This window comes from Spermophilus citellus (genome assembly GCF_964194105.1).
Source record: "Spermophilus citellus genome assembly, chromosome: 5".
In the NCBI taxonomy this organism is placed as follows: Eukaryota; Metazoa; Chordata; class Mammalia; order Rodentia; family Sciuridae; genus Spermophilus; species Spermophilus citellus.
The window spans coordinates 132,011,010-132,237,008 of NC_138186.1; the positions used below are offsets into that span (position 1 = coordinate 132,011,010).

At 36.8% G+C, this 225,999-nt stretch overlaps 1 protein-coding gene and 1 long non-coding RNA gene across 9 annotated transcripts; one reads left to right on the plus strand and one right to left on the minus strand.

The window, feature by feature from the left end:
- The first annotated feature begins 63,615 nt into the window (after positions 1 to 63,615).
- RNF217 (ring finger protein 217) lies at positions 63,616 to 195,215 on the plus strand. Of its 3 annotated transcripts, XM_081295361.1 has the most exons (6): positions 63,616 to 64,638; positions 148,121 to 148,354; positions 160,559 to 160,723; positions 183,740 to 183,941; positions 191,618 to 191,689; positions 193,028 to 195,215. In XM_081295361.1, exons 1-6 carry the CDS (start codon positions 63,757 to 63,759, stop codon positions 193,099 to 193,101), a joined length of 1,629 nt encoding a protein of 542 aa, XP_081151487.1. In that variant the 5' UTR covers positions 63,616 to 63,756; the 3' UTR covers positions 193,102 to 195,215. The 3 variants fall into 3 exon arrangements, with proteins under 3 accessions (XP_081151487.1, XP_081151489.1, XP_081151488.1); XM_081295363.1 differs by lacking the exon at positions 183,740 to 183,941; XM_081295362.1 differs by lacking the exons at positions 191,618 to 191,689; positions 193,028 to 195,215 and adding an exon at positions 191,176 to 191,271.
- Positions 157,999 to 224,302, minus strand: LOC308649639. Of its 6 annotated transcripts, XR_014022129.1 has the most exons (5): positions 224,233 to 224,302; positions 186,398 to 186,571; positions 160,577 to 160,733; positions 158,613 to 159,003; positions 157,999 to 158,173 (listed from the first exon to the last, which is right to left on the minus strand). It is a non-coding gene; the product is annotated as an uncharacterized lncRNA (long non-coding RNA). The 6 variants fall into 6 exon arrangements; XR_014022130.1 differs by having other exon boundaries at positions 157,999 to 159,003; XR_014022132.1 differs by lacking the exon at positions 224,233 to 224,302 and adding an exon at positions 188,152 to 188,820 and having other exon boundaries at positions 157,999 to 159,003.
- Between the last annotated feature and the right edge of the window lie 1,697 nt (positions 224,303 to 225,999).

Below are 225,999 nucleotides of genomic sequence, written 5' to 3' on the forward strand. Positions count from 1 at the left end.
AAAAAATTGAGACTAAGAGACTACAAATAAACTCTGGTTATCATAATACCTAGAATCACAATGTTCCTGATGCTAGAATACTATCTGGTTTATAGCAGATGCTAAATAAATATTTACTGAGAAAATAATTGTTTTTCTCATGATTTTCCTAGAAACTAATGGTATTCCTATTGAAAAGATTATAGATTTTAAAACTGCATAAATTAAAATTAAAATTGAATTCCCTCTCATCCTATTATTAGCCATGATCTTGGTTAGTGGGCATAAAAAATCTAGCTCAGTGATGTTGCTTTCATTTCTTCTACCTTTCCTTTTTTTTCTGTTTTGTTTTTGTTTTTCTTCCTTATTATATTCTCTTTGTGAAACCCAGGTCTGTCACCTGTTGGTGGGTTATCAAACCAACTTAAGTGTTACAGTTCCCAAAGTGTAGAGTATAAAGCCCTGGGGATCCAAACATTTTCCAGGAGATGTATGAGGTTCAAGTTACTCACAGTGGTACTAACACATCATTTACCTTTGCCATGGTGTTGACATTTGCACTATAATACAAAAGGAATGATGTGTAAAATTGTTGTATCATTAAGGCCCATGATAAAGTCAAGACGTCAAGCAGAAATTGGAACTTTGGAAAACTTGTATCCATCACTGTGAGCCTGAGAGCTTCCCAATAACTTAATGACTTTTTTCACACAAGATGCATGGTAACACTAAGACATGTGACTTTTTGATATTAGAAGTTTGAAACATTTGGAAAATAATTCAAGGGATAAATATTTCCCAAATGACCAACTCAGGGTATTCTCAAATCACATGTGGTTAAAAGATCCATTAGACATCTAGCCCAGTGCACAAGGCAGGTAGGTACACATGTATTGTCCTAGCTACTTGGGAGGTGAGGCAGAAGGATCAACTGAGCCCTGGAATTTGAGACCAGTCTGGGCAACTTAGTGACTCCATATCAAAAACAAAGAAATGAAGTCCAAGATAAGCCAACGAATTATAATGAAAATACACTAATGTAGACAGCCATCCTCCATGGGCTGTGTGTGGACTGTCATACATCACAACCCAGTGAATAGGAGAACTGGTGTCTGGGATCTTCCAGTTGACATTTCCTCTGGTTGACTACCCAGACACACTGTGAGTCCTATTCAGTTTGATCCAGGTCCCACAAAGCACTGGAAGTGGAGTGACCTTCTGTAGCTGCATAGCCACTCCGAGATAGATGTGACCTGCCAAGATGCCATCCACCTGCTGCCTGTAAGAATCCACCCCTGTAACCTTACCCCTGCCTTTGATGTACCCCCTTAAATAAACCACACGAGACATTTTCTAACAGTCTGGTTCCAGCTTCTGTGTGAATTGGACCTATCAGGCGCTCCAATCCTTTAAATCTAATTCTGACTTCTCTCTTGTTCTTCACTGATTATTGTTGGCTTTAATTTCTCAGGTGGCTTACGCCTTCCTTGGCAGGAAGAAGAACCCCCTAACAAGGCTCTGGCCACCTCCCTGTACCCTAAAAGTTCATCGGCACAGTTTCAGATTCTATGAGGCAGAGAATATCAACAATTACCTTCAAAAAGCCTATTAAAATTCTCTTCCTTTTAAACTACAGACAGTCCTTGAGTAACAACGGTTTGATTTACAATTTTTTAACTTTTAGTTGGTACAAATAGGATATCACTCGTGTGAAATCTAAGAGTTGATTTCACAGAAGTTGAGTGTAGAGGAGTGGTTCCCAGAGGCCGGGGAGCACAGAGGGAAAGGAGGCCTGGGGAAGACGGATCAATGGGTGCTAAGATGTAGTTAGATATGAGACCTAAGTTCTGGCGTGCTATTGCACAATAGAGTAACTGGATAGCAACAATGTACTCTACACTTGGAAGAAGTTAGAAGAAAAAAATATTGAGTATTTTCATTACAAAGAAACAAATGTTTGAGGAGATAGACTTTCTTACCCATGCTTGAACATGACACAATCTATGCATATATTGAGATTCTACAAGGTACCCCAGGCCTATGGATAATATTTATGGGTCAATTAAAAAAATGCTTTGAAATTTAAAGATAGAAGTTTCAAAATGTAACAAAAGATGGTGACAAAGCCATCTGTACCCAGGAGAATTCATACTTCTAATATTGAATTTTTATCTTTTCCCAGGCTAGTGATAGGCAGCATGACTCTCTTGCAAAGTGGGACAGCAGCATAAGGCTTCAGCTCCCAGGCAATCACATCTCAAGAGGAAAGAGGTGGTGCTTTCCAGTGTACTCTGAATCTAAACTACCATGCTTGCAGGGTTAGGTGTGTAAGAGGCATTTTCAAGCTCCAATATGCTCAATTTACAATGGGTTTATCTGAATAAAACCTTATTGTAAGTAAAGTCCATCTGTAGTAGTTCTATAAGGCCAAATTTTCTTGGTATACTTCAATTAAAATAGCATATCTCAACAGACTGAAAGTCAGAAGGTATGGGAATCTAGCTATTTTATACATTAGAGGAATTTGAAAAAAATATATATATAAAACAATATATATTTGTATTAACTTCTTTTAGGTTTTCTTTAGAATATTTTCATTAAAATAGATATTTTACTGGCAAATGTCATAATTTCATTCTTCTTTATGGCTGAGTAATATTCCATCTGTACCACATGTTCCTCATCCATTTATCTGTTGAAGGGCAACTAGGTTCGTTCCATAATTTAGCTATTGTGAATTATGCTGCTATAAACATTGATGTGGCTGTGTCACTGTTATATACTGTTTTTAAATCCTTTGGGTATAGAGCAAGGAGTGGGATAACTGGTCCAAATGGTGGTTCCATTCTAAGTTTTCTAAGGAAGCTCCATACTGCTTTCCAATGTGGTTGCACCAATTTTCAGTCCCACCATCGATGTATGTGTGTACCCTTTCTCCCCACATTCTCTCCAATATTTATTGTTACTTTTATTCTTGATAATTGCATTTGTTGGTAAATGGATGGGTCTGGAGACTATCATGCTATGTGAAATAAGCCAATCCCCCAAAACCAAAGACTGAATATTCTCTTTGATATGTAGATGCTAACACACATCAGGGAAGAACAGAAGTTCATTGGATTAGACAAAGGGAATGAAGCCAGGGAGTCAACTTGGGAGTAGGAAAGACAGTAGAATGAATTGGACATAAATTTCTTATGTTCATATATAAATACATGACCAGTGTAACTCCACATCGTGTACAACCACAAAAATGGGAAGTTACACTCTCTGTATGTACGATATGTCAAAATACATTATACTGTCATGTCTAACTAAAACTAAAAAATTAAAATAGAAAAAATAGGTATTTTAACATGTAATGAGCACATGATTGTCATTTTAGATGAATTAAATAAACGTTTTAATTATCCATTTTAATTTATAACATAGTAAATCTTGATAGGTATAACCCACATAAACAAAAACTCTTTACTTCATTCCTCAAATAACTTTTAAGAAAGAAAAAATTTGTGAGACCAAAATGTATGAGAACCACTGATTTAATGTATTGTGACCAGCATTTTAAAAATGAAATAGAATATATTTCTACTATATTTTAGTATTATTAAAGACACATTTCCTATTAACTTTATACTTTATATTAATACACATTATTTAGGGAAGTATGTAATCTCTTGAAATCTTTCTTTCAATTATGCAGATACAAATAGGCGTCTGCAGGTAACGGGTCACAGGATCAAATGTATTTTTTTATTTGTGCAGTCAAAAGTCTGGAAGAAAAAAAAAAAAGATGTACTAGATCATTTGCTCCTTAGGAGCAGGAACTGTGCTTTTTTATCTTTCTAGGCCAAGGTATTTAGCACAATGTCTAACACGTATACCAACTCAATAAATATAGAAGGAACCTTGTGTGTCTCTTAGTTTCCACATCCTATGTATCAGCACATCCTGACAGCTCTGCCTTCAAAACCAGTCCAGAACCTGCCCACTCACCTCAAAACCCAGGCCCTGTCTTTTCTGCCCTGGATTGCTGTGGTGGCCTCCTAACTGTTCCCCGTGAATTCAGCTCCTCTTGTTATAATCCATTCTTGATACATATGGTGGGGTCTTCCTATGTTTAGAAATTTCCCCATCTCTAAGAGCAGCCCCTGTTTTCTTCCCTTTGGTCCTTCCCCACCCTCCTGTTCCCAGAACATGCAGGCTGTGTTAGCCAGATTTGGGTGCCGTGAACGAAATATCTGACCAGAACAACTTAGAGGAGGAATAGTTTATTTTGGCTCACAATTTCAGAGGTCTCCATCCATGGTTGGCCCACTCCACTGCTCTGGGCTGAAGGTGAAGCAGAATATCATGGCAGCCAGGAAAGAGAGAGGGGTGGGCACCGGGAATAAAATGTAAACCCAAAAGGCATAGCCCAGTGACCTACTTCCTCTAGCCCTATCCTACCTGCCTAAGTCACCACCCATTGCAGTGGTCCTTTCAAATTACTTACCCCTCAAATGGATTAATCCACTAATTAGGTTTCAGCTTTCATAATCACTTCACCTCTGAACATTCCTGAATTGTCTCACAAAAGAGCTTTCAGGGCGACCTCATATCTAAACCGTAACACAGCCTGTGGGTTGGGCTCAGATTTCACCATCATCAATTTTCCATTTACAGAATCACAGTCGGAACTCCCTTCTCTTGTCACCCCTTGCTGCCTGCTTCCCTACACCACAGTTTTTATCAGGGGTCTCATGTCCTTTGTCGAATTCCTCCACTATTCCCTCAAATCCTACATTGCCACCTGTACTCATCTTTTCAGAACTGAGATAATGGTGATGACCAACCTTGTCATTGGATCAACTCACCTGAGATGAGTAGTTGAGAAATGAGCAGCCCTCACATCTGTATATTGTCCATAAATCAGCTCCCAACATGCACTAAAATAGAAATTTAGCTGAGGTAATGTGAAATACAGTAATAATGCAAAATTGTTTTCTGGAATAAATAAAAAGCAAAATTCTTTGGACACACCAGTTCTAAAATAGAAAACAGGAAATTTAAAACACCGAAATTCAAATCAATAATCTTCTGCAGGTAGATATCCAATGTTCCCAGTACCATTTATTTAAAGAGTATGCATACTACAGTGACACAACCACATCAATGTTCATAGCCGCTCAATTCATAATAGCTAAGCTATGGAACCAACCTAGGTGACCTTCAACAGATGAATGGATAAAGAAAATGTAGTATATACACACATTGGAATACTACTGAGCCATAAAGAAGAATGAAATTATGGCATTTGCCAGTGAATGAATGGAATTGGAGAACATCTTGCTAAGCGAAATAAGCCAATTCTAAAAAAACTGAAGGCCAAATGTTCTCTCTGATATGCAGAAGTTAACATACAAATAAGTGGAGGATGGGGAAGATAGAAGTTCATTGGATTAGACAAAGGGGGATGAAGGGAAGGGAGGGAGGATGGGAATAGGAAAGGCAGAAGAATGAATTGGAATAACTTTCCTATGTTTATATATGAATAGACCATTGTAACTCCACATCATGTTCAACCACAAGAATGAGATCCTAATTAGAATAAATTATACTCCATTGATGTATAATATGTCAAAATATACTCTACTTGTATATCCAAAAAGAACAAATAGAAAATGAAAAAATACATTCCTTATTTTTTAAACAATGTTCCTTATTGAATTTTTTAAATTCCAGAATTAGATCAAAGATTATGCACTGTATTTGGTTGATATTTAGTTATAGCCATAAGGTCATTTTAAAATAAATGATAATGTTATTAATGAATAAAATTTCAGGGCTGAGTTTCTTGAGGTGGCTATGCCTCTACTACCTAGTCATAGGACAGAGTTCTCTGTCTTTCAAAACTTGATTCTCGTATTAGTAAGCTCAGAAGTTTAATATCATCAGTCATCAAAATTATCATAGGTGAGGCTGGGGACGTAGTTCAGTAGAAGAACGGAAGAACACTTACCTGGCATATATAGGGCCCTGAGTTCAGTCCCAGACACTACAAAAAAAAAAAAAAAAAAAAAAAAAACACCAAATTTGTGTATACTTTGTGTATACATATGTCATCTACTTGTCAACCTACCATCTTATTTTGTACTGCATCAAGATACCATCTTCTACAAGGCAATTCAGTTCTTTTGATAAAGTGGCTCTGGACTAGCCTCCCTATTCTCTTTTCTCAAATCGTTCTATAATGTAGCATTAGGAACTCAAGTTTTTTAATCACCAGTGAAGAGTGCTGTATCCATACATGTGTGGCATTGATCCTCCACGAGTTCACTAAGAGAATGGCTCTAGTGCAGTATAATAACATTGTAACATATCTGTCACCTAGCCCTAAAAGTGGAAGCATTTTGGAATCGGGAATGGTATGGGGCTGTCACCCCAATGACAGGTTTTTTTCTTAGCGTCTAAATGGCAGACTCTAACCTCACGGCAGTACAACAATCATTTCAGAAGACTTGAAGCAGGACATTAGAAGTGTGGGATCCTCCTCATCTTGCCCATGGAATCTTTGGTAGAAAATTGTACTTTTCTTGACCTAGAAAGTAGAATGTGTTTCCTCCCTTAGAGCAGTACTGGTTTGAATCATTATCAGCTTTACTTTACTGAATTGTATACAAAATATAACGAGGGAGAAGAGTTAGCTACAAAGCTAGTTTCAACACACAGATTCCAGTATTAAGATCTTTTTTAACGTCTCCATCAACATGTAATTCAATATGTAAAGTGTGCAATTAATTGGGTTTTACTATATTCACCAGCAACCACAATTTTAAAACATTTTCATCATCCTGAAAAACAATCCTATACTCATTAGGAGTACATTTCCTCCCAGGCTTCCCTGTCTGGCCTTGACAACCTTTAATCTACTTTCTGTCCAATTTTCCTGTTCTAGACATATAAACATAGATGACAATATACAGTAAATAGGCTTTTGTGAGTGGCTCTAAAAGTTAACATAATGTTTTCAGTGTTCATCCAAATTCCATGTTGTTGACGTGTCAATACTCTGTGCATTTTCAGACAATAATATTCTTTCATGTAGATATATTTTGTTTAGACATTAATTAGTTGAGAGACATGTGGGTTGTTTCTACTTTTTAGCTATTATGAATGATGCTACTATGGACATTTTGCAAATGTTTTGGGTGAGCATGCTTTCATTTCTCTTGGATATACCGAGGAATGGAATTGTTAGGCCATGGTTACTCTATTCTAAATACTGGAAGGAAGCACTAAGCTATTTTCCAATGGGGCTGCCCCAGTTGACCTTCCTACCAGCAGCATATTAGCATTCTAATTTTTCCATCCTTGCCAACACTTGTTATTATTTGTTTCCATCTTACAACCATCTAAGTAAATATAAATCAGTATCACATTATGGTTTTAATTTTTACTTTCCTAATAACTAATAATGTTGAACATCTTTTTGTGGACTTTTGGTCACTTACCTATTTTCTTTGGGAACATGTCTATTCATATTCTTTCCTTATTTTTTAATTAGTTGGCTTTTTGTTGTTGAAGTGTAAGAATTTTATATATTCAAACTGTAAGTTCCTTTTTAGATGTATGACTTACTAATATTTTTTCCCATTCTTTTTTTTCTTCTCAATTGAGCCTTTCAATTCATGAATATAATTTACCTTTTTAGATCTTCTTTAATTGTTTTCACCATCAACACTTCTTTTTCAAATTTATTCGTGGAGATGGGTGTATTTTAGTGGTAGAACATTTGCCCAGCTTGTGTAAGCCCTGAATTCGATCCCTTGGCATTGAAAAAAATAATAATTAATAATAATAAATAAATGACTTTATTTCTAAGTGTTCTATGCTTTTGGATGCTATTGTAACTGAATTGCTTTTCTTAACTTCATTTTTACATTGTTCCTTGCTAATGTGTAGAAATACTATTGATTGTTATATATTAATCTTGTATCTTGCTGAACTTATTCATGATTATTCCAATTTTTATGAAATTGAAGCAGTATGTTTGGATGTGAAAATCTGCACTCTAATATTTCAAAAGCTGCTGATGACCTGGACTGCATCAAGAACACCAACTTCATACTTAGTGTGTACTTTGCTCAGTTTTAAAATGCAAACTTGACGTTTTTACATAACAAAATAATTTTCATGTAAGGGATTACATTAATCCTCACCTAATCTTTTAATGAAAGAACTTAATCAAAATAATAGTACATAAAGGATAAAGCTCCCTGGCACATAGTAAATACTCAATCTTAAAATATTAATTCAATATTAACTAAAAATAATTATCATTTTTCTCACAACAGTTTTACTCCAGGAGGTTTTGTTAAAATATTTTCTTAGTTGTCGATGGACTTTATTTATTTGTGGTGCTGAGAATGGAACCCAGTGCCTCACACATGCTAGGCAAGTGCTCTATCACTGAGCCCCAGCCTCAGCCCAAGTTGTTGTTTTAAACTCACCTTTATGGTCTATTTCTACCCATACTCCAGATTAGATCTTTAAAAAAAAAAGAGGAAATGAATTTTTAAAGCATGATTAGTGGGCAATTCCATTAGCAAAGACCATTCAGTTTATTATTACTTCTTTAGTTCATTCTTTTATTTATTTGACCATTTTATAATCATCTATTGTGTGCCTACAACTATGGTTGCAGAAGCAGAGATGAGAAAAAGTTGTTTTCCTTGAAGATCCCCCAGTCTCCTCTCTGGCTGTACCTGCAAACATCAAGATACTATAGCTAATAAGTTTCTAACGTGCATAAATAATCACGAATGTTTGTTGTTTAATATCTCTTAATATTTTAAATAATGTACAGAATATCTAAGAATAATATCTCAGCACAATTCCCTAGACACTTGAACTAGAAATTTGGTAAACACAATCCACAAATAAGAAAAAAAAAAAAGAGTTCATAGAACAACCACATAGCTTTGGAATTGTAATATCATGGGCATTCTCTAGAATTTTTTAAATGAAAGAAACAGAAATGACAAGAGGGTCATTCCACCAGGCCATCCAGCAGTAGAAATGGACTTAGAAGAAGGCAGATCTGATCCCATCTGTAGTTTGGCATAATCCAGACAGTAGGACTAAAAAATCCTTTGGAGATTTCCTAAACCTTTGTTTTTCCTCTACATACTATTTTTGTGTATTTTCCTATAGTGAATAGTAATAAAACCCCTAAGTGATAAGAATCATGGAGGAAGAGGAGTACTTTGGCGAGGCTGACCCAAGGGACGTGGTACAATGAACTGGGTTGAGGAGAAGAAGCCAGAGAAAATGTTCTGTGGTTTGCCAGAAAAAAAGAAGGGCAAGGAGTGGATTTAAAGGGCCCTAAGACTGTACTCCACTTTTGAGCTCCTGCCTATTTCCCTTGCATATGTTCCCTTCTCCCAGAGGAAAAATATTTTGGCTTTTCAAGAATGTATTTCCATTACACCCCTTCTCATATACTATGATAAATATATTCTGATAAATTTATGAAAAGCAAGCAAACAAACTCCTTCTTTCCTTAAGGAATAGATAACACTGGATTACATACCAAAGGTAAACTCTGATAGAGTGCATATCCTGTGCCACTCTGTGTGCCCTATCTCATTTAATCTAAGAGGAACTCTATAACGCACACCTTGCAATTAACCTTAAATCACACTTCTGTGCTAGCAGTTTACTGTCCCTATCCTGTAGCCACTCAGTGCTGTGACCGGGAATCACAGGCTCCAAAGTCTTAGATCCTGTACCTGCTTCTTTCAGCCTTGACCTAATCCTGTTTTCCTAATGACTGTGCTGTTTACTGAATGCTCAGTACTGCACTTTGTCTTGCTGGTTAATGTGATTTGCACCACAAGTGTTCTCAGCCGTAAACCTCCTGGCTTCTGGTAAAGCATTCATGCCAGGGGACCCATCCGACCCATCGCATCACCAGGCAGCTGTGTTATCTGCTCAGGTCACGAAATCCACGCCCCCCCCCCATCCCGCCCCAGGCCTCTGGGAAACTCAGGAGATAGATTTGATTATCTTTGAGCTCCAGGCCTCTGTTGTTGATTTTCCATTCTGGTATAAATTATAGACATCACAGATGCTTCCAGAGTCTAATTGATTTAATCTCACTAGATCATTTTGTTCGTGAGGAAGGTCCAGAAAGATGCTAATGAATATAAGATAAAGAAGGGAAAATATGTCTTCTTTACAAATTTACTCTGAGGCAGCTAAGAAAATAAAGACATGAGGCTGAAGAGCAAACATCAATTTTTATGGTTAAAAAAACATGTAAGATGTAAAATGTACGTTTTGACCACGGAAGGATTCAGATCTATGACATTCAATGCACTCAGACTGCCCCTGTGGCCACCACCACCACCATCCTTCTTCTTCCTTTATCTTCTCCACTGAGTTAAGCAGTCATTCCCCAATCCTCCCTTCTCCAGCACCTGGCATCCATATTCTACTTTTTGTCCCCATAAATTTGACTAATTTAGGCATCTCATAGGAATCATACAGTCTTTGTCCTTTTGTGACTGATGTACTTCATTTAGCATAAGATCTTCAAGGTTCATCCATGTTGTAGCATGTATTAAAAATCTCCTTCCCTTTTTAGACTGAATAATATTGTGTGTCTATGCATATGTTGTATGTCTATATATATGTGCCATATTTTGTTTGTTTATTTTTCTGTTGATAAAAACATGCATTTCTCTCTATTTTGGCTATTATAAATAATCCTACTATGAACATGGGAGAGAAACATCTTTTCAAGTTCTTGCTTTTCATTTTTTTTTTCTTTTTTGGTACTGGGGATTGAATCCCTCTGAGCTGCATCCCAAGTCCTTTATTTTTGAGACAGGGTTTTGCTAAGTGGCTAAAGTTCTTGTTGGTTTGCTGAGGTTGGCCTCAAACTTGTGATCCTCTTGCCACAGCCTCCCAAGTTGCTGGAGTTGCTAGTGTGTGCCAAGAGAGTCCTTGCTTTTCAATTCTTTGAGGAATATACTAAGTGCAACTGATAATTCTATGTTTAACTTGTTGAGGAATGCTGTAATATTTTCCACAATGATGGCCATTTTACTTTCACACTAACAACACCCAAGGTTCTTGGTTTCTCCGTGTTTGCCAAGACTTGTTATTTTCTGGGGTTGGTTGTTTGTTTCCCTTTGTTTGGGTAATAGGTATCCTTATGGCTGTCAAGTAGTATCTCTTTGTGGTTTTGATTTGCATTTCCCTAAGGAATGGTATGTCGAACATGTTTTCTTTTCGTGGGTTTGTTGACAACTTGTAAATCTTCTTTATTATTTCAAGTCCTTTACATGTTTTTAAATCATAATCCTATTTTTTGAATTGTAGAAATTCTTTATATACTTTAGATATTGTTCCCTTTGGAAATATATGACTTGCAATTTTTTTCCATTCAATGTGTGTGTTTTAACTCTGTTGATAAAGTCATTGATATACAAAAAAATTTAATTATAATGAAGTTCATTGTGATTGGACATCCAAAAGTAAGAAAAAAACTTTTTCACTCATTTTCTGTTTATTTGGTGTCACATCCAAAACATCATTGCCAAATTTAATGTCACTAAGTTTTTCCTTTTTCTAAGGTTTGTCATCTATAGCTGTGAAATTTAGATTTTTGGTCCATTTTGAGTTAATTTTTGTGTATGGTGTAAGGATCTAATCCAAATTATTCTTTATTTTTATGGTTCACTTATTTTTTTGCATGTAGATTTCCAGTTTTTTTTAACATTATTTGTTGAAACGATCATCCTTTTCCCATTGAATGTTCTTGACACACTTTTCAAAAATCTTTGACCATGTAAGAATTTATTTGTGGACTCCATTCTGTTCCAATGGTATATTATCTGTCTTTATGCCAGTACCACACCATATTGATTAGGGTAGCTGTGTAGTAAATCTTAAAATCAAGAATTATGAGATATTCAGTTTTGTTCTTCTTTTTCAAGATTTTTCAGGCTATTCAGGAAATGGTAATTTTTAGTGAGGAAATAAATGAACTTTAAAGTATTACTAAGATAAACATTTTATCACAGGTAATATAAAATAGTTTATATTAAACTGTTTTATCCCTGAATTAATAAATATTCATTGTCAAAGAACTATTTCTTTGGTAGGGCAATGAATTCTTAATGAGACTCAAAGTAAAAGAATAATAAAAGAAACTAATAAAAGCAAATTTCAGGGAATGAGGAATTATTTCTGGTGAAATTAATAAAGAAGTTAATGGAGGAGGTACAATTTGAAATGAGTCTTTTTAAAAAGGCTAAGATGGGAAGGTTATATTTGTCATTGATCAGCTCTTCTACCTTATACTTCTACCTTGATTCCATAGACCATGTTGGATGGTTCTAATGTGCTTTTACATTATTTTTAAAGCTGTAGTTAAAAATGAAAACTCAAACTGGGCAAGGTGGTATGAGATAATAATCCCAGCAACTCGGGATACTGAGGCAGGAGGATTGAAAGTCTGAGGCAGCCAGCCTGGAAAATTTAGCAAGACCCTGTCCCAAATTTTTAAAAAAGACAAAGGTCAGGGATGTAGCTCAGTGGTAGACCTACTCTGAGTGCAGTCTTGTTATTCCAATATGGGGGTGGGGGGAGAAACTCAACCACTACTTAAGCAATATACTATCATTTGTTCCATTATATACTTTCCACCCTTCAAGGAAGGGCTTCACAAATGTTTCAACATGCTTTTAGAACTAATGATTTTAAAGGTCTTATTTTAAAAAGCCTTATTTGAATTTCTGTTTGGGATGATGGAAAAATTCTAGAAATATATAGCAGTAGTGCTTACTCACCTTGTGAATGTGTTTAATACCACTGAATTGCACACTTAAAAATGGTTAAAATGATATTTTACCACTGTTTTTCATAAAAGAGAACTTTTTAATGTCTCAGATATAATAAATGTTTACTAGAGAAAACTCTTATAGATTTTTTTTCCATAACACACACACACACACACACACACACACACACACACACACATATCTACATCAACTACCTGCATGGATGTGTGGGAAGTGTGAAACCTATGATAAATGGCATAGAAATGTTGGGTGTATGGTATCAAACTAAAAAGCTTCTTCATAGCAAAGGAAACAATCAAGAGCAAGAAGAGAGAGCCTACAGAATGGCAGAAAATTTTTGCCACCTGCAGATTGAGCATTAATCTCCAGGATATACAAAGAATACAAAACTCTTAACACCAATAAATCAAATAATCCATTCAATAAATGGACAAAGGAACTGAACAGGCACTTCACAAAAGAAATATAACTGGTCAACAAATATATGAAAAAAAAAACGTTCAATATCAGTAGTAATTAGAGAAATGTAAATTAAAACTACCCTGAGATTCTCTCTTTCTCTCTCCAGAGATAATGGCATTATCAGGAATATAAGTAACAATAAATGCTGGTGAGAATGTAGGGGGGAAGTTTCATTCATATATTGCTGGTTAGATTGCAAATTGGTGCAACCACTATGAAAATCAGTATGGAGATTCCTCAGAAAACTTGGAATGGAACCACCATTTGAATTAGTTATTGCACTCCTTGGTATATACCCAAAGATCTTAGAATCAGCATACTACAATGACACAACCACATCAATGTTTATAGCAGCTCAATTCACAATAGCTAAGCTATGGAACCAACCTAGGTGCCCTTCAACAGATGAATGGATAAAGAAACTGTGATGTATATACACAATGGAATATACACAAATATACACAAATCTCAGCCATAAAGAAGAATGAAATTATTGCATAGGCCAGTAAATGGAAGGAACAAGAGACTATCTTGCTAAGTGAAACAAGCTAGTCCCCAAAAGACAAAGGCCAAATGTTTTCTCTAATATGTGGATGCTAACACACAGTAAGGGGGGTAGGAGAATAGAAGTTCATTGGATTAGACAAAGGGGGATGAAGGGAAGAGAGAGGGATAAGAATAGGAAAGACAGTATTAGGAACAAATAACCAGTGTAACTCCACATAATGTACAACCACAAGAATGGGATCCTAATTAGAATAAGTAATACTGCATGTATGTATAATAAGTCAAAATACACTCTACTGTCATGTACATCTAAAAAGAACAAACAAGAAGAAATGTTGGCCATTGTATGGGCTGATTTAAATTCCATGGTAGGTAAACATGTGGTCTTTCAAAGAAACAATAGGGCTGCCAGAAAATTCTGGTAAGTAAAGTGGATGAATTTTTAATTTTAGCACTAAGTTTAAGAGAGAAATGCTCATCTAATTTCTCAGGATAAATTCCAGATGATATACATGCAAGTTGGAAAGTCAAATAGTCCAGGTATATTTAAAGTAAAAATAAATAAAGAGCACCTAGTAGTGCCCTTTCAATTTTTTTTTTCTCTAGAAATCCAGAGGATTAGATAGGAAAGCTCAATTCAGTTCTGGGAGTCCAACCAGAAAGCACCACGGAAACCTGCAGCATCTTCTCATTGGTCAATGTGTCTTCTCTCCCTCATGGCTCCTCTCAAAGAAGAGTGATGGGCCTGTGCAACACATCGCCCTTCCGTGGCGGGCCTCCAAACAAGCATTCTAGATCAAGCATTTTAGATCAAGCAATCTAAATCAAACATGTCACAAGAAGCGAGGAAGATACTTGGGTGCTTTAAAACAATGTCAGGCTGCTGGAGAGGTTGGAGGCTGGGGGCCTCTCATTCCACTCCATGATGGGCCTTCGGAATTTGCTCCTTCACACTCCTTACTGCTGAGGTCCTGATGTGCTCTGGACTTGACAATATTAAGAGTATACTTATATTTACCAAATATTGGTTAAGCCCTATTTTATGGGATGAAGGGAAGAAAATGCATAAGATAAAAGGCCACTGTATCAAAGTTCTTTCAGCCCAAAAAGGAAAACTGACATAATCAATCTCTGCAACAAAGCTCAATGTTAGACTTACGGTATGTTCATTCAATCAGTGATCTCTGACTAAGCACTGCCGGTGACCTCTGATGGTTGCAGGATACCAGATGATGTAGATAATATTGGGCACGTGAGCAATGGAGGAACCCTGGAGGATGGTTGTAATCATAGAACATAGCAGAAGCAAGGGCTCTGGATAACATTTAGCATTTGTTGGACTTCCTCATCCATATTCTAGTCACTTTACCAAAAATTTTGCTTTTAACTCATCTAATCCTAATCAAACTTCTTTGAACAGAATTAATGTCCTCATTTTACAGTTGCAAGCACTAACGTGTAAAGAGGTTAAGTAATTCACCCTTATAAGTACATAATTTTCAGTCACAGTATTCCTGTCAAATAAATGCAACCCTTGGGGCTAGGGCGGTAGCTCAGTGGCCGAGTATTTGCCTGGTACATGTGAGGCACTGGCTTCTAGCACCACATTAAAATAAATAAATAAATATAATAAAGACATTCTGTCAATCTAAAACTGCAAAAAAAATTGTTAAATAAAATAAATGCAACTCTTTTAAAAAAAAATCATCCACCTGATGAAAAATTATTTTGTACGAAAAAAGTCAGTATGGTCATTTTTGTAAATATGGTTTCTTCTGGACCGCAAGATAAAAGGTAATTTTTACTCTTTATTTCTTATATGTGATTTTACTATTTTTATTACAACTATCAGGCATTATTTTGTAATAAAAATGTTTTGTTGGAGGCAGAGTTCAAACCCTGAGTTATCTAACTGCAGATATTATACTCAGGCACCATATTGTTTTAAAACCCATGTTCAGTATAAAGAGAAGTCTTTACCCCTCACAGCCAACCTTGTGGGACAATTTTGCCTTCTTTCTCATGTGTACTTGTTTGTTTGTTTGTGGTGCTTGGGATCCAACCCATAGCCTCACACATGCTAAGCAAGTGCTTTACCTCTGAGCTATATCCCCAGCCCTTTTTAATTTTTATTTTGAGACAGGGTCTCACCAAGTTTGCCCAGGCTGACTTCCGGCTTGCTATGCTCCTGCCTCAGCTTCCCCAACAGCTAGGATTATGGGTATGCGCCACTGTGCCTGACTCTCTTTTATAGTTCTTAAGAAGAGTAGTTGAACCTGCTGGGAAAGCAACACCCTGAAGTGCAGGAGAGCTGGCTGGAACACCTGGCCTCTGATCCAGCCCCATAGAATGGTTGGTCCAGGTTGCTTTCCTCACAATGAATTCTGGCCTTCCATTGTTCCTTGGGGCTCCTCTGTGAGCAACAAACCAGATTCATGTAACTTGTATGAGTGGGTGTTCTAACTCATCAAACTCAAGACACGTTACATAGGCTTAGTGAATCTGCTTGACACCCCTTTTGGAATAATTCATCAGAGAAACACCTTAGGCCCCTATTTGACCACAAAGAAACCCTGTTTGTTGAAAACAAAGGAGAAAGTTCTTAGTCATGTTCAACCATGTCCAAATGCACCCACTGAGCCTTCAAGACCTCTGGTTGTGGAGAAGATTCTACCTTTTAAGAGACAGTGTGGACATTATGCTCTGAGTGACATCACGCACCGTGTCTCTTTTGTTGTTTATGGTTTGATTTTGTTTTCTTGACATTAGGAAACAATCTACATAATTCTCTGGGAATTATTTACAATCACTTCAGAAATAAGAGAGACCTAGAAAAGAAGAAAACAAACATAGCAAGAGACTTTACATTTGCAGAATTATGCTCTCTGTACAAAAATAGATGGCTGTTTCTTTTGTCTCCTCCATCTAAGCTAGGTTAGAATCATCTTCCCTTAGAAGTTAAAATAATGGGGGAAATCAAACAATTAGCATACGATTACAGAGAAAAAATAAATATATGAGAAATCCTTTCATTGGTGCTATCATAAAGTCATTCCCTTTCTCTCTTCAGTTGCTGAAGAAGGATTTTCATTGGACACAAAGAAACTATCCAGAGAAAAAGGTTTATTAATAGTAAAAGCCAAGCTAGAGGATTCAGGGTTCAGGATGTGACTCAAAAACAGTCATAATATCGTTCTTTCATGGTAAACTTTTTAATGCATTATAAGCTTAGAATTATAATATTGTAGCCTAACTTCTATTCAGTGTCCTTTCTCGGCTTAAGTAAAAGCGATCAGTACATCCATTTTCTCTTTCCCTTGAGCTTGCCTTCCCTAATTAAGGGAGATAGTAATGGCACTTGGATTTCATCTCATCTGGCTTTAGGTAATTATGGTTCATTGTAGCAATTACAAGTTACATTTATAATGAACAGTAAAGGGAAAAACCTTTCAAGTGCTGTTTATCAGGCTTTGAAAACCCGCAACAGAATGGACAGTCCAAATATATTTACTGGGCAATCAAATTCTTTAGTGAAAATGTTGAATCCTGTCTAAGAATTCACATCCATAGCTCTTTTTTTTTTTTAAAGAGAGAGTGAGAGAGGGGAGAGAGAGAGAGAGAGAGAGAATTTTTTTTTTAATATTTATTTTTTAGTTCTCGGCAGACACAACATCTTTGTTGGTATGTGGTGCTGAGGATCGAACCCGGGCCGCACGAATGCAAGCGCGCTACCGCTTGAGCCACATCCCCAGCCCCTACATCCATAGCTCTCTTTACACTGTAACTCCCAAACCATTTCCTCCTCAATCCTCCCCTAATTAACCCTAAAGTAGCACAGCCATTCTCATGCTTCCCAGGCATTCCACATGGACAATCCACAATATTAATTTGTATAATATGATCCTTTTAAATATTTCATGCTTTTTTGGGAATAGTCTTTCCACTTATATGTAAGTTCTGTGAGGGCAGAAATTACCATCTTTAATTTTTTTTTCTTTTTGCAGATCTGTGCCATCTTTCTTGTCCCTTTACTTTTCCTCACTGGGACCCTTGGTCATCTCAGAATCCAACTAGGACCCAATTCCTTTCCTCCTGACCATTCTAAGACCAGCAATTTCTTCTACTAATTACCCACATGCCTTAATCTACCGCTTATTTTCTCTTATAATATATTGTCTAGTTTTATTAAAAGTTGTAGTTACTTAAAAAGAAAAATATTTTTCTTTTGCTTATCTGCCCTGTCATGAGTTATCCAACCTTGCCCATCCATTAAAAGAGCATTAAATTTTTATGTCAATCTTGGACCCCAATCTTTTCATTCTAGACTTTCTATCTGGCATAATCTTATGTAATTTAAATCTTTATCTACCATCTATAGGCCATCACCTTCCAATAACCTCCATTAGGATCTTTCTTAAAAGATCACACACACACACACACACACACACACACACACATACATATATATTACATGTATACACATATGTATATAGTTTACTCTCAGTATTTTCAGTTGAATATTCCATGAACACATAAAATTTAACCAATCAAAAACTGAAGTAATCATCTCTGCCTGCTCTATACATCCATCTAATTGTTCAAGTTAGAAATTCAAGATTCAGGGGCTGGGGATGTGGCTCAAGCGGTAGCGCGCTCGCCTGGCATGCGTGCGGCCCGGGTTCGATCCTCAGCACCACATACCAACAAAGATGTTGTGCCCGCCGAGAACTAAAAAATAAATATTAAAGATTCTCTCTCTCTCTCTCTCTCTCTCTCTCTCTCTCCTCTCTCACTCTCTCTTTAAAAAAAAAAAAAAAAAAAAAAAGATTCAACTATCACCCCATCTGTCCTGTTTTTTGACCAACCAAATCCAAATCTGACTAACCTGTCCCAGAAATTCCCTTTTTTTTATTTGCATTTGCTACTGCGTTAGCCCAGGGAATCAATATCTCAGACAAACTACCATCATAGATACCTAACTCTTCTACCTCAGAAATATATAAAGTTCAGCATCCTTAAAAGGCCCTATAGCCGGGCATAGTGGCACATGCCTGTAATCTCAGCAGCTCAGGAGGCTGAGGCAGGAGGATTGTGAGTTTAAAGCCAGCCTCATTAATTTAGTGAGGCACTAAGCAACTCAGTGTAAACCTGTCTCTAAATAAAATACAAAATTTTGGCTAAGTGCTCTGAGTTCAATCCCCAATACCTCCTGCCCCCCCACCACCAAAAAAATGCCCTATAAAAAACCTCAGGTGACCACACCCTTCCCTACCTTTCTAACCCAGTTTTTGTCACTCTCTCCTTTTATAATTGTTGTCTAGCCTCTTTGAACTCTAATAAGCTTGGTCCTTCCCAGCCCAGAGTTTTCCACATGCTATTTCCATACCTGGAAAGTTCTTCTTCCCCTCTGCTCACTGAGCTGGCTCTGTGAATGTATTCAGCTCAACATTCTCCCACACTAGGTTATTCCTTCATTGGACACTTGCTAATGCTTCATAGTAACTATCATGTTTGATATTATATATTTGTCTATTTCTCTCTTCTTCACTGAGGACCAAAAAGCATGGCTATGTAGCTCACTGCCATATCCCCAAGCCTCAAAAAGTGCCCAGCAAGTAAGAAGGGTTCTATAAGCATTTTCTGTGTCATTAGTTAATAAGTTAACCAACTATTTGATAATTTAATACTATATCTGCTATTTTCTGTGTTCCCCAAAATTTGTATGTTGAGACTTAGTAATTGGTGTTATAGTCGTCAGAGGCAGGGCCTGTACAAGACAATGGAGTAGTAATGGTACAACCTCATGAACTGGATAAAGGGCCTTAAAAATGAAGTGTGCCAATCTGCCCCCCCAAAAACAAATGCTGAGTGTTTTCTTTGATTTAAGGAGGTTGACTCATCGTGAGGTAGGGAGGGAGAGCATGGGAGGAACAGATGAATTCTAGATAGGGCAGAGGGGTGGGAGGGAAAGGGAGGGGCCAGGGGATTAGCAAGGATGGTGGAATGTGATGGACATCACTATACAAAGGACAGGTATGAAGACTTGAATTGGGTGTCAACATACTTTATATACAAACAGAGATACAAAAATTGTGGTATATATGTGTATTAAGAATTGTAATGCAAAAAAATGTACATGTATAAAGGCATAAATTGATGTGATCATACCTTATACAGAGATACAAAAAAATTGTGCTCTATTTGTGTAATAAGGATTGTAATGCATTCCACTGTTGTTGTATATTTTTAAAAAATAATAAAAATCAATAAAAAAGAATTGTAATGCAAAAAAAAAAAAAAGTACACGTATAAAGGCAAAAAAAAAAAAAAAAAGAGTAGCGTAACCTTAGATTACCTTAGATTAGGTAGAGGGAAGTGAAAGGAGGGGAAGGCAGAGGATGTGGAGATAAGGAAGATAGCAGAATGAAACAGACATTATTACTTTATGTAGGTAGGTGACTGTATAAGCAATGTGATTCTACAGTATGTATAATCAGAAAAATGATAAATTATATCACATCTATGTATGATATATCAAAGTATATAAGTGCATTCTACTGTCATGTATAACTAATTAAAACAAATCAAAATTTAAAAAATAAAATAAAATTACTCACTTTAAAAAAATAATGAAGTGTGAGGGAGCCCTTCTTCCTTTTGCCTAGCCATCCTTTCCACCCTACATGATGCCATCTGTAAGGAGTGGACCTTTACCAGACACCAGACTTACTGGTACCTTGATCTTGAACTTCTCAACTTGTAGAACTGTGAGGTATACTTTTCTTTTTTTGGGGGAAGGGAGACTGGGGATTGAATTCCGGGGCACTCAACAACTGAGCCACATCCCCAGCCCTATTTTGTATTTTATTTAGGGACAGGATCTCACTGAGTTGCTTAGCACCTCACTTTTGCTGAGGTTGCCTCAGCCTCCTGAGTTGCTTGGATTACAGGTGTGTGCCACCACACCCCGCAAAAGATACTTTTATATTGTCTTTAAATAGCCCATGTATCCCAGACTTGGTTTCAGCAGTATAAATGAACATTGATAATACCCTTTAATTCTTTTTATCAATCTCATCAACAAAATGCAGCCAATAATAGTTGCTAATGCAGGGTGTTGTAGTGAACAATACCTGCCCCATATAAGCACTGTGTGTCAGCTCATGTTTACTACTAATGTTTATTTTATATATATTAAAAAAAGAACAAGAGTTGTTTTGAGTATTTTAATCTAAACTTGGCCACTTTTTAGACAGCTAACTTAGGCAGATATTCAAATTTTCTATTCATAGATGGATGATTGATTGCACATGGTGACTCTTTATAAAATTATGTCTGAGTCCTACGATTTTCAATATTTTTTGTGCTCAGTACTCTTAGCATGAGTTCTACTCCTTTTACAACGTTTAAGGAAATAATACAGTACAGCTAGCCACAGATACAATGTTATACAGAAGAATTCCAAAATTAACCATCTTGCATAACTGAAAGTTTATATTCATTGTTAAAAGATAAGATTTGGCATATTAAATTTTAAAAACGTTTACTTGAGCCGACAGAACTCATGAATTGGAAAGCTCCAAAGTGAAAGTGTTCAGGGGGTCTGCCAGTGAGGCAGGAGGGGAGGTCTTTTATAGGGTGAACACAGTAGCAAGACAAAGAAAGTATTTGATTCATCTGCTGATGCTGAGTTGGGTTTCTACTGTAGGAATCCAGGGCATTGGAGTTGGCTAATTGTCTCTCAGGTATTTGAACACCACTTAACAGCAATTCCTTGTGTTCCTCTGCTCCTGTCTCTGGTAAGTACCACTCTACCCTGTTTCTATGAGCTTGACCACTTTAGAGAACTCATGAGAATGGAGGCATGCAATATTTAATCTCCCATGTCTACATTGTTCCATTTATCGTAATGTCCTACAGGTTCATCGGTGTCGCTGAACAGTATTCCATGGTTTGCATGCACCACATTTCCTTTATCCAAAATTTTACATAAATTCCTGAATCATAAATTTAAGCTCTGAGTGAAGCATTAATACTAGGAATCTCTTCAGCACTTTGCCTATTATTTTGCAAATATCTCAAAATTGATGAGTAAACTTCTGAAATTGTTCTAGTAAAATTTTTCTGCAGTATATTTAAATCATTACTGTGCTATCACAAGAAAGTATAGTTTAGTATTTTCTGTCTCTACTATATGTTCTCCTGCCAAAATATTGTTTTTCATTTTTTATATTAAACATAGTTTAAGGAACAATGTGTTAGATGCCATCTGTTTGGGGCAAAATTTGGCTATGGTGTTGAAATTTGCAACTAAGATATTTATCTTTTCCTATCCTTACATGCCAAGAACTCACCAAAATCTTATATCTTGGTACAAAGCTATCCCTATTTTTCAAAGATTAACATCTTTGTTAATTAAGAGATATAGCTTTATTATGGCAGCTGGTTATTAAATGAATGAAATGAGAATATGCCACCCTGTAACATGCCACTTTGGCAAAAGATTACATTAAGCTGTAGGCAACTGGGAATCAACAAATACTGAAAAGAAACCTTCTGCTTCCCTTATCTGACCAAAAGCTGCAAGCGCTAGAAAATAAATTCCTACAGATTCCCTCTTCAAGGTGGATCTAATTACAGAAGGAATGAAGTGAATAAAATCTATCCCAAACCCCTTTCTTGAAAGAGGTCTATATCCCTAGTGAGGGAAAGACTACTCATACATGTATAGACAAATATTATTGCAGACGTTTTTATTTCTAGTTTGTTCTCCTAAAATCCATTTGTCTTTCAAAAAAAACCCTTTTGTGTTCTCGTGAGTGTATTTTCTTCCCCCACCTTCCCACCTTTCACCTACTAAACTATGTATGCAAGTCTAACCTTAATCATTTTGTGAGCTGACTACTTCTTTGATGGCTCCTTTCTGCCTACTAATAAGTCTCACCTTCCTGTTAATCTGTCTTTTGTCAGTTTGATTCATGGACCCCCAGGAAACAAGCATAATAGGATAGAGAAAAAGAATTTTTTCTTTTCCTGTAAAAAAATATTGTTACATTGTCAAATAATAAAGCCAGAGACTTGTAGTCATGCTGACCTTTAAAGCCTTACCAAGTGACCTTCTTTTAGGAGAAATCACTTAAGAAATCACTTAAAAACTAAATCCGTCTATCTGACCCATCAACAGATGTATTATGGATAAGGCCCATTAATCAGTGAGATCAAAGTCTGTTCTGTGCAGAAAATGTTAACATGGCCGTCCTGATATCTCTTTTAGAAATATGGTGCTGAGGTAGGAAGGTCTGTGTGATGGCCTCGCTCAAGGCTGTGCCTGGGAGATGTGTCTGGCAAGTGCTCCCTCTTCTTAAAGCAGACCATGCTCTGCCTACCCTCCCTCACCAAGTTTTTGCTGTTTCTTTAGCCACCATCCTCACCCACCTTCAAACATGCACTCAGTCTTGTCAACCTATTTCCTTTTATATGTTTAATGCCCCCAGAGATCTAATAAATGACAGGTATCCTTTGTACATATTTGACTTTTAACTCGTTTGGCCTCTCAAGCGAGTTAATAGCATGACAGATTTTGCAGATCAATTAGGGAGAATTTGTTTTCTTACAGTTCTAGGTAGCGTTTCCCTCTTTCTTCCTGTCTGAGAAGGGAAATTTTACAATAAACAGTGTTAACTTGCTCCTGTTAATTAGGTCTTTTTTTTGTATTCTATGAAATTAGTGCTTCAAACACTAAATATTTGGGCTTGAATGTGCTGTGTTTTGTAATATTAAAGAGGCAGAAACAAAATTAAATGTGAAAAAGAACTCCTGAAAAGCATCATGAAGAAGTCTTATTTCATTATTTTCTTGGGCACAGGGGCGGGGGTTGGCATTAAACACTGAGCCATATCCCCAGCCCTTTTTATTTTTTTTGAGACAGGGCCTTGCTAAGTTGCTTAGGTTCTTTCAAAGTGCTGAGGGTGGTCTTGAACTTACAATCCTCCTGCTTTAGTCTCACAAGTTGCTGGACTTATAGGCTTGGGCACAATGACTGGCTTCTGTTAAATTCCAACAGCACAATCATTTTGGTGATGGTTTGGGACTGCTTATATGATATGACTTCAGTAGGATTTACCTACTAGGCAAATTGTCAAATGATGCAAATAAATGACTTTAATAAATAAAGCATCCTTAAACCTGTAAAATATTTTTGAAATTTTAGTCTTGCAAATGTAAATTTTTTTATCTTTTACTGACTTTATTTTTTTAATACATGACAGCAGTGGAATGCATTACAATTTTTATTACACATATAGAGCACAATTTTTCGTATCTCTGTATATAAAGTATGTTCATGCCAATTTATGCCTTTATACATGTACTCTGGTTTTTTTGCATTACAATTCTTAATACACATATATACCACAATTTTTCATATATCTGTTTTTATATAAAGTATGTTGACACCGAATTCAAGTCTTCATACATGTACTTTGTAAAACACATTGAAATTTTTCTTACCCTTCTACTTTCAAAGAAATAAAAGGACTTGTATCAACCTGTCATACAACAAAATTGTTTATCACTTTTCTATCAAGAATCCTTTGATTTTCAGTTAATAAGAAGATATTTCTTCAATCACTATTATTTTACTCACAGCATAGCTAGTCATGCAGAGAATCATTCCTTGGGGCCCCAAATTCCAGTCCTCCTGATAGGATACTATGATTTGAAAGTTGGTGTCCCCTTCAAACTTCATATTGAAACTTAATCCCCGATACAACAGTATTAAAAGATGTGAGGCTTAGAAGTTTATTAGTCCATGAGGGCTTTGCTCTCGAGGATGGAATTAGTCCTCATAAGAAGAATGGAGGAAGTTGGGCCTTTTGCCCTAGCTTGTACAAGAATATAGCAGGAAGGTCCTCATCAGACACTGAATGCTGGTGCCTTGATCTTGGACTCCCCAGCATTCAGAACTGTAAAAAAAGAATTTCTATTCTTTGTAAATTAGCCTCGGGTATTTTGTTTTAGTAACACCAACAGAATAAGATAAAGGCCCACTAAATTGCAGTCTGACTCAATCTTGATCTTTCATTCTCTTCTTGCTTTGTTTTGCTTTGTTTGTTTGTTTTGTTTTTTAATTCCTCATGAATTAAGATTCCTAGAAGTAGTCACTGGTCATCCTATGAGCTTACATGCACCTTGCTGGACATCGGTGTGCATGCCCCTCAGGAAGATAGTCTAGTTTCTATAAAATTTCATTATATCTAACCTAGGACACATTTATATAATACACTGATATTTGTACTTATATCCACTGGTTTTATAATTCCATTTAAAAACAAGAGCTGAGAACTTTTGTACAAAGTGTGCTTGCAGTAAATGCTTTAGAAGTAAAACAAATGGGTCCCACACTCAATTGCCTGTGTCCTGCAGTGTAGAACAGAGAAGGAGAGCATGCCTGGCGGTGCTAAGGTACAGCAAACCTCACAACGGGGTTTCTTTTGAAATGTGGGGGCCCCCGTTTTGCTCTGCACTCTTAAATACCCTGCAGAAGGTCAGGCTCTCATTTGCCAGCCTTTCATACCAGGGTAATTTGAAGCATGCCTCTCACAGTCCTCCCTTCCCCCCATTCAATGACTTTTAGCCCACAGAGCAGATTTCCCTGAGAAAGAGATGTCTGTAGCTCTGCCATTACCCAGGCGTCACCTCAGCATTCCTTTCTACCTACCAAAAACTTTTTGAAAAAGGAATTCATTTAATCCCTTCTTAATGTGACCCAATATGTTTTCACAAACGGGAGATTTTCTCAAACGTGGCTTTCATAACCGTCTGCGTGGTTTTATGTGGCATGAGTAAATCAAACAGGGACCTCACCATTTTGACAGTGTGATTTAACTGGACCATTTTAACGCACTGTGAGTGGCAAGAGCAAACAGACACAACGACCAAGGAATTTTTAAGCTGGCCCAGTTGAACCACATATTTGTTCACACAGACAACCTCGATCACCTGAAAAACTCTGAATTTAATAATATTCCATGCTTTTAGGGATTTCATTAGAGATTTTAAAGACAAGATTTTACTCTATTCCCTACCAAAAGAAATATTGTGGTTAGCATGTGCCTGCATGGTCTAGATCCATGGCTCCTACGGCATCATCTTTTCAAAACGCTCCAGAGAACATGTTTGGGTCAATACTATTCATAACTGTTTGGGTAATTCCATACAAAGCTTGATTGAATTTAATTTGAGCCAGTCAACACGATTGATTTTCTTTTGTCTTAATTGTTTGATTTTAGTTATACATAATAGCATAGTCTATCTTGATATGTTTATACAAGTATAGAATATATCTTATTCTAATTAGAATCCTACCCTGTAGATGTACTCGATGTGGAGATTTACTGTGGTGTATTCATATAAGTACATAGGAAATTATGTCAGATTCATTTCATTGTTTTTTCTATTCCTATTGCTCCTCCCTTCCCTTCATTCTCCTTTTTCTAATCTAATGAACTTCCTGCCCACTCTTATTGTGGGTTAGCGTCTGCATATCAGAGAAAACATTCAACTTTTGGTTTTGAGGGGCTGGATTATTTCACTTAGCATGATAGTCTCTATGTCCATCCATTTATTAGCAGATGTCATAAAAACATTCTTCTTTATGGCAAAGTAATATTCATATGTATATATACACTACAATTTGTTTATCTGTTCATCTGTTGAAGGGTACCTAGGTTGGTTCCATAACTCAGCTATTATGAATTGTGCTGCAATAATAATTGAGATGGCTGAGTCACTGTAGTATGCTTATTTTAACTCCTTTGGATACCGAGGAGTAGGATGACTAGTTAAATGGTGGTTCCATTTCCAGTTTTTTGAGGAATCTCCATACCCATACTGCTTTTCAGAGTGGTTGCACTAATTTACAACCACTCATACACCAGTGAGTGTACCTTTTCCCCTACATCCTCACCAGCATTTATTGTTACTTGTATTCTTGCCACCTGTACCTCAGACAGGACATTAATTTCCAGGATATACACTATTGGTTTTCTATGTAAGCACCAAGAGGCAAATAATTCAGTTGTGTTTTATGTAGAAAAACTAGTTCATACTTTGCTCATTTAAACAGAAGACTGACTTAGACAGCTTTACCAGGTTGATTCAACCCAAGTGTGTGCAACCTCCATGCCAGTCCTACAGTTTAATGACTTTGTATTTGAGGCTACAGTTTGTATTGCCAGGTCCTAATCCTGTGAAGATGTACTTGGGTCTACTTGAGGATCCCAGAGAGATAATCAAGAACACATGTTCCCTCCAGAAGCCAGTGAGCAATCTTCTGGTTACTTAAGAGAGAGGAGAAATTCTCCAGACCTTCCAGTCAGCTCTTAAACTTTGTGGTTTATGAAAAGGGAGGAATTAGTTACTGAGAAATCAGTCTTTTTACTGCGGCTATGTGTGCAATAAGGAAATCTATAGCTAAATTATGATGAGAAAATGTAGACCTTTCAACTCCATAAAAATACTGAACAAAAAAAGGAAACTTTGTTGTTTCTTTTTTTGGGGGGTGGGGGTGTACCAAGGATTGAATTTAGGGGCACTCAGCCACTGAGCCACATCCCCAGCCCTCTTTTGTATTTTATTTAGAGACAGGGTCTCACTCAATTACTTAGCATCTCACCTTTGCTGAGGCTGGCTTTGAACTCATGGTTGTCCTGCCTCAGCTTCCCAAGCCACTGCATTTATAGGCATGCACCACCATGCCCTGCAAAGGAAGGAAACTTTGGACAGAAAAATTAAAAACTACATATAGGTTAAAAGAAGGATGAACATATTTGACCAAAGGGAAGAAAAAGAAATATTTGATATAGAATAGAATTCATTTCTTTTACATGTTAGAAATTAGCTTAACGGGAAGCCACAGCAAGAAGAGTTTTTAAACATTGTCCCCTTTTAAGAATTCAGGCCTTTATATTTAAGCATGATATGATTGACTCAATAATAGTTTGGACAATTTTTGCACCAATTAAATATATGTTTTGAAAGGGATTACTATGTGCTCAGTTCTGCTTATCTTTGACAATATATTACATTTTTTTTCTTTATTCTTTTTAAATATACATGACAGTAGAGTGTATTTTGACGTATGATACATACATGGAGTATAACTCGTTCTAATTAGGATTCCATTCTTGTGGTTGTACATGATGTGGAGTTTCACTCCTCATGTATTCATATATGAACATAGGAAAGTTATATCCAATTCATTCTACCGTCTCTATTTCTATCTTCCCTCCTTTGCCTTCATTTCCCCTTATCTAATACAATGAACTTCTATTTTTGAAAGTGAAAGTTCTTGTTATCCTATTCCCTGAGAGTTATGATACTTACCTTATGCTTTAGTCCACTTTATACCTATGAGTAGTTATGTCACTTATTTGCCTTGAAATTCCATTTCCTTTACATTGTTTTGGGCTCAGGACCTAAAGCCAATAATACCCAAATTTGAATCCTGTTCTAGATATTTAATACCTCTGTAACTTAAGGCATAATTTTTAATGTTGATAAGTTTCAGTTTCCCCAGCAGCAAATGATGATAATACAATAGTATTTTTTTTTCCTTATACGAAGATTAAATGAAGCAATCCTGGAAAGCCTTTATAAGGTGGAGTAAATGCAGATGCAAAAGAAATTTTTTGATTCTTATAGAACTAAAAGCATAAATGTTTTCATAAAGCTTAGGTTCTGTCCTCAGAGAAGTTATATTTTCATGGACCAATCAGTGGATCATATAATTCCAGGTAGTGAAAAGTCCTGGGAAGAGAAGTAAAACAGGATAACGACATGAGAGTGATGTAAACGGGAGGCCAACCTACAGGGTAACAAGTCAGAGTCCTAAGTGGGGTGCAATGTTAGCTATGCTTATATCTGGGAGGAGCCATGGAAAAGCTGAAAGGGCAGGATATAGACTTCAAGGAGGAAATGATCTTGGGGGAAAAGTCCCAGAGTCCATGGTGGAGGAGGAAAGGACTTTGTAGAGGGGTCAGGTGACCTCACAGCCATGGAGGCTTGTTTTACTCAACCTTACAAAGCCATTCTCCTGCTGAGAAGAACAGGACCTGATCTAAGATGGCTCTGATGACTTCCTTCCTTCCTTAGATTATAAAAGATTATAAAAGATGACTGTACATTTTGGGGTGTTGTTTCTTTCATTCTTGTACCTTAATGTCTTTTCCCAAGCACCTATTTTGTCTCCCAAAAGACCCCTGATTCTGTTCCCCAAACACTATAAAAAAACAAACAAACAAAAACCCCCATATTTCTGACTGGGCTATCATGGTCTCAATTCAGTATGTCTTTAGATGAAATGGTAACTTCTTAGATGAAATATACAAAACTAATGTTTTAAAATGAAACCTGTAATTTTAGTTATGTGAATAAAATCTTTTTCTAAGTTTTCCCCATATTATCAACAGTATTTACAATCCTTATGAAACTCACATGAATGTATTGATCAGGGTGCTACTGGAAGTAAATTACTATAACTGTGTATGTAAAAATTATGTGTTTTCAAATTAAGATGCTGCAAATTTATAATTGTTTTTAACATTAATGTTTAAAGAATCCATTTTTAATGCATACTTTAATACTGTTCAGTTTACTGAGCCTTAGATCTAGAGCCAAGAAGTCACTTCAACCATGCTAGCTAGCTATGTGACAGAAAGCAAATGTCTTACCCAAATATGACCTTGATTGCCTCATCTACAAAATGAAGACACGAGATAGATAATGGTAGGTTTTTACCCCATGAATGTTTTTCTTAGTAAGTTGTAAACATTTGACTTAGCAATTATTCCGCATGTTTTTTATCCGTTTACTTGGTATCTTAGTTCATTTTTTGCTTCAATAACAGAATACCTGAAGTTGAGAGATTTACTCTGACCTATTCAGAGTCTCACCTTAAGTTTGCAACACATGAACTTGAGGGACACAAAGCATTGCACTCCTTTAGTCTTCTCATTTAGTCTAATTTTCCAATGTGTCAGTTAAACTATTCATTATTAAATTTTTATATAGGTTCTTATTTCTTAAGTAATACCTGACTAATTCCATGTCAAGTAAATTTTTTTAATTAGTATTATTCATTTATGAGTTTTTCTTGTATTTCCCCAAAATTAGCTTTCTTGATTTTCCTACATGATAATATATTTCTTATAAATTCTCAATGGAAACTCATTTTGAGCAAATTCTTGGGAAATGATATAATGGTATTCTATCCTCATTGAACTTTTTTTTTTTGCCTGAACTTAAAAATGTCTTATATGCTATGTTATAAACCCTAAGCAATGTGACCCATACTTCAAAATGCAAAAGAACTAGTATTTTTAAAGTTAAACCTATTTTAATTACTTATATTACAAATCATATATTGAACATCTTAATAGTATGTCTTCAAATCTTGTGCCTGGAAGATTTTTACTGCTGAATTTCTTCTCCTGGAAAGCTGGTCTTAATTTGCATTGAATTTCAATGACTTCCTTAAGCAAACACCTGGAGGTCTTCCAGTCTAATGGAAATGCATGTCCACACAGACAATTCTGCAAACACAGTGAGCTCTTTGGCAGTTTTAGTAAGGTTGAGGGTTGGCCATCATCCAGACCTCAAGCTGTCCACACTGTTATTCCCAGACAGAAAGGGCTAGCAAGGTACAATATGCCTCTCTTGAGCAAAAGGATTAGAGCCCAGATACTGCTAAAAACAGGTATTTGTACTACAGAGTACTTCCATTGTTGTGATGGGTAGTGTTCATGTCTTGGGAGGCTCCTAAGCACTAAGCACTGTGCCTCTGGGCCTCTGCCAAGTCTGCCCTGAAATGCCACACCTTCCAGAGGTATTTGGGTGGTCTGACTGAAGGACTGTTTAAAGAATGGAAGAACAGAGCACACCCCAAATGCTCTGTTTTTCTGCTCCTATTTAAAAAGCCTAGGTCTAAGGCTATCTAATTTCCTTTCTTCTTCTATAACAGACCAATTCCAAAAGTTAGAGTGCATCCAGAGAAAAACAAGCATTGGTAGTGGATTTAGAAAAAGGAGAATTAATAAGGTTAACTGCTCAATTGCAACCCAAAGGCAAAATAGAGTAATGCTCCAAATGGAGAATGTTCACTGCATGCCTGAAAAATATTAAATGATGCAGAACAATGAGAAGTTTAGATCAAGTTGAAAAAAAAAAATAAAAGCATAAATCTGGGGAAAAGAAATGGACATAATCAGACTATATTTTAGATGAACATTTCTCAATTATAACATGCTGTGTCCCATCATGTTACTGAGAATATTCTGGGAACTTCAAAGTACTTTGTGGAGTTCTTTCAAACTTTATAGTGTGTAAAATCATTTCTCTTATAAACACACCTATATAATATTACAATGTGAACACAAGTAAGTAACTTGACAAAATGAGATAAAGCTGATTCTAAGGAAAATATCAATATATTGTCAAGTACAAAGGATGTTAAAAAAAAAGTCATGTGTTTACAGGGATAGGCAATACATTTGCTTGGTAAGCATAAGACAGAGATTCAAGCAGTGAAGATTTTTTCCTCAAAGGCCCAGTTCAGCAAAGGAATCAAATTAACAATGTGGTGGCTACAGATATTTCTAAACTGTGTATTGTTATAAGCATGAATGTTTTTATTGTAAATTTTCCTTATTTGTTTGGAGGCTTTCAATTGTTCAAAAATTCCAGCAATATTTTTGTTTCAAAAGGGTGTCCCAAGTACAAAACGGTTGTGAACTAATGACCTTGATTTTTATTTTTGAATAGGGCAAAGAAGTACCACTCTAGCCCATTTCTGACTCAGACACCAAGGGACCAGGCTACCAAGACCTTTTGCAAAAGAGTTTACATAGGCTAGAGGAAAAGAACAATTTTTAATTGAAAAAGTCTTTTCTGAAAAATGTTTCTAATTTGTGAGCAATTTGATTGTGATTACCTGTCCAGTCTTTTAACACATCAAGGAATTGTGTAAAATGAAACTTACAGGATCTCTATACTATATGTTATGGGTATCAAGTTAATAAAAAATAGAAGCCAGTTGTGGTGGTGCATGCCTGTAATCCCAGCAACTCAGGAGGTTGAGGCAAGAGGACAACAAGTTTGAGGCCAGCATCAGCAACTTAGTGAGGCCCTAAGCAATGTAGTAAAACACTACCTTAAAATAAAAATTAACAAGGGATAAAGATGTGGGATGTGTTTCAGTAGTAAAGCACCCCAGATTCAATCCCTAGTACCAAAAAGAAAAAGAAATAGAAAAAAAGAAATGAGTATATAAACTATAACTTTTTCCATAATATTGAAAGATAATTTATTTTTGGACTTAATTTTGTTATTTTAGGAGTTACAAAGTTATTAAAATTTATCTCAGAGCATTCATTATTTTAAGATTTGTACTATAATTAACAGATAAGCTTTGTAGAATAAAGTGAATTTCTTCGGGAAGCAAACAAATTATCTGGAATCAGGTGATAAAGGAAGTTTTATTTCAACCAATTTATACCGGGTCTTCTATTTTTAAAAAATTAATTCTGAAAGAGAATTTTTCATGAGGAAAAAGAGAAATGTATTAAAATTGCAAATTTGAACATCCCATGTATCCATACAGATTTATCATCTTTAATTGCTCAATTTGATTATATTCTAGAATACTTTTAAATTATTAACATTGTGAAACTCTCATATTCTGAATGATGAAATGGTGTTTTATAATATTGCTACTCTAAATGAATCTTTTACAAATGTTCAGTGCTTAATAAGGTTTCAAGTAAAGGAAAAACTATACAAGGGGAATGATAATAAGAATGGCTGTTCTGTTGAGAATTATACATGATCCAATTTAGATAATACAGTGACTTAGTCTTAATTTGTTCCAACATTCACTTGTATATTAGAATGAACAGCTGGTTAATTTAATAATTTCTGCTATAATTATTTGCTTCTTGGTTATGATTTTCATCTTCCTGTTGTTTGTCAGTTAGTACTAAGGAAATGTTTAATTCAAAAAAGATTGCCCAAATATTCCCTCTTTTTTTTAATTGTATTTTTTATTGATTATTTAAAGCATTACATAGCTCATGATATATCATCTTTCATACATTTGACTCAAATTGTGTTTTGAACTCCCATTTTCACCCCAAATACAGATTGCAGAATCACATCTGTTACATATTCACATTTTTACATAATGCCATATTAGTGACTGTTGTATTCTGCTACCTTTCCTATCCCCTACTATCCCCCCTCCCCTCCCCTCCCTTCCCATCTTCCCTCTCTACCTCCCCTGCTGTTGTTCAATTCTCTCCCTTTTTTTTCCCTCCCCCTTGCCCCTCATAACCTCTTATAATTCTATGTATCATTGAAGGTCTCCTACTATTTCCATGTGCTTTCCCTTCTCTCTCCGAATATTCCCTCTTTTGACAAAAAAAAAAAAAGGTGGTTCCTAATATATGGATTCTTCTCATGTGTTTGCAACTCTAAATTAGATTATCATTTTAGATTTCTCAAACAGCTCTGCTAAAAAATACAAAATCGGGAAAAGTCCATTTGATTTGTTTCTACAATTTGAGTTCTAAAACTATGTGCTCATTTTATTTTGTCATTTTGGTAGTGACAAATGTCAAGACAACCCTTTTAAGAAAGCCTCTTCTATTTCTCTACTGAAGCAAGCTCACAATAGTTCTTCTCTTTCCTTTACTCTTTTCAGGTACCTGTTGAAATTCTGACTCTTTCAACACTGAATTCTTGAAGGATGAAGTCCTGCATGCTGGAAAGCATAACAAAGTGTGACACATCAAACATGATTGTTTGGAAAAGAACCATGATGAACTTAGATGTAGAGGCACAGAGAAAACACTGCTGTAATCCTGGTGGTCCACACAAGTAATGGGAAACTTAGGAAGTCAGAGCTTGTTAGAAAATGCATATGAGCCCTTTAGAGATATTTCCTGTGGCTACCGCTCTATAGGTTTGCATCTAACTTGTTGAACCAGTAAAATCATGGGTGCCTATAAGGAAAATCGTTTTTTAAAAAAATGATTGGCTAACATGAGCTTGCTCATCTACAGTGCAAATTAATATATCTATAATAGATAACAGGTTAATTTTTTAATGTAAATAAACCAATAAGTAGAAGAATGGCCAAAGATTACCATCAGACTATTAAAATGAGAGTTAAAAATAGTGAATAAGCATGCAAAAATATTCAATGCTACTAGTAATTGAAGAATCGTAAGCCACTTGGAAAAGAGAACAAGTTAGTAAATTAAAAGGGCAGGACATTCTCTATTGATTTTGTGGAAAAATGTGTCTATACTATGCTATGTGGAAATTCTTTTGTCTCCTATCTTTATAGGAATTAAAATCATTGCTTCAAACTCTCTGTTTTGACTGTTACATTTTGGTCTTTAACAATAAATATAACAGGGATAAAATGAATTGGGAAAGTTTTATTTTGGATTTACTTTCTACTTTAGTTTTTGAAAATTCTACCAAATATGTTGTGTGTTTCATTTATTAGGCAGTAAAAGAAAAAAATATATAAACATTTCCAGTGAAAATAATTAAGAAATTAGGAAATGATTAAAGGATCTGGCACAGTGGAATGTTTTAAAAAGAAAAGACTGTTCAGCAGACTATGTATCTTAATAGAAAAACTAATTTATTGCTTACATGTTTACATTCAGACTTTCTTCTCCAAGAAATCACAGAATGTTAACTCTCAGTGAGATCATAGAGATCTCAGAGGTTTACTCTTCATCACTTAAACATAAAAACTGAAATCATGAAGGCTAAGTAATTTGTGCAAATTTTACAACCAATTCCCCATCAATTTGGCACTAAAATATCATGTTCTTTTCACTAAACCCCAACTTGATTGGGTTGATTAATTAATTGATTTAAAAAGAGGTGCAATTCTGTTTTTTTTTCCACTCGTTCCCATGTTCTAATTTTCCAGGAAACCTTGCTTTCCTCCCAGTAAGTCACTCAGGATACCTAGGGTAGGTTTCAATAAACTATGCCTCTCTTCCTTCTTATGATGGAATGGGACTGTCATGAGCTCTGTCTCAGCTCCTTACCTATAAGCATGACATCTCTTCTCTGAGATCTCTTCGGTATCTCCCAGTGAAATATTGCACAACATTCTGGAATGGGAAAAGCAGGGACTCTATGAAAAGGAAAGATAGTGAAAAGTCTCAAGAAAAGAAAATGAATGAAGTGCAAATAAATGGAGAATATCCAGATGCAATTACACTTGAGACCAATAAATATAAGGCAACAGAAATACATTTGTGTGGATGTTCCTTCTGGAAAATCAGGTCAGACAACTTAGTCCATTAAATCACAGTAATGTATTCAATATTTTGCTTGCTAAGGAAGTAAAAGGAATTTTTAATACCAAACACCCAAGCTCTTCCAGAATACTTCGTAATCATGGTTTCAGTAAAACTGATTCTTCTATCCAAATCCTCTGCTCTTACCTTTTTTAAAATTCTACCTTCCTTTTTATCCCACTTCCCCACTCCCATACCAAGGGAACATTCTCCTGGTTTTTTGTTTGTTTGTTTGTTTTTATTTTTTTACCTCTCCTGCTTCCCTTCACAATTCTTTGCCAGAATTCTCCACTCTTTTTCTCCATGCTCAGTGTCAGTGAGGGGTTTGCACCATAATTTCATCCCTGGGTTAACAAGTGCCCAAACGTCCTGATCCTTACTGCAGAATAATCCCACAATTTTAGGTGTATCGTGAGCCTCTCCTTACATGAATCACCATTAAACAAACAAAATGGAGCTGGGGATGAAGAAGAACAGAGAAGAGCTCTAACCCCAAAGTACTTAAAATGAGCTGGAGATCATAACAAATGGACTGGCAAAGGATGAGAAAACTATAGAAGACATTGGTGGATGATAAATTTTATTTTATTTTATTTTTTATTAGAGCATTATATTTGCACATAGTCATTGGGTTCATTTTGACAAAATCATGCAAGCTGGAATGAGGTTTCAATCCTGTTCTCCATCCCTTTTCTCCTCCTCTCCCCTCCCCTTATTTTCCTTCCTCTAATCTACTAAATTTCCTTTCTCTCATTTACTTATTTATTTTGGACTGGTACTTTCTATATATACACAAAGGTGAAATTTCCTGTGGCACGTTTGTGTATAATGTGATTTTGTTAAATTCATTCAACATTTCCTCCCCTTTCCCATTCCTTCTCTTTCCCTCTTAATCTCCTTCTAGTTCACTGATCTCATATCCTTATGATATCCAATCTCCCCAACACTGCCTTTTTCCCCTTATTTTGCTCTAGCTTCCACCTCTGTGTGAAAACATTTGATCCTTGATTTTCTGAACCTGGCTTATTTCACTTAGCATGATGTTATCCATTTCCATCTACTTACTAGCAAATGCCATGATTTCATTCTTTATAGCTGAATAAAACTCTACATTTTCTTGATCCATTAATTTATTGGTGGGCATCTGGACTGATTCCATAATTTGGCTATCAGGAGTTGTGCTGCTATAAATATCAATATGCCCATAGCTATAATATGCTGATTTTAGTTTAGTTTAGAAGTGGGATGGCTGGGTCCTATGGTGGTTCCATTCTAGTTTTTCAAGGAATCTCCATACTGCTTTCCAGAGTAGTTGTACTAACTTGCAGGCCCACCAACTATGAATCAATGTACCTTTTCCCCACATTCTTGCCAATATTTATTTTTGTTTGTATTTGGATGATAAAATTTGAAAGGTGAGGTCATACGGCTGAACATGTTCCCAGGACTCTAAATATCAGTGTACATATAAAGAGGCGATAGAAACAGAATACTTCCTTCTGTCTTTAGTCATTCATTAAACAAATATATTTGAGGCCTACTATACGTGAGACATCTTCTAAGCACCAAGGCTGAATTTATAACAATAAAGAAAATACAAGCAGTGAAAGTTGCATTCAAATGGAAAAGTCAACAAATAAACATACATAAGATTAAAAAGAGAGAGAGCATCCTTGTCAGTAAGCGCTAGAAATAAAATGACTCTGGCTGACCTGATAGAGGATGACTGAGGAAATTATATTTGGGCTGAGACCTGAATGTGGAGAAGGAAACAGCCATTCATAAATGGGGAGAGGAGAGTGCATTCTAGGAGAAATCAGCAAGTTCAAAGGCCCCAAGGTCGGGATAACCTTGGCATATTGGGGGGAAGAGAAGGCATCTAGATGTGGAACACAGTGTAGAAGAGAAAGTTGTAAAGTTGAAACAAAATCCAGATCATTTGGGTCTTTGTCCAAATAAGAAAATTGAATGTTGATTCAGTGATGACAGTAACTCGATAATACTTTATTTTATAACACAGCTACTGAATATGTCAGAAATGAGATAATCAGATAACTAGAGGGGGGATAACAAAGAGAGAGAGAGAGAGAGAGAGAGAGAGAGAGAGAGAAATAGAGATAGAAATTCAGAGAAGCACAACATCTATTAATGTTTAACCAGTATTGTTTAAGGTTAAGAAACATGAAGATAGTCATTAGAGAAATGTGTTCTTTACAGACAGGGATACTTTGGCAGAGGTTACGTAAATAAAATCCAAAGCATCTTTTGATTGAAGCTTTAGTTTTCCAGGGATCTTGATACCAGGAAGGGAGTTTTCTTTGAAAGGGTCTATAGCAGTTTGGGGCCTTAGATAGGATCTCCTGGAATTGGGTTCTTTGGATCAAATTACAAATTAATAAGTTGATATTGACTTTTTATTTTTTGCTACTCTGAATTTTCTTATCTACATTTCTTCATGTACTAGGCCAGTTAAATCGTATTGAATTAACAAAATTTATTCATTTATTCTACAAACATTTATGGCATTTTTTATATGTGACTGTGGCTATGCTACAGACTTGGATTACAAGACATAAGTGATGACCCTCCTTCAAAGAGATTATGGTCTGATGAGGAAGTGAGATGAGCAAACTATAGTGTTAGAGGTAAGCAGTGAGCACTGAGTGTGGGAATACTGATATAGCTCAAGAATAACTTGAGATCAAGCCAGAAAGGGAAGGGAATATGAGGGAATATTTGCTTAAAGACACGAATATTTAAACTCCATAAGAAATGTAATTTATTTTCTTAAAACTAAGAACATGTTGCTATTGATGAGCAAAAATAAGCTGTATGAGTCATCTTTGTCACTGTGGCAAAAATACCTGACCAGAATGACTTTAGGGTTGATTTTGACTCATGGTTTCAGAAGACTCTAAGGCCACTGCAGAAACACCATGGCAGAAAGGCATGGCAGAAGAAAGCTTCTCAGCTCATGGCTGCCAGTAAACAGAAAAAAAAGTGAGGACCAGGGAAAAGATGGACCCTTCCAGGTTCTGCCTCTCCTAACCTACTTCTTTCAATTAAGTCCTGCCTTCCAGTAGCCCATTCAGCTATCACCAGATTAATTCATCAAAGGGGTTAATCCACTGATGAGATCAGAGCCCCATCCACTGCCTAAAAACCCCACCTCTGAACCTTGCTGCACTGGGGACCAGCCTCTCAACAAATGTACTTTTGGTGGAACATTCCAGATCCGAAACAAAACATAAATGATATCATGTAATTAAAATTTATATTAGCAAATACACATTTGCAGAAGAAGTTATCCTAAAATCAGTGACATCATAGTGAATGTTCGAGTCACTACCTAAAAGTACTCCACAAGAAAGGCTCTACATCCTCTTTGCTGACTAGTACAATACATGTCATAGGCCTGTGCCATCTGTTCAGAAGATTATTTATTGCCTCCTGGATCAATTGTCAGATGGTTTAGTCATACGTGAAAAATTCCCTTTCAAAACCATCATCAGGAGTTGCAAAGGTGTAACAATTTACAAAGATTTATGTATTGAAAAACAGAATTTATCCCATGCTTTTATGTCTACATTTTTATAGAGAGCCAGGCAGAGAGGGAGACATGTGTTTCTGAACAATGCCTTTGAGGGGTTCTGAGGTTCTTCTTCATATGAGAACCTGTTTGGCTACATTTCTCCCAGGCCTGTCTTCTCAAGTTTTGACATTGCATTAAGACTGAACATCTATAGATATAAAAAATTAGATCTAGTTTGTACTTTCCTCATCCCTTTTCCATAAAGAAATTATTTTGTCTTTATCTGTAAGTTATTAAAGAATTTGTTGATAATTTTACAGTGTTATTAGAATTAGCTTCAAGATTATAACAGTTAATATGAAACTGAATCTTCCCCCCAAGCTAAAGTAGTTGCACTGGGTACAAAGAGGCTTCTAAAATACCTTTAAGTAAATTCAACAAGAATTAAAAATAAGCTGAACTTTTAGTTGTGTATATAACATGATTACTAATTAATAATAATCCTAGTTTTTATTTTCCCCTCAATATTTTATTATAAAAAATTTTAAAGAAAATTAAAAAATAATAATAAATCCTCATATACCCACCACCTAGATTTTACCATTAACATTTTACTATCTGTGACTTACTATTCATTTATCTTTCCATCCATTAACCCTTCTTACACTGTTGACACAATTCAAAGTAAATTGCAAATTCTTCAGCATGCATATTTAGGGTTCATTTTTGTTTGTTTCTGAGCTTTGATAAATGTGCATCTTAGTATAACCTAAACCGCACTAAGACATTATTATCTCACCAAAATGTTCCTTGTAATTTTTTTTTCAAGGAATCCTCTATTCACCCCCAAAGGCAAGTATAGTTTCTGCTATGTATGTCAATGTGTATATCATTATTTTTTATTTCTGGGTGGTATTCCATTGCACAAATATGCCATGAGTTCTAAAATATATTCCTGTATACCTTCTGTTTGGGGCTAATATGAATTACATTCTCCTGACCACACTTCTACTAGTATTTTTGTAGACATATTTTTGTTTTACTTGGATAAATACCTAGGATTGGAATCCTTGGGTCCTATGATATGACAATGAATTATACATGTTTACTTTTATAGTCATCTGTTATCATATGATTTTACATTACCATGCAAGTTTGAGAATTTCATTTGTTCCACTTGTTTGCCAACATTTGGTATCATTATTCAACTTAGAAGTTTTGATTCTATCTATTCTGGTGGATGTGTAGTGATAGCTCCTGAGGTTTCAATCACATTCCCCTAATGACTAATGATGTTTATACTTTTGTGTGTGTGCACATTAATGATTATTATGTCCTTTTTTTGCATAAAGTTTTCCCTTCAGATTATTTATGCATTTTTATTTGATTGTTTTGATTTGTTTAATTATTGAGTCATAGGAGTTATTTGTATGGGCAGAATACCAGTCTTTTATTATCTTATATGTTTTTAAAACATTTTCTCCTTTATACCTCATTTTTATGATTTGGGTATGTCTTTTGATGAATAGGTTTTAAATTTGATGAAGTGATTTTATTCTATAGTTTTCCTTTTATAATTTAAAACACCTTTTCTATGCCCAAGTCACAAAGATATTCTCCTTTGGTTTCCTTAAAATCCCAATGAATTAAGCTCTTGCATTTAGGCCTAAAATATTTCAAATTATTTATTGTCTTTATCATATTACTCAAGGATTTTTGTTAAAAATAAATGACAGTGTAAAGCATGTGTTTATTTGGGGGCATTTACCTTCTCTGTTGCCCTCTTGGTGGACCCTATGCCAATACCACAATGTCTTGATTAGTGTAGATTTGCAGTGAGACATGAAGTCAGGTCATACATGTCCTTCAGCCTTTGTTCATCTTCAAGATTGCATTTCAATACAAATTTTTGAATTATCTTTTCAATTCTTAAGAAAAACACAATTGTCTCTGGGGTAATAATTGTTTTTTTTATTTTTATTATTATTTTTTTAGATGTAGATAGACACAATACTTTTTTTTTTGTTTATTTATTTTTATGTAGTACTGAGGATCAAACCCGATGCTTCACATGTGTGAGGCAAGCGCTCTACTGCTGATCCACAACCCCATCCCCATGACTAGTATTTAATGATGTTAAATTTGATGTAGTACTCGTTGACATCTTTTGTCAAATGTATTGCCATTTATTTTATGTTTCTGACACTATTAAAAAATGATTGTTAATTTCATTATTTAATTGTTGCTAATACATAAAAATACAAAGGATTTTTCATTTTGATTTGTATCTCATGAGATATCCATTACTTCTAAAAGTTTTTAATAGATTTTGTAGGATTTATAGGATTTTCTTTGTAAATAAAAACATCAGTTTTTGTAACTAATAAGACCATCTTCGTCCTTTTCTGTTATCATCTTCTTTTCCTTACTATACTGGAAAGAACTTCCAATGTAATGTTGAATAGAGATGTGAAGGTGAACCCCTGACTTGTAAGATAGGACATTTTAAAACTAATAAAACAAAAAAGGGCTCAAGGGCCAACAGCAGAAGAAGGGTGAATGGACCTGTCGATGTGTGATGGATTCATGAGGGAAATAGCACAATAAATCACACTAATGTGCACAGTTAATATGTATTAATAATTATTATTATAATAAAAAGAAAATGGAATAACCTCAGACTAGAAATATATTTCCAAGAAAACAATATCATAATTTTTGCTTTAAACACTCATATGTAACTTAAAGAATTTAAAGAAATATTTTATACTTACAGTACACAATGCCTTTTTTATGTTTTATTTTTAAAACAGGATCTCTCTAAATTGCTGGAGCTGGTCTTGAACTTATGATCCTCCTACCTCAGCCTCCAGAGTTGCTGGGATGTCAGGTTCCTGACAGGGTGTCAGGGCTCATTTTTATTTTAAAGGATATTGTTTTTATTGGTTATATAATTCTGAGTTGAAATTTTTAAAACTGTTTTAAATTGTTGTTTTAACACTTTCAAGATGTTATTCCAGTGTCTTTCTGCCTTCATGGTTTCAGATGTCAATAGTTGTTTGAAGCAGTGTTAACCTAATATAATGTGTCCTTTTTTTTCCTTTAAAAATATTACCGTATATTTATGGTTTCCAGCAACTTGACTATGATAAGCAGAGGTTAATTTTTCTATACATTCATCCTGCTTGAGGTTTGTTGAAATCTTTTGATTAAAAAACTAGGAAGAATTTTGAATATTATTTCTCTAAGTATGTTTCCCCTCATGATTTCTCACCTCTCCTTCTGCAACTCTAGTTACTTGCATATCAGATATTTTATTATTGTCTCATAGTTGCCATTTAAAAATATTTCACTCTTTTTCAGATTAAATAATTTGTATTTATCTATCTTCAAGTTTTACCGACTCTTTACATTCTTTTGTCCATATGGTGAATATTTAAATTTCAAGTTTTATGTCTTTCTACTAGGTTCTGTTTTGTAATATCTGTACTTTTGCTGAAATTTTAAAAATTCAACAACAACAACAACAACAAAAAGTACATGTATGAAGACATGAATTGGCATGAACATACTTTATATACAAAGATATGAAAAATTGTGTTCTATATATGTAATAAGAATTGTAATGCATTCCACTATTGTGTATTTAAAAAATAAAATTAAAAGTTTTTTTAAAAAAACTAGATAAACATAAAAAAAAGAGAAAGAGAGAAGATACTTCACTGACCATAAGTATAACGTCTGCTAATTCCAACTTCTGGGTTGTATTGCAGATGCTCTCTGTTGTTTTGTCTTCTGAAAATGGATCACATTTTACTCGTTGTTTACACCAAGCAGTTTTGTATTAAATCCCAGTATAGAAAATAATATGTTGTAGAAACTCAATTCTGTACAGTTTTTCCAAATTGTTAATTTATTTTTCTTATCAACTGATTAACCTAATTGGGTTCAAACTATGAATGCTGTCTCTGTGTAGGATTTTGCATCTCATTTTAACTATTATCTCATTAGTGGAGGTGCTTGCAGTTTGCCCTGTGCACATGTGTTTTAAGGTCAGCCAGAGATTTTAGAAGAATCAATACATAGAATTTGTGGCTTACCCTTCTATTAGGATTTCTTCTTCCCTGTGCAACATAGACCATGCCCTGCCCTCAGGTTAAGCCAATATAAATAGGAGGCAAATTAACAGCTAGTTACGTCTTCCAGTGTCAATCCTCTCCTCTCAAGAATTGTATATGTCTGCATTTTTTCATTGTCTAGAGCTTTCAGATAGTTGGTGTGTGTGTGGGGGTGTTATTTGAGGTTTTGAATGAGAGTTTATAGCTGTTATATGAGAGAACTTACATGGCCATAGAATTAGAAAAAAATCAATGTAATGCCTTAAATGTCAAGAAAAGTAAACATGTATTTAGAAAAGTTGTATTTTCTATTGAATTAGACCCTAAATTATTTTCATAAGTTTGGGGAGAGTCATAAAATTCCCTTGCAAAAAATTATTGTAACAGAATATTTCAGACCTCAAAGGTAATTATCTGCAATTTGGCTAGTGTTGACATTTAAAGGTATATGGCTTTATAATTAGGATCTAGGTAAACACTCCAATTTTACATAGAAGAAAATAAAGACCAAATGATTATATGGTTAAAACATTAAAATACATTACCCTAAGTTTATTAATGGTTCATATCCAGTATGAAGTATTTGGAACGTATCCTTGAGATTTTACTCAGAAATGTATCACTCCATATAACTACTACTTTCTTTCTATTGGGTGTAGTTAGGACCATATGATTTTGTGATCTATGAAGAATCACAGGGTATTCTTCAATACTACACATAGGTTCATATAATAGGCAATAGAGATATTTATTGAGCATCTCAAAATTCTTAATATCTACATACAAAAGTACACCTGAGAACAATTGATACAAAGGAAATATCTACTAAATACTTGTTCTTCATCTTCTTTTAACTCCTCATTCTTACTATTAATTTTTCATGTCTCAGGAAAAAAAAAACTAGTACTCTTACCCTTTATTTAGGGGGGTGGATCTTTTAATTAGTCTTTAAAGAAAAATTTAAAGTGAAAGGTTTTTAGCTTTTCATTTATATGTAGCTTTGCCTTTGTTTTTTCATCTGGTAGTAAAGAATATGATACATGCCTAAGTGATATTTTATACTTTCTTGGACAAGACTTTGTTGTCTATTCTTGTTTTTTTTTTTTTTTTTTTGACAGGTCCTTTAAAATATGCCAATCTTAGCTTAAAGGCCTATACAAAAACAGGCAATGGACTGCAAATTGCCAACTCTATACAGTAGACATTCCTATTGTGTAATGTGTTGAAAATCCAGATGGGAGAATGCAAGTAAAAACATATTGGAAATCATGCTACAGATATGCAAGATATTTATTGTTAATGGAACTAATTAGTCATTGTTATTAGAAAAAGGACACAAAGGCCTGAGGGAATTGAACAAAGTTAATGTAAGTTTAGATGGGGGAAGAATGCAGGAAAATCCTGGATCTTGCCAGACTAATGTGGCGAGATACTTTTTCATATAGAAACGTGTGATCCTAGCATGTATACCATGAGCAAAGTAAACACTACTGCACACATTATTTCACAATATTTCTCTAAAGCCAACTTTTATCAGAAAGAATTTGGTTGCTTTGGGACTAGAGGGGAAAAAAAGCCAAAATCAACCATCTTTATCATCTCTAGCTAGGTATACACTATAATTTTCCTTTCTTACAATTGGATCTTAATGTGTAATTTTTCAGTGATTAAAATTCTCCTTCATTTCCTGTTTTTAACTTTTATTTCATAGTCTTTCAAATGAGTATTGTAAATTTAAAAGTAAAGACTCTTAACTAGAGGCTTTCAGTGCTAATTTTTAATAGACAAAAAAATAAGAATAACTTTTATGTCTGAATTTTAAAATATTATTAACAATGATTCTCTAGGAGGAATACAGAAGCCAGTTTTCTCAAGAATCTGGTCTTATTTAACTTAATTTTACTGACACTGGCTTATCATTGATAACTTTCAAAATCACCCTAATTTTATTCACTCTTCCTATGAATTTAAAATGATTCTTAAAATAATAACATAGCTGCCGCAGTCTGGCTGGGCACAAAATCACGAGCCACTCAAGCAGGAACAAACTTTATTTCCAAAACTCCCGCTAATGCCACGCACCCGGCCTTCTCCCAGGACACACTACTCCAACAGGAAATCCCTCCTCCAGAATTCCCTCCTACCGCACTTCCCCAACCAATGGGAACTCTCCCTCTCTGGGAGTCCCATGAGAGCTCCAAAGTAGCAGGCCTAGGCAGACAGCAGGGGTCTAATCTCCAATTGAATGCACATCTTAACATAATCATTATCATCTCAATGGCTTGCTGGGGTCACCTTTCAACCAAAAATGCCATGGTCATTTCTACTTGGCTATGGCTGGGCACATAGCATAATCTCTAGGGCAAGAGACTGAGAGGCCTTGCATATTTATGACTCACTATGACTGTCAGAGATCAGCAGATTCTGTCTTTAATGTGTGGTGGAAGATCTTGCAGATGCCACTATGAGGAACAAGGAGTACAGGCACCATGCTGGCCGGAGTGTTAGGTGTGGGAAAGCCTATGCTGGTGAAGTTGCAATTTCACAATATCTCTTAGTCATGCCTAAAGTTGGAAGCAAAAAATTAAATAACAAAATCATGCATCATAGAACAAGCTGGATAATCATGTTAAATACACTGACTAATTTTCTAACTTAACTATTTGATGAAAAGATGGGAAAATTAAGTCAACTGATGATACATAGGCATAATAAGTACATGAAATTAAGAGAAAGGGGGGAAATGCCTTGGGACTTCTAGCTGTGACCTATAGTCAGAATAGTATCAATAGAATGTGTCAGTAGAATAATGACGTACAGATCAGAAGCACAATCTTAAAAAAGTGTTTTATGAGTCACACAACCTACTAACATTTTTTCTCATGGGAACCTAATTTTTATGACTAACATTAGGATTTTAGAATGACATTGGAAATGAAAGAAACTACTTTTCAAATTATAAATCTCAAAAATATCTAAACTGGTTTAGCAAATCTTGCTTTGTAAAACAGGCATTAAAAAATTACTTGTATGAGAGCTGGGGTTGTGGCTCAGTGCTAGAGGGCTTGCCTAGCATGAGTGAGGCACTGGGTTTGATCCTCAGCACCGCGTAAAAATAAGTAAATTAAATCAAGGTACAAAAGATACAATAACATTAGAAAAAATTTACTTGTATGACATCAGGACTACTCAAGAGAGAGAGGAAATAACCTTGGAATCAGGTTTAATTTCTTCCCTGTCACTCATGACTATATTATATCTATTAGCATACCTTATAGATTCTATATCTAATGGTGACTGCAATTTAATAAATGTGTATTGAGTACCTACTGTATGTCAGGCACATTTTTAACACTTGAAGTTAGAATAGCAATAAAGAGAAAGAGCCCTCGTTTTCATGGAGTTTAAAAATCTAAAAATGGATTAACAACTAATAAATATAAAAATACAAACTTATCCAGTTGGTTGGGTTAGTACTCTAAAGAATAAAACAGGGGAGTGGAGAGAAGATGGCGGCAAAGGGAGTGCAGCACCCCAGTGCGCTGCGCCACTGTGCGGGAGAAAGACGAGGTGAAACGGCAGAAGGCTACCTTGGTGGGAATCCCCAGCGAAATTGAGGTGCTCCAGAATCTAGAGGACAGAGTTCCAGCGCGCGAGATTTGGCTGCAGGGGCTTGGGCGCGGGCGATTTCTCGGCACGGAGGGAAGCAGTACCTGGTCGGCGGACCGCCCCGTGGATGGAGTCTGGGACGCGCCCGGGATTACAGCGAAGCGGATTCTGGAGGCTCCTGCCAGCGGCGCACTGGCCGCGCTGAGTGCTGAGTTCCAGCTTTGAAACAGAGGAGAGAACCGGTCCAGTTCGATTCCCGACACCGGTCGGAACACGGAGGAGGACAGCAGCCGCCATCATGGAGAGCTGATGCAATCATCCCTGTTTTCTACTGATCTCAGCTCATTCAACTACGGAACAGGTGATTCCAGGCTGGTATTTGCCTGCGTCGCGCAGACAGATCGCTCAGGCTCGGGACTGGAAAACCTGAGGAGAATACTCTTCGGGCCTCACCTCTGGCAAGGCAGGCGCCGGACTTTGAGCGGCCAGATTCTAGTTCCCCGGGTTGCTTTGGCCCAGGGCGGGAGATCCTTCGGGGACTCCGGGCGGAGGCCAGTTACAAGTGGATTGTGCTCTGAGGGGCGGCGTGGCTCTAACTCCCGGAACAGTTTTGGCTCGGGGCCAGGGAACCCGCGGGGAATGCGTCTTTGACCCTGCCCCTGGCTGAGCGTACACTGAGCTGGGAGAGGTTGGAGCTGCCAGGCTCGGGCTCCCGGGGCTGCTTGGGCCTGAGGCTGGGGTACCTCTGTGGAGCCTGCTCCTAGCAGAGTGTGGCAGGGATCGGAGAGGCTGGGTTCTGGCTCTCGTGGCTGCTTGAGCCCAGGGCCGCGGAGCCTGCGGGGACCGTGAGCTGAGGCCAGCCACAAGTGAAACTTGCGACGAGGGGCAGCGGGACTCTGTCTCCTGGAACAGTTTTGGCCCGGAGCTGGGGAGCCCGCGGGAAGTGCGTCTTAGACTCTGCTCCCAGCGGAGCATGCACCGAGCAGGGAGAGTCTGGTGCGGCCAGGCTTGGGCTCCCTGGGCTGCTTTGGCCTGGGATTGGGGAACCCGCGGCGGTTGCTCTGAGGAGCCTGCTCCTAGCAGAACGTGGCGGGGATTGGAGAGACCTGCTCCTGGCTCCCGAAGCGGCTCTGGCTCAGGGTTGGGGATCCTACAGGGACTGCTTCTTGGTCCGGGTCCTGCTGGGTGCTGCGGGGGCCTGGGGGGCAGAGTGTAGCTGCCTCCTGCGCCCAGAGCAGGCTAAGGGTCCCGCCGGTGTGGTATCGCGACACCACAACTGCAGCTGGGCCGAGGAGAGTAGCCGCCCACGCCTGGAATAGGACCAGCGACCCGACGGCAGGGTAGCCAAGTCAACCCACTTGGAGTGGAGGCCATGAAGAGCTGCCGTCTGATCCTGCAAGGTAGGCAGTCCTGCGTCCCACTGGCAGGACAGGCTTGGCAGCCTGCCAGTGTGGTGGACGAGTAGCATCGAGGCAGTCACGTCACACTGGTTGGAGTGGGGGTTGAACAGAGCCGCCGCCAGCATCCGGAAGGAGCCCAGAGACCCGTTGGAGAGGCAGTTAGGTACCCCCACTGGGAGTGAGGGTTGAGCAGAACTGCCGCCCAGGCCCGCAGGGTGGGCAGATCTGAGACCCACCGGCGGAACAGGCTTGGAGGCCGACCAGCGTGGTAGACACGTCACATCAATTGGAGTAGGGGTGGAGAAGAGCTGCCGCCCACATCCGGATCAGGACCAACGATCCGAGGACGTGGTAGGAATGTCACCGCAATTGGAGTGGGGGCAGAGTAGAGCAGCCACCCATGCCCGCAGGGTGGGCAGACCTACGACAAACCAGCGTAGTGGATAGATCACCCTGATTAGAGGAGGAGCACAGCCACTACCCGCCCTACAAGAGAGATATCCCAACTATACAAGAGCAATATAAATAAACAGGGGGAAAAATTTCAAAAACACAACAGTTTCACCAAGCAGAAAGAAACGCAAGCAATATGAAAAGACAAGGAAAGAAAGGACCACAAGCAATGCAGGTCAACTCAACTCTAGAAGAGGTAATAGCTGCAACAGATGGAATGTCAGATAAAGAGTTCAAGATATACATGCTTCAGATGATCTGGACTCTCAAGGAAGACATGAGACAGCAAAATCAGACAATGAAAGATCACATTGACAAGGAACTACAGAAACAAATCCAGGAAGTAAAAGATCAATTTCACAGGGAGTTAGAAGTAATAAAAAACAAACAAATAGAAATCCTAGAAATGCAGGAAGCAATAAACCAACTTAAAACCTCAATTGACAATACTACCAACAGATTAGATCACTTAGAAGATAGAACATCAGACAATGAAGACAAAGTATTTCAACTTGAGAAGAACATAGACAGTTCAGCAAGACTGCTAAGAAACCATGAACAGAACATTCAAGAATTATGGGATAACATTAAAAGACCAAACTTAAGAGTCATTGGGATACAGGAGGGCACAGAGCTCCAAACCAGAGGAATGAACAATCTATTCAATGAAATAATACGAGAAAACTTCCCAGACTTGAAGAATGAAACAGAATCCCATATCCTAGAAGCCTACAGGACGCCGAAAGTGCAAAATCATAAGAGATCCACACCTAGACACATTATAATGAAGATGCCCAACATACAGAATAAGGAGAGAATTTTAAAAGCTACAAGAGAAAGAAAGCAGATTACATTTAGGGGCAAACCAATCAGGATAACAGCTGATCTCTCAACACAGACTCTGAAAGCTAGAAGATCCTGGAATAACATTTTTCAAACACTGAAAGAAAATGGGCTCCAACCAAGAATCATGTATCCGGCGAAATTAAGCTTCAGGATGGAAGATGAAATTAAAACCTTTCACGATAAACAAAAGTTAAAAGAATTCGCAGCTAGAAAACCATCTCTTCAAAAAATCCTTGGCAAAACATTACAGGAAGAGGAAACTGAAAATATCATTGTAAACCATCAGTGGGAGGTAGGACAGTAAAGGGGGGAAAGTAATCAAAGAGGAAAACTAATCAGGTTTAGTAACATAAATAAACAAATATGACTGGAGGAACAAACCAAATCTCAGTAATAACCCTAAATGTTAATGGCTTAAACTCACCAATTAAGAGACACAGGCTAGTTGAATGGATCACAAAACAAGATCCAACAATATGTTGCCTACAGGAGACGCATTTGATAGGAAAAGATATACATAGACTGAAGGTGAAAGGCTGGGAAAAATCATTCCACTCATATGGACTGCGGAAACAAGCAGGAGTGTCCATACTCATATCAAACAAAATAGATTTCAAGCCAAAGTTAATCAAAAAGGATAAAGAGGGACACTACATACTGCTCAAGGGAACCATACACCAACAAGACATAACAATCATAAATATATATGCCCCAAACAATGGTGCAGCTACGTTCATCAAGCAAACTCTTCTCAAGTACAAGAGTCTAATAGACCACCATACAATAATCATGGGAGACTTCAACACACCTCTCTCACCACTGGACAGATCTTCCAAACAAAAGTTAAATAAGGAAACTATAGAACTCAACAACACAATTAACAACCTAGACTTAATTGACATATATAGAATATACCACCCAACATCAAGTAGTTACACTTTTTTCTCAGCAGCACATGGATCCTTCTCAAAAATAGATCATATATTATGTCACAGGGCAACTCTTAGACAATATAAAGGAGTAGAAATAATACCATGCATCTTATCTGATCATAATGGAATGAAACTGAAAATCAACGATAAAAGAAGGAAGGAAAAATCATGCATCACTTGGAGAATGAACAATAGGTTACTGAATGATCAATGGGTTATAGAAGACATTAAGGAGGAAATTAAAAACTTCTTAGAGTTAAATGAAATCACAGACACAACATATCGGAATCTATGGGACACATTGAAAGCAGTTTTAAGAGGAAAATTCATTGCTTGGAGCGCATTCCTTAAAAAAAGAAAAAACCAACAGATAAACGATCTCATATATCATCTCAAAATCCTAGAAAAAGAAGAGCAAAACAATAGCAAAAGAAGTAGAAGGCAAGAAATAATTAAAATCAGAGCTGAAATTAATGAAATCGAAACAAAAGAAACAATTGAAAAAATTGACAAAACCAAAAGTTGGTTCTTTGAAAAAATAAATAAAATCGACAGACCCTTAGCCATGCTAACGAAGAGAAGAAGAGAGAGAACCCAAATTACTAGCATACGGGATGAAAAAGGCAATATCACAACAGACACTTCAGAAATACAGAAGATAATCAGAAATTACTTTGAATCCTTATACTCCAATAAAATAGAAGATAGTGAAGGCATCGATAAATTTCTTAAGTCATATGATCTGCCCATATTGAGTCAGGAAGATATAGACAGCCTAAACAGACCAATAACAATAGAAGAAATAGAAGAAACCATCAAAAGACTACCAACTAAGAAAAGCCCAGGACCGGACGGGTATACAGCAGAGTTTTACAAAACCTTTAAAGAGGAACTAACACCAATACTTTTCAAGCTATTTCAGGAAATAGAAAAAGAGGGAGAACTTCCAAAGACATTCTACGAGGCCAACATCACCCTGATACCTAAACCAGACAGAGACACTTCAAAGAAAGAAAACTACAGACCAATATCTCTAATGAACCTAGATGCAAAAATCCTCAATAAAATTCTGGCGAATCAGATTCAAAATCGTATCAAAAAAATTATACACCATGATCAAGTAGGATTCATCCCTGGGATGCAAGGCTGGTTCAATATACGGAAATCAATAAATGTTATTCACCACATCAATAGACTTAAAAATAAGAACCATATGATCATCTCGATAGATGCAGAAAAAGCATTCGACAAAGTACAGCATCCCTTTATGTTCAAAACTCTAGAAAAATTAGGGATAACAGGATCATACCTCAACATTGTTAAAGCAATCTATGATAAGCCACAGGCCAGCATCATTCTGAATGGAGAAAAATTGAAGGCATTCCCTCTAAGATCTGGTACAAGACAGGGATGCCCTCTCTCACCACTTCTGTTCAACATAGTCCTCGAAACACTGGCCAGAGCAATTAGACAGACAAAAGAAATTAAAGGCATAAAAATAGGAAAAGAAGAACTTAAATTATCACTATTTGCAGACGATATGATTCTATACTAACAGACCCAAAAGGGTCTACAAAGAAACTATTAGAGTTAATAAATGAATTCAGCAAAGTGGCAGGATATAAAATCAACACGCATAAATCAAATGCATTCCTGTATATCAGCGACAAATCCTCTGAAACGGGGGGAATGAGGACAACTACTCCATTCACAATATCCCCCCAAAAAATAAAATACCTGGGAATCAACCTAACAAAAGAGGTGAAAGACCTATACAATGAAAACTACAGAACCCTAAAAAGAGACATAGAAGAAGACCTCAGAAGATGGAAAAATATACCCTGTTCATGGATAGGCAGAACTAACATCATCAAAATGGCGATATTACCAAAAGTTCTCTATAAGTTCAATGCTATCCCAATCAAAATCCCAACAGCATTTCTTGTAGAAATAGATAAAACAATCAGGAAATTCATATGGAATAACAAAAGACCCAGAATAGCAAAAACAATGCTAAGCAGGAAGTGTGAATCAGGCGGTATAGTGATACCAGACTTCAAACTATACTACAAAGCAATAGTAACAAAAACAGCATGGTACTGGTACCAAAACAGGCGAGTGGACCAATGGTACAGAATAGAGGATACAGTAACCAATCCACAAAACTACAACTCTCTTATATTTGATAAAGGGGCTAAAAGCATGCAATGGAGGAAGGATAGCATCTTCAACAAATGGTGCTGGGAAAACTGGAAATCCATTTGTATCAAAATGAAACTGAATCCCTTTCTGTCACCATGCACAAAAGTTAACTCAAAATGGATCATGAGCTCAATATTAAATAAGAGACACGGCGTCTGATAGAAGAAAAAGTCGGCTATGATCTACATACTGTGGGGTCAGGCTCCAAATTCCTCAATAGGACACCCTTAGCGCAAGAGTTAACAACCAGAATCAACAAATGGGTCTTACTCAAACTAAAAAGTTTTCTCTCAACAAAAGAAACAATAAGAGAGATAAACAGGGAGCCTACATCCTGGGAACAAATCTTTACCCCACACACTTCAGATAGAGCCCTAATATCCAGAGTATACAAAGAACTCAAAAAATTAGCTAATAAGATAACAAATAACCCAATCAACAAATGGGCCAAGGACCTGAACAGACACTTCTCAGAGGAGGACATACAATCAATCAACAAGTACATGAAAAAATGCTCAACATCGCTAGCAGTCAGAGAAATGCAAATCAAAACCACCCTAAGATACCATCTCACTCCAGTAAGATTGGCAGCCATTAAGAAGTCCAACAACAACAAGTGCTGGCGAGGATGCGGGGAAATGGGTACACTTGTTCATTGTTGGTGGGACTGCAAAATGGTGCAGCCAATTTGGAAAGCAGTATGGAGATTTCTTGGAAAGCTGGGAATGGAACCACCATTTGACCCAGCTATTCCCCTTCTCGGTCTATTCCCTAAAGACCTAACAAGAGCATGCTACAGGGACACTGCTACATCGATGTTCATAGCAGCACAATTCACTGTGGCAAGATTGTGGAACCAACCTAGAAGCCCTTCAATAGATGAATGGATTAAAAAATGTGGCATTTATACACAATGGAGTATTACTCTGCATTAAGAAATGACAAAATCATAGAATTTGGAGGGAAATGGATGGCATTAGAGCAGATTATGCTAAGTGAAGCTAGCCAATCCTTAAAAAACAAATGCCAAATGTCTTCTTTGATATAAGGGGAGTAACCAAGGACAGGGTAGAGAGGAAGAGCTGGAGAAGAAGATTAACATTAAACAGGGATGATAGGCAGGAGGGAAAGGGAGAGTTAAGGGAAATTGCATGGAATTGGAAGGTGAGCCTCAGGGTTATACACAATTACATATAAGAGGAAAGGAGGAGTAGGAGAGAAATTATATAAGTGTAAGAAACGATTTACAGTAGAGGGGGTGGAGAGAGAGAAGGGGAGGGGAGGGGAGGGGAGGGGTGACAGTGGAGAATGGGATAGACAGCAGAATACATCAGTCACTAGAAAGGCAATTTGTAAATCAATGGAAATGTAACTGATGTGACACAGCAATCTGTATACGGGGTAAAAATGGGAGTTCATAACCCACTTGAATCAATCTGTGAAATATGGTATATTAAGAACTATGTAATGTTTTGAACAACCAACAATAAAATAATAATAAAAAAAAGAAATCAGAGGTTACAATAAAATGTTGAAATTTTTGCAGAAAAAAAAAAGAATAAAACAGAGGAAAGGGAGAGAGGTGACGGTGGATAAGGTGTTGGAGGGCAGGTGCTGTTTAGGGAAGATCCCTCTGACAAAGGGAGTTGGGGGACAGGGATGGTCAGCATGTAGGACAGAGAGCAAGGGCACACCAGACAGTGGGAACACAGTCTGTGGAATGACTGGGGAGAAAGCAGGCAAAGGGCTGCCAGAGAGAGTGCCATCAGGTAAAAGGACTTAAGGAGACTGAATTTGACTATGGGCCACAGTCAGCCACTGGTGCCACTGGTGCCCCCTCCTACTTCCCACTTCCATCATATCTCAACATAAAAATGTGACATAATAGTGGGTTATCACCTCATATCTTTTTTCCCCGAGGCCCCTTTCTCTAATGCCTATTTTTACTTTGCCATAATACCTATTTTTTCTTAAACCTAGAATGGATCTTGATTTTTCTGTTAAAATTATCCTACTGTCCAAAACAAAAGCCGGCCAAATAATTTTAAAGGCAATCAAATCTGTACTGTTAGAATCTCTGAAGAAAACAAACTCTATTTAGAAAAGCTTATTAATGGGACCAATTACAAAGTCTGAACAGGGCTTCGGTTTTGCATATGCCATAGTGCAGTACCCTAGGATTAGAAAACATGGGGAACAGTTATGTCCTGACAAGATGAATTGTTTTGTCTGTTATCTCAAAAGATATGTAAGTCTTAACCCTAAGGACTTCAGAATGTGGATTCATTTGGAATTAGGAATGTTGCAAGTAGAATTTATTCAGATAAGATCTTACTGTAGTAAGATGGGCTCTTAGTCTGATGTGATGGTATCCTTACAAGAATAGGTGAAGAGCAGGGCTTGGTGGGACACATCTGTAATCGCAGCGGCTCAAGGGGCTGAGGCAGGAGATCACAAGTTCAAAACCAGCCTTAGTAATAATGAGGCCCTATGCAACTTGGTGAGACACTGTCTCAAAAAATAAAAAAGGACTAGGGATGTTGCTCAGTGGTTAAGAGCCCCTGGTTCAATCCCTGGTGCTAGGAAAAAAAAAATAGAAGAACAAACACAGAGACAGATACTCTGGAAAAGGATGCCACATGATGATAGAGGCAGAGATTCAAGTGCTCCATCGACAAGGCAAGGAATGCCTTAGAAAACACCCAAGACTAGAAGAGACACGGAAATATTTCTTCCAACAGGTTTCCAAGGGGCACAGCACAATCAACATCTTGATTTCAGACTTGGAGGCCCCCAAACTACTACGAGGCAACAAATTCTTCTTGTTTTAAGGCATCCAATTTATTTTAACACGTACAGGCTGTTACTATTTACAATAACCCTAGGAAACAAATACATTTCCCTTTAGCCCAAAGAAAGAAACTCTCATAACACAGAGATGGTAATACCCATGGCTTTCAATAGAGGACAGAGATAGCCCACAGTGGCCTGGAAGATGAAAAGCTGGAAAAATAAATACCCCAGTCTCTGATCACCCACTCGGGATGTTCACTGGTTGAAGTGACTTGGAGGATAGCAGGGTATTGGAGCTCTTGATGTGTGTCTCTGTGGGTTAGCTTCCAGGAGCACAGAGGGTAGACCAGTGGAGAGACAAGATCTAGAAGGGCAAATGAAATTCTGCTGCAAAAAGTTCCTAAACAAGTGTGTGTGTGTCAGCTTCTCTTTCCTGTCTTCACAAGGGACTAGGACCTGCCATTTCAGGCAGCTGTCACCATGTGTTCTGTCACCACATATTTGCTGACATAGTCACTTCTAAATACTGTCTTTAACACCTTCTTCAACTATAAAAATTGAAGTCCCCTGCCAGGCCCTCCGTGAAACTTAATATGACTAACCTAAGTAGAAATCATCCCTGTGCTGCCACTCTCATAGTGATAAGTTTATAGCTCTAGATTGCACCCGCAAAATCTGTCTGGTTAGGATAAAATTATGGTTAGAGATCTGTTGTCTTGACTTGATTGAAGGATTCTTCAAAGCTTGGAATAAGTTACAGTCCCATGTATTTCAAAACCATAGTGCACAAAATAAGTATTAATATGTATTCATTAAATTGAAAATGATCATTTTAGTATTAAAATGAACCCTAAAGTCATCCAGTTTGAGATACCTATTTTACAGAAATAAAAACCAGGGCCCGGAAAAGTGCAGGTGAATGGATACTCGATGGCAAGACAAGGCTAGGACACAGATGTCCATTTGCTCAATCTGGCACTTTTCCCATAATTATGGAACAAATATAATTCTCATGATGCTAATAGATATAAAATATAACTCCAAAATTATATAAATATTAAAAAATACAATGTGAATGAGTTAGAAATATGTGAATAAAAAGCTTTTTAAGATATTTGCATGTTGAGAACATTTTTTTAAAGTATTTGAGAAAAATATTTTGAGTTTTATTGATTCCACAGTGTTTAAGAAACAGCTTGTGGTATTCATCATCCCCCAAAGGCAGCTTGGATCTCCCATTCCAACTCAGTAGCAGTATGTTAAAAGATAAATAGATAAAATTATTTGCCTTAATTCTAAAATAAATATTACTGAATGGTTTAAGATGGTGGCTTAGAAACTTTCAGAATCTGATCCTATTGCTAGATTTTGTCACATAAAATGTCATCACTAATTTCAAGTAGACCTCAAACTGAAATGGTCAGTTTCTGATCTGTGTTATCTGAAAAAAAAAATCAACTTTATTTTGTGACAAGAAAAAGGAAATTTGTACTACAGTAACATAGCCATATCAATGTTCATAGCAGTACAATTCACATTAGCCAAACTATGGAACCAACCTAGATGCCCTACAATAGATGAATGAATAAAGAAACTGTGATATATATATATATATATATATATATATATATATATATATATATATATATATATACACATATATATATATATATATACACACACACACACACACACACACACACACACACACATATACACACACACAATGAAGTATTACTCAGCAATAAAAGAGAATAAAATTATGACATTTGCAGGTAAATGGATAGAGTTAGAGAATATAATGCTAAGCAAAGTAAGCCAATCCCCCCAAACCAAAAGCCAAATGTTTTCTCTGATAAGTGGATGCTAATCCATAATGAGGCAGGAAGGGGATGAGTGGAGAACCTTTGGATGGGGCAAAGGGGAAGGCGGAATGGGACATGGGGGTAGGAAAGATGGTGAAATGAGATGGACAACATCATCCTATGTACATGTATGATTGCACGAAGGTGTGACCCTACTTTGTGTACAACCAGAGAAGTCAAAAATTGTGTTTTATTTGTGTATAATGAATTGAAGATCATTCTGCTGTAACGTATAACTTAACTGATTAGAACAAATAAATAAATTTTTTAAAAGAAAAAGATAATTCATTTTCTCTTTCCATACTGAATTGTCTTACTCTTGAATTACCAGAAGCCAAACCTTCTCCATGACATCTTACCACTTGGGATAATCAGACAAATAGAAACTATGAAGGTAATGGACTTGGCTTTCCAAGTGCTATAATTTGGGAAATTCCCAAGACCGCCCTCAATTTCAATTGCTCTCTGGAAGAACTCACAGAACTCAGCAAAGTGGCTTACTTACAGTTATGGTGTATTACAATGAAAGGACACAGATTAAAATCAACAACAGGAAAAGGTACATAGGGCAGGCTGAGTCCAGGGAAGGCCAGGCACAGAGTCACTGGTTGTCCTTTGCCAGTGAATCTGAGCAGACCATTCTTATTTCTCTCTGCAATGGTGTGTGACCGTATGCACAGAGTATTGGCAATAAGAAAATTCACCCAAGCCTTGGTGTCCAGGGTTTTTACTGGGAGTCAATAATATAGACATAGCTGACCACCCACATAGTTGACCTCAGTTTCTGACCCTTCCTGAAGTCAAGCTGATATCACATGACTCAAAGCCCCAACCATAAATCACATTGTTAGCACAGAGTAGATGGCATGGCCAGAGGACCCCAGGTAATACTCACCCAACAGGCCATTCTAATGGCTTAGAGGTTACCTCCCAGGAATTTGGAGCAATGGTCAAACCTTTGTTTGGTCAAGGTTAAAGCTTTATTACACATGTGTCTCCTAAATTTAAATTTTAAGTTTCTAGAAATCAGGGTCTCTACCTCATAGTTTCTACCCTATGCTTGGGATTTTCAACCAGAAACCAACCAAACTTTCTTGGCTTATGATGCCTTGATGTCTCAAGTTATTTTTCACAGAGCTCTTTAAGCCAAAAGAATTTTCTCATAGTAATCAGGTCCAAACAGCTTAGCAGTATATTTGTACAGTATTTGAAAGGATGATGTGATTCCTTCAAGAATTTTAAATATCCCATAGTAATCCTATGAGTTTACTACATTTCAGACTACTTTGGTACACAATTTGGAAACTACAGTTCTATATAATGTTTGAGTTATTATAGAATATTTTTTTTGTTTCCTTTAAAAATATTTTCTTGGGATCTAAATATATGCAGAATGCTAGGTATTGGGCTTCCATATATAGATCACACCTGCTCTGGATAGTTTGAAGTGTTTTATAGATGTTAACATAGTTAACAATAAGGAAAAAATTGGGAGTACAATTATTTTCTCCTTTGAAAAAAATTAAGAAACTCAATTTTCCAGAGCTTGACACAGAATCTAATAGATATTTGAGAAAAGTTTGAATGGAAGTATAACAAGGAAGGAGGACTTATGTACCTTAATTTGTCATGAACATGCATGCAAATAACCATCTTTAATAATTAACCTATTTTTCTCTTCATTGAGTTAAAACTATTTTACTCTTTTAAAAAATCTTCTTTGGGGGCTAGGGTTGTAGCTCAGTAGAGCGCTTGCATGAGGCATGCATGAGGCACTGAGTTTGATCCTTAGCACCATATAAAAATAAAATAAAGGTATTGTGTCCACCTACAACTAAAATATTTTTAAAAATCTTTTTTTGTTCATGTCCATTATTACAGCAGAAATGGATAATTTGCATTGGGTGCTTAAAAGTATTAAACAATGATTAAGTTTAATTGATTACAACACTATTGTAATTAGAAGAGATAAAGAAGAAATTTAAAAGAGATGAGAAAGGGATGCTGTCAGAATCCTAACCTTAGTAACAGAGAACCATTTACATACATGTTAAATTGTAAATAGAGGAGGATTGAGAGTTAATATTAGATTTATCCTTTTTTATTTTAAAAAAGTATCCACTGATTAAAATTGTCATATCATGCATAAAACAAATCTCCTTAGAATGATTCAAGTGCTATCTTATACCCACACTATTGATGGGAAAATTCATGATAAATTTCTGGGATGATATGTATCAAAAGCCTTCCAAGTCGTCCACCGTTTTCTGCAGCAATTTAACTGTTAGGACTTTTTTCCTATTGTATATTAAGAATGTACACAAAGGTTATGTTATAGGTTAATATAAAACATTTAAATTACATGAATGTTAAACATTTTTTTATTGGTTGTTCAAAACATTACAAAGCTCTTGACATATCATATTTCATACATTAGAATCAAGTGGGTTATGAACTCCCATTTTTACCCCAAATACAGATTGCAGAATCACATCGGTTACACATCCACATTTTTACATAATGCCCTATTAGTAACTGTTGTATTCTGCTACCTTTCCTATCCTCTACTATCCTCTTATTAAAATTATAAGTGATCTATTTTTAGTACAGTAGAATTGGTTAAATAAGTTACCACAATAGTGTATATAGTCAATGTTATATGGTCACAATTCAGGATCATGTACAGGGATATTTGTAGTATGAAAGGGTTCAGGATACAGCACTAAGTAAGAAAAGACAGAAAAGCAGAAGAAAAAGTTTTAAAATTTCATATACATTTTATACACACAGATGCAAACATAAGAATAAAACACACCAATGTATTAAGTGGTTTAAACAGTTATTTAGAGTACTGGAGAATAGGTAAAATCCTTCCCCACTCCCAACCTCCCCTTCTCCCTCCCTTCTCTTGCCTCCTCCTCTTCTTCCTCCCTCTTAGTTTCTTCTGTTTCTTGAGCATTCGGACATTTGTTACTTTTAGATTCTGAACAAATTACACTGCTTTGTCAGAGTAACTTTTCCATAAATTTTGCTGTTTGGATTTTTCTTCCTGATTTGGGTGGAAAATAAAGTGAAATGGTATGTTCTCTTTTCCACTTCTTTTGGGATTCCAGGTTTTCTTCTTCCACAGAAGAAGCGGGGGAAAAGATAGGAGAGGAGGACTTTTCAGAAGTAAACCCAGAAGCCATTCTGCTCCTTTATTCCTCTTCAGAACACAGATTTCTTTTAATTAAAGCATTTCTGTTTGTTTTTGCATGTTCTGATAATTGAGGGACTGTTGTGGACAAATAAGTCAGATATTTTCTATACAATGTTTCATGGTCTTAAAATGTTGAGTATTCCTTCTCCTCAACAGTTAATAAGAAATTCATTTTAGCTTTAACATGAAAAAGTAAAATGATTCATAGCTTCTCATATGTCATATCATTTTTCTAAAAGGTAATAAAAATCTAGGCTTTTTAATTGTCTAGTTAATTTTTGCATAAAAAATTAAGGGGCCAAAACCAAGCTATGTTTAAAAGCCAAGATAAGAAAGGTGGCAGCAGAAAAAATAGCATTCAATAATGATCAAAAGCAGTTGCCTGTCACTTCTAAAACTGACAATTCTAGATCTGAGGTAGTCTTCTGATATTGAAGTCTACATAGTTCATTGCAGATTAGGACGTGCTGAGAAACTGGTAGGGGCAGAACGTTATTGAGGGTTGCTATACTAACATTTTATAGAGCCTGCCATCAAACACATTGTTCAGGTTTTGAGAACATTAAGTTTGTGGGAGGTAAGTGGAGTTTTTACTACAGTAAGTCTATCTTCAGTCAATCCTTTTTGTTTGTTTGGTACCAGGGATTGAACCCAGGGGTACTTAGCCACTGAGCAACATTCCCAGCCCTTTATTATTTTTATTTTGAGATAGGGCCTTGCTGAGGCTAGCCTCCAACTTGAGATCCTCCTGCATTGGCATTCTGGGTTGCTGGGATTACAGGTGTGCACCACAAATCCCATAAGTGCAATCATCACTGGTGCTTTGTGCATTCTGAGGAAACTGATGTTAGAACCACCTTTTTGACCTTATGTCTTTCAACTAATTTCTCCACTTTTGGGATTCTGCATGGCCCAAACTGGATGTCAGGGGTGCTGGATCCTAAATTCAGTGCTGGGTCTACTTGAAGGGTGAAGATAGGGAACAGCATGGTTTTATTTTCACAAAGGGCAGCTAAATCCTGTAGGAGAGAAGTCATGCAAGGAAAAGGGGAGTACATTGAAACTCAAGTTATGGGCAGCATTCAGGAATCCCAACAATGACTTATAGTTGGTTACGTGTCAAGAGAAGCCACTTCCAGAGAGCTGAAACCTATGGGATAAAGAACAAAGCGGATACTGGAAGATCAAGTTCTCAGAACTCCAGTGACAAGTGTGTGTGGGAGGGAGACACAAAATTATGGGATTTTGAGCGGTTTGATTTTTACAGATGTTGGGAAACATACATTTTTGTATCTATTATTGTTACTCTGGCCTTTTTCTCAGCCTGTTCTCATCTGGAAAACAGATTTTTTAAAAAATATCCATTTGGAAAGAGCAGGGAGAGACGTTTATGACATAGCACATACAAAAGGTACACCATGTAAGTGGGCTTCTTATCCCTATGTTATGGTTTAAATGTGAGGTATCCCCCCAAAATTCATGTGGGAAATAATGCAAGAAGCTTAGATGTGAAAGGATTGGGTTATAAGAACCTAAAACTAATTAGTGCATTAACCTTCTGATAGAGATTTATTGGGTGTTAACTGCAGACAGGTAGGGTGTGCTGAAAAAGGTAGGTCATTGGGGGCATACCCGGGGAATCTCTCGGCTTCCTGGTGCCATGTCCTGAATTGCTTCCCTTTGCCACACTCTTCTGCCCTAATGTTCTGCCTCACCTGGGGCCTAGAGTGATGGAGTCAGCCATGTATGGACTGAGACCATTGAAACGGTGAGCCCCCAAATAACCTTTTTTTTGGTCTCTAAACTTGTTCTTTTCAGGTCATTTGGTCACATCAATGAAAAAGTTTACAAAAATAAACAATAAGCACTGGGGACTAAGGGTATGTTTCAGAGAAACACAACAGTTATGAGGAAATCATTGAGCAAAGATGGAAAAAAATTTTCATCTTCAAAATAAGAATTCGCCATTCATGTGTCAGACCAATAAATGACATGGCACTTGGAGTGATCAAATTTATCCCTTCCAGGTGCACCTGAGCATTGGATACATATGATGGAAATGTTCTTTGGTGTTACATTGCTTTCTTAGTACTGTACAGCTAGTCACCTTGATGACATTTGCATCTAATTTGGAAAATATTTTTTAAAAACCAATAACAACTTCAAGATAGAATAAAAAATTCTACACACCTAACAGCTCCTTCCTATCACATGAATGTGTAAATTGAATTCCTTCCCAAGATAAAGTTAAAAAAAAAAAAAACCTAGACAAAACAAAAAAACTCCCAAAGATTGGTTTCTCAAAAATGTTTTCATTGGCTTTAGGGAACTAAAATACACCAGTGTATGGGTGACTAATACTTCCTGTATAATAAAGATAGATCAACACATAATTAAGTTCTGGCTCAAATATAATTGTTGTCCTGGAAACAGTTTTGGGGATGAATATAGTTATGTTAATGAAACTCCTCACGATTTCCACCAATGATCCAATTTATTAATTAGGCCAGATCATATAGTTACCTTGTGCTGCCCATTTAAAAAAAGGTTTAGGAAAAAAAATCAAAGAAACACACATACAAAATTTCCTGAGAGAACACTGGGGAGAGAGAGAGAAAAAAAAAGGAATAAATCGCTGATCAGTTATTAGCCCTTGTCCTTACTTCCAGCTGAAGTAGATTGAAAGTGCTTTTTGGATTTCTTGTGGGTTTCAAAGATCCTTCTTGCCTCACTGGGCAGAAAACAGTAGTATATAACAGCATTTTGAATAATCCTTAGCATTGTGTCTTCCAACCCAACATCCTTAAGCAGTCAGGGTTTTCTAGTTCCAGCTCGAAATATTGAGTAGTTTTGTAGGAAGTTCTACTTAATGTGTAGCCCAAAGGGGAGTCTGCCTGACCTGAAGGGTTTTGTTGAGACCGAGTGTGAACTCTGGGCGCCAGAGCGCATCTCAGCTCTTTAGATCACACCCACTCTGGTGTGTGAGTGTGTGCGCGGGTGCTTACGCGCGTGTGTACGTGTGGGGAGGTGTGCGCCAGAGGGGTGGGGTGAGGGGTGGCGAGGAGGGCTCTAGGTGAAGCTCCAGGAGAGGGAGGTCGCCCGCTCCGGCCTCTCCCCCAGGGGCCCAGGCGGCTGGCTCGAGCTCTTGCACCTACTGGTGCGCGCAGCCGCGGCGCCACAGGCCCCTTGACTCTCCGACCACCGCCCCCCGGCCCCGCGTCCAGCCGCCCGGACCGGCGATGGCGCGGGACTGACGGCCGCCTCCTCTGGGACTCCTCTGCCCCGCCCAGGGTTCGCGGGGGCCGCGGCACCGCCCCAACCTGCATGTGGGGCGGGCGCCCCAGCGCCCCGAGCGAGCGGCCCTCCGCGCCCCCGAGGCGGTGCCTGGCCGCGCCAGAGGACGAGAAGGAGGAGCGGCGGGCCGGGCCGGGCTCCCCACGCACCGCGGCCCGGGAGCACGGGCTCCCTGGAGGGAGCTTGGGGCGTCCCAGCCCCGGAGGAGGGACCCGGAAGCAGAAGCGGAGCCGCGAGTGGAGCCGAGCCGCTGCCCCCGCTGCCCGCCGGCGCCGGGTGGGGGTCCCGGCGGCTGGATGGGCAGCGGCGGCGCGGGCCGCGGGCGGCGATGGGCGAGGAGCAGAGCACCGTGAGCGGCGGCGGCGGGCCCCAGGAGGCGCGGGGCCCGGACGGGGGCTCCGCGGGCCACCCTGAGTCCCCGAGGCCGCGGGGGGACAGCGCCGGGGATACCGGGCCGCGCGGCGACTCCTCGGAGTCGAGCGGCGGCGGCTGCGGAAGCGACTCAAGCTGTGCGGACACCAGCGCCCCAGAGCCCACGAGGAGCCGGGGAGCGCCCGAGTGGAGGAAGAGCCAAGCACTGGGGCAGCCCGCGGGACTGGCACTCACCGGGCCCCTCAATCCCCAGACTTTGCAACTGCAGCTGGAGCGGGAGGAGGAGGAGGAGGAAGCTGGGGACAGAAAAGAGAGAGGGGATGAACAGCAGGAGGCGTCCCCCAGGGAGGAGACGGAGCCCAAGACCCACGCCGTGGCTCCCGATGGAGTGGTCTTGGACGTGCTGGGTCAGCGGCGCCTGCCCCCAGCCAAGAGACAAGTCTTTTGCTCTGTGTACTGCGTGGAGAGCGACCTGCCGGAGGTCCCCACCGCTGAGAAGCTCTCGCCGCCGGCGTCGCCACTTCAGGCTCCGCAGGTGCCCAACACCTCCAACCCCCAGTCCTCCTTCCCCAGCCCCAGGCTGTCACTCCCAGCTGACCCCCTTTCCCCCGACGGCGGCAGCATCGAGCTGGAGTTCTACCTGGCGCCTGAGCCATTCTCTGTGCCGGGCCTGTTAGGAGCTCCACCCTACTCTGGCCTGGGCGGGGTAGGGGATCCCTATGCGCCCCTCACGGTGCTGATGTGCCGGGTGTGCCTGGAAGACAAGCCCATCAAGCCCCTGCCCTGCTGCAAGAAGGCCGTGTGTGATGAGTGCCTCAAAGTCTACCTGAGCTCCCAGGTAATGTCACCTTTTTTGTACTCCCTTGGCTTCCCTTTCATCATTTCAAATCTCTGGCAAGGAGGTCCCCTTTCAAGCTACCTACTAAGGGAAGAGCTGACAGGACACATTAATGAACACTGTAAGATCAGGCGAGGCAGGTAGCCACCAAAGGAAGCAGACTTTAAAAGGCCACCGAAGGAGGCTTTATTGAGATATCACTCCATCAGACCACAGAGTGGTCAGGAGAAGGGTCTGAGGAGAAACCTGGTGGGAGCTCTACTGGAATGGGATTTTATGGGGCTCACTGCAGGAAGGGAAGGGATTGGGACAGGAAAGGGGATTTTTAGGGTCCCTTGTCCTGCTGGAGTTGGTCATGGGAGCTGGCTGAACTCCAGGATTGGCCAGGGGGTCCTGCTGATTGACAGGCATTAATCAGGAGATCCTGCTGATTGACAGGCATTTTGGCTGGCGCCTGATTGATGTTTCCTTTCCCTGGTGGGCTGCAGTCACTGCCACTGACCTAACATCCCGGGCCTTTTTGGTGATACAGGTCAGCTAATTTCGTCTAGCTACTTCCTGCTGCTTAGGGGGCTGGGGCAAGGGGATGGCTCCGGTGTAGGTTCGGTGGGGTAGGCGACTGCAGGGGTGTAGGAGCATCTGGTTGAAGGTCACTCTAGCAATTTCACTCAAGCGCTTTTGAGCTAACCTGAGGAGGCAGGGAGCAATCATTAATAGAAGTCCTGTTACTACTATAGGAGTGAGAATGGGAGTCAGCCACGCAATGAGGATTGAGTTTAGCAGCCTGGCCAAGGGTCATTTGATTGTTGCTCTTTAAGCCTTTCACCCAAACGACGGAGGGTGTCAACATTCTCTTCGATCGATCCAGTTTCATTGATATAATAGCAGCATTCTTCTTTCAGGAACAGACAGGTTCCTCCTTTGTCTGCTGTCAGAAGATCTAGAGCTGAGACTTGGGCAAGAGATGTTATTTGCCTTTGTAGGGAAGCGACTGATGCCTCTACTGCTTCCTGGAGTTGTTGTTCAAGCTTTTGAGTAGCGGTTACTGCATAACCAAGTCCTCCTGCCCCGAGTCCAGAGGCAGCAAGGGAGGAGGCCAGGGAGAGTCTAACTACTACTGGTAGAAAGACTGGAAAAGGAGGTAGTAACAAGTCCTGGAAAGAGAGGTAGTAACAAGCCATGTTCATTCAGCCTCACTGTACAGAGTTAATTGGGGGACCAATGTGGAAGGAACACAAAAAGCAAACAGCATGTTGAGGCTTAGATTTTTTGTTAGGGTACCATTGAACCAGAAAAAGAACCCAGGTGGAACAAGGTTAAGGAAGAAATTCGAACAATCTGGTCACAGGGTGCTGAACCTGAGGAAGTGTAGCAGCAAGAGAAATTCCCTGATGAGTTACGAAAAAGAGGTACTTCCTCAAAGGCTGGAGAGGGGGGTCCTTGGGGTCTAGTTGAGGTATTGAGCAGAAATCAATGGGAATCGCGGTTAATGGAGTATGATCCAAACCTGCGCAGAGGAAACAGTCTGAAATGTTATTAACTTTGGACAAATTGAGAAGCTGAAGGCCCTGATGATTAGGGCCATCCATGAGAAAGGGTCAGCTTTAGGATGGGCAACTGTATCCAGCTGGTGTTGGAGTTCCTTCTCTTGCTCCTGGATGGTTATGTGAATTTGAGGGAACACTTGTATATAAGTTCTCCATATTCTGATAGAGGCTGAAGGGTGTTTGGCAAAACCCCAAGAATAAAATTTACCATCAACACCAGAAGCCCATTTTGGGTCCCATGGGCCCCAAATAGTTAATTTGGGGTATGCTTGATTCTCATAACAAACTTATCTAGGAAGTGTTTCTTTCATGAATTATAAGGGCACCTGCCATAGGTGTCAGGCCAGCGCTTACAGGATTCTTCAATTTGGTGTATTATGAAGCATAGCATTGCTGAACATAAGTGGGATGAGGTGGCCTGGTTGAATCCAGTAATATTAAGGGTGACGGCCCAATTACAGCCAGTGAAAGGGCAATCGCCTTGACCCATAAACTGAGAGCTGGTGGTGCCATCCTGCTGCCATGTTGCTTGGATGTAGAAGCGCCATCTATGGGTTGGGATAGAAGCTTGAGAGAGATTAATGATTAGTAATACAAGGAGAGGGTTGGTGAGAAATCCTGAGTTTGGTGGGCCCCAACATGGTGGAAGTCCAGGACTGCACATTTGGAACCGGTGCTTTTTTAAGGCAGGAGACATGGTACCAGGTGGAGTGGCCCAAGAGTTTGGCTGCTGTTGGGATAGCAGGTATGACTGTATGGGGTCCTGTCCAGCGAGGTTTCAACAACTGAGGATGCAGCTCTTGAATTAAGACTGTGTCACCCAGTTGAAGAAGGTCCGATTCAATTCCTAATTGTGCTGGGACAGAAGTAACAGATGGTGCAGGAAGACACCCGTCTGCGTGTTCCCTTAGGAGTTTATGTAGAAGTGTGAGATAGGGCAGGGAGGACACAAGGGGAGGAGGAGTGACAGGAAAGTTTTGGTTGATTAAGAAAGGGCACCCATAGAGCAGCTCAAAGGGGCTAAGGCCTGAGGGGCCTCTAGTGGTTGCCTGAATTCGGGTGAGGGCCAATGGCAGAAGATTGGGCCAGGACAGTCTGAGTTCAACAGCAAGTTTAGTGAGATGAACCTTGAGAATGCCGTTAGCCCTCTCAACCTTACCACAGGATTGGGGTCGGTGGGGGAATGTGGAGCCTCCAAGTGATGTTGAGGCCTTTGGAAACTAGTTGAACAACCTGAGAATTGAAGGCTGGACCCTTGTCTGACTGAATGGTGGTGGGAAGTCCAAACCTGGGAATGAATTGCTCAATGAGGATGGAGGCAACGGTGTCAGCAGTTTCCCTGGAGGTAGGGAAGGCTTCTGTCCAACCTGAAAAAGTATCAACCAAAGTAAGTAGGTAGCGCAGCTTTTTGTGCCTAGGCATGTGAGTGAAGTAGATCTACCAGTCTTCGCCTGGTTGGTGGCTTCTCATCTGATGTGTAGGGAGTTTAGGTTTGATGCCCCCTTGTGGGGATACTGTAGAGCAGACAGAACAAGCCCAGTGGACCTGCTGGAGAGTGGTTCTCATTCCTGGGAAGTAGAAGAGGGGTTGTAAAAACTGGAAAAGGGGCTTGGGGTCAATATGAAGAGAGTTATGTATGTCCATCAGTAGGCTGTAAGCTTGCTGTTTAGGGAGGGCAATTTTATCCCCCAGGAAAATCCAGCCATCCTTCCCAAAATGGACACCTTGGGTTATTAGGTCCTGTCGTTCCTGTGGAGGATAGTTAGGCTTAATTGTGGTGGATAAAAATAAGATAGGAGCTGCTGAGAATTTTGTTGTTAGTTCCTATGGCTATAGAGTCTGTTTTGTTGTTGCCTATAGCTATAGGGTCAGAGGGATTTTTATGTCCTCTGCAGTGTATGATGGCCACTCATGATGGCAGTTGTAGTGCCTGTAAGAGCTTGGAGATGAGAGAGGCATTGACCACTGGTGATCCTTTTGTGGTCAAGAATCCTCGTTCCTTCCAAATAGCTGAATGTGAATGAGCAATTAGGAAGGCATATTTGGAATCTGTATATATGTTAACCTGTTTGCCTTTGGATAAAGTAAGAGCCCTGATAAGTGAGAAAAGTTCAGCCTTCTGGGAGGTGGTTCCTTCAGGAAGGAAGCCGGCTTCCAGAATTGAGGCAGCAGTGACTACTGCGTATGCAGCTCTACGACGTCTGTCATGACCCATCACTGAACTGCCATCCACAAAAATGGTTAAGTCAGGTGAGGGAAGTGGGTAATCAAAGAGGTCCTCACGGGGTGATCGAAGGGCCTCTAGCACCTGTGGACAGGAATGGTTAGCACTTGAGGGGGGCTGGGATAGTGGGAGGAGTGTGGCTGGATCGAGAGGAGACGAAGAACAGAGGGTAATGATGGAGTTCTCTATAAAGAGGAGGTGGAATTCTTGAATTCTTGAAGGGCTCAGAAGAGGAAGACACTTATGGTTTAAAAGGTCCTGCAGTTGATGAGTGGAGAATACAGTTATTGGTTGGAGCAAAGTAAGTTTTAGGGCTTCCTTAGTTATTTCTGCTGCTGCTGCCAGTGCTCGGAGGAATGGTAGCCATCCCCGAACCACAGAGTCAAGCTGCTTGTAGAGGTATCCAACCGGCTTATAGGAGGGTCCAATTGGTTGAGCGAGGAGGCCAGTGGCGATACCCTGTCTTTCATCCATAAAGAGGTGAAAAGGATGGTTAGGGTTAGGAAGAGAAAGAGTGGGAAAAGAAGTAAGAGCATCCCTGAACTTGTAAAAGGAATTGGCTACTAAGTTAGGGGAGGTAAGGGGCCCGTGAGGAGTCTCCTTAGCTGCCTGGTACAAAGGTTTGGCAAGAAGTGCAAAGTTAGGAACCCAATGCCTGAAAAAACCTGCTAGACCCAGGAAGGAAAGGATGTAGTCCACTGTTTCGGGTGGCTGAAATTCACAGAGAGCTTGAATCCTGTCCGTTTTTAGGCTTTTAGAGGTTGGAGTGAGAAGTACACCTAAATAGGTAACTCAAGAGGTAGTAAGCTGGGCTTTGGCTGGAGAGACTCTATAGCCTCGGACCCCAGGAAATTGAGGAGCTGAACAGTGTGTTTGGGAAGCCTTAAGTGATTAACTGCATAGGAGGAGGTCATCCACATACTGTAAGAGCGTGCTATCCCCCAAGTCACAAGCAGTTAGGTCCCATGCCAAGGCCTGCCCAAAGAGATGGGGACTGTCCCTGAAACCTTGGGGTAGGACTGTCCATGTCAGCTGTTGAAACCTAAAGGATGTAGGGTCTTCCCACCAATGGGAACAATGGGAGAGAGTTTTAGGATTTTCTCTAGCAAGGAAAACGTGGGCAGTAGAACAGATAGAACAGAAGGTGGGACCAGAGCGGATGTCCCAAAAAGCCTGAATATAAGGAATTTGTACCCATTTCCCTGTCAGGCTACAGAAGTTATCTAAATCAGTGAGGACTTGAAAGTCAAACGTTCCCCCTGGGGGCCATCTTGATCCATTGTCCAATTCATACTGGGGCCAGGCCACAGTAGAATAAAAGACCAGGCATTTAAGGCACAGGTCTTGAGCAAGGCCTAGTTTGGTAAAATTTGTATATAAACAGCCCAAAGGGGTTGTGGGGTCCAAAGAGGATTTCTTGTTTCCCATGACCTTCCGGGCACCCTTGTGGGTGAGTGGGAACAGAAAAAGGAGTCCCAAATTCGGCTTGTGCTCACCTGAGGAAGGATAAGGGCCAGGCGGAGGTTGAGGTGTCCCTGCGCCTCCGTGGGCCCAAATGGATCGGGAAGCTCTCAGGAGGACTGGGATGTCTCCACAGTTCCCGGAGGAGCCCTGAACAGAACGGGCAGGGCCTATGGCATGTGCGTGACTTATGGATAGACCCCACGGACGGAAAGGGTCTGGAAGGTCAGGGGAAGCGAACTTACCCTACTCCTGTTGGCCCAGAAAGAGCAGCTTAGAAATTTCCCGTTTCGTTTCAAGGGGGAAGGGATGGACTTAATCCCCTGAGGGAGAAGCCCCAAAATCCCTTCCCAGGTGTCAGCACCAGATGTAAGATCACACGAGGCAGGTAGCAACCAAAGGAGGCAGATTTGAAAAGGCCACCGGAGGAGTAGGCTTTATTGAGATATCACTCCCAGGCGGAATTCGATCAGACCAAGAGTGGACAGGAGAAGGGTCTGAGGAGAAACCTCGTGGGAGCTCACCAGCCTGAGATTTTATGGGGCTCACGGTAGGAAGGGAAGGGATTGGGACAGGAAAGGGGATTTTTAGGTTCCCTTGTCCTGCTGCAGTTGGTCAGTGGAGCTGGCTGAACTCCAGGATTGGCCAAGGGGTCCTGCTGATTGACAAGCATTAGTCAGGAGATTCTGCTGATTGACAGGCACTTGATTGATGTTCCTTTCCTGCGCGGCCACCGACCTAACAAAGACCTCTATAAAATTTTTATTTCATAGTTTTTGCTTAAGTGTGTTTGGTTCTCAGCGGTTTACTTGACTGGAATTTAACTCTGCTCTGAGCTTCAGGTTTTGGTTGGCATCTGAGGGAGCAAGGTACACAATGAGTTGCTTCTACTTATTTGTTTTACTACATTGCAAGCAAGAGCTTGCTCAGAGGAGGGCATTGAGACTGCCTCATTGGCCTGGTATCCCAGATACTAACAGGCAGTAGGCACAAGATAAACATTTATGGACCTAGTGAAGAAAAGGGTTGGAATTAGTATTTCAGTTCCATGATAACCGATTTCCAAATTGTGTTCCCTTCATATTTTCCAGAAAATTGAAAGTAAGAATATACATATATTTACTTCTTATATATTTACTTCTTGGCTCTTGTCCACTTTCAGTTTTCTTTTTATACAGTAAAGTTGAAGTACTTTCTTCACTTAAATTTTAAGCCAGCACAGTACTTGTTTCTTTAAGAGAGAAACAAAACAGAAAGAGCAAAACAAAGTAAGAGATTTAACTAAACAAATACTGGTGGAACTTTCCTTCTCACCTCCTCTTTAAGAGTATGTTTCTTTTCTTGGAAAGCTTGAGAAACAGGGCAGTTTTCCTTTACTGGTGGTGAATGTGTTCTTCCAGCCATTTTCAATTTGTGATGTTGCAGCCAGTGTTTTGCACAATCCATAATGCCCTTTGATCCCGTGTCTGATTGTCCCAGGCCTATTCATCTTTCAAAACCCTGTCTGTTCAGGTGCCAGCTCTTCTGTGAAGCCTTACCTCATCCTCTAAGCCACTGCTTATAGACTTTTCAAAATACTTCTTCCTATCATACATGCACTGAAGTTGTTTTTCACATGTCTGTCTTGCTAGACTGTCTGGACAATGTCTTGTAGTTTGAAACTAATAGTTTCATGCGGAGTCCCTTTCACATAGTAGTGTTTAACACTGGTTAAAGTGAACTGAACAGGGTTTTATACAGTGTGGTTTTTCTATGTTTTGTGGTTAGACCATGCTTGGGTTTAGACTGAAAGTGTGTATTCTACCCAGAATACACAATGCAGAGGGAAACTTAGACAAAATGGAATGTTACACGAACAGTAACTTGGCCAAACTGCTGAGATTATCCAAAGGCCTATGAGAGACGATGATGTCTCTTTCAGGCTTTATCCACAAACGGATACTTCAAACAGGAGGAATGTCTGCTGCTTGTTGTGGTTGTTTCTATGACATCACCATCAAACAGATATTGCTGCTTTCCAAGTGCAAAGCCCTGTGGTGGATTTCAGACATTCCCCAAATATGGGCCTTGCTCCAGAGAAGTCACTGTGAGAGCAGATGTGTACACAATAATAATACAAAGTAGCATATAATGAGATGTCAACAAAATAACAAGGCCAGGTGGCACTTAAATGTTAAATGCAAGGTTCAAGTATCAGTGAGTTTAGAAGTTGAAAGGAGGTGGGCGTTATGGCTTGGGTACTCTGCCAGCCAATTTGATTTACTTGAGGTGAATGTTTTCCTCAAAAAAAAAAAAATGCTTTTTTTTTTTTCTTTTTAATCACCCTAAGTTAGCTTTTGGAAGTTACTTTTTGATTTGTAATGCAGAAGACATGGGCAGGTGAGGGGGGCGTAGCAAGGTGAATCCAGGGGTCATTGCAACAGGTACCCACAAAAATTCCTTTGAAAGGGCATAGTATCTGAAACTTGTCTACAGTGTTTATTACATGTATATTCCTGACCTCCTCCCAATACATTTGACAGAAATTTCTATAAAGAAAAATATACATTATCTAAAATAATAAGCAGCAAGTCCTGAACACCAGGACTACTTCCACCTCAGGTCTTTTATACTTGCTGCTTCCTGTCCCCAATATGTCCCTCTCTGGTCCCTTTGCTTTCTCTCCATATCCCTCCCTCCTTTCAGCTCTATTCAAATATCACACCCTGTGGTCTTCACTGACCCTGCACTCACCCCTTATCTCTCTTCCTGGTTCTTATTTTCTCCATAGCAGGAATTATGCACTATCTTGTACTGAAATTAGTCAAGTTCCTTGAGGACAGGCGTTTTCACATGCTTTTTTCACTTTTTCATCTTTAGTATCCACGGGGTTGTCTGGCATATAATAGATGTGCAACTAATAGTTATTGAATTTATGAAGAACCTGAGGTTGCCCTGGAAACCAAGGCTGGAAAGTGGTATTCTACCTCTGAACTAAATTCTACCTTGCACTTCTTGATATTTAAGATGATAAGACAAAAACTGAAATCAAAGGTTTACTAAATTTGTTTTTAAAATTAGGATTAAAAGAGTTTAGATGAACTTTTGACATAAAAATTAGCCTTTTTCAGTTGGATAAAAAGAGGCTTATGATTTTAAAATTTCTAATTTGACTCAATGCTGAGGTCTCTTGGCATCAAAGGATCTCTATTTCCCTGCCACTTAAACCTTCTATGCCTTAATTTCCTCATCAATGAATTATAATGGCAGGCAATGATCCATAGTAACCTAGGGGCACCAGAGCAAAACAACAACCTCCAACTGCATGGTTGTTTTGCTGCCCTGTTGAACTGAATCAAAGAGGCATGGTGAGCTCTTTCTTTCTTTCTTTCTTTCTTTCTTTCTTTCTTTCTTTCTTTCTTTCTTTCTTTCTTTCTTCTTCTTCTTCTTCTTCTTCTTCTTCTTCTTCTTCTTCTTCTTATTATTATTATTATTATTATCATTTTAAGTTTAACAGAAGCAAATGTGTCAATTCTTAACTTTCAAAGTTTTATTTTTTATTTTTTTTAGAAAGAGAGAGAGAGAGAGAGAATTTTAATATTTATTTTTTAGTTTTTGGCGGACACAACATCTTTGTTTGTATGTGGTGCTGAGGATCGAACCCGGGCCGCACGCATGCCAGGGGAGTGCGCTACCACTTGAGCCACATCCCCAGCCCAACTTTCAAAGTTTTTATGACTGGGATGGGGGTGGGGGATGATAAACTTAAATACCTATTTGACTTTTTTTCAGATTCTTTTGAGTTTGTGCCATGTACTTAATACATTATTTAACATCATTTAAGAAAATAAAGCAGAGTCTCTAGTAAGCATTTTATGCAAACATTTAAAATGCATATTAAATGTGAGTTGGAATATTGCCTGGTTAAATGAATTTCCTTCTAAAAGGAGATGCTGAGTTCTTTGAAAGAAGATATGAACTTGGAAAATAGGAATGCAAAATTTTCAATGATAAAGTCTATTTCCAATAGTTCCAGGGACTGACTATATTGTAAAAGTAGATGTGTAGTTGTCATCAATATTTCAGTACAAAGCTAACAGTTGACTTAAATACCTCTGTGCTCTTTTATTTTTTCAAAGCACAGATATTCTCCAGTTATCATTGTGAGTGGAGCGAGGGGAACTTTCCTAGTGGAACGACTTTACACTGCAGTGGTTTCTGATTGCCCCAGTGAAGGGTTGAACTGGTGAATCAGAACTCTGCTGCCACATTAGGTGTTGATTTAGAGGCTACAGTGCATCAAGACAGAGATAGTGGAAGTAACCTTGGTGTACATTGCCTTGGAAACATACATCCTTCATACTACAGCCTAGAAAGGCATTTCCACAAAAATGGCTGACGCACACAGCCCCAGGAATGTCTGCAGTCTCCTGCAGGTTCCCAAGCTCTCCTGCGGCTGACCTTCTCAGCTGGTATGGCCTTCCCCACATTCTCTTAGGAAGAATACAGCCTTCTTTGTTCCATAGAATACTATTGCTCTTTTTAGAAATCCTCTGCAAATGTATTTCCTTTTTGAATTTGGTTTAGATAAAAATGTATTTTTAATATGAAATTTTATAATCCATACTTTAGATAAAGGAAAGAACTGAGCATGCTAAAGGGCATGGTAAAGGTAGCAGCTGTTGTGGTTTCACCACTCTGCTTAAAAGTGCCAGGGAATTGGCAGATGGATGTAACTTGGAATGCATACACCTGTCCAATGAGTATTAATAGAGCCGAGCAGAACATTTCTTTTGCAGATTGTGAGCTAAACAGCTGCTGGATGGTAATGTCCTAAAATGACTGCTATTATAGTCACTTCAGAATCAGTGACCTAGGGCCAAAGCTAATATATTCTGTTATTAAGGTCTCTAAGTCATCCAGATCTTCATGCGTAACATGGAGTTTTTTTTTTTCACTTCTGTAAATCCTAAAGCAACCTGAATATTTTTAGAAATCATGGCATTCAATATGCATGTGAGTTTATAGATGCTATCATGCCAGGTGTGATTTTGGTAGTCCTAAAAGTGTGAAGAATAAGACTGAAATTTATTTTAAAGTCACTCTACAAATTTTGGAAGTGAGAATTAAGGTGTACATAAATATATAGTTTTGTGTATAAAATTGATATGTACGTGCCTGTGTGTGTGTGTGTGTGTGTGTTGTGTGTGTGTGTATCGGTCAAGGAGAGAGGTACAGTAACATTTGCTTTTACAACTTCCTTACTCAGGCCACTTTTTCCCCTCTCCTCTCTGTTCTACATTTCTCTTAATAATTCCTTTGCTTTTTTTAAAATCTGGTTTTAATTGGCATTCAATTGCTGCAGAGAAATCCTCTGTGGGCCAGCAGAACTTGATCTTCCTGCTACATGGGTATTTCTCTTCCCTACCAGTTGTCTCTTCATGGTATAGAGACACCCTGGGTTGCGCTCTGTTTCCTAAAAGATTGCAAATTACATCAAGAGTACTACTTACCTAAGGAATCAAATCAATATCTTTAGAGTATGATTTTTTAAAAATTTCTCCCAGAGTAGAGCTGCTTTTATACTTGAAAACTCTTCTAATATTCCTGGTATGGGAGACATAAAAGGAGATCATTAGGACTTGAATTCTCAGCTCTGTATAAAGAGTTTTTGATGGGCAGTGTAGACAGATAGCTGAGGCTAATTATTTATAATTAACTTATTTACTTATTAGTGTACCACTTAGGCATTTAACAGATACTTATTGGGTACAAGTATGTGAACCACCACGAAATCCTTTATAACTATATTAAATGTCCTCAAAGAACCATCTTACAGCCTTATTGTCAGTATTTTCCCAGCTTTATCTAAAAAAGCTTTTCTTAAAGTGAACAGACACCTATTGGATCTCTTTTCTGCTTCCTCTCTGGGAGTTTTTATTAAACCACTCCTGGGACATCAGCTAACCTTTTATTAAGCACATTGCTTTTCCTCTTAATATGTTTTATCCAAAATAATTAATATGTCCATTCCTCATGTTTTAGTATACATATGGGATGAAGGAAAATGAGTTAAGGATAACTTGGGTTTTGAGCCCAGGCAATTAGCAAAATGGGGTCACCATTTCATAGAGTAATATTGTAAGAGGACTAGGATGAGAGGAAGTACAGAGTTTGAAATGCCATTTTAGACATTCACCGGGGGATATTGTAGGTCATCAGTGTTTGGCATTCAGAAGACAGATCTGAATAGAATATATACATTTGGACATTGATTGCATTTAGGTGGAACTTAAAGTCATGAGACTAGATGAGATCACCTTGGGAGTGATAGTAAATAGGGAAGGAGAAATGAGGATTGAACCTGAGCATATCAGTGTGTACAGATGTGGAATCTGGAATGTATGAAAGAACCAACAAGGTTGGTTAGGAAAAGTGAGAGGGCCAGTTAGGCAAGAAGAGAATGAGATACAGTACTTACCCATAAGTCAAACAAAGGTGGTGTTTCAAAAGGGGAGGAGGAATCTTCTGTGTCCAGTGCTTCTGAGTTCTAACAGGATGAACACTGACATTGGCCAACAGATTCCCCAACAAGGAAGTCATTGGTAACCGTGAGCAGGGCTGCTTGCATCAGCAGTGTTGGAGCTGACCTTCTGATTAGAGTGGGTTCAAGAGAGCAGGGACAACTCCATTCTGTATTGTAGGTAGTACAGTGCTATATGAGGAAACTCAAGGCCAGAGACATTCAGTAACCTGCTCAAAGTCACAAAGCTGGGCGATGTCGAAAGTGGGATTTAAATTCAGATCCATTGGCTCTTTTTTACGTTTTGGAAATTTATTATAGGAAAGATTAGTATTAATAAACTTCCTTTTCTTTCAAGTTAATGTCTGTATTGTACAAAATCACAAGTCTTCTAATCAGAGCAAGAGAAGAAATTTAATTATGTTTGTCAGAAACTTAATTTCTACCAAACTTAGCCTCATCTAAGAAAATCAACAGAAGTCCAGTTTAGAAAAGCATGTTTGGCTTATGGCTCAGGTTTAATGGCAGTATATGCTCTTGTTTCCTCCTGTACTTTTTGGTTATTATTTCTGTTTTCATTTGAGCTTTCTCTTATTTAAATATGTCTTAAAGTTTGTGTCCAGATGGCCTTATATGCTTTCTTACTTTAAACACTCTTAGTGGGTTATCTCATATTCTCCCATGGTTTTAGATAACACCTGTGAGCCATTGATTCCCAAATCTTCATTTCTAGTTCCATCACCCTCTTTACCTAAGTACCATACAACCATCTCTAATTATGGTTGGATGTCCCACCCACGGACAATTTAAACTTACTTAACCTCTCAAATCTAGTTCCATCTTCTTCCACGCTCCTGAAACCTTTGGGATTCCCTGTTCCTCCTTTGGGATTCCCTGTTGCCACCAGTTTGTACTCAGATCTGAAACCTGGGGTCATCATTGAACTTTTCCTCTATCTCACCACCTACCTTTCAATTCTGCATCCTAAAAATATTTCTTTGTTCTTCTCTACCTTTCTGTCTTTCTGCTGTCATTTCCCTTGCTCAGGCCACCACCACTTCCTGCTTTCTAACAACAACTTCCCCTTTGGTCCAAGTGCTCCAACCTTGACTGTCTATTCTGTTCTCCACACTGAAGCCGGAGGTTTCTTTATATAATTCGAGACCATTGTTGGCACTCTTCTCCTTGCCTTTCACTGTGGGGCTCTGGCTTTGAGGGTAGAATGTAAACTGAACAGCAGTGTTTACATGTCCCTGCGTGATCTGACTCTTTGCACCTCTCCATGCTTTGTTTTTCATCAAGTACCCCTCCAGCTTGTAGCTGTTACTCAACTTCTTTTTGTTCTTTGAACACTTCATGACATTCAGAATTATGAGTCTTTCCCTGTGGTGGCATGAACTTCTATCTTAGGGGAATCTTTTTTTTTTTCCTTGTGATTCCAGCTCTTCTTGCCTCTCTATACCTCTTCATTCTTCTAGACTGAACATAAACATTTTTCTGAGAATTCTCCTTGACCCCCTGTATCCGGATTACACAGGCTTCCTCTGTTCTTGGGTAGTCCTCTTGAGGTTACCAAACAACACAGGAATCTTGCTGTGAGATTCTTTTTTATTTCACTGTATGTGAGTGGCTTTTTTTCCAGTTCTGTTCTGCGTTGTATTCAGAAGCTTGTGTGTGTGTGAATAACTTAGTGATTTGTTGTTGATGTTGATTAATTTTCTGGCTCTTTGTGTGTTGTAGGTATGGAATGAGTTTCGTGGAATGGACTTCTGTTTTCCATATGTAATTGATACACAGGCTGGTGTTGTCAATATATAAACTATTGGAGTAGAGAGTGCTGTAGTTTGGATCTTGAATGTCCTCCAAAGGCCCATGTGTTAAAGGCTTGGACACCAGCCTGTGGCAGTGTTGAGGGGTCGTGGAACTTTTGGGAGGTGGGACTTAGTGTAAGGAAACTAGGCCCTTGGGGGCATGTCCTTCAAGGAAGACTTGGGAACCTGTCCCTTCTCTCTTGCTTCCTCTTCTACTATGAGCTCTAACCATGATGTATTATGCTACTGCAGGCTCAAAGCAACAGGGCCAAGTGACCACACAGTGAAACCTCTGAAACTGTGAACCCAAATAAAACTTTCTCCATTTTAAGTTGATTATCTCAGGTATTTTGTAATACAAAGCCAACACAGATGGCCAAAATGATCAATACTTAATTATCTTGCTTAAAACCCTGTAAGACTTTCCCACTCCCTTATCCACACTTCCTACTTCCTAGCGCTGCGGAAAAGACTTGACCTCTGATCCTCTCACTCCCTTCTGGCACTAAAGCTCTCTTTTCTCCAACCACAGTGTGGTAATTGCTCCTCAGCCTTCAGATGTCTTGGATTTAGGTCTCAGGCCTGAACCCGTCCTGCTCTTAATGCTTTTAGAGTCCTTCTTACTCCGTCAGCATTGTATTTTTCGCTTCATGTAATTATATGTTTGTGTGGTGATTGATGTTTGATTAATTTTCTGTGGCACCCCCTCCCCACTCCATCCGATATTTTCTGAGCTGGTTTCATAGCTAGCATGTAGCACTTAGCCCAGAGCAGAGTTGGTGTTCAGTAAATATTTGTTAAAGACTGAGGGAATGATTAAAAATAAATGACAGTATGCTTAGGTTGGTAGAAAAAGTAAGGTAAATTATTGAGTATGAACTTGTGACATCTTGTTGCACAGTATATTTCAATTTTGAATGCAATGAAATGTCACGGCTGGAGTCTTTATCCTATAGCATCTCATCTATCACTGAGGTATGTCTTTAATTATAATCCCTGTTCTGGTACAGTGCCTCCTGTTTAACAAATTCCCTAGGACCGAGGGGCTTAAGGCTACTATTTTATTTTGACCATGACATTGTGCATAAGGAATTTGGGAAGGGCTCAGCTGGTCCGTTCACGCTTGGGGCTTCTCATGGGGTTGTAGTCAGATGTCCACTCACTTGCTTGGCTGGCAGCTGATGCTGGCCGTTGTCAGGGACTTCAGCTGTGGCTCTCTACCAGAATGCTGCATGTGGTCTTGCCAGCATGGCAGTCTCTGGCTTCTTCCTTGGACACTGGCTTTCCCCGGAGATAGTGACCAAGGGAGCCAGGTGGAAGCTGCATGATCTTTTCCATCTTAACTTGGAAGTCCCTCAGCATCACTTGAGCAGAGCAATCTGCCCAGATTCAAGTGGAAGGACTCTGAACCCCAACTTCTTATGGGCCTGTGTCAAAGGTTCTGGAGCTCTGTTTTAGAACTACCATACAAAACAATAAGGAATGTTGTGAACTTATGTAGTAAAACTTTGAAGCCTGAATTTTGATCTGATTAAAAAATATGTCAATCATTTAGTTGAATGTATTTCCAATTTGTATCATTATACTGTTTAATATACTTTAGTGTTGCATTCTTTTTTGTACTTTACATTTGAATTATTGTAAGGATTCACTTGGTTTTAAGCAAAGCTTATGTAAAAGCTATTATCTTTTAGAATTAAATGTCTTAGATTATATCATTGTAAATGAAATATATCAGGGTGCCAGACAGCTTTTAATTATTCTGATTAGCTCCATTTAAAATTATTCTGAACAATACAACTTTCTTTTCATCCTATCAAAATTTTAGCTTAATGGTAGTTAAAATATTATTTTGAAAAATTTAGGAATATTTTCTGCATAAAAAGAGTTGATGTAATAGATTTTTTTTTTTTTTTTTAGCACAGGCACATTCTATAGAAAAATGGTATTCCATTTAATGACACCTTAGAATTATCCATCCTGGTTAATCTGTTAAATTGAACCACTGTCGAATTTTTTTGCTTATGATATTTTAGTTTATGTGGATGATTTTACCTGTGATTCATGTCTTTTTGAGTAGGTAACTCTTTAAATTTCCACAAGTGTGTAGTTTATACTCAAAAGTTTCTTCCTGATTAAGGATCTGTGAATCCTGAAATAGAGAGGATATATTGCTTTTATGATGTGGGCTTTTTTTTTTCCCCTTTTCCTTTTTTTCACCTGGCTCAGGTAACTGAATTCTGCTCTAATTCATTTACACGAATGACTAATCCCTTTTAAAATCTTCCTAAGCCATTTGCCTCAATAATATTCCCTACTATAAGATTCAGAAGCTAATTATAGGCTCCATAGCAAATTACTTCCCTTTTAGTGGTGCTCATTTTTGGCGTATTTCCTCACGTGATCGTTGCCCGTGCTCATTGTTGGTGAGGCTCATCAGCCCTGAGTTGTATGTGGCAAGTTCAGTCACCACATCTTTTCCCACTGGTTGCCTAACAATTTAAAACAGCAGGGAAAATGGAACAATTGACTATAAGCTGTTTTTCCTAATGTTTTGAGTTTAGTTAATTAATAGTTTATGTCTAAGTAAAACTGTTGGAGAAAATCAGAAGAGACTTTGATGTGCCCAGATTGCCATCCCTGCTTTTCTGTATGAATGCGTGACCTAGGTGGAAAATGCAAAGTTTCGTCTCCTGCCAGAGATGCCCTGGTGTTAGGCACAAGCCCAAGAGTTCTCCTTTAACCCTACTTTTAACTAGTTTTACCCGAAATGTTGATTTTTTTCCGCCCTGTGCTATCATTTTTTCCTAAGACTGTTTCTGAAAGAAACACTGAAAATGAAAGGCTCCTAAAATTAAACAAAGAAATATTCTGTGTATGTGTTGGTACTCTAGGTTAAAATTATATGTGTACATATGTTTGTGCACATGCACATACACAGGCATTCTTATATATATATATATGCATACTGTCTGTCTGCCTATCCAGTTTTCAAAGTTATTTGTGTCACAAGAGGAATATTTACTGATGTTGAGTTTTAAAAATCTAAATATATTCATTTCCAATTGAGTTTGTGTTTCAGGTGTAATTTGTATCAACCAAAATAGATAGTCATTGGGTTTACCATTTTCCACATTGTTGTTGTTCTGAGTTTTAATATGTCACTTTGTGAGTCTTTGAGACTTCACCCTGAAGATGAAGAAAGAGTTCAGAAGGAATGCTTGCAAGGAAAACACTGAAAGGATAGCATTTTTCCCCTAAGGTTTGCTTGTATTTGTTTTCAAGACTTTAGAACAAAAGTGTTCAGTCATGCTTTTCTCTTTAAAAATCTCTAGCATATCTAAGACTTCAAAAGCTTGGAAACAGACTTTTCCTGTTAAAAATCATCCAAATGAAGAACTTCAGAGAGAGATTTTTAAATCACTTGTATGTAATTTCAAAAGTTAAAAACTATTTTTAGTTGTAAGAGCAGTTGATAATCATCAGGGAAGTTGTAGATCTAGCTGAATTTCAGCAGCAGTCTTTGCATAACTAATAGGTGAGACACAAACATCAGTAGAAGGATTGAGTAAGCATAGGCAACACGTGCTGTGTTGCTGTGGCTGTGTGAGGGGTCTTTTCAGTTACAACAGTTGTTAAAACAAATTGTCAAAATAAATATAGAAGCCCAGGATCATGTAATGCTGAAAAAAATTTTCAAAAATAAAAAGCCAGTTCTGTGATGTTGCTTTTACAATGAGTAGTGATAGCAAAATATTCTTATATGACCCGTTAACAAGATGTAATTAAAATTAAGATGCAGAAGAAAATCACTGTAACTTTTGGGTTGTTCTTATATTGTTCTTATATCCTTTTGGTGTGTTATAATGTAGATAGATTAAACAGAGCCCAGTTGGTTTGTTCAGGGTGATAATAAGGCCAAAGTCAAGTAAGCAGTCTGCTTACAGTCTGGGTAACAAATAGCATGCTGATCTGTGGCTGTAGACTATCCCTACACCCCCCCCCCCCTCGTCATTTCATGAAGTGTCGGCTTTTGATCATAAGACTGTAGGTGAAACATTATGGAGGAATTGCTATTAATCTTCTCACCTCTTCTGGAAAATCAAATTGAAGCACATATTGAATCACTGGTGGTTTGTGAATCACAAACTTGTTACATAGAGAAATCTTTTCTTCCACTGAGACTTACTGTCTTTCACCATAGGCAAGGTTTAGAGAATTGGTTCTTTAATATGCAATTAGTTTTAGGGAATTAGAGGGAGGGAGAACTAAAGCATTGTTATTCTATTAAAAATATTTACTGAGCACAAAATATTTGCTTAGCACCCGTTCTAGTCACCATCAGAAAAGACAGTGTATCTTTACAGAGCAGTAAACTTTCCATCTTCTTGGAAAGTTTTGGTACTGACTATTGATTTAAGTGGTTCTAAGAAGAAAAAGCTGTTTTTGTAGGAGCAGAAAAAGTTGAAACTTGGCTGCCTCTGAAAAGTGCTGATTGCTGCCCAGGGGAGGGTAGGAGAAGGGAAGGGAATTAGGGAAGGGAGCTGTCTAAGTAAGTGAGCTGAACAAGCACACATAACACACTCAAAACCCACAGGGTGTACAGGCGATCATGATTGGAGAGGGGTACAGATGGTGAGTGTGGCATATACAAATGAAGAGTCGAGTGCTGCCTGGGGAAAGCAAGAGTCAGCAGAACAAAACTCAGTATAGAGCTGAACTCTCCAGGCAGGTAGCTGAGTGTGCAGAGCCCAGACTGGGCACAGGCATGGGCAGGTTTCAAGAACTGAAGGGACAGTGCAGCTACAGCGGTGCAGCTGGTGGAGAGGAGCAGGAGATGGCTTGTGGGGGGTGGGTGTGGGTCCGATTGTATAGCTCCTCTGTGGAATCAATAATTAATTCCAGCTGCGAGGGAAGTCACTGCACATTGTCAGTGTGGCAGAGCTGTAAAATGATCATTAATGCTTTAAAAAGATTCTGGCTTCAGTGTGGAGAATGAATTGTGTGTAGGGGTGGGAAGGTGTGTTAGAAGGCAGTTGCAATAGACCAGAGCAGAGGCGACAGTGACTTACACTAGAGTTCAAGCAGTGGAGACGTTCTTTCTCACATCCTATTGTTTTTTGGATATTTTGCCTTTAAAAGGTGTTGTCAGGGCACAGCTTCGCTGCAGCAGCAGCACAGCAGTCCTGGCAGCCCTGTTCTGTTGGAAGGCCCCAAGTGGGACAGCCACATGCATTGGCTGCAGCCTGCCTTTCAAGCAGCATAGACACAGCATCTTTTCACTTGATTTCTTCTCGAATTTCACCTGTCTGGAATGGATTTATTTTGTTTTGTTTTGTTTTTTTTGTTTTTTTTTTTTTTTTAGTTCTGGGCGGACACAACATCTTTGTTTGTATGTGGTGCTGAGGATCGAACCCGGGCCGCACGCATGCCAGGCATGGGCGCGCTACCGCTTGAGCCACATCCCCAGCCCCTTTTGTTTTGTTTTTTAACTGGTTTCAGAGATGCTCATGTGAGGAGTCACTTCTCAAAAAATATGGAAACATCTATTGAAAAGATGTCCATGGATGTTCTTTTACTGATTCCATCAAAAGTAATTTGTCAATAAAGTTGGCCATTTTCTGCATCACTTTTTTGAAATTTACTTTTTTGTTTGTTTGTTTGTTTTTACTGTTTCCTCCATTGGATACAGTTTGCCTTCATCATCATGTAGAACGAAGGAGTAGGAACTGTCTCCTCCCCTTCCCTCAGATAACAAAGGTCTTACTGGCCAGCAACCTTTAGTTCTCAGAGGATGTTATTAGAATTTTTTGGTAATTCTGTTTAGTGCTTGTTCTTACTTTGTTGAATTGTTTTAGTAACTGTCATTTGCTTCCCCGGTTAATTTCCGTTTGATTACGCATATTCCTCTTTTCCTTCTAAATCTTGTTTTTGTAACAGTATTCCCTTCTGGTCTGAGTTCCACTTCCTCTGCCTTTAGTCACAAAGGCCCTGGGGTCATGGCTTAACTATACAATGGCTGTTTTATTTTGATTGTGGCTATCTTTTTCTTTGTTTTTAGTAAAAGTATAGCAATAAAATAACTACTTAAACAAAGATTTGCTTTGTTGATTTTATGCTGAGACCGAGTTGCTCCTCCCTCCCCATGATTTAGTTCATAACTCCTGAAGTTGTTTCCTCTCATTACATCCGACACTGATCATAAAATCTATAATATTTCAGATAGAGGTAATGTCAATGTGATTTTTTTTTAACTTATGAGGAAACCTCAAATATTTATCTAATTTGTCCCATGGTATGTGTTAACTAGATTTTGGAAAAATATAAATATGTATGTTTGTTTCATGTTTCTGTTTCTCAGCTTTCCTCCATATAATCCCACTGGAAAATAAGCTAAGGGGAAGTAGTGTTTTGTAAATTGAAAATGCTTTCAAATTAGATGGTGCCATCTGTCACAGATTCTAGGTAGTATCCGGAAGTACTTTGGTGTCATAAATGTATATAATACAATTTGGGGAAAAGTAATTTAAAATTTGACTTTGAATTGTTGTTTAGAACATTCATTGAATTTGTAATACTTCCTTTCAGTTCTTTGCAAGGAATTTACGTTTTCCCTTATATTCATCTTTATGTCAAGAATCTTCTCATTTAAAAGGGAAGTCAATGTTTGCAAAAAATTTCTTCTTAAGTGTGAATGGATTTAGCTTTTGGATTCCAGCAGCTTAACATTTTACCATAAAAGAAACATTTTTCCTTTATAGAAAAAAAATTTCAGAAGGGTAATACAAGATTTTTTAAGTGTTTATTTTAACTTTTGATAGATAAAGTACTTTGGTATTTTCTATAACAAAAATGTCATAATTGGTATCTCATATTATGGGAAAATTCAGTAGTCTAAAAACCCACACAAGCCACCAAAAAAAGGAAAGTAGTTTTGCATTTTTTGTGTTTAAATAACACATTTTATGTAGTAATTTATTATTCATCATTAGTAGGATATTAATATATGATGCTATGCACAATCCAACATGGAAACAAATTAAACAAATGTTGTACCTTCAGAAGGCTTTTTTAATTTCTAGATGCTATGCAGACACTTGTTTTCTCAATCACCTTTGGTATATCACTGATATACTGATATCATCACTGATATATATCACTTAATATATATCAAGAAAGCCAAATGTTGATGACTTTCTGGGATGTGAAAGTAAATTACTGAGTTCCTGATGAGAAGATTGAAATGGAATTGTATTACTCATATACTACCTTTGAGCAAAACTGAAAAACTGTGCTGAGAAGTCATTCATCTTTCCTTGGCTGTCAAGTTTGCTGTTGGTTCATGGGAAGATGAGAGAAGGAAAGAAGCAGATATAACTGGTATAGTAAAGGACCACTTTTTTAATAGAAACTTTATTTTAAAAGAAAAGCAGATGTACTATAAGTAGTAGCCCCCCTTTATCTGTGGGAGGTACATTCCAATGAATGCCTGGAACTATAGATACTACTAAATTCTCTCTGTACTGTGTTTTTTCCTATACATATGTACCTGTGGTGAAGTTTAATTTATAAATTAGGCATAATAAGGTTAACTGTAATAACTCTTAATAAGATTGAAAAATTATAATCACATACTGTAATTAAAATTATGTGTATATAGTCTCTTTCAGTGTACTGCTGTACTGTGCTCACTCTTATTGTAATGATTCAAGGTGATGTTGTTTCTGAATGATAAGTAACTGCAAGAAATAAAAAAGCTACAAGAAAAATGATAGTATAGTCCTGTTTGCCTTCTTAATACTAATTTTAAAAATCCTAAATAAAATACTAGTAAATAAAACCCAGCAAATGCATTATAAAGGAAAAAAGAGAACTCCAACATTACAATCAAGGAGAATTTTCAATAAAGTATGCTTTATTTAACATCAACAAAAGATTTCATATTATTTATCACATCGGTAGATTGAGGGAGGAAAATTATATCATCTTAGTAGATGAAGAAAGGCATTCATTAACATATAAAAATAAGAAGATCTGTGGGCTGGGATTGTGGCTCAGTGGTAGAGCGCTTGCCTAGCAAATGTGGGCACTGGGTTTGATCCTCAGCACCACATAAAAAACAATAAATAAAACAGAGGTATTATGTCCATCTACAACTAAAAAAATTTTTAAAAAAAGATCCTTTGACTTTTTGAGATGTACTGAAAGATTCCATTAAATATTAAACAATATTAATTAGGAACTTTTCCACTAAATTTAGAAAAACAATGATTTTTTGCTGTCATGGTTTCCGTTTTGCTTTGTTATGGCAGTTCTAGTCAACACAGTATAAGAAAGAAAGACAGACGTGCAGTTTGGAGGGGAATAAAGGGTCATTATTTCCAGAGGATAATACCAAAACCAATTAGAAAAAGAAATTGTGTTCAGACATGTTCCTAGAAGTGAATCTAAAGACATAGGAGATGTTTACAAAGAAAATCATGATAAAGATAAATGAAAGAAGATCTGAAATAGTGGAAAGATAGGTTCCATTGAATGGGAAGATGAAATATTATAAAGAGGTGAGTTTTTCTGAATAAATTATAATATAATGCACATATGCAGATTTATTTTTGTGTGCACTAAAGAATGAAAGTCCAAGATTAACAAAATTCTCTATAAGAAAGTAGGGAAATTTTTCTCTACAAATATAAAGACATGCTTTAAAGTTAAGTGTATCAGTCCATTTTGGGCTGCTGTAACAAAAAGTCCCTAGATGGGGTAACTTATAAACACAGAAATTTATTACACATAGTTCTGGAGGCTGGGAAGTCCTAGATCAAGATGTCAAGAGATTCTGAGTCTGGTGCAAGTCCATTCTTCATGGATGGTGTCTTCTGTGTCCCCATGTGACAGAAGGGACAAATAATCTCCTTCAAGTCCCTTTTATAAGGATACTAATTCTTCATTTGGCACTTTCCTAGTCACATACCAAAGGTCCCACGTTTTAATTATATTACCTTGGGAATTAGCTTTCAGCATGAGTTTTGGGAGGAAACAAATATTCAGACCACAGCTGTGCTAATCAAAATAGTGTAAAATTTTTATAGGTATAGGCTGATTACCCCTTATCAAAAGGTGCTTGAACCAGAAGTATTTCAGATTTCAGAGTTTTCAAGATGTATAGCCTTTAGGAGGTAATTAGGACATGAGGATTTTGTCCTCATGAAAGAGATTGTGCCACTCACTACAAAAGTGGCTTAAGGGAGCTCATCTGCTCTTTCTGGCATGTGAGGACACAGGAGGGGGCCACTTGTGAGGAAAAGGCCCTTACCAGACACGAAATCTCCTGGCTCCTCGATCTTCGACTTTCCAGCCAGTACAGCCAAAAGAAATGAATGTCTTAATAAGTTACCTAGTATGGGGCATTTTGTCATGTCAGACTAAACAGTCTTAATCTTAAGACAAATGCTTTTTATTTTTTAAGTTTTATTTTGAATACTCACAGGTTCACTTGTAAAGTCAGGGATATGAACACTATGATCACTAGATTTCTTCCAACTCTAATAGTCTATATAATCATCATCCTCACATTGGCTTATTTTGTAAGTAAGCTAGCTTTTTTTTTTCTTTTTACTTGATAGCACACTTTTACAAATCACAGTGTAGCATATTTCAGTAGAGATGGTTGGATTTAAATTCACCATCTTTAGTCTGCTGCTTTCTGAACCTATGACCAACGCTCTGGGGAGTCTCTCCAGTGGAAATTAAGGACAACACTATAAAATTATTCATGTGTGTAATCAGTGCCCTCTGCCTTCAGTTCTTTAATTGCATTTTAAAGCAAATTGAGATAAGTCACAGAAGTAGAAATTGTCATCTCCATTGAGGGAGTTCAATTCAAATTGCATTCCTCAATGACTCCCCTAAGTGCATTTGTTGTTTTCTGCCAGCTTGGCATTATTCTCGATCTTTATTCCTGCTTACCAACTCAAACATAATCATTTATATACATGCTTTCCCTTCTTTTGTAATCTTGTTATTGTCAGGTTGACTTTTCCTCCCAATTTGAGGAGATGCAGTTTCATGGTAGAGGAAGGGGAAGACAAGCATCAGGCAACAGATTTCCTCTGAGGTTATTCTCAAATACTGGTCTAAAGTGTCCTTTAGGTTTTGTACTTTGTCCATGGCTTCTCTTTGAATGCTTCCTCTAGTTGTCCTCAGACTTTCCTTTAAGGTATTTTGATTATTATACATTGTATATTTGTTCTAGAAATTGTACATTTCAAATAGAATTGTTTAAAGGTCAAATTGAATCATTGGTGCAATAGCTTGCCTATTCAAAAAAAAATTTTTTTTCTAACATCTATTCCTTCTGTGTGCTATTATCAGCAAACATTTCCTGTAAAAGGCAAGAGAGTAAATATTTTAGTATTTGCAGGCCAAGAAGCAAAATCACAAATATCACACAGGTAATTACATCATGTAAGAGAAAAGACATAATAAAATTGCACAAATTTTATTAACAAAACTAAAAATCTGATAGTAATACTAACAGAATATTTTCAAATTTACAATGCATATCTATTAATATATAAAACAATTGTTTCTTTTGAGATAGCATTTTGCTTGATTATAGTTCAGTGCTAGTGTTCCCTATTAATATGGGTTGCAAATATTCATTATATTGATCTGTATTGAAATTTTACATTTTTCATCATGAAAACATCTTTTCACACAGGTAGGTAGTGCTAGATATTGGTAACAATTCATTGGCTTGTTTGCGTATTCATAATTTGAAAGTCCTTCATGGGATACTCTTAGCTGTAATGTCCCTATAAAATAAACCAAATGCTTTGCCATCCAATTATGTAGCCAGATAATCCACACTCCACTCTGTCTTCAAAGCAATTTGTCTTCTTCTTTTGACATATATGTTGATAATTAAAAAAAAATGTGTCACACTCGGCGATATGTGTGGCACTTGAAATGCTGTCAAGTTATAACTCTGTCACTGTGATTCATAGTGAATTGAGCAGTGGTGGGAATCAGTGGTAGGATGTTATATACTAGCTCTGTCATAACAGTTCAGCTCTGCTGCTGTAGTACAAAAGCACACATAAGATAGTGAATGAACCATGAGCGTGACTGAGTTCCAGTAAAACTTTATTTGTGGACACTAAGATTTGAAACTGATATGATTTTCATATCATGAACTATTCCTTTGATTTTTTTTTTCTTTTCAGCCACTTGGAAATGTAGAAGTAAATTTTACTCCATAGTCTATTAAAAAACAAAAACAAAAAACAAAACAAAATAAAACAAAAACAAGCAATGGGCTGAATTTGGCACTTTGGCCAAATGGTTGCCTGAACTCTGTCCTCTATCATTGATTTTTCTCTTTTATTGGATCTTTCCTATCAGCATACAAACTAGCTCCTATTGCTGTCTTCCTTAAAAAGAAAAGAAAATGTAGACAAAAATTCTTGCTATGGCTTTTTGTTTCCTTGCAGATACAAAACCTTTTCTTAGCTCTCCTTATAATCCAGTTCCGCAAAACTTGGCTGTCCTCCTTCTCATTTCTTCTTTCTATTGTCCGTTGAACCCACTTCAGTTAAGCATTGTCTCTACCTTTCTACTGTGACTATTTTTGTAAAGATCACCATTGATCTTCATGTTACTTAATCCATGCTTAATTTTTGTTTTTATATTACTTGATTTCTCAACAATATTTGACACAATTGATCACTTCCTTCTCCTTGAAATATTTTCTTCAGGTAGCTTCAAGGACACCACAGTCTTTTCCACATTGGATATTTCTCTGTGGTTTTCATTATTAATCCCTTTCTGAGATACTTCTTTAACCTTTATTTTAACCTTAAACATTCTTGGTCCTCTTCTCTTTATATGTTTACTACTCTCATGATATTGTTTAATTTCTGTTAAGTATTCTCTATGTGTCACCAACTTTCTAATTGATATCTATATTTAGGTTATTTTATTGAATTCCAGATTTATTAGTCTAAAAAATATATTTCAACGTGGATGTGTAATATACATCTCTCATTTGACATGTCAAAAACCGAACTGTTTCCATCTCTGTCTGTTCCACCTATGGTGCTACCATCTAAGTTGATAGCTACTCCATTTTTCTAGCTGCTTAGATTAAAATTTCAGAATTGACTCTGACTTTTCTCTTCCTCTTACACCACAGTCCTATACTTCATGCACTGCTGTTAACACCTTTAAAATATACCCTGAATGAAGCCACTTCTCACTCTTTCCACTGTCAACCAAACCACCATCATTTCTCTCCAGGAATTCAGTAAAATCCCAGTCTCCCTGCTTCTGCCCCATGCAGTTGTAGAGTACTGATTGTCTAGAGTAGAGCCCGAGGAACCATTTAAAATTATGTCATGTTTTATATTGACTCTTCAGAGTAAAGATCAAACATCTCACAGTGATCTACGAGGCCTTACATGATACAAGGTATTGATAGTTTGAATTTGCAGTGTCCCCTAAAGGCTCATGTGTTGAAGGCTTGGTCCCCCATGCAAACAGTGTTCAGAAGTGGATTAATTCACCCATAGCTGAATGGAGAACTGGTAGGTAGAGGAAACTATAGGCAGTGGGGCATCATGGAAGAAGTAGGTCACTGGGGATATGCCCCAGAAGGGTATTTATTGTCCATGCCCCTCCATCCCTTTACTTATCAGCTGTCATGAGCTGGTCAACCTTCCTCTGCCACACCCTTCTGCCATGATATTTTTGCCTCACCTCAGGCCCACAGCAATGGAGCCAGGCTGACCATGGACTGAAACCATGAGCCAAAATAAATCTTTCCTCCTTTAAGATTTTTTTTTCAGGTATTTGTCACAGTGATGAAAACTAACTACGACAATGACCCCATTCCTCCTTTTGTTTCCTTTCTGACCTCTGTGACTCCATCTGCCATTACTCCTGCCATTGCTCACCAAGAAAATCAGCTTCCTTGGACTCCTTGCTGTTCCTTACTCTGTTCTTCACTCACATCAGGCCTTTGCCCTCATTAGGACTGTTACAGTAGCTATTCGCTCTCCCTGGTGACTCTTTCTGACATTTACATGACTAACTCCTGCTTCTAGTCCTTGTTCAAATGTCAGATTCTCCTAGTTGTCTCCTTTTAGCATCCCATGTATGAATGCCACCAATCTTCATCCGCACACCTGTGGTCTTCATTTTCTTTTAATCTGCTCTATTTTTTCCATAACCTCATTATCTTCAAGTAATGTTGTGTTTTTAGTTATAATTATGTTTATTTTCTTTCTCTTCACAATTGTGAGCTATGATGACAAAGATTTTGATCTGTTTTGTTCAGTCGTGAAGGCTGAGTACTAGCCACATAGTAGGTGCTCAAATAATAATTTAAGTACTCTCTTGAGTACAATTTTAAAAGTCATTTTTCTGTATCTCGAGTTTTGAGACTTTAGAACTGTAAGCGATTTTATATTATAGTCTCTAGACCTGTGTGACTAGCCACATGATGCTATTTAACTATACATTAAAATTAATTACAATTAAATAAGATTAAAGATGCATTTCTCAGCCCCAGTTGCAACATTTCAGATGCCCCTGTGACAGTGACTGCTATTGTGTTTGATAGCACAGGCAGAGAACTTTTTCATCATCATAGAAAGTTATATTGATTATTATATATGCCTCGCTGTAGGCCCTTGGATTCCACAAAGTCATATAGGTCATAGTCTAGTACTAGCATTGAATCCAGGGGATCCAAAATGATTTACAAACACTGCAAATCAGCGCTTCTCAAATGAACACCCTGGAGGTCTTGTTAAGGTTTCAAATTCAGATTCAGCAATTCTACGATGAAGCCCCAGCTTATGCATTTCTAAGTCGTTCCAAGATGATGCCAGCCCTGCCAAACTGGGGCATCACACTCTGAGATGCCAGGCTGTGAAGCATTAAAAATGTTAAGGATTACTCTTTTTAACATTATTTAAGTAGGATATTCTTTTACTCATCTTTATCACAAAGGTGTTCTTTTGTAAGTAGAATAACATTTACTAAGTAAAGCTTCTGATATCTTAAATACTGATCTCCTACAAATTTACGTATATTACAACATGTTTCCTATTAAATGAAAATCTCATAATTATAGTGTAGCAAGAGAAAACAAGAAACTGACAGGCTGAGGCTCTGTAACATTCATTTTAAGTATGTACTTGACACAAGATGCTTGGTGGTACTTAACGTTTCTATGTAATATGATGTTGTTTTGCTGATTCCTATAGCAAAATAGTGGATGCTGTCAGCTCACTCTAGTTTATACAATGAAAAGTTTAGAACAGTCAGAGAGAGGGCAGGAGGCTTTTGTGGTTGAAATTGGCTTGGTTTCTTTTGGTAAGAATTTAGTTGTTTAGGAAAGTATTATATTAACTTTTTGATAATAAAATTACATTTGTTGTTCTTCCAAATCTTTGTAAAGAATAATTATTTAGCAGGTCATTATTCTTTGTTGTAAAATAATTGGTCAAATTTCAATGTAAAGTAATCGGAATACTTTGGTAAATTACTAATTAGCAAATTTAATAAATTCATCTTTAGTTGCTAATAAAGTAGAAAAGCCATCTTTTACCTTCAACAGTTTATTTCTTTGATGATATCATAGTAACATATTATAAAAAGACACTACTGTGGAATCTTCTAATTTCTTCCATTTAATGCACTACTTGTCCATTTTATGGGCTAAGAAACTAATGTCATTGGATTTGTCTGTGATAGAATTATTGCCAGATTTCTACAGCATCATGATATAACATTAGTTGGCAACAGTGAACTTCAAATTGAACAATGCGTATGGTGTCATATGAACTTTCTTTTGCTCTGGACTACTAGGCCAGCTATTCCTAATGTGAGAGACATCTATTAAAAATAGATCTCAAGGTCCTGCCCTGAGAAATTCTGATTCAGTAATTATGGAATGGAGACCAGGAATGTGTAATTTTAAAAGATATCTTGGGTTTTCTGAATAAATGAATTAATATAAATAGAATGCTTAGAACACAAAGGGGCAGATAGGAAATACTAATGAATATTAGTTCTTCTCTTCTCCTTTCTCCCTTTCTAGCACTATGATTTAAATTATCTTTAGACTATCTTAACCAGAATTTGGTTAGTTCTTCTTTGATGAAGAGGCTGAGGAAATATAATAAGATTATTTGCCACTTGCAAAAACATTCACTTAGGGCTTTTTAGGTGCTTCTTGCACTTTTTCTGATCCTGGAAATTCAAAGGTAAACCTATCCTGTTTCGAAGTCTAGGAATTACCTCTTAGTCAGAGCTACATATAAAAGCACTTGTCTTATAGTGTAGTGGGAGCCACGTTGAGCAGGGTGCAGGTTGAAGGGTGCAGCATAGACCAAGGACATGGACGCTGTCAGGGAGGGTTTTATGGAGGACCATGAGGCCTCAGGTGAGATACGAGTGTAATTAGGAGTTAGCCAGATAAAGAAGGGGCCAAGCCAGATCTGAGAGAACCCTGGCTGCAAGAACATAGCTCCTCTAGTGAACTGAAGTGGCTCAAGAGAAGCAGGGGGACTCTGAGACATGTGTCGGTATCTGAGCCCTTATTCTATGGCAAGGTGTATGAGCCTTCAGCCAGCCAGCAGTGGGAAGTCAATGAAAGTATAGAAACGACACTTTGCATCTTAGAAAACAGATTACTCTGACTAGAGTGTAAAGAAGGGATTGAAAAGAGGGAAGGTGTCATGCCAGGGAGAGGAGAAAAGAGCCAGTCTAGAAAAAAAAAATCAATTTTGAAATGTTAGGTGAGAGAAAAAAATATATGTTAGGGGTGTGTGTGTGTGTTGTTTCTCCCTTATGCAAAAATTTAAACATGTTTTTAAATTAGCAGAATAGCATGATTCTCATATGCCTGTCACACTAAATTGGAGGAGAAAAGTTATTAGTAAGACTTTTTAGATAAGCACAGAATTTTCTATAATCTTCATATATATATATATATATATATATATATATATATATATATATATACTGAAACGACTATATCTTGAGCTGCCCAGTGTCTTCTGTGCCAGAAATGCTGTATTAGGCAGTTGTATGGCATCATATTTCAAGTTATGCTTTCATCTTTTTAGTAGTAAGAATTATACTTGAAAAACCTTACACCTGTTAATTGACCCTGAGTTTTATAGTTGTGTCTGACTATTGGCAGCCCCAGGGATTTGGAACTCACAGCTTGAAAGAGATAGCCCTGAGATGGTTAAGGATATGATACAAGAATGTTTGATGATCCAGGGGTATACAAGTTCATTTGTAAATTTAGGCTACCAGGACTGTGCTAAAATGGGATGGTGAGTATTCAGTTATTACCAAAAGATAACTTATGATTCCATTTTGAAAGAATTAAAGCAAGATTACTGCTAATTTTTGACTATTGTTAACCTTGAATAGGTTATCTGTGGCCTGTCAGTTTGTTATGCAATCACCTTCTTAAATCATAATTTATTAAAGATTGCCTCTCCCTTATCCCTTAATTTTTTTTGATTTTGTGAGCTAACATATATACAAAGAGTATATGGTATATGTAATATCTAGTCAAGAGTTTTTAAAACAATAGTCAAATGAATGCATAACACCACTGTTCCTAAGAAATAGAACATTAATTATTTCTGAAAACTATTCCAGTGCCCATCCAAAACATGTCTAGTGTTCTCAGACAGACTTAACCAACATCCTGGATTTTATGAAATCGTTTATTAATGTCTGCATTCCTAAATAGTTTTGCTTACTTCAGCCTGATTTTAACTTTATACAAATAAAAAATACATTTGGTATATTCATTTATTGGAAGATTTTTTAAATTCATAGTTGTAAATTTCAGAGATTCATCCCTATTGAAGTATGTGAGAGTTTTCTCATTTTCATTGCTCTTTAGAAGTTGAATAGGCCTCCATTTCACATAGACCCTGTACTGTTGAAAAACTTGGATTTTTTCTGTTGTTGTTTGCTGTATCCTTCACAGACAGTATATACGCCAGGAGTTTTTATCCAGGAAAGGTATTGCTGCTTCACAAGTCTGTGCATTTTTCATTTAGCTTGGTATTGTCAAATTATTTTCCAAAGTAGTTTTGTCAACTGATGATATTTGCTCTCACAGCTGATGAGTGTTCCTTTTGCTCCACAATCTCAATGGCACTTTGTCATACCATACTTTGGTCAATATTCTGGGTATGAAAAAAAATGTGTCATGATTTAATATATGCATTTCTATGATTTATAATGAATTTGAATGTTTTTGAAGATGATGAGTCATTTATGTTTACTTTGGTTTTTTTCCTGTCTTTAACCTATTCTTTTGTCTGTCTCTTGGATTATCTCTTTTTTTATTGATTCATAAGAGTTCTGTTTTTAATACCCAGAATACTCAACCTTTGTTAATTTAACCCATTATGTCCCATCATCATATGTAGAACACCTATGAAAAACAAATTGAGCAATAAACATACCACTTATGGTCACTTTGAAATAAATATTATGTCTTTAGAGTTCTCTTCTTTTGAGAAAAGTAATGGGTGAATGACTATAGCATTTGAAAATATAGATTTCATGGAAAAAATATATGTGTATATAAATATATATAATATATAAGGTATAAATTATAATTTCTAAACAATTTTAATGCACCACTGTCAATATAGTTAAAATATTCAGAGAATCAAAAACATAGAGCTTAATGGGTTAAATATGTTGTAAAGATCATCTTCTGGTTCTCTATTCTTTCTGTGGTGTTCTTTTTATAGCATATGGTGCGGGGGTGCTAGGGATCAGACTCAGGGCCTTATGCAAGCTAAGCATATGCTCTACCACTGAGCTACCCCCAGTCCCTTTTGAAGAGTTTTAATTCTCTTCAATTCATTGTAGTCTGAAGTTCTAACCCATTTCTAGGGATGTCACTCTCCTGAAGTCAACATCTATAATCTGAAGTAGGTTAGGTTTTTTGTAAATTGAAGCTTCTGTGGTGTAAGAATATTCATTAAGACAAAGAATAGGGGCTGGGGATGTGGCTCAAGCAGTAGCGCGCTCGCCTGGCATGCGTGAGGCCCGGGTTCGATCCTCAGCACCACATACAAACAATGATGTTGTGTCCGCCGAAAACTAAAAAATAAATATTAAAAAAAATCTCTCTCTCTCTTAAAAAGAAAAGATAAAGAGTACTGTCATGAATATGAAAATTATGTGTAAAAATAAGTTATTAGAATGAGAAAATAAATCATGACAATTAAACACTTAAAAAACTGCCAAATGCTATAAATATACTAATTTAAAATATAATATTTCTGTTAACTGCTTTATATGTCTTTATGTTACCTATTACCATTTTTTTTTTTACTGTATACAGTCTGATTACATTTGTAAGACAGAAATTTTGTATAGCTTTGAGAGATGGACTACAAGAGGACCAAGGTTTTCCTCAAATAGTTAAATTATGTTTTAGTATCGATTGTTTACATGTAGGAAACATACCTTCTCACAAAGATTAACTTCTAGTTGTCTTTCAAGTTTGTGTCTTATAAACTCAGACATGCTGATAAATTCTATTTTCTATCATTTTTTTAATCAAAACATAATTTTTCTTTTTCTTTCTTTCTTTGGCTTGGTATGTTTTTAATTGTTAATTGTTAAACTGACAGAAGTGAACTTCTGTTTTGACCAGTCATGGAGAAGCAGAGCCTCTTCCTAATTTGTTTTGTGTTGATGACAATTGGAAGGGTTTTTCTACACACAAGTTTTTGGCTGTGTTTCAGACCTTGTTTCTCCTTCAGTGTTCAGAAGCTTCCCACATGAGCTCTGTGGGACTCATCATGATACAGTCCTTGTACCTTAAGTCGTGACTCCAGATGAGTCAGTACAGAAGGGTACGAGGTATTCCTGGAGCTTATTCTCCCTAGGGCTCTGCCAGTTACTTCACTACATCAAAGTGACCCTAAATCACATAGATCCTCGAAACTAAGAGTTAAGACATCCCCACCTCAAATTCTGCTTAGGCAAACCTGAAAAATGCTTCCTCACAGCTGCAGTAATGGCAACCAACACACTGTGGAGGGGAAGTCAGAGCAGAAAATGACCGAGTTTTTGACCAGTTGCAGCTATAACATCTTGCTTCTTAGAAGCCCTCGATGAACACATCCCCAAGTCCCTGGAAAAGCCTATGCAAATGACAGACTGTCTGCTCCCTCTGAAGCCCTGCGCACTGCTATCTTTGTTTGTTTTCTGTACATTCTCTTCATTTTTACTTTCTGTCTTTCCCGAAAGGCCTCTCTTAATCCTGTCTTCTCAGTTAATTTATTTCTCCAGTGTCTGTTTTTTGCCTTAATTTTTCTGCCCTGTAAATACACCTTTCTTCATTGATTCCTACCACTTTAGCTGCCCTTATGTGGAGATGATGCCAGAATTTCAATATTTAGCTCTGATGTGTCTCCCAAACTCCAGCAACCCTTTTTTTTTTTTTTTTTTTTTTTTTTTGGTGGTGACCTGCAGACATCTCCTAATACACATTCTTCCTTAGATACCTCAGCTATGTCCAAAAGGAAAGCTTTTCTGTTTTCTCCAGGTCTCTCCTCTCTGCCTCCTTTTCTGTTCCTTTCTCAGTTCCTGCCATTTCCATTCTCCCTGCCACTTCCCTCTGTCTTGGTTATCTGTGTTGATTCACCATTCCCCATTTTTCTGTGGATTCTACCTTATGTTTCGCTCATACCTGCCTTTTCCCCTCACCTCTTTCCCCCCATTTCAGGCTTCAAGGGACAAACTGCTGTGGGATATGGACAAGAAGAGTGAGGACCAGTTCAATTGGTTTTCTCAAATGCTAATGTAAACCCAAAGTTTATCTAGATTTTCACTTTGCCCACCACCCCCAAATTCAGAATTCCTTCAAGTACCATTTCCTCCTATACATTGTTCTTACATCAGTCATAACCCTTATCAAATTTGAACTAACCATTTGTCAACATAACAAAACAATGCCTATAAATTTGAAGTGGAAAAGGAATCTATATGCTTATTTTGGTGAAAAACAGTGCCTGACATATAATAGGCACTGAATAAATAGGTGATAATTCATTCCTTCAAAAGTGTTTTTTGCTGCTACTTTTTGTTTTCAAATACAGGTTGTGAGCACCCCTAATTTGAAAATCCCAAACTCAAAATACTTCAAAATCCAAAACTTTTTGAGTGCTGACCTGATGTTCAGAAAGTTTTGGGTTTGGGGGCATTTCACATCTCACATTTTCAAATTAGGGATGTTTAAGGTTTATGTAAATACTCTAAAATCCGAAACAAACAAACAAACAAACAAACAAACCTCTGACATCTGAAATACTTCTAGTCCCAAGCATTTAAGACAAGGGATATTCAGTCTCTACGGATATGTCTGTTTATACCTTCCTGTATATTCTAGAGCCTGTAGTTGACTAATGGCAGTATTTGACGTCAAACACAATTTAATCTTTCAAGGTGACTTAGTGCCTCCAATAAATAAGGAATAAATAGTCTTTACTTCGGTGAGGACAAGCAAGGCCTGCCAGGTCTTGTTAGCTCTGGTTCAAAGTCCCCCATTCAAGTTCAGAGAATTGTTGGTCTTGGGATATTTTATTTTAAATTTCCTCTTGCAGGAACATCATTCCCGTTTTAGCCTGCTTGTGACATCAATGGTTAACCGCAGGTGCACGAGGAAGTTGGCACTTGGAGCTGGCAGGGATTCATTTCTTCCTCAGCTGACGCCCCAGCAGATCTCATCTCCAATTTCACTGGATGCTTTCTGTCTTGTGAATACCTTTTAAGTGTATCTCTTCTCTCATTTCTTCTACTTCTTTTTTTAAAAAAAGAGCAAAAACTAATGGTCTTTTCTTTATCTGTTATTTTTCTAAACTTTTAAAATGTAGTTCAAATTTATTGTTATGTGTAGTGTGATATTATGGGAAAGCACTATACTTTAGGTTTACAAATTGCCATTCTGTCAATGCCTAAAGTGTAATTAGAGACCAGTGAGGTAACCCACCTCTGCTCCATTTGCCTAAGCTTGAAAATGTGGTTGAGCCTTATTGGACTCCTCTGGGTAGCAGATAAATGATAAAGACTCCTTTGAAAAGTTTTAAGCAGCATTTTTTTTTAATATTGAGAAATGTTCAGACCATCTTTAAAGGGAAAAAAATGTACAGATTATCTGGTTTTGACTTAACACTATAATATACACTAAACATATTTATACTTTTCACATACCTTATGCATATTTCTCTTAAACAGTTATATAGTTATAAAACTGAAACATTTACAAAATATGATAGATCCTAATTATACCACCAACAAATTATCTGCAAATTAACAAGATCAGAGTAATGATGTTTTCTTTTTCCTTCTGAACGTAAATCAGTGCATCAGAGTGTGTCATTGATTGCTGTCATTGATCATGTGATGATTCCTTTGCTCTAAAGTCTCATGTCTGTTTAAGCTACCAAGAACACTTACTGTATGTAATGGGGTTCATCATTCAGTACTCCCACTCTCCATTTATATCTCTATTCCTTCCTCTTTATTGATTGGCAAAGTATAAAACCTTGCCACATTGTGCCAATATCTTGATCTTAAATAAGTATTTTAATATATTTGAGAATCTAAATGCCAAATATGCATTCTATTTAAATGGTGATAAAAAATGAATAATCACCTGAAAAGTTTCATGTAACTAACTGGTTGAAACAAAAAAACAAACGAAAATGCCTTTGTGACCACAGCTAATAGTCATTATACATTAGAATCTATTTTGAGAAACATGAACCCTTAATGTTATATGGTGTGTTATATATAACCCAACACATATAAACACAAGAGCATATGTAACAGATGTCAGATGACAGCTCTGATTTGTTCATCATTCTTTTAATATGAATATAAAATGATGTAAGGAAAAATTTATTAAGTGTTTGAAAATCACAACTGTTCATTCTTTCATTCTTAAATATATAATCTTTCATAATATCCTAAGGAAATTTTGGTCCTTAAGTTAATTAGGAATTCTAGTAAAATGGAATACATTTCATATTTGTATGCATATTAGAGAAATTGACACTCTAGAATATAATTTATCTAAATTTGTTGCCTGAGATATGTGAGTGTCCGAATGCATGCATTCTGAGGAAGCTTTTTCTGTCCCTGACTGAGTATTCACACCAGCAGTACACTACATTAATGGAAGGGGGGATAGTTCTAAATTGATTACATTAGCAAAAAGATATTTTCAGAATTGAATAAACTCCTTAGTTCTAAGAATAATATACTTATCTCAAGCATCTTTTGTTTTTTATGTTTTATGCCATAAGGTGTTTTCAGGACACCTATACTTAATAGAAGTATAATGTCTAAAAAAATATCTTTGAATTGCATGTTATGAATACAATCTAAAATGAGCTTGGAACATAGAATCTCAATTTTCCAAAGATCAACTCAGAGATTACCTTTTACTTATTGATTTGGCATTTTGCAGAATACTGATTTTTAAATTGGCCTTTGATTTTTTTATTGATTAATATTCACTGACCGCTTATGAAATTTTTCTCATAAGGAAAATAAATGAAGGCAAAAGTATTCTAGGGATTAGAGGTCTATTAGGGAATGGTGACTTCAGTATAATATTAAATTCCATGTAAATTTCCTCATTTTCTTCCTGTTTTTTTTTTCTTCTTATCATTCTTGTTGTACCCATATTCCACCACCTTGCCACCATTTATTTTTTAGAGGATACACATTTGAGGTCAGTGGTGAAGGGAGTTGTGCTTTCAGGCTTGTTGGTCTTAATTTGAGAACTGTAGAATAAAGGGTCTAGTAAAACCTGTGGTGAAGAGTATCCCATATTAATGTTACCCCCTATCCGTATCTTATAACTTGGCAGATAAAGATGCAACAGTCAGATTTCTCAACTACTGATTAAAATGTGATAACAAATAAATGGAAATAATTGAGTGGGTTTCTTCCATATAATTCTCAGAAATGTGTCCTTTTCAAGTCTACAATTTTGAACAAAGTGTAAGATTTCTCCCCTATGTGATACAAGTACATGGTAATGGAATCCTGCATGCACCACCGCATAGATTTTGTATTATTTGTGCTGAGAGAGGGAAACAAATGATTATGTTCTAATGCTGAGTGGTGTGATTCAAACCAATGATAAGTGAAAAAAATGCACAGCAGCTGAAGAACAAGTGTGACTCCCATCAATTATCCCTGACAGATGGGAGAGCGTGCCAAGGCAGACCTCTAGAATTACTGTTTCCATCCAGGCAGGGTGTGCTCAAGGAGTTTTTAATGTGTAGGTTTGGGTGCTGTTGTATTCTCAATAGGAGACAGGATCTTTAGTTACAGAAACTCTTATAAAGCCCAACTTCCTAATGGATGACACACATTGAATTATTTGGTTTTGTTAAAAGCAAAATACTGGAGAGACTGCTAATCCCCCCAGTGGCCTACTTTGGTTATCCTCACTGGGAGATCTTTCTCTTCTTGTTAAAAGTGTCTTTCTTTCTGGTCTGTTGCTACCAAGTGTTGGGAAGCTTGTTTGGCTGCTGAGGAATTTAGCTTCCACTTTCCAGGCACTGGAACAATGTGCTCATTGGTGGATTAAGTAAACCATGACCTCAACCTTCTAATCCTCCCCATCACAAGTCTCATGGTCTCTAACCGGCCCAAGTCCTTTGAATTACTGTCCTACTTTTGCTTCCATTTCTGAATCTAAATGCTGTCATCGCTTCCCCTTTTCTCCCCTTGAGACTTACAGGAATTGTTTGCTGTTCTGTGCTTTATTTTGGTTTCATTCCTCATTTACTTCCTTTCTTGACTTTCATCCCAAAGGTTATTATTTATCATTGTCCGCATTGTTATGACCATGTTATCTACTATGGCTGCCACCCTGTTTACCTCTGCTTGCTTTTGGTTGTCTGCCTGGGTCTGGCCCTTTACTTTCCTGTTTGAAGCTTTGCTGATCCCTCCCTCCTCTCCTTTTCTGCCAGCGTGCACATGACTTTTGTGCCAAAAAAAAAAAGTAGCTTAGGAGAAAGTTCATATTCCGTGTTAGAGTGGAACTTTCCCCATGGCATTATTTTTGTAACTAAGTACTAAATGAGTAGTGTGGAATCCGTTTGGTTCTGTTATATCTAGGTGAAGGAGAAAGTCCTGTAGTCAAGTGAGAGGAGGCAGCTTGGTATATTATAATGATTCTGGGTCCACAGTAAAAGGCAGAAATATAAACCAGAACAGCCAGGAAGCTGTGGAGTCAGGAAACTTTGATGTAGGAGAAGGGGGAAGTTTTTAAAAAAATTGTAGATGAGATTTAAAGTTGTGATTTTCAACACAAAGCATATGATGTAGTGATTAGCATTGGCTTTTAGTTTACAGTACATTGATTTGAATGAAACTGAATTCTCATGATATATTGTTTTCTTCTCATTTGATTTTTTTTTCTGTTTCTGTTACCAAAATGTCCCTTGAGGCACTTAAATACATACCTGTGATTGGCAATTTATGATTTATATTTCTTAAGTGAATTTAAAATGCATAGTTATATGTGATTCAAGTTCAGGTCTGTAAGAAGCAGAATCAAGAGGAAACATGTTTCTATAATCTCTGATAAGAAAAGGAGCAAGCATATCATAGTGAAAAACAGCATTAGCTCTGGAGTCAGACTGATATGAATTATACACCCAGTACTGCTTCTTGGTGGCCTTGGGAAAAGTTTTTGACTTTTCTAAGCCTCAGAGTCCTCTTGTTCCAATGGAGGGACAGTAACTAGTAGACAATAAAAACTCAGAACTTCTTAGCAACATCACCATTATCATCATCACCCAAGGTGCTAGGGGAATCAGTTTTCAGAACCTACTGCACAGCATGGTTTTAAATTCCAAAATTGCTAAAAGTGTGGATTTTAAATATTTTCACCATAAAACATAAGTATATGAGATAATGAATGTTAATTTTCTTGATTTAAGCACTCCATAATGTATACATATTTCAAAACATCTCCTTGTACCCATAATTATGTACAGTTATTTTTTTTTGGTCAAAGGAAAATAAAGATAAATGTAGTAAAGGAAAAGGCAAAAAATTTTTGAGTGTCTGTAGCTGTTATCAGATATTGTAGCATGCAGTTTCACTTTTACTGTGTCCTTCAGTCCTTAATATCTCCTTGTGAGGCATGTGGTTTTTGGAAGAGAAACAGGTTCAGAGAATTTACAAAAGGCCTGCAATGGGAACTCAAAATGAATTGATTCTAACATCTACGTTTAATTCCATAGCAGCCAAGTGAACCAAGCTCTACAAAAACAAAACAAACAAAAAAATCTGCATTTGAAATACCTGTTTTTAAATTAAATTTTTACTCTGATTTCTCTTTTTTAGGATGGTGAATTAAAAGTGTTTTTTTAAATTATTATTATTATTATTTAAAATTCAGTAATCCAATAAGGTTATCTTTCGCAGGCAATTCTGAAAAAAAAAAGTAGTCAGAATGTTAGACAGTTTCTGGGGCATGCCAGTTATATTCTGCCTTTGACTTGGAGCATGTGTCTAATTTCTAACCTTATTATAGAGGTAGGGTTCAGTTGTGTCCCCAAGGGTCAGCAGACGGCTGGCCCAGGAATGGCTGTCATAGGGTGGTGGCTCCCTCCCTCCCAAGCATTAGCCTTCCAGCTCTAATTGAGTGCCTTTACCTCTGCCCTCCACTCCAGCCTCACCCACTGGTTTCCAATCAGGATAGTTTTGCTGTGGCTGAGGAGTCCCCTGGTTAGGAGGAATGAGGGTGGATGTTGAGGGGAGATAAGCAGAATAGAGAAAACCTACCCCTGGGGAGAATAAATGTCTGGCAAATTCAAGATAACCGGAATTGTCTTGCCTGGCTAGGGAATTGTCCCCAAAGGCAAGTACAGAAGTGTTCTGAGTCATGATAGCATCATTGGAAGAAGGCAAGGCTCTTAGCCAGGTTCTGGAAAGGCCTGGATCTTTATAAATGGTTGTTCATTGTGTTAACCGCTAATCTTTTGTGGAAAGGGAGCAGTAAAATTACAAAGGCAGAAATGTATGCACAAAGGGCAAGGGCCACAGCTCATGGTGAGTCTGATTTGTTTCTTAATTAGTCTTCTTACTCTGTAGTCACACAGAAGCTTAGGTTTTGTTTGTTTGGGTTTTTTTTTTTTTTGATAGTTGACTTAAGGAGTTAAAAAAACTACTTTTAAAGGCCTATATTGGGATTTATAGCTGCAATAGGACCAATTTTGTGAACTCAGACACAAAGCTTGTGCCTGAAGTCACTTGAGGAAGTCTGAAGCATCTTGACAGTGAAATATCAGCATAGTGAGACTCAAGGGATAAAAAAAAAAATTGTGTGAACATGTTGACTCTGCAATTTGAAGACAGATACGTCTTGCATAAGATAAGGGTTCAAGGTGAAACTTCTTAATGGTGATGAGAAAGCAGAAAGACATTCTGTTTTTCAGGCAACAGAATAAACTTGATCTCTGCAGGAATGTCACGATGAAAGCAGATAAATCTAGATTGGATTTTTGGTCACCAAGTGCTCTTGCCTTAAACTTCCTGAAACAGGTCTTCAACTATTCATTTGAACCATCTGAGAAATTTTTTCCCTTAAAAATAAATTTTTGAAATTTTGAAGGAACTCTTTTTTTTTATTGATTGTTCAAAACATTACAGAGCTCATGATATATCATCTTTCATACATTAGGCTCAATTGGGTTTTGAACTCCCATTTCTACCCCAAATACAGATTGCAGAATCACATCTGTTACATACTCACATTATTACATAATGGCATATTAGTGACTGTTGTATTCTGCTACCTTTCCTATCCCCTACTATCCCCCCTCCCCTCCCCTCCCCTCCCATCTTCCCTCTCTACCTCCTCTGCTGTTGTTTAATTCTCTCCCCTTCCCCCCCCCCTTGCCCCTCATAACCTCTTATAATTTTGTGTATCATTGAAGGTCTCCTGCCATTTCCATATGCTTTTCCTTCTCTCTCCCTTTCTCTCCCCCCATTCGTCTTTGTTTACTGTTAGTCTTTTCCTCATGCTCTTCCTTCCTGTTCTGTTCTTAGTTGCTCTCTTTATATCAAAGAAGACATTTGGCATTTGTTTTTTAGGGCTTGGCTAGCTTCACTTAGCATAATCTGCTCTAATGCCATCTATTTCCCTGCAAATTCTATGATTTTGTCATTTCTTAGTGCTGCATAATACTCCATTGTGTATAGATGCCACATTTTTTTTATCCATTCATCTATTAAAGGGCATCTGGGTTGGTTCCACAGTCTAGCTATTGTGAATTGTGCCGCTATAATCATTGATGTGGCCATATCCCTATAGTGCGCTCTTTTAAGGTCCTCAGGGAATAGTCCGAGAAGTGCGATAGCTGGGTCAAATGGTGGATCCATTCCCAGCTTTCCCAGGAATCTCCATACTGCTTTCCAAATTGGCCTCACCATTTTGCAGTCCCACCAGCAGTGTACAAGTGTACCCTTTTCCCCACATCCCCGCCAACACTTATTGTTGTTTGACTTCATAATGGCTGCCAATCTTACTGGAGTGAGATGGTATCTTAGGGTGGTTTTGATTTGCATTTCTCTGATTGCTAGAGATGGTGAGCACTTTTTCATGTACTTGTTGATTGATTGTATGTCCTCCTCTGAGAAGTGTCTGTTCAGGTCCTTGGCCCATTTGTTGATTGGGTTATTTGTTATCTTATTGTTTAATTTTTTGAGTTCTTTGTACATTCTGGATATTAGGGCTCTGTCGGAGGTGTGAGGGGTAAAAATTTGTTCCCAGGATGTAGGCTCTCTATTTACCTCTTTTATTGTTTCCCTTGCTGAGAAAAAACTTTTTAGTTTAAGTAAGTCCCATTTGTTTATTCTTGTTATTAACTCTTGGGCTATGGGCGTCCTATTAAGGAATTTGGAGCCGGACCCCACAATATGTAGATCGTAGCCAACTTTTTCTTCTATCAGACGCAGCGTCTCTGATTTGATATCTAGCTCCTTGATCCATTTTGAGTTAACTTTTGTGGATGGCGAGAGAAAGGGATTCAATTTCATTTTGTTGCATATGGATTTCCAATTTCCCAGCACCATTTGTTGAAGATGCTATCCTTCCTCCATTGCATGTTTTTAGCCCCTTTATCAAATATAAGATAGTTGTAACTTTGTGGATTAGTCTCTGTGTCCTCTATTCTGTACCATTGGTCCACCTGCCTGTTTTGGTACCAGTACCATGCTGTTTTTGTTACTATTGCTTTGTAGTACAGTTTGAACTCTGGTATCGCTATACCTCCAGATTCACACTTCCTTCTTAGAATTGCTTTTGCTATTCTGGGTCTTTTGTTTTTCCATATGAATTTCATGATTGCTTTGTCTATTTCTACAAGAAATGCCATTGGGATTTTGATTGGCATCGCATTAAACCTGTAGAGAACTTTGGGTAGTATCGCCATTTTGATGATGCTAGTTCTGCCTATCCATGAACAGGGTACATTTTTCCATCTTCTGAGATCTTCTTCTATCTCTCTCTTTAGGGTTCTGTAGTTTTCATTGTATAAATCTTTCACCTCTTTTGTTAGGTTGATTCCCAAGTATCTTATTTTCTTTGAGGATATTGTGAATGGAGTGGTTTTCCTTATTTCCATTTCAGAGGTTTTGTTGCTGATATACAGGAATGCCTTTGATTTATGCGTGTTGATTTTATAACCTGCCACTTTGCTGAATTCATTTATTAACTCTAGCAGCTTCTTTGTAGACCCTTTTGGGTCTGTTGAAGGAACTCTTAATATTTAAGAATTCTTAAGGTGTAATGCTAGAAATTTATATGCCACATTACATTCTAAATATAAATGCATTTATTGTTTTTGTTTTTAATTTTTTTAGTCCTCAATGGGCCTTTGTTTTATTTATTTACATGCAGTGCTGAGAATCAAACCCAGTGCCACACACATACTAGGCAAGTGCTCTGCCACTGAGCCCCAGCCCCAGCCCTATTTATTGTTCTTGATTGAACTATATTCATTAGAAAGTTTTAAAGTATAAGTCATAAAGTAACTAAATATGTTTTTCTATACAAAATTGGGTATTAGAGCTTAGTTAGGCATTACTAGAAATTATTCTTATTTTTATGGGAGATTCGGGCTTGATTTATATCTCTCTTTGTAGAAATAGCATTTAAAATTCAGGTGAACATCATTTATATCATGTCCTATAATCTTGAGGAATAGATTAAAAGTGTTGTCTGTTTGGAAGGACCCAGTAATGGGTTATTAATTCAGTGGTATTGTTTGAAGTGCTGTGCCATCTCTGACAGCTCCTGCAAGTGACAAAGACCTGAGACTGCGTATCAAGAGCTCCTACTTTGTCTGAAATAGTTTTGCCCTTAGTGGTGTCATTTTAAGTGTGAATGAAGAGCACCACTTGTGTTGGAGATGTTTATGTCAATAAAGAGAAAAGAGCTCAGAAATTTTCACTTACGATTCCAAGATTCACATTAAAACTGTGATTCAAGAGTTGAAAAATTTCAATTGAAGGTGTTATCTAATGCAGATGATTTAATTAATTCTCTTAACTTCAGGGTAACAGAAAGGACAAGATTTTATAACCTCACTCCCTTAGCATAGTCTCTAGCAACATGTTATTTTGTTTCTAGTTACTTATGTTTTTCTGTACGTGTTATATAGTTATTATTATTATGAAACAGAAATTTCCAGCATGCTTTTTCACTTAGATTTATTTCATATACATTTTCTAATGTGCTTTACAGTCTTTCCTTTTCATCAAAGCTTACTATTCTACTAAGTGAATTCAAAACAATTTAATAGTCTACTATCAATGGACATTAACATGAGTTCTCAGTTTTGAATTTATTATTAAAATGGTGATGAACATCTTTTACATATAGCTTTATCGGTATTTTGCATTTGTTCTGTTATGATAAGCTGACCTCCCTCATATTCCAGGTGAGAGAACCATGCTGACAAAGAAGCTGAGTGTTAACCAGTCCTGGACAAGTGTAATGCATTGTCATATCTGCCTGGGGTTACAGTGGGGAGTCTCAGGCATCATGAGTATGGACATCTCTGCCATCAGTACTGTCCAAGCTTCTATTTCTTTACCATTGGTCAGGGCTGACACTCTTAATGGGGTATTGTAGTCTGTATCTTGAATGTACCCCCAAAGGTTCATGTGGTGGAACACTTGGTAGGTAACACCAGCCTATGGTGGGACCTTTAAGAGGTGGAGCCTAATCAGGGAAATTTAGGTCATTGGGGTGTGCCCTTGAAGGAGATATAGGATCCTGGACCCTTCCTATGTCTCCTTGCTTCCCAGCTGCCATGAGGTGAGTAGGCTTTTGTCGTCACCCACTCCCTGGCTGTGAAGTGTCTCCCAAAAGCTCCAGTGGTTAATATAGAAGGTGAAGTGACAAAATTTTATGAGAGCCGTAACCTCATTAGTAAATTAAGCCATTTGATGGATTAATAAAATTTGAATGGGTTACTGGGTGGTAGCTATAGGTAGGTGGGGCATGGTTGGAGGAAGTAGGTCCCTGGGGGCAACCCATGGGGATTATGTGTTTTTTCTATGGCTCATCATGTTCGCTGCTTCCTGGCTATCATGAGCTGTGCAGCTTTCTTCTGCCATGCCCTGTGCCATGATGTTCTGCCTCACCTCAAACCCAGAGCAATGGAGCCAGCCAACCATAGATCAAACCTCTGAGCCATGAGCTAAAATAATAATTTTTCCTCCTCTAAGTTGCTCAGATATTTTGGTCACAACAACAAAAAGCTTGCTAACACATCTAGCATGATTCACTGTGCTGCCACAGGCCCAAAGCAACAGGGTCAACCAACCATGGACTGAAACCCCTGAAACCCTGAGCCAAAAAATATTTCCTCCTTTTAAAATTGATTTTATCAGATATTTTGTCACAGTAATGGAAAGCTGACTAACACAATAAGGTTTTATTTAATCTTGAAAAATGGAGCAACACTTTGTGGCTTTGAGCATTTAACTCAGGTCAAGCCTTCCTTTCACCTCCTTTGACTTTTGCTATGACTTGTATCTGATGCCGGCCTTGCAGCTAGCCACCTCCTCACCATGACTTTTTTTTTTTTTTTTGAGACTTTTCTCTCTTGGTTTCAAGCTTAATTAGGTAGTAAAAAATGTTTTATCTTATTCAGTACTTTGTTTGTGGCTAATGGAGAGATTTTCCTCCAAAATTCAATTCACCATACTAAACTGAAGTTACTAAGTACTTTCTCAAAAGGTTTATATTATACTATCAGTAACATATGACAGTATTAATTTTTCTGTATGACATTAGCATTGATTGTTGTCATTTAAAATGGTTCTTTCCCTCTGATTTAATGGTTGAAGATGATACTTCATTATATACATTTCTATATCTCATTATATGCAAGTTTATATCACTCATTCCCAGAGAATAGGGAGTAGATAGAATGGACCTCCCTGAATAGACACATCAGAAATGTACATGCATGCAAGGGGTTTGTTCTTTGACTTGAAACCATTTTTCTGTAACTCATATGTGTGGACCTGTTGCTGGTACTTGGGTCAAGGTACAGAATTGGAGAATCAAGACTGCAGTAGAACTGACTTTCTTCTTACCCATCCCCATAAGTCAGTTCCTGAAAGGGATAAGGGCAGGTTTTGCAGAAGGACACACTCACTGGGCTGCAGGAGCCCTTGTGGTTTCTTCAAGACACCTCATAGACATCAAGCCTGGAAAAGCAGCTTTTTTCTTTCTTCTTTCTTTTCTTTTCTGGAAGCAGACGTGATTTTCTTTCAATTGTTGTGATCTCTTTCTAGGAAGAATATAAAAAAGGAGAGGGAGAGAGAAGGAGGAAATAAGAGAATGAAATTTTGCCGTGGATCATGCAGCAGTATATCATGATGTCTAGGACATCACTGCAGGGCAGCTGATTATTTGTAGTATAATTAGGTATAGGCTTACTTTTCCCTCCCTGCCGCCGCCCCCCCTTGCCCTTCTCTCTTATTTTTCCTTCTATTGTGCAATCCCTCTGAAAGACATGGAGAAATATCAAAGCCTTTGCTTTCTAACTAGTATCAGAGATAAACTGCTGACAAGCTGCATTCCATTTCCATGCACACACAGGGAGAGATTTCTGTAAAAACCATTTAAAGCCTTGCAGTTTTATTTCCAATTGACCTTACCCATGTTCTATTATAGAATCTTTTAAAAAAGTAATTAGATTCCCATGTTTATCTCACTATATTAAACTAGTTTCATTTAATAGATTTTGGTTCATGCTTGTCTTCTTCCACGCCCTTTTGATGATGTGAAGCCAGCTCAGCATTCTTTTTTGCTAAACCTGAGGGTCAGAAAAATTTTCAGACTGGCAGGTTTGGCCTTCACAGAGAAAAGAGGAAGAGTAGATGGAGTTGGCAGGCACCCTCGGGGAGTACTGTCTGTTCTCTGCATCTCAACCATTTCACATAATTGAAATTAGCAACATTTTCTTAAGTTATTCTGCTGGAGCATTTGCTATGAAGGAATGAGGATGGAGTTATTAAGTAGCAGATACACTCTGTTTATTGGTACTAGAAATTGTTTCTTCTTAAAATGGGAACAGCCAGAGCATAATGATTTATAATGATTTTATTTATTCCAGCTTATTAGTATTAAATAAGTCCAACTTTGGTTTTGGTTGAAACTTCTCATTGTATGGCGCTAATCAGCTATAATGCATGAACTGACTTAATTAAAAAGTTATAATAAAACTTTATATATCTGCATTACTATAATTGTCTTCCAAATAAACAGTTCATGAAATAGCTCAAGGGAATATTGTTTTTTGCAGATTTGAGTGACTGAACCAATTTCTGTTATTGGGATGGAAAGTATTTCACATTGAATCTCCAGGAAATGTTGTTCAAAAGTGCTTCAATTAAATTTATTTTAGTCAATAAAAATAGTTCAGGGCTGTGATATAACTAAGTGGTAAAGCGTTTGACTTGTATATGCAAAGCCCTGGGTTCAATCCCCAGTTTCAAAATAAGAAAAGAAAAGGAAAAAAGATCAATAAAAATAGTTCGTTGTGTAAAAAAAAAAAAAAGTAGACTTTGAGAATTCAAGAAAAAGTACCTGCTTTTGTTTAATATATGTACTTTGACCTAGGCTACTCATTTCTATAAGCAAAATTACAGAAAGGGTACTTTGTGTGTTTGGTCCTGACCATCCTTACTTCACAGGTTAGACCAGGGACTTGGAATTCAGTTTCCTTAGTAGTATCCCTGGTAGGGCTGTGTCTGATTGCAATGCAGTGGTTGAGGAACTCAGCAGTGATCTAAGTCAGCCAGCTTCAATGACCAGCCCTGCCTAAGGTTCCTAAAACTCTTATACTCAAAATTTCAATATAAGAGGTACCTCCAAAAAGATGAAGGGTGAAATTCACCTATAACCTGAATAGGTTAACACACTAAACCATTGATTGGCATATTTGACACATTAGTAAACTCTTTAGATTTGATAAATCACTTTAGAAAGTGGTAATTTTGAAGGTGGTGTGGTATTGGCATAGGTAACAAAAAACTCAAGAAGTGAAATAAGGATGTTAAAAGGGAAGGAAGCAAAACACCTAAGATATAATTTTCTTATTTTTAAATTTTGTCTATGACTAAATCCGCAAAAGTGGATCTTGAGGGACAGTAGAAAGCTAAGGACTGAAGTAAATACTGAGTTAACCGGGTTGTCACTTTGAATAATATAGATAATAATAACCACCATTTGCTGAGGCTATGTGTCAGGTGTCATCACATTCTCTTACCTTGTGAGAGCATGACAATTTAGGCAATATTATGTTCACCTGAGAAGTCATAAGCCAAAGGCTCAGCAGCTTAATCACTTTCTGGACCAGAGTAAGTATTGAGCTGATTTGCAGACCTGGCAAGGTCTGACTTCAGAGCCCCCGGCTTTGCTCCTCTCATTCCATGTATTTCAGTTCTTGATTCATTGTTCTAGTGTGGTTATTGATTTTCATTATGTAATTACTCAAAAGAAAATCACTTGGTTTACAATGTCTTAAAGTTTGTACCAATATTAGTGTGGATGCATCTTCTGTTTAAATAGGTTCAGTAGTTTTACATGAAGAGCAAGGAAGAGTTGGTTCTGAAAAAGTTAACTTTAATTTAAAAAAAAAAACTTAATAGAAACCAAGTATGGTTTCTTTCATGGCATTTTTCTATCTAGTCCTTTACATTTTGTTTTACTTTCCTTTATTCCTTCTTTGTGTATCCACTTCCATCAGTGCTGGTGTTTAAAGACATTCTTTTTGGTAGGATATTAACTGCCAGCCATAGTTTTTAGTGCTGAGTCCTTGACTTTTTCCTTTGTCTTAATAAGCATTTTAGTGTGAGTCAAAGGGTTCACATCAGGAGGTGCTGGCCAAATGCCATTTTTAAATAAAAAACCACTTTCTCCTTTTAAGAGAACAGTCATTGAACAAATATATATTGAATTTAACATGAAGGCCTCATTAAATAAAAGAAGTAGGGAGAGGTGGTTTGGTATCTAGTCATCAAGAGATATAATTAAAAAGAAGCAATAAACTATGAAGGAATAAGAAGGGGCATTTTAGATAAGTTCAAATATTTAAAATATAGTAGACATGATACTAAAATAGACCGCTTTTCTAAGCGTTACCCTTGTCAGAATAACAATATTTTTCAGTTTGAGTAGCTTACCTGTCAGAATATGAGAGGGGTTTTTGCAAATTAATATTCACTGATAAATATGAGGCAACTACAATGAATATAAGATTTTAAATATACTCTATACTTTCTTCAGCACATTTTTATTTATCAAGTGTTTTAAAGTTGCATATCCCCATTATGGGTAATGGTTCAAATTCTTTATAAAACTTTTAGTTTACTATTTAAAATATGTTTTCATAATGATTTTAATTTTACATGGCCCTTATTAATAAAGGTAGATTTACAACTAGGGTATTGTACATATTCCGAATCTTAGTTTTGTATTTTACAGAGATTTATTGTACTCAGATTTTTCATGAATTTGTTTCTCTTTTTCCCTCGGTGATACTTAGCACAATACAGTAGCCCATGGCCTGTGCAATTACTTTCACAGTGTGATGATGTCATTATAATTGAAATAAATTGCATGTGATGATTTACCTTAATTTGATTTTTGGTTTTATTGGCAATTTTATGACCATAGTTGAATTTCTTATGCATGTACATTATGTTTGTTGACTGTATTCCACTTTCTTTTTAAATTGTCTTTCATAAATCCTTAAGTTGGAGGTATCATTTCAGAGCCTGAATTAAAATATCTTTGAACCACACAGTGTTTGTCAAGGGTAGTTTTTCAGATACAAAATATTAGTTTTTTTTCTGAAAATTATCATTTCTACCTTGATTTTTTCTTAAAGAAACATTAAAAAGGGAATTAAAAATATTTGAAATATTTAATTTAATTTTGATTTATTTCATTTAGTCTTACTTATTTATGGAGCATCTACTGTGTACAGTATAAACTGTTCATTGTTCTGGGGCCATAGCAAGTAACCAGAATGAGCCCCTACTTTTCAAAGCTTATATTATAGTGGAAAAGAAACAGATAATAAGCAAATATATGTAGCAAGACAGTAAAAATAATGGTTATTACTAACAGAAGAACAAAACCAAGAGGAAGAAATACTCCTTATTTATTCATCGTATTTCAGCACCATGCACAAGTCACACCATCTGTCACTGTTTACAGAAGGAGTTCATTTTATTTAAGATTTCTGCTTGTCTGCTGGTTGCTAAATGGGAATGGTTTCTGGACTAAACTCGGGACTAATATGTGCAGAACTTCAGAGGGCACCGTCACCCAGACAGCCCCAGGGAGTTCCATTGGGTTCCCTGGAGTCAGGGGGCAGGGGGTGAAATGGCTGGTCCTAAGTAAAATAAGTGGCTCTTCTCTGCTGTTATCAAAATACTACTGCAGAGAAGGTAGGAAGAGATTGTGAATAACGATTATAGCAGTGACTTACTGAGCTGTGCTGCCTGTACTCAGAATGCCTTGCATGGTTTGGTTCACTGAATCCTTTGGACAGCACTGTGAGGTGCCTGCAGGTAAGGAAACTGAGGTACACAAGACAAAAATCAAATTATAATTGAGGTAAAGCCCTGATTTCTCCCATATTTAATAATATAATTAAGTTATTTGGTATAACTATTAATTAAACAATTTTGATGCAGGAACTAGCACAGGAATCCAACTCTGTGCTGATTATCTCTAATGACAAATGGAATAATTAGCTTCAAGAGGTAACTGAATCTTAGTTATGATCAGAAGCAGTCCAAACTCAAACACATCAAAGCCCAAGTTTCATTCTTCCAGTGACTCATTCATTTACTGGGGTTACAATTTTCTGAAGAACCTATTTTGTGGTAAAGGAAAGTTACTTTCTAAATTAAAAATTAATACCATTTTGTGCCAAGTTCATTTCCTACATACTTCATAGCGTAATGTTGTTGGAAACTTAGTCTTGTGCTAGATTGAATTTTTGAGCAAATTCAAAGCTGCTTCTTAAGCCATCCTGCTCACGATCTTACTGTTTTAGGCCACTGTGAACTGAGATGAAAGGGCTGTGACTATGTGAATATACTAGCCACATGTTTTTATTTTCCAAAAAAACCACCATTCTGCCTTTTAGATACTTACCATCTGAAGCATTGCAAAATTTCACCCAACTCATGATAGCCACTTAGCAGTTTTCTTCTCCTCCTTCTTCTTCTTTTATTATTTCAATTTTCTTGGTATCAGTGTGTACACTGTGTAGCTTTTTATTAGAAGATCACCTAAAATTGTTGATATTCTAGAAAGGAAGCAAAGGGACCTATTACTTAAATAGTCCTAACTCACATCTTCATAAAGCTGTAAACCTAGGCTGTGTTGCTTTATTTTCCAAAAACGAAAAAAAAAAAGCCCTCTTCATAAAATTAGTGTTGATTTTTAAAGTGGCCTTTAAAAATACTTATATAACCAGCAACTTTATACTTTTAAGAAAATAATATTATATAATAGGCAAAATGTGGATAGCTGAAATGTTGAATGACAGATTAAATATAGAATGGAACTCATGGGCATTTTAAAATATTTTATAAAAGAAAATTATCGTGATATAATAAATGTAAGTCTCAAGTTAGCACATTTATAGTATGATTCTTGTTTTCCTTACTTTTGTACATAAATGCACTAATCATGTAGAATTATAAATATGGACATTATAAAAGAGTTATAAATATGGATATTGCTATACGTTGTGACATTTTCTTTGTTCTTCAGATTTTCACATGCTCTGAAATAATAATAGTGTCAGAAAGGACATAAGACCTCCAAAAATCATTTATAGAGATGATATTTGGAAACAACCTGACAATGCACCAATAAGAGAATGTATTAACACAATATGGTTTGATAGAATATAATGTAACATAACCACTTGAAAAATTAAACTTTTGCATGTCAATATTACTAGGTTTCAAAATACAATACAGAACCAGGTATGTCAGTTCTATGTGTGAGTGAGTCTTTTGTATAGGAAAGGAAAAGGAGGATGGCCAAGCTGATGCAGGGGAAGAAGAAATGAGGAGTGAGCAGAAATGGGACTGGCCAAAGGAGTCTTCAACAGGTAGATTATTAGACCAAAAGAAATCTGTAAGCAAATATAGCAACTTGATAGTAGTTAGAGGAGTATGCTTCTTTCATTGTATTCTTTCATTATTTGTGCTTGTGTAGATCTTAAGAAATGTTTCCAAAAACATTTGAATTGAGAAAATAAAGATGAAATATAGAACATTCTTACGAAATTTTATAGTAAAGAAGAGCAGAGGAAAAAAAAAAAACAGAAGCTTGAGGGGAATAGAGTGTCCATTGAGGGATTTTTTTTTTCTTTTAAAATGGGAGGTATAGTAGCTTTATTTTCAAAATGAGTTATGACTCATCAATGGGCTGGCAAATCAACTTAGTGTGTCATTGATACATTTGTTTTTAATGGAATTCATGCAGAAAAATAATTGAGGGGTTGAGAGTAGCTATCCTTAGAAAGTCAGACTTGCAGGTTTGGCCCTCAGTCGACATGGAAATATGGCTGGTAAGCTTACAGTGATGTAGTTTTCCCTAAATGGTATGAGTGGTTTGCTGTCTAACTTGTTTGTGTACATGGTATAGTTTATACGGAAAACTCACCTTTGGGAATCTGGGATTTTGGTGCTTTTTAGGTACAGGAAACTTTTGTGCCCCCCCAAACTTGGCTTGCTCTTTTCTATATATATATATATATATATATATATATATATATATATATATATATTTAACGTAGGGTCTTGCTAAGTTGCTTAGGGCCTCATTAAGTTGATGAGGCTGGCTTCAAACTTGGGATCCTTCTACCTCAACCTCCAGTCTCTGGTACATGCTAAGTGAACTAAACCAGACCCAGAAAGTCAAGGATAAAATGTTTTCTCTCATATGTGAAAGCTAAACCAAAATGAGAGGGGAAAAAAAAAGAAAGAAAAAAAGTGTATGTGGACATGGGAGGTTGGATGTGGGGTGGAGTTCCATGAAAATAGAAGAGAGGTCAGTGGAGTAGAGAAAGTAGATTGAAGGGGAAAGAGGAGGGACAGGAAAAGGAAAGAGTGGAATGAATCCGATCAAACTTTCCTACATACATATATTAATAAACCACAGTGAATTTTACCTTTCTGTATGTATATTCATAATACACTCATTTTTGAAAGCGATAAATAAATAGAAGAAACATCAGTAGAGAAAAGGAATGGGCAGTGGGGAGGGAAGAGGAGAAGGAAAAGGGAAATACTGGGGACTGAACTGGAAAAAATTATTTCCCATGCTTGTATAATTATGTTAAAATGAAGCCCAAAGTTATGTTTATCTATAATGAGCTAATAATAATAATAATAATAATAATAATAAACCCCTTGGGTTCTGCTTCTCCACTGACAACTGTCCTTGGTAGACAGCTCTTCATAGGTCTGTTGCTGGGGGTGTCATGCACATTCTCTGTGCCTCCACTGGGAGAGGACTCCTGGAAACTGGAGCCTGGCTTGCTCGACTCCACCCCATGCCCCTTTCCCTTTGCTTATTTTCCCATTTGCAGATCAGTCTTAGATCTGAGTAAGTATAAAATGAAAAAAAAAAAAGACTTGGTCATATGAAAATATGTTTTATAAACTACTTTTGACAACATTGCCTTTCAGGGTATTCAGAGTGTTTTGTATGAAGCATTATGACATTTTCTTTTGAATTTCATGAAAAAAAAAAAGTTTCGCTTTCCCAGTGAACTAATGTCCTCTTTGGGACCCAAATGGCTACATAACATTGTGTTTTCTATTTGCCTTGGCCCTGGCAGACTGTTAAATGTGGGGATTAATTGGAATTGTTATCCTTTGCAAGTTTTTTTATTCAATAGTATTAGCTCTTTGATGAACTAGCAAGTGTTCTTTTACCTCTGTGTTGCAGCTTTATTATATTTGTCTCTCTTATCATAAGCTGCTATAAGGTTGTGCTGTGGAATTATAAAGTAGGTATAAAAATGAGTACTATACAAACACATAAAATAACAAGGATAACCTATTTCAGGGAAAAAAAAGACTTTGTGTATAGGAAATGTTATTATGGGAAGTGTACACATTTCTTTCTCCTTCGTACTAGGATCATATGTTGTATAGGCCTTTAAGGTTAAGTGTATAATCCTGTAATTAAAATAGAGGTTGAATTCCTTCCTAAATTATGTATACTTAAATATCAGTGACTTTGGAGGAAATAATTACATCTTAACTGAGTATATATTTTTACAGTGTGGGCAATAGTCACTTTAATCCTTCTGTCAAATTGCATTCAGTAGTTATTTTGGCACAAAATAGTATTATAAGTGCATTAACACATTTGGTGGCAAAGGTTAAAATGAAACCTGTAGAAGTACAAAGCCAGTGTTACAGGAAAGCATTTTTTTTTTTACTTTACAAGTTACCAGATCTTTTATTCACTTTACAAAAGAGGTTACTATTTATTTCCATTAATCAGATTTTTTTCTCAGGTGCCTTTAAAACATTCTTGGTTACACTTACCCCTCTATTAGTACATAATTGTTTAAATTAGAGTTGTTCCAAGTATAACCACTAGCCATTTTTAAGACTGGTTATTCAAAAGTTTGAGCTAAGTTATGGTATGAAGGTGCCTTACTTTGGCATCAACAGAGATTGAAGACGGTATGGAAACATGTAGTGATACTGCTTTACATCTGTATTTTGTACAGCATTTTAATATTTCTTAATCAAACCTCCTACTTTAAATTTCAGGAAAATAATGCTTATCTTTATTTTAATCAGATCAAGTGACATTAAGATCAAATGAAATCCAAGGGGCACTGGTTGAGTGTTTGTTTACAATAGTTTCTTTCCAGAATTTGCCTTAATTCAACTCTCATTTTGATACAACGGAACGAGCTCATTTTATTTAAGGACAGATCTTCTTGAGCATAAGGATTTTCATTGAAAATATAACATCTTGTTTGTTTTTGTTGAAGGCTTTCCAAATACATTAGCATTCATGGAACTTGAATTTAACTTACAGAGACTGTGAAAAAAAGGGAGAAGACAACAGTAGACCAGAAGTCCAGACTCATTTTAGGAGAGAAGTAGTTGTAGTGGGATGACTGACTTAACAGAGATATTTAAAACTTACATGATTAAAAATGGAAAACCAAGAAGAAAGGTGTTAGTTCACACCACTGAAGCTCAGACAATCTTTGGTATAGATGGTAACAGAATATTTAGGTGAGAGTGGTGAGTTGTGGGGCTAAAAACAGTAGGATTAGTTGAAAACCTAAATACAGAAAAGGAATGCCATCCCTCATACCTCTCCCTACCTTGCAGAGCTGGGAAGATTACCTCTTTCCCAGAGTAATGAAGACTTGAGGTCTAGCAGGTGGGCTCAGGTACACTGTAATAAGGCATTCTGTACTGAAAATAGGAATTTACAGGAAGTCAATGTAAAGTTGGTAAATTCCCCAAACTCCTTGTGGCCACTTGTTCTGGCACCAGCCAATGTACCATTTTATCACAACCATCTGATCAGCCAGTGAGACCAGCTCCCAGATCTTCCAATGACCTTCTTATTACTTCACTCTTAAATAATGGATTTCATGAAAACTCTGCAAGAATCTCCACCAAAAAAGGGGAAATCAAGGAAGAGAGTGGAAACATGGAATCCAAGAAGTAGAGGGAAAGTAGCAGGTCTAGCATCAGTCTGAAGACAGAGGCTTCAGAAGGCGTGCTTCAAGAAAGTAAAAGTGGGACTTGATTGACTAATTCATCTAATTTTGTGGGGGAAAAAATCATTTTTAGGGAAGTTTTAATTCAGTTGGAGGGTCTTAACAAGCATTAGTGATTGGAATATATAAGCTAAAAAGATGGATTAAAAAGTAAATGTTTAACTACTAAGAATGAAATTATAGTAATATAATAAATGTAATGATGATACACTATCAAGGTAAATAGTTAATATTGCTTATTTAGTTGTTTAATGACCTAGATGTGGATTATTAAGGTATTGGACTATAACTATTAGTAAAATGGATACAAGTAAATAAAATGGCAAGATATGTAAAAGAGTTCTAAATTCTAACCTCTAAGAATAAAAATCCAACAGGGGGCTGGGGATATGGCTCAAGCAGTAGCGCACTCGCCTGGCATGCATGGGCCGCTGGGTTCCATCCTCAGCACCACATAAAAATAAAAAAATAAAGATGTTGTGTCCACGGAAAACTAACTAACCAACTAACTAAATAAATAAATAAGTAAATAAATAAATAATTCTCTCTCTCTCTTAAAAAAAATCCAACAGATAATCTCTAATCTAGGAGCATAAACACATATGGGAATGTGAAGGTAATACCAAAAGAAGTAGCTAAGAGTTGAAAGTTTTTTTGCCTCTGGGAATAGATGTTAGGATTGGGTCTCTTTTTTATTATCTACTTCTTAAGAAATATTTTGACTTTTAAAAATAATGTACATGTTTAATATCGATAAAAATAGAGTACACAATCACATGTGAATGTCCTAAGTTTTAAGTTTCTTAGACACAACTGAATTACTCTGTGACTTTGCTACTTACCTTCTGAAAATCCTTAGTTGTATCATTTGCAAGATGGAGATAATTACAGTAATTATCATAGTAAAATAATCCCTAACTAATATTATAAAGAGAAAGCAAAGTGATACATCTAAATCTCTTAGTATAGTGTTTGGTACATCTTAACAGTGTTGGGTATTATTAATATTATTTTGATATTTTTCTTTAAATATATTTGGCACTCTAATGCATTGAATTTTTGTTAGGCTAAGGGAAGTCAAATTATATCTGAATAACACTTTGACCTTGCTTTATTATCTGTAAAGTAAAAAAATAATGTCTGAATATTTAATAAAATTTCCATTAATGGTCTTATCATTACTGCATTTTAATTACAGATTGGTGGATTTAATTGTGACATATTCTCATGTACATAAAAACACAACTTGATAAATTTCACCCTCCCATGCCTTCCCCACCATCCGTCGTTCCCTCCCTCTACACTAATGGGATAACTCTTCTACTTTCATGACATCCCCTTTTCCACCTTTTCTTCCGTCTAACTTCCACCTATGAAGGAAAATGTATGATACCTTTCTCTATGAGCCTGGCTTATTTCACTCATAATTAGTTCCATTCATTTTTCTAAAAATGACAGTTTTGTGCTCATGGCTGAATAAAGGTTTATTGCATACATATACCACATTTCCTTTATCCATTCATCAGTTGATGGATACTTAGGTTGATTCCATGACTTGCCTATTGTGAACTGTACTGTGATAAACATGGGTAAGCATGTGTCTCTAAAGTATGCTGACGCTAATTCTTTGGGATAAAATAGAAAGGGGTAGTATAGTTGGGTCATACCGTAGTTCTATATTTAGTTTTTGAGGAACTTCTATATTGATTTTTATAGTGGCTATACTAATTTACATTCCTATCAACAATGTTGTGTTAGCTTTTCATCACTGTGACCAAATACCTGACAAGAACAACTTAGGAGGTAAAGTTTATTTGGGGCTCAGGATTTCTGAGGTCTCAGTTCATGGTTCAGAAGGCTTCAGAAGGTGACTGATCCCATTGCTCTGGGCCGAGGTAAGACAGAAGGATGTGGAGGCAGAAAGCTGCTTGGCTTATGGCAGCCAGGAAACACAGAAAGAAAGAGAGCAGGTGAGCAAGGAGCCAGGGCCAAGATATTGTCCCCAAGAGCATGTCCCCCAGTGACCTGTTTCTTCTAACCATGACCCACCTGCCTATAGTTACCATCCAGTAGTCCATTCAGCTATCAGTGAATTAATCCAGCAAATGGATTAATCCATTGATAGGGTCAGAGCCCTAATCATTGTCTAAAAGCCCCACCTCTGCACATTGCTGCATTGGGGATTATGCTGTCAAAATATGAGGTTTTTTGGGGGGAAATTCTAGATCCAGATCATAACAAGTGTACAAGAAAAACTCTTCATTGCAAATTTTCTATTTTAAATTGGAGTTAGTTGTATTGCATACTATTTTAAAGTGAGCTTTTAGCTTATGTTTACTTCATTGAATTTCAAAAACTTAATTCTAAGGCAATTTTTAATAATTTCCAGTGTCTTGTAATTTTTTCTTTTTAATCTGCTTCCTTTTTATCTAGTGCATGGCACAGTGTTTATGCTCATTTGATAGTTAAGAATAGGTGTGCACAGTGACTGCAGTTTCTTTAGCATTGAAAATTCTATTCAGGAGAGGGGTTGTGGCTCAGTGGTAGAGTGCTCGCATAGCATATGCGAGGCCCTGGGTTCGATCCTCAGCACCACATAAAAATAAATCAATAAAATAAAAGTGTAAAAAATTGTTTAAAAAGAAAAAGAAAATTCTATTCATTTAGTAAAGAATTTCTTTGTGTTATGTATTTGGTAATGCAAAACTTTGGATTATTATGGCTTTTTAGATTGAGTGTGTGATTAATATGATTGTCAAAATCTGTCTCTGAACACTTCTTATGGATATACTAAAGAAAACCACAAGAACATTTAGTGGTAATATATCTATTTTCTGTACTACTTTTGCTACCTATACTCTGCCTTATATTCCTCAGCTAACTTTTTAGGTGGAATTCTTTATTTCTTCAAGTAAATTAAGAGTATATAGGGGGAAAAAACAAACAAAATAAATAAAATAAGAATACTTGCTGATTTCTGCAAAGAGAAACCTAGGAATGATAAACTAGAAACAATGAAATGGTTAACCAATAGAAGTGTGTGGGAATGAGGTGGAAGGATTGTTTGTATAAATATTGAGTGAACTACATTGAGAAAACTCTGGGTATTCTTTTCATATAGATTTTTTTTAGGGGGAGGGATACCCAGGGGCACTCAGCCACTGAGCCACATCTCCAGCACTATTTTGTATTTTATTTAGAGACAGGGTCTCACTGAGTTGCTTAGCGCCTTATTTTTGCTGAGGCTGGCTTTGAACTTGGGATCCTCATGCCTCAGCCTCCCAAGCTGCTAGGATTACAGATGTGTACTGCTGCACCCTGCTTATTTTTCATATAGTTTTGATTTTTGAATCATATTAATGTTTTACTTACAGAAATAAAATGAAATCCAAGTGGAATTTTTAAAAATGCAAGCCTGAAAATAGAATAAGAACAAACAAAGGAACTAAACTCTTTATCAAATAGATTGCATAATCAATGAATGAGTTAATTGGGACAACTTTTAGATGTAATGCTTTAACTATGTACTTAGGGAGGTATGTTCTGAGCAAAAAATAATTTCAAATCTTTATTTTTATGTAATAGTTTTGTTTTGCAAGTTTCCTCATGTGGTAATTATAAAACTTTTATACATATTGGAAAATAAAACAAATAAATAATGTGTTCATATCAGCTTTCTGACTTTTGGAGGAGAGAATTACAAATATGTAATGATGGAAAGTGAAAAATTATACTATTGGGTTAGAATTGGAGGAATATGCCTGAAAAATTATGATTGAAAATACAGGAAAGTATATAGTTATGTGGACAGGCAGGTAGATAGGTAGGTTCACAAATAGGTAAAATAGCTGTGATCACTGAAAGGCCCTAGGGCCATTGTACTCCAGCACAAATAAGTGCATTTCTAAAGCTTTCATCTTGGTTTCAAAATTAAATTTTCCACTTCCATAAACAGGGTTCTGTGGAGAATCAGCTGATTATAGCTGTCGGGCAAGGAATTACTCAAGACTAATGCAGACCTGTCAAAAGATGCTAACTTAAAGAGGTCTCCACTGGCCATACTTTGGGGCATAATAAATACCAAAAGAAAAAAAAAGGAAATTTAGAGTCTGTAGTAATATTTTTAAAAGTAGCATGAAAAATTTTGCCTTGTGCAAAAGAGTGCCAGTTAATGCAGAAGAAATAGCAGAATCATAAAAACCACCATTATGGATCTGCAGTGCAATGTCTGATGCAGGAAAGACCAGAAATGGATGGTACCGCCACTGGGTAAAGTGTCATTAGTAAACAAGATATGATCCCATCATCAGGTACCAACTGCAAAACGTGTGCTTCTTGATTGGATGTGTGAGAAGGAAACTCACCTCAAAGTGTAACTCGAATTTCATCATGGGGACATAATCAACAAATCCAGATTGTGGGACATTCTACAAAACAACTGGCCTGAATTTTTCAAATTTTTAATGACAGAATACTTTCTTAAAAGCTGAAGGACTAAAACAGCTGAAAGAGAAATGACAAATGCACTATATGATTCTTGATTGGATTCTAAGTGATTTTTAAAAAAATCAGCTATAAAGAACATTTTGGAGAACACTGGAGAAATATGAATATGGAATTTATAGAAGGTAAAAATATTTTATCTGTACATAGTTTCCTGATCAGATGATTATATTGTGATTAAATAAAGCAGTCCTACTTTAAATGGCTAGGCAAAAAAGAAAAGAAAAGGTCTTGTGTGTGTATGAGAGAGGGAGATGAAATGTTTCAAAATCGAAAGATGGGAGTAATTTCGTAGATAGATTATGGAATCATGACCTTGGTTATGTTGTTGTTCTTTTTTTTTTCTAAGTACTTTACTAAATTCTTTACCAATACAGGGACTTTGTGAAGACTTTTAATTTTGCAAAACAGATATAACTTGGAACTGAAATCAATCAGCGTTTTTCCTAAAGTGTGATCTTAGCTAAGTGTTTTGAAAATACACCATTAAATTATTTTGAGAGATTAAAATGAAAATCTAAGTTGTTACTTGTACACTGAAAACCACGTTTGAAACTTTCTCTTTGGAAATTACCTGTAACTATTTTTTTTTCTTTTTGGTGGGAGGAGGATGCTAAAATAATATATCTTAAAATAATGTATTGCCATTTTCACATATCAAATTGAAGTTGCAGTTCACCTTATGGCTCCTTCAGCTTACACAGAACAGCCCCACAGACCTGGGCAAAGGACTATAAGTGGTGTGAAGGCATCCCACCTGCCTTGGAGGCCAAGTGCTGTTCTCTCTTCATGGTGTTCTTCTCATATAGTGCTACTGGTGACAGACTTCCCACCATCAGTAGAACTTGAGACAGAACTATTTATCCTGATGATAAACAGCTCCCAGTACAATTAAGAGACACCCTCTAGCTTGGGGTCAGATGTCTGCCAAGATCTGGATTATTCTATTCCAATTTATTTCAACAAATAAATTCTAAGTGCTGACTGTATGCAGGAAAGAATCCTAGTGCTCCCTAGGATACCAAGAAAAATAAAATGTGGTATGTGCCTATGAGAAGCATATAGCCCAGGGAAAGAATGCTGAGACCACTAAATCAATATCTGTTATTAAAAGGTAGAGAATGGAAGTGATTTAAGAGGCAGATAAACAATATGCTATAAGCACTTGGTATTCAGAGGACTCTTGCCTTTAGTACTATCATGCAGGTCTTTCTCAAAATGGAGGGTTATTTCCCAGTCATCCAGATGGTTTACAGAACCATGATTCATGGATGTGAGATTTGGCTGTATATTTTTTAAATTGCCCTGCTTTCTGATGTTAATTATTGCAGCTCAGCTGCCAAATAAACATCTGTTCAGGGTCAGATTCTGGATAAAGACTTGCTGTTTTGGCTTGTCTTGCAGGAAACTCTTCTGACTTTACATAGAATATTATATAATCTCCATGAATACTTCATAGTGTATTTGAAGCATCAGACTGACAGGTCAACACATGCTAAAAAATTCACAGAGCAGGGGAAAATACCAAATATACTGATCTATATTGAAGCCTATAATTAGAGAAGTAAACATAAAATAAAATAGTAATATTGCCATTTTTTGCTTGCCAAATTAAAGGCAAATTTTTTGAAGGTTTTCTTATGTTGTTTTTGCTTAGACAGTTGCCTTTTAATGGTAGTTCTTTGCAGAGCAAGATGTGGTAAAATGATCATTGTTATGGAGTGTAAGTAAATATGACATTTAGAAAGCATTTTGGCAATACGTGTTAAGAGTCTTGTAATGATCACATACTTTGGCCTAATAATTCCAATTCTGGGAATCTATCCTAGGGAAATAATCTGAAGTACAGAAAAAGTTTAATAACCAAGTTATTTATTGCACATTATGTAAAATAGTGTTAAATTAGAAACAGTGTTCATGAAGTTAACTGTGGTTCGTCTACTTTTTGAATATTACACAACATTCAGAAACAGTGACCACACATGGCAATAACATGGAAAAGGCTCACATTGTTTTCCATAGAAAGGCAAGGTAACGAATAAAATTTAGAGTACATGCATGATATATTTTGTAAGGAAACACATGAAAATATTCATCTTAATAGTATTTGGATGATAATACAAAGTATGATTTTTCCCCCTTTTCTATTTTCCAAATTTCTTTTATAAAACCATATATCAGCTGTGCAAATAAAAGTTCCCAAGTTTAGCCATTCCTCTTGGGGCCAAACTTCCAGCATGAGTGAGGTCTTTGTCCTGGTAGCTATGACTGATTATTTTGTCTTTTCACAATTACTGATCAAGACCACTTTGACTGTCATCTCTCCCTCCAGAACCCCTTAAAATAGTCTAGAACTCAACAATGACCACTTAATTTACAAGGCCAATGTGTATACAAGGCAAATTCACAAAATCATGTTTTCTCCACTTTAATTGATTTTGGTACTTGGACTAGTGGCCTGGTCTCTATTATTCCCATATCTACCCTCTGTTTGACCTTCACCTTCTCTGGCTAAAGACATATTACCCAATTGTTATGTAGAAAACCTCACACAGGCTATATTAACCTCTTTTTTGAATTTCCACAAATATTAAGAACCTACTCTGCACCATGGGATGAGCAAGGGATTAGAGATGTCATAGTAAGTGGTTCCATCCTCAAAGAGCTCACTGGATAATGGGAAAATCAAACAATTATTGAGAACAGAATAGATAAAATGATAGGACTAAGCATGCATTGCTACAAGAGCACTTATTATTAAGGATCACCTGTTGCAATTTTGAGAGTTTAGGAAAGACCCCCAAAAGGATTTAACATCTAAGCTAGGACCCAAAGGATTTAGGCAAGAAGAATGTGTGTGAAAGAAGTATGTCCTGGGGCTGGGGTTGTGGCTCAGCAGTGGAGTGCTCACCTAGCATGTGCAGAGCCCTGCATTCAATCCTCAGCACCGCATAAAAATAAATAAATAAAATAAAAGATATTGTGTCCAACTACAACTAAATATATATATATATATATATATATATATATATATATATATATTCAGACATTCAGTTCATGCTTGGCCAATTCCATAGCTTTTGGGCATGAGGTGAGACAGAACATCATGGCAGAGGAATGTACAGCTCAGGACAGGACAGAAGGTGCACAGAGAGAGTGAGTTCCACTTATGAGGAACAAAATATAAACCCTATAGGCATACACTGAGTGACCTCTTTCCTCTGCCCACACCCTGCCTGCCTCCAGTTACCACACAGTTAACCCATTTTAGTGGATCAAGCCACTGATTAGGTTACAGCTCTCATAATTCAATCATTTCACTTCTGATCATTCTTGCACTGTCTCACACTTGAGCTTTTTCGAAACATGCATATCCAAACTATAACATTCCACCTCTGTCCCCCCAAACTCATATTCACCTCACAATGCAAAACATATTTATTTCATTCCCAAGAGACCATAATCTTAACAGTTCTATCGTTTGCCTAAAGTCCAAATACAAAAGTCTCATCTGAGTCTGAAGGCAAACTCTTAGATTTGAGTCCCTGTAAAGATCAAAGCAAGTTACATATATCCAATATATAATAGCACAAAGTAAACATTTCCATTCTACAAAGGAGAAATAGGGGCATAGAAAGAAGGGATAATACCAAAGCAAGACCAAAATCCATCTGGGCAAAGAAATCCTGTGGCTCCATATCCAGCCTGGGCTACATGGCATCGGGATGTTCTCTCGGAAAGTTTTGTTTGCTGGTTTCAGGCCACATGGCCTCTCTCTTTGCTTGTTTCTGCTTGATTTCTGTAGCTTTCCTTGGCAGATGTTCCACATTACTGGCATCTCTTAATCTTGGGAGTCTCCACTTCATCTTTGGCTTTCTTCTCACATATTCATGAATCACCACCTTAGAAATTGCCTTCAGGGTTTCCAACACTGCTACTCTATTTCTTACCTTCCATGCTTTCCTTTGAAATCTCAGTGGAAGCCCCCATGACCTCTCAACTTCAGTATCCTGCATTCCTGCGAATCCAACATCATGTTGTTGATTCCAAGGTCTGCTGCAATTTTAAGCCTTAGCCAAGCCTCCTGGGACCATGGCTGTGGCAGCCCTTGAGTGCTTGAGTGGCTGAGCCTAACTTCCTAGGCCCCCTTTGCAAGCAGAATGCCCTCATGGTCTCTTCTCAAAGGATGGTTTGTTTTTACAACCTTGAGCCTGAGATGGGTTTGGTCTTGCCAATTCCTGAATTATCCTCAAGCAAGCTTTTTTATTGTTTTTAGGTAAAGAACTTCCTTTTAGTGGCTGTAATCTCTTTAACAGCCACACCTTCCTTAACCCCAGTTTTACACATAATTTACAGGACAAACTGTAAGTTTTTTAAAATCCTTCAGCTCTGTTTTCTGCACCTGCTTCTCATAGTAAACCTAGCTGAAAGCTTCCAGCAATATCCATGTCATTTCCTCAATGATGTGCTGCCTTGAACTTTCCTCCACTGAATTAAATAGTCCATTGCCTTCAAATCAGCCTTACAGAAAGTCTCAGGACATGCACAAAATATAGACGATTTCATTGCCAGAATCTTATAAGAACATCCTCTAGTCCAGTTTTCAACAGAGTCCTCCTCCTCTGGAACCTCACAAGCCCAGTGTTTACTGCCCGAAATCCTATCGGCATTCTGTTCTTCCAAGCTCTCACCAGAATTGTCCATTAAGCTCTGCTTACAACATTCTAAGACTTCTCCAGCCTGCATCTCTAAACCTTTCCAAATTCCTCTCTCAAACCAGTTTGAAAAGTTTCTGAACCACATGGTCAATTAGTCACAACAATGCACCCTCTTTCCAGTACTAATTTCTGTTTTAGTAAGCTTTGCATCACTGTGATCAAAATACCTAACAAGAACAACTTAGAGAAGGAGAAGTTTATTTTGGCTCACAGTTTCAGAGGATCAGTGCATGGTTGGCTGACTCCATAGCTCCGGACCTAGGGTGAAGCAGAACATTATGGCAGATGGGTGTGTCAGAGAAACGCAACTTAGAGCACTGATAAAGCAGAGGGAGAAAGCTCTGCTCACCAGTGACAACATATAAACACCCAAAGATATATCTCCAGGGACCTATTTCCTCCAGCCACACCCTACCTGCCTATAGTTACCACCCAGTTATTCCTTTTGTGGATCAATCCATTGATTAGGTTACACCTCTCTTTTGTTTTGGTGGTGGTGGTGGGGGGGTTGATACTGGGAATTGAACTCAGGGGCACTTGACCACTAAAACATATCCCCAGCCATTTTTGTATTTTATTTAGAGACAGAATCTCACTAGTTGCTTAGTGCCTGGACATGGCTGAGGCTGGCTTGGAACTCGCAATCCTCCTGCCTTAACCTTCCGAGTCGCTGGGATTACAGGCATGCAACACTATGCCAGGTGAGGTTACACTTCTCAATCAAATCATTTTACCTCTGAACATTTTTGCATTGTCTGACACATGAGCTATTAGAAGATATCACATATCCAAACTATAATACACTGCCTATGCTTATCAAAGTATCATACACAAAAATCTGCCTTTAAAGCATGTAAGAATTCTTTGTGGCTGCTAGCAGTATGTCATTGTTAGTCCAGGTGGCTAATTTTACAGAGTCTGGGTAGGAATCTGCAGTGGCCTAATAGCAATGTGTTCAGGCTCTGGCAGTGACTAGTATGAATTAAGCTTCAGTATGTTCTTTCTAGTAACTGGGGAAGTTACTTGTTATATGTTTGGGATCCAGGTAGGTCTTGGTCAGGATTAAACGAGATAATTGATGGAAAGTGCTTAGAATAGTGCTTGGTACATATTAAACATTCAGTAAATGTTAGCTGCAGTTACTGTCTTTCAATTCATTGTGACAGTGGCAGAAGTTCTTGATAGGTGTATGATTGAACTCTTTAGAGCACTGGAAGCCCAAGGAGATCATCAGATCTGTGGTAGAAAAATGAAAAGTTAAAACTGAAACAAATAGTGAGAAACCTTTCTCTGAGAAAAAGGTATCTGTTATTAATTTTTTTCAGTATATGAGGTTTCATGTTTAGACCCTTCATTCTCCAGAAATCACCCTACTTTCCTGGGTGACCTGTGGCCTCATGGAAGGCAACATGGATGTATGAATGATGTTTCTGCCTGAATATTTCTCCTTTGCTGAGTGAAAAAAATGAAAGCAAATGAAAAACAACAATGATAAAATCATAGTATGATACCATTATATTTATCATGTAAAGAGTAATAGTGTCTGTTACTTAGTGAATATTTATTAAATGGATTTGTTGAATGAACACGCCATCAGCTATCCTATTCTTGGATAGGATAGACTATCCAAGACTAAGTTCATCTGTTTATCTTAATCTTCCTTTTTTGGTTCAGTATCCTTTTAGGTATATGATGAAAACTAAGGTTATCTGCCCCCAACAATACAGAGGTGAACAGCACACAGGGATGATTTGAGGACTATAGTTTATGATATCCTGATATACATACCTGCATTTCTGCGCGCGCACACACATACACACACACACATACACCTCTTGTTAGCTTTTTATAACAGACCAAAATATCAACATAAACAACTGAAAGGAGAAAAATTTTATTTTGGCTCATGGTTTCAGACCTTGGTGTACTAGCTTTGTTGCTTTGGGCCTAAGGTAAGGCACAACATCAAGGTGGAAGGCTGTGGTAAAGGAAAGCTGCTCTAGCTCATGGCGGCCAGCAAGCTGAGAGGGTGGGAGGAAGGGGCTGAAGACAAGATCAACCCTTCCAGAGCACTCCCCCAGTGTCCTACTTCCTCCCTAGGTCTCACCTCCCCAAAACCCATGTAAATTATTAAACCATTAAATGGATTAATACATTGATGTTGTTTGAGCCCTCATGAGGCAATCTTCTCCCAAACCCTCACCTCTGGATTTTGGAGACCAAGACTTTAAGTACATGAGTCTTTAGGGGACATTTCAGGTCCAAACTATAACACAGATGTGCACACATGTGCACACACATACAGCATGCTATGCAGTTCCAAAAGGATTTACTTTGTAAGATATGTGTTAAGGAAAACACAACTCAGTATGATAAATGTGGTAAGAGCATAAAATAAAACTGGAAATAACTAATACAAAATTGCAGTATATAAAACACTTAGATTATGTCCTTGTTCTGTCTTTACACTTGTACCTATGTTCACTTACCAGAAAAGGTATGAATTTTTTAAAAAACAACTTAATATTTAGTTTTATTCTCTTGAAATATAAGGTTTCACTGTTCTTTTCCTGTTCATGTAAGTCTAATTATGTCTCTGTTTTATGATGTCCTATATGTTTATCTTAGCTAGTTTTGTTAAGTGAATTGTTATTTCAGTGAAGAACCCCACATTTCATCTATCTCAGTTCTAATTCATGAGCAAATATTTACCTTGTTGACCCATAGCAAAGTCAAGAGGTTTTAATTGTATTAGGATCATCCAAAGAAATTACAAAGTTCAGTTACAACAGGGATTTCTAAAATGTATTTACAGTGAATCAGGACATTTTATCCTGAATTTTCTAGTCTGTTTTCTATCTAATCACAGCTTTTCATTTATAGTGTATTCATTCACTACCTATATCTTATTGACACCTTCCTATTACATTCATATTTTGAAGACATTGCTGTACTTCTAAGTTTTCTCCTTACTTTGAAGGCATTAAATTCTCGCATCAAAAGAGAAGACAGTTAAAAAAAAAAAAAAACTTTTCTTTTCATGTTTAAGTACACTTTTACTTTGTTCCTGAGAGATATTAAGAAAATTTGGTCCTGACCCTCCACTAAACAGTATTTTGTATCTGGAAATAATGAGTAGAAGCCAGGAAGAAGGAAAGTCTGTCATTCTTTATTAAATCTAAAAACTCCAGGTAATGAACAGACTATTCCTAGAACTGGGTGGACGGTGCACAAAGATACTTTGTTTTGGCATGAAAGGCTCTGTTGAAACTGCTGTTTTTAAGTTTAAAAACTATGTTAACTTGGTTTAACGTCTAGGAAAGCATTGATACTTGCCAATTTTTAAAGACCAAAATCTTTAGAGGGAAAAAAATTGAATAGTTCAGAGTTAAAATATAAAACATGTCTTTTTAAACGTGTCAAACTTGGATTACCTCCAACTTTACAAGTGTAAAGTTTATAAGTTTATAAGGAAAAATTTTGTTGCTCTATTTGTTAAACAAATTGGAAGGACAGTTTTCGGATTTTTTTTAATTAAAAAATTATGTTGAAATCAGTTACATAAAAGACACATTGCTTGCTGTGAATTAGCTGAGATGATGGCATCATTGGGTGTATTCCCATGGGGGTAAATCTACTTATGACAGCTGCTTTCTCAGCTGCACCCTAACGAAGGTGGGGACATGGCCCAAAATCCATTGGTACAGAGTCATAGGATATAAACTGAGACCACTGCATATATTTAGAAACAAACTTAAATAATGGTCATAACTTAATTTTAATAAGTGTAATCTGATGATTACTAGTATCTTGTCTGATTTTCAAGATAAATTCAAAGATTTGGTTGCTGGTTTTGCCATCAGTTCTGGATCTATCATAGACTGAGGACCAGTCTATGATGCCCTTAACACTTAGGCAAAAAGTAAATTGTACAATCAAAATTTTAACAAAAATGTCAGAACATTAAATAAGAAAGAAACTTTCACATTCTAGAATCAATTTTGAGAGGTTCTTTCTTAGCTCATGTTTTCTCATATTCTTTTACACTCTTGAAAATATAGCTTTATTATGTTTTCTTATCTAACATTTTTATATTATTTTTCAAATTTTTTCCACTTAAGACATAAAATTGCCAGATGTTCTCATCAAAATCCTTTTCATTCTTCATGATTTAACTAAAAGCCCTCTTCTTACATGAGCAGTTGTAACGAGTTCTCCTGTGTGTCTGTGTGCCCAGACTATGTTATTAATGCCCATATCTGTCTCTCCTGATTAATGGGAAATGACTACAGGGTAGCAGATTAATCATCCTAATATTCCCCATTGTAACTAGTCGGGTGCTTCGCCTTTGGGTATTGAATTGAAACTAATCATTTACAGCAAAGTGACTTAGTAAGAAGTTGAAGTAAGAAGTGAGCAAAGTCATAGGAGTAAAATGTCAGTGAAAAGAGGGTAGAAGTGGCGGCATTAGTTTCTGATGAAGTAGAAAAATAATTTAAGTGTAAAAACAGCAAATAGGGAGTAGACAATGAAATATGAGTCATAAGCTTGCACGCACTGAACACTGTTGTAATCAAATATATAAACCAAAAATGACTAGAAGTGCAAAGATAATTTGAAAAAGTTACAGTAGTAAGTTTTAATACTTTTCATTCAGAATCAGATTAAGTCTACAATTTATAAGTGCATACCAGAATAGACTGAAATAAAAAGTGTGACTTTAAAAACCATCTATATAGCATCTTACACGTCTTTGTTAGAGCTAAAATTTGTAACGTCCATAAAAAGATTTGTTAAAAGGTCATATAATTGGCCAAAAGTAAAGCCTTTTATTTTTTGGAAATTAAGATTTTATATTATGGTTACCCAATTCATAATCAAATGAAGTTGAAAAAAAATAATAGAAAAAAATTAAAAACAAAAAACTTTAGCTGCATAGAAATTAACAAACACCTAAGGAGAAAATGAACACATATTATAAACTTCCCAGAATATAATGAAGAAATGATATTTTATACCCCAGTTTTTTTTTGAACACAGCATAAACTATTCATTGCTAACAAGTAAAAGCAGAAATGAAAGAGACTAAAAAACTATCTAATAAAATGAGAAAAGAATAGAAAAATGAATCAACTGAAAATAGGAAGAGAAAAATATTTAAGGGTAAAAAAAAAGGAAAACAGAAAGAAAAAAAGCAATAATACAATGGATAAGCTAGTTCAAAAGCTGGTTACGTGAAGAAATAATCACCCTTAAGAATGAGATTCAATGATTAAAGAAAATAAAAACAGACAAGATGAGTTGAAAAAAGAGAAAACACCAGAGAGAAAAATGGAGGACATCATATTCCATTACAATAGAGGTGAAAACTGAGAAAGTAGAAGCTTTCCTTGGAAAAAGATGGGCTCTAATATCTTTGTAGTACTTGGATCACTCAAGTTTTCCACCTCCTCTTGGAATAATTTTGGTAACTTACAATTCCAAGGACCTGTCTTTTCTTTTTCTTTCCGTTTTTACCAAGGTTAAAACAGAAAACTTATTTTCCCTCCAGTAGTCAGACCACACCTGCACAATGGCTTTGGTTTCTAGTTGTCACATGTATAGAAACAAACTGATCTGAGAAGAAAGACTTCAAATGATATCTAAGAAAAAGTGGGGCTTCACTTTAGTTTGAATTTGAAGTGTCTCCAAAAGACTCATGCTAAAAAGGGATGATCCCTGGCTGTGGCACTGTTGGGAAGTGGTGGACCTTTTTGTATATGGAGCCCAGTGGAAGGAAGTTAGGTCATTTGTGGCATGACCTTGAAGAGATATGGAGGCCCTAACCCCTCCTTTCTTTCTCTTTGCTTCTTGGCTGCATATCAGGTATTTTGTCATAGGGAGAAAAAGCTGACTAACACAGGATGTTTATTTTGAAAAGACTGAAGTGGTGTGATAGCTGTCTTCAAGTACTTGAAGCTCCATTACCAAGAAGATGGGGTAAAAACATCTTAGAAGACCAAAGAGAAATTTTAAAAACAACCTGTCATGGGGCTGCGGTTGTGGCTCAGTGGTAGAGTGCTTGCCTTCCAAGTGTGAGGCACTGGGTTTGATCCTCAGCACCACATAAAATAAATAAAATAAAATAAACGTCCATCAACATCTTACAAACATTAAAAAAAAAAAAACCACCCTGTCATGAACAGGAAGAGATTTAGAGGAGCTGCTAGATTACTGGCCCAACATGTCTTGTTTTATAATCATTTCCCCTTAATCTGTTACCATTAATGTGTCCATGTTTGAGTCAGTGGTTCTAGTGTGCCTACTTACAGATCCTTGAAACTGCTTTGTATTTACAGAGTTCAATCTCATATTTCATTGTTCAGAATTGTTAAGAGTTAATTTTCTATGACTTTTTCAAAGGTACAGTTATTTTCCATGACTAAACCAATGACTTTCTTTTTTTTTACACATTGGTGCATTATAATTGTGAATGATGATGGGATTTGTTGTTACGTCTTTGCACATGAACACAATTTAACAATATAATTTGGCCCATATCATTCCCCAACACTTACTCTATCCCCTCTCCTCCCACTCCCCTGGTCCCTTTCCTCTACTGATCTCTCTTTCATTTTCATGAGATCCCTGCCTTTCTTTTCCTTTTTCCTCTCTAGCTTCCACAAATGAGAGAAAACATACAACCCTGGACCTCCTGAGTTTGGCTTATTTTGCTTAACATAATGGTCTCAAGTTCTATCCATTTCCCTGCAAATGAAATAATTTTTGGTTCTTTTATGGCTGAATAAAACTCCATTATTTATATGTACCACATTTCCTTTATCCATTTATCTGTTGATGGACACCTAGGCTGATTCTATAGTTTGGCTGTACTGAATTGTGCTGCTGTAAACATATAAATCAAGGACTTTTACTTTGGGCATTTTTAGGATATTTAAACCTATCATAAGGGCCAAGAGAAAGAAACTAATGAAGAAGGAGAGAGAGAGAGAGATGAGTTGCAGTTTCTTGTGGGTCTATGAAGTCTTTTAAAACTTAAAAGTTGTTTCATGAACTAGTACCTAGCATTTTCATGTGTTCCTATTCACCAAGATTGAACATGTGGGCAAGATGTTTTGTTAAAGCTTCCTTTTCCCACTGAAATGATGTTAATTATTGTTCTGTGGTATTGGTTCAGCTGAAAATATTTCCTATGGTGTACCGTGCTTATTACTGTGCATTATGTAGTTTGTACTTTTGTTTATATGCCTTTAATAATATGCTTTTGGAGGGAGAACACTGAATTATGAATGAGAATTCTGAATTATGAATGATTGCAGAATTCAAAATATTCTCCTAAAATGAGTAATAAGCACAAAAGTGTTTTTAATTTCTAAAATTAATTTTGTGAAATACTTTGTGTAAAATGTCAAGAAAGACAAATCTTTACTTTTACTAAGTATTCCCTATCTACCAGGCACTGTTTTAGGCATTTTACATACATTAGCTCAAGACAGCTCTAATCCTCCCAATTTGGCTCTTTTATTTCCATCCCAGTTTACAAATGCAGATTCTAGTGAAGGAAAGATTAAGGACAGAAGAAGATTAAAAGAGGGTCAGTGCTGTTTTGACTCTGGAATCTATTCTTGTGATTAGATCTTGTGATCTACCTGCAACAGCTTTTTAAGCTAGAGCTAAAGCTTTAGAAGGCTTAAATGCAGTTTTGATTTTGTACTGGACATCTCAGAATTCTTTGATTTTTGAGCTAGAGGGGATGTATAATAATGAACTAGTCCATCTCTAAGAAAGTTGATTTTTGTGACCCTGGTTATCCAGCACACACAGAACAAAGGCAGCACCAGGACTTTGTGGCTGATTCCCACGTCAGGGTTCTATGAAGAAATGACCTATATCATGTCTTTATTTTCAGGTTCTGAGAAATTGGAGTATCTCATTTAGATTAGTGATGCAAAAAAGTATGTAACATTTCAACAAAATGAACTCAAATTTCTTCTTTAAGAAATTTCACCACTCTAAAATGTAACCAAATATCTAGTCTCTTTTTCAAATTCTGCCTTTCAGAAAGTTCATTTTAATCATGGTTGACTATGTACTCATTCCATTTAATCTGAGCACATGCTACACATTCTTGTGTCAGTCTATTTATTTAGTAATTTGCATAAAAATACCCATCATAGTAATATTCTTCATCGATTGCTTAGAATTAGGGAGTTGCCTTCTCAAAGACCCAGTATTTACTCTTAAAAAACAGATTGCTTACCATCTGATAATACATCTCATTGTGTTTTCCCCAGAGAAAATTGGATTCTAGTTATTATTCTTTCTAATAATTAAGGAAGAAATGTTTATTGCCCTTTCAATTCTGAATATTAACTTTTTACTCACCTATTAAATAAAACTTTTTGTAATTTACCTTAAATTATTCTTATCATGCCTCTTTACTGTGAGATTTCCAGTCGTTTTAACCGTGCAATGGAGAGCAAGTTAGAACCATTCATTAAAAATACAAACATGATCCTTTGGATCTAGCAATTATGATCTAGAGCAATTCATCTTACTGAAATACTTGTACAAATGTGAATAATATATGTATAAATTTATGCATTGCAACATTGTTTGACACAGCAAAATATTGGAACAATCAAAATGTTCATGAAGATAGGAAGGAAGACAGACTGGTTACAGTAAAGTAGAATACTGTAGTAGGCAGTTATTAAAAACAAAAGACAGGAAAACTTATTGTAGGCTGGTATGAAAAATCTCTAAAATATTTTATCAGATAAAGAAAGCAAGGAAAATAATATTTTCAAACTTTATTTTTAGTTTTAGATAGACACAATATCTTTATTTTGTTTTATTTGTTTTTATGTAGTGCTGAAGATCGAACCCAGTGCCTCATATGGGCAAGGCAAATGCTCTACCACTGAGCCCCAACTCCAGCACACCATTTGGGTTTTAAAAAGGACAGAATATATATATATATATATATATATATATTTGCATTTCTCATATATGCCTTAAAAGTTTCTGGAAGAAAACCCCAATCATGGGCTCGGGATGTGGCTCAAGCGGTAGCACGCTCGCCTTGCATGCGTGCGGCCCGGGTTCGATCCTCAGCACCACATACCAACAAAGATGTTGTGTCCGCCAAGAACTAAAAAATAAATATTAAAAATTCCCTCTCTCTCTCTCTCTCTCTCTCTCTCTCTCTCTCTCTCTCTCTCTCTCTCCTCTCACTCTCTCTTTAAAAAAAAAAAAAGAAAGAAAACCCCAATCATTTGTCATATGAGTGGGGAAAAGAGGACACTTATAAGACTCACTAATTGTATATCTACTTTGTACTCTTTGGTGTTTGAACTCGGAGAATTTATGATCTTATAAAAAACTGAATTAAAAATTTTAAATGTACATAAGTGTATAAATGTTTGAAGCATGATAATTCAGGGTGATGAAGGGGGAAAATAAGTTTAACAAAAAGGTATGACTGTATGTAGGAAAATACATTTGGACTGGTTGTAGAAAACATTAATACCACATTAATTCTATAGTAATAAACTATTTAAACATTGTTTTGATGAATCTTTAAGTCCTAGGAGAGCTCAATTAATTCATTCCAAATGACATGTCATTGCAGTTTTAATGTGTTTTTGCAGATAAGTCCTGAAGTTGAACACTCTTTCATGTGTTTACTAGTTATTTGGGTATTAAAATGCATGTTCAGTCTTGACTGTTTTCCTATCAGGTTAGTTGTCTGCCTTTTTCTTAATATTTTAGAGTTCTTTACATATTCTAGATATGAAAGACTTAGAAGGTATATCAAATACCTTCTCATGCTTTGTATTTTCACACTCTTGACAGTGTTTGTTGGTGAACAGAGGTTTAAACTCTATTTAGTCTTATTTATCAGTTTGTTATGGTTAGTGTTTCGGTATCATCTTTAAGAAATCTTTTTCTTCCCCAAAGTTTTGAAGATAATTATCTTTATATTCTTCTTGATCATCGCAGAAGTCTTCCTTTTTTCACCTTTAATTCACTTATACACCTGGTTTGAGGTAGGAATCATGACTGATATTTTTTATGAATATCTAAGTAACCCAGAACAATTTATTGAAAAAAAAAGGATCTTCCCCATTGCTCTATAATGTCAATATATCTAATGTCCAAATGTAGGTGGTTTTGTTCTGTACTCTTTTCTGATCCAATGTTGCTTTTTTTTTTAATAATCTAACCTTGTGCCAGGGTCAAACTATTATAATTATTGTAGCTTTATAATTAGTCGTTTATCTTGTGGAACAAGTTTTACTACTTTTATTTTTCTAAATCAAGAATGTTATCCTAGTTCATTCAGGCTCCTGCAGCAGAATACCATAAACTGAGTAGCTGCTGTAGTTTGATCTTGGATGTCTCCCAAAGGCCCCTGTGTTGAAAGCTTGGTCCCCACCTTTGGCACTATTTGGAAGTGGTAGAACCTTTAGTAGGTGAAGCCTAATGGAAGAAAGTTAGGGGCATACCCTTTAAGGGGATATTGACACTGTAGCCCCTTTCCTTTCCTTTTTTTCTTTTTTTTTTTTTTCCTGCTGTCTGGACGTCATGAAGTAGACAGACCCCTTTTGCCATGTGCCTCAGCCATAATGTACTGCACAGTCCCAAAGCAATAGGGCCAACCCCCTCTCCTCTGTGCACTGAAACCATAAGCCAAAACACACCTTTTATTAAGTTGATTATCTCAGGTATTTTGTAAAAGCAATGGAAAGTTAATGAACACAGTAGCATATAGACAACAAATTTGCTTTTGATAGTTCTGGAGGCTGAGATCAAGACACCAAGAGATTGAGTATCTGGTGAGGATCTCTTCCCTCATACACAGCATCTGTATAATGTGTCCTCACATGGTAGAAGGGGTGAGGCAGATCTCCAGGGCCTCTTTTGTAAGGGCACTAATCCATTTATAGGGACTCTAACTTCCTGACATAATCATGTTCCAAAGGCCCAACCTCTAAATACCATTACATTGGTAATTAGGTTTCAATATAAGAACTTTGGGGAACACATTTAGTCCATAGCAAGAATCATGTCTATCCACGCATATTTTAGAACTGACTTGTAATTTTGAACCAAATTTTCCTCAAAAATAAAAAAGAAAGAGAGGGAGGGAGGGAGGAAGAGAGAGAGAGAGAGAGAGAGAGAGAGAGGGGGGGGGGAGGGAGGGAGGGAGGGGGGGGAGGGAGAGAGAGAGGGAGGAGAAGGGGGGAAGAATAGTTGGGTTTACATCTTAGTATAGAATCTACTAATTAAAAAACAAAGAATATCTCTCCATTTATCTGCTGCTTTAATTTCCTCAAAAATATTTCAAGTATTTATATGTGGAGTTATTGAACATCTTGTGTTAGATTTATTCATATTTGATGTGTTTAATATTGCTGTTGACACTGTCTCTTAAGTATTTTATATTTCTTGTTACTGGTATATAGAAGTACATTTGATGTTTTTATCTTGATCTATTCAAAAAATTGGTAAACCTACTTTTAAAAATTCCGATACTTTATCTGTAGATTATTTTGAATTTTCTGCAGATACAATCATGAAGTCTATAAACAATGAGGGATTTTTAAATCCTTGCTTCTAATTGTTTTATTTTCATGTCCTCTTGTCTGCTTGCATTGGCTATGAGCTCTCATCATTGCTGATAATAATGGCAGTTGGCATGATGACCCCATGCCCAACTTACGAAGAAAGTGTCAAATATTTCACAATTATGATGTTTATTATAGATTTTCTTGTAGAGCCATTTATCCAATGAAGGAAATTTTAATTTGTTCCTATTGTGCTAAAATTTTATCATGAGTTAATTTTAAATATATCAAAAAATTTTCCTGTCTGCTGGGATAATCATGTGGTTTTTCTCTTTATTTTATTAATATATGAGTTATACCAATAGATTTGTAATGTTAAACCAGTCTTGCATTCTTTATATATAGCCAGCTTTATTGTGATATGTTACCTTTTTATGTATTGTTGGCTTTAGATGCTAATATTTTGTTTAGCATTTTGTTTAGGATTTTTGCATCTGTTTTTATTAAAGAGATTGGTCAGTAATTGTCTTTCATTGTCCTGTGCAGGTTTGCTTACCTTATATAGCAGCTAGTGCAATGGCTTCCTCCTTTGCCTCTTTTTGTCTTTTCTATAAAAGAACTCATGTAATATTGGTGTTATTTCATCCTCAAAACTTGGTAGAATTTACCAGCAATATACCTGGAGCTGAAGTTTTCTATTTATAATATGCCTTTTTCTTCTGATTGCTTGTGAATAAGTTTCTGTGTTTGGTATTTGGCACTTTCATGTGGTGCGTCTATGTGTAGCTGTCCCTGTGTTTATCATGCTTCAAATTGACAAAACTTCTGGCCTGATGTTTTTCATCATTCTTTTTTTTTTTTTTAATCAAGGTATATATCACAGGGACCTGAAGTATCTGCTGAGTAGACAAAAAAAGCACATATATCAGTAGAACATCCACCTCCCAATAATTACTGATGATAAAGTTACAGGGAAAGCTGAACTTGAAAACAAATTTGGCCCAATGGTGCTTGGCAGAACAATTAGTATGCACTAAGAGCTTGGAGCTGTGCTCTGCATGGGGTAGATGCCATGTGTGTTTCATGTTCATGTTTTTATTGTGGTATTCTCTTTTCCTCTGCCATATGTATATGTTCCATGTCTCAGGACAGGAAATCTGAAATCCCTTGGTATTGAGTGAGCAAAAGGCCAAGGCACTATACCTTCTCTTAACCAACCTTATAACCCTGATAAATGTCATACATTATACATTTCACAAAGTGAGTCTTGAGGCCTCAGGTTTATGCTTTTCTCTGTCCTTTTCTTTGGAGGATTTAATTAATTAATCTTCCACTTCAGAGGTCCTCTTTACCTGAGTCACTAAATTACTTTGGAGCGCTCCCAAGTTCCAAATTAGCCATCTACCTCAGGTGTTAAGTGGATAATAATGTCTCTTACTGACACCTTGGAGATTGTTTTAGAGTTAAGTAATTTATTCTTACAAGAATGGACATGATTTTGTTCAGCAACTCAGCATATTTTGCCATGATATAAATAGTGGAATTGATTGGTGAGTGTTCAATCATCAGTTAGCCTTGACCACAACAAAAGTGCAAAATAACTTGGTTTTCAGTATGTTAAGTATGTAAAACTCCTGTAAAAAAGTTAAATAACATGTTTGAAATGTTAATATGGTATTAAAACATTTTGAGAGATATATAGATAGCTTTTTAAAAGACATCTAATTTTTTAAGCCCACATGGAAATACTTATGAATGTGGCGTCATGGTATCTGGTATTTGCTTCAAAATAGTATGATAGGACCAGATGAGTGAGGGTACAGAAAAAATAAGAATGGCTATATATTGACAATTATTAATCTGGAGTATGACTACTTAAGGATTTTAATATTAAACTGCCAACTCTTACATATGTTTATAATTATTTATAATGAAAGTTTTTTAAAAAAGATATTAGATAAATATCAAGTAAATTAGTGCCATCAAGTCCCAAGTTGCTAGAAGAGACTACCAAGGCTAATTTAGTTGCTGCATTCTGAGATTCCATGAAGGCAAGATTTATGGCATAAAATACTTTATATCATGGACTTCTTATATTAACTATCATATTGTAGAAACTCAGTGTTTCTTAATACATCAATAATCTTTGTTTCTATTACTATAAAATTGGTTCTGAATCATTTCCAGCAAATATATCCTTGTAAACTGTATTTTATTAGAAGTTTCTCAGTAAGTACCACCTACCAGTCCACAGGCTATTCAAGTCAAAAACCTAAAATTGATTCCTCCCTTTACTTGATTTCTAAATATATATATATATATATATATATATATATATATATATATATACACACACACACACACACACACACACACACACACATACATACACACACACAATATAGTATATATATGTGTGTTTATGTATATATATTTATATATATATATATACACACACACTACCATATAGCATATGTATGTGTAGTATATATGGTATACCGTGTACATATATACATGTGTATATATACACACACACAGGAAATAAAATCAATGTGTAGAAGAGAGATTTGCACTTCCACATTCAGTGCACCATTGTTCACAATAGCTAAAATATGAAATTGACCTAAGTGTCCATCATTTAGGATAATAGAAAAAAATGAGTTATTTATGCACAATAGAATGGTAGTCTTTAAAAAGAAGGAAATCCTGTCATTTGTGACAATATGGATGAACCTGGAGGCCATTATGTTGAATAACATAAGCAGAATGATGTCAGAACCATAATTATATTGGAATCTAAAAACATTGAACTCATAAAAACAGGAAGTAAAATGTTAATTACCAGGGGTTTGTTGGGGTGGGGTGGGGAGGATTGGGAGAGGTTGGTCAAAGGATTCATACTTTTACTTAGAAGAAATAAACTTGACAGATCTGTTATACAACATAGAGATTAGTTAATAACAATGTGTTATAAGCTCCCAAGGGTTTTAGTGTTCTCACTAAAAAAAGAAAAGAAAAAAAGTGAGATAATGCATATGTTAATTAGCTTAATTTAACCATTTCACTTCACAATATATACATATTTTAAAACAACATGTTACATACCATAAATATACAATTTTTATTTGTCAATTTTAAAACATCCCAGTTGGTTCTCTGGACACCTCTTGCTACCAAGTTCAGTCATCCATTATCAACTACTTGGACAACTGGTGGTAAGAGAGTTACAATCCGAGAGCCACTATTCTTCCAACCTGCACTTCTGCTCCTGCACAGTGCATCCTCCTAGAAGAGCCTGATTCTTTTTTTTTTTTTAATGTAAATCAAGACATTACTCCTCCCCTTAAAACCTTTGATGATTTATATTGAACTTAGAATACAGTGTAAACTTAATCATTGCCAACCAGGCCTGTGTGATCTGTCTCCGGCCTGACACTCCAGTATCATCTCATGCTGTTCCCTCTCTCACTTAATATGTTTCAGTCACTCTGTTCTTTGCTTTGAGCACAGATATATCAGGCACATTCGGCACCTTCTTCCCAGGGGCCATTGCCCTGGTTTGCTTTGCAGGCAGTGTCTTCCTCTGCATGTCAGGCCCAGACACTTTCATAGACTCTCCCTATGTGTATGTAGTTCATGGTAACACTGGTTACAATCTTTTTGTTTGTTTGTTTACTTATAATGCATTTTCTCCAATGTGATGTTTCTCTCTCCTGCCATCTCACCAGAAGTTCATCTCAATGCCTGATTCATAAAAATCACACTTCATTGAAATTTAAAAGATATGATCAATTGTAGGATGCAGTATCATGTTATGTACCACTAAGAAAGTAAAAGCAGTGCAAATTAAACTGTGGCTAATGACTATTGATTCTGAAACAGTCTTGACTTTTCAGATGTCAAATGATTATTTTAAAGTGCATCTTGAATTAATGGAACACTTATTTGTTGACTAAATAAATGAATGCACTTTGCTTAGTCAAGATTTTTTTGTTTGGCAGTAATCTTTTAAGAAAATTATTTTCTAAAAAAAAATACACATATAGAAACCAAGATATCAGACAGATCATGAATAACACTCTGCATGAAAAAGGCATTAGTATGAAGAAATATTAGAGATTGAAAATATTATGAGAGTGATTTTTCAGATTGCCAATTATTGGCTTATTGGCAAGAATTCCAACTCTGAAAATGAAACTGTCATTTGTAGGGAAATGGATGGAACTACAGACCATGTTAAAAAAAAATAAGTCAAACTCAGAAGGTCAAGGATTGTATGTTTCTTTCATATGTGGAAGCTAGAGAGAAAGAAGGAAATGGGAGTGGGGGGCAGGGATCTCATGAAAATCAAATTGAGATCAGTAGAGGAAAGGGACCACAGCTGAGAAGTCTGGAGGGTAGGGGGAAGTGCTGGGGATTGACATGGGCCAAATTATTTTCTTATATTGTGTGCATATATGAATATGTAACAAAAAAATCCCATCATATGTACAACTATAATGTACCAGTAAAAAAAAAGTGGAAAGGAAAAAATACTTTAAAAAACCCAAAATACAATAATTTCAACCTTGAATATGTAAGGTCTTGAGTCGGCCAAGAAACTTGAATTCTCAACAAACATTTCAAGCAATTTGTATGCAGTTGTCCTGGAAGTAGATTTAGCCTTCCACTATACAAGGTAACAAGAAAGAAAAGATGGGGTCAGAGTTGATACACTGATAAAGCTGGCAGTGGGAAGACAGGAGAATATGCATCTGATTTTTGCATGTTCAATAAAATACTGTATAAGGCTATTGGGTCAATAAGGTAGGATAGGGATTTTGAAAGGAAGAGAAGGTTTGGAATAGTCAATAGGAGAGTATGTAAGCAAAGAGGAATTTTCTATGGGAAATAAAATGAGTTTACAGACAAATTTGAGAAACATCAAAATAGAAGACAAGGTGCTTGTTGGATGTTGAGTGGTAGGTAGCCCAGTGTGGTTTACGAGCACCCACTGCTGAACGAGTGACAAGGTGGCCTGGTCTCTTGAGCTGCAGAAGATGGTAGTCCCTAAACTACATTCCATTTCCCTAAGACATGACTATTCCCAGATGGCTGTGAAATTGCTGCATCAATGGTTATCATGTATTTAGATAAAATAAATAAACTTATAGGTTGAGGGAGTCTGGATTTGAACCCTGACCTGGGAATTGAAAACTCAGTCTCCAAAACCAATAAAGTGTACTGCTCCCCAATAAAAAGGAGCCCTTAAAGTGACTGAAATGAGCAGTGTGTATGTGTGTGTATGTGTGTGTGTTTGTGTGTGTGTGTGTGTGGTGTGTAATGAAAAGAAACTCTCATGTGCTACAAATGGAATAGTTTTCTTGTTTTATAGGACAAAATGCAGATTCCCAAGGTAGCGATTCTACTCTCATCCTCTGGTCCAAGTTCATCTGCACAACCTCAGCTTTCCATACTCACACACTTGGGCCATTCTTATTACACATCTTTAATCCCCCCACTAAGGTGATGATCTCTAAATTCAGATGCATGCCCATGTGCTGTTTAAGTTGATGGGGTTCAGGGATGGGAACAATATGACCATCCCTGTTCTGTGTGCTCTGCTGTATTCCCCAGGCCTCCTTTGTCTGTGCTGTTTTTTCGGTCTGCTTGAATGCCTTCACCCTTGCTTGCCAAGTCTTACAGATCTTAAGATCTTATCTGGAGCCTCCCTTCTACCCAGAAGCCTCCTCCGAACCTCCCCAGGCGAGGTTCCCATGCTTCCCCATGCTGCCTTCTGACACCTGCACTCATCATGCCAGGTGTTGACACTCACTCTGTCCTCACTGCCTCTTGATCAATGGGCACCTGTGAAGCTTCAGTCCCTAACCCAGTAGGAGGCTCAGGATTGGCCTTCAAAAATGTCAACAGAATGTTGAAGGGGGAAATATTTCATCATTTTTGAATGTTTAAGTTATATACTTCACCTAGCCAGACTTCTTGTTTTGTAGTTTTGTCTACATGAACTCTCTTGAGGACTGCTGTCTTAAAATAATTTATTAAATCATAAATAGAGGCCAGGTGTGGTGGTGCACATCTGTAATCCCAGCAGCTCAAGTGACTGAGGCAGGAGGATCATGAGTTCAAAGCCAGCCTCAGCAACTTAACAAGGACTTAAGCAACTTAGCGAGACCCTGTCTCTAAATAAAATCCAAAAAAGGGCTGGGGATGTGGCTCAGTGGTTAATCGCCTGTGAGTTCAATACCCAGTACCAAAAAAAAAAAAAAAAAAAAAATAGAATTAGTATACCATGAAAACACCACAATGTAAATAGAAAAATTTGAGTCTGTAAACAGACTCATCAAAAAGAGTAAAAAAACTGGGTAACTATTTTAAAAACAAAGCTCTTTGGACCACATTTTATACAGTAGTAGCATCAAATAAGTATCATTTTGTACTTTCATCAGATCCGTAATGGTTCAGGGGTTTAATCAAAGTCAGACTCTCTTCCTCAGACCCTTCCATTTTGTATCATTTTTTGCTCATATCCTTCATGGTATTAATTAAACGTGTCATTCTCGTGCACCCTTCACCCTCCAACTTTGTAACTACTTTCCTCAAGTTCCCGCAGTATAAACAGTAAAGTTCAAAGTTACTGTGAATTTAGGCTTTTCAAAGTTTCATTGCTCTTTGTGACGATTTTCTCCCATAGAGCCTGTGGCTTCCTCCCCTTCCTGCCTGGGCCTTTAGGGTTTGCGTTTCTCATTCAGGGGGATGTGTTTTTATTTCTCAGAATTTCAGTCACACAAGGGAGAATCATCATTTGCCAGGAGGAGTTCTCAGTGCCTGCCTTTGCTATATTAGGAAGGGCAAAGAAGATTATTATGCGATATAGGAGTTCCTATTCACTAATAAAGGAGAGATTCTAGCCCTTCTTATTTGAAAGTTGTTTATTTCCTTCAGCTTTCAAAAATCACTTGTGTTTACATTTTGTGCTTTAATATTTTACTGTTATTTTCTACTTTAGCCATATCTAGACTCCTGTACAAAATGCTAAATACATGAGTTCCTCTGAATAAATTCATTTTGTGAATTTCATCAGTAATAGCCAATTTTTTTTTAATTTTATTTTGCACCTTTGTGTTTGATTTATTTTTCTTCCTTGCTCCTGAGCTTCTGGAAACATAGGAGCAAACGTAAAATTAAAATCATAAGTGGAGGCCAGGTGGAAGGATCAGAAAAAAATGTTATTTTTTTTGGCAATGATTTTCAAACTACAAGAAATATTGCATAATATACTTTACAAAATATCTTCTGTCCTTTTAAAGTAAAATGTGCCTAACGTTTAGTGCCGAAATATTCTACAGTAATGACATCTGAAACACCTTGTAGTTGGCACATGGTCTGAATGTGGCTCACCCTGCTGTTCCTATCATTGGCACAGGGTGTGAATGCTGGCTCATCGTGGTGTTTCTAGGATGGGGTTGAAGTTTGTTTCGTTGGCGAGCCTGTGGCTTAGGTTCACAGATATGATCAGAGAAAACTAAACATCCAATAATAAATCAGTATGGAAACATAGTGATTATTTTGGAACTGCCTAATACAGGTATCAAAGTGATTGTCCCTCATTGTTATCTTTAAAAATAACAGACAACCCTTTACTGTAATCAAGATATAACAATATTTAATGCAAAAAAGAGAAAGAAATTTAATAACCAATACCACCTGTTCTTTCACACAGGTACAACTTGGCCAAGTAGAAATCAAATGCCCTATCACAGAGTGCTTTGAATTCCTGGAAGAAACAACTGTTGTCTATAACTTAACACACGAAGACTCCATCAAGTATAAGTACTTCTTGGAACTTGGCCGCATTGATTCCAGCACCAAGCCGTGTCCTCAGTGCAAGCACTTTACAACCTTTAAGAAAAAAGGACATATTCCCACCCCTTCAAGATCAGAAAGCAAATATAAAGTAAGCACATTCACCAGAGTTGTGGGTTAGAATGTCACATGATGGGAGCAGCCCTATTGGGCCAACTTGTGGTGGGCATTAAGTGGGCTTCCTTCCCTTCCCGGAGCTGAAGGTGAGCATACATTGCCTGTGATTCTGAAAATGTGTGGTCTGGGGAGACTGATGCTAAGATGGCACTCTTGAGGATTTAATTAAAGATTTTTTTATTGACTTTAATCATGTTGAAAATTCATCTGGTAATATAGTTGGAAAGATAATCTTTATTAGAGTAATACTCATTACCATTACCAATACCAAGTTAATACTAGGGATTTTTTTAAAACTATGAGCTTGATATTGAGTTTCCTAGTGGTCCCAGTGAAAATCTCTTCTAACTCTTTAATAAAGGAAAATAATGTAAAATGTTATTCATTTTTTTATTCAACAAATTTGGAATACCAGTGTATGCTTGGCATTGTACTAAGTTTAGGGGACACAAAAGTAAAGGTGACATTGTCCCTGCTTCATAAAATCTAATAAAGATGTGTTAGTCAGTTTTCTGTCAGTATAACAAGTAACTGAGATAACTGACTTATAGAAAAAATGTTTATTTTGTCTCACAGTTTTGGAGGATTTAGTCCATGACTAACTGGGACTCTCCTTGTGATTAGGGAGCAAGAGAGAGCTAGGGGAAGGGATCAGGTCACACAATCTCCTTTGAAGGCACAGGCTCAGTGACCTGAAGACCTCCCACTAGTCCTCACCTCCTAAGGCTCTACCAACTCCTACTAGTGCCACCCCGGGGAGCCAGCCTTTATTTACCATTCAGGAGATGCTTAAAAATCAAACTATAACAGAAGATAAAAGGAGACATATTCTCTAAAATGACAGTTCACTGTGATTAGAAAAGAACAAATACCATCCCCACCACACACACACACACACACACACACACACACACACACCCCTATTCATATAGGGTGCTTTGGGGACACTTGCAGGAAGCTGGGCACTAGGATGTCAGGAATAGCTTCGCTGAGGAGGTGGGGTCCGGGCAGAATGGAGAGCATTTCAGAGCTCAGAGCAAGGGGTGAGTAAGAGCTCAGGTGCAGAGGCTGAAGCCAGGCCCTAGGAGGCAGCTTTGCAGAGACAATGAGGAAAGAACAGTGAAGAGCAGTTTGGCAGGTATATTAGAGCAGTCCTGTGGAGTCTTCCACACTATGCTCAGAAGTTTGAATTTAATTCCATGAGCATTACAAAAGATCATTGTGGCAGCATTCAGAGGCTGTCACAGGAGGCCAAGACTGAAGGCTGGGAAACCAAGGCAACAGCTGTGGGAGGAATCTTTGACTCATGGCCCTGACTATTGTAGAACTGCTTGGAGAGTTTTTAAGATGCACAGGTGCCCCCAGGCCTACCCCAGAACAATTGTCTTGCAAAGTTTTGAGCCTCACCAGGTGACTATTAGTCAGCAGAACAGGGAACATTTTCAGTAAATGAAGCAGAAAACTAATGAGGCTGTGGCAGTAGTTTTCATCCTTGTTATTACAGTAAATGGCAGGATGAAGTGGTTTCAAAGGCTGTTCAAAATCATCTCCATTTAAGGTAAGTTTTTGCCCATGTTTTGAGTCTTGGAAGCAGTGTTCTGTACATTATTCTTCCTGTGGCTTTGAGGGAACCCTGGTGTGGTTTAGCAAGTACCTTCTTCTGCCATTACAATGATGAGCTGGAGTATTCCTGAGTCAGTCAGAGCTTCTTAGTGACTAACGGGTCTTTGCAACTGCTTGACTCTCATGGTTAATATTTTTATTTCTGTTTTTTATGCAAGCTAGTGCCTTTTAGGTATAACTGTTAGGAGAAACCTTTGGTTAATTTTCTGTAAGAAATGTCATTACTGACATTACAAAAATGTAAGACTAAAATAACTACCCTACAGTGATATTGACTACTGAATTGATAAGAAATACTTTTTTTGTTACTATATGTCTTTATTTATTTACTTATATTCCAATTGTATGTTAATTGATTTTATCAGGAAACTTGTAGTTTTAAAAGTATTTGTTATTTTAGAACATAGGATATTTTACTTTTTTCTAAATTATGTTTAGAATTAGAGATAAGTGAGGTTATTTGTGATATTCAAAATGTACACATAATTGAACCAAAATGGGAATAATTGAATAATGTCAAAATGTATTGTTCTTATTAAATGAGTCAAAGGATCATTTAGAGACAATTACAGCAGCATAAAATGTTATAAGTCTTATTTCATCTGAAATCATGCTGTAATGAGCATTACTTATCACAGTGCACATGTATTGAGAATGAAATATGGAAAAACTGCAAATATAAAATCCTGTATGTGTATGATTTTTGAGTGAACCAAAGGTATCCTGATAACACTTCCCAATGATCATCCCCTGATATCTGTCAGTCGGTTATAGGTTAGGAAGAGAAGCAGGGGGCAAATGGATCAAGATATTAAATCTTGCAGATGCAATTGTTTATTTCTTATAAGCACAGGAAATGTAAAGTTGCTCTGGGAAGAAATTCAATACATAGTAAGTGATAATAAAGCATTTAAAATCCTCAGGGGGTAGTATGGCATAGAAATCTAAATATGTGTTAGTCAACTTTCTGTCATGTGGCAAAATACCTGAAATAATCAACTTACAAGGATATTTCAGGATTTCAGAGGATTCAGTTCTTGTTGGCTGACTTCATTGCTTTTGGGCCTCATGGAGATGAGTGGGTTGTAGAGCAAAGCTGCTCACCTTACAGAGGCCAGAGAGCAGAGAGAGCAGGAGCCAGGATCCCAACATGCCCTTCAAGGGCATGTCCTCAAAGACTTCCTTTCCCTAGGCTTCCCTCCTAAAGGTTCCACCACCTCCCATTAATGCCACAGGCTGCTGACCACTCCTTTAGCATATGGGCCTTTGGGAGACACTCCAGATCCAAGCTATAGCACAATGTAAAAAGAAACTATAAAGCCATTTCCAACCAAAGTAAAGTTACTACCAAATGTGGGGATAATTCCCCTTTTCTACATTGTACACAGTTATAGGTATGATTCAAACACTTCCTGGGTCTATGATATGTACTATTTTTAGTGTAACCTTTATATAGCGTTTATCATCATTAAACTCTAAGCTCTACATTAACATGACCGGATTTATATGCCCATACCTGTCTGGATATTATAGGTAGGGAGGGCTCTGACTCCAGCAAACTCCTGTGATGTTCATGGTTAAAGTATAGTACTCTAAACTGGCACTAAGGTCTTTATTCTTTGTGGTGAACAGATGGACATCTTTCGTTTTGCTGTATTTTTTTTTAATTTTAATTCAGTTTCTCCAGTAATAGAACTCACTTCCAAACTGTTATAGCTTATCATAACTTCAAAAGTAGTGAATTCAAGTACTCAAATGCAACAAGCTGCATCCTAAGGCAACTGCCTTATGTTTATATCCTTAAGTGGGTTTTGTAACTGTTGATAAATCCCTTGTAATGTTTATCTCAGTTGTACTAGTGCTTTTGTTTTGTTTTGTTTTGTTTGGGGGCAGTGCTGGGGATGGAACTCAGGACCTTGCACATACTGAGCAAGAGCTCTACCACTGAACTGTATCCCCAGCCTAGTGGTACTACTTTTGAGTCACTGAGTTACAGTATCTTGTTCTAATGTTATTCTTTGAGCATTTATTATTGTTTTTTTTTTTCCTGAAAATTCAGAGGCACTTAATATAGTAGGCTAAAGTTGTTTGGAAATGTTATGATTGAGTAAATGCTTCTCACATGAAGGTTGAGATCTAAAATATTATATTTGGGGATTTCATTTTCATGCATAGCTCTTTGTAAAGACCACTTGTTAATTATTGTGTAATCAGCAGATGGGAAAAGGTTGAACAGAGTAGAGTTAAGAAGCAGTAACCAGAACTCATTTTCATGTTCATTTATCCTTAGAAGCACTAATTCAGCAACCTCAGCTGGAAAAATTTCGAGTAATAGAGCTTTTCATTGTGTTCTGAACATTGTCAACTCATACTATATCAAATTAAACAAGTACATTCCTGAATTGAGAGACTTACATTGAGACAACCTTGCCTCTTGTCAAATCCAATTTTATTCTTTCATTCATAATATTTATGTCTTCTCTCTGAAACTCACGTCATGATGCTAAAAGGTTTTATGATCCCATTTCTACAAGATTGACTTCAATTCCCAATTTGAAATTTAATTTCTAACCTAAATAGTTCCTAAAATTTATTAATGCAACACCAACTGCCCACCAATTTGGAAATACATTAGTAGCGGGAAAATTAAAAAAATTAAAAAAACATAATTGTGACTGTTATGTACTCATATGATGCTTAGAGGCAGACATATTATGTTTATGTATCCAAAATTATGTATCCAAAGTGTTTCTCCATAGCAACTATCATCTGGGGTTTTATGGCATATATCTATGCCTATTGCTTTACTAGTCTCTAGGAGGCCAGGACCTTACTTACTTCATTCCCTACTTCATTTCCATTCACTCTATAGTACCATGTCCTGTGGAGTATGCATTCCAAATACCTCTGTTAAAGGAACTAATAAATTGTCCAATGTGTAAATAACATTTGGAACTGTAATGAATGTAGATGGAAAATTCTGAGTGTATAGGAGAAGAAAGGACATGGAAGACTGGAGGACTTCACTGAAGGGCAAACACACTAAGCCTTGAAATGCTGAATTGACCAAGGAGGAAAGTTGGGTGAGAGCACTGATTTCAAACTAGATCTAAATTCTCAGCCTGCCACATACTAGCTCTGTAACTTTGAGTACCGTTTTCACATCTTTCAATGGGAACAGTAATGGTATCCATGTCCTAAGAGTATAGTAAGAACATAATGAAGTCACACATGTAGAGTGCTTGGCATTGCGACTGACACATAAAGTGCTCAATGCATGCTAAAAATTATAATGTTCATTATCACTTAGGCAAGGGGAGCAAAATGAGCATCCCTGGCTATGGAGAAAAGAGTAAGGAGTCAAAATGAACAGAGATCAGTGCGCAGTGGGAATAAAGCAAGGAAGAAATTGTGTCTGGAGGAAGAAAGAAGGTTTTGGGGAGTGGAAGAAGGTTTGATTTGAGATATGCTAATGGTGTTAAGTTTGAAGACTTTTGGGGGCATCAAGAAATAGATGTCATGAAACATAGTTCAGGAGTGACCTGATAGAAGTCATCAACCTTGAGGTGGAAGAGAAGGAATTTTGACAAGGAAGTCATGAAAATGAAGAGCATATGTTTTTCAGGGAAAGAACATTGATGGTTATTCTGTTGTTCTTCATGGATGAGAGGGGAGGGTAGAAGGTTGCACAGGATTAAAAGCCACTAAGTTATTTCACTCAGGAGTTCACTGTGATAGGTGCAGTTCCAGGTTCCTTTCCCATCCCAAGCATAGGCTGCTTTGCAGTGAGAGTTGAAGGTCATGCCTCTCCACACAGGAACATGGTGAAGGCAATTCTCTTTATGGTTTCCTTGAGGCAAAACTAATAATAAGTCCTCCTGTTCTTCCCACAAATGTTAAGCAGAACCGTCATCATTTACACAAAGGAGCTGTGACTCATCGTAAGGTGGAAGAAAAGAACCAATAAAATATCCCTGAGAAACTCTCTCTGTTCTGACCTTATATCTTTAGCAGTCTTTTATTCTCTTACAATTACAAGCCCTCTGGGTAGAAATCACATTTTATAAAACTGCACAAATGTATTATTTCCTTGTGTAGTAAAAGAATTTTTCTAAGGGCTTTCAGAACACCATAGAGTCCATAGGTTGTCCTTAATTGATGTGCTTTACAATGTGCTAAAGTTTTCTTTGGTAGAAATGATTTGAGAATTTCTTTTCATATATAGAGATGTGTAATGCTTGCCCATGAAAGTGTGATTAGTGTGCTCCTTTGCTCTTTTGTTTTTCCCTGACACCATCACTTTAAATTGACAGTGTTTACAAATTTGAGAATTGGACTGTGATTCAGCTCTGCAAGGTCAGTCTAGTTTATGACACATGCTGATTTCTGTTGGTATTAATGCATCATCTGTGTCAGAAACCGATAGAAAACAAGTGTAGTTTGTTAAATGATTGCTGCTGGCATAGATTTATGAGGGAGATAAAATGAGTCGTCTAGTCCACTTAAAGAGGCCAGTTAAACAAAAGGGGTGTTATACTCTTCCTTTGACAAAATGTCTAATGCCCAGCTCTGATGCCGGCCTACTAAATTTTATTAAAGTGCATTTCTCCCTTTAGTCACTAATGAGGTATTTTCTAACCTTGTTCTTTGTTTTACACACAAACTGGCCATGATATTTTCAGAGTTTTTGCTTGGGCTTCAACTTCTATCCATAGCTGAATGTTGGAATACATCTGATATTTTAGCCTATATCTGACTCTTAAAAAAAAAACTAGATAATTGTAATAATTAAGACCTATAGGTCCTACATATTGGCCTACAATGTTGAGAACTACCGTTTTTGTTTTTGTTTTTTGTTTTTTGTTTTTTTTTGTTTTTTGTTTTTTTGGTTTTTTTTTTTTTTGATTCATCTTGTTTTCCCTTGAGTCTTCAGCATAAGAGACAAGTGAAGAATCATTTCTCTCTGTTGACTAGCTGGAGAGGGAGTGAAGTTAGCCAGTCAGATTCTCATTATAAAATACTCAGAAGATGTTCTGGAAGAAGGTTAGTCTGTGCACTTTTTGTCTACTACCCCCTGTATTTCTACCTTTCTGTAGAATCTGTAGGTGCTTAAAGATGATTCCAGGTGGAATGGTATGAACATTGACTCTCAATTTCAGGGGAGACACTGCAGAGAACCCCATACCCAAGTTCCAACGTGCTGCCCTGGAAGAGCATACCTCTCACTTAAAAATAAAAGCCAGGAGGGTGTATTATGCAATAAATAATGTGTTACATATGTAAATGGAGCTAGGAAAACAATATTGAGGGAGGTCTATAAGATTAATTATGTAAGTATGCACTGTAACTTGATATACCTTATCTTGTCATATGTTACCCTGCATCGTTATGTGTGCTTTTGGTCCCCAAACTTTAGAAAAGTTTTTTCTTTCCTTTTTTACCCCAATTTCAGCTGTGCTGTGAGACAGTAACACAAGGGTTACTTGGCCACATCTGGTATCTCTTTTAAGGAACAGTGCCTTGTGGAGCCCATATGTAACTGTGCTCCTATGCAGGGAGAGATCCCAGGTAGGCACTGGACTCCCAGGGAATAAGAGCAAGGCAGGAAGTTGAGCCCATTTTCCTGTGTGGGGACTCTCCTTTGATGGCTGTGCTTCGACTTTAGGATTTGATATTATAAAGGAACAAATGACTTCCTTACAGGTGTTTGAAGCTGTGCATCAAGACTCCTTTTCTCATCTCTGGAACACCCTACACTTCTTTCACGTCTTCTCCTGTACAGGAAATGCATCTTCAGTTCTTAAACTTTTTATAACTGTAAGATTTCCAAATCATTTACTGTATTGGTTAGTTTCTTTAGGAAATTAGCCTGATAACTGTGATTTTTTTTTTTTAATACTGAGGAATGGAATCCAGAGGCAGACTCTCTACCTGAGCTACATCCCTTGCCCTTTGTATTTTTTTTTTAATTTTGAAACAGTTTGTAAGTGTTGAACTTAGGATCCTCCTACCTTAGCTCCAGTGCATTTGAGTTTCCAGGCTTGTAATGCCATGCCCAGCATGACACCTGTAATTTCTACATGGTTCATATAAGAAATTTCTGAATCACAATATATTTTGGCAGACAAGCCCACACTGTAGGTACTTACTAGACCCTATTTATTGGACACTTCATCAAGGTTCAGAGGTGAGCTGGTAAAGTGATGTCTCTGTTCAGGCTACATTGGAACACTTTTTGTTTACACGTGTGCCCTGAGACCTCTGAGTGGTGACTCATGCTGCACCCTCTGCCCAATGTGTATTTTAATGTGTAAAAAGAGTTAGCACATTAATAAAAATATTTAGTAAACATCATCTGGGAATCTAAGAAATGGTAATGCCATCTCAGCTACTGTTTCTAAGTTAGAGATGTTGGTTTTTCTTTGAATTCATTTAATTCACTTTACAAATAACTTACTGAGTGTCCACCATATGTCAGAGGGTCTGTGTTACTTGACTCAGGAAATACAGAATGAATGTGACCCAGCTTTTGCCCTCAGTAAACTTGTAGACTCTTAAGGAGATTGCACATCTACCTGCCTAACGTAAATTCCCTAAGAGAGAACTGCATCTCATAGGGAGGAATAAGGAAGATATCTTAAAGTAAGAAAAATTATATTAGGATAAGATTACAGACACAGATTGTGTTAATTGTAGTCTTTCCAGTGATAGGAAGTAGAGATGTGCTGTTTCTTGTCCTGACTCAATGAGTGAGGTTTGTTGAATGCAACACAGGAAGTGGGAAGGACAGGAAACCAGTCTCAGCAGCCACCCAGGGAGGCCTCATGGAGAAACAGATAGTTCTCTGGTGGCGTGAGAGCCCCTCTGTCATCTCACCACAAGTCAATGCCTATTTCCTTCTCCAGTGATCTTCACTGTGGACACTCAGCTCCTCTCAATGGCAAAGGCAGCGTGTATATGTGTCCCCATTGCACTTCTCAGGAGAGAAAAAAATCTGTTTTGGCTAATCTACATTCAACAATGAGCACCTCTGCTGGGCAAAGCTCATGGCAGCGGCCTCTTAGGCAGTTTGCCAACGTGCCAACCAGAGGATACATGTTTTTTGGCCTTTCCTGATTCAATAAATTGTGTACAGGACAAAACCATGGATCACTTGGTATAGAAGAGTGTATTTCAGACTTCAGCATGCATATGAATCCCCTGAGGACCTTGTGGAAATGTGCACTCTTGATTCAGTGGTTGTGAGGTTTCAGGAATTCTCTGTTTCTAACGAGCTCTTAAGCAATGCTGATGTTGCCTCTTCTCCTGCTTCTGTATGAATATGACTATGCAGAAGGCAAGGCACTCCATGTGGCAGACTTGTGGTTGTGAGGTGGCATTTCATGAGGGGAATAACTGAATAAAAGCGTGGAGGAAGGTGTGGTGTTGAGGTCTATATGTGTTTACATAAGGCCAATTTGGAATATAGTTAAGGTCAATAAGGCGTCTTTAGACCAAAAAGTCAGTATTGAAACAATTCAGATGTAGTTTCTAAATACCAATGTTGTTTAGGTTGGCAGTTAGTCTTTTCATAATTTTAATCCAAAGCATGGTAAGCAGCTGAGTATGAATTTTCCTTATTCATATTCACTTGAGAGCTTGCTGCATGACTCCTGTCAGTTTGTCACTAGTTCTGTTTTGTTGGTGAGAAGGGTGGTAGGACATCAGTAGGACTTATTTATCACAAGCAGTTGGGAGCCACCATGCCTGGTTTAGACACCAAGCGTCAGATTCCTTCATTCTGGTACCTTGGGAGAATTGCACACTTCTCATTAACTTTGTTGGAGATCCAAAGACGTGAGTTCAACATTTGTTCACAAGGATCCTTGAACCATAATAATGTCTGATATTCATAGAATGAGTCCATTTCAAAGTTTTATTTCTACTCATTTCATAAATAAAATCTAAGATTGATTAAAAAACCAAAGAGGCCTTTTACACTTTTATTTAATGACACTAGAGCCCAGCAATTTCAAATCATGGATTATATCTAATAGAAGAGAACTGAATTAGGTATTCAAGTCCTCCTGACATATTGGCAGGTACAGGAGGAAAAATGATGTCATTTTTTTTTCTTTGTATTTCATTCACTGTCTTCAGAAGGAAGGCTCCATTGATAGTGATATCTGTTCTTCAGTGTTCAATGACATAAGGGAATAAACATAATATTTTATTTTCTGAAACACACCCATTTCAACTCATTCTTCTTTGAAAAATGACTTATTTTAATATTCGTGGTCAAAAAAGGCAAAAACAGTTATTTTAAATAACTGAATCATGAGATCTTTTTTTTCTATCCAAGGAAACTTCCAATTTTTATGAAAATCTTGAAAAGGATTTTCATAGTTCACCTTTCATTGGGATTCATGTAGAATTTTGAATCACTGAATAGTTTAACCACTTAACAATCTTTGACTACTATGTTTTAAGTTGTCAGTTATTAAAGAAGGAACACTGCTGAGTGTGAGCAAGTGTTTCTGCACAGTTAGAAAGTGCTGACTTTGGAGTCAGACAAATGTATATTTAAATCTCTTCTTAACACATACCTGCTATGTTACCTTCATACTTACTTTGTAGGATTATCTTGAAGATAAAAAAATATTGCATAATATTTCCATTTAACAGAATTTTTTTAAAAAGACATGAAGATTTTTAATTTAATGACAAATTCTATTGTTTTATCCAAAGTTAAAAACAGAAGTACTTCTGAATTTTCACATTTGTGTAGGAAAGCATTATTTATTCTTGACGTAAGTGAAAACTTCAGTGCTTTGAGTTATAAACAGAAGAGCTGTGATTGTAATTGTCAGTTAATTTATGTAGTGGAATCTCCATTATCAAAACGTGGTGATCCAAAGAAGTAAGTGGTGATATTGTGCACAGTTTACCAAAAGAAATTCAAATTGGTCTTCAAAACATTAGTACATTCACCCATGCTGCAGTGTCCTAATATGCAGGAGCCTAGAAAAGAAAAGTTATAAATGTCATTCAAAGTGATTCATTTTAATCACTTTAATTCATTCATTCAAAGTGATAATTCATTTTAATCAAATGAGGCTGGGGAAAGTCCATTATGTCTATATGACTATATATATATATACATATATATATATATATGTATATATATATATACATATATATGTATATATATATATACATATATATATGTATATATAGACTATATATATATATACATGTATATATATATATATATGTATATATATATATAGACTATAAATACTCTGTGAGGGTGGCATACTCCACTGCCATTCAGGTAAAGGAAGACAGATAAAACATTTCCATGACAAGTGGAAGACAATTTTCAATGAACGTGTACACAGATGCTCATATACACTTCCACATAGTGAAAATATGAAGACCTCTTTTTTTATTTATATATGACAGTGGAATGCATTACAATTCTTATTACTCATATAGAGCACAATTTTTCATCTCTGGTTGTATACGTAGTATATGCACACCAATTCGTGTCTTCATACCTGTACTTTGGTAATAATGATCATCATATTCCACCATATTAATAATTCCATACCACCTCCCTTCCCCTCCAAACCCTCTGCCCTATTTGAAGTTTGTCTATTCCTCCCATGCTCCTGCTCCCTATCCCACTATTAACCAGCCTCCTTATATCAGAGAAAACATTCAGCATTTGGTTTGGGGGGATTGGCTAACTTCACTTAGCATTATCTTCTCTAACTCCATCCATTTACCTGCAAATGCCATGATTTTTTTCTCTTTTATTGCTGAGTAATACTCCGTTGGTATATATGCTACATTTTTTTATCCATTCATCTGTTGAAGAACATATAGTTTGGTTCCACAGTTTAGCTATTGTGAATTGTGCTGCTATAAACATTGATATGGCATGAAGACCTCTTTTTGATGGTTTCCTCAATACAAGCCACAGGGTCACTATATTGATACATTTCTAATTATTTTATTCTTTGCATTATTTTTATAGCTAGCCTTCCTTATATTGGAAGCAAACCAAGGGTACCCATTATTTTGGATGCTGCTTCACAGCAGATGGTTAGTATAGCAGTGTATTGGTTAGTGTGTTTTTCATGTGATGAAGTATCTGTGGGGCTTTGATTTCATAAAGTGAAGCAAGTCATTGTTATGAAGAGCAATGAAAAACCTGGGAAATTGATGGAAGGGAAAAGTGAGTTAAAGGGAGCAGAAGTGTCTGGATCTGGGGCATTGAGAACCATCAGGTTTTACTCGGTGCTTCCATCTGGAGATGTTCATAAAGGCAATTTGATTTCTACAACTTCCCAAGTGTTGAATTCAAGTGTGGTCTATGAACAGCCACATCATCTTTGCTAAAGCAATTCATTCCTCTTTTAATAACAGAATATTCATGTCTTATTCCGTCTCTGATCTTGTTGAAAGGGAGGCATTTTAAATTGTAACACTTTTGCTAACTTCCCAAGCATCTCCATTCTTGTTCTTTCAGTCTGTCTACTAGTACTTAATATTATTTTTCTCTGCACAGATCCAGTGCCCCACTTGCCAATTCATCTGGTGTTTCAAGTGCCACTCTCCTTGGCATGAAGGTGTTAACTGCAAGGAGTACAAAAAAGGAGACAAACTGTTGCGTCACTGGGCCAGCGAGATCGAGCATGGGCAGAGGAATGCCCAGAAGTGTCCAAAGTGCAAGGTGAGATGACCTTTTGGAAGAAAGGGAAGAAATGTGTACATCTGAATGTAATTGAATAATATCCACGATATTGAAGTGAATCATATTTATGATTATCTGAACACAGGTATGGAGAAAGAGTATTTGCTGTTTCATTTTAGAAGAGAAATTATATCATGTCTTAAACTTAACATTTTATATATAAACAAGGTGTATTCTTATGAGTTATTATGTATTTGCATTACATTACAAAATTTAAGGAGACCACTTGAATTAATTTAAAACATCAAAATCTTTATTTTTTCTTTAAAAATTAAGAAGGAAAAGTTAATTTGGAAATGATATAAGCGTATCATTTCTAGCTTGCCACACTACTGTAATCCCTACCCAATTAAATATGCAGGCTTTGAATCCTTACCGTCCTTTGCTTTTCTTGTCCTTTGGCCATTGCATATCACTTTAGGATTACTTTAAATTGATCATTTCATTTCTTTGTATATTTCTAGAGATAGACACTAATACTCAAAATCAAGACTTATGGATTTTATGAATCCCACTTTAATTTCCCTCTTATAATCTTTCAAGTAATCAAGAGTTAATAGACATTTGAGCTGAAACCTGGATATTGAAAGTTAGCCATGCGAATAGCAAGGGAAGATCCTCCTAAAGAGAGATCACCAAGTAAATTCAGCCAAAACAACAAACAAACAAACAAACAAAAACAAAACAAAACAAAGGTTCTTATAAGATAGGGATCTGTTGAAGTGTTTTTTCTAGCTTACTTTAGAAAATTTTATGTGTGTATATATGTACACTCTACTATATGTGGTTTTTATCTGTTGCCAAATTTACTTTTGGTTATCATATCCAAATTGAGCTTAATTTTCTTTTAAGAGTAACTCTGCAATTCCTTCTTTCCTGGAGACTTAGAACAGATAAGTGAAATTCAAATTATCAGAAATACTTAAAATTTTAATAATTGTGAATACAATTTGAAGTAGTAAAAGTATTTTATAAATCCTATTATTGAGAATAATACTAATATATGGATCTACTATTCCAGATTCACATACTGTTTTATAAATACCGTAAGTAAAATGTATAGTCTACCACGCGGCCTGCGCAGTGGTTTCATTAATGAGGTTCTGGCATTCAGTTAGTTAGAAGAGATCAAAATAAAACACACAGACAGTACCTTATTTTAATGCTAGGTCCGAGACGGCTCGGTCTCCCTGTTTCCCTGCCTCCAGCCGCTCAGCAGGGCAGCGAGGATTACTCTGGGCTAGCAGGAGAGAGAGAGAGCGAACACGCCGGGGATCAGCCTTTTATTTGGGGGGACAAGAGATTCAGGGGAGAATTCCATCCAATGAAGGTTGAGGGGGGGCTGCACTCCAAGGTCAGGGTCAGTGATTGGGTCTCCAGGGTCAGTGGTTACGCACACCCCCACACGGATGGGCTCTCTCATCAGGAAAGGGTCGGGATAACTCCGACACAGCCAGAGTGCCTCAGGCCCTTAACGGGAGTCACCCAATCACGTGTCAGAATGGCTCCCCACATATTCCCCCTTTTTATTCTTAACAATGAGGCGGCGGTTCACTCTCTGGAGTCCCCGGATTCTTGATTGGAAGACTCGCCATCCTATAGTTACAATACAAAAGAGAATTAACAGCAAAGAGAATAATCCAATAAGGTACCAAGCGGAGTGCTTAAGAATATTTCCAGGGTTGAATCCATTTAATTCCTTCAATATTTGGTTAGCCAAAGAAGAAGGATCTGAAAAATCAGCTCTATTATTTTGAATGTCTTGGATATGGTGATGAAGTTCCAGAATATCCAAGCTATTATTACTATTTTGCCAAATACCTAATAAATGGGTTTTAATTTTCTCCCAATCCCAGAGAGAAGCATTGTACTTGGCAGCTGTAACACATACATACTTATAATTAGCATGGCATTTAAGCCTTTCCTTAAATTTTAAGGCTGAAAGTTCATTACCAATGTTAATAACAGTCGCCTCTAAGGCGTTTAATTTAGTTTCAATCCTTTCATCAATATTTACTTGATTACGCAGAGCCTTGGAAGTATTTTGAGCTAAATTATTAAGAAATTTTGCATGCTGAATATTCTGAGACAATGTCAGAGATGTAGAGACAGTTGAGGCAATAAATGAGACCAGTGCTAAGACACCAACAATTATGACTCCAATAGCACGTTTAGGTCTTGTTAGCTGGGCATGAATTTGCTGCAGGACTTGTAAACCAGCATCAGCATACCATGGCTCTGAAATATTAGCAGGTAATAAAACAAAAGAGGGCTGATGAAGTATCAGCACTCCTTTTCCTCCATTATACCTAGAAATACAATTGGTTAGGTTGCACTTATTACAAGTAACAAAATATCTATCATCTATCCATCTAACTTTTACATTTCCAATAATTAAAACATAAGGAGATTGGACACAGGCTCTTAGGCCATAGCAAGATCCCTCTTTACAGTTCTTGCCGACAAATTTTGGTAAAGGTTTGTCTGAAAAATGTAAATACTCTGAGGCAGCAATTAAACGCCAAATATCTCTTTGAATGCCTCCTTCACTATAAGTCAAAATATTACTAACAAATCCTGCAGGTGTCATAGCAGAATTTCTTCGTAATTGTCTCTTATCAATTTTTGGAGACCAGTCTAAAATATACCCACTAGCTTTAGACACCTTATGTTGTACAGGAAAGGTATTTACACAATCCATCCATTTAGGAAAGGTGCCAATTTCAATTATAGAACTATTTGGACAGTGGGGTACTGGTGGAGGTTTTGCAGAAATGACTGGCTTGTTATGGGAAAGTCCCATCTTAATTATTGATCTAGTATTAGGTTTTAAGTCTCCATAAATAGAATTATTTGTCAGTCTAGGTTTACCAATCGCTGTCTTTTCTTCAAATGATACTTTCAGACAGCCAGCATGTTTATCATGTGACCAACATAAAGGTAATTGGGCACTGTAGCCAGAATAATTAAATCTAGTCACATGATTGGGAGTAATATGAGTATCTGTAAATCCTCCCATCATGAATGAGTCATTAGTAAATACTGGAATAGATTCTCCAGTCCACACAGCTGGGTGTACCAGGGGTGGATCTGGGAAATATGTCCAATAAGTGTCTACTTGATTCCCTTTTACCTGACAGCCCAGTAGGGCAATTACTGTCGCTACCATCAAGACTGGTGTCCTGTTCTTTCCTAGGCGTCGAAGTATTTGGGAAGCCTGGGTTGTCAATTTCTTCACATCTTTCCACGAAATCAGCTTCTCGGCTGGTTCAATCTGGTCTTTCTTCATCTTTTTCCGATATCTCCTCCTTCTGGGTTGTGGCTCCTCCGTGTCTATCCTCAGTCGCTTGAGTCTGGGTTCTATCTCCTCCATGTCTGATAGCACGTTCAGGCACCCAGATAGGACGAAAAGCACCTTCTGGAAAAATACAAGCATGCCCTCGGCCCCATGATATTACCGGATCTGGGCCCTTCCACTGACCAGTCTGTAAATCTTTCCACAGAACTCTGCCTAAAGGGCCTGTCACCGAGGGAGACATTTGCCTCTCAGCAGCAGTGTGACCTTCTGTGTCACAGTTTAAAAAATTTAAAACAAATAAGGCATGATTAAGGCTATTTTGGGGAGTCACTATCTTATTCCCCCTTTTTAATTTTTGTAATTGAAGTTTAATAGATAAATGAGCTCGTTCTACAATGGCTTGACCTTGAGGGTTATAAGGAATTCCTGTTTTATGATTAATTTGAAACTCTTGGCAAAATTGTTGAAAAGCAGAGCTTACATAAGCTGGAGCATTATCTGTTTTAATCTGCATAGGACACCCTAAAACAGAAAAAGCTGCTAAGCAATGAGAAATTACATGTTGAGTATTTTCCTTAGTACGTGCTGTGGCAAAAATAAATCTAGAATAAGTGTCCACTATGACATGCACATAACATTGCTTACCAAATTGAGGAATATGAGTTACATCCATTTGCCATATTTGATTTGGTTTTAAACCACGGGGATTTACCCCTGATGGCAGAGATGGAGTGTAAATAACACACTTAGGGCATTGGCTTACAATCTGACGAGCCTGTTTTCTGGTAATACTGAATTTTTTACGTAAGCTAGAAGCATTTTGATGATGCAAGGAATGGGAAGCTAGGGCACAGTCATATGAAGACATCTGTTGACAAAAAGCTACTAATTTATCAATATTATCATTACCTGCAACCAAAGGTCCAGGGAGGCTAGAATGTGCTTGGATATGTCCAATAAAATATGGGTACTTCCTCATTAGCACTGTCTTTTGTAAATTATGAAATAATTCAAATAACTCCTGTGATGAAGTAAATCCAATAACTGAGGTTTCAATATTTTTGGTAACTCTGACTGCATATAAGCTGTCAGAATAGATATTAATAGGCTCATTTGAAAAATAATCTAAGGCCAAAATCAGGGCTTGAAGTTCTGCCCTTTGAGCTGAAGTATAAGAAGTTTGTATTACCTCTGTGTGAACACGGCTGAAGAAACCTGCCTTACCAGAGCTGGAACCATCTGTGAACACCGATAAAGCTCCCTCTATTGGATGGGAAAGTACAATCTTTGGAAAAATAAGTGATGTTAATGATGCAAATTGTACAATCTTATCACGAGGATAATGGCTATCTATCTGGCCAGGGAAATCTGCAAAAGCTATCTGCCATGAACTAGAAGTTTGAAAAAGCCAATTAGTCTGTTGAACAGAAAATGGAATAATTATGATATCAGGCTCAGATCCAATTAATTGTAAAATCCTAGTTCTACCCTTAATCACTAATTGAGCTATAGAATCATGAAAAAGAATTAATGTTCTTTGAGGGGAATGAGATAAGTAGATCCATTCAATAACTCCTAATCTTTGCCATATGGCTCCTGTTGGGGTATGTTCAGTTGGAAATATTAATAAATACAGTATTTCTTTAGGATCTATTCTAGTAAGCTGTGCATTTTTAATTGCAATTTCCACTTTCCTTAAGGCTGCTTTGGCCTCCAAAGTTAGTTGACGTGGAGAGGTTGGAGAAGGATTTCCTTGTAATATCTGAAATAAAGGACTTAACTCAGAAGTAGTTAACTTTAAGGATGGTCTTAGCCAGTTAATATCTCCTAATAGTTTTTGAAAATCATTAAGGGTACGTAACTCCTTAACTCTTATCTGAAGATTTTGAGGACGGATTGTACTCCCTTGAATTATCTGACCTAGATATTGAAAAGGAGATACCTTTTGAATTTTTTGAGGAGCTATACTTAAACCCATAGTTGTAAGTGAGGTCTCTAACTGAGTAAAAATTTCTGAAAGTACTTCTGAATTAGCATGGGCCAATAATATATCATCCATAAAATGAATAATGTATGCATCAGGGAAGCTATTTCTAATGGGATCTATTGCCTGATCAACATATTTTTGACACAGTGTAGGGCTATTACGCATTCCCTGAGGAAGGACTTTCCAGCAGTATCTTTTAACAGGTTCCTTAAAATTAACTGCTGGGACAGTGAAAGCAAATTTTTCACAATCTTCAGGATGTAACCTTATAGAGAAAAAACAGTCTTTTAAATCTATTACCATCAAGTTATAATCTAAAGGAATGGCTGTGGGGGAGGGAAGTCCTGGCTGTAATGATCCCATAGGCTGAATTATCTGGTTTATTGCTCTTAAATCCTGCAGTAATCTCCAATTTCCTGACTTTTTCTTAATAACAAAAATAGGTGTATTCCAAGGGCTAAGTGTTGGTTCAATATGACCAGCTTGAAGTTGTTCCTCAACTAATCTATGAATTATTTTAAGCTTTTCCCCTGAGATGGGCCACTGAGAAATCCAAATAGGCTCTTCTGTGAGCCACGTAATTTTTTCAGCTGTCTTAAGGATCGGGGAAGTACTCAGTGCCCCTAATAAAAATTTTGTCCTGAAGTATTTACTAATCCTTGCCGTGGAGACTGGCTTGTAAACAGATATTCTTCCTGAAAGTTTTCCCTATCATCTCCAGGAAAATACCTCTGATTAATTTCTTCAACTGACCTTATAGAATTTGGGGTGACTAGTAGCAGTCCCATTTTGGCTAGTATATCTCTTCCCCATAGATTAGCTGGTAAAGACTCTAACACATAAGGCTTAAATATTCCACTGTTCCCATCAGAATCTTCCCAACGGAGATAGTTGGCACTTTGAGCAGGCTGTGAAATTTTTCCTATTCCTTCTAGATTAGCTGAGGCTGTATGCAGAGGCCACTGCCTGGGCCAAAATCGGCTGGACAATATTGAACTATCAGCCCCTGTGTCAATTATTCCTAGGAAATTTTTATTATTAATTCTAAGTTTTAATAAAGGGCGTTCTTGTCGCACTAACTGGGACCAATATACTCTGTCCGGCGGTTTAGAAACTGAATCTGCCGGCAGGTGCCTTTCTGAGACACAAGGCAATAATATTAATTGAGCAAAAATATCCTTTGGGGTGAGTCTTAGGGCATAATTGGATCTTACAGTAACATATAATTGCCCTTTAAATTCTGAATCTATCACGCCAGGTATTACTTCAATAGCTCCCTTTAAATTATTACGCCCCAAAATTAAACCTACAGTATTTTCAGGAAGCGGCCCGAAAATCCCAGTAGGGATTTGTGTCGGTCCCGTTTCAGGATCTAATTCAACTGTCTCTGAAGGTCCTAAGAAAACTGTCTGTGATCCATGTCTCTGTTCCGGTAAAAATCGCGGACTGTCCTGGTCGGCGCCGCTAGTGACGTCACACTGTGCGACCGTTCTTGGAATTCCCGGGCTCCCGCCAGGAGGAAATGCCGGCGGCGGCGAGAAAGCGGGCTGATCTGCGCCGTTTGAATCCTCCGCATGGGGCTGCGAGTCTAAGTTCACATTTCTAACCTTGGTCCCTAGTGCTTTTGTTCTCAAGGGAAAGGTAATTAACTTAGCCTCAGGCTGATTTTCCATTTGAATAGACTTAACAGCTCCTTGAATGGCTTTTATAAGGTCTTCAGGGGGTCGGGAAAAAAGACAAACTTTTTTTCTTTTTAATTTCTCCCAAGTAAGTAAATTTGGAGACTCTTGGTCACAAAACCAAGGACAATATTCACCTACAATCTTTAAGAATTGCAATAACTGAGTTTTCTTTATCTGTTTTCCTTTCTGATTAATTATACTGTCTAAAATAGTTAGATACATTTCCTTATCCGAAGAAGTAGAATTTCCCATTTTAAGTAAATTAACGTCTCTTTCCTTCAATATTTCCAGGTACTTTTGTGACTCAAATGTCACTTTTTCCTTTCTCTTATTTCTTATTTTCTTTATCCTCTTTATTACTTTTGTGACCCAAATGTCACCTCTTCCTTATTTTTCTCTTTATTCTTTATCTTCCTTATTTCCTCTTTATTTCTTTATTTCTATTTCCTTATCTTCCTTTCTCTTTATTTCTTTCCCTTAATCTTTTTAGCGCGCGCTCCCACTCAATCTAACTAATTCAGAATGCCCCACGTTGGGCGCCAATTCTACCACGCGGCCTGCGCAGTGGTTTCATTAATGAGGTTCTGGCATTCAGTTAGTTAGAAGAGATCAAAATAAAACACACAGACAGTACCTTATTTTAATGCTAGGTCCGAGACGGCTCGGTCTCCCTGTTTCCCTGCCTCCAGCCGCTCAGCAGGGCAGCGAGGATTACTCTGGGCTAGCAGGAGAGAGAGAGAGCGAACACGCCGGGGATCAGCCTTTTATTTGGGGGGACAAGAGATTCAGGGGAGAATTCCATCCAATGAAGGTTGAGGGGGGGCTGCACTCCAAGGTCAGGGTCAGTGATTGGGTCTCCAGGGTCAGTGGTTACGCACACCCCCACACGGATGGGCTCTCTCATCAGGAAAGGGTCGGGATAACTCCGACACAGCCAGAGTGCCTCAGGCCCTTAACGGGAGTCACCCAATCACGTGTCAGAATGGCTCCCCACAGTATAGCATGAAATGATAATGTTGTATTTTTGGCAATTGGAAGAAATTTTGAAATAGTTTAATTGAACCAGCTTTGTAAAAAGTGATGTATAGAGATGTGTGAGCTAAAGCTTTGTCTGTTTTCCCTGTAGGAGGCAAATTCATTCAGTTATTTATTTATTTATTTAGGTCTATTTCAGCTCAGTGCATCGATTGTTCAGTACCCTTATATTTTTCATCCCATTGAAAAACAATTCAAAAGGAGGACCTTTTTTCCTTTTTTCTTGCCTTTTGTGTTTATTTGAAGCTACTGCTCAGTTTTAAACCACAGGCTAGTGGGAATTTGAGTGCTGTTAAGTCATTCTACTTAGCACTTTGCTCATAAGTATACTTTATATCTCCCTGGAAAACTGTAAAAAACAATTGCCAGTCAGCAGTTCTGGGATTATTCTCTGAATGAACAATACTGCAGCATTATGCCTTGAGGAAATTCTGATTGAAATGAAGTCATACATAAAAACATACACTTATGACTTTAATCCCTTGATCTAACATTAAATCGACCCTCGTGTGTAAAAGAAAAAGCAATGAAACAAGGAATTTTCTGAGCACACTAATAACCTCCCACAGTTTTGACAAATACAGATAATCAGTTAAAAGAAAGCCTGCATGCTGATTCCCTCTTGTAGAAATAGCTCCATGGTCTGGGCTTTAAGAAGAATTACCTTTTAAATAGATGAAAGGAAAAGAGCCAGGGAATTTGTTTACATGACTACATTGTAGCTGAGAACCTGTTTTCTGGTCAAATTCAAATTTATGAAATTTATATTCATCTAATTCACGATTTATGACGTGTTTTGAGTGCAAACTTTTTTTTTCTTTTAAGTGCAGCCTAAAAGATTTTATTTATTCTGATTTTTGTTGTTGGACCTTAAAATTATGTTCCCCCCATGAAACATTTCTATATTTATGATAGAAATTGAGATAAAATTAATGAATTCATGTTTATTTTACTTGCTTAGGCTCTTTCCATAAATATATCTCTTAAAATTTATAAATATAAAAAAGGAAGATGGTAGGAGGGTTGGTAAAACAAAACTTTCGTGTATTCTCTTCAGATGGACAAAACCATTGTTATTTATTTTCATATAAATGCTTTTAATATTAATAATTAAATATATGTAAAATTTTGTTGTGAGCAAAGTATATTTATATTTTTGTACCCTGCTATAGGTATATTATGTTCTAAATTCAAGATTGTAATGGATTTTTATTTTAAAATAATCATTTTATTTATAAAGGTAATAAAACATATGCTGGAAATTTGGGCAAAGAGGCAGAGTATTCAGTCCTGGACTTTACTCACTGTGTCAAATGGGGTTTTTGCCCCATTGGAATTACTTTTTGTAGTGTTTTATCTAAAATATGCCAATAATTTGATACATTAGTTTTTTCACTTAACAGCCCAAACAATTCTAAAGCCTTTTTCAAAACATTTCATTAACTGTGTAATATTTATGTGAATATTTTACCTTTCTACACCACAGCTGGTTTAGGTTTGTTTCTGTATATAATGTGTTGATGATATTTATCTTGAATGTATCTTTTTTCCATGTTTTGAACCTCTAAAACATGCATAAAGGTAGAATTATTGGTTAAATATCAGTGCTTTTAGTTTTGGGCATGTACTGCCAATTTGCTTTCTAAAAGGAATGAAACAATTTGTAATTCTATGAGAAAAATTTTGAGGATTTGTTTCTGTGTGAACACTTCATTAATTCTTTAAATTTAATAGTTTTAAAATGCATTGTTCTCACATTTTGCACTTTCTTATTTACTTATGAACTGAATATAAATATTCTTTTAAAATACAATATGTTTTGTAGTTTATAATGCAACCTTTTTAAAGTTTTCTGTTCATATCCTTTGCCTATTTATGTGGCCTAGGTTGGGGCATAAATTTTATTATCAAATTATGTGAACTATTTATTTGAAAATGTTTTCTGGTGTATTTTATTTACATATTTTCCTTTTTTCTTTTTACTCAGATGATAGTGTTTTTTGTTTGTTTATTTCTTTTTTTTACTTGATAGTCCTTATTTCTAGGTTAATCCTTATCTTTAGGTTTGCATATATATTTTTGAAATTTTTTCAAATTTTTGTTTTACCATATATACCTTTCTCTTACCTTTTGGACACACACATATTTTTTATATATATTTACAAATCTTTCATACATATTTTTCTTCTAAACTTAATCATTTATTATTCATATGTTTGATTATAAAGGTGTGTTTTCTTCCTGTCTTTAAGCCATTTGATTTCCAAATATTTGAACTCTTTAATTGGCCCATAATTTATTTTCGTGATTATTATACATTGAGTACTGAAACTAGTTTTTCCATCTTGGAATGGTTATTAAATAATTATCCTACCAACTGATTTGTAATTTCTTTCTAAGCACATTTTAAGTTTTGATACATAAGAGTCTCTTTTCTTAGCTACTTAATCTTACTGCTAATTTTTCATGAAATTTATGTATCCATACTGATGAATTTTAAATGATTATGCCTTTGTAAAATTTGCCCATTCGGCTGGGGTTGTGACTCAGAGGTAGAGCTTTCACCTAGCAGGCATGAGGTACTGGGTTTGATCCTCCACAACACATAAAAATAAAGATATTGTGTTCACCTATAACTACAAAATAATTATTTAAAAATTGCCCATTCAAGCAGAGTTTGATTATCTAAAAATTCATTTAATTGGTACTCTCAATAGAGTAACTCTTTTCTCTCCTTTACTTCTCCCATAATGAGATTTTTACCTTTTTCTAAAGTGGAAAGACCAATTTAATACTTGGTATGGTATTATTAAGAAATTAACTTGTGCTAAGAAATCAAAATTAGTATTATAATTCATTTTTGACAGATAATAAGTTTTAAAAGTTTTTTCTCACATTTATCAGAAAATTTATAAGTGTGTTTTTTTCACATTTAGGTAAACATATACAAACATTTCTGGAATTTACCTATTTATAAAACATTTTATGAAAATTTTATGTTACTGTGTTAAGATCAACTTTGGTTAGCATCTTTATTTGAATGTCATTGCCTTCTAATACAGAATTTTCTTCAGTCAGTTATGAAATACCATTTGTTATCTTACAAATGATTTTTTATAAGATTCTTACTCTACAGAAAACCTGTACTAATATTGAGTTTCTTTTTTATTTAGTTATCAACAAAACTAAATCTAGTTTATGAAATTTAATGTTTAAAATAAATTTAAAGAAAGTAAGGAAATTAAATTTTGTTGAAAATATGAAATATCTGTTCATTTTTACACACAAAAAAATTCATTTTTAGACTATGTTTGATGAGATACTACAATCTGAGTTAGATGCACACCTAAAAATAACAGTAATATACAAGATAAAACTATAAATACCATGTTCATAGCTTCATACATACTTAAACTTTAGCTTTTAATTATTATCGGAGTTATTATTTGTTAGTAATTTTTTGTGTGTGTACTGGACAGTGAATCCAGGGGCGCTTAACCACTGAGCCATATCCCCAAACCTTTTAATATTTTAAATTTTAAGACAGGGTCTTACCAAGTTGCTTTGGGTCTCGATAAATTGCTGAGGCTGGCTTTGAATTGCAATCCTCCTGCCTCAGCCTCTCAAGCCACTGGGAATTTGGGCATATGCCACCATGCTTGATTGAATTTTTTTTTTAATTGTGGAAAATTCAATATTTTTAAAATCATGGTAAAAATCATGTTATATAACTTAGGCTTACTATTTTCAAATGCAAATATGATTTTTAAAAATTTGTATTTCATTTGAAAATTTAAAAAAATTCCTCAACTAAAGTGCACAGTCATTACAATTGTATTTAAAAAACATATATGTTTTGGGTCCGGGAGATCTAACCCAGAGACACTTTACCACTGAGATACATCTCCATTCCTTTTTATTTTAAGACAGGATCTTACCAAACTGCTGAGGCTTGCCTCCAACTTGCTATTGTCCTGCCTCAACCTCCTGGGTCACTAGGATTACAGGTGTGTGTGCACCACCTGGCCCAGCCATTTGTAGTTCTTTAAATGATAGAGCAATCTACCACTGACTAAACTAAAGGAAAGAAACAAAACAAGTATTTCATTGTTTCCTTTCCAGAAATGGCTGCCACATATAGTTTTATTGTTCAGCATACTTTTTAAGAGAAACTTTTAATGAATATTTATTATTAAATATGTCTCAGGTAGTAGCATATACCCATTGGATGTTTCTAAAGGCCTAATAGTATTGCCCAATATGATAACTATCATGAAAAATAAAAGCAGTTAGTAAACCTTCAAGAATGTGGGTAAAGAATCTTTAAGAATTGTTAATAAGGGCTGGGGGTGTAGCTAAGTGGCAGAGCACTTGCCTAGCATGTGTGAGGGCACTGGGTTCCATCCTCAGAACCACATAAAAATAAACAAATAAAATAAAGGCATTTTTTCCATACATAACTACAAAAGAAATAATTTTTTAAAAAAGAATGGTTAATAAGCCATCCATCTGACTCAAAAGGTTTACTATTAGCTAATTAGTATTGGTTATTCTCCAGTTAGCCAGATTTTGACATCTAGCATACCATGTTTTTCCCTATTGAAGTTTCAAATTGTTAAAACACCATTTTTCCAAAGGCCAGACTTCTGAAATCTCAGTATATATTTTTAACACATGAACTTTTAAAATGCAGGTAAAAAATTCAGGCCCTTTTACCTGATTATGTGAGGCAAGCAAGAGTGTAAAGCAAGCAGGAAGTTACAGTCAAGAAACATTAAATACACAAAGGAAGCATTATACAAAGCAAGAATTATCGCTTCAAAAATATTTCTGAAGCAAATATCTCAATATGTCAACATAATTAAATATGGGTGGTGAGTCCCTATGTAGCTGTTACATTGTTATCTATATATTTTTTAAATGTTTGAAACAGTTCAATATTAAAAATAAAATCTAATCAGGAAACAGGAGGTCCATAACATCACAGCTTTTCCAGAATTGTGGAGCTTACAGAAAAACAACTCTTTCGAGATTTGGCTGCTGCACACACACACAGACACACAGACACACACTTTTTTTCCATTCTTCCTTGGGTAAAGTTTAAGTGTTGCTTGGAATACTGAACTTACTAAACCAAGGTTAGGGTTAATGTTTCTCAGAACAGTTTGCTTTTTTATTGATTTGGGAAATTAAAAGGGAATTCATCAAATTCTCTTCTCCAAATTATCTTTTTTCTTAATGTCAGATTAAATAAATATTTATTTAAACATGTATGTAATGTGTTAGAAATGTAGTCACAATTGACTAGATTACCTGGAGTTGACCACCTTGATTTTCCTCTTATAAATAATTTCACATCTTGGGGCTGGGGATGTGGCTCAAGCGGTAGCGCGCTCGCCAGGCATGCGTGCAGCCCGGGTTCAATCCTCAGCACCACATACAAACAAAGATGTTGTGCCTGCCAATAACTAAAAAATAAATATTAAAAAGTTCTCTCTCTCTCTTTCTCTCTCTCCCTCTCTCACTCTCTCTTAAAAAAAATAAAATAATTTCACATCTCTATGTAAAACATTTAACAAGACATTGAGTAGAGATCATTAATTAAGAAATTATACTTTTTTGGTTGGGGACGGTGTACTGGGAATTCAGGGGAGCATTATCATGGAGCCACATCCCTAGCCCTTTTAATTTTTTTATTTTGACACTGGATCTCACTAAGTTGCTTAGGGCCTTACTAAATTGCTGAGGCTGGGCTATGAACTCATGATCCTCCTGCTGTAGCTTCCTGTGTTGCTGGGATTATAGGTGTGTGCCACCACACCATGCTAGGAAATTATACATTTTCTTAGGTTAGTATACAAGTAATGTGATTTATGAATTTAAATTAAGTTATTTATTTTATTCCAGGATCAACACGTTTTTGATTTCTAGGTGACAAGATAATCACTTTTCTGTTATTAAAAGAACATCCATGAGTGGGTTTAGCTTAGTGGTAGAGGACTTACCTAGCATATGGGAGGTCTTGGGTTCAAGTGTCAGAACCATTAAAAAAAGAAAGAAATGCCAAAATACTATTAGGGGTTGCCGAATTCTGATAAGCCATTTTTATTCCATGTTTACAAAATGTCCTTGTCCAGTGATCTTTTTTATGGTATTAGCACAGTAATAACACTGTTTAATACCTACTGACATTTACTGTATGTCTGTCTCTATTACAGTTATTATAATTATATTTTCCTCATCAGATCCTCAGGTGTGATAGTAAGATGCTAATTCCAGTATGCTATCAAGATCTTAATCATTACTTGTCTTTTGATAAAATTTTGAGATGTTACACAGTAAAAATAACATGACAGCCTTAACAGTGTGTATAGTAGTCTAATTTAATTCTCAAAAGAAAGTTGTAAGGATAAAATATTTACCACCATTCTAAGACATAGAGCCAGTTTCAGGTCAATTGAGTAACAACCAAAAGGAGGACTAAGGAAAATAAACTATGCTAATTCACAATTTATTGTGAATTTGCAATTAAGGGAAATTACTTGTAGAGATATTTCTCTTTAGATATTTTATCCTCTTAAGTCCTATAATAGGATGCTTTGGGCAAGAATATATTGATTCAGAGGAAATGATTAATTTTCTTCTGTTCACATAAGATTAACACAAAAGCTATGACTTTGGTCATTTATATCTGAGCCATAGCTATGTAGCTTGTGGTTACTGGGGAAAAGGTTGGCATATCCATGTTTGCTCTTATATATATATCCTACAGTTCTTCAGTACTTTATTTACTACTGCAAAAGCACAGGGGCTGAGAGTAGCTTCCAAATAGTGCCACTCAGGAAATAAAATAGCTTCCACTGGATCACTGATTTACCATTTTTAATTTTTCATATTGCATGAAATATCTTAGTTTGGAGCAGTGGTTATTACTGCTATTTTCCCGGTGTGCCGAAGGATGAACTGTAGACATGAGAATAGCCTGATTGTTTGACAGCAAATACTTCCTGGACTTAGATTGTGTTGCCTCTAATGCCCTATTTTTAATGCCAAAAACATTAATGCTTATTTACTATCCCAAGATTTAAATATATAATGTGACCACCTGTTACATTTCCTTAAAAAGTCAGAAAATTCTCCTAGCTTGAATATAATATAGAAAAAATTAAAATATTATAATATAATATATATCATTGTGTAAATACTTAGGTAACATAACATTAAAACAAATAATGATGCAATAAGATTTATACATACCCATTGCATTTAAGAAATCTTAAAGTGACATTCAAATTCTATCGATACCTGTCCTTTGGATTTAACATTTTAAATTTTAACATAAAGACAAAAAGATATATCATGAGCTATGTAATGCTTTAAATAATCAATTTTAAAAAGGGAAAAAAAGAAAGAAAGTATAAGCTTCTAAAAAAAAAGACAAAAAGAACATTTTTGTACATATATATGCTTATTCATATGTATTTATATTTATATGTGTATGTAGTTGAAGTACTGGAACTGTGTTTTGGGCTGATATATAAAATGGAGTTATGCTCTAAATGCAGTCAATCTTTCCTCATTTTATACAGTAATAGTGTGACAAAAAACTTCATTGTATTTGCAAACTATATAAACATTCTTTTGTGTTTATATGTAAAATAAAGTTAGGTTTCTAAGTTCAGATATTTTCCAACAGATTTTCACCAACACAAACATCTAATGCATTTAAAAATTTTACAGAAAGAGTCTGATTCTTTACTGTGCAGGAGATCCCAAGCATTGCAGGACATCCATAATGCCAACATTAGCCACCTGTGTGAGTTAATTATCCCCTGACTAAAAAGAAAAAGAAAAATCTGAAACATCTCCAGGGAGTTGAGTGCCCTGTTGAGTCTGTTATAGTTGATGAAGGCTTCTGAGAAGGATGAAGTCCAGTGAACCATGTCCACAGGGGAACATTTGAGTTGAAAGCTACTTACTCATTTTCCCCTTGGAGTCTGATGGGGCCATTTTTTTGCTAGGGGATCTTAAGCTCTCTTAGATACTGCATTCATTTCATTTCAAGTTTTAAGAGTTGCCGTCTCTGTCTATAGAGCAAATTCAAACAAGAATTCAAAACAGAGGCACTGGGGTGATTCAGTGGTATAGCACATGTTTTGCATGTGCAAGGCCCTAGGTTCTGGCACCAAAAAACAAACACCAATAAAAAAAGGAATTCAAAACAATACAAATTTTGCTGGTGGCAGCAGCTGACATATCATAAAGTTTTAGGGAACTGTGGGAAAAGGTGTATATCCAAATACTATACAGCATCTTCTCTGGGCTCTAATAGACTTCTCAAATGCAATAATAATCTTCTCCCCCAAGTAGTTCTTCCCATAACTCCCCATCTCTCTAAATAACCATTTAATCTTCCAGCTGCTTGAGCCAAGAACTCTGTGTCATCCCAACTCTCTTTTATAACTCACTTCTAGTCAATCGATTATCTGATTGAAATTTATTCAGAGTTTGAACTCATACCAGGGTTCCATCATCAACAGTTTGGGGCAAGACATCATCTTTCCCTTTCCAGGATTCTTACAATAGACTCCTAACTGGTTTCTCCCACTTTTCAATGTTCTTAACCCAGCACCCAAAATGAGGCTGTTTCACCTGAGACAGTTCACATCACCCCTCTGATCCCTCCGATTCAAACTTTGTGGTTCTCATCTTAACGCAAATGCTAGTCCTATGACAACCATGTGACAGTTCACAGCCTGGACATGCTTCCACCCCATTACTCCTCTAGCTGCATGTACTTCCTTCTCCCTGCCACAGCCATGATGCCCTCCATGCATGCTTCAAAACATCTCAGGGTCTCTGCACTTGTTCTTCCCTCTGTCTAGACGTTCTTTCCCCCAGACATCTCCATGGCTAGTTTGTTCACTTCACTGTCTTGGAGTAATATTCAGCTTCCCGATAAGGCCATATAATTTCAAACCTCCTCCCCTTCTTCAGTAGATAATATGGAGCTAAAATAAAGCACATGTCATATTACTTATCTGTAGCCCTCTATTTCTTATTGTTCTTTAAGGTAATGGATGTATTTTCAGCCATGAGAGTAAGAATTTTTTAATTAATTTTGTTCTCTTGAGAGATACTAAAGATACTTCTAGTGTTTATAGCACTTGTTGGGCACTCTGTAGCACTAAATAGATAATTATTGAATAAATGAATTTCATTTTTCATTCTTCCTCATATGGACTTCGAATATGGATCCTTTATATGCTTTGTAAGATGTGTTCCTTTTTCTCATGGACTCATAGAAGGGAGAGATTGTTGTTAGACTGACAAAGATTAAACACTATTGTACTTCAGTAGGGCTTTGCATAGAATAAGGATGATGACTTTGATTTTGCCTATTTGGCCTGGGAATGCCTACAAAGCATATAGATGTGTGTGACTAGCACACAGTTGCTGTTTGAGTCTGAAGCTTAGGAGCTAGGTCTACAGTGGAGATAAAGAAAAAAGATCCTGTGGAGGGGAGTCAAAGCCAGGTGAATGTGGAAGCAATCACCCAAGGAGATTGTGCAACATGATGCATGTGGATGGGAATAAGGGATAGGTGAAGGGCTAGCAACCTGGGGGAGATCAGAAGAGAACCTGGAAAAACAATGTCACTGAAGCACAAGTCCATCAGAGGTCTGGAAAGGATGGTGATTGACTGATTAAATAATACTGGAAGCTGCAGTACAATAAAAATTATAAGTGTGTTCATTGAATTTTGGAGTTAGGAGATCCTAGATAATGCTTATTTATTATTTTAATAAATAGTAATTGAGAATATGCTGTGTATTGGGACCAATGCAAGGCCCTTTATTAAGGAGTGAAAAAGATATGCATGATCTGGGCTTTTGTAGATTTTCTTCCACCCATTGATTAAGTGGAATCTCTATGAAAATAAAAAACTATATTCCACTTTTATTTTTTAGATTCTATATGATCATTTTATTAAACTAAATGTAAACAACCTGAGGGAGACTGGTACTATTTTATATATGTTCATATGTGTAATGGTTAATCTCTTATTACTGGTTTTTGGTCTGTGGGATGAAGAATATCATAGGCACAAAAATGAACAGTTGTGTCTTTTTGTGTCTACTACAATGTGAACTTAATATCAGACTCTTACTGAAGAAATGTCTGGCATATTCTGAACATTTCATCTCATGACTTTAAGTGTACAGAGGTATCAGCAACATTTGGGTCATAAGTATTCAGTTCTTTAAGTAGCCATCCTTATCCTGATGGAGTGAAGAAAATGTGTGTGTAATAACAAATCAAGTAGTATTTGGGATGGCTGGGGGTGCAACTCAGTGGCACGGTACTTGCCTGATATGAGCAAGGCCCTGGTTTCAATGCCCAGTAGCGCGTGCACACACACATACACACATACACATAACATCCATGGCTTGTGAATACTCAGTTTAAGCTAATGAATTAGAAATACCTAGTCTATTTCCATCTTTTAAGTAAAAACAGAATTTTGATGCTGAATTGTAGTCATTTGGGTAATTAGTTTACTTTTTAGTGAGCTAAGCTGAGCTAAGCTGATGAATGTTTTGTTTGTTTTTTTTTTTTTTTTTTTTTTTTTTTAGCTTTAATATTACTGAGTTTTATTGAATAATTCGTTGAACAATGTATATAAATGCAAAGCTATAAAAGAAAAGTGAGTGTGGAATCATGAAATTTATTACTTGTGTTACCATTTCCCTATTTGCACATTAATATTTTCTTACAAACAAGATGAATGATGAATTAAGCAGAAGGTTTCACTGATGATTTATTTTGTCAGCCCTGTGGATGAAACCAAAGAACATATACTTTGGTTCCTTACTTATAAAATAATAATCATATCACTTACCTATAGGCAAAGGTTTTAGAGAGTCTCTGTGATAAATATTTTAAATGTAAGATTCTTGCAAATGCTTACAAAAAATAAAGTAAAATTTTGTTTTTTTTAAGCCCTGGAGAATAGGGCTGGGTTTTTTTTTATTGTTGGTTGTTCAAAACATTACATAGTTCTTTTTTTTTTTTTTTTTTGAATGTTTTGTTTTGGGGAAAAAATGAGCCATATGTGAATATAATTTTAATCTATTTTAAAGCTTTATGTTTCAAAAACAAAGATGGCATTGTCACAAGCATGCCACTCAAAGATATACCCAAGGAACTCATTTAGCATGTGAAATTTATTTCCCACTAAGTGTCAGAAGTTCAAAATTGCAATTTGCTTAACAAATGTAAAAAGTTGTGTGTTCTGTTGTATGCTAACTGATGTCATATCTGTTCATTTCTCTATTGGTATCAAATAATAAAATATTTATGTATAATCAAGATATATTCAATCCACAATAGTACTAAAGAAAGCACTGTGTACTTCAGAGTTGGTAAATCATGATACCATTTTCCACAATTAAATCCCTGCCTTTATGTGTGTAAAATATTCAAATTAACCTATAGAACCATATATTCCTACAGTGTACAAAATTACTGAACATCCTTATGAGACCTTACTTTTTCAATTCCTGTGTGGTAGGACCAATAATATTTTAGTTTCATGCTATGTTCAGAATATTATAATATAATAACAATATTAGTACTAAGGAAAAACCTTAAAAGAGAGAATAGAAATAGCAGTTTGGGTATTTAAATGGAATAATAAATAGGCCACATAAAGATTTTAGAACTCAGTGAAGCAATATTATAAACCGATATAAAATGACAGAACTGCATGTAAAATTTTGAGGCATATATACTATCATTGACAAGTTTAACTTATAAGAACAAGTTTCCCATCAGAAAAAGTTTTGATGCCATTTTGAAGGAAGAGTGTGGATCCAGCAAAAACAAGCAGAAAATCTTAGAAAAGCAGACGTATTTGTCTCATAACCTCTACTGTGAAGATTACACTGTTGATTAACAAAGAATATTTTGACCCTCTGGTTTAACCTTTAACTTCACAATAGAAGGTTGCTTAGCATAAGAAATTTGAAATTTTTCTCCACTCACTAGGATTGTTATTTCAGCAAATCACTTTTCTGAGTTCCCATTAAGAATAAGAATGTCCATCTCATGGTGCAGTTTAAAGAGCTAATCTTTGTATGTAGGATGCTTGGCACAAAATAAACTCTAAACAGATATCAGTCCTCTTCCCTTTATAGGCTCCATACAACACTGCTGTCTGATGAGGAAATCTGTTAAGTTGTATCATTTCCATTTTAAGATCAAATGCAAAATATAATCAAAAAGTTGAGTGTAAGATGTTTGAGGTGCACAGCAATTATCTTCAGATGTGTTTCTTAGTGCCCTGATGGTTTAAAGAATCATGAAAGGTTGAAGGGTCCAGTAGAACTTTGGCCTAGGTTATACCTTCATGCCATCTACTGTGCTGAATTGATATGGACACACAATCACTAATAAACAGGCACAACTAGGAAAGTGCTGTTTTACTAGGAAGCTAAAAAGCTTGAGCTCTGGAGACCCTTACCTACACGGCCCCCATTTTTGGCCTTGTATCTAATTTTTGTTTGTAATTGCACTCTTTCCTTTAAAGAGGGTCCCTGAAATTAAATAACCTCAGGCCCCATAAAACCTGTATTCACTACAGCTGCACTATCATATAAAATTTTTTTAAAAATCAGTATGACTATAAAGGAATAGGGTGGCCAATAGCAAGAAATGTAATTTTTGTTGCCAAAATAATAATTTGTTTGTAATCCTTGAGCGCAAATGTTCATTTACCCTTGACCACAAACACCTTGCCTATCTGCAGGTACTCTAGTCCAGTGTCAGTCCAAGAAAGGGAGAGAGACCACCTGGCAAGGAAGAGGTCTGTAGTTATATTACCCAATTATTTGATTTCTCATATGTTTAGGTGGATAAAGGTATATGAGAACCCTTTATACTGATCTGACTTGGGTGTGCCAAACAATGGGTTCATGAGAGGAACATCATTAAAACTGAGACTCAGGGGAAGTAAGTGACTTCATTTTTAGTAGCTAGATGAGCTAGTACTGACCCACAGGCCACCGGAAGTCAAATCCCAGGTTCTTTCCGCTTTCCTGTGGGGCTGAGAATTACCTGCCCAGAGTCACTGGAGAGAGCCAGCAGTTAACCTACAATTCACAAAACAATTCTGGATACCTGAGGTCCTACTGGCCACTCGGCTGACTTTTCTTTTGTGGTTCATTCATTTATCCATGTGTCCAGTGCTTGCCTGTAATAGGCTGCCCTCTACTTACTTATTCTTCAAAATTGTCAGATTCACCTAGAAACTCGTTGGTTGGTAGATTAGGATATGATAAATTCACATGTGTGTGTATTTTTCTGATGAAAATTTTATCATTGATATCCATTGTTATTTTAGTCTCATGAGTCCTTTTAAAATTCCTTTAAATTGCAGTTTAATCACAAAACAAATGTGGCATGTGATTGGAGATGACAACTTCCAAAATTTTTATGCTCACACCTATAAAATAAGTTATGTTTTGAAATGAGCAATCATTTTCATCTCTTAGCTTTTTCTTTTCAGAGATCTCTTTTACCTGGATGATTTTATCCCGTCTCTAACATCACTGACCAGCTTTTTAAAAATGTGATTCTAACCCCATTTCTGCTAGTTCAGAGAACTGCAGTGTGCATTAGGGGAAGGAGAGCATAATTTCAGATGAAATGTGTCATGCTGTAGATTGGGATTGAAGCTTTACTGACAGGAGCCAAATAACTCCTGGAGGTTTTGACTCTGGTATGAAGGGTGAAGTTCCCAATTGCATTAAAACATTCACTGACAAACAAATCCCAAAACAACATCATGGATAGAAGCTGATAGTAGTAAAAATGGTAATGGGAACAATTGCAATGAAATTTCTAAGCAAATGACTTTTTTGTGTGGTATATTTCATTTTATATAATGGAATGAGAACCCAGTGCCACCACTGCAAATATATATTAATGAGTGAAGATGGCCCTTGAATGTAGTAAGTGCCTACTCTATGGTGAAATTGTATTTTTAGGTGATCTCATTTTATTCATGAGAGTTAGGCAGTATAACGAAAGTATGTGTCTTTTGATGAAATAATATTGTTGTATATTTAGAGTTTCTTTCATGATGTTTCTCCTAACAGGAAAAGTGGGTAACATTGGAATAAAAGATGGCTCCAGGATCCATGGATACAGGATCCACAAGGACTCAGAGTCCAGTTATACCTAAAAAGAGCAATATCTTGATTATAACATGATCTTAAGCACTGAGGAGTGCTTAAGACAGTGACTACACATTGAGTATATGGACTGTCCAAAAATAATGTCCTTGTTACATTATGGGTGAAGCTGTGGCTACACGTAGCTTGACTGCAACAGTAGGAGAAGGTTTGAATTGCATAGAAGGCATTTCACAGTCCTATGAACAACATATTTACAAATAATATTAGGTAGTGAAAGGGTATTGCATATACATGTGTATTTGTTATAATTTCTTTGAGCAAAGAGAAATTTCTGCTCCTTGATATTTATTCACAGAAATTTTTATGTAATCGTTTCTTTTAAGGAAAACTCTCCTGTCTTATTCCCCCTGAGTCACCTTATTCTTGCTGGTCTTGGCATAAAATAAAAGATAAAAATACTTTAACAGCATTTTAGATTTTCTCTTGTCCACTGAGTTAGATGTGTGCCTGGAAAGACAAATGAATCTTCTGTGGGCAGTGTTTGTTTATATGTCGATCAAAATAAGCCAACAACTTGAGTACCTGAAAAATTATTGAGGTTTCCATACACAAAAGTACTTAGTAACAAATTAATCTTGCAGAGTGTTATTATAAGTAAATTGGATGCCTAAGGGATGCCATGTGACACTTCCACTTTGGTAAAAGCTGTGTTGTTCCAATAAAAGTTGCCAGATTTTACTTTTTAAAAACTTTAAAAATCTTTTCTTCTCTTTGCCTCTTTCTCCAATACAGATCCACATCCAGAGAACTGAAGGATGTGACCACATGACCTGTTCACAGTGTAACACTAATTTTTGTTATCGATGTGGGGAGAGATACCGCCAACTCCGGTTTTTTGGAGACCACACATCAAACCTCAGTATATTTGGATGCAAATATCGCTACCTCCCAGAGAGACCTCATTTAAGGAGATTAGTGAGAGGGTCAGTCTGTGGTGAGTATCTGACAAGCTTATGGGACTCTTCCCTCAGAATGAAGCTGTAGAACTTGGAATATCCATGATAATTCTGAGCACTTGCTGTGTGCCAGGTATTCTAGATAGGGCTTTACCCCAAAGCAAGAGGAGAATATTCTCTCTCCTTTTGTGAACAAAATTGAAAACGACTTGGTGCAGTGGCACCTACTTATATACAGTTCCAACTACTCAGGAGGCTGAGGCATAGGATCTTTTGAGCCCAGGAATTGGAGGCCATTCTGGGCAACCTAGCAAGATCTTTTCACAAAACAAAACCAAAATCCCCCAAATTGAAAGCTTTAATTTGTTAACAAGACGTAAGTTATTTGAGTAAGCAGATTTTATTTGAAAAACAAATCATTGATAACATGGAAGAAATCTGAAGTGATTAGCCTTTTAAATTTCTGAAGCCCTAGTATAAGCCACTTGATCAGAGGGACAGTATCTACATACATCCTCTGTTCATTGATGAAGTACTGCAGTACAGTACAGCAGGGAACATGGTCTAGCAGGATGGAAAGAAGCACATGTTTCACAGCCCTGTAATGGAGTTCCATTATGTCTTCATAATCGATCCCATTGTATATGTTTTCCTATCATTTTCCTAATTAAGAGCCAGCAGTTAATGGAATGAGTTTCAGAACTCCTCATTATATATAGACCCAAGTTTAATTACGCAAGCGTAAGTGCTCTTGTAGACTGACTTTCTACCCCTTCTTCCTCAGTAATACACAGCCTCACACATGACTTCTACACACAGCACACCCATAAGCTGATATCTGCCTGTAACCGAATCCCCCTGGCCTAATGCCACCACCTTCATTCCTGTGACCTAATATGTTGTCTTCCCTTAGCTCCCAGCACCTGTTATGTATCCACTGTGAGATTTCTTCCCCTCTTTTCACAGTGTTGTCCTACATTATTTCTAGCAGTCTTCTTGTGTGTATAAGATACTTTTCAACATCTTCCACACTTACCCTTTTCTATCTAGTTCGGCTTAGTGACTTCATGAAAATCTCTCTGTAACTATTCTTAGCCACTACACTGGTGTGTGACCGCCCTTTCCTTTTTTGGAATCATGATGGCTGACTAGAACAAAGCTGGTGCTAATGACAGATTTCTGTCGGGAAAAAGAACATACACCTTAAATGCACTTTAACATGGAAACGTCTAAAATCTTACATGATTGAAATATGCTAAATTTTATTTATTTATTTATTTATTTATTTATTATTAGTTGTTCAAAACATTACAAAGCTCTTGACATATCATATTTCATACATTTGATTCAAGCAGATTATGAACTCCCATTTTAAACATAATTTTACAGAGCCAACAGCATCCAGTAATCAAGATTAGTTTTAGTAATTTTCAGCAATTTTTTGTTTATTTATTTTCTTGGTTGGTATATCAGCTATATTTGCTGGTTAGTCATATAGCCTTTAGAGATAGATAAGGAAGCTCCCCTATTTATAATGAATATTATGAGAAAAATAATTGCAAATAAAGTATTGAGCAGGACCCTATTTGTAAGTTTATAGAAACAGACAGCAGTCCCAAATACAAAACCTTTATATTTTCAGCCTGGTTAGTCTTTTTTATCCTATTTCAGTGCCATTTTAGATTTTATTGTTGTAAGATGTTTCCTTCCATTCTTTATTTTAAATATCTTTGGTTTGGCCAGTCATTTTTTTTCTTTCCTTTTTCTTTTTCTCTTTAGACATTCTTAATGAAGGAAGTTATTTCGTGTTCTATCTTTCCAGCAGTTCTCAGGATACATCTCTTTGGGCCTTCTTGATATTTGCCTGGACACCCCGAGAATCTTCTCTGGTCAAAAATTGGGTTGAGGGCTGGGGATGTGGCTCAAGTGGTAGCGCGCTCGCCTGGCATGCGTGCGGCCCGGGTTCGATCCTCAGCACCACATACCAACAAAGATGTTGTGTCCGCCGAGAACTAAAAAATAAATATTAAAAATTCTCTCTCTCTCTCTCTCTCTCTCTCTCTCTCTCTCTCTCTCTCTCTCTCTCTCTCCCTCCTCTCACTCTATCTTAAAAAAAAAAAAATTGGGTTGAGTTATCTTATAGCTTGTGAAATGGACAGTGAGCGGAGAATACCATAGATATTGTCAGCAAGACAATATTTTCTCTGTACCTTTTCTGTTTTCTTATTTATTTATTTATTTTTTGGTCAGATTTCAGTATATGGATTTCTGTTGGGTCTTCTTCTTATGCATGTGCACATGTGTGCTCACATGCATGTGTGTACGTGCAGCCAAGTCAAGATACACCTGACAAAATAGGGAGCAGCTAACTTAAGATCAGCTTTCCCTCCAACATGTATTCTCCCACCCCAGTACAATAACCTCAACTGCTATTGACTTTAACTCCCATGGAGGAGTCCTCACCTCTCTCCATGAAAGTAGGAAAAGGAATTACCTTGTGACTCAATATCACTGACTCCCTGCCATACAAGAGAGTGGATGAATTATAGGTCAACTCTTCCAGACACTCTTTTTGTGTAATGTTATACATCTTGGCCCCGCATCCTTGGATACAGCCTCCACATGTCCTTGGTCAGAAGCCGAGGTAGGGCATGCATTCCTCCCACATCTGAGGAATGGGAAATATGGTGTTCATTGCACATTACCATTTGCCCAGCTAGAAACCAAAGGTTCTACTCACAAGAAAGGGGATGATGAGCAGACTCCAATGCGGGGCATCTCCATGATAGGGCATAGGCAGATAATTCAGGTATTAGAAATGAAAGTGCTTAAGGAAACATCTTAAATCCTTGTAATATTTCACACCAAAATTTGAAGGTTTTAAGTAAATCATATAATTTTTTAAAAATCAGTGTTTAAAGTGATTTCTAGATGACAGTTTATATGAACAAAAGCAATGAGCCCCCCTTCAAAAATAAATACCCAAGTTTTTTTAAAAAGACAACAGAGTGTTGAACCAGAATTAAATAAATATGAATAGACCAAAAACATGTTCAAAAATATTCAGTATATCCAGGAGCAGTGGTGCATGCCTATAATCCCAGCAATTTGGGAGGCTAAGACAAGGATCACAAGTTTGAGGCCAGCCTCAGCAACTTAATGAGGCCATAAACAACTTAGTGAGACCCTCTCTTAAGATAAAAAATTTTAAAAGCTGGGTATGTAGCTCAGTGATAAAATATCCCTGGAGTCAATCCACAGTAAGAAAAAGAAGAAGAAGGAGAAGGAGAAGCAGAGGAGGGGGAGGGGGAAGGGGAGGGGGAGGGGGAGGGGGAGGAAATTTTCACAGTTATTGGTAGAAAAATATAAATTAAAATAAAATGAGATATTTGGGACTCCTGATTATCCAATACTTTGTAAAATTACCACTCAATGCTGAAATGTCATAATGTACTGAGCAAATTGGAAATTTTATACAATTCTTTTTTTTCAAAATGAATAATATTTTAATGCAATTTTTTAAAAATCACAATTAGTATTTAAAAATCTATGATGGACAAAATATCAAAATGTATCATTCTTTTGCAAAGAAATTTGATAGCAATGTGAAAGATTTTAAAACATGATCAACTTTAATAGTTTATGTGCAAGTAGAATGTTTAATAGCAAAAAAAGTAACACATAATTAGGCAAAATTAAATTATAGGCATATGAATAATAGAGTGTATGTATAATATTATTTCAGGTACTGAAAATAGTATTTTTAAAAAATGTGTTACTGTCCTAGGAATAAGAAAAAGTGTATTCACTCCCTCCAGACATTTTCAGAAATAGGAATACTAAGTTTTCAATGTGGATCATCCTTAGAATAAGCTTATTTCACCCCATAGGGAGGGAGCACATGTTCCTTGATGTCTGTGATTTTGAAAGACAAAAAATCAGTGACTTTTCTTTATAGTCATGCTCCATTACTGTGATGAAAATATATTGATAATTATTTTTAGAGGAAGTTTGAATGAAAAAACTGAGCTATGTGCATAGGAGACAAACAGGGTATTTTAAAATATGCAGTCCTAGATTCTGAAATTCCAACTTTTAACCATAGCTCTAAGAATATACAAAGGTCACCCCCATTCAGTGGGCTTTTGTATTATTTAACTGATTTATGTCACTGGTGAAAAATAAGTAAAATTCATGGTTAAAATAATAAAATAATCCAGTGTGGGGACTCACTCCAAATGCACGCACCTTTAAGTCCTAATGCACCAAGCAGTTCTGAAAGATCAATGTAGTCTGTAATGGTAGTGCCATGACTCATGACTTGGTCTTTTTACTTGCTTGGATAACAGTGCTAACAAGGTGTGGTCCTAGGAGTAGGCAGTACCCAGAGAGGTTGAGCTACACTCACCTATTCCTTTGTACCCCTACCCCTTTGCCCTGTTTGGGATAAGAATGTTTCATGGAAAATCCCTTACTTTGTCCCCTTCTCTTGCTCTGCCTTTGGGCTTGGCCTTCCTAGATGTCAGTCAATCTGATGACAGCAGACATCACATCACAAAGCTAGACTCAACTCCCCTGAAACCTGACCCTTGCCTCATTTGAATGGCTTCTTCCCAATAAAAGGGTTCTACTACTACTACTACTACTACTACTACTACTACTACTTCTACTACTACTACTACTACTACTACTACTACTACTACTACTACTTCTACTACTACTACTTCTATACTACTACTACTTCTACTACTTCTACTACTACTACTACTTCTACTACTACTACTTCTACTACTACTACTACTACTTCTACTACTACTACTAGTACTACTTCTACTACTACTACTACTACTACTACTACTACTACTACTACTTCTACTACTACTACTACTACTACTTCTTCTTCTTCTTCTTCTTCTTCTTCTTCTTCTTCTTCTTCTTCTTCTTCTCTCTTTCTCTCTCTCTCTCTCTCTCTCTCTCTCTCTCTCTCTCTCTCTCTCTCTGTCTTTCCACGGACCCTTAAGGTTAAAGGAGCCATCACAGGACCTAAAGAAAAAGATATTTCTCTGTCTCTGTCTCTGTGTGGTTGTTTAGTGTATCCCAGTTCACCTGGAGTGACTGTGAGTGTTTGATGGTGGAATTCGACAACCTAGTCAATAAATGGGCTAAGGAATTGAAAAGACACTTCACAGAAGACATACATTTGATCAAAAAATATATGAAAAATCATCCAACAACTGTAGTAAATAGAGAAATGCAAATCACAACTACACTGAGATCTTACCTCACTCCAGGCAGAATGGCAATTATCAAGAATACAAGCAACAAAAAATTTTGGCAATGATGTGGGGGGAAAGGTCCAATCATACATTGATAGTGGGGCTTCAAATTAGTACAACCACTATGGAAGGTAGTATGGAGATTCCTCAGAAAACTTAGAATGGAGCCATCATTTGACCCAAATATCCCACTCCTAAGTTTATACCCAAAGGACTTAAAATCAACATATTATAGTGACATAGCCACATCAATGTTTATAATAGCTCAACTCATAATAGCTAAACCAAACTAGGTGCCCTTCAACAGAAGAATGGGTTAAAAAAAATGTGATATGTATACATATACACACACACACACAATGGAATATTATTCATCCTTAAAGAAGAATGAAAGTATGGCATTTTCTGGTAAATGGATGGAGCTGGAGAATATCATGCTAAACAAAATAAGACAATCCCAAAGAAACAAAGGTCAAATATTTTCCATGATATGCAGATACTAATTCACAATAAACAGACGCCTAGGGAAGAATAGAGGTACTTTGTATCAGACAGAGGGGAGTGAAGGGAGAGAAGGGGTCAGGAAGGTAGGAAGGACATGGAATGAATTGGACATTATTACCCCATGTGCATATATGATTATATGACGAGTGAAATTCTACATTATGTACAGCCAGAAGAATGAGAGATTATACTCCATTTATGTATGATGTGTCAAAATGCAGTCTACTGTAATGTATAGCTAATTAGAATAAATAAAAAAGAAAAGAAAAAAACTCATGTTAGACATTGCGTTAATATTAATTAGATATTGTATTAGGGTTCTCTAGAGGAACAGAATGAACAGGAAGTATAATTATAAAAGCGGGACCCAAAGCTGGTGATACTCCACAGTGGCACTCTGCAGGCTTTAGAGCTGGAAGAATCAGTAGCTGCACAGTCCAAGAGGCTGAAGCCCCAGTACAAGAAGGATCAACCACGCTTCAGGAGAGAATCACTATCAGAGTCTGCTTTGGAAGAGTAAAGTAGCAGGAGTCCAATATTCTCAGACAATTGCTATCAAGAACCCATTCCAGAAGAATGGAGCTGGCATCTGCTGTTTCCTTGTTCTTCCAACTTTTATTCCACCCAAGCCATCATCCTATTGGTCAATGCTGCCCATGATTAGGGAGAGTCTACATTTCATTTGGCTATCCCACATTCCAATCATTCCTAGATACACCCTCATGCCACACCCATAAATTTCTTGATCCAATCAAGTTGACAATTCAAGTTAATCATTACAGTTATTAAATCTATCTTTTAAAATGAGATATTAAAAGCTATGTTCCATATACATCTGGTCATCTGGTTCCACAGACCATTTCTAAAAAACAAGTTAATTTTTTTCTGTCAGATTTCTAACCAGTAGCTGCATAGTCTTTCTCTTTTGTGTGTAATTGGTGATTAAAACAAAGAAATTACTGTTCCTTGTTTATAGGATGCAATTGCTATTTCATTCTTAAACAGCTGTATGATCCTCCTGCAGATTTTTCTCCTCGTTTCACTTCTCCTACCGCATTTGAGTTTTGCAGCTGTACAATTGTGCCACGTGCTCTAACCCATGTGCTATGGAATGAGCAGACACTGTTTTCTGGCCTATTTTGTGTGCGCTAGTTTCTTTCAAAGTCAGTGGGATTCCCATTGTGGATTCTGTTCTGTGTTCACTATGACAATACTGATCATTACCACTGATAAATTATTCATCTAGGAGAGAAAATACTGGCTGATGCTGCCAGACGCAGTACCCTACCAGCATGTAGCCTTTTTTGTTTTATAGGTGCCTTCCTTTTTAAATTTTTAAAAATTATTTACTTGAATTATTCCCAACATGATTTTTATGGGTAATTTTCCTTAAGAGGAGTTTTAACAACATTCCATTTGTCATTCATTCTATTAGGTCATATTATTAATTTTCTTTGGACTCAGGAAGTAAATAAACCACTTTTTTTTTCAGATGTGGTCTTAGGTGGAATTTCTCTGTAGTCCCTACCAGCTCTTCATTTGTGAAATAACTGGATTTTCTCCTACCAAATCAGAACGTGTCACTCCTTTCTTAATCTTTCAGCATCTTGAAAATGGAAAATATCCAAAGGAAAACACAAAGATGGATGGCCTTGGAAGTATAAAGTGAGCCAGTTGGTTTAGATTTGTTTTTGTTGTTATTATGAAAGATAAATGATTTCTGAGATGTTTGACACAGATTGCCCAAGACATCCATGATGAACTTATTTGTTCATTAGCTGTTCTACACCTTGTATATTTCTTAGGAAAATAAGGTCTTAATTGTCATCAGACTTCTTTAAAAATAACCTGCACTGAGATATTTAAAAGCATTGCTGGAAGTGTTTGGCAAGTTAGCTTTTAGATACTAAATTATTTTGCTTTTTGTTTTCCAGCTGGAAAATTATTCGTTGCACCTCTAATCCTGGTCTTGGGATTAGCACTAGGGGCCATAGCAGTTGTAATTGGTAAGAAACACTTATCATGTCTGAGATTAGATTTTTCACATGACAATGGAGACAAAATGATTGTAAATGTAAAGTGAGTCAGCTGTTAGTGGCCATAATTTCTGTTCCATGCCTATTTTAGACAGCTACTCAGCATGTGACTTCTAAATTCAGAGTATCATGTTTCCCGTAGGATATATTTGTGTGACAGTTTTTCAGTCTTTGAACACTTGGATTCATTATTGCTTCCTCTTAATACCAAGGACACAATTGTGTTTTAGTGCAAGAGTCAAGTGAACTAGACTTAAAGTTCTCCAATTCTGATTTCAGGTTGGAGCATTAAAGAAAAGAGGCTTTGGTGTTTGGTAGGTGTTTGGTTTCACCTAGTAAAAAATGCCTTCCATGTATACAGGAACATATCAACATCTACTTGAGCATGGACAGATAGAAAACCTATTAATGATTTGTATAGTTTCATTCATACAAGTATATTAAAGTATGCACCTTAAACCAATAGTTTTCAGACTTTACCAAGTCTTAAAATAACCACAAGGACTAGCTAAAACATAGTTGATTGTTTCTACCTGCAACTTCTGACTGAGTATGGAGGCACAGCCCATAGATTTTTTATTTTAAAATGTTCCCAAGTGATGTTAATACTATTGGTCCAAGGATCACACTTTGAGAACCATTGCTTTATAAAAGATTAAGTTAAACAATGTGATAAAGACTGCTTTATTAATTGTTTATTAATTGTAATTATTTAATTTTGCTAAATAAAATGATTTTTCATACATAAATTTTTATTTGGAAAGTAATACATGTGCAGGACAGATAGAATTAGACAGTATCTGACATTTCAGTTACTGCAGTAAGTCAGGACTGGATGAGGTAATTATTTACTTATCTACATTTTACATTTGAGAAAATTAAGGCTCACTAAGACCTTATTAGTCTTAAAACTGGGAGTCACATCTGATATTTGGCTCCACAAGGTGTTCTTAAATAAGATGTGACTGAAATGTGACTGTCATAGTGTACAAAGGATTCGACTATGGATAATTAAGATTTAAATATAAGGTTTGATATTTTGATAGAAAGCTTTGTTCCCTAGTGAAACTATATCACTGAGAATGTTAAAAGGCAGAAAGAGCTAAAGAAAAATAATAAAGAATTAAATAATAAAAAACATATTTCATAGCATAGGTATCTTCTCTCTTTTCATGTCCATGTATTGCTAAAAAAAAAAAAAAAAAAAAGATTATTTATAAAGAGTATGCAAAGAAATGAAAGGGAAAATTTTCAAAGAAACCAAAATGTGTCTCCCCCTAATTGCCTTTATGTTTTTTTAATCCCTAGGTTTATTTGTATTTCCTATCTATTGCCTTTGTAAGAAACAGAGAAAGCGATCAAGGACAGGTATGCATTGGTAAAATGCAGGTGATCTCACCCCACTAAGCTGGTCCCAGGAGGAGCTGTGCAAGATGGCACACCATCTGTGAGTTCTACCCTGAAAACACTGCGAGGAACCTTCTGCATCTGTCTCCCCATGGCTCTCTGCAAGCCACAATGCCTCTGGCTACCGGTGCACTCCCAATATGGTATCCTGTCCTTACCCTAAACAAATTGCTGCTTTAAAAAAAAAATGGTCACTTTCATAAACTATAAACATCTGTATCATATCTCTGACCTTTGTGTTTCTTGGAAGAAAATATTTTAACTGAGGACTGGTTTTCCTCAGAATTGTTCTGAGGGTGCCTCTTCTGAGCACTGCTTGGATTGTCTTTGAACCCTAAACCTCCCTCCAGCCTATCTGTGGGACTTGGTGTGAATAGCTAAGGTCCTGTCTGTCCCAATAAGCCAGGTCACTTTTCAGAAGATACAAGTTCACGGATGGCATCTGTTTTCATCTGTGTCTCAAACAGTGTAATTCCTTTATCTTTCAGATACTGTAATTGCTTAAACTCTCAGTGCCCAAAAGGGAAATAATGAAACTAAATTAATGAGAAGAATTATGAGTTAATGAAGTGTATATGTGTAGGAGTGTGAATGTGTGTATATAAATATATGTTAAAACTAGGCCCAGTAACCTTGTGCGTATCTATTTCCATGCCTCTACACTATTTTTTTTCCTTCACATTTTCTTAGACCTGTTTAGAGATGATAGTTCTTTTGTGGGCATAATTTGCTAACATATTGAATTAAAGTCCATGTAGACAACAGGCTATTTTGATGTTGACCCTTTCTATTTCTTGCTCTCTCTTTCTGTCACACACAGAAAAATTTGTGCAATGGTCATCCTGAGGTGTATTGGACTTTGTAAACTGACAAAACTAATAGGTTGCTTTTAGTAAGTCCTCAAGACCCAAATATTCAGTCTTTTCAATTTCTTCCATTATAGCACACGTGCTTTACTCTGTGGATAAATCCTTCATGTGAGATTATTTAACCCAAAGAACAAGTTTATTAGTAAGAGAATTGCTTAAGTCTTTAAACAAATTCTGTATTCCACTGTTTTTTTAATTACCAACTTGTGATGATAGATCATTTGTTTTAGATCAAGGTTTTAAATTTTTTAATCTCCACTGTCTTCCCTATCTTCTCTTCCTATTTGTTTTTATTTGACCTCACGTTTTTCATGGAAACATACCAGTTTGAAAGGATTTCTCGTTTACTGCTCAAGTGCATAATGCTTTGTTGGTATCTTCTTATAGAGGGGTTATGTTCATATGTTCATCTAAAAAAACAGCTATTTTTGGAGAAGGAAACCAAAAACTGAAGAAAGTGTTTTCAGAAAGTTTTTCTCAGAGGAGAAATCTTTGAAAATAAGAGAAGGACAATTAATTAGTATATTAATTTGTTACCATCATGAACAGTCGTGTCTGTTATCAGCAGAAAGGCAGAAAAGACTTCTAAGAAGCCTAAGGTTTTTCACTTGTCTCCAAATTCTCAAAATTAGCTATCTGCCATGGATGTAGCATTTATGTATCAGCAAACTTATATGACTTGAAATAGATTATATGATAAAAAACATGCATTCATATAGATGGTTGGTGTTTATTGGGCTCCAGAGTATAAGACATTTTACCATTTTTGTTTAGCTCATGGGTGAAAGGGCAGCATACTTTCATTTTTTTCGGAATAATTCAGAATAGCTGTTGGGTTTTTGGATTCATCTATTTTCTGTTGAAGGCGATTGTGACATTTGTGATTCTAGAGTAGTGTATCTTAAAGCATGACATGAGACGAGAAAAAGTGATGCTCTAGTTTCACAAATTCATCTTTCCATTCACCCATCCAACCATTTGTCAGGTATTTATTGAGTGTCTGTTTTAGGTGCTCTAGTATTAGTTAGGGAGAAGGAGAATCTCTAGCCCAAATACATGGCTCTGACATAAAAGTGCTCAAGTTTTTTTTAATTCATCTTTCCAGGACTTAGGCATCAGTTTGGCAATGTGTGAATATGATGAATTCTAAATATAGAGGATCTATATATTTATATATGATATATATATATATATATATATATATATATATATCTCATATATGAATACATATGCCATACACATATATACCAATTAGTTGAAAAATATATTCTCTGGTCATAAATCATCTATTTTCTTAGATCATTGTATCTGTTGTCTTTGGCTTACTCAGGGATTTTTATTCCTTTCTTTAAATAACTTATCTTTTGAGATATTTTCATATGATTTGGAAAACTTTCCAGTATGCCAGTTCAAAGTAGTGTCTGTTATCAGTGAAGGCTGTTTCTTCATAACTGAGACAGTGTGCACTGTATTGCACAGGATTTCATTTTTCTATTGCATAGAGTTTTAAAATAAATGAATGCATTTTTCTCTTTAAAGGTGGATACATATTAGGCTTTTCCCTGCAACATAAAGTAATTATTTGTGATTTTTTAAAAACTAAATTTCAAAATCTTACACAGAAAGAAGAAAATAAAAAGGATTCTTTATATGTCAGTGCCAACTTTGAAGGTAAAACAATAGTAGTAATCTTTACAATAAATTCTAAAAACTACTTTAGAAAAAGAAGTGTGCACATTAAATAAATATCTTTCTATCAAAGGCTGGACATTTTTATATGTTTTTATTACAAATTTAATATATTATCCTTTAAAAAATCAAATCATATAGAATTATAAAACACAAATTCCTCTGCTTATCACACCCTAATTTACAAGGGGTAACCACTGTTAATGCTTTGGTATGTGTCCTTCCAGACACTTTCTACAAATTTACAAATAACCGTGTGGGGAGGGGTGTATGAGTGTGTGTGTGTGTGTGTGTGTGTGTACATGTGCATGCATGTATTTTATATAAATAGAATAATAATATTATTTCTTTGCTGTGACTTTTTCATTTTATTATATATTGGTAGATATCTTTCCATAAGAGTTTATATATATATATATATATATACATATATTTACCTCATTCTTTTATAAATTACTACATAATCCATTGTGGGGCTATACTTTAGTTGAATTAGTTTCCTATTGAATGGACGTCAAGATTGTTTCCACTTCCCTGTTACAAAGCATTAGTGAAAACCCTTTGGCATATATTTTTGTCATCATGCATGAACATTTCCATAGTTTTAAATTTTGATTTTTACAGGATATTTGTAATAAAAATTTCAGTGCATTTTCACGAAATGAGAAATAATGTATTTGAAAATTTTTTTGAGTAAAAGAAATATTAACCAGGAGTGCAGAATTTTTAAAGAGAACATCTTTTGAACGATAATTTCTTCCCTGCTTGATTAGCCAAATAATTGCCTTACCAAAACTTATTTAAAATTAATCTTTTTCCAATAATAATAAAATGTGATGAACTGTCTGTCAGATAACGTGAGAAAGATTTTTGAATTGCCTGGTTTAAACTTGAGAGATTTAAATGAAATAATTCAAACCAAACTGATGATGTTTGTCACTTTTTTTTAAACACTATCTACATTTATGCACATGACTTCACAGAGAAATTTAATTATTTCATGTGAAAAGTAGAAAACAGTATGTCAGTAGTTACAAATGCCCACAATAATCCATAGAAAAATAAATTACATTATGTAAGGTTTGGTGGAATGAGTATAAATCATAGAATAACAGGGAACTCTCACTTTACAATGAATCACAACAGTGCCCTAGAGATTTCTGTACATGGAGTAGGAAGAGGAAAGAGGCCAACCCGTGGTACAAGCAACCTCCTGTTACCACTACCGTGATTTAGTGATAGGTGCTATTGTATCCTAAGACTAGAACAGACAGGAAAATGATACGAGGTAATTAAACACCAATCTGGTTACAACATGATATCTTCAATTGTACTTTCTCTGCTGTGGGATCAAGATTCAGTGGTGCCTGTCAGAAAACTCCTTGCTCTGTGACACCATCTCATGAGCCTCCAGGCCCTCTCTGAGACTCTGTTTTTCAATTCCACCACCCAAATATAAGACCCATTGCTCCCATAAAATACCTGTAAACTGCTGCAGTCTTTTCCACTTCCTTTACCTTTCCCAACCTTGTTTTTCTCCACACCTCTGCTATTTTTTTATTAGTTGCTCAAGACAATACAATGATCTTGACATATCATACATTTACACCTCTGCTATTTTAACTACTCCTCTTTGCCAAAAGAAATGAGAAGAAACAGAAGAGGTGAAAAGTTCTCTGGTCTGTGCAGAGCCTCAGCATTTCTGACTAACCTTTGTCACATTGGAAGGCATTGCCAAGACATCCCATGTTAAATGAATTCTCCTTTGTTAAACAAATGCAATTGTTTTTAACATCAGACTTTTATGCTGCCTATTAAATTTATACTGATGAAAAAAAAATGTAGTGGCCTAAATCACATTAGTCGACATATATTACTAAGTACAAAAAACAGAAAAGAAAAGAAAATTCACATCAAAAGCCATCGTAGATTTTACAAGGAAGCTACATATGCATAGGCCTTAATGTGAATCTTTTCAATGGGTCATATGCTTATCCAACCATATTTGTGATTGAAATCTATCCCAACTATAGAAAATAATTTTTCCCTGTGGTTAGCTTTATTGTTTTGTGATAATTGGTTATAAATATAGCCTTAAAAGTCCATGCACTTTAAAATACTTGTGCCATTTAAATAACTTAATGACAAAGTTAAAGCAACTAATGTAGATGTTTCAATGGATAGAGTAGAATACCAATGTTAGCACCCTGTCATTTCTTTAAATTTGTATAGAATCAGAAGCTAAACATTTAAAACAAGTAAAAAAATAAAACCTGAAAAAATGTAGCAGTTTCTTTATAGTAAACCTGGAAATTTTCAAAAATTCTGCTATGTTTAGAGCTCAAATATAGCAAATAATATTTAATAAATGTTATCTAATAACCTAGTTGGAACATTGGCTTAAAATGTTAAGTGAATTTTTACTGAAATTTTTAAATATATATGCATAGTTCATGTATTCTATGAAAGAAGTATCCCTGACTAAAAACATGGTAGATCAAAACAATTTGAACATATTTTGTTTTTCAAACTCATAATTTAATTATGACCTTTTTCTCCTATTATGGAAATCAGGTTCTAAAATCACATTTTACACACACACACACACCACATTACTTAGGAAATATTTAAGACTGTGAAATATTACTCTTTGAATGCAAATCAATGATAATAATCTTTAAGAGGAAAATTCAATGGAACTCCTGGTGTTGAGGTTTGAACTAATACTCATTTCATAACAAAGTATTGTATAGAGCCTTTGTGTGCCATAAGTTGTGAGGTCCCAGATCCAATAAACAGAGTCACAGTAGTGTGAGACTATTATAATTGTTTGGAGCATTAGCTAAAACCTGAACCTACCACCTACCCTACGGTCCCCTTATACATATTGCCAATTATAGAAGCATGTAATTATGCATACTAGAAATGATATTCTTTATTTTTCCTTTTGACTATAGAAGTGACATTTTAAAAGTAACTATATGGACCTAAATTTTAAAATATTGTAAATTATTTTTTAAAAATACACAAGACATTGTCACTATCCCACACTTTTTGCCATTTCCTTATACCTATAAAAGGATTTTTATTAGTTTCATTCTTAACTCTTACACATCACTTAGATTATGCAGACTCATTAACAGAAAATATTTCTTTGTTTTCTATCATGTGCCTCATTTCTGTCACTGTTCCATCATGAATAATTACATGACTTTCTTACCTGACTGGGCAGTGATACCCATCTATTTCAAACATTACCTATCTCTTAGATTTCCTGATTAATCTTGCTTTTTGCCTCAGCAGTTACCTTCCCTGATGATCAAGTATTGAATAAATTATCTCACCTCTGTCTCCTTTCACTCTGATGAAATGAAATTCTACTCTTAAATGACTATACAATTTAACTCTGATAATGAGCATAATTTATATTGCTTAATTTTATCCGTAAATTGAAATATATCCAGGAGTTCCTGGGACACTCTTCCCATCTCTTGATGAAGTTGAAGAACTTCCACCTAGCTCTCTGCCAAAAAGTAAATCAAACAAATGAGAAGATATTAGTTGGACCAGAAAGCTTAATAATACTCTAGAACAAAGCCTCAAAAATTGCTTTACATTATCCTAAGATCAGCATTGTCTTTGCACATCTGTTGGCTAGAAAGTTTGTGTAAACATTCATCCAACCTGAACCCAAGTCATTTATTCTTCATCCAAAATAGGTTATGGTTACAGTTATGGCCATTGGTCCTTGTTTCAACCAGAGGGCCTCCATCTTGGACTTGTGGGGGATTTATATAGTGCAGCATTTGTCTGTAAGACTCAAACATTGATTCATACTGTGAACATTATTAGATTTTTGATACTCCAAAATAGATGACCTTAAATGAATGGTTTAGAAACCATTTGTCATTGCAAATGTTCATCTTTTTCATAGACATAAGCCACACTCAAACTGTATTTCATATAGGTTTAGTACATAACAAAAAAAATTCAAGGGAGCGTCAAAGTTAGTTGTAAATGGCCCCAGAAATTATGGAAATAATGTCACTTTATGTTCTTCCTTGTAGCTGGCATGTATTCTCTCAGTAATCCGTTCTCTGCAAATTTGGGAGATCTTCCTGTCATGCCCCAGCTAGGGAAATATTCTCAAAATAATCCAGTCAAATATTTTTTAAAAACTGCTATTTGTTAACGTCTTACTTCCTCTATATTCAATTATATTTTGTTTATTTCAAGGAAATAGTATCTAAATATCTGACATAAACAATCTAAATTTTTCAGTATATAAATTAGCATGCTTTATCTTTCTTTCTAAAGAAATTTTTGATCAAGTATCATGATTTTTTATCAGCTGACTATTTTCTAAAGACCCCTCTTTTTGAAATTCCATATTCCATTTTTTAAAATTCCCCTCAATAGCTTACTTTTATTATTTGATCATGTTCATCACAATTAATCTACAGATAATATTTTTTAAAATAGACCAAACTTACACTTCATATGAAACTTAGAACAGTAATTGGTTTATATATATTACCATTTACCTTATTAAGGACAATCTGTTACAGGTTTTTAATGTGAAATTTAATTGACAATCTTATTGCTTCAGAAAGCAGTTATGAACATATAATAATAATTCAACTTCATAAGACCACAGAAATAATTTTGTGTAGAAGAAACACAAAAACTGCAGCATTAAAATGTGACTATGTTAATATTATTTATTAAGAAGCCATGAGAATTAATTGTTTTGTTTCTATTTTAAACAAACATTTTTATGAAACAAATATACTCATATCTATTAATATAGTATAGCAAAACTGCAGGACAAGTAAATAATTCACATTTTCCTTTTTTCATGAAGAGTATAAAATGCTAAAAAGAAACATTGGGTTTTTTAATTTGTTATTCCTGTATATTCAGAAATTGAAGTTCTAAAAACTAATTTGCATCTCCTATTTAAATATCAGAATATATTTCATTTTAGTTATATTCTTATTAACAGTATCAAATTTTTTAAATCTAAGGTGAGTGACTTCCAGTAGTAGCTTATACCAGATTTTATCCATTTTATTATATTGCTTAAAGTTTTCTTTAAAATTTGTAGTCATTTTCTGAAAATATAGCATAATATTTTTATGTTTAAAATGAGCCTGATTGAAAAAAAATGTTTCTTTAATATTAACTGTTTCTGATTTTCATTAGTTATACTACTAAGTTTGGTATTCATAAAACTATTTGGAAAAAAATTTTTAATGTATTTTAGGAAAAAGACAGGTAAAAATAAGCAAATGGACAATATTCTTATGTAGAAATCCTTGAAAAGAAATTAGAAAGGAGAAAACAAATTTTACTGAGCTAAAAATATTGGAAAATAAGGATAATTTAAAAGGAAAAATTTCTTACATTGCTAGAGCAATCAACTTCTTATTTCCAAATGATTATTTTGTGCTGTTGGTTCCATTAATTTTGCATAGTATACAATTTTCTCACCACCTTAGTGTGTTTACACCGATTACAGAAAAGAAAGGAGGAAACTTTGTGAAGAAAAGCCAGGGAAATTGGGCTTATTCCCTTTTTTCAATAGCACTAATGTATAGTCCCTTTAACCTTCCATATGGTGCTTTGTGTGATGGGTATATAACATTTATATATGTTATTAGTGCCTTATTTTTTTCACTTGACTTTATTTCTTATCTAAAGAGCCATATCTATTTTTTGTGAGTGTTCTTTGGTCCCTTTATTTAAAAAGTGCTAATGAGATAGTATCTCTTTAGGGATGTATATAGCCTGTATTTACTACCATAATCTACTGTATTAGCTCTAGAACAGCAAATTAGCCAGTGCATTTTTCTTAAACTCATTGTTCATTTTTAAAAGAAAGTATGAAATGAATATTAAGTACCAGAAATTCAAGCCATTAAACTTGAAGTGTATTTTAAACCACAAAAAAAGAATACTAATTAAGTTTAAAACAGGAATTGGAATGACTGTCAGGTAAATCTATAGCTCAAATTAGGACAAAAGCATTAAAAATAAAACAAAGTATATGCTACTTCAGGAATTTGATCATTTCTCTATAACATGTCTTTGGAGATATTTTATTAGTAATAAATTTCCATACAGATGTTGGATAACCATGAGATTCACAAATTCATGTTGCTGTTTATTCACTGTGGGCTTTATTGACATCAAGCTATTATGTTTAATATATTATTTTGCTCTTCTTGGTCTATGTCTTTTGTTTTGCTTTATACAAATGCTGGTTTTGTTGTATTCTTTATGTACCATAGTATGTAATTCAGCTTTTCCTGATGAATGTATGATGAATGAATAAAATAAACCATGTGTTTAGAAAAGACAAAGACACAGGTTGTATATGCAAATATGTGTAAATATTTGACAAAGGAAAAAATAGAAAAGAATCTTCCTATTCAACAGATAGGTCCTGCTGGACAGGACCTGGAAATTAGCAGATTTTTTTTTTTTAAGCAGTGAAATTTAAAAATCTATTACCTCAAGAATTTTCAGTGGATATGTGTCAGTGTACTGCTCCTTCTATAGAAGTACTATCTCACTTGATGCTGGTGGTAAAAGCAACCCAAGTGTCAGATCACATAAATTTTAGGGACACATCTTTGAAAAGATGAATACCTTGTGATATTCTTGTAGAGTCTAATTATAGACTTTTGGTAATTTCCCTATAGCCTTTTGTTGTGGCTGGGCTTTTATTTGTTTTTGGTTTTGTTTTTTTAATTATTTTTGGTTGGTTATTTTAAGATGGGAGGGTAATCTTGAGTCTGAGATCAGATCTCATGGAAAAATCTAATGATGCTCACTCTACATGGATGAAAACTATAAGGGGAATCAGCTGTGACTGTCACTGTATGAGCTGTCGTGTGGATTACTGTGAGTGCCGTTTACTGCAGGATGTGTGCGATACATCGTGCAACGTCATCTAGCAACACCTAATAAAAGTTTTTTAAGAGACAAGACTCTCGAGTTTTTTTCCAATAGATTTGGATTCTAAAGTAAATGAATTAGTGCCAAACAAAAGTAAATCTGAAGTTATTGGAGTCGTTTCTGCACTGGATTCTCAGAATAGAGAAGCAGAAATGAACAGAAATTCATGAGTGTGATTTTGGTGGAGTGTGTTGCTGTGACAAGCTTTTGGAGAAAAGCACCAAAAGGTGAAGATTGGTCCAGATATTCTTCAGTGAGTCATGATAAACAAATAACATGAAAGTAAGAGATTGGCTTAGGGTGGTGATCACTCTCCTGATAAAGGAAGCTAGACTAGCTAAAGAAAAGTGGAAACATCTAAGTCAAATATACACACCAACTCTACAACCTAGTAATACTTTTCCTAGCTGTGTTACAGGGAAATAAGGGCATTTGTTGATCTGAAGGTATGTATAAGAATTTCTGTTAGCAGGAATATGGATAAATTCATAGGGGTATATTCATACAATGAAACATATCAGAGCAAGAAAGATGAAAACAAATTATACTGGGTATGGTGATACACATTTCTAGTCTCAGAAGAATTGCAAGTTCAAGGCCAGCCTCAGTAATTTAGCAAGGCCCTAAGCAACTTAGTGAGATTCTGTCTCAAAATAAAAATATGAAGCCAGCTGGGGATGTAGGTCAGTGATTACACACCTCTGGGTTCAATCCCCAGTACTCCTACCCCCCAAAATAATAATAATTGCAAAACTTACTGAGCAGTCAATGCAAAAATAGTTGAATCTCATGAAGATTAGGTTGTACAAATTATGCCAGACACAATACAGTCTGCATTCCATATTTATATGATGCACAAAACTTCATCAGGATATATATATAGTTTTTTGTGCTGGACATTTAAAATCTGTATACTTTAAACATTTTAAATATATTTTATTCCTCCATTTGAAAACTTAAGGGAGCAAAAAATATAATTTTTAAATTCAGAAGATAAAAATCATCTATAATTCCAGATACAGACAAACATGACTCCAATATGACATCTACCTAAAAGAATTTATTGTCTTTTATTACTATATTGTGTTTCTTGGATCATCAGAATACATTGAAAAAATAATATTTAACTTTGCAAATGGAATGTATTTTAGCTATTTGTATTTTCTTGCTGTTAGCACGCTGCAGTGAACTCTCTTGAATGCAAATCTTGGGATAAATTCTTAGTAATGGAATTTCAGGATAAGAGGCTGAAAACCACTCTGAGACACATGCACACTCACATACCCAAATGTCAAATGTTTAAGTTGATGCCAGTTTATATTCCCATGATCAGTTTACAAGAATATCCATTCCATTTCATCCTCATAAAAATGATTTTGTCATTTTAAAAAATATGTGCCAATTTGACAGGTGATAAAGTGGCATCTAACCTTTTTTAAACATGTCCAGACTGGTTACATACATTGTACTGAATTTCTGTTCTCTAAATTAAATTGCCCTTAAATCCATTTGCATTTAGTTTCTTTCATTGTAATAAGCACTCATGTATCTCTAAGCCCTAAGCTGTTATTTTTAAATACAAAAGATGGTGGTATCTCCTATTATAGTTACAGTTGCCAACAACACACACATGCATGATACAGTAGAAATGTATTGCACTTACACAATTCACCACAAATGTTTGGCATGACATATGCTCCAACATAAATATAAGCTGGGAACTGTGAATTCCTGTTTCTTCTGGCATTCTGGTCCCACAGTGCCTTTTCCAAGTGTTGAGCAGGCTGAATGTGTTCTGGCATTGAACAGTGTTTTTCAAACTACATACACCCTCATTTTAAGCCACTTATGTCATCCAGCCCTCAAAGGGAGGGGGAAATGTCTTTAACATGGCCAGGGTAGTCTATTGAGAGATGATGGATTAGTCATCAATGGGAGACCTCCTTATGAAGTTTCTTCCTTGCCCTTACCTAATACTCTGTTCCACGTATTTATTAACTGCCTTTATATTTCATCACAGTTACTAATAGGAGTTTCATGTTAAAAGATAAATGAGGTCAGGTGCTGTGGCACACACCGGTAATCCTGGCAGTTCAGGAGGCTGAGACAGGAGGATCAAGAAAGAGTTCAAAGCCAGCCTCAGCAAAAAGTGAGGTGCTAAGTAATTCAGTGAAACCCTGTCTCTAAATAAAATACAAAATAGAACTGGGGATGTGGCTCAGTGGTCATGTGCCCCTGAGTTCAATCCCCCCTAAACCCCTCCAAAAAGAGATAAATGACTGTATTATTCAGCATGAAACTTAGAGTAGGCCAGGATTTAACTCTCAGATCCTAAGTGGGGTAGGTTTGTGAGGAAGGTAAGAGTACAGCTTGATGGCTAGACTGCTGGATTGAAACCCTAGCTCTGCATCTTCCAGGCTGTGTAATCTTGGGTAAGTCATTTAACGTCTGTGTGACTTGGTTTTCTCTTCTATAAAAGGAAGCTAACAGTATATGCCTCCCAGTCTAGTTTTGAGGATTAACCAAGTTTTATACAAGTTTAAGCACTTGCTCTTATGAGATTTCAAGAAACCTTAGTTCTTGTTACTGTTAGTAACTGTCCATTTGAACAGGTTGGCTAATACAAAATGAAGCAGTGATGTCAGCCACAAGCAACTGAGAATGCTTAGTACCTTGTCTCAGAGTTGTGATATGAAGTGCCCTAAAAGAAATATTTTAATGCATGATGCCTGACACATATATTTCTGGATTAGTATATGGTTAAATGTAAAATTTTACTCATAAAGTCATTAATTAGTCAACATCTATTGTTTTCTCCTCTTCACCCACCCAATCACAGCCATTTTTTCTCATGCTCCACCCCATCAATGAAACCAATTAGTTCAGAGACGGATGCCTGAGTCAAATAAAGCCAACTATCACCCCTCCTCCTCAGTCTTTCAACTCGAGACCATAGAAAAACTTTTATCTGTCCTCCTCTAATGTTATAACTATGAAATGTGAGCCTATGAGCTTCCAGAAGATGTTTCTTCCACCTAGAAGAGATGTAACTGGAGGGATGCCTCTATTAGCCAAAGGTTGCCAGCAAATAACAGAAACTAGAAGAGTTTCGAGAACAGGAAAGAATTCTCCCTTCAGAAAGTGCATGACCCTGTCAAAATGCCTTGACTTTAGACTTCTAGCCTCCAGGACAATGAGACAGTAAATTTCTACTGTTTCAACCCACTTTGTTTAGAACAAAGCTACTAATAGAAGCTGAGAGAAAGCTGGAAAAATATTGGCAATATTCACAGGGATCTACATCACCCTTATAGAACCTATCGTTCCTGTGTTTTCCCAAGCAATTTAGTTCTGGAGGCCAGGGTTTCTTTGGTCTATGAGTGTAGTGACAGTTCTGACAGTGAGCATCTCACATCAACTAGAAATCAAGGATGCCATTTCCTTAAAGCACCTGTCCAAAAAGTGATACAACAATACAGAAACAGTCACCACAGATCGTGAAGCTTTTCCCCAATCTCCTGGCCATAGTGAGTGACTCTCTGAGGCACGGCTGCCATTCATTCATCCAACAAATACTTTTTGAGTACCTACTATGTGCCATTCTCTATTCCAAGACTCAGTGATACAGGAGTCAACAAAAGATGCCTGCCTTCATGGAGCTCACGTTTTACAGTCATGGAGGAAACAGACCAATAAGTAAAATATGTAAATCATTGAAGCAAAAAGGAGAAAAGCAAATCAGGGAAAAGAGATGGACAATGAGGTCATGGAGTATGGGCTGCTTAGGAACTGGAGTTTGAGCATAAGCATGAGAGAAGGGAGGAAGCTGTGTTGACGAGTTGCACTGCAAGAAAAGCAATCAAGACAGAGGAAGCAGCTGGGCAAGAACCTAGAGCAAGATGCCAGAGTAGCCAGAATAGAAGCAGGTGAAAGTGGTATGAACAGAGGATTAGGGGACAGTGCTGCAAAGGTAGAAGGAGAATTGGAATATTTTCATTCTATTGAAGTGAGACGAGAAGTCTACTGGAGATTGTAGGCAGAAGGGTAATATGACCATTCCTATTTCCCAACAGAATCACTCTGGCTTCTGGCATGAGACCAGATTGAAGCAAGGCCAGATAAGAAATGGGAGATCAGCCAGGAGGGCACCACAATGTATCAGGAAAGATCTGAAGGCACCTTGGAGCAGGACAGTGATAGGAGGTACAATGAGAAGTTTTTAAATTTAAGATTAGAACTAATAAGATCTGCTGATGCATTAGCAAAGCAAGTTTTTTTCTTTACCACTCGATATAATATTTCTGTGTTCGTCCAGAATATATTAGAGCAGGAAGACTCTATATCAATGAAATAGAGAATTCCAGGTCTCAGTGGCCCAAACCTGGGCTGTCTGCTCACTCCAGACCACAGCTAGATTAGGCAATCTCAGCCCCAACAGCCGGCTTTCCAGAGGTTACATGCAAAGCCTATTATATAGAGAGATCTTCTGCAGAACTAGGAATGCCTGGTCTAGTGGATGCAGCCCCTCAGTTCTGCTGGTCTGGGTAGATTCTACCGTTTTCTCATTAAGTTGCTGGTGGACACTCCCTGTTAGTAAGCTGTGGTTGGACTTCTGGCAGCATTTCTTACCAGAATCATTCTCATGGCAGAAGCTAGAAACATGATTTTTAAATGCATACCAGAAAGGTGAGAGAGTAAAAGAAGTTTGAGCTCTCCATTGGTCAACCCTGTAAAAAGTGAGCAAGAGATAGGGGGAAAAAAGGTGCCTATTGACTAGCCAGAGGGTAGTTCCAACATGAAAAAGATGCCTAGTCTTGTTTCAGCTGACCTCCTCACTCCATAATAAAATCCTTGGTCACAGGCAATCATTTCTTCTTTCTTTATTCAACAAGTTACGACTGAGCACACATAGCAGGATGCCCATGTTATTTATCATGGGCCCTCAGAAGAGACAAGGCAAATCTGTGCACATGCCACCAGAGCTGAGCCCTGTGGCCACTGCAGGACCATACTCACAATGTAAAGGGAAACTATCTTAAAAATTATCCCTCAAAAGTGTTTCGTAGTTATTCTTCTATTGCCAAAAATAATTTAATGGTCTTTTGGGATTCAGACCTTCAGGTATTTGAAGGACATGTGAGAAGGGCAGCCTCTTGACATGGATTCCAGATGCCCAAGCTAGAAAGCTGGGACTCACCTTGTGTGGCTCCTTTCACCCAACCTAGTCCTTTCTGTCCCTAGCCCTGTTGATTACAACTCCTAAATGACTTCTCTCTACTCACACCTTCATCCCATCAATGCAGATTACCCTTATTTCTTGTTCAGACCACAGCAGTTACTGGTGTTTTTACTTTCAGGCTCCCTCTCAATATTTCCCAAACCTATGACAGTGACAGGCTCATAGGAGGTGTCCACTGTGCTTTTTTGGACAAGATTTTATAGTTCTTTATTGGAGTTCTTTACAGTACTATTGAGGTGATGTGGCTAAAGTACAATCTGACATTGTTGCTTCTGTCTGGGGCAGGAGGGTCCTTTTCTGAGAAACAGACTTTAACACCAGAATTTGCAGTTTTCTGTTTGTTCGTTTGTTTTTGCTAAGTTCTCTCAGCATTAACATCTTGAGGGAGCAGAGGAATCAGGATTAGGCAGGGAGAGAAAGGGGGCTGCATTGAAGTCCCCACAAATGCCTGGGTCCATCAGCAGGAAGCTAGACAGCCCTGCAGAGTGTCCCAGATTGAACTGAGTAGACCAGGCCTTTCTACCTGCGACATACAGCAGTCTCTGAACACCACCTGCTCCTGGAAAGGGAGCAGGACATTCGTCTGAGAACACTAGAGTGGGGACGCAGCTGAGAGCTCCTGTGAACACTCAGTAGCATTCAGCAGCAGTCCTGGGAATGGAGTGGTTGGGATGAGGTGGGATGAGGTGGGGTAGGGTGGGGGTAAAGGGGAGTGGAAACTGAGGTACACATTCCAAGTTACTTGTCCATTCCATGTGGACTCGGGGATTTCCTCTATCCCCAAAATGAAACAGGCCTCTTCTTCCCACCCCACTCTATAATCATCAAAAAATTGATTATTTTTACTTTTGTAATACCTGAGGCTCTCTAGCAAGAAAATTAATTCCAGTAGGTCAGGATTCCTATTCTACTCATTAGTGTGCCCCCTGAACCTTCTACAGTAACTGGCAGGCACGTCATGACACTGGAATGCTTGTAGAATAAATGATAAAACTAAAAATAGGAGATGGAGCCCAAGATTATGCAACCCTGGAAATGATAAAGCCAGAGATTCAAACTGGGTCTTCCTAATCCAGACATGTGAGTGTGGTGGAGTAGAACAGCGCCTCTGGAGATGGAAAGAAGGCAGGACAGAAAAGAGAGACCAAAGTCACTACCTCGGCTCCTCACCCTCCAGCTGGTGTTAAATTCGAAGGGTTGAATTTAACCTGGTTTCTGCCCCAGGAGAATTCTATCTTTTGAAGAAAAAAAAAAAAGAAAATAAAAGAAAAAAAGAAAGAAAGAAAGAAAAACAAGAGAAGAGGAACATATCCTTTCACAATTTCAACATCCTTCTCTTCTCCCCATTCCCCAATGCCCATCACCAACAAAATAAAGCAAGATAAAGCAAAAACAAATTAGAATTGCCTTTGTACAAAATAGAGAAGACCTCTGCTGGCAGGAGCCTCCACCTAGACCTGTGACCAGTCCACCCCTTTCTTCTGATCCTTACCCTGCAGCTGTGCAGGTCCCACCAAAGCCTGTTGGGGCTAGCGGGAGGACACCAGGGAACCACAGCTGTCCTGGGATCTGAAATCTTTGGGGGCATCAGAGCGTGTGCACACGAGCATCTCTGTCCACTGCAGCCTTGGCATGGAGGCCGCCAGTGGACAATGGTTAGGCCAGGGTGGTGGTGACTGTTCTGGGTCCAGTGTAGGTGGCGGAGTGGGTTATGGAGCACGCGTGGTGCAGAGCGCGTGCCTGTGGAGCGCTCTTCGCCACCTCTGCAGCGGTTCCCTGCCCAAAGCTGGATCTGGAGGGAGGGCGGATCTCCTCCCAGGATGATGAGCAAAGGGAGCAACTCCCAGGCAGCAGCATCTATGTGGGGACAACACAATCCGAGGCGGTCTCCCTTACCTGCGTGCTTGAAGGATAAATACTTTTTTTGTTAATAAGTTTAATGTTTCTGGGGAGGTTGGAAGGCAGCTACCTGAAGTATCCTGCTAACATCTTCCATTTATCTGTTCACTTTTCACAAACCTGTCTGGTTTGTTTTCTACATTTCATTTAGAACGTAACCCAAAAGAAAAAGACTGGAAAGAGATGAAAGGGAAGAGAGAAAAGAAAGGGAACGTTAAGAAGATAGGTTAACAAAAAGGGTCGCCAGTAACCAGCAAGACCCCTGGAGAAGGGAAGGGATGAAAGGTGGAAAGAATTTTCATTTGCCAAGCGAATTTAATGAGCAGAAATCTTCAGGGTTGCATATAATTTTCTTTTAGAAACTCCATAACTTTATGAGTTAAATGCCATTCCCATTTTAGAGATGAAGAAAGTGAAACAGGATGGAGTCATAATGCCAGCCTGATTCAAATTCCAAAGCAAATTCCTTTGCACTACATCAGGGTGTCCTGGAAATTACAGTTGCCTCATTATTTATTAACATTTGGCTGAAACTGAATAGCTTGCCCCCTGTCACAGTCTGGAAGGGTCCTGAACTGACATTTGAACCCAGAGTTGAGAAGCCTGAAGCCACAGCACTAGATTGCTTTTCAGAGTCCTTCTCTGATTAACCAGGAAATTTGAGGCGAGTTACCCAAACTTCTTAACACTTGCAGTTTTGAAAGAAAAAAAAACCTTGGGAATTAGAGAATAATAACACAGAATTGTTCCCATTAAGCAAAATAGCGTATCTGAAAGCACACCTACAACCAATGGTTATTTTCTCTCTGACATTCGTTCTTCCAAATTTTATTAAATATTTTTTATTCAGTTAAGTAAATATGTTTTGTGCCCCTTGCTCTGTTTTAAGGAATATGCTGTATATGCACTTAAGAAAAGGCCAGGCTGCAACCCTGGTCTAGTGGAGAGAGTATTAGATAATGCTTGGGAGACAGATTTCTGTCTTGAATGTTTTCACTAATTTGCTCTCTGATACCTGCCCAGATGTTGATATAAAATAAAAAAGTGCAAGAGCAATCTCGAAGGCCTCTTTCAGCTCTTAAATTTAGACCTATGCAACCTACTTTTTAATTGTTTTTATTCTCTTTAGACATACATGACAGTAGAATGTATTTTGGCATATTACACATGCATGGAGCATAACTTATTCTAATTAAGATTCCATTCTTGTGGTTGAACATGATGTGGAATTACCTTGGTTGTGTATTCATATGTGAACTTAGGAAAGTTACATCCAATTAGTTCTACTGTTTTTCTTATTCTCATCCCTTCTCCCTTCCCTTCATTCCCCTTTGTCTTATTCAATAGACATCTATTCTTCCCTTCTGCCTCCTGTATTGTGTTTAGCATCCACATATCAGAGAGAACATTGGCCTTTGGTGTTTTGGAATTGGCTTATTTTTAGCATGACAGTCTCCAGTTCCATCCATTTCCTGGAAAATGCCATAATTTCATTCTTCTTTATGGCTGAGTAATTTCCATTACTATATAAATATATACCACATTTTCTTTATTCAGTCATCTGTTGAAGGGCACCTAAGTTGGTTCCATCACTTGGCTATTGCGAATTTAGCTGCTATAAACATTGAGATGGCTGCATCACTGTAGTATGCTGATTTTGAGCCCTCTGGGTTTCTACCATTTGAGTCCTGTTTCTACCAAGGAGTGGGATAGCTGGGTCCACTGGTGGTTCCATTCCAAGTGTTCTAAGAAATCTCCACACTGCTTTCCAGCATAGTTGGAGCAATTTGCAGTCTCACCAGCAATGTATGAGTGGACCTTTCCCCACACATCTTCTCCAACATTTATTATGACTTGTTTTCTTGATAATTGCCATTCTGATGAGAGTGAAATGGAATCTCAGTGTAGTTTTAATTTGCATTTCTTTAGTTGCTAGAGATGATGAACATTTTTTCATACTTTTGTTGACTACTTGTATTTATTCTCCTGTGAAATTATGCAACCTACTTTTAAAATTAGTTCAAACTACTCAGTTCTGGTATTTCTCAGTTAGACTGGGTATGTCAAACCACTTCACCTTTGCGTAGGATGCTTCTCTACCTCCACCTCCTCCTAACTCCAAGTCTCCATAGTCCTCTGACCCAGCATCTTCTCCTGCAGGATGCCTTCCTGTCTGTACCAGCCAGGCCCATCACCATGGGCTCATCTGTTGAGCACTCTACAAGTCACCACTGGACAAGGCAGTTGTATTGACATTATAGGTTTCCTAAGTAAAGTACCACACACTCAGTGGCTTAAAGTCTTCTCACAGATCTGAAGGCCTGAGGTCTGAAATCAGCATCAGCAAGTCTGTCCCCTTTGGACTGAAACAAGCAATTAGGCACTTTCTGGCTCCTTTTGGCAGCTCTGAAGGTGGCTCTGTTTTGTTCCCCCTCCTAACTTCTGGAAGTTGCCTCCATTCCTGGGCCTTCCTTTACCTGTAGTGCCTCCACTTTCCCCAGGGTGGTGTTAAGTGCTGAATTGGATTCTTTCCTAATTCATATGTTGGAGTTCTAACCCATGGAATCTCAGATTGTGACTGTATTTGGAAATAAGAGATTTAAGGAGATTATAGTTTAGGGATTACAGTTGAAAGACCCAGGCATGAAACAAAGATCATAGACATTGGTCCCACAAATGTTGGTTTCACTTTCTATCTCAGGGACCTAGGACAAGGTAATTAACCTCCCTGTACCTCTCAGAATCTATAAAATTTGAATAGATTTTTAGTGAAAGATTGTTGTGAGTTTTAAATGCCTTGTATATACTGCTTTGATAACCACAGCAGTGATACACAGTCATCAATCGCTTAACAAATATTATTTAAAGAATTAAGGAATACTTTCCCTTCTTTCCTCTATGGAATTCTCTGGAAGACTGGGATAGTTTGTAGCTATCCCTACAAGGGCCCTAAGACAAGCCACAAAACAGTCGAGGAAGCATTCTAGGCTCCCATGTTGCAAAACCCACCACATATTCTCTGTTACTGAGGGGTGCTGGAACATGCAGTCAATTAGATATAGGTGCTATTTCCTTTCCAGAAAGTGCATAATTGCTTGTTTCAGTCCAAAGACAGCAATATCTTATATTAGAATTTGAAAGTCACCTAGTCTTACACAGCCTGTTTCTACATGTATTGAATTTAAACACACCATCCTATTTGTGATAGTGATCATAACTAATTAAAATGAGTCTAAATAGTTGTTAAATCACAATGTAAGCAGATTCTGTTTCGTTAGAAAATCATTTGAGCAGCACATTTATTTTGTAGAGCTGGAATCAAATATGTCTATCTCCTATACTATGCATTTCTCTGTACTCAGTTGATAATAAGGAAAAGGCTCTTAGAAGTGTATTATTTATTAGCATATGACTGTTTCTTTTCAGACACTAATATCGTTTTTCTTGATGCTACTATTTTAACTAGGATTTTGTTCCTGGCTTGTGTCCCCAGTCAAGAAACTTACATCACATAAACAAGATGGTTTGGGGTAGTGAAATGAGCAGGGCTCAGGTGTCTAAAGTCTGGATCCTACTGCTGGCTCCTAGGCTATTGCGTTGGTCCAGCTGCTCAAACCATGTTCAGTGTGGGGGAGGGGACAACCAGCTCTCTAGAGTGCTATACCACAATGTGTGACTAATAATGTATAATAAAATCAAACTAGAGCAAGTATAAGCCTCTGTCACAATTTTATGACATTCAATTTTGCTTTAACAACTACATAAAGGGAATAAATATACTGCGGATACTGTAATCACACAGGAGGCCCAAAGTAGTATTCAGCGAATGGAAACTCCCTCCTTCCTTCCCTCAAGCAAGTCACTCTTGACCCAGAGAATGTTATTGACCACAGCTGGGTAGTAATTGTGACACCCCCCCCCCCGCCCCACAAATGAATATATTTTCTATATTGACCATGAATTCAACATTGAATGAACATGTATTGGCTTGCCAAATTGGAATTTCGGTTTGCCAAGTTAGACATGAGTTCATACTTTTAGACTTTTTAAGACTTATTTTATTTCTCTTAGCCTATCTACTATTTAAATTAGGGACAGGAAGTGCCAGTCTGAAGAGGAGAGCCCTAGGAAATAGTACAGGCATGCCATGGGGGAGGTTGGATGATTTCCCCCTCAACCAATGGGCACAGAGGCTCTTTCAACACCCAGAAATAGATCTCCTATTGCGCCTCTGTTTATCTCCTCTGACCATAAAAAGCAGCAGGCTCTGCAGGAAAAGCTGGCAGCTGCAATTAACTCCAGGCGGCCAGAAGCTGGAATCCTGAGCAAGGGGAATAAAGGCTGCTCAAAGAACTCATGGGGTCATGTTGCTAGCTCACTGCTAGAACCATTCAGTCTTCCAAGGAAGAAATCTGAACTAAACATCCCACACACCACTGCAAAATTTCCTGGAGCCACCAACAAGCACTCAGAATCATCGCATTCTTCTCAGAGTTGTTTCCTCATGATTATTTATTAAAGATCTACTATGTGACTAGCTACTGGTGGTGTTTTGTTAAATGAACTGCATTTTTAAAATGATTGATACAATTGTTCTCATCTTCCATTACTTTGAACTCAAACTTTGCTCAGTGTTAAACTGTGAAAATAAAAAGAAGAAAATGCAATTGGTTTTTAAGGTCACTGGAGGCAATTTGAGGTTTCCACTGGAATACTTCACATATCATTTTGAACAGTTAACCATGTCACTAGGGAACAACATCAAACATCTCTCATATCTTTGTTAAGAGTCTTTCAGATCATCACCACTATCATCATCATCATCATCATCATCCCTACTACTTATCTTCTGCACAAGGGAAATTTTAATAAAGACCTGGGAACTGCAATGATGAATTCATTGGAAACGCCACCAGGAATAGAAATGGGAAAATACCGTGGCATTGAGATGGCTTCTGAAGCCTATTCTGAGATGACTATTTCAATTTCACTTGGTGCTGTCACTCAAATAACCAAGAACAGTTTCCAGATCTTCAACCCCCAAACTTTTTTAGGGTTGAACAAATGTACTTCATGCAAGAAGTCATCCTTTTTATGATGAAATGCCAATGCTTTGCATCTGATTTTTATTCCTCTATATAAAATTTGTTTTTTGAAGCAAAAATGAAAGTTCCCAAGGAGTTCTGGTTCTGCAAGGAGATGTGACACCCTGACAGCAGACCCCTTTCCCCCACAAAATAAAAGACAAAACACCTGAAAATGCTAAAAACGTAAGCAAAACCAGGCAAATTGTGGAAGAATCAAAATGTGCAAAACCAACCCCCATAGTGGGAAGGTGCTTGGTTTTTATTCTCCAGTGGTTTGACCCCAGGCACAGTTGCAGAGGGCACAGCTGCTAAAATGCTAACAGAAGCCTGGTTTGCCTTCAAAAACCACAGAATGTAGGCAGATCAGCCCTGGAGTGTGAGGTCAGGGACCTGAGAGGAGAGACTTGGCAAAAGTGAGATGGATTAAAAAAAGGAAATCTCAGCAGAGAACTAGAAATTACTTTTAAAAGAATCAAATGAGAAATTTTTAAAACTGAAAAAATTTGATCTTTGAAATAAACAATTCAATAAACAGGTTCAATGGAGATAGAAGTATAAGGAGTAAACTTGAAGATCAATCAATTAAAAATCATTCAGTCTGAAAACAAGAAAGAAAAAAAAAAGATTGACAGAAAATGAACAGAATTTAAAGGATCTATGGGACCACATCAAAAGTTTGAGATATTTTGTTCCTGGTGAGCAGAACTCTCTGCTTCCTGGTGGCTGTGTCTTGAGTTGCTTTCCTTCTCCACACGCTTCTTCCATGATGTTCTCCCTCACTCTTTGTCCCACAGCAATGGAGTCAGCTTAAGAGACTGAGACCTCTGAAACCATGAGTGCCAAATAAACATTTCTTCCTCTAAAATTGTTCATGTCAGATCTTTATGTCACAACAATGAAAAATTGGACAAAAACACAAATTGGTACTGAGAAGTGGTGTTGTTGCTGTGACTAACCTACCATGTGGTTCAGAAGCCCTTGGAGCTTTTTGGAGTTTGTGGGAAGAATTTTTAAAAGATGAGAGATGCAAGCTGGAAAAGCTTTCGAATTTTGTAAGCAGGAGCATAAAGCAGAGCTGAAGAATTTTAAAAACTTGTAGTTTGGCCAGAAAAGTGTGTATAAAGCAGAGGATATTGAAGATGTGGTTGTTAAGAGATTACAGCCACTAAAGGGATGCTAAGTTCTTTACCAGAAACAATAGGAGAGATGGCTTGAGGATAACTCAGGAATTGGCAAGACCATACCCATCTTAGGCTCAGGTTGTAAAGGTAAATCATCATTTGGGAAGAGACCACAGGGGCACCATGTTTTCAAAAGGGGTCATAGGAATTTGTTTCATTATGCTCAGCCACACAGGCATTCAGGGGCTGCTGCAATCATGGTCCCAGGAGATTTGGCTATTGCTCAAGAAGGTGCAGACCTTAGCATATACTATGTGGTGCTCACTCTGCAGAAATGCAGGAGGATGCTGGAGTTAGGAGGTCATGAAGGTTTTCCACTGATCTTTCAAACGAAGGCCATGAGGCCAGGAAAGGTGGAGCAGGATTGATGTCTCTGCAGGCTGCCCTGAGAGGGTGATGCATGAAGAAGTGAGAAGGAAGTCAAAGCTATAGTAGAGATCCCTCAAAATTAAGAGATGACAGTACTGTGGGATGTGTGCCAAAGAAAGTTGCAGGCATAAAGCAGAATAAGTCAAAAGAAAGGCCATGTTGACTGCAACCAACAAGTCAGTAGGGGCAGAGTTACACGAGCCTTTGGAGAGAACATCATGATGCCATGTGCCTAAGGTGCCCAATGTACAGCTACAGGACTTGTTTGCCCAGCTGAATTTTCGTCTTTCGTTGGTCTCATCCCTTCTTTCTATGCCTTTTTATCCCTTGTGAAATGGAGATGTTTATCTGTGCCATTATGTATTAGATGCATGTAACTTGCTTTTGATTTTTATAGGAATTCACAAATTCCTATAAAAGGGTTGTCCCCTTTGAAGACATGTCAAAATTTAATTCCTATTGCATGATATTAAGAGGGTGGAACTTTATTCCAACTATGATGTTTAGAGGGAGAGAATTGATTAGAATTAGGTAAATTTATCAGTATGGACACCCCCAATTTAATTGAATATCAATGACTTTAAAAGAAGAGGAACACACACACACACACACACACACACACACGTGTCTCTTGCCATTTGATGCTCTGGTTTTCAATAAGAAAACCATCAACAGATGCAGTCCCTTGGAGATGTACAAAATTTTGAGCCAAAATACACCTTTTCTTTTTTCATTTTTTGGGGAGGAAAGGGATGCTGGAGATTGGATCCAGGGGCACTTTACCACATCCTCAAACCATTTTATTTATTGATTTTTTTTTTTTTTGAGACAAAGTCTCTCACTAAGTTGCTGAGGGCCTCGCTAAGTTGCTGGCTTTGAACTTGCCATCCTCCTGTTTCAGCCTCCCAAGTTACTGGGATTACAGTTGTGTGCCATCACATTCAGCCAGATCTTTTCTTTATAGCTGTCTTAAGTCTGAGGCACAGTGTTATTAGGAACAGAAAACAGCAAAGATAAAAACTTTCTGGAAAATGTTCCTTAACCTGATTATAATAATGATTTATACATGAATGGAAACTCATCCTAGAATACTTTAAATATAAATGTAATGCCAATTGGATAATGAAATTGTTTAAATTTTTTTAAAATTATGTATACACACAAAAGAAGAAAAATAGATCCTTCTACACCCAAATAAGATACAATGTTTATTTTCTTTTTTATTCTTTTGGCATTTTCTAAATTCTTATTATTTACATAGCTTTCATTTGTGTTCAGATTCTTTTTGAAAGTTGGAAAAAATGAAATTATTGTTTTTCTAAACCTAAATTAAATATACTCATCTGGTTATATACTTGGGTCTTTCCCATTACAGTTTTACAGAAGATTTTAAATTTATATTTGTCTTATTAATTGAACTTTATTGTATGCACTTAAAGTCTTTATGGTTTTATTTCATTTGAGCTGGTAATTTAAATATGGATCGATATTAGATTTTAATTCCTGATTATATAAAACAAAAATAAAACACAAGAATTACATTCACCAGAATTAGCTGTCTTATTATACTTAAATAATTCAAACTTGAGCTGAAAATAACATAACCCAGTCTGTAACTCAGAAGGAATGCGGGTTATTACCACCCTCTGAGTTCATTATTTTTTCCTTTTACTTATGAATGTGCTTTATCACAATATTTTGCTATTATAATATAATGACCAGTGTTTCCATAGCTATTTCAAACACTACATAAGAATTTTGTGTGTTCTTAAACCTTTTACTTTCACTATGAACTCATATTTTGTGGATGTGATCAGAAGAAATCCATAGATTACTGAGTAAATCTATTTGCACGTCTCTATGATAATTTGCTGGTATATAAACCTTTTAAATAGAATATGGCCATTTGGGGTAAAATTGGGAGTTCAAAACCCACTTCAATCTAATGTATGAAATATGATATGTCAAGAGCTTTGTAATGTTGTGAACAACCAATAAAAAAAATAAAATTAAAAAATAAATAAATAGAATATGGCTGAGACAAATGATTTTATATACCACTGTCTCTAAAGAATTTTCTTTTTTTTAATGCACATTTGGATATTGTCATATAGCTTTTTCTTTTCTAAAAGTTACAATCTAAGCCAATTACTCTTCATTTGGATTTCAACTAAAGAGGAAGCAATTTAAGTATTTGTAGACAAAATTTAATTAACAACCTGCTCAGTGATGTTGATGGCAATTATGTTTCATCAAAACATTGCAGCATCAGGAACAGCCTATCAGGCTGTGCCCCCTCCAGAAAGGCAGAGCCCAAGATGAGATCTTGTTTGGAGGTAATAATTTTTGGGAGAGAGAGGGGTGGGGAATGGGGGAAGTGCTGAGAAAGGATACATTATCAAAGGTCCCTTTGTGCAACTGTGCCTCAGTCCCACAGGACCTCTGAAGCACCACACAGTTTGCCTCAGAATCGCCCTCCTTGCAGACTGGAGATAATTATCACCAACTCTGGTCCCCATTTGGCAAGGGGTGGATGGAGCAATGACTGCCTCATATGCCTGCATTTCCACATGAATCTCCAGGGTTTAATAGTCTCCTCGGGATGTCATGTGAAGTAGAGGCAGAGAATCCTAAGAGGAAATCAGAGCTAAGCTGCTGCCTCAGTATACTTGCTAGCAAGAGACTGCTTCTGTGTAACTGGAGTGGAAAGATGAGCCAAGGAAATGAGAGGCAGCATGAGCAGGATCAATTCTGAATTTGTAGGGATAAGGATAACAAAGGAAAGAATAAGACAATACCACAGACATTTTTGGCAAGGAAAGTCGTGCATGTGCATGTCTTAGAGAGGGCTTCTATCGGTTTGCAAAAATCCATTAGGTTCATCTCTTACAGACAATGTTCAGTAACATCAAGTCAGCAGTTTGAAATCTGCAAAAATGATGGCAATTACACTACAGAAATGAGCAAACTCTACAAAAACAGAGGATTTTGAGGTTAGGGGAGTGCAGCAGAGAGCTGGCTTACCACACCAGTCCCATGACTGTGTGTGTGTGTGTGTGTGTGTGTGTGTGTGTGCGCGTGTATGTATATATACATATATGTGTACATGTAGGTGTAGATACATAACATACAGATAAGGCTATAATTTGTAAATTATATTTTGGCAAAATAAAAAAATAATGTAAAATAAAATTTAAAAATAATAATTTTCTGGTTCCAAAAGTAACAGGGTCCATAGAAGCCCTACTGTGAAAAAAGAGAGATTAAAATATGTGTAGAATGTTACTGCTACCACCTTTCAACCTTGCATTAAATAGGGAGAAAAAGGAGATATTAGTTCAGGCAACAGTCCTACTACAATTCTCAACCCTTATTATGAGATGGATTGTATTTCCCCTAAAATTCATATGCTGAAGTCCTAACCCCTGGTAATCTCAATGTGACCATTGAGTCTTGAAAAAGGTAATTAAGTTAAAATGAGGTCTTTAGATGTGGGCCCTAATTCTATATGACTATTGTTCTCATAATAAAATGTTAGGACACAAACACACAGAGAGGAAGAGCATGTGAAGATATAGGGGAAAGAAGGCCACGGAGGGAGCCTGGGCAGAAACCAGCCTTGCTGGCACCTTGATCTTGTACTTCTATCCTACAGAACTGTGAGAAAATAATATTTTTGGTTTGTTTGTTTAAGCCACATCATCTATGGTACATTGTTACAGCACTCCTAATCAACCAATAACCACTCTGGGCATGAACAAAGGTAGAAGGAGATGGTGAGGCTGGAAGGGCTCTTGAAGAGTTCCAAATCTACCTGGACAGCCAGGAGACGGACAGCACCAGGCAGTCTCAGAGGGAAGGCCAAAGTCAGCCTGTTATAGGCTCAGTGGGTGCACTATACCCACAAATCTTGCCAGACCTTTAGGAGGAGGCCACATGGTGCAAATTACCCTCCAGTCACTTCAAAGTTCCTCATTAAAACAAGTGTGTTTTTTATAAATCAGACAGCAAACTTTTATGGCCTAAATTCTAAGTATCGAGCTCCTCATATTAGTTATAACTTCTTGCAATTAGTAAGATCTTATTTATTATTACTAAAGACCAAAAAGCAATTAGTAAGATCTTATTTTTTATTACTAAAGACCAAAAAGCTTCCCTCCATGTAGAGGACACTTTGGTGGCCAAGGATAGAAAGTTTTGTCAGAATTAATATCCTGTTCTAAAGTCCCAGAACAAATTATACGGAGAAAACCTTACAAAGGAAAATGCTTCAATTCTTTAGTTATCTTTGCAGTCAGGAACCCGGGCTATTCTGCTTTTTTTTTTTTTTTTCCCCAGTTAGTTTATTAGTAAAATAAATATTCTAATGAAGGACTATGGTCACATTTTCAATTTCACAATTTGAATTTCTTTTCTGGTATTGCTAATGGAAATGCTAAAATGCAGGATTCTTGTGGTGAACACTCTATGTTCTAGTGATATGCACTGATAGAGGAATCAGAAATAGTTTTAAAGCCATAATTATAATCATTGTCCTAGAATCTCTCTTTCTATTAAAGAGGCTCTCTTGTTCTCAGGACCCTCTGGGTCCTGATACAATGGAGTTTGACTCTTGCATTTCTGAAATGACCCAGAGCCTGTAGTCAACAAATCCTTATTTATTTTTAACTTGTATTTACTTTATTATAAGTCACTTTATTATCTCATGAAATGAACATATAGTATGGTAAAATTCACAGTGGTGAATTTATTGAAGTCTAGTGGCTCCTTCTCATCCTTATTTTTTTTTTTTTAAAGAGAGAGTGAGAGAGGAGAGAGAGAGAGAATTTTCAACATTTATTTATTTATTTATTTATTTTTAGTTCTCGGCGGACACAACATCTTTGTTGGTATGTGGTGCTGAGGATCGAACCCGGGCCGCACGCATGCCAGGCGAGCGCGCTACCACTTGAGCCACATCCCCAGCCCTCATCCTTATTTTTTGATAAATATACATAAGTAAGGACATTTTTCTTACCAGATATAGGCATATAAACTTAAAAGAAAGACATTGTAATAAATTTCCATTGCTTGTGTGAACATTATTGTTGTTTATATGTGGATTGCCTTTAAAACATTAACCTATCATAACAGCTATATGACATATAAAGTTACTATATTAGATGTTGTAAATTTAATGCATAAGAAAAAGAGCAGGAAGAGATAAAGAGAAAAAAATTATTCTGACATCTTGCAGAGGTTATTTGACAGTGAAATGGGCGGCTATATCACTGAATAGGCTCATCTCCACCAATAACTACATTACTATTTGCTCTCAAGTAAATTAAATGATCTCTCTAAATTTCAACTTCTTCATCTACAAACAAGGAATATAATACAAAATAATTGACAGGGATACTACAAATTATAACTGAAATAATCTATAACAAACCCAGCATAGTGCATGGAACAATATTAAATGCATGTTAAATGCAAATTGAAACAAAACAGTAAAACATTGTTATTATCTGAAATAATCTCATCTATAAAACAAAGATAATAACAGGTAATTCTAAGGCATATTGTGAGACACAAGTTTATTTATGTAAATTGCTGAGAAAAATGCTTAGAACAATATAGATAATCAAGAAATTATAGCTGTTATCATCGGATTTACCATTGAAATAAAGTCATTATTTACATGATAGTTTGAAAGTGCTTGTGATTTGGCGCCGTCTGGTGTTCATGTTGAGCATAGCAATTTTTACTTAGTTCTCAGGTGTTAAGCTAGTAATAGATCAGAATTTTCTCAAAGTATGATCATTTATATGCCATTTTGAGACATCCAAATGAGTTGCTACTTATTTAATATTTCTATTTAAATTGCTTTATTTTTAAGATAAAATCATTTTATTCCCAAACCAATGTTATACTGTTATGTCAAAATGGAAAAAAAAACCAGAATAGTTTTAATATGCATTATAATAAAAGCATAACAATTAACACTAAAAAATATTTATTTGAGTGCTTAACAGAATAATACTTTATACAGCAATTTGAAAACCTAATTTCTTTTCTGCAGTACTTGGGGATCAAACCCAGGACCTTCCAGGAGGCAAGCATTCTGTCCCTTAGCTACACTCCCATATCTGAAGAACCTAATTTTATATTAACATATTTCATGATATAAAAACTCAGGAAAGCCTTCACAAAGAAAACAATTTTTAAAAATTGAATCTTTAAGAATTACGAGCCAGGTGTGGTCAGGAAGCTGAGATAAGGGAACTGCAAGTTCAAAGCCAGCCTCAGCAAAAGCAAGGTGCTAAGCAATTCAGTGAGACCCTGTCTATAAATAAAATACAAAATAGGGCTGGGGATGTGGCTCAGTGGTTGAGGGCCCATGAGTTCAATGACTGATACAAAAAAAAAAAAAAAGAATTACGAGAAGTTGGGTTTTTGAATAAGGGGGCAAAAAATCTTCCTAATACAGACTAAGCCAAGTATAGTTACAGAAAGTCATGGAAACATGGGTTCATTGGGAGATTCAAATTGTTATAAATGGCTGGACCCCAGAGTGCCTGTGAGTAAGTGCCTGGAGATGGGCAGTAGGCCACTGAGGAAGGCACCTGGGTCACTCAGAAGACTGAAGATTTGTGTCATGTGAAGTGGTCATTTTCCTAGAAATTGAGGTCTGTGACATTTTAATAAGTTCCCAAGTGTGTGTATTTATGGTGTGTGTGTGTGTGTGTGTGTGTGTGTGTGTGTGTGTATGTGTGTGTGTATTATTGCCAAGTGATTTGGGAAACGTGGGTTGGAACTAGGAAGAGATGGAATGAATGAAAGATAATAAGGTAGAAAACAAAACTCTTTGAATATGTGAGAGGAATAAAAAAGAAAGATTTTTTTTTCCTGTGGGAAATTGAATTATGCAGTTGGACAGATCTTATTTGCATTCAGATTGATTCTATTCGCCATTATATAGACTGATTGTTATGGTCATTTGACGGTTATAGGAAATAATTGTGCATTTTCTTTACTGAACTGCTTTAAACTGTCACATTGTCCCTCCTTCCCCTCTTCCTCCCCGCATGATAGTGGTACAGCCTCATGGGTGGAGCTATGTGCATCTGTTCCTTTGTAATATTACCCTTTGCCCTGTTTAGGATAGAATGTTCCATGGAAGTGCCTTGTGTGTGTCCCCTTCTCTTACTGTGCCTTTGTGTGTGGCCAACCTACATGTCAGTCAACCGCTTGAGCCACAACCCCAGCCCAGTTTTTTTAATATTTATTTTTTAGTTTTCAGTGGACACAACATCTTTATTTTATTTATTATGTGGCGCTGAGGATCGAACCCAGTGCCCCTCGCATGCCAGGCGAACACGTTACCACTTGAGCCACATCCCCAGCCCAATTTTTTTTAATATTTATTTTTTAGTTTTCGGTGGACACAACATCTTTATTTTATTTATTTTTTTTATGTGGTGCTGAGGATCGAACCCAGCGCCCCGCGCATGCGAGGCGCGCATGCCAGGCGATCGCGTTACCGCTTGAGCCATATCCCCAGCCCTGCTATAGTTTTATAGAATGAATAGCAACAGTGATTTATAAATCGTTCCTAGGAATAGAGAAAAACAAAATTAGTGATCAGAGGCAATCTGGCACGATGGTTAACAGCAGAATTATGAATCCCAATCAGATCAACAAACGTTTCTGATTTTTTGCAAGTATAACACTGCCGGGTTTCTGTTCGCGACTAAAAGGTTCAGAGGTCACTCCAGGTAAACAGGGCTAACTGGGCTATGCAAAATAACCACACAAGAGACACAAATACCTTTTTCTTTGGGGTCGATGTGACAGCTCCTCTGATCTTAAGGGTCCACAGAAAGAGAGAGAGAGAGAGAGAGAGAGAGAGAGAGAGAGAGAGAGCATGCGCTGACCCCTTTTATTGAGGAGAAGCTATTCAAATGAAGCAAGGGGTCAGGTTTCAGGGGGCTGAGTCCAGCTTCATGATGTCGGCTGTCAGCAGGTTGACTGACATCTAGGTTGGCCACACACAAGGGCACAGTAAGAGAAGAGGACATACACAGAAGGCACTTCCATGGAACATTCTATCCTAAACAGGGCAAGGGATAATATTACAAGGGAACAGGTGAGCATAGCTCCACCATGGGGCTGTAGAAAGATATGGCCCGGCACGAAGACACAGTTGCTGGAACCCTAGAAGAGTGGGGCAGTCTAGCAGCATGGGTGCCTGACACCACATCATTCAGCAGGAGAGTTAACTCAGTCACATGCGAGATTGGTCTCCCACATAACACTATATCATGAGTGATGAAAGATTTCTCCATGAGTTTGTTTACAACATTTTTCCAACATTCTTTGGAACTGCAAAAGTTCCTGACTCATGATAGCTCAACTTATGATTTTTCTGACTTTAAAATGGTGCAAAACCACATTGCTTTTCACTTTCAGTACAGAACCCCAAAATTATATAATATATTCAATACTTATTATAAAATAAACTTTGGATGATTTTGCCCAAAGGCAAGCCAATGTAAATGCTCTGGGAGCATTTAATATAGGCTACACTATGATGTTCAGTAGGTGAAGTGTATTAATTGTGTTTTCACTTAGAGTATTTTCAACTTAACATAGACTTTATCAGGAGGATACCATCATACATCAGAAAGCATTTGTATTTTTTGTTTTTAATGACTTTCATTCTCTAGGGACTCCAATGAAAATGTCACTTGAAGGCAATACCCCATTTTCACTTTTTTCAATCAAACTTATCAAGCAAAGGCCTTTAACCCCTTTTTAAGACATTAGCATATGAGTTGGTATTTTATACATTTATACATTGAAAGAACTTGTTTGTTTTTTAATACTGCCTTCAAGTTATCCAGATCTGTACTTCATGGGAGAATTTCAAGTATGTTCTCAAGAGTCAGGAGTTATTTCTGGTAACATTCTGACACCTCCTATAGCATTCTACATGTATGGTTGACTATGTGTCCATCTATCAGTTCATCAGTAGGAGATCCAAAGTATAGGAAATTAGAATGAAAAAAGTAGGAATGAGAAGATTTTGTATTGGTAAATCTGATTTTTGGCAAATGAAAACTTTTAAATCTCTAACTCTAATAACAAGACAAACTCAAAAGCCTGATACTTTTTAAATAAAAAGGTGGTATTAAAGATAGTAAGGGAAATGCAAGGACAGAATGAATTATGAGCAGAGAGAGATTAGAAAATCTGGGGATATATGCAGATTCTTACTTCCATTTATAAGAAAAAAAATCCTGCAACCACAAATGATAGGAAACCAATTGGAGAATTCTTCATAAAGTTAAGACTCAAAACCAGAAGAATATTCGAGAGAAGGAATATTCAAATAAACTCTAAGCCACACAAGCACATGACCCTCTTAGTGAGGGTTAAAACACTTTCCCCAAACATTTACATAATGGCTAGCCACCATGTGAGTTTGGGGACTGAATTAATATTGCTTGCATCGTTTTAAATATTAATAAGCCTGGAATTGTCATTTAAAGTGGATCTTCAGTTACCTGGTAAAATCAAACACCATTTCTACCCC

What these genes read in the sequence shown, in the direction of transcription:
- RNF217 (XM_081295361.1), top strand. Translation starts at nt 63,757, where the DNA reads ATGGGCGAGGAGCAGAGCACCGTGAGCGGCGGCGGCGGGCCCCAGGAG. An exon ending in AGAAGTGTCCAAAGTGCAAG is followed by an intron (nt 160,724 to 183,739) that starts GTGAGATGACCT and finishes TCTCCAATACAG; the next exon opens with ATCCACATCCAGAGAACTGA. An exon ending in GGCCATAGCAGTTGTAATTG is followed by an intron (nt 191,690 to 193,027) that starts GTAAGAAACACT and finishes TTTAATCCCTAG; the next exon opens with GTTTATTTGTATTTCCTATC.